Raw genomic sequence first — 288,358 nt, 5'->3', positions numbered from 1 at the left:
ATAGCCCTATCCCATGACTGGATTAATCACCAGCCGAGTTAATCAGTAGATAAAGATAGATGTAGTAAGAAAAGATGAATAACTGAACAGCTGATTAAGACATTTTAACTGATGTAGACATTAGATGAGAATAAGGGTAAAAGGTAAGCATTCATAATATAAGTTAAGAGGTCAGATTCTTAGAATTTAAAGATGGTTTTAAATAGAGCATTATGAAACTAGACATAGAAGGGAAATAAATGACTTGTACGATCTTGCATCGGACCAGTGGTTGAAGTGGTCTACGTGGTCAATAAACAAGAACTGAAACAGAACGCAAAGAACCAGTTTACTGATGGGAAATCAAGAACTGTCTGCTGACCAGAAGAATGAAGAATTGAGAACACAGTGGAAACCTTAGGTGGACTTTAATTGTTATAGAAACATATATAAGGTGACAACTGTAACACTTAGTTGCCACTCACTGAGGTGATGGCCCAACTCTGAGTTGTTAATAAAGCAAACCTAGAGATACCCACTTTCTGGTGAAAATTCTTCAACACAGAAGCTTAGAGAAAAAGAAGTTATAGGAAGTGATAAGATGGATGTTGGTGTGTTGGGGGGTGTGTGTGTTAGACAGACAGAGAGGGCTGCTCTGTTTGGTAAATTAAACAAAGTGTTTTCCTCTGGACATTTCCAAAGGTGTTGATATCTTTGAAAAGAGATCAGAGAAAGGGCCAAAAAATTACCGAGAATCGAATGCGGTTTCATTACGAAGAATGTTTTAGAGAAGTTAAAAAAAGAACTGTCTGCTGAGACTTCCTAGGACTTGCCAAGTCATCCCATCATGTGGCAGAGAGATTCTTTATGACAAAGGAGCTGAGAAAACGCATTATAAACATGACTACCTAATATGATGTGAAAGTAAGAAAATCGGCCTCTGCAGGAAAACTTCACAGCACCCGAATAGCTGCTGGAGAATTTATCAGGACAGAGAAGCATTGCTCTGACCCAGCATAGCCACCACAGACCAGCACAGGCTGAAAGGCACTGAGTGACGAGGCGAGGGAAAAGTAACCTGCTCGTTCCATATTTAGACAACCAGTTGGTAGAGATTTTCCAAATATTAGAAATACTCTGTGCATCAGACACAGACCGAGTGGGAATTGGGACCAAATATACTTTGGAAAAAAGCGATAGTGCAGTGATGGGAATTGCCTTGGTGAAACCCTGTTCTTTGCATCCTTATCTTTAGCCATGGAGTTGGCAAACAAGTAAAAGAAACATTCTTAAGAAACATTTTGAAATGCATTATGTTCTCCACTGGAATATGATCCTTTGGGGTATGTCAGGAAGGGAACAAGAGGAGAAACTGAAGCTGTATAGGACTAGCAATAGTTACTGCTGGGAGAGTCCCTGCTAGAACTGAGAAGCCTTCCTGAGGCAATCTGGGTTGGGGAGTTATATGTACCTCCCCCTCCACACAGGTACCCACATCCCCATGTCCCACACACATGCTCGTTTCAACAAATTTGCTCTAGTTCATGAAAAACACATTAGCAAAAAAATTCTGGCCAGTTCTTGTCCACAAGACCTTTGGGAGTGAAATTCAGCACAACATGGAAGACATTCATAAGTCCTCTGTGAAATGAAATCGCACTTCAGATCTCAATGCACAGGTTAAGTACTCCCTACATTTCTAGCATCATCCACACAGATGATGTAAGCACAGAAAGAATATCCTGAATGCACACACTATTTATATCTTTCCCAGAAAGAAATTAGCAGGCATAACAGCCTCCCCAAAGGTGGGATGTAAACATCATGGGAGATCTCAGCTGAAACAAAAAAATGGAGTATCTGCCATCTCGTAACTGGAATTTAAATTTAATTAAGATGAAGAGAAAAATACTCATCACCCTTTCAGTGAAATGCAGGAGCCCTTGGTGCAGTTATCTAAACATAAGAAAGCAGCCTTTCTAAAACTTTAGTTAAACAAGCCTCTGTGTAAAAAATGGCCTGTAGTCTTAATTCTCAAGTTTAGAGTTAGATGACAAAAAAATGTGTCTAACTGTTGCTCTGGGCTTCTTTTATTCTTCTGTCTCCTGAATCACAATGTAGGATTGAAATCCAGCATCTTGGCACTAAGAGCCTTATTTTACAAAATTAAGCTCAGGTACTAAAGTGTGTGTATGTGGTGGGACCTGATCAGATTGGAGACAGGCAGGTATGTGACCCCTAGTGCTTGGTGAGCCCCTGGCTCCTACTTTTGGGTAAACCAGGAGAAGGAGGAGGAAGGGTTGCTTTGTCTGCATAAGCTGCTATGTTATGCTATCCTACCTTGTTTCCCAGATGTCCCTTACGTATGGGAAGGGATCACATTTCAGGATGGATAAACTTTCTGGTAACTGGCTTCCTGCCACAATCTCTCCCAAGGGATCTGTAATCCTTCCCCGTTCATTTTACGGACTCCTGTTTGGATATGTGAGCTGTGCCTGGTTATATGATTTCCAAACATGCCTGCTCCAGTCTCATATCTGAAACTGCATCTGCCGCAAAACCAAAGCAGCGTATCTGACTGCAGGTCTTGATGCTTACCAAAGCACAATTATAATACTAATACATAAAACTAATGCAGACCATTGTGAGGACAGTATGTGTGGCGTTATGCTCCCCCTGTACCCTCCTGCCCCCCCCCCATCTGACCTTTTCCCATGGCCCTGCTCGGGTGATAATCACCAGTGGCAGTTGTGATGGATGCATCCAGCTCAAAGTGGATTCGGGGGAGACAGATAACAACACAACAGCCAAGGGCAATGTGTCTACCTAACCACAGTGCTGGTCAGTGTCCAACTCAAGCTAGATTTGGAAGAAACTAACATACACAGTCGGTATGTTAATATGACTATGAGTTAATCATCTGTCCTGGTTTCAGCTGGGATAGAGTTAATTTTCTTCTTAGTAGCTGGTAGAGTGCTCTGTTTTGGATTTAGGATGAGAATAATGTTGATAAGACACTGATGTTTTGGTTCTTGCTGAGTAGAGTTTACACTAGTCAAGGACTTTTTAGCTTCTTGTGCTCTGCCAGGTGCATAAGAAGCTGGGAGGGAGCATAGCTAGGACAGCTGACCCAGACTGGCCAAAGGGCTATTCCATACCATATGACATCATGCTCAGTATATAAACTGAGGAGAGCTGGCCGGAGAAAAAAGGGCGATTGCTGTTCAGGAACGGGCTGGGCATCGTCGGTGGGTGGTGAGAAATTGTGTCGTATATCACTTGCTTTACATTATTATTATTGTATTATATTATTATTATTACTACCATTCTATTTCATTTTACTTCAATTATTAAACTGTTATTATCTCAACCCATGAGTTTTTCTGACTTTCACCCTACCAATTTTCTCCCCTACCCCACGGGGGGGGGGGGGGGAGTGAGCGAGCAGCTGTGTGGTGCATAGTTGCTGGCTGGGGTTAAACCACGACAGTCCTTTTTGGCACCCAACGTGGGGCACGAAAGGTTTGAGATAATAACAGATCAATCAGAGTGTATTAAGGAATTTGTATCTGTTAACAGTTGTTGGTCATAATATTGATTCATCTGCACCATGCTCTTGTTTTTGCAGTACGTGTTAAAGTTTGGTGCTGGGTGTTGCAGTTTGCTGTGCTCTGCCGTGATTAGTGGTGTTTTGCCTGGGAGATTTGTTATTAAAACACTGACCTTGAGCGCTATCTGGTATTTGGGTTCTGTACTGAAGCCATTACTGTACTGCGGGTACCACCTCATGGAGACAATTAGCAATTATACCTCTTCCTCTGAGAGTTTTTTATGGAGGAAATACAGAATGGCACCTTCGCTGCCTTCTTCGATGGTGTTTCCTCCTTCATTACAACAACTTTTTTGTGTCTTGAACATCCTTGGGTAGTTAAGATATATCTATTGATAGTTCTTGGGAATATTGTTTCGGCTTTGTCTAAGGTTAATGAGCATTTTAAGAATATCATCCAGAGATCTGCCCCAAGGCTGGATAGTTATGAGTGGCAGGGGGTGTGGGAGAGCATGGGCAAATGCCTAGGATGGTGGGCCCCTCCAGTGTTTTGGAATTTCACCCCTGAACAAGTGCAGAATCCTGAAAAATTAGTAGAACATTTAGAGAAAGTATGTTGTCATCTTGACAGTCCTAGGGAGACACAAATTACTACAATGTGCTGGGGCCTGGCCCATGCCTACCGAGCCCTATTCAACACTATTCAGAACCCTCAAGGGGAAGAGAAGGTCTCTGGATCTGACAACAAAACGACGGGCGCTGTGGTTATGCCAGCCCCAGCGATGAGCACTGCCGATACGCCAGCCCCTGTGACGGGCGCTGTGGTTATGCCAGTCCCGGTAACAGACGCTGTGGCTACACCAGAGAACCAATCTGTACCAGTATCAGTCGCCCCTATACAGAAGAAAAAATACACAAGGAAATCAACTCGTTTAGTAAGGGCTGATGATGAACCAGGGCCATCACAAGAACAGGAGGAGGAAGAGGCAGAACCCACAAATGAGATGGTAACAACCCGATCTCTGTCCCTGAGTGAGCTGCGAGATATGCGAAAGGATTTTAGTCGTCATCCAGGCGAGCACATCATCACTTGGCTGCTCCGATGCTGGGATAATGGGGCCAGTAGCCTAGAATTAGAGGGTAGGGAAGCCAAGCAGCTGGGATCCCTTTCTAGGGAAGGGGGCACTGACAAAGCGATTGGAAAAGGGGCAAAAGTCCTCAGCCTCTGGAGGCGACTTCTGGCAGCTGTGAAGGAAAGGTATCCCTTCAAGGAAGATTTTTTATGTCAGCCAGGCAAGTGGACCACCATGGAGAGAGGTATCCAATACCTGAGAGAATTAGCCGTGCTAGAGGTGATGCATAATGACTTAAACAATGAGCAGTTATCCAAAGATCCAGATGAAGTCCAGTGCACACGATCCATGTGGCGGAAGTTTGTACGGGGCGCACCATCATCGTATGCAAACTCTCTGGCAGTAATGACCTGGAAAGATGAAGAGGCACCAACAGTGGAAGAAGTGGCTGGCCAACTCCGACAATACGAAGAAAGTCTCTCTTCCTCCCTACGGTCCTGCATCTCGGCTGTGGAGAAACTGCCTGATGTGATAGCTGAGAAATTATCCCGGGAGCTCCAGCGATTCAAAGAGGACATGTCCTACTCCTCACCTGTACGGACCAGTATCTCAGCCATCAGGAGTCAGCGTCCCTCTGCTCAAGAGAGAAGATACAGTGAATACACACCACGGGCCACCCTGTGGTTTATTCTGCGTGACCATGGAGAGGACATGAGGAAGTGGGATGGAAAATCTACCTCGACCTTAGAGGCACGAGTACGTGAGTTGCAAGGAAAAACAATTACAAAAGGTGGTTCTTCCAGGAAAATTGCTGCTCCAGTTTCCAGTGAGCAGTTCCCTAGACAGGGTAGAAGGGCTGATTTTGCTTCCGATCTCAATAAAGGGGTTTTTGATTCGCATTTACAAGAAGTGAGTAACGAACACTATGACCAGGACTAGAGGGGCCCTGCCTCCAGCCAGGTGGAGGAAAGGGATAACCGGGTGTACTGGACTGTGTGGATTCGATGGCCTGGCACATCAGACCCACAGGAGTATAAGGCTTTAGTAGACACCGGTGCACAATGTACCCTAATGCCATCAAGCTATGAAGGGGCAGAACCCATCTGTATTTCTGGAGTGACAGGGGGATCCCAACAGCTGACTGTGTTGGAGGCTGAAGTGAGCTTAACCGGGAAGGAGTGGCAGAAGCACCCCATTGTGACTGGCCCAGAGGCACCGTGCATCCTTGGCATAGACTACCTCAGGAGAGGGTATTTCAAAGACCCAAAAGGGTACTGGTGGGCTTTTGGTATAGCTGCCTTGGAGATGGAGGAAATTAAACAGCTGTCTACCCTGCCTGGTCTCTCGAAAGACCCTTCTGTTGTGGGGTTGCTGAGAGTCAAAGAACAACAAGTGCCAATCGCTACCACAACAGTGCACCGGCGGCAATATCGCACCAGTAGAGACTCCCTGATTCCCATCCATAAGCTGATTTGCCAACTGGAGAGCCAAGGAGTGATCAGCAAGACTCGCTCACCCTTTAACAGTCCCATATGGCCAGTGCGAAAGTCTAATGGAGAGTGGAGACTGACAGTAGACTATCGGGGCCTGAATGAAGTCACGCCACCACTGAGTGCTGCCGTGCCAGACATGCTAGAACTTCAATATGAACTGGAGTCAAAGGCAGCCAAGTGGTATGCCACCACTGATATCGCTAATGCGTTTTTCTCAATCCCCTTGGCGGCAGAGTGCAGGCCACAGTTTGCTTTCACTTGGAGGGGGGTCCAGTACACCTGGAATCGACTGCCCCAGGGGTGGAAACACAGCCCCACCATTTGCCATGGACTGATCCAGACTGCACTGGAACAGGGTGGGGCTCCGGAACACCTGCAATACATTGATGACATCATTGTGTGGGGCAACACAGCAGCAGAAGTTTTTGAGAAAGGGAAGAAAATAGTCCAAATCCTTCTGGAGGCTGGCTTTGCCATAAAACAAAGTAAGGTCAAGGGACCTGCACAGGAGATCCAGTTTCTAGGAATAAAATGGCAAGATGGGCGTCGTCAGATCCCAATGGATGTAATCAACAAAATCACAGCCATGTCCCCACCAACCAGCAAAAAGGAAACACAGGCTTTCTTGGGCGTTGTGGGTTTTTGGAGAATGCATATTCCACATTACAGTCTCATCGTAAGCCCTCTCTATCAAGTGACCTGGAAGAAGAACGATTTCAAATGGGGCCCTGAGCAACGACAAGCCTTTGAACAAATTAAACAGGAGATAGTCCATGCAGTAGCCCTTGGGCCAGTCCGGGCAGGACAAGATATTAAAAATGTGCTCTACACTGCAGCCGGGGAGAATGGCCCTACCTGGAGCCTCTGGCAGAAAGCACCAGGGGAGATTCGAGGTCGACCCCTAGGGTTTTGGAGTCGGGGATACAGAGGATCCGAGGATGGCTATACTCCAACTGAAAAAGAGATATTAGCAGCCTATGAAGGGGTTCGAGCCGCTTCGGAAGTGGTTGGTAATGAAGCACAGCTCCTCTTGGCACCCCGACTGCCGGTGCTGGGCTGGATGTTCAAAGGGAGAGTCCCCTGTACACATCATGCAACTGATGCTACATGGAGTAAGTGGGTCGCACTGATTACACAACGGGCTCGAATAGGAAACCCCAGTCGCCCGGGAATCTTGGAAGTGATCATGGACTGGCCAGAAAGCAAAGATTTCCGAATATCACCAGAGGAGGAGGTGACGCGTGCTGAGGAGGCCCCACCATATAATAAACTATCAGAAAATGAGAAGCAATATGCCCTGTTCACTGATGGGTCCTGTCGTCTTGTGGGGAAACATCGGAGGTGGAAAGCTACTCCATGGAGTCCTGCACGACAAGTTGCAGAAACTGCTGAAGGAGAAGGTGAATCGAGTCAGTTTGTAGAGGTGAAAGCCATCCAGCTGGCTTTAGATATTGCCGAACGAGAAAAGTGGCCAATGCTCTATCTCTATACTGACTCATGGATGGTGGCAAATGCCCTGTGGGGGTGGTTACAGCAATGGAAGCAGAGCAACTGGCAGCGCAGAGGCAAACCCATCTGGGCTGCTGCATTGTGGCAAGATATTGCTGCCCGGATAGAGAACCTGGTTGTAAAAGTACGTCACGTAGATGCTCACGTACCCAAGAGTCGGGCCACTGAAGAACATCAAAACAATCAGCAGGTGGATCAGGCTGCTAAGATTGAAGTGGCTCAAGTGGACCTGGACTGGCACCATAAGGGTGAATTATTTCTAGCTCGGTGGGCCCATGACACCTCAGGCCACCAAGGAAGAGATGCAACATATAGATGGGCTCGTGATCGAGGGGTGGACCTGACCATGGACACTATTGCACAGGTTATCCATGAATGCAAAACATGCGCTGCAATCAAGCAAGCCAAGCGGTTCAAGCCTCTCTGGTATGGAGGACGATGGCTGAAATATAAATATGGGGAGGCCTGGCAGATTGATTATATCACACTCCCACAAACCCGCCAAGGCAAGCGCCATGTGCTTACAATGGTGGAAGCAACCACCGGATGGCTGGAAACATATCCCGTGCCCCATGCCACCGCCCGGAACACTGTCCTGGGCCTTGAAAAGCAAGTCCTATGGTGACATGGCACCCCAGAAAGAATTGAGTCAGATAACGGAACTCATTTCCGAAACAGCCTCATAGACACCTGGGCCAAAGAGCATGGCATTGAGTGGGTATATCACATCCCCTATCATGCACCAGCCTCCGGGAAAATCGAACGATACAATGGACTGTTAAAGACTACACTAAAAGCAATGGGCGGTGGGACATTCAAACACTGGGATACACATTTAGCAAAGGCCACCTGGTTAGTCAACACTAGGGGATCTGCCAATCGAGCTGGCCCTGCCCAGTCAAGACTTTTACGTACTGTAGAGGGGGATAAAGTCCCTGTAATCCACCTAAAAAATATGCTGGGGAAGACGGTCTGGGTTACTCCTGCTTCAGGCAGAGGTAAGCCCATTCGTGGAATTGCTTTTGCTCAAGGACCTGGATGTACTTGGTGGGTGATGCAGGACGATGGGGAAGTCCGATGTGTACCTCAAGGGAATTTGATTTTGGGTGAAAATAGCCAATGAACTGAATTGTATGATGTTAGTTGCTATATAATACTGGATGTCATCACTACTATGGTTGCTATATGCTATATCAACAGTATACAGTAAGAATCACCCAAATTAATGAAGAATGAACTTTGAGGAAACCGAGCAAAGTACAGCGGTGATGGAACCAGAACTGGCTTCAGCATGCAACAATCTAACACCACACACCATCTCTCCTGCCCTGAAAGACTGTTATGACAGATGAAGCCCAAAGTCACGGACTAAATGAACTCAATGGACATTATGTGGACATTTGTGGATGTTTATGGACATTTTACAGACATTTTACAGGAGTGGTCCATAGAATAAGTGGGGTGGTGGTTAATGAGGATGTATTGGATAATGTGGGACCTGAGCATGACGTAAATGGTATGGAATAAGGGGTGGATACTGTCCTGGTTTCAGCTGGGATAGAGTTAATTTTCTTCTTAGTAGCTGGTAGAGTGCTCTGTTTTGGATTTAGGATGAGAATAATGTTGATAAGACACTGATGTTTTGGTTCTTGCTGAGTAGAGTTTACACTAGTCAAGGACTTTTTAGCTTCTTGTGCTCTGCCAGGTGCATAAGAAGCTGGGAGGGAGCATAGCTAGGACAGCTGACCCAGACTGGCCAAAGGGCTATTCCATACCATATGACATCATGCTCAGTATATAAACTGAGGAGAGCTGGCCGGAGAAAAAAGGGCGATTGCTGTTCAGGAACGGGCTGGGCATCGTCGGTGGGTGGTGAGAAATTGTGTCGTATATCACTTGCTTTACATTATTATTATTGTATTATATTATTATTATTACTACCATTCTATTTCATTTTACTTCAATTATTAAACTGTTATTATCTCAACCCACGAGTTTTTCTGACTTTCACCCTACCAATTTTCTCCCCTACCCCACGGGGGGGGGGGGAGTGAGCGAGCGGCTGTGTGGTGCATAGTTGCTGGCTGGGGTTAAACCACGACATCATCTTACCCCCGTAAATAGTGAGCAGCCCAAGAGCCCTTTGAGCTCTCCTGCATGGCAGAGGGCTGCACGCCAGGATCTCCCCTTGAGTAGGGACGCCTCTCAAGGTTACTCCTCGAGGTTGAGAGATTCCTTGCCGCAACAGGTCCTTGGTAAGTGACTAATAGCATGCTAAACTTTGAAATCTTAGCTAAGTGATATAAAGGATTGATTGCACATATATAATCCTTTAGCTATAAACCATTGACCAAGTCTGGGACTAGGATTGGATCCAGCCGCACCTAGACTCCTCTCTGAGAAGGAGTTTAGAAAGCAAGGGGATCCTTTCTGAACCTCATGACTCAATGGGAGGGTCTCCCTGACAGTCTTGTCTGACCCTGTCCTCTATGCAGTAAATAATCAAGTGTATCTTGCCATCAAATCTTGTTAAACCACTGTCATATATATTATCAAACTTTGTTATCAATAAACATATTGCTCTTACAAGTGCACTCTCACTCCATCCGTGACAGTATGCGACTTCCCACATTGCACACACAAAGCAATTTCACCTAGTTATTACTTTGTGAAGTATATAACATCTGGTTAAGCTGCTAGATATCTATTTATAAAAGCATTGTCTTGATTTAAGACTTCAAGCAAAAGTGAATCCATCATGCTCTAAGATTAAATGTCCCAGTGGTTTATAACTTTCAGTATTAAAAAAGGGAAGCAATTTGTAGTTTGAATTTATCTTCTGCTGTGAACCTTTGAAACTCATTATGTTTTCCCTTTCCTAGATTAAAGAGCTGACTGTCAATTATCTTCTCTTTTGTAGATTCTTTCAGATTGATCAAATCAAACCTTAACCTTTTCTTGGGTAAGACTGAGAAGGGGAATTTCCTTGGTCTCACCAAAAAGCATTTTTTTTCCCCAACTTCAGGTCAAGCTTGCAGTTCTTTCTGGATTTCCCCCCCTTTGTTAAAGTGTTTTGTACATGTTATGTAGAGAGCTGGACACAGTATCTCATTTATGGCACTAGTGATGTTTGGAAGGGTTACATGGGATAGCATTGCTTCTGTGTCCTAACTTTAATGAGATCGTTAGTTCACCTTGGTTTATATCCCAGAATGACCTGTAGTCTTTCAGCTACAAAATCATGCTCGGAGCTGATGTTTCAGAGTTTTATATGTCCTCAAACTCATTGCAGAGTTACTGTTTTCTGAGACACCATCTTTAGGCCTGTAAGTGTGACCTAAATGCCTTGCTTCTGCATGCTTGTCTGGAATTTAACTGTAATATTTGTTCAAGTTGATACAGCAGCTCATTAAACATGAATAAAAATCGTTATTTGGATGCAAAGCATTGTGGTTAAAGAACTGAATCTGGCTTCAGGAAATCTGGGTTCTATTTTAGGCTTTTACTGTAAACTGCCTATGTAAATCTTAACAATCAGGGGGACTTAATTTTCTCCTGCTCTAGCTCCACTATATAAAATGGAGTAAGCTAAAAAAAATTGCAAGCCTGAATAACAGGAACAAAATAAAAGACTAGAGAGGAAGCATGGAAGAAGAAAGCACACAAACAGAGCAAGAAGCTTATTAGGAGCATAGACTTGGAAAAAGAGCCTCCTGGGCCATGTAATTCAGATTCTTCTATTACATGTATTATGATCTAAATTTTCAGTTATCAAACTCCATTTTACAATTCGTTAGGCTTCCCTACATTTAAAATCCCTCTTCTGACAATGTCAAATTTCTGACCTAAGTGTCCTGTTTGCCCTTTTGCAATCAATGCCTTTTAGCCTGAAATACTCTTTTGAGTCCATGGTGCTTACAGCATCTGTTTGCAAATACGAAGAGATAGTGTGTTATATTGCCAGTTCTCTGTGCTTGAAACACAATCCTTCAATCAAAGAGAATCATATGTATATCATATATATATATCATGTCACTGTATCTGCCATGTCCAGTGAGTGCTTGGGTGCATCTTCAGATTGGAAAGCAATATAGCAACGGTTAGCCTTGTCAGGTCTGTGTTTGCACACACTTATACTGATCCAAATTCAAATCACTGTCTGACAGAGCCCAGCACTGTGGAGCTGGACCATGTGGTCAGGGCTGTCCTGTGGTTGTAGGGCCATGGAGATGGGCTGGTGACATCAGCTGAGTGCTGGTGTGGCAAACACTGTACATTTCAGTCATACAGCAAAAGCTGACATCTCTATTTTTTAAATATTTATCCCAGCCAGATACAGTGCATAGTGATTGGGATACAAATGAGATCAATTCCTCCTCTCTGGAGATAAATCCAGATCAATTTGCTCTCCCTCTTATTATTTTCCTTCCTGTTCTCTTCTAGACATCCAACAAAACAATTAAATTGTATTCATGCATTATTGTAAACCCAATGCCAGGGCACTGAATTGTCTCAGGGGTAGTACTGAAGTGTGGTGAGTATTAAATTTAAAGAAAGTGCAAATGGTTTAAAAAACTGCCCTGAGTGTGTGTGTATGTTTGTGTTTGTGATATGTAACATTTACAAAGAAAAAAAATAGCTCTTTCAGGCTTTTCTTTGGAGGATTTTGGAGTCCAAACAAGATTTACTACTTAGCTTTATTTTCCACTCTGAATAAATGTTATCAGTTGATTTATGCTCCTTTTAAAATAAATGATGAGAGGGAGCAAGACAACATACTGCAAAAGTAGGAGGGCGCTCAGTTCTGCTTCCTCCAACACCACTTATTCCACTTACAAGTCAGGGAGACACTAAGGGGGAGCATTTCCACAGCACTAGCAATGCCAACTGCAAAACAATAAAGAAAATAATCTAATCCTTCTCCCTTTCTGCTGTCTTTTCCTGCTCTCCTTATAGAGGATTTAAAGTATTTGTGGTTTTGACCACAAACACTTAACTCCTCTGTCTCCTGGAGTAAAAAGAGAGCAGGCAAATCTGCTATATGCACTCCCAGATCAATAACTGAAAGTTTGTTTAGGTGTTTGGCTGCGTGCTGTTAACCGATACATCCCAGCAAGCCCTGTGCATTCAGCTGATTACACTCATTGCCCTCCGAGGAGCTGCATGTAAAAGCAGCAATATATGGTATTTCAGTAATGAGAGCTCCAAGGGAGGGATTATTATTTTAGTGAAACAATGATTTTTCATGGAGTTCGGTGAAAGAAATTGGATAGATGTCACCATCACAGGAGGCAGGGAAGAAAACCCCTGCCCAGGTTGTTGCTGTCGAGGTGGCTTTGCCATTGAGAAGTGCAGAGGTCTGGAGAGCAGTCATCAACGGGCCAAATCCCATGACCCTCACTCTGGCTGCCCCAGAGCTAGCCCTTCATCACAGGCCTGGCTCTTTCCCTTCAGAAAGCTCTGGGTCTGCCTTGTTACTAGTGTGAATAGGAGCTGAGTCAAAAAAAAACATCTTGGAGTATCAAACCACTCCTACCTGTCATCCCTGTGGGGATTTCCTTTGTGCATCCTTGGTTGTCTTACTTAGTCATACCATGCTTGCCCGGGTTTACACTGTGATAATTAAAAATACAAATAATAATCAAGATGTGAACTCTCATATGCTTAAAATGTCAAGGCAGAGAACAAATTAATTAGCATGCAGTTCATAAATGTGACATTGATTAATTACAGCATATCTATTGATTAATCATATATCAATTACAGTGGTCTAAGCACTGTAACTACAAATCAATTTAGACCTGTCTGTGAATTGATACTCAGTGTAAGAAATTAAATCAAAGAGACTGAATGGTACAAAAGTGCAGGCTAAGGTTTAACTCCCAGCTGATGTACAAGTAACATGCTTGATTAACACTAATGGAAAACTAACTAGATATGTCTGCAATGTACTGATATGAGAACAAACCAGCTGATTGAAGACTTCCTCACTATCCTGGTTTGGTCCCTGTTATAGGCACCTCATTAATGAGAAAGTATGACCCCCAACCTGGGTGTAATAGAGCTGCCACTAAGGTAAGCATGCCATTTATCCAGCCACAATACTATAGGAGTTAATTTGGTAAGGTTTGTTTATACAGCACTATAGTATACCTAGTTTTTATTAAACACAAAAAGAGATGGGGATTAATTTATGCAAATAATTCCTGTAGCTTCATTGGAGTGTTTAACAGAATATATTTTGCCAGACCTGGCCATAATTCAGGAGGGTAGAAAACAGACTCTGGTGACCTAGGCACAGATATCACTGGAGAGTAATTAATTTGAAAACAGCTGTTGAGTACTTCTGATAGAAAATTTAAAGGTTGAGTGTTTTGTTTCTCTTCCACACATATTTGTCAGAGATCTTTTAATTCCTGACGCACATGCAAAAAACAAAAAAAATAGAAATTTTAAGTTAGGCACAGCCTTGGCAATTTTTTTCAATATATTTTAAAGTTTTCGCATTAAAAAGGAAAAATTACTTCTTCCAAGAAATCCCAGATGGCCATTCATTTTTTTTTTTCATTATAAAAAAGTAGTTTTGTTGAAAGAAATGTTTCTAGTTTGGGTGCGATTCTCTCTGTGATACTGAGACACACAACTTGTAAGTAAACTGCTGGTAAAACAACTCTTTTTCGAGGAAGTGTTTCCCTTTTCAAGGAAGATAAAGCTTTGAAAGTCTTAGAATAAAATGCTATCTTAAGTTTAGGAGTCTAAGGATGTCTCTATGGATGCTTTCAAATGCATCTTCCTCTCTTCACCAACTAGGAGAGGTCCAACACTCTTTCCTGTTGCAGCAAATTCAGGGCACAGAGGCATCTGGCCTCTGGATGCTGCTCCAAGAAGTCTCGATTTCCCCTGTAGCCTATGTCAGATTTGTGGCGCTATGAGGCTTGCATCTGATGTGGAAATGGGCATGTACATGAGGGTGACTTGTTTCATTTACAGCCCTATGGAAAAGGTTCTTGGTTAAACATCATGGAGGAAAATCACAGAGCGGGTGAGTTCTTGGCAAAAAAAGTTTGATCACAGTGATAACCAAGAAACTATGGGTATAAATCGGATGTGGTCATTCCCTCTAAAACACTGTAGAAGATATCAGTTGGGTCAGTGTTTCTAATTATGCATCTATCTGCTGGAAACTATGTCAATCTTTACTCCTGAGGTACATTTTAACAGCAGTGAGCAAAACCCTTCAGAAAAAGCAAAACATCTCCTCCTGAAAAAAACCTTTTAGCAACTGAAGAGTCATGTTTAGCAAATCCATTTAACTGGACATTTGTGAAAGTTAGCTAAAGTGATCTAGAAAACAGTGAATGAATCATAGAATCATAGAATACCAGGTTGGAAGGGACCTCAAGAATCATCTGGTCCAACCTTTCTAGGCAAGAGCACAATCTAGACGAGATGGCCCAGCACCATGTCCAGCTGAGTCTTAAACGCGTTCAGCATAGCGGAGTCAACCACTTCCCTGGGGAGATTATTCCAATGATTGACTGTTCTCATTGTGAAAAATTTTCCTCTCGTGTCCAATCGGAATCTCCCTGGGAGTAACTTGTACCCGTTACCCCTTGTCCTCACCATGTGACTCCTTGTAAAAAGGGAGTCTCCATCTTCTTCGTAGCTCCCCTTTAAGTACTGGTACATGGTGATGAGATCACCTCTAAGCCTCCTTTTCTCAGGGCTGAACAAGCCCAGCTCTCTCAGCCTATCCTCATATGGCAGGCTTCCCAGACCCTTGATCATCTTGGTGGCCCTTCTCTGGACCCCCTCCAGCCTGTCCACATCTTTTTTGTATAATGGGGACCAGAACTGTACACAGTATTCCAGGTGTGGCCCGACAAGCGCCGAGTAGAGTGGGATAATGACTTCTTTATCTCTGCTGGTGATGCCCTTGTTGATGCAACCCAGCATCCTATTGGCCTTCTTGGCCGCAGCAGCACACTGTTCACTCATATTGAGCTTCCTGTCCACCAGGACCCCCAGGTCCCTTTCCACGGAGCTGCTCTCCAGCCAGGTGGATCCCAGTCTGGGCTGCACTCCTGCATTATGTTTTCCCAGGTGCAAGACCTTACACTTGTCTTCTTGTTAAACTTCATAAGGTTCCTGTTAGCCCACTCTTCCAGCCTATCCAGATCTTCCTGCAGGGTGGCTCTCCCTTCCAGAGTGTCTACTTCCCCACTCAGTTTGGTGTCACCTGCAAACTTCATCAGGCTACACTTGATCCCGTTATCCAGATCACTTATGAAGATACTGAATAGCGTTGGACCCAATATCAATCCCTGGGGGACCCCACTTGTGATGGGTTGCCAGTTTGAAAAAGAGCTATTTACCACCACCCTTTGGGTACGGCCCGTCAGCCAATTCCTCACCCACCGCACAGACCACTTGTCTAGGCCATAATGCATCAATTTCTCCAGGAGGAGGCCGTGGGGAACCGTATCGAAAGCCTTGGAGAAGTCCAGGTAGACAACGTCCACCGCTCGCCCCATGTCAACCAAGCAGGTCACTTTTTATCATAGAAGGCCACCAGATTTGTCAGGCACGATCTGCCCTTGGTGAAGCCGTGTTGGCTTTTCCCAATCATCACGTGCTTCATTTGACTTGTGATGGCCCCCAGGAGGATCAGTTCCATAACTTTCCCAGGGACTGAAGTAAGACTGAGGGGCCTATAATTACCCGGATCCTCCCTTGAACCCTTCTTGTAGATAGGGGTAACATTTGCCTTCCTCCAGTCCTCTGGGACATCCCCCGATCTCCACGACTTCTCAAAGATTATGGAGAGTGTCCCTGCAATGACATCAGCCAGCTCTCTCAACACCCTCATGTGGATGGCATCAGGGCCCATCGATTTGTAGGGGTCAAGCTCCTGTATTAATTCACATCCTAACTCCTCCTTCACTGATGGTGGGTCTATGTTTGGATCCTCCTGGATTTTCGTTCCCAACGCCTGGGACCCAACAGTGTGGGTAAAGACAGAGGTGAAGAAAGTGTTGAGAACCTCTGCCTTTTCAGCATTGTTGGTGACTGATTCACCTCTACTGTTTAACAGTGGGCCTATGTTTTCCTTCTGTTTCTGCTTGCAACTTACATACCTGAAGAACCCTTTCTTGTTATTTTTGTCATCTCTGGTCAGTTCCAGTTCAAGATAATTCATTGATAATACTTTCCAACCTCCTGTGTTGAAGAAACATCTCTTCTAAGAAGAAAAGGCAAAGAGGATATGAAGAATGTATTTTTAAAAAGTGTATGTTCCTAAGGCTGTGGTTTGTGTTAGAGCAGAGGATCAGCAAAAGCCCTTGGGGTTCACTGAGGTTCAAAGGCATATTGGGAGTTTGGCCCTCCATAGATTAGGCTAGGCTGCAGCAAAAAAACCCAGTTCTTTCTGGCCTCAGAAACCAACCTGACTTACACCTGGGAGGTTTTTTAAAACCTGTGCATCATTTTGGGTAGTGGGATGTGTTTAAATGGAACATTATAGCATCCTGCCTGCATCCTACTCTCTAGACAGGGATGATTTTTTTTCTTAGGGAAAAATGATGATTGTTCTCACTTTTAAGGAGGCAATTTAGACTAATTATTTCCTTCCTACCATGGGTAGATTCTGTGTTATTTTGTAACAGAAAGTGAAAGATAGCTAAAATGTAAAATACGATTTCAAAGTGTACCTACTGCAGTACACATAAATAAGAGGAAAATATCAAAAAGAGGGACAGCTAGCTACAATGTCACTTACATGATTTTCATACGAGAAGCTTCTATGAGTATAGAGGATAGTCCAATAAAACTGCTCAGTCAACTTCTTGGTTTAGAAACAGATCCACCTACAATCATACACTTTTTTTTTTTGAGGAGACTTAAAACTGTCTCAGTTGCAAATCCTTTTAAATGTCCATCTAAATGTCCAGGCTAAGTGCCAAGAGGAAATCAATCTATGCTGACTCTCTGAAATCTTCCAAGTGTGCTAAGCCTAATAGGAACATTTGTCCATTTTATGTTACCTTCAGGAGCTTTTACAGTAGAAGTCTCACCTCTTTTCTACTGCTTTGCATGCAGCAGTGATTGATTTTTAGTTGAACATACGCACTCAAAGCAAAATTAGCTTCTTGCTAGAACTGTGTGAGAGCAAACTCATTTCTGGCATGTTTTGATAGAATACATTTTCTCTAGAAAAATGCCTGAAAAAAAGCACCTATGAAAACATGCACATTTATATGAAGGCAATAAAACTAAGCATTGTGGGAATACATAGTTGGTGGTAGTTCGGTATATTTTCAGTTTCCTTGGAAAACCCTGCAAAAGTTTTTTCTCAGTTGCCCCTCTTCCTCAAAAGAGGATGCTGAGAGTTTTCCAGCTGCTCTTGCACCCCGGAGGCAAGAGACATGAGAAACTCTTTTAAAGAAAGTTTATTTTCCATTAGTGCAGCCTTATATTGTGATGGACTAGCAGGTGAACAGCCCCTACCTGTCTGTCTTTACATCTGCCATGTATTTTACATCTGTCACTCTGGCATCTAGAAATTAGGCTTTGTCTTCTGCATTATTGTTATTCATGCCCTCTCACCCTTGTTTAATTTCCCCTCCCTTATTTCTTGCTTTTGTTCAGGACTTCTTTACTTTTTTGACTTTACCAGGGCTCATTGGTCTGCCCTGAGCTGGTTTGGGAGGATCCTGCAGTGGCTTCCCTGCAGCTTAGAAATGGATAGAGCTGGGATTTGCCATGAAGTGGCCTCCCTGCATCTGAGCTGAGTCCTCCGAACCATGCTTCTGCCACTCCACGAGGTAGAACTTCCAATCCAGCAAAGGAGAAAGTCACAGGAGACAAAGATCATAGTGAAATTCAAATTAGGGGCTGAAAGTACACAGGTAAATATGTGAAACAAATTCCATTGCTCTTGGCATTTCACAAATGCTCTGCAACGACACTAGCTAACAGTCAGCACATCGTTACTTCTTGCTCAGGAGGAAAGTGTCCTCCAGATGGTTTCTTTTTATTTTATTCATTTAAAGAGAGTTAAGCTCCATCTCAGAGCTGCAGACAGTTGACTGATTGATGCTCCTGAAAAATCTGCTGATTGGAAAGACTGTATACCACATTAGCTGTTTCAGAGTTACTTTGGTAATTGGTTCCAAAGGAGAGGAGGAAAAAAAGATTTGTGCCAACCTAGGTGTAACTGATTTACCTCATTATTTCTGATTCAGTATTGACAAGACATAGATCAGTCATTGACAACTTCATGCTCCTAAGAATGGATGTTTCAGGCACTCTTGAAGTGCCAGAGAATCACAGATTAATATGTTTTAAGCCTTTTGCTTTTATGTTGCCAAAATTAATGGGACTTGGGTCAGCGATATATGTGTGTTATTACCTTTTCTTATATTTTTTTTAGTGATTTAACTGAAACAAATGAATGCTTTCAGTTCCAGTTGTCAGCAGACCAGAGTTTACAATGTAAGAGCGATGGCCTAAATCTAACCTTGGTTTCCACCTCCTGAGGATACATCTATCCTGAATGCAGTTCATCGCCTCCAGACAGACCCCAGCTAGTTTTTGAAGTGGTTAGCACCAGTAGCTGGCAGTGAAGCTCAGGCTGACCTTCAAAGGACTGTACTTAGAAATTGTATCTAGTACAAAACACTGGGTCTTTACAGAGTTTTTCAGTGGGGTTTCTAAGTTTTAGAGCAGTGTCTGGTGCTTTAATTGGACTCCTAGAACACGCTGATTTAGCACACTTCCCCAAGGTGCAAATTATCTTTGTTCTAGTATCTGTTCAAAACCTGGTGGAATGTGAAGTTGATTTTCTGTACCCTGCCTTCCATATTAAACTCCATGACTACGTGATTGTTATTGGCAATGCTGACATAGGGCTGTTAAATGATCACTGTTTTACTACTGTGGCTAAGCTTTGCACCTGTTTACTATGGACATTGTGGATGTTTAAACTTTGCATGCATTTAAAAGTGATTGGGGATATTCATTAATGGAAAGCAAATCAGTCCAGGACTGTTAAATGAAAGACAATATCTTTAGCTCAAGGAGCAGCAAAGCAGCAGCTCACAAGAGGCTAGGAGACCATTCTGAGGAAAAAAGGCTTCAATTTTATTTTACTTTTCCTATCCATCTACTTTTGGATGCTGTCAGAGACCAGATAGCATGCTGGGCAGGCCTTTGGCCTGAGCCAATGCGGCCCTTCTTATATACTTAGATTTATGGTGATAATCAAGTTATTGTTTAATCAACATTTAAAGGGAGTCCAGCATCTTTCTTATCCTCAGCACTCATTCTTTTCCAAGGACAGTTATCTGAAAGTTAAACCACATTTGTTGTCACTAAATCATCAGGAAAATGAGAGACCAAGACACAAAATGCTGCATGGCAGCTCTGCTGTACAGACTGCTGTCACCACTGGTGCCTCATCTGCTTTAGGAGGTTACTTGTGCCCCATGTTACCCTTTTCCACCTCTCCTTTTCCTTCTTCACATTTATGGAAATCTATGCCCTGCCGGTTTTGCTGACTAAGCTGTTTGTGTGGCTAAACTCAGGAGATGAAAGCAACAACCCTTCAAAACCACTTTTTTTTCTCCAAACAATTGTTTATTGTAAAATTTAGTGAGAAATTAATGCACTGAGGTTGGGCTCAAGCAGAAGTTCCACCTCAAATCCTGACACCACTCCCATCATAAATACTATTTGTCTATGAAACATTTCATTTTTGATGAAACAACATTATATGGAAGTGAAAAGGTGGAAATCTGTCATGTTTAACAAACCTTAGGTACCATCTTGCAGTACTCCAAAGACTCCACCAATTTTGCTAACACCTTTCCCTAGAACAATGAATGTCTATGGGATAAATTCTGCTGTTACTTATATCTTAACTGAGTTATTAAAGTAAGTGAAAGGAAAAGAGATTTAAGGAAGGGCAGAATATTATTCCAATTTACACCACGGAATATTGAATTTAGTTAATCATTGCAATGAAGTAAAAAATTTACTCGGGCATAACCAAGAGGTGAATCTGACCATATGGATATATCATATGTGTAGTCCTCACATTTTGCAAAGACTTCACATACCTGTTTAGCCCCAATACTATTATGGTTCTAGTGCATCCTTAAAATTCATTTTTGAAAGCCTGATTGCCATAGGAATACCTCATCAAATTTTAATTAATTCCCAAGACAAAGCTGCAATGGGCATCTCGGGGAATCTTCTCTATTGAACTGACACACTGGTTAAAAAGTAGAGCAATAAAATTCCAGTTCTTTGAAGGACTGTTTGGATTCTGAAAAACTACCAGTGCATTTAAATATTTAATGCAGTTGATATGGGAATTCTTAAATATATTTTTTATTGGAATTTTGTTTCTGCTATTTGATTATTCTAGCTTCTGTCATATATGAAAGCACCTTGGATGTTTAAAGTGGAAATGTACTAAGTCTCTAAAATCCTGTGAGATGATTCCTTCAATTTACTTTGTACGATTATTCAACATTAAATTACAATATTTTCAATTTTGGAAATGCAATTCTATATCAGGTCGATGATAACTGGCACTTATACTTACACTCTTTGCTTTATGCTCTAAAATGAGTTGTACACATTAATCAATGCAGATCCAAATTCTTTTTGCCTTGAGTGCCTCAAGCTCTGGCAGGGATACAGTTGCCATACCTTAAGCATCTGAGTCTAAGCTAGTCACTATATGCTCCATCTATAGAACAGAAAACTAAATGAACATTTCCAGAGAGTGATTCACCCCACTTTAAGATGGATGTCTAAGGCAGGCTAGATGACTCAATGTCCAGAGGTGTCTCTTTTTTCCATTGACTGTATGAGAAGCCTAGTGTGAAGTTGGACTGAGGTATGTAACTTGCAAGTTGTCAGGCCAGAAATCCACTTTAGTATTTGTGCAGTTCTGTATTTCCAAGAGTTTCACTTTACATTTATCCTTCCTGAACGGCACTGTACTTTTTCTCCACTTGTCTCCAATTATTTTGAATTATAGTCCTCTTCCCTACCATGTTTACAGACACTCACCTTGGTGCTCTCTGTGGCTGTAATAAATATGCTTTCTATTCTTTCATCCAAACCATTTACGAAATTATGAATGGTATCAGATGTTAGACAGAATCCTAAATAGCCAACTGTATTGAGTGGGGGTAGCTATCTAATTTTGATGTTTTGACAGTAGCTATGTAATCCCACACTCTAGAGTTTCACCTAGATAATGTTTCGCAAACTTTTTTCTAAAAGTCCTTTATGTAAGACAGTGTCAAAGCTTTGCTAAAGTCAAAGTATATGACATTTCCTGTTTCTCCCTTATGCACAAAGCCAGTTACCTTGTCATAGTAAGAATTAGATTAGTTTGACATGATTTGTTTTTGATGAATTAAATTTGCTGTTGCTCTTCTCTTATTATCCTCTAGATGCTTACAAACTTTTGAGTTATTTATTCCAGTATTTTTGTGAGAATGTGACTTCAGCTAAATCTGTACATCTGTTACAGTTCCCTGAATCTTTTAAAGATAAGCATTGTATTTTCTCTTTTCAAGAAAGAATTCCAAAGTACCAGAAAAAAATCTGGAATTTTCCTTTTCTAGAACTCAACCAGCTGTTTTACAAATAAACTTAAAAAACCCCAAAAATCTGTTTTATATATGCAAGATCTGTTTCTGCATTCAGTTATTGAGTGAGATGATAGATACTTATGCAGGCTTGTGGTTCAGACACTATTATACCTACAGAATTGTAATTCTGTTACAATAGCCCTATCTACCACAGCTCTTCAAAGTAGCACAATGGTATCAGGACTAGAATTACGATTTTGCTTCTTCAAATACTTATGACACAGGGAAAAAATTGTCTCTGCTGTTAGCAACATTATTGAAATGACAGAGGTGATCTGTTTCAACTCAGAAAGGAGAAGTTAATGATACATAAAAAATTGCATCCTTCTACCTCTGCCCCTCACCTTCTGCAGCATTTACAATACTTTGAGGGCCATCAGATGGAAATACACAACTCAAAGGGATCCAGACTGCCCAAGTTTCAAAGTCCTGTCCTCAGATCTCTTTCAGAAGTTTGTTCTGAAGAAATTTGTACCTACAAGGAAATAAACAAATAAGCCAGCAAAGAGGAGTTGAAATATAGGAACAATCTACAAAAACTGTAATTCATCTGATTTAAATACAGGCAAAAAAATCAGAACTCTGACAATACATGGACTTGCAGAAAATGTGACCAAAATGCCTTGTTTCTTATATATTGACTGCAAAGGAAGCATGCTACAAATAACCAATTGTCTCTTCTACAGCTCCACCATAAGATAATTAATTTAAATCTCCCTAAGCCACATATTCTTTATTCTATTTCTTTTGTATTATTTTTTTTTTTTTTACACCAGTGGCCAGTGGGGAAGGAGTTGTCTTCTGCCAGACCAATGTGCTGAAGTGGTTCTGATTTTTTAGAAACTGCTCTGTCTTTTTGTCCTTAATTTTTCTTTCTTGCTTATCTGCATCATATCTACTGCCATTCTCCACTGTTTGCTTGCCTCCTTGTCACATATGAAACCAGTGTGGATTGTATATTGATAAACCTAGAGCATATTTCAGGAGCAAAATATAAACATTGGCAGCAAAGGGCACTTTATGCAAATCCGTTTCCTGAGTGATGGCTCTTCCTCCCTGATGATTCTTCATAGTTCTATGTCCTCCCTTGCATCAGCCTTCATAAGGTCCTCTGTGAAGCAGATTCAAGCTGGCAGAAAGTGGTTTTCTGTTTTGTTTTGTTTTAACGGTTGGACTCGATGATCCTAAGGGTCTTTTCCAACCTTAACGATTCTATGATTCTATAATTCTATTTGTTTATTTGGTCATAAGAGTTTCTTCTCTTTTTGATTCACTTCCAGTTGTACTGTCTCCCTGTCCCTGCCCAGTCTGAGGATGAGTATGAAAAACTTGGTCTTTCAGTACTCCGTTAAATTACAGATAGTGAGCTATGTAGGTGTTAGTGTTTCTTGGAAGCAGGGTCCCACTTATTTATAGCTCTGCTGTTTAGCCTTCTGTGTCGGCATGCTGTAGTACTCTGCCAGAATGCCTACTGAATATTCAAGTTCATAGGCAGCTTCACTAGCAACTGAAATCTTAGTTTATGACTAAAATAAGGGATGTGCTTGTAGCAACTGCACTGAGATTTGGCATGGTGAATAATTTGATGAACATCTGATAGGATTTGATACCCTATTTTGACATCCTATTTTGTTATATGGCTCTGTGAAGCTGTTTGCCCTTCCTGAAGGATACAAAAGACCTATTTGCACATGGCAGCTACTTAAACAACCCCCCAGGTTGTTTTAATGTATATTTTACTAATGAAATAAAATCAGCAAAGTGTCACAATGCAAAATTAGTGAGGAGTTGAAGCAGAAATGCTGAGCAGCTGTTAGCTCCATCTGACTGAAGACAGGGGTCCTCCTCTTTGGGGACAGTATTGTAGGTGTCTTGCAAGCACTCTTTACTAACTATTCAGGGAGTTCAGGACATTTTGATGTTGTTTGTAATAAACTGTGCCTGCTTCTTCAACCAAGGTGAGTGTCCCATTGCAGCAGGCATAGCAGTAACTCATAAAAGAGGCTTTCTTTATATTAAAGGTACTATGAATAGATAGAGACAAATGAAGGTGGAAGTGAAGCACGGTTGTTCTGAACTGACAAGTGGAAATTGATTCACAAATAAAATGTTGCAAGCCTCAGTAAACCGGGGAACAAATAGTTAATTATGGGTTTATGGTAGAATCACAAGATAAGTGGTAAAGACAATCATCTTGTACAGGGATCATCTGAAATCCAATGCAGAACATCACTGATTTTTTTTTAATTTTTTATATATATATATATATGTCTATGTTATGGTTGCTGGTGTTATTTCTGCCCACTGCTATGACAGTATTTTCTTCTTTAAGCCATTTCAGATACAATATGACTATTACATCCCAGTTCCTGGAAAATGTTTGTTTTTAGATGAAGTTGTGTTTAAGACAAACAAGGTTCAGAGGTGGCATTCTCATGTCCTCTGTTCTTATATGAAGATCACAAGATCAGTAAGATGGTCAGTAAGATAGGTCATTGTAGACAAGTGAACATGATTTTAAACTTAAATCCGTGAGAGTTCCTTCTGCATGAGCTGTGTTTTAAATTCTTGAATTTTTCAAAAGACAAACTTATCCAAAGCTAGCAAACTGTGTCAGCAGTTATTTGGTTCTTTTTCAGAGAGTCCACAAAATATGAATTTTAATGAATTTTGCCAGGATTCAGGATTTATTATGACAGCTTCTGTACAACTTTAGACTTTGTAGCATTTAGTACCTGTAGTGAAGTAATGCTTAATAATGATATGAATTTCCTCATAATTTATTTTTTCTTTTACAGCTGGAAGAAGATCTGCCAATAGTATAATCACAAACTAATCCTTTGATCTTTTAGTACCTTATATTTCATCTTCTACAAAACACCACTTACAAAGTAGTCCAAGCCCCTTGAGCTCCTGGAGGGAGAGAGCTTCTATATTACCGTGTTGTTGCTATTAGAAATTGGATGTTAATTTTTTTCTTATTGCTATTGCAATACTATTTTCATTCCCAATGTAGGATGAGAACTGCACTTGTAGACAGTGTCTACTCTTAGTATATGTAGGAGGGACACCAGATGGATATGACAAATAAGTGGGGGAAGCGCAAGGCACGATTATGATTTGTGTAGTAAGTGGCAGTCACAGCACATCCACTGTCTAGCTATTGTCGGGCGTTTTGTAATCATTATGGCACAGCAGGTAAACATTAATGGGAAAAGATTACATACTGTGAGACAGAGCATTAGCCTGTGTAAATCATCAGAGCTCAGCTGAAGTCAATGGAGCAGTAAGGTTTTGGACCAGCTAAGGATATGGCCTTAAACTCTTCATTTTCAAAAGAAAAATGAATATCTTGAGTCTTCTCTGCCATATGCTTCAGACTGTTCTCTCTATACAGCTAGTTCTTCAAGTGTACATATATCTATACTTAGTGTGTGGTGGTTATTATTATTTTGGAGAAGGGAGTGCAATATGTGCCTGGGGGAAAGGTCTGTATCTGTAACTGTCAGCAATTCCTGTAATTACATCCACTGTCAATATCAGCTCTTGGAATTCCCCTTTCATACAATGTACTTTTGTCCTCCTTCATCAACAAAGCTGAGTGTGACATCCTCTAACAAGATTGGTAGAATGGTTACGCGACTCAATTATTAACTCAAATGCAACTCGCATACTGCAGCAAATAGAATTTCTTCTGACAGGCTGCTTGTCATATTATGGCCTTATTTGATTAACTCACCCCTTTGGAGGTGTTAATGATCTCCTTATATCTTTAATGATAAAATTCCCTTCTGCTATGTGCTATTTTATATTACGTAAAAAGGGATTCATTCATTTTTCACTTGTCACTTGCATAATTGGATAAATATTTAACAGGGGCAAGTTGATTAAATTTCTGCTAAAACTATACTCACTACCAAAATATATTCTGAACACCTTAAAAGTTGGTCTGTTGGCCATCAATGGAGCAGGTGGTAAATCCAATGATACTTTCCCTCTTGAAGGTCACATGAAGTCTTCTTTTGAACTCTGCAGAGCCCCAAAAATGAATAACAACAAAGGATTTTACTCCAGTAGAAAATAATGGGTTTAGTACATTACACTGCAAAGAGTATAAATTGGAAGATGGGAGCCATGACTGAGGTGACATGTTACTGAATTAATCAAATGTGAGAGGTAGTGCGTCTTCTGGTTAAAATGTGAGATAATCAGGGTCAATGTTCTGAGTCTTTGCTGCTGAATCACAAAGGCCAGGAACAGATTTTTAAGCACTCTCTGAAAGGGATTTAATTTATGTCAGCAAATACAAACTCTATATATTCCTCAGGTCCACGGGCCTCATTCTCCCATGATGATATTTGGATGTCCAATAGGACTCTGTATGTTGTCAAAACTGGCTTCAAATTTTGTATTCAAAGTAATTTACCAACTCAGATTATTGACATCAAACACAAGTACAAACAGGCAGTTAATGCTTGAAAACGTGGGCAAAATTGTGGCTTTACAGGATTCACTGGGATTTCAAAACTAGTCTTTTTTTTTTCTCATTGCCTCTGTTTCCCTATCTATAAAATAATATGATGTTAATACCTGTAGATAAAATGTTTCTTTCATTCACTTTTAGATCTTAACATAAAAATCACTGGAGAAGGGCATATAATTACTAAACAATTTTGTTTGAAAGGTTTACATTATGAAAAATGTCCATTAAAATAATCACTGACATTTTGTATTTTGACAAAATAGGGTTAAGTATACATTTATCAAAATTGAAACCTCTAATTTGATTATCTCTACTTTTATCTGATTGCCTATTGTCCAGGAGGGTGACATGAAATTCTGGTTGTAAGATTTTAACAACTGTAAATCTATAAAACCCTAGGCTCCTAGATAATAAGGTAATCAGGGACTTAATAGGTCTTCTAGTCCATTCCTTTGCCCCAGAAAAATATCAGCTTAGACAGTGCCTTTCAGGTAGATGTTTGTATAGTCTGTTCTTAAAATCCTCCCATGCTGGAGATTTCACAGCTTCCCCAGGCAAACTGCACCAGTGTTTCCCTATCCTTGCTATGAGTTTTGGTCTTATGTCTTCATTATATATATGCTCAAATAATTTCAGGTGTCATTTTTACTCTTTTCAAATACAATGTATTTTATAAAGTCAGGAATTGGAAATAGATGCATAGGTTTGAGGAAAAAAAGAAATAGAAGAAAACCTGAATGAGAGAGATTTTAATGTATTAAAGGAAGCGTAAAATTTTCCAAGTCTCATATGATCAAACTATTCATGGCTTAGAACTATTTAAAGGCACCAAACCTCTTCACATTGTTTTTCTCCATTAGCTATAAACAGAGACAGCTGAGACTGAAGATGATGTTAGATGACCAAATTATATGCCTGAAGTTGCACAGACCCACCACCCCTTTCTGATCTTCAGTAAAACTGTTTATTCATCTAAAGGCACAGTTTTCAGTCTGCGTTCTGCTGGCCTCAGAGGTTTTGGTTGTCAAAGACTATTCCCATATTCTGGAGTTTGAACTTTTAAGCTGTTTATTTGTAGAAGTTTTTCCTTGTGTCGCTTTGGCCTGGGCTGACTTGCACTCTTACAAACAAGTCCCAGAATAGCCTGGAAGTTTTCATGGGCAAGAAACCAATCTCAGTTGGCACTTTGCATACAGCCGCTCTGTTTTGGACAGTAAGAAATGTTACTTGTGTAAACATGGGCTGATCCTTGCCTGTTGGCCTCACTGTCAAAGAAAGAACAGTACCAGAAACATCTAATTTACCAGAATGGACTTAGCCTATAGTCCATTGCCTAATTTGAAAAGTTCCAGGAAAGGCCACAGAGAAAGGTCACATTCAGACATTTGACATAATAATCTATGTAAATTTAATTTATCCAGTGATCTGTACACCAGTCTGAAAACTTTTAGGGGGTTCATCACTTGTAAAACATAAAAAGGAAAAAACCCCAAAACATATCCCAATTCATTATTCTTCTCTTTCAGTCATTCCAACGGGCAGATTAAAACCCTTGCCATATGATTCAGATGGGCAATCACAGAACAGCATTCTGGGCAATAAGCACTGAATAATTTTACTGGGAAACTGCCAAAGGCTGAAAATTATGGAATGAAAAATGAATGATGAATAAATGAATAAACAAATGTTTGCAGAAATTAGGGTTGATTGCTAAATGATTTGCTGCCTCACAAATGGGGCTAAATTAATTGTGAGATTTGTTCTGTAATAGAATGATTTGTCCTTTATAGCACCTGATTGAGTGCCTGTTGAATTCAGATGAAAGATTCTCAGCTACTTCAGTGGACTTTGAATTAGACCCATGCAATATTATTCATTGTCATATTGTCCTATGCCCTTGGAAAGAAAGTTGTCATTATTTTCACTGCAAAAGTGGGGAAATTGCAGTACAAACAGAGAATGGCCATGGTCATAGAAAAGGTCACTGGTACAGCTCACTGACACAAGATACAGATGGGAAATGAGAAGACAACAGTCATGCCCATAAGGTTTTATTGCTATATACACAGAAGTAATAATAATCCATAATAGTCTGGGATTGATTCATTTGCTATTGGGTGTGAATAGCAGAGTTTTGAGGACAGAAAGTCATCTGCCACCTGAAGTCCTGGGTAATCTTTTCCCAGACCTTCATTTGAAACCAGTAGGTGACAGTTGTACTATTTCACCCAAATTCATCTGTCCTTTTAACCTGTGGGGGCCAAATAGGAAGCAAAATAGCTTTTTCTCTTAACAGATCAAAACAAAGAAAAACAGTGGTGAGAAATGGATTGTGTGCTGAGCTCACTCACTCATTTGAGGGAGGGGAGATTTATTGACTGCAGGAGTCAATAAAATTGCAGCACAATCTGAGTTTTCATTCTGAGTCCTGAAGTAACTCTCTGAACTTCTACAGGAACTTGCTGCAAACAAGTTAGATTCCAAAGTGTTTGCTAGTTTAAAATATGGCTAAGACAAAGCAGACATGAAGGGACTAAGGGGCATAAAACATCCCACCCCTGCATGAGAAAAATCTGCCTCATTCTGTTGCTAGTGTAGAGGGTATACAGCCCTAGCCAGCTGATACATCCTCCTGTGAGCATGTGGGTGAAGGTGATGGGGAGGGTGTGGGGATTTAGCTCAATCCTTAATTTTCCACTGTTCAAGCCAAAAGGAAGCATGGTCAGCCAAAGACTGTCCCTAAAACTGGATGCACATTTCATCTTTGTTTTTAATCATTTTGATATTAAGGTCAGAATGGTAATAAAGATATGGGTCCTGAAATTACCATAAACAAGATAGAGTCAATGCCTCATGAGTTTCATTCTCATAATGGGTGTAATGGACACTGTCATTGACTCACCTAAAATTACAAAGCTAGAAACAAATGTTTGATTAAGTTAGGTGTTATCATGTATAACGAATAGAAATAACAAACATGATACCCATATTTAACAAAGGGAAAACAAATTATCCACTAGATTTCAGTTTCATCAATTTGATCTCAATAGCATGCACTGCTTCAGGAGTCTCCACGGAATGGAACATTCAGATGATGGAAATAGAGGAGAAATGGCATAAAAATAAATGTTTTCCATACAGAAACTATATATATTTCTCAAATAAAATTAATGTGTTTTTTTTAAAATTGTCAGTCCACTAGAGCTAAATGTTAATAAAATATTTAGTTGTTGCCACATAAGATATTTGCTGTTAAGTAGCAAAAAATTGGAATTCCTTCAAGGGTTTTAAAGTAGTAAGAAACTGTATTAAAAGAGGTGATATGAGGCTAGAAATAGCTTACTGATGGAGGCTGGGTTCATATGTTATTATTTTTTTAAACAGTAACCTTGGCATGAAGTATAAGAGATTGCTTATGAAATTTGCTGATAGCATGAAGGAGGAAGGCATCATCAGTGCGGAGGAAAAATTAGATACCACATAGGAAGAAATGGATAATGTAGTGGACAAGGATAAAGATGGTTACATTTCTTACTACAATGTGGAAGCTCATGAGCTGAGGGAGTAATAGCAAGAATTTAATGTATAAACTGCTAGGTCATCACTTAAGGGAATATTCTCATCAATCATAGGAGATGAGTGTTCAACAGCATGCAGCCATGGGAAAAGCAGCTGTGATTGCTCAATGAGGTATTTTCAGTAGAGGTAAGGATTCATTAGTTTCTCCACACAAAACTGTGATGAGAACTCACCTGAAATTGTATAGATAGTTTTGACATGCAGGTTTAGAAAAGAAATAATAAAACTGGAACAAGTTTAGTGATGAACCTTTAGAGAGGGAAGACTGAATAATTCATAAATGAGGAGGCTGACACTATGTCTACACTGTATTCACAGGCAGCTCTGAGGACATGCTATGCCTAGCTCCAAACCAACCATAAGCTGTATGCTCACAGATAATGAGGCAGCAACTCTAAGATTATACATGCTGCAGCAAGTCACAGTGTTTTAGCAAAGATTTGATGCCTCACTAATATAATTCAATGGCTTGAAGCATCAGAAGAGAGACCTAGCATCTCCCTAAAGTGAGGGCAAAGGGATGCTTGGACTATAAAATCCTATGAGAAGAGGTTGCATTGCTTAGCTGAGGCCAAGAGGAGGAAAAATTACTCAAACTGTTTAGGATATTGTAGATAAGGGTAAAGCACACTATTTAAGCCAAGGAACAACTCTGGCACCAAGTCAAGTGTATCCAATGAATGTATAAAAGGGCTGTTTGGATGTTACTGCTTGAATGTCAACAGTCTTTTTTGGTCCTGTGCTCATCTGAAGCTTGATTTTTTCTCTATACTATGGGTACCTATTGCAAGATACAAGAAGTTGTCTTAGTAGTAAATGACTTAAGTGGGGAGATGTGTTTTGGAAAATGTTATGTTTCTGTTATTTCTGTCACTTATGCAAGTTTGGCTGCTCCTGCTGCTTTGGCAGCCCTCACTGCCTTTACTGAGCTTTCTTCCCTGACCTGGCTGTCAGCTCTGCTGTCACTTTTGCTAGTGTTGCTGCCATCACCAACATGCTTTTGGCGGCCATGCTGGGGTAGGATAGTGGGAGACAAGTGGAAACTAGGGGACTTTTAGAGTGCAGAGGATTGAAGTAGGAGGCTTCCCGGTGGTACATTCAAAGCTTGATTCAGCTGCTTAATCACAGACATCAAGTGGTATTTGTGCTGCCTGGCAGCTGCCTGCCCAGAAGGGTACAGCTGTCCTACAGGCTCCATGTCATTTCTGTCTGTCCTGTATGGATGTCTTATGCAGCCAAGACCATCTCCAACAGTGTCAGAGGCCTATGTGGAGGTAACTGAGTCAGTCAACTCTTCAATGTCTCTGCTAGCCATTAGAGCGTCATTATACCTCTGCTTTTGTTCAACCTGGATTCAATGTTTGTAGCTGTTCTGGAGGGAAAATCATCATCTTACATGCAGAATGGTACAGAGATAGAGTGGACTTCTTGAAAAATTAGGGTTCATTTTAAGAAATATACATGCACTTGAGAAAGGGAGGAATGGGGGAGAAGAGAGCCCCATCATTGGACTTAGTGGTAGGAGAACAGGTCAAAGGCTTCAAACTTGTAAGTCTAAGGTTAAATATGACAGCAGTTTAAATTCTCTGAAAATCAAACCTCCTATTAGGTTCCTAGTGCTAGGAAGCCAAAATTTTTACAACTGAGCTGTGCAGGACTGGAATTAGAGTCAAACCATGGAATCATCTTAGCATGGTGTTACCATTATTTACCATGTGACAGCTGTGAAAGTAGTCCATCTTAGATATTTAAATTCACACCACAATCAGTCCTTTTCTCTTAAGATTTCAGGAAATACTCGTATAAGTGTTATTCAATGGGTTTTACACCCTCTTTAAAAATTCATTATTAAGATTTTAGAATTAAGAAAACTATAAAAGAAAGGCCCATGTTCTCTCTATATTTGTGCAGCTTTTTCATTCAATGCAACTATATCAGCTTGGACCTGGCCTACATTCCTATCTTTCCAAGACTGTACAATCTAATTATAAGCAAGACAAATAGAAAAAAAAAAAAATCAAATGATGGAAAGAACAGTAGATGAGAATAAAAATTATTCAGTGGTACAGCTGCTTAGATTTGTTATCTTCATGCCTTAGAGATTCCATTAGGTTTCCAACACGGACTGCCTGGCTGCTTTTTTCGTAGTCTACTAGTGCACTAGATATCCATAGACATAAAATATACAAAAAAAATCTTCTAAGCCAGAGGGAATAGAACTGTAAATGTGTAAAACTCTGCGTCTGTGTATGTATGTCACATCAGTTAAAAAGGAAAGTATAGTTCCTTGATTGCCTATACAAGCTCCATTTACTAAACAGCAAAAGTACCAGACATACATTTTTCTGGGAGCGTTACATTGGCCAAAGGTCACAAAAACAATTTCAGAGGCAGCCTGCCCACATTAGTTTCTTGAGATCTTGATTACAAATTTATGAGAGACATACCCTAGACATTGAGAGATGGTCTCAAAGATTACTGTCCTTCCTGCCATCTGCACGCTCCACTGGGAACATTAGAAACCCTGTCCATCAACCAAAATAAACAGCTCTTCTCATGAACAGGCCTAAAGAATGCCCTATAAATCATACCTGTCAAAAATGCTAGTAGCATTGCAGAAGACAGAAATCAATCCAAAACTCATTAGTTCACTTGACAAGTGCTTAATCTTATATTGTTTAATGCCGATCTGAACAACTCAGAATAGAACCATGCAAAGCAGTGGCTGGATTTTCTATTATAGAAACTTTTGCAGTGATTATAGCTTAATCTTTCTCTCAAATCTTCTTCCTTTTCATTCTCCTTTTCTCTATACCACCTGCCAAAATATATTGACTCCAACAGAGTTTTCTTACTTCTGAAGGGATAGATACATCATGATTGGCTCATTCGATAGCATGCAAGACTGTACATCTACATTTTGCAAATGTCTTCTGATAAGTAGGATAAACAAGTATGGATTGGATTATATACGGTATTGTTTGAAGAGGTTGCCAAGCAGAATGGGTATTCTACTAACTTTTTATTAGATTTGTACTAAATCCTTTAATCTGCCAGCATGGAATAAAGTATAAAATAATTCCTAGGTCATGTGGGATAACAGGAAAATTCAAGTACAGAAAGTAAATGTTGTAAATCAAGGTGTTCTTCATCCACAGATTTGGGGAACAAGACATATTACAGTCCCACGTGAAACTCATATTTTGTGAATTCCTTAAAATATTGGAGGAATGTGTAGTTTGATTTCAGTGGCTTTATTCAAGTGAATTAAATGTGACTAGGGACTGTTCGTTTGCACTCAGACCTGCTGGTGTGGAATGGGTTGCATCCATGCTATTGGACTCCTTGATTCTCCAAGAAAGGATGTATGCCTGTTACTAACTCTTCAAGGGCTGTTTAGGAGAGCCCTAAATGGCACTGACCAAAACCATGCCTAGGATGATTCCAACAGTTTTAACAAAACGGATGGCTGACTTTCAGTGTGGAGCTGAATTTACTAGTATATACTTAGTCTTACTGTTTCTGTTTAGTTTACCAGCATATGCAGAGCCATAGTATCTAAGATCACAAAAGTGAAAATACTACGTCCCAATATAAGAAAACATTAAATTTTAGGAAGAAAGACATTATTCTGAAATGGCCTTCAAAGTGATACTACCAACATCCACATGACATATAAGTAGTGGTTTTATTTCTCAGTTTGCACAAAATATAAACTGAAACTTCAGAAGCCATATCACCTCTGAAGAATGTGTTATGTTGTTACGAGCTCAAGTGGTGAGTGTTTGACATACTGCTTAGCACTCTGATATCAGGTGGCCCTTTGGATCTATGGACATCACAGAAGAAGCAGAAATTCAAATCTGAAACAAGGAATGCATACAGCCAGTCATAAGCAAAGCTAACAGCACTGCACAGTAGCTTCCCATATAAATCCAGTGAAGATCCAACTTGTAAGGAACATGCTCCAGTCAGGCCACAAGACACAAAGCTGGTCTGGCTGGTGTAATCACTCTGGACTTTGAATGTCAGAGCATATGTTGTGGGAGGAAGAAGTAGCCCTGTCTTTTACTGTGTGCTTGTAAGTGTTGTGCATACAGTTATAATTGCAATCTGGAGTTACAGCAAGGATGAAATTAGCTGCTGCTTCTTTTTATTTTTTTTCACATTAAAGGGTCAGTTCGATTTTTGAAGCAAGAGAACCCCTTGTCAGTGTTGTGCATCCTTGCACAAGGTACCTTCCCTGCATCTCATGGATTTTGCTGGAGTCAGGCATTAGACCCAAATCTGGAATTGTAGCTCCTAATGAATTTCTTCTGTTCTTGTAGTCTAACTGGTTCAAGATGTGTGCAAAGAAACTGGTTGTTATGAGGACTGAGTATCTAAGACCTTGTTTTAGGATGGCAGGAAGATAGGTAAGAAGTTTTCTGGAAGACAACATGGTTTGAGAACCGGAGTGTGGGAATTCTGGGTTTGGAATTGGGGGGGGGGGGGGGAGACAAAGTGGTCTGGGTAGATTTGGGAGTCATTGAGGGGAAAACAGCTGAAAGAAGATGAAGATATAAGGGAGGAGATTGGTGCTAGTGCTGGACTAGAACAGGGAAAGAAAGCATATTCAATTTGACTTCACAGAGATAGTATCAAACAGCTAAGGACACCCATCAGAATCCGATAGCAGATGCTCAGGAATAATTTACAGCCTGTGCTAGTTTAGGAACAACAAGCTCTAAATATATCCCCTGTCTGCTTTATACAGAGAAAAAGGAAGAGAGAAAAGCAGAACAGTACAATGGGATTATAAAATGCTATAGCAGTAGGAGTTAAGGAAATGGAAATAGTGGGTGGTTTCTGTGATAGGCCCAGAAGAGCATGAAAACCCTGCTTGATGATGTAGCTTCTGGATCAATGGGTGATTTTTAGTTCACTATGATTCCCCTTCTCACATGGCTTATTTTAAGGGGGGGTGGAAATGGCACTTCCAATTTAATAGTGTCTGTAATAATCCTTACAGACTTTACAGGTCTTGTCCTCTCACTCCTTTGCCATCTCTATTCCTAAGCCGTCTTCTCCCCCATATTCTTCAGCTTTCATTTAGGAGCTGCTTTCTCCAGGGGATCTGACCATGGGTGCTCCTAATTTCTGAGTTATTATTTCCCCAGGCTCCTGTCCACCACCAGCTCACAACTCCCATCAGTCAGTATGGCAATCAGCCTCCCCCACCTGCCCCTGTTTTTTCTGATCAGCATTGTCCCCTTCTCCTTCCCTTGTACTGGAGTCTCACCTGTACCAGCCTCTTGCTGGTGACAGTTCATTCCCTTTCTCCACCCCTTGTACTGGAGTCTCACCTGTACCAGCCTCTTGCTGGTGACAGTTCATTCCCTTTCTCCACCACAAAACTGCTACAAATATCTGTGTCTTCAGGCTTTTAGCTCACAGATGTGTTTTGTTTTTAATGTCTTGCTATTCCAGGCAAGAGTTTTTATGGGTTACCTCCCCTCATTTATACCCTTCCTAAGATCCCTTGCAGCCTGCTCTTTCTTCCCTCCATGCAATCATCACCCACCTTACCTCTGTCCCTTTTAAGAGGGAGATTTGCCATAAGTTTTGGGATATTATGAACTCCCATTTACCTGGAAGGGAGCAGGGAGGGCAAAGATGTGTAAACGCACAATTATGTTATAGTTGGTATCCTCTGAGGAGTTCCAGATGATACAATGCTTTTGCTTCAATTGTATTGACTTAAATAACACATTTTCACTGCATCTTTGGGGAGAACATCCCACTTAAGGATGAATTAAAAGTTCATATAGGGGCACTGATGACAGAACTGGGAGTTTTTAGAGTATCTAGGAAATTTGGTCTCAACTTTTGCTTCCTTTTTTTGCAATATATAATTTTAATAGCAACAACAACAGCAAAAATAAAAGTAATAATAGAACCTCCATCCTTGGAGATATTCAAAACTCAACTGGACAAGGTCCTGTACAACCTGATTTAATTAAGCCTGTATTTAGCATCAGGCTAGATTAGATAACATCCAGAGGTCCCTTCTGACCTTAATTATTCTATGAATCCATGATTAGTAGCTGTTAATAGCAATGAAAATGAAGATTTGAAATGCACAGGGAATGAGATGATTATTTACTATACCTTTTTGTGGCTCTTGAACTTAAATTATTTACCGATATGTAGGCATGATGTTCTTTAAATCAGGGGATAATTTCTTTTCTCAAGGGGGAGAAGGAACTATAATTTTACTTTAAGCACATGCCCAAATGCCATGGAAATCAATGGAATTTGAAAATGTGCCTAATGTTAAGCATGCGTTACATATTTTCTGGAGTTGTAGCCTATGGTGGGGAAGCAATATTAATAACAGAAAAAGGCAGTTCCTAGAGATTAGAAAGAGATTACATCTCTCAGTACTTCACCTTGGAAAGTCTTTTATCATTCCTCAGAAAACAAGACCATTATAATGAAAAGTCTTCCCTTGGTGACCCTTGAAATCTTATTAGTAAATGGAATCTTTCCTTCCCCAAGGGCTTGATTCCTGCAAGGTTCACAGGGAGGGAGCCTAACTCTTGTGTTGCTCCTTGTGTTGTGGGCAACAGGGAAAAAAGTGCCTGTGGGTTTATGTCCCGTGTTTCACTTTATGCTCTTCCATTTTCAACCAGATTCAAGAGATGCTTCTCTAACACTAGAAAAACTTTAAGCATCCTGCTTTGTAATTGAAAGAGAAAACTCACATCTATTATCATTAAGCAATAATTATTTTGCTTTTCTAGGGAGGATTCAGTAAGATAAACACTTCACAGATAAATAAAGTTCCAGGGCTTCAGGCCAAGATATTTATTGACTTAGAAGGTACTTATCTCTTAGTTCACTCCCATGTAAAAAATATAATGATAGTAATTATGTTAAAAAACAGATAACTTTTAAAATTATTTAAAAGTGCTCTTCCAGAATTTAACAGGATGATAATTGCTCCAGCAGCTTTTATGACCTGTGGGGAAAAAATTAGCGTTTGGGAAAAAATTAGCCACAGGGAAAAGGAAGATCCCAACCTGTTCTTTGTATTTCATTCTTACTCATTTATTTAATTATTTTTAGGATGGCATCTTCATTTCGAATACAACTGGCATTTGGGGAAATAGGCTGAATTCTGAGGATAGGAAAAGATTCAAACCCCTTGATGGTTACTCTAAAAGCCCCAAAAGAGAGAGATATCAGAGAACTGTCAGACTGAGTACCTAGATAAAACTTCGACATCATAACTAATACTTGTAGCTCAGAATCTCAGTATCTCAGAGAAATTCAGACACCTGAAATTTTTTTTTCTCATTCCAAAATAGAACAAAATGTCACAGTATGAAAATTCCCATAGTGTTTTTATGTGTAATTAAAATATTTCCTATTCTGATTTTTGTTTAGCTGTTCCATAGTCATTAACAGTGTAAAGTAAATCTTGTAACAGAGATCATGTTGTTCTTTGAGCTTGCCTTCTCAAATCCAACACTCAAATGTCCTGGGAAATATTGAACAAAGTGTTTTGCTTTTATTTTTATATATCTGTTGGAAAATAAAAAGTAATCCATATGGACATGTATAGATAGGGAAAAGATCAGAGGATCAAGCTGATGATTGATAGAAATTTCCTCAAGGGGACTAGAAAGCCCGTAAACTACCCCTTTCCCAGGACATCCTTCACATCTCCCCCTCAGTTTTATGAATGCCACCTGTGCTTTTATTAAACATGTTCTAAAAGGAATTTAATCAGATTATCTCAGGTATGATGTAAATACTCAGCCTGAACTAAATTATTTCAATTTGCTGAACATTATAAATAAATAAATAAATAAATAAAAATGCTGATCCTAAGTGATGTTTGCTGTTCTGATTTGATTTCCTTTCTGACCTGAAAAAATCAATTACTTCCACAGTCAAGTTTTATCCCCCCTTCTCCTCTAACTTCATACTTAGGTTAATGGACTGTTGAGTCAGAAGGGACCACTGTGTTAATGTAATCTGACTGCCTGTGTAGCACAGACCATGGGATTTCCTTGCACTAATTCCTGCCTGTACTAAAATACTTCTTTGTTAAAAAGGAAAAAAAAAACATCAAAAATATCATCTAGTCTTAATTCAATTTTATTTGTCATTGTAAGAAGCTCATCACTACTCTGAGGAATTCATTCCAGCCAGGACTACCTCTGCATGCAAGTAGGTGTGAGAATTATAAAATATATGCATATTTACTAATCAAAATAAATTGGTTTTGGGTTGTGGGTTTGGTGGGTTTTTTTGGTTTTTTGTTGGTTTTTTTTTCCCCTCCAGTGAGTACAAGTTCATTTAGACTGTTCTCAAGGAATATTAGCCTGCTCTGACAATTAAACCCACAGTGGAGAAAATAGTACCTCTCCCCTAAACTCTCTCTTGAGTCTGACAATTTTAAACCTTTAGCTGTTATTTTTTCTATTCTGTTTAGGTAGAAAATGTAAACAATAGGTCTGCACAGTAAAATGCCATTTCAGAGATAACTAAAACTGGAAGCATTGTAGCTGTCAGTTTATACATTATTTACAGCAAATTTAGCCCAGATATAGGTCTGTAGTGATGTAACTACACTGCTTCCAGGACAGAGAGTATCTCTGCATGGCATTATACTATACTACATAAATGTATCATCTCATTTAGAGATAAGCCTGGCATCTCCGCATGGGGTGCTGTTGTATCAGGTAGGTAGCTCTACGCTGAGCGCTTCAGGGCAAGAAATGTCTTTTTGTTATATGCATGTATGTGTAACTGCCTTTCCCTGGGGCCTCTAGGTATTACTGTGCGAGAAATAAATTATAATAATGAATAAGTGACCTGGACACATACAGTCCAGGAATCTCTGATGTATGCAAATGGTGTTCAGTGCAAAGGGCTAACACTAAATCCAGACAATAAAGTTAACTTATAGTTCTATCCTGTGCATTTTAAATTTTATGTGAGCTTGTTATGCAGAACATTTTGCCCCACCAGAAAAAAAAAAAAAAGAAATGTGAAATGATAGCATCCACCTGTTTACTATTAGCAAGGGCACAAGAACATTCATGAATGCTCCCAGTAAGCTGTGACGGAGGAATACTCTGACTGTAAACCCCATTGACAGAAACCGAGTAAATTATTCTGTTCCAAATAGTCAGCCATATATTTGCAAACTATCCGCTCGTGAATTTTAAAGCATGCACAGCTCAGAGACATCAGCCTATAATTATGCAACAGCTGAGCATATGTAAGGGCTGGAATAAATAGCCAGCACAGCCTCAGATGGACTTACTTAAGCAGGTTTGTGTTATTGTAGGGATGCAGCTGTAGTAGGGAATGTGGGGGTACCAAGCACATTAGCTGGCCAAAGTCCTGTAAGTGTGATCCTCCTCATTTTTGCTCTTGACACTGAGTTGAAACATACACCTCTTCAAAGCAGAGTTTACAGTTACAATATTAGTGATCCGGAAGCAACACTCAGTTGGCAAGGCACGCGGTGGCAGCAATGGTAAGTCCTGTGACTGGGTGCTAGACTGGGGTGGAAAAGGGGGTTTCCTGTGCCGGGGAACCCGACAAAGAGCCTGGTGGGGCCCTCGTGCCAAAAAAACCCAAAAAAACCCAAAAAAAAGAAAAACCCCAAAAACCACGGCAGCTCTCGCAAGCGAGGCAGATGGAGCTGGGGCGTTGCCAGGGTAACCGCGGGAGATTTAAACGCCCCTAGGGAGCGCCAGCGACCAGGACGGGCAAACAGGGTGTAGTGCGTCAGAAAGGGCGCGGCGCGGCAGTTCGCGCAGGCAGGGCGTGCAGGCAGCTGGCGAGCTCTACTTGTGGTCTTCGCCCTCCCAGAAGAGACCTAGCCATGGTTTCCACTCGGGCAAGAGCCATCGCCAGAAGGGATGTGGAGACACAAACGGAGCTCCCACTAAAACATGCAGCCACCCAGGTCTCTGGCTGCAGGGAGTGCCAGAGCCTTGCTCTGGTGATGGAGAGCAACTGAGAAAACACCTGCATGAGGTGCGAGCAGGTGGAGGATCTGCTCAGCTTGGTGGCAGAGCTGAAAGAAGAAGTAGCAAGATTGAGGAGTATCAGGGAGTGCAAAAGGGAGGTAGACTGGTGGAGCCACTCCCTACCATCCCTGAGACGAGCACGCCAGATGGAAGCATCAAGAGAAGGAGAGGCTCCCCTACTCTCTTGCCACCAGGCAGAAGGAGGGGACCTAAGAGAAGGAGGGGGATGGAAATAGATCCCTGCTTGGCGCAGCAGGCAAATCCTCTCCCAGCCTACCTCGCCCCCCCAGGTGCCCTTACACAATAGGTATGAGGCTCTGGAACTTGAGGGCCAGGAGGATGATGATGCAGACAAAGATCCATCCAGGGGGTTGACTAGGGGGAGCCAGTCAGCCCCACGCATTACAATGGCCACTGGTAAGGAAAAAAAGAAGGGTAATTGTCATAGGAGACTCCTTTCTGAGGGGAACCGAGGGCCCGATATGCCGACCGGACCCATCCCATAGGGAAGTCTGCTGCCTCCCTGGGGCAAGGATAAGAGACATTACCAGGAAGCTCCCTAGGCTGGTACAACCATCTGGTTATTACCCACTATTGGTTGTTCAGGTTGGCAGTGATGAGGTAGCTGATAGAGGTACAAAGACGATCAAAAGGGACTTTAGAGAACTGGGGCGATTACTTGAAGGATGAGGAGCGCAGGTAGTGTTTTCCTCCATCCCTTCAGTAGCCGGGAGGCATATGGAAAGGAACAGGAAGACCAATCTCATTAACATGTGGCTCAGAGGCTGGTGCCAGCAGTGGAATTTTGTTTTTTTCAATCATGGGGCAGTTTACATGGCACCAGGCCTGCTGGAGACAGATGGGATTACCATTGTGCAGCAGGAAAACTATGATGTGGTCGCCATCACGGAAACATGGTGGGATGACTCACACAACTGGAGTGCTGCAATGGACGGCTCCAAGCTCTTCAGAAGGGATAGGCAAGGAAGGAGAGGTGGTGGGGTAGCCTTGTACGTTAGAGAGTGTTTTGAATGTCTAGAGCTCAACGAAGGTAATGATAAGGTTGAGTGCTTATGGGTAAAGATCGGGGGAAGGCTAACAAGGCAGATATCCTGGTGGGAGTCTGTTATAGACCACCTAACCAAGATGAAGAAACAGATGAAGCATTCTACAAGCGGTTGGCTGAAGTCTCACAATGTCTAGCCCTTGTTCTCGTGGGAGACTTCAACACAGCAGAGAGGAAGCAGTCTCGGAGGTTCCTGGAGTGTGTGGAAGATAACTTCCTGACGCAGCTGGTGAGGGAGCCAACCAGGGGAGGTGCCCCGCTGGACCTGCTGTTTACAAACAGAGAAGGCCTGGTGGGTGATGTGTGGTCGGAGGCTGTCTTGGGCACAGCGACCATGACATGATAGAGTTTTCGATTCTTGGAGAAGTAAGGAGGGGGGTCAGCAAAACCACTACCCTGGACTTTAGAAGGGCGGACTTTAGATTGTTTAGGAGCCTGGTTGAGAGAGTCCCTTGGGAGGCAGTCCTGAAGGGCAAAGGAGTCCAGGAAGGCTGGATGTTATTCAAGAAGGAAGACTTAAAGGTGCAGGAACAGGCCGTCCCCATGTGCCAAAAGATGAGCAGGCGGGGGAGAAGACCGGCCTGGCTGAACAGAGAGCTTTGCTGGAACTCAGGAAAAAAAAGGAGAGCCTACCACCTTTGGAAGAAGGGGCAGGCGACTCAGGAGGACTACAAGGATGTTGTGAGGTTATGCAGGGAGAAAATTAGAAAGGCAAAGGCCCAGCTAGAACTTAAACTGGCCATCACCATTAAAGATAACAAAAAATGCTTTTACAAATATATCAGCAACAAAAGGAGGGCCAGGGAGAATCTCCCTCCTTTGTTGGATGCGGAGGGAAACATTGCCACCAAGGATGAGGAGAAGGCAGAGGTACTTAATGCCTTCTTTGCCTCAGTCTTTAATAGTCACACTGGTCATCCTCAGGGATTTCAGGCCCCTGAGCTGGTAGATGGAGATAGGATGCAGAATGAAGCCCCAGTTGTCGAAGAGGTAACAGTCAGCGACCTGCTCCTCCACCTGGATAATCACAAGTCTATGGGGCCAGATGGGATCCACCCGAGGATACTGAGGGAGCTGGCAGAGGAGCTCACCAAGCCACTCTCTATCATTTACCAGCAGTCCTGGCCAACCGGGGAGGTCCCAGATGACTGGAAGCTAGCAAATGTGACAGCCATCTACAAGAAGGGTCGGAAGGAGGATCCGGTGATCTATAGGCCTGTCAGCCTGACCTCAGTGCCAGGGAAGGTCATGGAGCAGATCATCTTGAGTGCCATCACGCGGCACATGCGGGACAATCGGGGGATCAGGCCCAGCCAGCATGAGTTCACGAAGGGAAGATCCTGCTTGACTAACCTCATCTCCTTCTATGACAAGGTGACCCGTTTAGTGGATGAGGGGAAGGCTCCAGTTGTGTGAGTAGATGTTGTCTACTTGGACTTTAGTAAGGCCTTTGACACTGTCTCCCACAGCATTCTCCTGGAGAAACTGGCTGCTCATGGCTTGGATAAGTGCACTCTGCGCTGGGTTAAAAACTGGCTGGACGGCCGAGCCCAGAGAGTGGTGGTGAATGGAGTCAAATCCAGTTGGCGGCCGGTCACGAGTGGTGTTCCCCAGGGCTCAGTACTGGGGCCGGTCCTGTTCAATATCTTTATCGATGATCTGGCTGAGGGGATTGAATGCACCCTCAGGAAGTTTGCAGACGACACCAAGTTGGGTGGAAGTGTTGATCTGCTGGAGGGTAGGAAGGCCCTACAGAGGGACCTGGACAGGCTGGATTGATGGGCCGAGGCCAACTGTATGAGATTGAACAAGGCTAAGTGCTGGGTCCTGCCCTTGGGTCACAACAACCCCATGCAATGCTACAGGCTGGGGGAAGAGTGGCTGGAGAGCTGCCTGGTGGAAAAGGACCTGGGGGTGCTGGTTGATAGCCAGCTGAACATGAGCCAGCAGTGTGCTCAGGTGGCCAAGAGGGCCAATGGCATCCTGGCTTGTATCAGGAACAGTGTGGCCAGCAGGACCAGGGAGGTGATAGTGCCCCTGTACTGGGCATTGGTGAGGCCGCACGTCGAGTACTGTGTTCCGTTTTGGGCCCCTCACTACAAGAAGGACATGGAGGTGCTGGAGCACATCCAGAGAAGGGCAACAAAGCTGGTGAATGGTCTGGAGACCAAGTCTTATGAGGAGCAGCTGAGGGAGCTGGGGTTGTTTAGCCTGGAGAAGAGGAGGCTGAGGGGAGACCTTATTGCTCTCTACAACTACCTGAAAGGAGGTTGTAGTGAGGTGGGGGTCGGTCTCTTCTCCCTAGTAACAAGGGATAGGACAAGAGGAAATGCCGTCAAGCTGTGCCAGGGGAGGTTTAGGTTGGATATTAGGAAAAACTTCTTCACCGAAAGGGTAGTCAGGCATTGGAACAGGCTGCCCAGGGAAGTGGTTGAGTCTCCATCCCTGGAGGTGCTTAAAAGACGGGTAGACATGGTGCTTAGGGACATGGTTTAGTGGTGGACTTGGCAGTGCTAGGTTAACGGTTGGACTCGATGATCTTAAGGGTCTTTTCCAACCTTAACGGTTCTATGGTTCTATGGTGTTTGAAGGAGATAATTGAATTTCATGTAAGTACTGGGAATGGTGGGTGTCTTTCACCTGATTTTTATAAATTACAAGCCAGTAGTTTCTGTTGTATGTATGGATGTTGAAGGTCCTGTGATATTTTTATAAGATACATGAGTTTGTACAGTATGTTGGCCTCCTCTTTACTTGTTTCTTTACCAAAAAAAAAACCAAACAAACTATTAAAGCAAAATCTCCCATTTTTCAGAATAGCTGAACAAGAAAGAACAAAGAGAGAAGCAATAGTGATCTGCAGGAATAACATCCCATTGGCAGTCTTCTCATGAATAATTTGTTGTGGTTTTCTTTTTTTTTTTTTTTTTTTTTTTTTTTTTTACAGATCCAAATGTATGGCAAACCATTAAGAGCTGTTTCTCCTTGTTCAGCAAACACCCAGGTCAGATGTTCATCCACCAGTCAACATTGAGGCTGCCTCTGTCCAAAGATCATCTGAGAGCATCTTCTCTTCATGCCTTTTAGGTAAGGAGCATTTTAATATCGATATTAATAGAAGCGATAAATCATTCCAGGCTTTGTACTTTACATTTCAGATCAAGGATCCCACTGTGATGTGAGTATGGTGGTAAAAACCTTGTGTACACCAAAGGTCTTCCTACATGGGTTTACAAAAAATGCTGCAGAAGGGAGAAAAAGCTAACAAAAATGAAGTAGAATAAAAGTCACCTTCTCTGCCATATCAGAGCCATTTGCTGGTCAGGAATCACTGGCCAGTATGTTGGGCATAAAGTTTGCCGTCTCTCAGAAGCACTGTTAGGAGTTCCCTCTGTAATAGTAATACCTCCTCCATACTGGTGTATTTGGCTTGTAGTGACAGGAACTAGAGAAATATCCTAGCAGTGCTTCAGCTGATAAAAAAAAAAGATTATTAAGAATAATATTGTTATTTTTTATGTTTTGAATTCTTACTTCAAGTTTAATTTTAATAGTAAACACACGAGGGAAGGTAGTCTAAGGAAATCAAGTTAAATTTCCATAAAGGCTGAACACGCACTGAAATACAGGGGCTGTGTTAAACACTTTTAACTTCTTTTGAAGCTGTTGATCAGAAGTGCAATCCATATCTGTGGCAGAAGGATGGTGTTACAGTGTAGGAGATACTATTTATACTACTTTCTGGATAATTGCCAGTCCTCTGAGTTAAAATTCACAATTTTCACTTCAAATATCAGAGACATTTAAAAATCTATGCCTTACTAATTAACTAGGCAGGGGGAGATTCCTAATTTGTCAGCATTAAGATTTTGGAGCTAGAAAAAGAAATCTGTTCTTCTAATAAATTGTAAGGTAAATTTTGGTGAACTGAACAGCTTCAAAATATTGATATCTCTGTTCTCAGTCTATTGTGCTTGCCTTAGATTGCGCGCGTGTGTGTGTTCATATACATGTATTTTACAGGAAATGCAAAGGGTTAAAACCAACTTGAAATCCTGACTGATGCTAGAAATCACTTTAATAATAAATAGTGATGAAACATTCATCTTATAGTGATGATTAAAGCTCCTCAGTAGCTAAAATAGGTATCAGAGCTTTTTAAAACAATTCAGCCCTGTCTCTTTGCATTATTATCTGAAAACATTATTCTTCACTGCACAAAATATCTGTTCCTTCTGTGCTGCAGAAACTCATTCTTTAGCCTGCAAACGTGATATTTGTGCTCTTTTACAACAGAAGCTGCTCTGTAGCAGATACCATGGGAATCACTAAAGGGAAAGAGATAAGTCTAGTTCCTCTGTCACTCTCAGTGGATCTCACTATCTTCTAGTGAGACCCAGCGTGATTCAGGGTGACTTCATTTTCCATTAGAAGAATAGTGCAAGGGATTCCGATAGTGAGAGAATGAAGAATAACTCGCATCCAAAGGATTAAAGGGGTACAAAGCAGGAATGCAGGGTGCTGTGAGGAAAGTGGTAATTCCTGCATCTCTTTAGCAAAGCATCCTCTTTTCTCTCTGGCAGCTATGACTTTATGCTAGAGCTCATCAAGATCTTTAATACTGTCTGACACCAAAAATTCCTTGTATTTTTTAATGAAGTATTCTGCATGTTTGGAGTCCTTCTATAGGTATTATGGTGACTAAGATGCAACAAAACGCTAACCAGAAACCTTTGACATGAGAAAGAAAGCAAATCAGCAGTTCTAGTGGACATCCAAGATTAATCAGCTTCGGTGGCCCGTGGACACAGTTTAGGAGTCAGCAAGCAGAGCAGAGTGGTGGCAGATGAGGGAGAGGTGTGATGAGGGAGAGATCCTGATATGCACATTATCTCAGCTAGCCTAGCATGAAGTTTCCTTGACTCAGCAACCAGCCATCAGGGATTTACTTAACCCCAGGCAGCTCTTGAAAACTCAGTGGGGTTGTGTATGATGGGAGCCTCATCCACCTGTGTACAGCCTGAGATGGGGATGCGGTTCTCTTGGCCAGTGCCTTCCAACAACGGGACCGATCTGCTGCTTTTCTACCTGCAGTACTGTGAGGTTATGTCTGTGTTGTAAATTAATTGAAACAAGGAGCATCATGCATGGAATCCCCTTCTAAATAGGGAGCTCTTATGTTGCCTGTGGTAAGTAAGTCTTGTATTTTGAAGACCTCTTCTCTTCCAAAACATCCCAGTCCACAACACCACAACAAAGTCAAGTCTGGTCTGTGTGGGAGGGACATGTCCAGCCCTGACTGCAGAGCTCTTGGTGCTAGGCTATAGCTGGGGAAAAGAGGTGCATTTCTGTGTGTCGACTCTCCACAAAGCCACCATAGCCAGTGCAGGGGATTCCAGAGCAAGATGTTGGCTGGAAAACAAGGACGGTTATAGATACCTCTTTAAACTCTGGAAAATAATATGCTAAACTCAGGAATCAGTCCTTATTACCTCCTAGTTCCTTGTTGTAAAGGTATTGCAGTTGAAGACAAGACAATACAGCGAATAAACAGTGGGCACTTAGCTAACAGCGAAATAATTGTGATCAGTGCGATAAGTACTGCTGAAATTACTCCTCCTTTCCCACTGTCACGTCCCACCTGGGAAGGAGTGACTAAGGTTCGCAAATCCTCTGGGTGTGGATTAAGGTGGGCCAACACTCAAGGTCCATACACAAACACCAGCTTCAGTAGAAAGGTTTTATAGAGACAGAGATGGAGTACAAATATTCGATACCCACCAACCCTCTCACGATTATATCTACCCCAGCTATGCAGCTAAGTTATGCGGCTTTATGGAAAATCGAGGTAGGCCATGCAGTACTCTTAACTACAATTTATCAACTTTGATGACTTAATTACCTTAGGAGAAGTGAAAAAGAGAGAGGGGGAGAGAGAGGGAGGGAAGAAGAGGAGAATCACCAGTCCTGGATCCAGCGTTGGATCTGCCAATGGGGGTATTCAGTGGAGAGAGCCCCCGAGCGAGAGTCCCTATTTATAGATTTCAGTCTCTGGACTTCTGGAACCTTCTCTTGTCCCAGTTCCAGGAGTGGCAGAGATACCAGTCGAATTAAGAGGGGTGACCAGTCAGACCAAGAGGAGTGATACCAGGACCCTACCCTAGGCAGTAGGTGTGTGGGGGAATAAGACCGCAGGGGATGGGGCCGAGGCAAGGCTGCCCTGTCTCCACAGGACTCCCTCCCTCACCCTCACTCCAGGGTACTGTCCGGTCCTGGGTCCTAGCGACCGTCACTTTGCATTGTGGTTTTAGCACCGAGGCTGTTTGAGACATCTCGTTGTTTTGCACTAGCAGTTCTCTACATCCACCCCTTTCAAAGATAAGGCAGCTAGGAAAACTAAATTTATTTTGCTGGTTAGAAATATTTGTAATTTATTCCTCAAAAGTATAGAGAACATGCTGATATAGCACAGAGTGAGGAGGGGGGAAACCCTGCTAAGAACCCTGCACATTTCCTACCTCCTCCTGCAGTTTTCCCACAGGGGCTGAAATCACAGCCTTGGTGTACAGGAGCAGTTTTGACAATGACTTTGCTTGAGCCAGATTTCCACTTCCTATGGCAATGTCAAGGGCTTTTTTCTTTTCAAGTATTTTTATTAATTTCACTCTTCTCCTCTCCTCTCTTATTAATACCTCTTCTTGTTTACACAGGACAATAACCCTAATGCCTTCTCTGTTAGCATCCTGCATACCCTCCCTGCCCTCATCTTCACTCATCTTTCTTCTGAGAAGACCTTCCTGGCCAGATCCATGAATCCTGCATCAAGCAATCAGTCAGAGAGATGTGTGTGGGAAGAGGGGTGGATTTTGTTTCAAGAGCTGCTGCTGTTAATAGTTTGTGGATAAAACACTTGTTCATGATCAATAATCTCTGCTTACACTGATTAATGCAGTTTTCTGTAGAGCCCTCGGCACTAATTCTGACAGATAGTTCTTCCTACCTGGAGCAATGAGTCTGAGCTGGCGTGGTCCTTCCTAGCAAAAATAGTGCAGGGCTGAGCTTCTAACACAGGTATAATGCACACAGTGTCTGGTCTTACCCATTTGGGGCTAGCTTAAAAATCTCTCTGCTGCATCCTCAGTATAGGTGAGTGGAAAGGGTTTGTTCGTTTTTGGTTTTTTTGTTTGTTTTTTTTTAATTTAGAAATAAACTTGATCTATGAATCAAATCTTCAAAAGAGGCAAAATGCCACCTCTAAAGCTGCTTTTACAGACCCTTAATTCTGGTCCAGGCATCCTTGCTGTGCCCTGGGGGCAAAAAAATTCCTGGGGAAAGGGGAATGGGAGAAAAGTCACATTTAAGGTTGCTCCCGACTGCATATGCACAAACCCTGATTTTCCATTTGCTAAAAAGGCCTTTCTGCAAACAGAAAATAAGTGAGAGCTGCACATCTAAGGGAGGCTGCAGGAAGCCTCAGTAAAATATGGTATTTGGCAACCAAAATAGAGATCACTGCAATGCCCATCAATAAGAGTGAGAGTGGGAATCGCTGTCTCCGGCAGGATGCACGGTGCAGGAGAGGCGAGGGGTGGCTTCGGGCAATGCCAAGCCCTCCCTCCAGCCCAGCGGCCTGCTGTAAGGTAGTTTGGGGAGTAAAGTTAGCAGAGCAGCTGCGATTTGTCTTGCAGCACTCATCAGGTTGGAAATTTCCACTCGAGCAGGCGTGGGGCCAGCAGGTGGCACTGCGAAGTAGCTCAAGACGAGAGTGTGGCGCATAGCAGGCAGCCCGGCTTTATCAGCTGCCTTCTCTCCCTGGGCTGAAGCTGCTCACAAACCACAGACTTTTTTTATTATTATTTTCTCCCCCACCCCGCCCTCCGAGGTGAAAAGTGCAGTAATCAGCACGGGTGGAAATGAAAAGCAAGAATGCCCAAAAATGGGGTTATTCCCCGATTTGAGACAATGGTTGTGCAGTGACAGGAAGATTTCTCTAACCCCCAAACTGCCTTCAGGTCAGATGTTGTTAAAGGTTAATCCTGAGAAAGCTACCTTTTCTTTTGTTTTTTTCTTTTTTTTCCCCCTACTTGAATCTGGCTCCCTACCCGCTCTCTCTACTTTCTCCAGTAGGACAGTCCAGCACAAAAACTTTCTTCTGTCATGCTAATCGGGAGTTTTTTCCCCCAGTCAGAGCTGGAGTACTCCCTGTGCTTCTGTCTGGTTTGAGGATGAGAGACCTCAGTTTTACCCTCTGTTTTGGGCACTGAGAGCCACAGGTGTCTTTATGAGACAAGCTGTAGCCCTAGCACTGCCACTGGCCTGTTGTGTGACTTCATACTGTTCATTTTCCTATTTACCCTTGGGAAAAGTTTCTCTGTTTCATCTGCTCAAAGGAGAGGCAGTCTCTTACATGCCACACAGCATAGCACTATGGAGATCTGATCTTATCTTACCTGGATATATCACCATTTTAGTAGTAATTGCTCTCCAGGTTAATCATCAACTTTCTATATATAAAGCTTGTATTTACTTTGAGATGTGGCACAGGGAAATAAGAATGCAAATAGACTACTTTTCATTTAGAAACCATGTAACATGCTTTAAATGTTTTTTTTTACATTACCATGTACACAAATTCATCATCTTGCTAAATGGGCTTTTAAAAAGTGCCCTTGCAGCATGTCTCTAGGCGAAACAAGACCTGCCATCATATTTATGAGATTTGCATTTGCAGAGTTGTTTGGAGCTGCAGCTCACTGACACAGCACACTGTTGGAGAGAGCAGCCCTGGGGATCGATGCTTTGTGCATGGATAGGAGGTTTCAACTTCATTCCCACGTGGAGCCTGAAGCTCCAAACCAACGGCCTGAGGTCCATGTGAGATCCCCGTGTTGCCTTGGCACTGCTACATTGCAGGATTTTGATGGGCTTCAAAGCCATCAAGGCTGTTTTGGCCCCACAAATGCTGTGTGATAGATCACCACAATTTGAGGTTCCCAGAGCCTCTGGTACAATGGTACGACTCCATCCCCTGATAAATAATGAAAGCCCCAGACGCTCATTTGTGATAAACATATTGCATATGGGAAAAGGGAGAGATTAGCCTTAGATCACCAAGGTTGCTCATTCAGTGTTTATGAGCAACAGAGGAAACATAACAGAAAGGGAGTTTCTACAGAAAGAATAGCAGGTGTCTATAGTGCTGTGGAAGATCACTACCCCTAGCACTAGGTCCTGTATTGACCTACATTTATGGGACTGATTCATGGATGTATTATTATCCTAGTTTTATGCATTTGTTAACTCATTAAAGAAGTCAGCCCTGGGGTGAATGGGAAAAGTTAAACTGGTGGCGTCCCTCAGCGAGTGGGAAATCAATGCAATGAACCACCGGCTCCTTGGCTCAGTGGAAGACCTTAAGGGTGGTGGAAAAAAAGCCTGTTTGCATAAGGAAAGAAACTCTCAGGCTGCATTTATACAGTCTCATCCTCCTTTGATATTTTGTGGCATTTATACAGGTCTTGCTCTGGTTAACATGTTTAAACACACACATTTTCAAGGTTAGTTTGACATTAGCGCGTTTACTTCTAAAGGCATGCAATAGTCTAAAGCATTGGTTCAGCGCAACCTGCCTGGTGTCCTGATGTGTTGCACAGTTCACTCGTATAACCCCCCGGCAGTCTGAGCTATGGAGCGTGTTATTGCTAATAGAGCAATATTTGCACCTTCCCTGGGGAACCTGAAATCCTCAGACTGCCAAGTGCCAATGTGTGTGGCCTGAATGTTACAACACGTCAATCAAGGTCCTTTCAATAACTTCAGCAGAGTTATGAAGAGGTTTTCATCTTCTGGGCACCTGACATAGTCCCTAGTCTATCAATCAGCTCAGTTTACTTCATCCATGGTTTTCTGTAATGTTATTAGGAATAAAAAAGTTTATTAGGGTTAAAACAGGCAAGCATCTCCACTCCTTTCCAATCCTGGCTGGTTTAAATGCCTCCCAGAAAGTGAAGTCAACTTTGTGGGAATTCTGTCTTGTATCTCTGTTGATAGCCTCACTAGGGTCTTGTTAGGAATCTTTTATTCTGGTATATAATACATATAGCCTCACAGTTTCTGCCCGGTATAATTTCACAGTTGGGGAAGCTGAGCCACAATAAGATTAAAGGCTTTTTTCCAAAGGAAAGGAATGAGTTAATAATACTAGTAGGAACAGAACAGACAAACCCTTATCTCTTTGTTTCCTGCTGTACCCAATTAGCAATTTCCTCTTACAGTAGGAGCGGCTGTAATTAGGGAAATGGGTGGCTTTGCACAAACAAGTTATTTCCATTCAGTATTGAAAATATTGCCTAGCAGAAGTTCAGTATCTATATAGCTTTCCAGCACTGTCTGAATATCAGTAGGAAAATAATAATTTAGGTATACATATATGCATATGTATATACTTACCAGCACTCTGTTTTAATGGAACATTAAACTAATGCCACATTAAGTTACAATGCACTTCTTATGGAAGCAAAAGCAGCATCTATATAAATATCAGATAGATGTATTATGATCTGCACAATTGCAATAAATAGCAGATGGCTATGCAGTAATGGGACACTAAAAAATATTTATCACATCTTCTGAGAGTACCGCCGCTCCTATTTGTTGTCAGGGTGAATGGCTAAGTTTGATGCATGGCCTTTGGTACGGTGGCTTTCCAAATGTGTGATGACATTGCAAATCATGCAGGGGTTTGAATGAAAATGACCTGGTTCTGGTACAATCACCCAGGTTCCCCAAACTAATATTACTCTGGGTATAGAACAAGCATGTGTGGGGACTATGGTGTGGCTTTTTGTAGTCCACTCAACAGGGGTGTGGATGAATTGCGCAATAACATCCCTAAAACTCTTTGAGTGTCTTTTTCCTCTGTCCTGCTAGGCCAAATTTTAAAAAAGGGTCCCCTGGAAGAGGAGTTTCCACATGTAAAATTGGTGCTCTCAGATCTGGCAGCTCTTCCTTCTGTGTCTGCACCTGTCTGAACTCGTGGACATGTCTGCCCATGAGAGGTCTGATTTACACTTCAAATTCACACTGCTAAAGAAAAAGAGAGGCTCAAATTGCACCCACATACAGAAGTTTTTATTAGAATGAGTTTGAAACTTCAGGGCTTCTTTCTTATGTTCCTATTTTCTCTCCTGAAGTACAATGACTTGTCTCGTTTTCTCCCTCTGCATTAATTCTTTTTTCATTTTTTAGCTCAGTTTTTTATCCTCACCTTCTGTCTGTCTCTCTCCTTCCCATTTCTTTTTCATTTCATAGAATCATAGAATCATAGCACCTACCTGACTTCCTTGTTCACTTTAGCATCCTCGTACATGTTATCAGCAGGGCTTATGGACTTCTGACTGGTGACCTGTGTCATTTTAGTGCTTCAGTTTTTCTGTACTGGATATCCAGGTGCTCATGCACCCCACTGGCAAATGTGTGTTTCTGCTTTGCACTCTTCCAGAGATAAAGTGTGATAGTATCGTCCTCAGCCTAGGAAGACTGTGGCTCTTTAGACTGATGAAACAATCCTAGGTCCCCATTTTAGTCCATTATGCATGAGACAAGTTTGTGGCCCTTTTACACTAGGCAAAGTTAGTCTGAAGCTTTGCTGAATCTGCCTATTTATAACTGAATATAAGTACTGAATACAAGAATATGTTTCTAAGGAAAGACAGACAGAGATATACATCAGATATACTTATTCGTTAATCTATATTATTTGTATTTTGGGAAGTAAAGTACACTGGAGAAAAAATAAGATAGATGATTGGTTCAGGTCATGTCTATAGCTGCCCATTCTAAAGAAAATACTTCCCTATGACTTCCTCACTTCTCAGCCCACATCAGTCTCACAGTCTCACCTTCTCCATGGCTGTTAATAAAACCAAATTCCCAAGCATACGTGCAGGGAAAGGAACCTGCTCTGAAGTTGTTGCTAAAGATGATCTCTCAGTAAGGACATTTCAGCCTTGTAAAGCAAAGCTCAGCTCAGCACTACAAGAAGTCAGAAATTCAAAGTGATCTTAGTAGAAGGTCTTTCCTGATCTTTTATAGAAAGATCTGGCAACTAGCTGCCCTGGTTCACATTTCAGCTGTGTTGTTTTTCTGTTCTGTGTGGCTCTGGTAACATGCAATGTATCAAAACCCAAAGCTTATCACGTAAATAGAGAATGGAGACAAAACCATCTCATGGGAAGATCAGGAGAAACCTAGCTTTTATTACTGTTCCAACCACTCACCCTTTGTGTGATCCTGGGCAGCTTGCTTTTCCCACCCACACCAGTATTACCATCCATAACACTGACAAAGACATTTCTCCATCATAAAAAGTTATTTGAGACTTGTGCATGAAAGCAGGTGTGTTACGAGTTTTTTGGACACTCGAGGAATACAGAAAACCCCTGCATGGAGAAGTATTATCTTCTTGAAGAAGCATGGTGGAAACTGTGTGCATGGGGAGGGAAGGGTTAAAGCCTGCTACTTCTTTTTAGCATGATGACAGGCACCCCAACCTCATTGTGTGTGCCGAGCAGCCACAGAGCCCAGAGTGCTTCACCAATTAGTTACTGCTCACATTTCCCTTGTTTCATAAATCACAGTCTTATAAGGCCTGGTCACAGAATACCAGAAGAACATGGTAAAGATGTTTTTATTTGAAGGCGGAAAGGGAGAAAAAAAAAGAAAGAATAAGTGTGCTTGTAGCATTTTCTATTTTTCTGAGGTGCACCAAAAAAGGAAGCAAGTTATTCTCAAAACACAGAAGTTGAATAATTACCTCTGTTCCTTAAGGCAGTGTTATCATATTCAATGTATTTTTTCATTAAGCATATCAGACAGAGATCAATGAATGTAGAAGAGTTCTCTCTTCCCCACAGCAGTGAGTGCTAATGGTGCTGAATTGCTGTGATACCACACACCTCTCAGAAAGAAACAAATGCTGTGCACTCCGTTAGAAACCTAAGAGTCTTTAGAATCATAGAATCATAAAATCGTTAAGGTTGGAAAAGACCCTTAAGATCATCGAGTCCAACAGTTAACCTAGCACTGCCAAGTCCACCACTAAACCATGTCCCTAAGCACCATGTCTACCCGTCTTTTAAGTACCTCCAGGGATGGAGACTCAACCACTTCCCTGGGCAGCCTGTTCCAATGCTTGACTACCCTTTCGGTGAAGAAGTTTTTCCTAATATCCAACCTAAACCTCCCCTGGCACAGCTTGACGGCATTTCCTCTTGTCCTATCCCTTGTTACTAGGGAGAAGAGACCGACCCCCACCTCACTACAACCTCCTTTCAGGTAGTTGTAGAGAGCAATAAGGTCTCCCCTCAGCCTCCTCTTCTCCAGACTAAACAACCCCAGCTCCCTCAGCTGCTCCTCATAAGACTTGGTCTCCAGACCATTCACCAGCTTTGTTGCCCTTCTCTGGATGTGCTCCAGCACCTCCATGTCCTTCTTGTAGTGAGGGGCCCAAAACGGAACACAGTACTCGACGTGCGGCCTCACCAATGCCCAGTACAGGGGCACTATCACCTCCCTGGTCCTGCTGGCCACACTGTTCCTGATACAAGCCAGGATGCCATTGGCCCTCTTGGCCACCTGAGCACACTGCTGGCTCATGTTCAGCTGGCTATCAACCAGCACCCCCAGGTCCTTTTCCACCAGGCAGCTCTCCAGCCACTCTTCCCCCAGCCTGTAGCATTGCATGGGGTTGTTGTGACCCAAGGGCAGGACCCAGCACTTAGCCTTGTTCAATCTCATACAGTTGGCCTCGGCCCATCAATCCAGCCTGTCCAGGTCCCTCTGTAGGGCCTTCCTACCCTCCAGCAGATCAACACTTCCACCCAACTTGGTGTCGTCTGCAAACTTCCTGAGGGTGCATTCAATCCCCTCAGCCAGATCATCGATAAAGATATTGAACAGGACCGGCCCCAGTACTGAGCCCTGGGGAACACCACTCGTGACCGGCCGCCAACTGGATTTGACTCCATTCACCACCACTCTCTGGGCTCGGCCGTCCAGCCAGTTTTTAACCCAGCGCAGAGTGCACTTATCCAAGCCATGAGCAACCAGTTTCTCCAGGAGAATGCTGTGGGAGACAGTGTCAAAGGCCTTACTAAAGTCCAAGTAGACAACATCCACAGCCATCCCCTCATCCACTAAGCGGGTCACCTTGTCACAGAAGGAGATGAGGTTGGTCAAGCAGGATCTTCCCTTCGTGAACTCATGCTGGCTGGGCCTGATCCCCCGATTGTCCCGCATGTGCCGCGTGATGGCACTCAAGATGATCTGCTCCATGACCTTCCCCGGCACTGAGGTCAGGCTGACAGGCCTATAGATCACCGGATCCTCCTTCCGACCCTTCTTGTAGATGGCTGTCACATTTGCTAGCTTCCAGTCATCTGGGACCTCCCCGGTTGGCCAGGACTGCTGGTAAATGATAGAGAGTGGCTTGGTGAGCTCCTCTGCCAGCTCCCTCAGTATCCTCGGGTGGATCCCATCTGGCCCCATAGACTTGTGATTATCCAGGTGGAGGAGCAGGTCGCTGACTGTTACCTCTTCGACAACTGGGGCTTCATTCTGCATCCTATCTCCATCTACCAGCTCAGGGGCCTGAAATCCCTGAGGATGACCAGTGTGACTATTAAAGACTGAGGCAAAGAAGGCATTAAGTACCTCTGCCTTCTCCTCATCCTTGGTGGCAATGTTTCCCTCCGCATCCAACAAAGGAGGGAGATTCTCCCTGGCCCTCCTTTTGTTGCTGATATATTTGTAAAAGCATTTTTTGTTATCTTTAATGGTGATGACCAGTTTAAGTTCTAGCTGGGCTTTTGCCTTTCTAATTTTCTCCCTGCATAACCTCACAACATCCTTGTAGTCCTCCTGAGTCGCCTGCCCCTTCTTCCAAAGGTGGTAGGCTCTCCTTTTTTTTCCTGAGTTCCAGCAAAGCTCTCTGTTCAGCCAGGCCGGTCTTCTCCCCCGCCTGCTCATCTTACAGCACATGGGGACAGCCTGCTCCTGCGGCTTTAAGTCTTCCTTCTTGAATAACATCCAGCCTTCCTGGACTCCTTTGCCCTTCAGGACTGCCTCCCAAGGGACTCTCTCAACCAGGCTCCTAAACAATCTAAAGTCTGCCCTTCTAAAGTCCAGGGTAGTGGTTTTGCTGACCCCCCTCCTTACTTCTCCAAGAATCGAAAACTCTATCATGTCATGGTCGCTGTGCCCAAGACAGCCTCCGACCACACATCACCCACCAGGCCTTCTCTGTTTGTAAACAGCAGGTCCAGCGGGGCACCTCCCCTGGTTGGCTCCCTCACCAGCTGCGTCAGGAAGTTATCTTCCACACACTCCAGGAACCTCCGAGACTGCTTCCTCTCTGCTGTGTTGAAGTCTCCCACGAGAACAAGGGCTAGACATTGTGAGACTTCAGCCAGATGCTTGTAGAATGCTTCATCTGTTTCTTCATCTTGGTTGGGTGGTCTATAACAGACTCTCACCAGGATATCTGCCTTATTAGCCTTCCCCCTGATCTTTACCCATAAGCACTCAACCTTATCATTACCTTCGTTGAGCTCTAGACATTCAAAACACTCTCTAACGTACAAGGCTACCCCACGACCTCTCCTTCCTTACCTATCACTTCTGAAGAGCTTATAGCCATCCATTGTGGCACTCCAGTCATGGGAGTTATCCCACCATGTTTCTGTGATGGCAACCACATCATAGTTTTCCTGCCGCACAGTGGCTTCCAGCTCCTCCTGCTTATTGCCCATGCTGTGTGCATTGGTGTAAATGCACTTCACTTGGGCTATTGATCTCTTCTCCAACACAGGCATCCACCCCTAGGTTAATCCCTAGCAAGGCTGGTTTTATCCCCTTCCCCCTTCGCATCTAGTTTAAAGCTCTCTCAATGAGGCCTGCTAACTCCTGAGCTAGAATCCTTTTCCCCCTTTGCGACAGGTGAACCCCATCTGACTCCAGCAGGCCTGGTGCCATATAAACTGCCCCATGATTGAAAAAACCAAAATTCCACTGCTGGCACCAGCCTCTGAGCCATGTGTTAATGAGATGGGTCTTCCTGTTCCTTTCCATATGCCTCCGTTTGCTACAACCAGAAGAAAGCTCCATTTTGAACCTTGATGAACTGAAAGTTATGCAGCTACACATCCACCATTAGTGTAGGAAAGGATCTTTTGTTTCTTTTCTGAGCCCCCAACTAATGTTGTTCAGGCAGGAAATGGGAGGACTGCACACTGGCAATCTCTTCTCTTGAAGGTTGTTTAAAATACAAACATACACACACACACACAGACTCACTACAATTATAACTGTAAATGTTGAAAAACTAACGTTTTGCACATATGAGAGTCAGCAGACAGCGGAGGCAAGCATGATTTTGTGACTGTCATTTTTCACCGAGTGTTACCATCACACATGCTGGTTGTACCTACCAGCTGATTGTGATGTAAACATGGAGTCATTCCACTAAAGCCTCTTTCTGACACCTTTTCAATGCCTGAAAAAGTCTGGTGCTTCTGTAAGCCAACGTGGAACAAAATACTATAGTTCAGGGCCAAAAGGAAAAAGATAGCTTTTGTTTGGTATTCATGCCTTCTTTCCCATTTCACAAATAACATCTCAGAATTAACTTTTAGTTAGTCAAACTTTTATTTTTACAGAAAGAAAATAAATCAAATTTACTTCATTAAGTCTCAGCAGTTGAATTTATCCTGGAAATAAAGACTGTACCACCGAGATGGGTACATTTGAATTATTCACTTCAGACAATATAGAAAAAAATGATATTTTTTCAGTATAGTTCATCTGAGCTTTGAATACAAACTCGCGTGTGTGTGTCTTCTAATTGACCAACTGAAAAATGACCCTCTACTGCTGGAAATGTTAATTCAAGATTCATAAAGATAAAATAGATGTTGGTTTTAATTCATCTATATCATTAAACATGGTGAATTATACATCTGCTGTGAAAGGTCCCAAGAACAGAAACATGAAAAAAATTGTGTGTCTTTTCAATAGCGTCGCGCACAGGGCTTAGGTTAATGACTAGATTAAGGAGTCATGGATCCCCTGACTTCAATGGAGCAATTCTAGTTTCTATAAACAGAGGATCTCCTGGGGTTTATTAAACAAATATCATATCAAAAAGAGGGTGAGGAGAAACTTTATTGTTTGGCACAAAATATTCGCAAGAGACTCCCACTGAAATACTGCAGAATAATTCAGGGAAAGAAGCGAGTTTCTTGCGACTGCACAAAAGTAGTTTTCCCTTGAAATGTAAGCTGTCTCCCTGCAGCGTCTTGGCACTTGTAACTATTCTTGAAGTATGAAGTAGTCTTGGGATTATTCAGCCATCATGTTTAAATAACTGGGTTATGTAATTTACTGTTATCTTTTGTAGTTAGATTGAGAACAAATGCTGCCATTTCCTGGTTTGTCAAATTTAACTTTACTTTTGCTTTGGCTGAGGGGTCCCTTGTGAAAACACCATGTAGTTTATTTGCGCTTAATTTGTAAAGCAGATGATAGGTTTAGATAAATAGACACAAGTTAAAAGTAAACTGATGTGGAAGCGAGCATACATATTTTGCCCTACTTAAATTACATTTAACCTCTATCTGCAAGACTTCAGTGGCCTGCAGACACACTGTTGGCACTCTGCAGCTACATTTTATGCACTGAATAAACCCATATATTTGTGAGTATTTATCCTAGCTGGACTATATCTATGCATTCAGGTTTTCTCTATCACGACAAACCGTGTCTATTCTGCCTTTGTCTTTTCTACCATTGTCATTTTCTCACCATATACAAAATAACTGGTTCTGTACTATCTAAAAGGCTCAAGCTGATCCCTGCTATAGTTATCTTTTATTGACTTTCCCTGGACAGATCTGGTCATCCTGATTCTGTTTTGTAAGTACATTTGATATCTTACCCAGCAAATAACGTTACTCATGATAATTGAAGGCAGTTTGGCTTGATGTGGCCAGGAATATGAAACCAAAGGAAATCAAACAAGGCTTTAAAGCCCCCCAAAAAGCATGCTGAACACTGAAAGGAAGTTAAAAATTTTAACATTGTTGAAGGCACTCTATTAAATGGAAAGATTTGGGCTTTTGAAACAATGGCCAATACGTATGTGAACTAAACATCTGGAGAGAATATAAAAAAAGAAACTCATTTAGAGGGAATCCCCTACAGAAAGTGTGCTAGACATAAGGACAGAATGTACTCTGTAACTCATGCTGAGGAAGGGATACATTAACGCATTAATTTTAAGATTCTCAATCTCGCTTCTATTTATATTTAAGCTTTTAATCCTCAAATAATTAGTCATTACTAGTATTTAACGACTGGTTTGCTAATTGGGTATCCCTAGATGGAACTAAAGGCAGTTAAACCTGAACAAACTGATCATTAACTACAGTAATGATCAAATTCTCTGGGATTATTACTATTATAAACCATAATTAACAGTTTATAACAGCTATATTTTATTTTGTATTTTTTTTCCTCTAAAGAAAACATCCTGGACTACTGCTGTGAGGCTATGTTAAAATTCTCACTATTAGAAATGTCATGGTGAAAACACCCATTTCCTCCAGTTACAGGGGAAATATTTAAATGCTTGCCTAAAATAACTGTTATAGTAGGTGGTTTGTTGTCAGATGCTGAAGGCACCAGTGATGCATTCTAGCAGTTGGGAAAAAAAAAAAACCAACAACCAAAAAAACCAACTCGGAAGATGGGGATTGAATAAGTCTAAGATTCTGTAAATTCACAGTTAACCTTTCAAATGGGTCAAGTCCCAAACTCTTTTCATTTTTGTCCCATTTCCTACCACAAATAACTCCTCTTGCAGTTTGCCAGGGAGCATTGAACCTACTGCTTTCAGTGCCAAACCATCAGACCTCAGGAATGGAGCTGACTTGACTCTTTTGCCAGTAGTTGCAGTGAACTTTTCTTTTATGGGGATGGGATAACAGTGAGGATAATCAGCTCAATTAGCTCACCCAACCAGCTAGCTAACTCATTTTTAGTTTTGAACCAAGATGGGTGCCTTTTCTCTTAAGAAATCCTCAGAGTGTGCATTTTCAGAAATACATGGGTAAATATTGCGTTCTGTACAGAAAAGCAAAGTAGACACCTAAATTTGACCAGCTGAGTAGCCGTCTATATTTAATTTTATACATTGACTTGATCTCCATTGATGATAATGGCAGTTTTGATACCTAAGTCATACGCAGACAACTTTTTGTAGATAGGTGTCTACTTCTTTTAGATGCATGTATTTGAGGAATTAATATCTCTATGGGTGAGTGATCTGAAAACCTTCCAGGAACGACTAGTTGATCAATAACATCTCACCCTTTCTTATTCACTTACATGGTTATATTCACAACTCAGCACCATGTGTACTATTTGTTTGTCTGTCTTCCTGATGTTACTTGAATCAGTTTATTCATATTTAAGTACCTCATGTTGTTGCAATTATTATTCCTTAAAATCCTTTGACCCAAGCATCTGGGCTCTTAAAGATCTATCAGCTCCTTAACATATTCACTTTCACATTTTCTCCAGCAAAAAACAGTTGCTGACAGAATGCCAGAGTCTTTTTGTGTTTCTCTTGTTTCATGTCCCAGGTACTGTGTTCCCAGACTTTGTGATCATAAACTGGACCTGAAAGCAAGCTTTGATTATTTTTATTTTTTCCTTTATTTGGCCTCTGATTTTATTTCTTCATTCAAGAGGAATTTTATCTTCTTTTCACTTCTGAGGTGTAATCTACATTAATCAGCACAGACTCAGTTCCTCTATGTTATCATCTGAGGATGTGGATTAAGCAGTCTAGTCTTGCTCCATGATTCACCTTTCCTATTCCTCTCCTACACCTCACATTTTCCTGTGTGCTTCTGGTACCTAGTAAAGGTTAAATCTAGGAGCTATATGGATTTGTTTGAAGGTCCCTAGGCACTTCAGTTGTCTGTTTTGTCCACAGCTGTCTAGTTTACCCAGGACTTATCTCTCTGCCAACTTAGAGGTCTAACCTTAACCTAAGTCAAACTATGATTCACTTGCTTTTTCCCTGACAGTCATGTCTAACTGTAGTGGACTCTGGACTATGACAAATGTGCTCAAGCAGTACAGAAAAAAACTGAGCCATGAATTGTCTTGTCACAGAAATATAAAACCACTAGTTTTACTCATTAGCAGAAATCCTGAACAGAAAGAAAGGAAAATAGAGAGAACAGAGTGGGGGTTGTCTTTCTGTTGTTTTCTTTTCATGGTAACAATATTTCTTGGCTTCTTGGGTAATTTAGATGATGAAATACCTTAAAGAGGGATAGGCTGAGAAACAGAGTAGGGGTAATGAAGACTTTTTGTGGTGGGCAGAGTAGAGAGGGACCAGGAACAGGGATGGGAATATAATTCAAGGGAGAAGCTTAAGGTATATGGGTGTCCAGGATGATTTCAAGGATGTACTCTACGAGCTCATACTATTGGTACAGCCTGAATTTCGATAGGAGAACTGAATAGATACAACTCCAGGAATCAGTCCTCAAATAAGAAGGTGCCAAAAATGATCCATAAGAGACCTGCAGGTCTGTGGGTTCCTCTGGTGTGAAAGAGGTTGCTGCAGTTCTTCTCACATTTAATCCTCATTACATCAGAGGAGAATAACACAATCCAGTCTAGTAGCTCCATTTTTCTAAATGAAGGACATGTTATAAAAGAGAAGGGTGAAAAGTTAATCCAAGCCTGGGTTTTGAATTACATAGAAGTTGTAAGAAGCAGAGAGGGAGTGCTTGTGACCAGAGTCCTAATTTTGCAAAAGGGAGTTGTAAGAATAACAAAGAATGAGGGAGTGTGGCAACCAGTGGTGTAGCAACCAGAAAAACATGGTTCAAGGAGACAGTGTAGCAATAGTCATGCCCTAAAGCATACTGTAGCCTTCAGGTTGCTGAGCCATTCATGCTTAAAGAATGGCTCAGCAACCACAGAACAACCCACAGGGAGAATTAATGGATCCATTAACTGGGGTTACAACTAAAAATCAGTTAGTTAATTTGGGAAACTATTCAAGTGTACTTTGGATGGCTAAAGTAAAGAAGAGGAGAAAACATAATTTTGGGTTGTAGCCTCGAGTCTGTCTCTGACCTCAGATCGTCTGTTTGTGTCAGATTGCTCAGTGGGTGATGATACAGATGCCAGTAGCAGGTCCAGAAGCAGCATGGGGGAACCAGTGAAGTACATCAGAGAAGTTAACCCCGTCAGAAGGTCGTAACTGTCCAACTACAGATTTAACCTGAAACAGCAGGATCGGAACTATAAACTCTGAGTACCTCACTGGATTTCATAAATATATCAACTTGTTCAGCATAAGATGATGCAGTTGATTCAGACAGGGTGACACACAGTGCAGCATTGCTGTGCCATATGTTACAAAATTCCAGACCCGCCATGGAGCAGCAGTGGTGTTAGAGGCAGCTCAAGCCAACTCTGCTGTCTTCCCCCTTCAGTCAGGATGCTGTGCTGTGACTCATGGGGACAGCACAAAATCTATGGTGAAAAGCTAATTTTCAGCAGATAAGAATCTGCCTAGCTGTCCAAACACAGAATGAAAATGCTGTTGCACTTAATTTACTGTGGGATTATGTCTACATGAGTAGCCCACCTGTCACAGTGCAACCACTAATTTTTTGTGGGCATGTTTCTGATTCCATAGGAGCTAACAGCAAAAGATGCATGTTTAGAGGGTAGGAAATCAGAAGCTGTGTCAGAGCACATTATTTTCCTCAAAGTTATAAGGCAGTCCAAGAATTTATTGAATCGGGAGAGTTTCTTAATCTAACTTTACACAAAATTGTAGGTACCACACACAGACCGCCAATAGCTTAGTCTAACACGCTTAGATTCTTTCTTATTTTACTTTTATTTTAAATCGTGTCCTAGATCCTGCTGTGCACTATGAAGTTCAGGAAGAGGAAGGAAGTTCTAAATTAGGAAGGAAATAACCAATTTACAAGTTAAAAGTCCTACTTTTAACACTGCAGTTTAAGGAACAATGACTGACTACTGGGGTACTATCCCAAATGGAGCATCTTTCATCGTTAAATTAGCATTTCATTTTCAGTCCAAGTCAAACTAGACTAAACATCATTATCAGCATCAATCCTGGTTAACAGCTTTTTTAGGAAGTTCTCACTTCTCTGCTAGCTTATACTGGCATGAAAGTAATCTGACCCCCTGGTATCTAAGGGTCATACACTCAGTGACCACTTTTTTGTTATTAATAAACCTTTATCATATCTAAAACCACATCAGATTCAGCAGTGAGAATTAAATAGGTTTCTAGAAAATGGCCTTGCTTTTGCTGATGGAAATGGTCTTTTGGGAGCTAATAAGCTGCTGGTAAAAGATAAACTTTCTCTGCTCTGCTTTCTCTGCTTGTAAATAGAGTAGGTTGGACCTTTTTTACTAGAAATTGGTAATGAATGAGTTTGGTTGTGCAGCAGCAAGGGTTCATATCTAGGGTCTCTGTCCCCTGGACTGCTCATTTAGAATGTCACATGAAATTAAAGTTATGTAGGAGCTAAAAGCTGCTCTGAAACACACAAACAAAACCCTCCAGCTTTGCTTCCCCTACCCATTTGCATTTCCGTCTCCCTGCTGTCCCAGAAAGAAGTGCAGGGAAGGATCTGACAGCGGATCTCATTTCAGGTCTGACACCACATCCAGTGCAGAGGGCTGAAACATTTAGTGTGTGGAGTAAGACTGCGTGTCAGAGGGCACTGTGGTCTCCTGCAGAACAGTAAACCCTGTATTTAATAGGAGCACTTTTTCCACAAGGAACCTGTTCTACCTGTGTAGAACACCTCTTTGCCTAGCAGGATTTCTCATCACGAAAGATAATAATTGAAAATCTTATTAAGCTATTAAATGTCTACAAGGTGATTGTGCTATTGTAATCCCAAATGTTCTCTGGGTAGAGGTGTCTGTTGGATATCAGGCTGCCCCAAGTTGTGTATGTTAGGTTGTCTCATTAAAGGCTAATCAAAGACCTGGCGAGGATCAGAGGAGTAATTTCAGGGGAAGGAGCCCTGTAACTTTGCCAGTGAAAAGGGAGCACCCAGAACCCCTCACTCCCTGAAACCATCAAAGGGCAATGAGTAGACAATTGTCCCTAGTGTGAAACCCAACAACAGGAGTCAATGGGAAAGGTCTCTCCCTGAATGCATTGCAAAAAACCCCCAAAAATTCATTGGAGGCAGGTAGGTCAACAGCTATAAAACACAGAAGTATGCAAACAAATGGCAGCTCAGGAAATCCTTCAGCTGCAAATTGCTGGAAGGGTGACTCTCTGCTTATCCTTTCATTCATTCTAAGCACCTGCTATCCCCAAAGTATCTGGCAGATGAGTTACCAGTACAATAATACTGTAGACATTAAAACTACTTAATGTGGGGCAGGTTTTCAAAGGCTTGGAGAACATCTGATGACCTTCGCAGTGTAGACTAGCATATAGGACAGAAACAAATGTGAGAGTGTGCTGTTATGTGGAAATGAGATAGAAACGGTTCCAGGTTAAGACAACTGTATTCAGTGTTCTTCAACGTGTGCATGGTTTCCAAGCTCTTATTACAGTCACCAAAGAGACCTAGGACTTGATTAAGTGGCTTTAACATGGGCATGTAATGCAACTTGAAAAGCCTTAGCATGTCAGAGGTATCTACTTAAGGCCAATAGCCCTACATAAGTCCTACCTTTTCAGGAGGGATTTTGGTAAATGCTTTGAGTCCCCAATCCATGGAAGCTTGAACTGAAAACAGCTGAGCCTCTACAGAAAACCCTTCATGGCAGAGCAGCTGAACCCCAAATTTGTTTCTGTGCCTGTCATGACAGTGGGAAGAATTTTACTGCCCAAACATTTCCATTTTAAACACCTTAGTGTAGGTGTTAGTGTAGCCTAATTATTATATAGCCTGCTTCCAGCTGCTCCTCCAGAATAGTGCTGCTCCCTTATAGATCACAGGGCCTGTTTGCTAGAGTCATGTGGATATGTGGGATACCGTAAGTTATCTGAAGTGACACTAAGGTGCTATGTGCCGGCAACAATGCGGGCTTAGACCCTAAGCCTCCATGTAATCTTGGGGCAGACATTTACAGGAAGATGTCTTTATCTGGGATTGAATCCCATCCAAGCTTGCTGTTCTACCAAGTCAGTGCATGACATGTTGGACCAACAACCAACAAAATAAAGCCTTATGTGTGTGTGTATATGTATAGCATTGAATGTAAAGCATTGTACCTTTGGCTAAACAATAGCAGGTTAGCAAAACTTTACAAAATAGTTTAGGACTTGTATGCATGGAAGGAGTCCAGAACAGTTATTCCTTATCTGTTATGCCTTCCTGAAATCCTTAAAGGCAATGAAAGTGCATACTCATACTCGAGGTTCTGGAGATCCTGTTCTACCACTGTTCCTTGTTAGTTCAGTCCATTACACAGCTTAAACCGAACTGGAACAAAGGTTGAAACTTGCATTTCCTAATTTCCATTATCTTCACTGAAGGTTTCCACTCCCGTCAATAAAGACAGTGGAGTACATTCATCACTTTCTAAAGAAGACCCATGTATTTAAATGAATTGCATTCTCATGTTCATTGACTACAAAGAGTTTTTTCAGGGTGAGATGTCAACAATTTTAGAGTTTTGAACTTCAATTTTGTCCTGATACTTTGGGGATTGGGGGGGTGGGGGTGGAAATTGGGAAATCAGTCATGATGGAAGATACTTATTTTTCCACTCTGACTTGCTCTATCTTCATTAAATAAACATCAGATTCTGAATACAACATTTAAAATTGAGTCAATATTCATTAAAGCACATGTTTTGGCTGAAATGACAGAAGAAAATGTTTAAACGTTCCTATTTTCTATAGAATCATTGACATGTTTGAATCATTCCCAAAAGATTTGCTTTTGCTGCTACTGTTCTTTTCTTACTTTTTCTAGCCTTTTCTTTTTTCTTTTTTTGTTTTTCATTCTGTATTCTCATTGACTCATACAAGACTGGATGAAATGTTAGCAAATGAACCTAAGGGAGCAATCCCACACCAGGAATTGTGCCAGATGATCTATCTAGTGTTCTCCATCTGTTCCGTCCCTCGTAATGTACTTCTCACTGACTGGCTTCATTGAGTGTCAATATAAACTGAAGGAGTGGCATGGATGTGGGTGTATTTGTAAAAATGTTCCCATGCTTCATCATAGGCCATTTGTCTTCTCTGGTGCTCTTTTTCTATTTTGTTCTGTGATTAAATGATATGTTAATGGAAGCCATTTCAATTTAGAAATAGCAATGAGAAAGAAAAGATGGCATCCATGGTACATTGCCAGGCCCTTCTATACCACATCAGAGCTGAAGCAGAGCTGGCACCAATCACCATGAAGACACAAGTTGTGAAGAAGTCTTTCTCTTGCTAGCACTGAATCAACATGGTGGTTTTACCACCTTCTCCTTGGAGCCAGAGGTCATGTTGGGAGTATCTCCTCCAGGCTGCTGTTAATCCACTGAAGTTAAAAATAGTTAAACTAGTAGGAATTTACTTCGAGGTAATACCCCAGAGTATGGTGATCTCTAGACCTCTGCTATCAGAGGGCTAATTTAAAGCTCTCTGTGTTGGAAGAGCTCCAAAACCCTCTCTGTTGATGCCTCAAATTCCTGAGGATTTAGTGTACAGTACTGTTAAAATTAGAAAAATGGTTTGGCTATCTAAATTTCCATTGCCTTTTAAAAACTTAAGCTTATTATTAGGTGAAGATGCAGCAAAAGAAAAGATGTTAAAGATTCCTGCAGACCTCTAAAATTTTACAGGTGGGAAACGTTACCTCTGCGTATGCACATCTGTAACATTCTTCACACTTTGCAATTTTCTCTTAGCCAAGAAAGGCAGCTGCTGAAGGGTCTTTGGGAATTCTTTTTTTTTTCTCTCCCTGTATTTTCCTCCCTCTCCCCTCCATATTACCAAATCATTACTGCTTGGGAAGCTGACAGAGGAGGTTATGAGTTAGTTATCAAATTAACGTTAGATATCTTTATACCAATTTAACTTCCACAGGAGGAAGATATTTCTGGCTATCACTTGTATTGAACTTGTCATTTTAATTTCTCAGCACGAAGAAAGAAGTGATCACATAGCTTAGCAGCAATCTCCCATCCAAGCTGTCTGTGCAACCACTGCTAAGGTTCAGCTGTACTGGAAAAGACACCCTGCTCTCTGCTTCATTTTGACTTTCATATAGCACAGCTGTCCTCTGGTAAAACACACCCGTATGAGCCTGCACTGAGGGCAAGTGCTCCTTTGTGCACTCTGTGTGGTGATGGTGCTTCAGCAGTAGTAAGAAAAAAACCACACACTTCTTCCATGCCCCTAGGATAGTCAGTTTTCAATACTACTGTCTTTTAATTCTGGCCTATTACATGCTCTCTAAATCTCAAACTTTGCCCAGTAGAAATGTTCAGAACATATTTATCATGATCTCAGCTTGATGTAATCCCTGATTTATGTGTTTATGTTCAGGCTTCTCTCAATTCTGTCTCTGTTAGCTTCAATCTATCATAGTGCAGCTCTGTTCTGGGTTCCCCAATAAATTATCACTTTTAGCATTTTCTATCTGAAAGTAAAATGCATTCTTCTTCTCATTTTTTGTTTAATCTGAAAGACAGCTGATAGCTACCTTATGTAAGCATCAATCTCACTTATTTGGAGTGCAATAATCTTATCTGATTGTGCTAGTCAGCAGATAGAGACTTCCTTCTCACTTTCTATCTAACATTGAGTATCCTCTTAAATTTTTTTATTCCATATGGACTGGTATCTTGGCTTTGCTTTGCATTGTAGAGCTTTCTAGGAGTTTATTCACAGGAGTAACTTGCCATGGATGTGCATTCCTACTGTCTCCCCTGAGGAAAAAGTGTGTGCAGTGGCGTGCTCAGCTTTTTCAGGATTTGCCTGGGTTAGATTAAATGCATGGGCTACTCTTTTTTTAGTCCTAGGTTAAAGGAGCAAAAGCTTTGAGATGATCTTTGAATCCACCTATCATCTTTACATATAGCATACAACACCATTGTGCACTAATACTGTCTCCAAAACACTACAGATCTGTCAGTCCAGTGCTGTCCCTGAGCTAATCATCCCCGATCTCTCAAAATACATAATGCATTACACAATTACAATACATAATCTCAGGTGAAGTGTTTTATTCTCATGTGTATAAGGATTTACGGTTTGCTTAGGTATCTCTGCATTATTTTCCACTGTGCAGCATGGATTTGGTCCAGGATATCTATCAATCTTGCACAGTGCTGTACGTGCCCCTGTGATAGGCAGACTCTTGGCTGAACTAGATCTGAAAGTCTATACTACGGCAGCTTGTGCTGAAGAACCACAAGTTTATAGTAATGACTTTTAACACCCTGTTGACAGTGGGTGGCAATTATATGCTCAATTCTGTCCCTTACCCTGATCCTTCCTAGACATGTAGGGCAAGCTTGGATAAGGGGAGAAAAAGAAGAAAGAAAAAAAAAAGAGAAAAAAGAGTTTAGTTCTTGAAAAACCTACACAGCCTGGAAATCAGGTTTTGGAAGCAAAACATTGCCATCATGAAGGCTTGCACTGGGAAGTCAGAAAGCAAATGCACACTATTGCAAAGCCCTGCTGCACCCTCCATCGATCTGTTGATGGTTATCGCTTAGGCAGATATGCAATGATCTGAAAACTAAAAAGGGAGAGAGAGAGAAGTGGGATAAACTTAATCCATCAGCTAGATGAATAGTCTAGAGTTTGCAGCAGCATTTGACAACTGTTTGTCACATAAAATGACTGTGGGTGGAAACCTAGTCCTGAAGCCAACCAGAAACCTCTTGTTGACTCCATAGTGATATGCCTTATGTTCCCATGTCAGCAAGACATCCCACCCTCCCTTATTCTCTCCCTTAGTGCAGAAAATCATGATGGCATGCCTGTATGGCTCAGAGAATATCTCACTCTTCATGCCAGTTCAGTGATTAACCTGTCTGTTGCGGCTGGTACTGATACCAGCCGTGAACGTCAGTGGAAGGTGCCCATCTTTCTTTACTGCTTTGGCACCATTTTGCAATATATGTGTATTAATATTCCCCAGCTAATGTGGGAATAGATTAGGAATCACTTTTAGCCCTTAGTAATAAAGCCATTTACAAGGAGTTTCCACAAAGAATGTAGAACCTGTAGAAGATTTATAAATCACCAAATGGAAAATTTTCCCAAAATTCCCTCTTCAGATACTTTACAAGCTTTTCAGGAATTCCTTCATATGTGAAAAAACATTCAAACATTCACATTTTTAAAACTGTTATTATTTTACATGTCAATAGTACACAAAATAGTACATAAAAGGTAAGCACCAGTGGAACAAGTTCACACATTATTTGCAATTAATTCATCTAATAAGAGATAGCCTCTGCCCCAAAGAGAACACAATCAAAACAGAGAAGGCAGAAAAAATAAAAGTAGGAAGAAATTATTATTATCCTGGTCACAAATCTGAATTTCCACGCTATGGAAAATCCCAGAAGCCTGGATAGAGGCTAAAATATTAATGTTCATTGTGGAAAGAAAAATTATGAAGAGACTTGACATGGTAACGCTGAAGCTTTTTGGTGTGACATTTTCAATTGAAATGATGTTTCCAGCATTACTGAAGCAAGGTGTTTCGTTTCACCATGTTGAATCAAATAGAAAGGTTCAAGTTTGATATTAAGCACCATTTTCTTAGGCTGGAAAGGAGAATTAGGATTTTAGTGAGGTTGAAATGTTAATAAAAAACTTATTTGCTGTTATACCATATAACAGTGAAGCATACTCTAAGGTTTTGAGATAACAGTGGTCTATATATCTGTAAAAGGCCTCTGCCAACTAAGCAGGGATGGGACAAGAAGTCATGGGTCATGTAGTAAGACAGATTCAAGACAGATGGGACTGAATGACTTCCTGAAATCCCCTCCAGGATACTCCTAGCTTGCTGTTACTTTTAGTTTATTCCCATTGCAAAAGCCAGTAATAAAATCCTTTGGACTTCCTGTTAAAGATAAAGAAGGAAATAAAAAAAGAACAGCTTAAAAACTTAAAAAGTAAAGCATTAAAAAAAGTCTTTTATTTAACAATATCTTTGTTCCCTTTTGAAATGTGAAAACCTTTTAAAAAGAATTTCTGTCATTTAACAGACTTTTAGATAGCAGAAAAAAAAAGTAATGAAAGCCATTTTAGTGGAAAAGAGAGGACAGGTGATTGAGATGGGCTAAAATTTTGTTTCACCTGTTATTATTGTTTGATCATGTTTCCTTAAAGATAATTAAAAAAATAAAGAAAACATTAAGGACAAAATAAAAGGAATAACAAAAAGAAATGTAAATATGGCTTCGATGCTGACACTTTGGGTGTGTGGACATGGATACATAGATTCATATCTTTCTTTACTCTCAGCCAGCCTGAGCCAACCTGCCATCTCTCTAAATTCTGTCTTTGCTGCTCATGGACTTCTAAACACAAGTCCTGAAGCATGAGCATTTCAATCTCACTGAGGGAGTGGTTGAGTCCAGGTTGCCCAGATGCTCTGTGGAGTTTCTTACGTTGGACTGGATGACTGAGGTTTTACATGTTAGATCTGGCTTTTTATGAGCTTTGAGGCAACCTGAAGGGTGACCAAAGGCATACAAATTCTCAAGACCTCAGCTAAAGAAATATGTGCCCCACACACAGGCTTTCCCAAAGGCACAAAGACCTGGTACATCTGTATCAATGTAGGATTTATAGGTCATAGTTTAAGATACATTTGTGCTGGGGCTCATAGAATTATGGCAGAAGATGCACTCCTGGATGCAGTTTTGAAGACAAAAGAAGAAAGAAAAGAGAGGATAAATCAGGGAAGAGAAGGTAACTCAGAATAGTGAGGGTGACAATAGGACTTCCTTTCTCCTGAAGATAAATTAGCCAGAGTAGGTAGTGGTGGCAGTGTCACTGGCTCTTCTTTGACCTGGTCTGATGCTGATGTCTCAGAACAGTGAAACTGCAGTTGTGATTTCTCCAGTCTGAGAAAATTGGTATTTTCATACTTACATTTAACTTCTCGGATAAAGCAGTCTAAGAACTTACCTTTTCCACCAGGTGAATGGAGGAAAGTGAAGGTCTCCAGAGCCTTAATTTAGATAGATAGACAGAATCCTTCTCTGGAGGCATTTACACACATTTTTAGATAGATATCTTAAATACTTATTTTAGAATAACTGCTTTATTAGGTAGACGCACTCCTACCACCTATAAGTTTGGACAACTTGGAGCATAGTTTCAGAACATCATAGAAAAAAGAAGTTAGATGTCTGACATCCTTGCTACTTCCCCTCTCAGGTTCAGTGTTCATGGCACTTGTGTAGTATTCCTGACAGTTTAGAGATAATGAAGCTGCAGAGTCGTGAGAGATGAGACCCGCTGGAGGGAAAACTCTTGGGTATTGCCCATGTCTTCTCTGAGGTATCATAGCAGCATAGGCTAACCTAAACCAAAATGGTTTAATTTAGTGAAGCATGAAAGAAATCTCACCCTAATAGGCACTGAAAAACTGTTTGGAATATGTAACCTTAATGACCTGATAAAGATCAGGCAGGAAAACTGCAGCAGAATTTGGACCACAGCTCTGAAGCCTAAATGCATTGTCCAAACATTTAAAACATAATTTTTCTCTAGACAAATCTTTCTTTCTAAATGTGGGAATACATTCTCTGTTTGAACCTGATCTTCCAACTCTACAGTAAGAAAGAAGAAATAATGTGTCAGCATTATAAAAACTAGGGGTTGTGCTCAGCATTATCTTCCTATTCCTAGATGAGTCTGTGGAAATCATGTTTCATTCTCAAAATCCAGTGTTGCAAAAATGGGTTTAGTCAGAAAATTCTCAGTGTGCAAGTGACACAATTTCTAAAGGAGAAAAAAAGGGAATGTGTGTGTTTGTTTTTCTCAGACATGAGGTGGTTGAGCACTATGCCACTGGGGGCCTCCTTCCACCAGGGTATCTAGAAAATAAGTTCACAAATGAATAGGTATTAAAAAAGCAAAGAAAATTCAATGCATCAGCAGATAGCAAATATTTGAACAATGAAGTGAATGAAATGCCAGATGGAGGATTTATGACACTATAAAAGATCCCCTGCGGGAATCAGTAATCTTTTATCATCCAGAAAAAGTATGGTCTGGGTTTCTGTCTACTAATAAAAGTCCAGGTTGACCTCTCAGCTTATTTATATGTGTTTTTCTCAAACATCTGGTTACTCCTATATGAGCAGGAAGCAAATTCAGACTCATAATGTTGTTAACATTGATCATTAAACCCTACTGCAAAGCTAAAGGGGTGTAAAGTAAATGAATTAATCTGCTATATTTTCTGGTGCACCACACAGTCTGATATATGATGCAAATCTACCATAGATTCTCTTGTTGCCTCTGTAGCGTCTATGCCTGCTGTTGTTAAGGACAGATTTTTGTTGGTGATATCATCTCTGGTAGAGGTACCTGGGGTTAGAGCAGGTATTATGGGTATGTAAGGTGCACTCTTACTTTCCACTGCCATACTCAGGGAAAAAGGAGGGAGAATAAACCCCATATAGTAAAATATACAGTAGGACTTGCATGAACTGGGTCCAGCTCTGCTTTACTCTGCTTTAGAAGAAGGCAGCAAACACTTTCTAAGAAACTAATTGAGTAACAGAAACAAAAACCAAAAAAACCCAAAACAAAACAAAAAAAGACAAAAGGTCAAAAACTTAATCCCAGCAGGAAATTCTGTCCCTTCTATTTAAAATATTTGTGAATACAGATGCAAAGGGTTGCACTAGTTTCTCCCAGGATTGTATTTAGTGTTGTGCAATGTGTTTTTTCTACACACCACTGCCCTTAAAATTGGGGAAGGAATAAAAAGGATTCATAGTTTAACTTAGTTTCTTTTCCTAGACATTCCTGTTAACATTGAATCCAGTCCTGGATCCCTCCCCTAAAAAAACAGTCCATGTCTCTCTGAAGAAAAGGAGAGCAATTCAGGTGCCCAGGCATAGGTGTCCACTGCCTTTTCAGGCACCATTTATAAAGTACCCTGCCCAGCCTTCAGTTGCTGCTTCAAAAGCCAGAAGACCAGCAGGTCCCGTGTCATGTCTGTTGGCCTCATGAGGGCATCTTGGATGGTCTTATATGTCTAGAATATATCAGACACTTGCCACTCCTGAGATCTCTCCCAGTCAGTTTAACAAGAAAAAAAGTGCTTTCTTTGCCCAAAGAAAAATAGTGTGGTATAGCTGCATTTCCTTTTTCAAAGCAATTCTCCTTCTGTCCCTGAGAGCAGCCTTTTGAGGCCGTTTATGCTTCTTCATGCCTCAGTTCCCCAGCATGGAACAGAAGATAACTTCCAGAGACTTTCTCTGTACAAAATCACAATATCCCAAGGTAAAGATACTGTGTGTTATATGTTATTATTGTTTAACCTAAAGAAATTAATTTATTATATTCTCTGCCACAGCTAAGTAAACCTTGTAAGTCTTTATAATGGAAACAACTTTGTGTTTTTTCTGTTTTGCTTGTTTTCTTTCCAGCTGTTTGCTGATGGATAACATTCAGCTCAGAGTCTGATTTTATGAGAAATCTTCCTTTTTAATGCAAAGGTAACTTCTGTGTGACTGCAGAGCTCTGATGGTATGCACAGTAAATAGTAGCTTCTTATCATTTCTGATTCTGTCATGAGGCAGAAAATTGCAGGGTTTGAGTTATTTGGTAATGCATTGGCTGTTTCCAGAATTCCAGCTGGAATGGGTAAAACAAGTGCATCAAAACTGTCATAGAGTCATTTTGGATAACAAAGCAAAACAGAAACATTTTTGTGTGAAAACGAGGCAGTCGTACCAGAGAATATGAGCAAAATAGGGAGAACTGAGCACAGAGCCTCAGCCTTAATCACTGGCTAGAGTTAGCAAAGTGAGAATTATTTGCAATAGGAAGCAAAACTGCATAACAAACAGAGATTACCACATTTCAGTGAAAATCAAAGCAAAAGCCAATTTCTGAAAACATTGTGCAAGTCCATAAAGCCATATTTATGTACTTTAGGAAAATACACATGTGCCTGGATGTGTCATGGGTTTAAAATAAAGCACAGTCACTGGATTTTGTGTATTTCATGGGTAGTTTTTTCTCTTACTGTGTAAATCTGAGCATATTGTTATTTTATTCTACGCCTGTCCCAGCTGAGTTTGTATAGAGAAACCTTCAGGACAGCATACCACACTGACCAGTGTTTGCTTATTGAGTAGACCAGCCATAGCCAAAGGTCTCACTACATGTTTAAGGGCTCATGATCTACAGGAGTCCTTGCTGGATAGACCTGCTGTCTATCCTAGCCTATGCAAAATTTTTTTGAAATCTCAGAGTAAAATCTAGCTGGCAGGTTTCGTAAATCACAAGGGGAACATTTAAAAAGCTTTATCAGTAAGACTTGAATAAAAGACCAATCTTTCTTGATCCTGGGGAGAGTTTCAAGTTTCTTTTTTTTTTTTTCTTTTTTTTTTTTTTTTGGATAATAATGATATTCATCTCTGGTGAATTATTTCAAGATTAATGCAGAGAGGTTATTCAGCCACAGTTTAGCATTATTGACTGTGTCATTATATGAGGCATTGCTGGTTGACCATTATGTCTTGTTTGCAGTTTATAAAGATGCTGAACAGGATGTGAAAATCAATAATGCATCAGCAGCAAATGCAAATTTCCTGTATTTACTAGAGGGGGGGGAAGGAACTCACTACCAACAAACAAACAAAAAAAAGAAAAAGTTAGGCCATGCTTTAATGGGTTTCTTTGGCAACCTCCATCATTTTGCTTTTCCAAATCTGCCAAGCTGACAGAAGCCTCCACAGTGATGTGGCCCTCTCCCAGGTACCCGATGCCCCAGCATTGCCAGCTGCTGCTGTTGAGTCAGTGACAGGTTCTGACTTCTCTGTGAAAGCCAAAGGGCCAACTTATGGCTCCAAACTTCCCTTTTCCAGGTCACAGCTTCTTTCAGGAATGTAAATACTCTGCTGGGATGCAGTAGTTGATATTCCTGACAAAGTCGCTGCTGCTGGGAATAAAAGACCACAGGATTTTTAGCAGTCGTTTTGCAAGAACAGACTTTCAAAGTACTCCAGTCTTCTCATTAACTTTGCAGATAGCAGGAGTTCTTATCTATTTCATCTCCTTTTGCTAGAAGCTTCAGTCCCCATAATCATGAAATGGTTATGCTTATTCATAATACAGTATCACCTCTTTTTGAGATAATACATTACAAGAGAATCAATAGAAACTGTAGCTGTATTGCTTTCTGGTTTTTAGCTCTTCATCCCTGTAATCCATTACATTTTTTTCCATAATTATGAAAATTTTAAATAGCTAATCAAGCCCCATGAAACAGAAGACCAATATTTTACAGAGACTAGTACTGGGAAATAATTTGAATTCCTGAATGAGCAGCAAGATTTGCATTAATGTCCATAAGGAAGAAATTCACATCCAAGTTTCAACAAAGAGTGTATAAATTGAGTGGAAAGCTCATATATTATTCTAATGTAAAACATTCTGCCCATATTGGGTCATTTATACCATTTATATTATGATGTTTGACATTTCTGGTTAGTTTCTTTCTAAAGGGATCCTCTGACTGATCACAAACATTTGTAGAATTTAGGGTCAGACACTAAGGGACCATAGGTCATAGCTTCCAGATGTGTGTTTGCTTTCCTGCTGATACTCCCACACAAACATCCTCTCACTCTGCCCATACACAGGCACACTGATTTATCATCATCATTAAATAATATAAAAAAATAATATAAAAAAACCCCTCTTCTATAGTGTTAACCTTTTTTCCTATAGAAATTCTCAAATTCTAAGCTAAGAGTAGCCCTGGGAGAAATAGAGTGGTTTTTTTGTCTAGGTCAATTCTTTTTTAGGGTAGATATCTACCTTTATTCCTTTTCATGTAGCTGTAAGTTTTGTGTAGAGGAGGATGAAAGAATTATTTTATTTCAGTAACATTGTGGTCCTGTACTAAGCAATTTAAGAGAGAAAATAATATTGTTAAAAATAGGCAAATAAAGCAAGAAATAGTGAACCAGCTGCAACTCTTACTTCCTTCCCCTTCCCCCACTCAAATGAAAAGCAAGAGAATATGAGAAACAACTTTTTTTTTTGCTATTATTATTTCCCAAGGGCAAAAACCTGCAAGTAGGAAAGCTGTTTGTGAGGGAAGAAAATAAAAAATTAGGTGGGTAGTATTTATTATGAAAGAAGTAAAAACATAGCATCAGCTTTTTCCAACCTTGAGTATCTATAATGAGGCAATTAAACTACTAGGTAAATCTATTGGTAGGACACAGAGGCATTAGCAAGTGCATCCATCCAAGCACACACCCTGGGCACATTCTAACCCTCCTCCCTGTGGAAAGAAAATTTGGGTATGCAGGCTGGAAGAACGCTAAATCAGGGTGCCATGAGTCCTTCCAGCAGGACCGATGGGGGTCAGGACTGTGGGGAATGCCGTGGCACATGTATGCCCTGAATGGTGGACACAACTGGAGTTTGGTAAGATCCCTTGGGCTCTCCTTGCCCCAAGTGGTGGAACAAATTGTATAGTTAGGATTCATGGGGGAAAAATACAAGAAGAAAATGTGTGATGAAAATTTCTTTGTCATAGCTAGTAATGTCATGACAGTTCAACAGGTGGAAACATATTAAACAAACTCGAATCAAAATGTGTCATGCATTTTGGGTAGTGCGGGCAATTGTGGACAAGCACTTTTGAACTAGGAGCAGGGTAGATTATTCATACACTTACATTTGCATTTGAGGATTGGGTTGACATCTTTTACAGTTCTTGATTCTTTTATGAAGAAGGCTCAAAGGTATGTTCCTGACAAAGAGAAATTAAAGAAAATATGCAAGGAAAATGGCTATTCCCTTGGACTCTGCCCATGGGAACTGCAAACCATGTAGTATGAGATTTGCAAGGGGCAGGATTGTAGAAAAAAAGAGGTGTTCTAGGTATTTCTCACGTTAGCACATTCTGTATGTTTTTATGTAGCACAAACCGTCACCCTGGGCTCTGTTTCTACAGTAAAAATGATGAATTTGATTCAGGAGCCACTTCATGAAATTCTTTAGCCAGTTTTATGCCTCAGGTCAAACTAGATAACAATTATGGTCTCAAAATTGTGAGTTTATAGTCTTAATTATGGACTCATTATGCTCTCAAAATTATCCAAGATTCCTAAGTCAGCACAAAAGGTTAGGAAGGCTTGAAAAGTAAATGATAGTCACAAAGCCAGAAACTGTACCATCAGGACAGATGTTGATCTCCTCCCTTTGCATGGGGAGGGAAACTGGAGTGCTGCAAAGTACTCTTGAAAGGCTGCACAGGATATCCTTATTCATTGGGTGAACTGAAAAATCTTTCACTGATGGAAAGGAGTGAGCAATTGACCTGTGAAGGAATTGCATCTGTAAAAGCCACTATTGAAACGGAGTGATGTTTTGCTAGGAAAATAGCAAGTATTATTGTAAATGTTTTCTTTTATATTTTTATATATATATGTATATAAGATCATTTTACTTTAGTTCATTTAATCTCCCTGAGCTTCTTCACCTGTTATCTGTGTAGGTCAAACAAGTTGATCTCAATCCCTTCTTTCCTCCTGTGTCAGCATTCAAGAAAATGAATGTCACAGAGACAATATGGAGAGAATGATGGTAGCAGAGCATTGATCTGTTCTGCTTTACAGACAAACCATGATGATGATGGAACACAAACCACCCTTGATAAAACAAAAAGCATCTGGCCCATAATACAGCTCTTTTCTTCAAAACAGATCATAATAATTTCCCTGAGAAAGCAGTTTTAAGCAATCCATTGCCCAAAACCTCTCAAAGTTTTAACAAGGAGAAAATTTCATGAGACGAAACACTAATCCAAGCTCTATCATGATTTATTTTCATTGCTGTGATGTAAGAACTATTCAAGAACCACAGCCCATTGTACTAAATAATATATTAATATGGGTTGCTATTTTCAAAAATTGCTAGTAATTTTAAGCATTGGAGCGCAGTTGTCCTAGAGGGATTTGACTTTCAAAAGGAAGGTGCTAATATCAAAACAAATCCCATCGAAGGTGTCGCAAAGCTAGAAAAACTGAATTATGAGGTTATTCCAAAATCACTAATGGTTTTGAGAAACATTAGCCTTGACCCATTCCCACAGCCTCTTGAAGCATGCCACCCTTTCACACCTTGACTTAGTATGCTGCTGTCTGGAGCAAGGATCCTGCCTCTGTTCCTGTTTGCAAGGCCCCTGTCAAATGATCAGTGCCATGCAAACAAATAAAGAAATTAAAAAATCCCATATTATCTCTTTATCAAGAAAAGAGATTGAGTCTTAAGATAGTTTAGAAGTTTTATACTAAGTTTGAGATCATTTCCCTGTCTGATGTGACAGTCAATAAAATATCAAAAAATATTGCATCTTCTGCAGTTTGGCTGGCATTGCTTTTGGCCTGCTAAAACGTGAGGTGTTTTTATTCACTACCCTGTCCTTCAGTCCTTGAATGCTGAGAAATTTCTAACTTCTCCCTTGAAATGTGTCATGATGGATAGATGTGGGAATAAATGAGGCTGTGTTTGACTTTGACGAGATGCAGCTGTGCCCTTGAGGCTTGTTACAAACAGGTTTGAAGGGATGCAGCTGTGCCCTTGAGGCTCGTTACAAACAAGTTTGCGAAAACTTAGAGGCAGCAAAATAAGGATGTGATTAGATACGTTTCTGAAAGAGAAAAGTCGCGTGCATCAACTTGAAGAACCAATAAGCAGCGCGGAAGAGACGCGTGAACGTAAGGCAGTAACCAATGAAATACGATTTGCTTGCTTGTGAACACTAGATCATATTATAAAAGGGATAGATTGTAAAAATAAAGGGTCTTCACTTGTCTTCACCTGAACTCATATGCGGAGTCCATGTCTCATTCCCTTCAAATGGTGACCCCGACGTGATCCGGAGGAGGCAGCGCTGCAAGTAGCGTCCGGAGGGAACCCAGCTGAACGACTCAAGCTGACGGCAGGACCGCGGCTTTAATCCTGGGACATCACCTTAAGAAACAGGTGAGCAGCTGGGCAGTAATCATGGGAGCTAACATATCATAGAATCATAGAATCGTCAAGGTTGGAAAAGACCCTTAAGATCATCGAGTCCAACCGTTAACCTGTCACTGCCAAGTCCATCTATACCATGTCTTCGAGCACTGTATCTATCCATTCTTTAAATACCTCCAGGGATGGAGACTCAACCACTTCCCTGGGCAGCCTGTTCCAATGCTTGACCACCCCTTCAGTGAAGAAGTTTTTCCTAATATCTAACCTAAACCTCCCCTGGTGCAGCTTGAGGCCGTTTCCTCTCGTTCTATCGCTTGTTACTAGGGGGAGGAGACTGACCCCCACCTAACTAAAACCTCCTTTCAAGTAGCTGTAGAGAGCAATAAGGTCTCCCCTCAGCCTTCTCTTCTCCAGACTAAACAACCCCAGCTCCCTCAGCCGCTCCTCATAAGACATGTGCTCTAGACCCTTCACCAACTTCGTTGCCCTCCTCTGGACATGCTCCAGCACCTCCATGTCCTTCTTGTAGTGAGGGGCCCAAAACGGAACACAGTACTCGAGGTGCGGCCTCACCAGTGCCCAGTACAGGGGCACTATCACCTCCCTGGTCCTGCTGGCCACACTATTCTTGATACAGGCCACGATGCCGTTGGCCCTCTTGGCCACCTGGGCACACTGCTGGCTCATGTTCAGCCTGTTGTCAACCAACACCCCCAGGTCCTTTTCCACCAGACAGCTCTCCAGCCACTCCTCCCCCAGCCTGTAGTAATGATGAAGAATTTAAATACTGGGTCTTGGGAAGGGCCATATCGGCTACTAACTTGGGGTCGAGGGTATACTTGTGTCTCAACAGATGTAGAACCTAAGTGGGTACCTGCAAGGTGCGTAAGACCGGCTCTTGCATTGAATAACAGGAACGAGCAGCAGAAGACAATGAACTCCGAGAAGACTGATGGGGAATGACCCCCACGCGAACATGAGAGCAGTTTGTGTCCATCGTTGGAGACCAGGAGTGTCTCTTTGTCCCGTCTGTAAATGGTGTTGTGGATTTGTGATCTTTTTTTTAATTAATATAATGAGTAAACAAGCTTTTGTGGTAGAAAAACAAAAAGGGGGAATTGTGGGAATAAATGAGGCTGTGTTAGACTTTGACGAGATGCAGCTGTGCCCTTGAGGCTTGTTACAAACAGGTTTGAAGGGATGCAGCTGTGCCCTTGAGGCTTGTTACAAACAAGTTTGCGAAAACTTAGAGGCAGCAAAATAAGGATGTGATTAGATACGTTTCTGAAAGAGAAAAGTCGCGTGCATCAACTTGAAGAACCAATAAGCAGCGCGGAAGAGACGCGTGAACGTAAGGCAGTAACCAATGAAATACGATTTGCTTGCTCGTGAACACTAGATCATATTATAAAAGGGATAGATTGTAAAAATAAAGGGTCTTCACTTGTCTTCACCTGAACTCATATGCGGAGTCCGTGTCTCATTCCCTTCAGATAGAAGATGACTGTAGGCATTCAGAGGGAAATATGGAGGTGGAATCCTCCTCTTCATCAGAGACCTAAACCAAAGAAAAATGGGTTTGTACAGAAATAGGCCCATGCTCTCCTATCCCCGAATAGCTTCCTCCTTTGGCACAAACTCTGTATTGTTACCTGGTAAGGCTCCTAGTCCTCTGCAAAGTACTATAGCGTGGTTTGAGCTGAGAGGGCAAGGATTTTGTGAAGTTTATTTAACAGAATTCTGGTTTTATCACCTGAATATCCCCCAGAAAATTTACTTTCTGTAAGCTAATTGATCCACATGAGGAAACTCATGGTCACATTTAACAATACCAGCAAATGCTACCGCTCTGAAACTCAATGTCCCACTTTGAACTGTTGGAACAGTCCCTGTGGGCACATCTAATTTATTAATATGGTTGTAGTCTTAGCTACTGAGTGACCTAATTTTAGTTAGTAATCTCAAATAAGGAGTGCCATTAAAATAACTTTACTAAGGTTAGTGTCCTGGTTTCAGCTGGGATATAGTGCTGTGTTTTGGATTTAATATGAGAATAATGTTGATAACACACTGATGTTTTAGTTGTTGCTAAGTAGTACTTACAGTAGTCAAAGACTTTTCAGCTTTCCCTGCCCTGCCAGCGAGAAGCTGGGAGGAGGCACAGCCAGGACAGCTGACCCAGACTGGCCAAAGGGCTATTCCATACCATATGATGTCATGCTCAGTATATAAACTGGGGGAGTTGTCCAGGGGGCAGTGATCGCTGCTTGGGGATGGGCTGGGCATCGGTCGATGGGTGGTGAGCAACTGTATAGTGTATCATATTATTGTATTATTATAATGTTATTATTATCATTATTATTACTACTACTACTACTATTACTACTATTCTATTTTATTTTACTTCATTTATTAAACTGTCTTTATCTCAACCCACGAGTTTTCTCACTTTTACCCTTCCAATTCTCTCCCCCATCCCACCAAGGGCTGGGGGAGTGAGCAAGCAGCTGTGTGGTGCTTAGTTGCTGGCTGGGGTTAAACCACGACAGTCCTTTTTGGCACCCAACATGGGGCACAAAGGGTTTGAGATAACAACAGAATAATCAGAGTGTATTAAGGAATTTGTATCTGTCAGCAGTTGCTGATCATAATATTGATTCATCTGTTCTTGGTATTAGTCTGCCTGATCTACACCATGCTCTTGTTTTTGCAGTACATGTTAAAGACTGGTGTTGGGTTTTGCAGTTTGCTGTGCTCTGCAGTGATTAGTGATGTTTTGTCTGGGAGATTTGTTATTAAAACACTGACCTTGAGCGCTATCTGGTATTTGGGTTCTGTAGTGAAGCCATTACTGTACTTCGGGTACCACCTCATGGAGGCAATTAGCAATTATACCTCTTCCTCTGAGAGGTTTTTTATGGAGGAAATCATAGAATCGTAGAATCATAGAATACCAGGTTGGAAGGGACCTCAAGAATCATCTGGTCCAACCTTTCTAGGCAAGAGCACAGTCTAGACGAGATGGCCCAGCACCATATCCAGCTGAGTCTTAAAATGTCCAGTGTAGCGGAGTCAACCACTTCCCTGGGGAGATTATTCCAATGATTGACTGTTCTCATTGTGAAAAATTTCCCTCTCGTGTCCAATCGGAATCTCCCTGGGAGTAACTTGTACCCATTACCCCTTGTCCTCACCATGTGACTCCTTGTAAAAAGGCAGTCTCCATCTTCTTTGTAGCTCCCCTTTAAGTACTGGTACATGGTGATGAGATCACCTCTAAGCCTCCTTTTCTCAAGGCTGAACAAGCCCAGCTCTCTCAGCCTATCCTCATATGGCAGGCTTCCCAGACCCTTGATCATCTTGGTGGCCCTTCTCTGGACCCCCTCCAGCCTGTCCACATCTTTTTTGTATAATGGGGACCAGAACTGTACACAGTATTCTAGGTGTGGCCCGACAAGCACCGAGTAGAGTGGGATAATGACTTCTTTATCTCTGCTGGTGATGCCCTTGTTGATGCAACCCAGCATCCTATTGGCCTTCTTGGCCACAGCAGCACACTGTTCACTCATATTGAGCTTCCTGTCCACCAGGACCCCCAGGTCCCTTTCCACGGAGCTGCTCTCCAGCCAGGTGGATCCCAGTCTGGGCTGCACTCCTGGATTATGTTTTCCCAGGTGCAAGACCCTACACTTGTCTTCTTGTTAAACTTCATAAGGTTCCTGTTAGCCCACTCTTCCAGCCTATCCAGATCTTCCTGCAGGGTGGCTCTCCCTTCCAGAGTGTCTACTTCCCCACTCAGTTTGGTGTCACCTGCAAACTTCATCAGGCTACACTTGATCCCGTTATCCAGATCACTTATGAAGATATTGAATAGCGTTGGGCCCAATATTGATCCCTGGGGGACCCCACTTGTGATGGGTTGCCAGTTTGAAAAAGACCTATTTACCACCACCCTTTGGGTACGGCTTGTCAGCCAATTCCTCACCCACTGCACAGACCACTTGTCTAGGCCATAGCACATCAATTTCTCCAGGAGGAGGCCGTGGGGAACTGTATCGAAAGCCTTGGAGAAGTCCAGGTAGACAACGTCCACCGCTCGCCCCATGTCAACCGAGCAGGTCACTTTTTATCATAGAAGGCCACCAGATTTGTCAGGCACGATCTGCCCTTGGTGAAGCCGTGTTGGCTTTTCCCAATCATCACGTGCTTCATTTGACTTGTGATGGCCCACTGGAGGATCCGTTCCATAACTTTCCCAGGGACTGAAGTAAGACTGAGGGGCCTATAATTACCCGGATCCTCCCTTGAGCCCTTCTTGCAGATAGGGGTAACATTTGCCTTCCTCCAGTCCTCTGGGACATCCCCCGATCTCCACGACTTCTCGAAGATTATGGAGAGTGTCCCTGCAATGACATCAGCCAGCTCTCTCAACACCCTCGGGTGGATGGCATCAGGGCCCATCGATTTGTAGGGGTCAAGGTCCTGTAATAATTCACATCCTAACTCCTCCTTCACTGATGGTGGGTCTATGTTTGGATCCTCCTGGATTTTCATTCCCAACGCCTGGGACCCAACAGTGTGGGTAAAGACAGAGGTGAAGAAAGTGTTGAGAACCTCTGCCTTTTCAGCATTGTTGGTGACTGATTCACCTCTACTGTTTAACAGTGGGCCTATGTTTTCCTTCTGTTTCCGCTTGCAATTTATATACCTGAAGAACCCTTTCTTGTTATTTTTGACATCTCTGGCCAGTTCCAATTCAAGCTGAGCTTTTGCCTTTCTAACTGCATCTCTGCACACTCTGGCAATGCCCTTGTAGTTCTCAATGGATAATCTTACACTTCTCCATCTCTGGTACGCATCTCTCTTGTTTTTAAGCAGACCCAGGAGCTCGTGGTTGAGCACCTTCACTGCCTTCTTCTATGATGTTTCCTCCTTCATTACAACTTTTCAGTATCTTGAACATCCTTGGGTAGTTAAGATATATCTATTGGTAGTTCTTGGGAATATTGTTTCGGTTTTGTCTAAGGTTAATAAGCAGTTTAAGAATATCATCCAGAGATCTGCTCCAAGGCTGGATAGTTATGAGTGGCAGGGTGTGTGGGAGAGTATGGGCAAGTACCTAGGACAGTGGGCCCCTCCAGTGTTTTGGAACTTCACCCCTGAACAAGTGCAGTATCCTGAAAAACTAGTAAAGTATTTGGAAAAAGTATGTTGTCACCCTGGCAACTCCAGAGAGAAACAAATCACTGCAACGTGCTGGGGCCTGGCCCATGCCTACCGAGCCCTATTCAACACTATTCAGAACCCGCAAGGGGAAGAGAAGGTCTCTGACGACAAAACGACAGGCGCTGCGGCTACGCCAGCCCTGGCGAAGGCGCTGTGGCTATGCCAGCCCCAGCGACAGGCACTGTGGCTACACCAGCCCCCACGAGAGGCACTGCGGCTGATCCAGAGTACCAACCCATGCCAGTATCAGTGACCCCTATACAGAAGAAAAAATACACAAGGAAATCATCTCATTTAGTAACGGATGACAATGAGCCAGGGTAATCATGAGAACAGGAGGAGGAAGAGGCAGAACCCATAAATGAGATGGTAACCACCCAATCCCTGTCCCTGAGTGAGCTGCGAGATATGCGAAAAGATTTCAGTCGTCGTCCAGGCGAGGACATCATCACCTGGCTGCTCCAATGCTGGGATAATGGGGCCAGTAGCCTGGAATGACAGGGTAGGGAAGCCAAGCAGCTGGGATCCCTTTCTAGGGAAGGGGGCATTGACAAAGCGATTGGAAAAGGGGCAAAAGCCCTCAGCCTCTGGAGACGACTCCTGTCAGGCGTGACGGAAAGGTATCCCTTCAAGGAAGATGTTATATGTCACCCAGGCAAGAGGACCACCATGGAGAGAGGTATCCAGTACCTGAGGGAATTAGCTGTGCTGGAAGTGATTTATAATGACCTGGACAATGAGCAGTTTTCCAAAGATCCAGATGAAGTCCAGTGCACACGACCCATGTGGTGGAAGTTTGTACGGAGCGCACCATCATTGCACGCAAACTCATTGGCAATACTGACCTGGAAAGATGAAGAGGGACCAACGGTGGATGAAATGGCTGGCCAACTCCGACAATATGAGGAAAGTCTCTCTTCCTCCTTGCAGGTCTGCGTCTCAGCTGTGGAGAAACTGTCCCGGGAGTTCCAACAAGTCAAAGAGGTTATGTCCTACTCCTCACCTGTACAGACCAGTATCTCAGCCATTAGGACCAAGCATCCCTCTGCTCAACAGAGAAGATATAGTGCATATACACCATGGGCCACCCTGTGGTTTTATCTGCGTGACCATGGAGAGGACATGAGGAAGTGGGATGGAAAATCTACCTCGACCCTAGAGGCACGGGTACGTGAGTTGCAAGGAAAAACAACTACAAAAGGGGGTTCTCCCAGGAGAGTTGCGGCTCCAGTTTCCAGTGAACAGTTCCCCAGACAGGGTAGAAGGGCTGATTTTGCTTCTGATTCTAATAAAGGGATTTTTCACTTGCATTTACAAGAAGTGAGTAACGAATGCTATGACCAGGACTAGAGGGGCCCTGCCTCCAGCCAGGTGGAGGAAAGGGACAATCGGGTGTACTGGACTGTGTGGATTCGATGGCATGGCACATCAGCCCCACAGGAGTATAAGGCTTTAGTAGACACCGGTGCACAGTGTACCTTAATGCCATCAAGCTATGAAGGGGCAGAACCCATCTGTATTTCTGGAGTGACAGGGGGATCCCAAGAGCTGACTGTATTGGAGGCTGAAGTGAGCCTAACCGGGAAGGAGTGGCAGAAGCACCCCATTGTGACTGGCCCAGAGGCTCCGTGCATCCTTGGTATAGACTACCTCAGGAGAGGGTATTTCAAGGACGCAAAAGGGTACCGGTGGGCTTTTGGCATAGCTGCCTTGGAGATGGAGGAAATTAAACAGCTGTCTACCCTGCCCAGTCTTTCAGAGGACCCATCTATTGCGGGGTTGCTGAGGGTCAAAGAACAACAGGTGCGAATTGCTACCACAACAGTGCACCGGCAGCAATACCACACCAACCGAGATGCCCTGATTCCCATCCATATTCCCATTCCGTTGATTCGTTGACTGGAGAGCCAAGGAGTGATCAGCAAGACTCGCTCACCTTTTAACAGTCCCATATGGCCAGTGCGAAAGTCTAATGGAGAGTGGAGACTAACAGCAGACTATCGGGGCCTGAACGAAGTCACGCCGCCACTGAGTGCTGCCGTGCCGGACATGTTAGAACTTCAATATGAACTGGAGTCACAGGCAGCCAAGTGGTATGCCACCACTGATATCGCTAATGCATTTTTCTCAATCCCTTTGGCAGCAGAGTGCAGGCCACAGTTTGCTTTCACCTGGAGGGGCATCCAGTACACCTGGAATCGACTGCCCCATGGGTGGAAACACAGCCTCACCATTTGCCATGGACTGATCCAGACTGCATTGGAACAGGGTGGGGCTCCAGAACACCTGCAATACATTGATGACATCATTGTGTGGGGCAACACAGCAGCAGAAGTTTTTGAGAAAGGGAAGCAAATAGTCCAAATCCTTCTGGAGGCTGGCTTTGCCATAAAAGAAAGTAAGGTCAAGGGACCTGCACAGGAGATCCAGTTTTTAGGAATAAAATGGCAAGATGGACATCGTCAGATCCCAATGGATGTAATCAACAAAATCACAGCCATGTCTGCACTAACCAGCAAAAAGGAAGCACAAGCTTTCTTGGGCGTTGTGGGTTTTTGGAGAATGCATATTCCAAATTACAGTCTCATCGTAAGTCCTCTCTATCAAGTGACCCAGAAGAACGATTTCAAATGGGGCCCTGAGCAATGACAAGCCTTTGAACAAATTAAGCAGGAGATAGTTCATGCAGTCACCCTTGGGCCAGTCCGGGTAGGACAAGATGTAAAAAATGTGCTCTACACCGCAGCCGGGGAGAACGGCCCTACCTGGAGCCTCTGGCGGAAAGCACCGGGGGAGACTTGAGGTCGACCCCTAGTGTTTTGGAGTCGGGGATACAGAGGATCCGAGGCCTGCTATACTCCAACTGAAAAAGAGATATTGGCAGCATATGAAGGGGTTCGAGCTGCTTCAGAAGTGGTTGGTACTGAAGCACAGCTCCTCCTGGCACCCCGACTGCCAGTGCTGGGCTGGATGTTCAAAGGGAGGGTCCCCTCTACACATCATGCAACTGATGCTACGTGGAGTAAGTGGGTCGCGCTGATCACACAACGGGCCCGAATAGGAAACCCCATTCGTCCAGGAATCTTGGAAGTGGTCGTGGACTGGCCAGAAGGCAAAGATTTCGGAATATCGCCAGAGGAGGAGGTGACGCGTGCTGAAGAGGCCCCACTGTATAATAAACTACCAGAAAATGAGAAGCAATATGCCCTGTTCACTGATGGGTCCTGTCGTCTTGTGGGGAAGCATCGGAAGTGGAAAGCTCCTGTACGGAGTCCTGCACGACAAGTTGCAGAAACTGCTGAAGGAGAGGGTGAATCGAGTCAGTTTGCAGAGGTGAAAGCCATCCAGCTGGCTTTAGATATTGCCGAACGAGAAAAGTGGCCAATGCTCTATCTCTGTACTGACTCATGGATGGTGGCAAATGCCCCGTGGGGGTGGTTAGGGCAATGGAAGCAGAGCAGCTGGCAGCGCAGAGGCAAACCCATCTGGGCTGCCGCATTGTGGCAAGATATTGCTGCCCGGGTAGAGAACCTGGTTGTAAAAGTACGTCACGTAGATGCTCATGTACCCAAGAGTCGGGCCACTGAAAAACATCAAAACAATCAGCAGGTGGATCAGGCTGCTAAGACTGAAGTGGCTCAGGTGGGTCTGGACTGGCAACATAAGGGTGAATTATTCCTAGCTCAGTGGGCCCATGACACCTCAGGCCATCAAGGAAGAGACGCAACATATAGATGGGCTCGTGATCGAAGGGCGGATTTGACCATGGACTCTATTGCACAGGTTATCCATGAATGCGAAACGTGCTGCAATCAAGCAAGCCAAGTGGTTCAAGCCTCTCTGGTATGGAGGATGGTGGCTGAAATATAAATATGGGAATGCCTGGCAGATTGATTATATCACACTCCCACAAACCCACCAAGGCAAGCGCCATGTGCTTACAATGGTGGAAGCAACCACCGGATGGCTGGAAACATATCCCGTGCCCCATGCCACTGCCTGGAACACTGTCTTGGGCCTTGAAAAGCAACTATGGGACTCATTTCCGAAACAACCTCATAGACACCTGGGCCAAAGAGCATGGCATTGAGTGGGTATATCACATCCCCTATCATGCACCAGCCTCCGGGAAAATAGAACGATACAACGGACTGTTAAAGACTATACTGAGAGCAATGGGTGGTGGGACATTCAAACATTGGGATACACATCTAGCAAAGGCCACCTGGTTAGTCAACAGTAGGGGATTGTCACGGAGGTACACTAAGACTAACCGAAACAAGGGACAAACTCAAACTTTATTGCACAAAACAACCAAAACCTCTCAACAGAAACCAATGAGAAACAGGGGTAAACAAAAATCAGTCAACACTCCAATAACATTTAACACATAACAGGTTCGAGGTGTCAATTCGGCAGGGTATTTTTACTACATGGCAATACACACGACAGTGATGATTCTAAGTGTGCACACACACTTACTCACAAAGGGAGGAAAACTCTCTCCCTCCCATGGGTACCCAGAGGATGTAATCACTCACTGCACAGGGTGGGGGTGGGGGGTGTGAGGGCTCACTCAAGGATATCCAGAAGAAAATCACTCACCCAAAGGAGGTGAGGGCACTCAATCCCAGGAAGTTTCCTCAGGCGGCATCCCAACCCGCTGCTCTGAGAAGATCACTCCAAGGTGGTCTCCAGCAGCACCCATTTATACCCTGGGTCGGATCTGAGCTGTGGTCTTAAGGTCATAATTGGTAATGATCTAGAAGCTTGTCCGAGCCAAGGTGCCTCATTGGATGCAGACCCTGCCTGGCGACCGAGAGGCCCCGCTCCTCTTGCTCCCCCTGCCGGATGGTGTACATGCCTGGGGGCACGGCAGAGCACAAAAGGTGCGAAAATGAGGTGGGAAAAGCCAGTGATCGCCATGTTAAAGCCCCGATCTTCATGGCCGGGTTGGGGGGTGGGGGGACTGTACCTGTCACACAATCCACCCCGTGACCACAGTCATGATCCGACCGGTTTCTTTGGAGTGGTGGTACAGTCACCTCTTGCCTCCAAAGTTAAAAGGGGGCATAGTTTTGGTGAGTTTAACACCCACTGTGGATCATCATTCTTCAAGTGTCTTTAGCCAGCCAACAGTCAGTCCACAATAAACTATCAATCAACCATGTAACAGTATTCAACATTATAGCAACAATTAACAATAGCAATGGGCAAACATATGAGCAGCATCCTGGGGTTGTACTGGGACATCTAACATATAGACAGGGTTTGGGGGGGAAGGTCAATTGCATGGGTTGGTTTTAGGGGCATGTCAGTGTCACAAGTGGGATTTAGAGAAATGTCAGTTTCAAGGGCGGGTTTCAAGGGACTGTACTTCACAGTGGACACGGATTTCGTTATGGTGCTCTTAACACAGCTTATAATAATGCAAATTGCAACAATCACAGTTATGATCATTATCAAAGACTGAAGGAGGCTAGTCAGCCACCCTGACAAGGAAAACCCAAACACATTAAAAACTTTCCTCAACCAGTTAGTCCCTAGTGCAGTAGTGATTTCTCTTGTGTCTCTAGCTATTTTCTTCGTCTTATTCATCTGTTCTTGTAGTGGCATCGAAACATTTGGGATGTGGACGCAACAGTTGTCTACCGACAGATTCAGCTTCCCACACACGCCTTTCTCCTTCAATAGGATTAAGTCTAACACAGCTCGGTTTTGAACAGTCATCTTGCTGTTTTCTTGTAATTGATGATTTAAAAAGCCTATGGGTGATGCAGGAGGATGGGGAAGTCCGATGTGTACCTCAAGGGGATTTGATTTTGGGTGAAAATAGCCAATGAACTGAATTGTATAATGTTAGTTGCTATATAATGCTGGATGTCATCACTTCAATGATTACTATGTGCCATATCAACAGTATACAGTAAGAATCACCCAGATTAATGAAGAATTAACTTTGAGGAAACCAAGCCAAGTGCAGAGGTTATAGAACCAGAACTGGCTTCAGCATCCTACAGTCCAACACCACACACCATCTCTCCTGCCCTGAAAGGCTGTTATGACAGATGAAGCCCAAAGTCATGGACTAAATGAACTCAACGAACATTTTAGATGGGTGGCCCATAGACTAAGGAAATTATATCTGTGTGTACATATATCAAAAGACTGGAAAAGTGGTGGTGATTAATTGGAATGTATTGGAAAGTGTAAGACCTGGGCATGACATATACGGTATGGAATAAGGGGTGGATACTGTCCTGGTTTCAGCTGGGATAAAGCTCATTTTCTTCCTAGTAGCTGGTAAAGTGCTGTGGTTTGGATTTAGGATGAGAATAATGTTGATAACACACTGATGTTTTAGTTGTTGCTAAGTAGTGCTTACACTAGGCAAGGACTTTTCAGCTTCCCATGCTCTGCCAGGTGTACAAGAAGCTGGGAGGGGACACAGCCAGGACAGCTGACCCAGGCTGGCCAAAGGGGTATTCCATACCATATGACGTCATGCTCAGTATATAAAATGGGGGAGTTGTCCAGGGGGCAGCAATCTCTGCTCAGGGACGGGCTGGGCATTGGTCGGTGGGTGGTGAGCAATTGTATAGTGTATCACTTGCTTTGTATATTATTATTATATTATTATAATAGTATTATAATATTATTATAATATTATTATCATTATTATTATTAATATTACTACTATTACTACTGTTCTATGTTATTTTACTTCATTTATTAAACTGTCTTTATCTCAGCCCACGAGTTTTCTGACTTTTACCCTTCCAATTCTCTCCCCCATCCCACTGGGGTGGGGGGGGTGAGCAAGTGTCTGTCTGGCGCTTAGTTGCTGGCTGGGGTTAAACCACAACAGATTAGAAAGGTACATTCTCTACAAGTAGGAAATACTAGAAAGAGGAGTGTCCATGTTGTTCCATTACAGCCTGCTCCTATATAGCCATTTGGACACAGTCTTTGGTTGATCACAGAATACTGATTGCCCAGATTACCCTTCTGGGTATACAGATAAGGATTGGTGCTCATTTAAAGTTTCTTCATCCAGTTCCATCTGTGAAGATCTGTATTTCCTTTAGGACTCTATCCATACTCTTTGGTGTGCCCCCAAACCAACCTATTTTCTTGTCATCTTTATAAAGGCTCCATTGTTGTGACTTAAATAAAAATATACCCTCCAGAAACTCATCCAAAGAGGATACCTTTGCACTCTAAATAGCAACAATTAAAAGCAATTGGAGAAAGTTTCTCACAGTAAGATCACTGGCCCCTCTTAATAATATATAGTGATAGAGAAATATCTAAAAATAAATCAAATGTTGTATGACCTTATTTAATACGAGTCTAAGGACTTGTCTCTCGGTTCATTTTAACTACACTCATATAGGTGAGGACCCTTCTGAATCTTTTCTTCTCTGCAAAGGAAAGATTTCCTCGATCCAGCTCTTGCTATACACTTGGAAATAACTGGATTTGGTCATATAAGGAGGCCTTATCTTTGTCCCTTTGGATTACTTGCATGAATAGGACTTCTTTATTTTAGATACTCTTTGGGATCAGTCCCTCAATGTTCCAAAATGCTGTATATTTTTCCTAAATTCTAAATGATCCTGAACATTATCTTATTCTTCACATACAGCTTGTTACCTGTCCTCTTGCCTTTGCTCTCTGCTCACTTCATATGACTTAATTTTTAGGAGAAAGCCACATTCAAAATCTCCTACATTAACTTTTAAAGAACTGAATTTTAAATTCACCTATCTGTATTAGAAGGGCTTGTATGGTACAGTTTTAACAGTAGGACTGATATAGCAGCATTACATAATAAATATAGCTGAGCACATTGCTTCAACATTTATTTTGTTGATGTCACTGAATATACACATAATATAACAGAGGTGCAAAGATATATGTCATACTGCCATCAAATGAATCAGAGCATTCAATGACATAGAAAATATAGAAAGTCGTACTGTAGCTCACGGTTCATGTAATCAGGGTCATCCAGGCCCTCAAAATTGAAGATTAAGCTTTTAAAACCACGATAAATGAGTCATAAACCTTCAATTAGATGCACTAACTTCTTCAATAACATTTGAATGAAAAGTAAGTCTCATTTAATAGTGAAATAGGGGAAAGACTGTGACTAGTGTGATATAGTATAATCGTGAAATATAGGAAAGATAATGACTAGTGTAGTCATTAACTGAGGCGCATTGAATAGCTTAGAGAGAGAAGGCAATGGCAATACGAAACAGTGTCTTACCTGCCTGCAGGGCTTTCCATCATATGATCTTAAAGTATCTTACAAAATAATAGCAGTGATTCGCATCACTTCTGGTAGGGATGCTGCTATTACAGCAGTACCTGATTATATCATTCAGCGTTTAGAGCTCTCATGACCTGAGACACTGAACAACCTATTCACTGAATATTCCTAATACTCCCTCTGGCTACCATCTCTGCTTTGTTCCTCTCAGGATACATGTGCCTGCCTTTTTTTTTTTCCAAGTTTTTCTTGACAAACAAGGAAGCCATAAGCTTACTTTTTAAGGAACAAAGTTGAAATCCTCCCTTCACTATGTGCCCCTCAGAGCAAGAGTTGAAAAACAACAAAAATTAGCTATCATAAAACTTGGGATGGAACAGGAAGGAGAATCACCGAGGAAAAATAAAGTGGTTTTAACTTGAGTATGCAACTCTGAGCACCAAAACAAGATGAATTATGCTGTTGTGTTTTTTTTTAACCTGTGTTATAAAATTCTGGTTTCTGAAACAAATTTTAAGTTTATATGGGGAAATGATATAGCTGCCTGGGTAAAAAAAAATGTGATCTGCAGCTCTAAAGTAATCCCAAATCCAGGGTCTTGTGTGAAAATACAGCTCCAGAGTAAGCTGCTCATTGCAAGATTGCACTGAAATTGTATACTGCAACACTTCAGCTTCCTAAGTGATATGGACATTATGTAGTCCAAAAGAGTAATTCAGACCATGTCTTATCCTGGAGGCACCTGAAATTGGTTGGCATCCCCTTGTTGAACTGCAGATTTCCCCCAGCACTAAAATGCATGCTGCCATGTACATTCAGAAGCAACCCCATCTGAGCTGGAATCTACTTAAGCTCAGTGATAATTCATACGCATAATTCTATAATTTAGACATGTTCAAAGTGATAAAATACAGCCACTTTGAAGCAAAGTTACAGCATCAGGTCTCAAGATCTACTATCTGGACACTAATCTAGTTTTTGCCCTGGAATCGCAGATGCTAACATGATTGAGGGGAAAAAAAGTCCTAAATACTTACAGTAGATTTTTTACATAAGTATCTTCTTCCAGCAGGAAAATATGTAGTTCTATATGTAGTATCTTATTATTTTTTCTAACTGGGGTCCATGCAGTTTGATTTCACATAGGCCGACTACATGACTAAGCATTTCCCCTTAATGAGTTTATCTTAATATTTTTACATTCTTGGTATTTCTATATCCATGTATGTAGACACTTACACATGCTAACATACAGCTTTGAACATATAAATATGGCAGTGTTATCTGTTTGCTGATAATGTACACAACTTACCAATACCAAATCAATTAATGTACAGTGCACTTGGCAAATGAGATCCAATTTTTATCCTAAATCAATGGTGAATTAATTAACAACATGGTAAACAAAGGTTGCATCTAATATATCACTGGGGCTATGTCTGTAAGGGAGCTACAGCATTGACTAACTCACTGGTATTGCAGCTATCATCTGATCTGTGCCATGCTCTATTTTTGCTGTACATGTTAAAGATTGGTGTTGGTTTTTGCAGTTCTCCATGACTAAGAAGTTCTTACCAGGATGTGGGCAAACCTGTTCTTGGAGGTCCAGTTCAAGTGTTAGAGAGTAAAGGGCAGGAGGATTGATTTGGGGTAAGAGCAGTTTTGGAATTGTCACAGATGAGTGGTTAGGCTGCTTAAAAAAATCACCATCAAAGATATTTGCAAATAGTGATTTTAATAGAAATCTATAAAGGTCTGTTTTAACAGAGTTCGATGGCAAGGTTCATTCTATCATTGTCCTGGTTTCAGCTGGGACAGAGTTAATTTTCTTCCTAGTAGCTGGTATAGTGCTGTGGTTTGGATTTAGCATGAGAATAATGTTGATAACACACTGATGTTTTAGTTGTTGCTAAGTAGTGCTTACACTAGTCAAGGACTTTTCAGCTTCCCATGCTCTGCCAGGTGCACAAGAAGCTGGGAGAGGGCACAGCCAGGACAGCTGACCCAGACTGGCCAAAGGGCTATTCCATACCATATGATGTCATGCTCAGTATATAAAATGGGGGAGTTGGCTGGGGGCCAGCGATTGCTGCTCGGGGATGTGCTGGGCATCGGTCGGTGGGTGGTGAGCAATTGTATCGTGTATCACTTGCTTTGTATATTATTATTGTATTATTATATTATTATATTCTATTATTATTATTTTATTATTATATTATATTATATTATATTATATTATATTATATTATATTATTATATTATATTATTATATTCAATTTTATTTTACTTCAATTATTAAACTGTTCTTATCTCAACCCACGAGTTTTTTGACTTTTACCCTTCCAATTCTCTCCCCCATCCCACTGGGGTGGGGGGAGTGAGCGAGCAGCTGTGTGGTGCTTAGTTGCTGGCTGGGCTTAAACCACAACAATCACTTATTAAATGAATGGAATATATATATATGTAAAGAGAAAGAAAGAGGAAATCAAGCCTGAAGAAAATACAAGGAAGAAAAGGGGAGCCCTCTCGTTGAATCACGAGGTTTAGAATGGACCCCCTTGCTTTCTAAACTCCTCAGAGAGGAGCCTAGGTGTGGCTGGATCCAATCCTAGTCTCAGACTTGGTCAACGGTTTATGGCTAAGGATTATATATGTTTAGCAGCAGTTTAAGGTTTGTTTGCAGCAAGGAGAGAATCACAAAAATTTAGCGATAACTAATCATTAATTAATCTAGCATCTACAAAGTGATTAAATGAGGTTTACTATAATATTTGAATCGATTCACACACACACAATAGGCCTAAATATTCATTATATGCGCAGTTAAAGGTACCTATTGCAATATGCGCAGTTAAAGGCACGAATAAAAATTCCCCACTGGGTTTAGTGAAATATTCACTTTAAATGACTGTCTCAACAGGCGAAAGTTGAACCTCGAGAAGCAAGGAGCGCCAGAAATCAGCTCATGCAAACTTAAGAGTTTGCAGCTCCGAGAGGCATCCCACTCAGAGGGAGATTCTGGTGCGGCCCGCTGCAGTCCAGGAGAGCTCAAAAGGGTCTCACTTGGTACCGCTGTTTATATAGTTACAAGATGATTTATTGACTTTAGGCATCAGTAAATTTCCATTCTACTTTCACAGCCCGTGTTGAAGATTACTAAAGAAGTTCTCAAAAATTCCAGTGATGCTGATACAGATCCTCCTGAGTTACAGCCTAGATAACATAGGCCCCAAGGCTGCCAGATGGCGACTAGTACAGACAAAAAATATGTTCCAAGGTTGTCAGGGCTGCCTCTCTGGTACAGACAGGGCTGCTCCAACCTCAGCCATATAAGAGTTTTTGATACAGTCAAGGGACGCTTAACCACCAGACTTGTTACACAAAGGCCAAGTTTTGATGGGAGTTACTGATATTGTAAAGCAGCTCCACTTCCCATGCTCTGCCAGGTGCATAAGAAGAAAAAGGGGGGGGGGGGGGGGGCAGAATGCACCACCACAGGAATCCAGTCTAAACACCCTGATATTAAAGAGTGCCTACATTTTAAGCACGTACATAAAGCTCCAGAGTCCTTTAATATTATGTTCGTGCACTAGAGAACTAACCTGAAATTATCCTGATTGTTACTTTTTTCTGTTTCCTTCTTCCCAAAGATAAGTATAGTCTTTCACATGTTCCACACAATTCCCAATCAATCAGTAAGTTTTCCAGGAAGAATACTTTTTTTTTTTTAATTGGCTACATGACAAGGTAGCCAAGAGTCATTAACACAAGTTCTCCTTGTAGGGGGAAGGTTGGTACAAATTTTCTGAGATCCAAAACAGAAATAAGATGCTGAAGAAATCAATACCTAGTATTTAATGCAAACCCTTCTAATTAGCCCTGAAAAAAAATCAATTGGGATAGGATGGAAGGGAAGACTCTCCTCTTAAGGGTTTTTCTTCCTATGGAAACCACTGCAGACATCAGAATAAAGTTCCCCTCTTTTCTGTCTCTTCTGACATTATTTTTTGGGGGTGGGTTTTTGTTTGTTTGTTTGTTTATTATGTGTCCTTGGGCAATTAAACTGATCTATATCCCAGTTTCATCTTTGTGCATGCACTGGAGAAAATAGACTTCCCTTCCTTACCTCCTTTCCCAAAACTAAGAGTTGGGTCCTTGACAGTTCATCCTCTCTCCTAGAGAAAGAGTATGAGAAGGATATAAATAATATTGATTAAAACCGTAAGGCTATATAAAGTCAAACTGATACCTACAGCATATTTTAAGATCCTTAAAAAGGCAGTTCTTTTTTTAAAAAGTCAGAAATGCTTAGTTGCACTTAAATGATGACAAGGAGAGTTTGGTAGGAGCAGCACCTTGCTGAGTAAGTGAAGGGGCCATATTCCCTGCCAGCACTTGAAGCAGCTGCAGAATCTGTTGAAGTTAAGGAAAGTTCCCCCAAATCATCCTGCCTACTTCTGCACTGTAAAGGAAGCAGTCTCTTGTCACCTTCTGCTTCTAGCACATAAGAGCTCTGTCTCTCTTTTCCCCCGCTGGAGACAGCTAAGTGTAGGACATAGATCATAAAGATAAAGACATTTTTGTTTATTTCCTTTCCCTGAAGACCTTTAAAAATGTGAAATGAAGGAAATTCAATAGATGCTTCAATCTCCTCTGAGAAAGTTTTCTTGATTTTTAGGCCAAAACAGGGAATTCCCCTCATGGAAATGTAGGTTTTCCCTTTGCTTTCAAAACTGATTTCCTAGGTACTTTCATAAGTCATTTCCTTTATGTTTCCTTCATTTTCCTAATCATAACATAAAACTAAATGTTTGGAATGAGGTAGAATGACTCCTATGAAACCTCTGTAGTATTTCTGTTGATCGAGAATTAGGAATGAGGACTACCACCCTCCATATACTGCTCTGCTCCCTCTCCTGAACTCCCACCCAAGTATTTGCCATGACCTGAAGAACAGAACTTTCTTTTGAATGGAAAACAAATCACAAAACTGTGCCCTTGAAAGGTGATCCCATATCTCAGGATGAGATGTCCAGACGTGGGTGAGATGATGGGGAAGAAAGAGACACACAAAGACCTACACTTTTTTCCCAGCTGGGTTTATAGAAGGATCTGCCATGCTGTTTGTTCTCTCCTCTTTCACATGCAGCCAAAGAGCACCGATTATTCCTGGCTCAGTGGCAGTGCCTTCAGCAGCAGCCCAGCAAAGGCATTTTGCCAAAGGCAGCTGAAAATTACTCTCCCAGGTTCCTAGCTCTGTAATGTCAGTGCAGCTTCTAAATTTAGAAAACTCCATTCCTCCATTCCCACCTGAACTGGCTGCTTTTGTGGCATCTACTCATGCCATGTCCTCCAAGACACTTGATGAGAAGCACTCCTGGGGCTGGGGTAGTAATTGAGGCTTTTCAAGTTTCCTACTCTATCACTCTCCATTTACTGTACACTTTCTCTGGGGTAAAGATAATTAACTAGTCTTCCACTGTAAGCACCCATATGGTTTGGGAATCATGATCTAGTTCAACATACTCCTGGAACAAGCATATTAACTCTTGGTGACTTACAGTAGTTTTGTTACAAAATATGCTAGCATCACCATGGGAAAAAATTGTGTCAGGAGATGGAAGACCAGCAATGCTATGTGAACAAAGCTGCAAGAAATACATGGGGTATGGTGTTACCAACATTGCTCTGGTAAAAATGTAAAAAGCAACATTCAAAGAAATTAAATATTCTGCCAATGTGACCATGCTAAAGCAATACTGTGAAGAAATAGATGGATAGGAAAAGATCTATAAAAATAGTAATGTCTTGAAAATCTCAAAGCTCTGTGCAATGCAATCTAGGTTCTTACCTCACTTTAGACAACTAAAGGACAGACATCTAAAATTTAGCTGTTACCTTAAAATCCCGTTCGTTATAGGGGATATGATTGCAGTACGAGTACCTACAGAAGGTGATCATTCTCACCTATCTTAAGCTCCTGGTTTGGATAAATCATTATCTGAAGATGCCTATACCTATTAACTGAGCCTAGGGTGACCAGGATAGAGTCTGATTTCTAACTTAAAGATTTAGTTAAGCTGGGTAAGATTAATTTCACCCTGACAACTCACTTCAATTGGTCATATTTAGGCATCTGCTCACTTTTTTTTACTTTTTTTTTTTTTCACGTCAATATCTGCTAGCAAACATGACACAGGATCTGCAGAAAACCTGATGCCCACTGGAGCATCAGCTAGAGGCCAGACAGGATGACAGTCATATCCCAAATGGCACTAGACATCCTTGTGTGGTAGCTGAATTGAGCTTCAAGTTTCACCGTGTTTGACAGTTTTTGCACTGTGGTCATCCTGTTTTCCGACACCAAGCAATGCGGTTTGCTGCCAGAAAAAATGGCAAGTTTTTGCAGCTGTTTTTAGCACATGTGAATTTCAAAACTTGCAAGATGGCTGGAAGTTAAGGCCAGACTTTGAAGCATTGCTTTTATACTTAGATGAAGAGTCCCTGCCCTGAACAATTTGATAGAAAGAGGGAGGCAGATAAGCTGGACAAGTCTTCAGAGGTTAATGCTTTGTTCAGTTGTATTTATGTATGGAGCTTTGGTAGTTGTGTTAGGTGGACTGGATAGTCCTCTTAAGGCCAGAAACTCATAGAGCTGGTGATGTGGCATCTAAATTAAGCAGACAGGGTTTCCTCTTTCTCAGGGGCAAAAGATACTCAGTTTAGTGTCAATTCCAGTATCAACCTCTCAAAGAAGAATAGAGATGACTTCATAGGTTATATTCCTGGCTCAGCTACAGATTCAGTTAGGACTTAGAGACCAGGTAGCTCATAGTGGGTAAATGATGGGTTTGGCACTAAGTTAACTGTAATTATGTTAGTGTGTTGTAGAAAAAGCAATCTTTGCCTTTCTTCATCAGCAGGGATCTAGAACCAGAGACAACCAAAGGCAAACAGGTAGAAGGATAACCTATAAAATTGATAGGTTTACAGAGTAAAAAAGTTCTGCTCTCTTGGCTACTTGATTATCTACAGGGCAAACATATTAGAATACTTCAGGGCTTCCTCCCAAAAAAGCCCATATCTTGATGTGATTCCAGGGTTAGTTCAGTCCATGGACCCAATCCTGTTGAGTCAAACATAGAGCTGAGTTCCCTTACCCTGGTAGGAAGAAATTGTTGGGCTGTGGGGTGGGTTGGAACATCTACAGAAGAGAGATTGGTATCTCTTAAGAGTGATATTTAGATGCATTAAAAAAAAAATCCATTGTTGAATCAGCCTTTTGTGTGGAGGATGGCAAGTCCTTGGCATAACAGAGGCATCAAGGAGATTTTCAGCTTCATGAACATGAGTGCAGCTTTGTTATGTGAGGGAGTGTGCCTTGACATGCCCTGGACTTTTGCTACCCTGACTGTTGTCTAGAGTAATAAATTGAACATGTCAAAGAATGTTTCCAGACAATTCATTTGTCTGTACACTAAATTTTTAAGACAGTCCCTAACGCATTTTTGACCTGCACCAACAGACACTCCCAAACTATTTCTGGGCATAGCACAGCACCTGCAGAAGACCAGAGCCACTTCCAACAGGCAGTCTGAATGCCATCACCTGCCTGATGCTGGGAGAGCTCAGTAATGTAGATGGGCTCAAGGCCAGGGAGTGCTTTGGAATACATGCAATTTTTGACAAAGATACAGTTTCACTGTCCGGTTTGGAACTTGCTCTTTTCTAGTCCATGCTCCTGGGAATCATTTTCATGCGAGCGAGGATATGTGAGGCAGAAGGGGACTAATATGTACCTCTGCCTTCCCTTTATAAAGAATTGGGATGCTATCCTTAACCAGTATAGGTTGATGGGCCAATGTGGTTAGGGAAGGTTGCACCAGATGAAGTGTCAGTATTTCAAGAGGTTCTAAATATTCAGGATGGCAAATGGGCCAGACTCCAAAAAGAGGAGAAGGCGTCTCCAAACATGAGCATTGCTTCTAAATGCTGGTTAACAAATTCTGGTGTGTTGGGTGGCTGACAGCAAGAAGTGTCCAGTAACATTTGACCAGCAGTAAGAGAAACTGGACTTGAGAGAGATGATGAGGTTTCTGGAGAGACACTGTTTGCTGAAACACTATCAGTTCAACTTAAGCAAGACTGCCTGCTGCTGAACAAATGTGTAGTGTATAGCTTGAACTTAGGCATGGTCAGAACAAACCTGTTGTCCATGCCCACCTGCCCCATCCTCTTTCCTTTTTTAAACTTGACCTACAGCTCAGCATGAGCCAATAGATTGACATGAGTCAATAGATTCTTCCAACTTAGTTCCTGCAGTCTAGTGATCATCCAGTCTTCGACTCGGTTGTCTGCATTTATCACACTGCTTCTGTCTAAAGCAGTGGAGTGGCACAGGATAGCTTAATTTCTGAAATCTGAAAACCTCAAGTACTTGGGTGAAGCCAAGATGCCTCCTATATCACACATCAGTAATAAAACATAACTGCATTCTTTTATTATCTCTCCCGAGAGGATGTTGTAGGTATAGCAGGTGTGATAGCCCATAAGTAGGTCTAGATAAAAAAAACAAAACCAGAGTCATTCCTTTTCTTCAAGGGCAGGAGACAAACCGATATACACTTAATTCCTCACTTTTGGAGGGCAATAAACTCAAACTTGGCAGCTACAAAAAAAAAAAGGCTTGCTTTATTTAGCAATTTTAGTGTTCTTGGGCCATAATAAAGTGGCAGTTTTGAGTCTTCTGTATGTTCTTTAGTAACAATAAAACATTCCTCTAGCCTCCCATAAGGCTGACACTGGGAATTCCTAAGCTCTCTAGACAGGCCAGCGTAAAAGAGATTTTTCTTCCTGTAACATATTTGAAGTAATAAAATACACCTTTATCAACACTCTGTGTGACAACAGAGGACATATATCCCAGGCTGCCTTTTATGCAGATGATGTTCACCGTTTGCTGCACAGAATCCATCTGACCTGGAGGCTGGTACCAGCATGGATGGACAGTAGTCATTTCCTGACATCGCTCATATGATACTAAATAGTGGTGTGTTCTAACCAGTAATCAAATGCTCTTTGACTACTATAGATCCTAAATGCCTTCAGTAATTAAAATGTATCATAGACGGAGCATTTTTATTTCTAAAAAATTGTTTTAACTTTGGTTTGTGCCCAATTTGATACAATCCCACTTAGTATTTAATGTTCACACTTTATTAAGCAAAGAACATCTTGGAAATCAAATTCACAAGTCACCGAGGTGAATAAAGCTAAAAAGAGATGCAAGATAACACATTACTTGGAATCATTTCTCCACAAGGCTGGCTGAAGAGGGCACTGGCATAGCTTAAATAGAGGTCCTTGGAGCAACTAAAGACTTTCACCAAGGTGTTTTGTGTTAGAGCTTCATTACAGCAGTTTAGACTTGTATATAGGGCACATAAAACCCTGTTTCAGGATGGCACGTGTTGGTATCTAAAGCTATGGTACCTTTCCATATGAATTATTAACAGCAGCAGCAACAATATTGTATAATGCTACAACCAAAATTGGAGGCTTCTAATATTATGACCTGAACATTTGCATTTTAATTGCATAGACAACAAGTAAATCAGATTTGGTATGTAATTGAATATATTGTCTATTAGTAACAACACAGGTAAAACTATGTCTTAATTTCATGATATTATACCAGAGTAAATCTCACAGTCTTTATTTAAATTCTAAATCATGCAATGATTTCTTAAAATACATGGCCTGTGAATGTTTTTTTTTTTTTCATTTTATTTTTTCTGTTCATTTTATTTAATTGTTCATATTAATTTTTAAAAAAAATATTTGAAATGAAGCATCTGAAGTTTTATTTACTTTAATATTGTAATTGTATTTTGCATGCCTTCCAGCTGATCTAAACCAGAACAATAGCGTCGAGCTATACAGGCTGAAGAATAAACTATGGACAAGCAGTAAAAGAAAAAATGCATACAAATACACACTATGTAAAATACCTTTCCAGTGAGCCTCTTCCCACAGAATCTTCTTAGCAATTCCATTATCTTTTCACTCACATATCTATATTTACTTTTAGTAGAAAGATATGTTTTCCCTATGTGAAGTAATGTTTTTAAGTTTTGTCATTAATCTTATAAGGAAGACACTCTTATGAAGCAATTTCTGACATGTCAACATCCCAATCTTTTAAAAGTGGGACACAACAGCTTTTCTACCTTCTAAGGATCAGCTTTTTTTCAGAGCCAAGGGCAATCAATATCAGTTTCTGTACTGAGGGAAAAATCATGCAGCAGACAGTAGCCATGATGCTAATGGTAATGTATGATGCCGTATCCCTTCAAACACTTAGAACCTGAACAAACCATTCCTATTAAATTAGTTTAGGACCAACTGATGCATATGAAATATTTATTTTCTTCTGCTTCTGGCAACAGTATTTGGAAAGCAAAACATGTATGTCTATAGCAAATTAATTTAGAATTTTTCTGTGAAAGATAGAGGTTCACCCAAAAAGTAAAAAAATTAAAATTAAAGAAACCACTCCCCTTGCTATGATTCTTTGTCTAAGTCAACTGGCAACATCGTGCCCTAACACTAAACAGTAAATCTCAATCTCATTTTTATGTTGTGAACTCAACAGAAGTATCTGAAGTGGATAGATGTGACTGTTTTCAAGAAGGCATTGAGAAAGTGAGTCAATATGCATTGCAGAACTTAGTTGACTTTTACCTTTCACTGTCTTCATGTTGAATGAAGTATCTATAGGACAGATGGATGGAAGGAAGGAAGGAAGGAAGGAAGGAAGGAAGGAATACTGAAATATCTGATAGAACTGTAGTGGATGTCTATTTGTGGTTGTATGTGAAGCACTCAGATATTCTGTTAATGATCAACGGATTGAATCATAGAACAACAGAATGATTTAGGGTGGAAGGGACCACTGGGGATCATCTAGTCTTACTCTCTGCTCAAAGCAATTATGCATGTTGTGCATAATGTATCTCTCTATCTATCTACACATACATAAAAAATTCCTCTTCCTCTCTGTCTATTCCTCATGCGCATGTGCACACACACACAGTTTCTAATATAAGACCAGGAAGTGGAACAGACTCTCAGAAATGAAAAAAAAGCCATGGAAAATTAATAAAAGTATCATGGCCCTTACCTTTAATGATTAAATATCCAGATTAGACATCTTAGTTAGAAAGTGTAGTTGTTCTGTGTGCAGAGTAGGAAATATAGCATGTTCTGCAGAGATCATAATTAAGTAAATCTTTCTTTATATCCCTCTAAATGAATGTATAGTTTAATATAAAAGGTTCACAGAGAGAAATGTGTTAATTATTCATGTGGGAAATTTTTTACAGTCTCTGTGGCAATGGGGTTCAGAACAACCAATATACTGTGTAGGTGTATATTTTAAATACGGTAATGAAGTACTAGAATAATTCATTTGGAAAAACATGAGTTCACTACTTTAAATCTTGATATAAGAACTTCTTGATATTTTCAGAAAGAGATTCTGTAATTCTTGCAAGAGCTGTGGTCATGATGCAACATTTACCAGGTGATGCTCCCAGGCCCATGTTACCTAATCATTTGAACTAGATTACTGAAACAGACCCTTCTGGCTTTGAAATCTATTAATCCGTGAATATTCTTCAACAGTGGAGGTCAGCAGCTGCTCAGAATATAGAGTTTAATTGCAAATGTTAGTTAAAGGCCCCTCCCCCCACCATGTCATGCTCTGGTGATCTAATGTAATAGATTCATATCCAGTAATGAAGTTTTCTCCCATGACAGTGAACTATGAAGTTATTCCACAGACTTTTAAAAAATAGAACATCAGCCTTACAAATTCGAGTGGCAGAATTGTACCAAGTTTTATCCTCTATAGCTAATGTTGTCTAAGAATATTGGAAGTGAATTTTTGCTGCCACCTTTTAAAGTCAAATTCTCCATTCTAAGAAATGAAAAAAAAGTCTCAGACGACCCAGAAATGACTCCTACAAAAAGCAAAATGAAAGGGTCCGTATGCTGCTGCCCTTAGTCACACTGAGTAGTAGTTTAGCTTGCTAATACTAATACATGCTTATGCTTGAATCTGAATTTACAGACCATCTTTACTGTGTGTGCAGCTCACTGCATGGGGGAAACACCGCCGTCACCTTTTCATGTGGATTCATGCGGATTCATGCGCATACCTATGTACAGCCCAGATGGTTTAACCTTGCTATGTCCAGTCATCATGGTGTAGTCTCTCTGTCCTTGCAGCAGTATCATGTGGTCACAGTTGAGCTGAGATTTTTCTGAGAAGAAAGAGTTTGACACTGCCCACTGAAAGGGTAATTGGGATTTTAGACTCTCAGAGCTCATGTTGCCTTACTTTGGGCAAAGTAATTCAAGCCATGATCATCCTGTCAGTGTTGATATGAAAAAGCACTGCTGGGGTGGAGTTAAAATCAGGGGCTATATCTGCCTAGATACACATTTCAGTGATTCACTTCAAGTGCCATACAATTTGAATCCAAACTATACATACCATTATACAGAACAAACTGATTCTTTCTAGCTAACCTTCCACTTCTTCTCTGATTCCTTTCTCCACAGTAAATTGCTGATAAGTCTTTTTCCCTGTCTTTAAAAGAAGATGAGATCAAATACAGAGAAAGAGGAAAGCAAGTTCAAGCTAAATGAAAATGGCTAAATCCAATCCTATGTCAAATAAGTCACTTGAGGTACATACACTTCAGGTGTCATCTATTTCATTTTTACAATGGAGAAACTGTGACCTGGAAGAGTGTTTTAAAAAGTAATGATAATCCAATAGCAAGGCCAGAAAGAGCCACAGATGAATTCTCTCTTACCTGGCGAAGCCATTTATTCCAGTACAAAATCAAAACAGATCTGATCTACCTGCATTTTGCACAAAATATGCACTGGTACAAATAACTGGGTAGCACCAAGTAATAGTGCCTTGAAGTGGCATGAATTCACATGAGATTGCTACACTGATAGATGGAAATGCCAATGAAGTCATAATTACAGCTATGGAAAGGAATACATTATAATTAGCAAAATTATGTGTGGCCTTCACAGCTCTGCCTCTGTTTCTGGAACTATACATGTTTTTTAAGCAACCACATAGCTCATTAGCTACACACACATGAGGAATTTGCATCCTCGATGTGTATCAACCAGATTTCCTAATTTATGTCCACAAGGCCTTTAGACTTCCCCCTTAATTTATTCAGCAAATTTCACATCTTTTAGACAACACATATTGAATCTCATGGCCTAGTATTTGATTGATTCCAATGTAGAGGTAATATGTTATCTTGTTGCAGCAATATCTGACAGGCATTTATTATGGATTTTAAAAGGATAAGGAGTCTCACGCAACAGCTACAAATGTCTGTGAAATCCCTAAAGGTCATATCCAGAGAAGAACTTTGAAACAGAAAAAGGCATTCTACTATTAAAAAATAATGGTCTGTTGCAGAAGAGAAAAGACCACATATCATCTGATCCAAAGCTCACTAAATGGGATGGGAGTCAGATAATTATGAATTTATATTAATAACAAAAGGAGGGCAGCAGAGGGATTCAATTATTATGCTTAATTGGTTAGGGAATATCAGAAAGTGCTGTATTATATTGTATTGGGGATAGTTTTAAATAAATATTAAGAAAAATATATTCAGATGAGAATCAAGAGGGTAAGGAAAAGAGCATATCTGGTGAATTAGAAGACAGTGATTAGTTATTTGTGTGAGATGCTAGGGGCTATTAACCTGAGTGACCTGTTAGCTTTCCATTTCAGATGGTTATATTTTGCTTAGTGAAAGTGTTACGTACTTATCAATTAGTTATGACATTTCTTTTACTCCTTCTCCTAAGATGTTGTGTATTTTTAATCTCTTCTGTAATAATGAATAAGAAGTAAGTAAAGTCAAGCACTTGGTGTATAGAACTATATAAGTAAATGCTGTATCACCTGTACAGGAACCGAGCAAATTTGGATTACTGAAATTTAGCCTGAATACTGTTTCTTTTCTGTTTCTATATTCTGAAGAGATAGCTGTATTTCAGTTATAAGTGAAAGTATTGCTAGATAAGCATGTTTTGTATGCTGCTTGCTCACTGTAGGTTTCAAGATAATAAGCTTTGAACTGTGAGTTAACTAGTATTTTGAGTCACCGAGAAGTTTTCAAACAGTTTGAAAGATTGTGTAAACTATATTTAAGGATTTCAAAGCCACCTTAAAGATGCAGATGCAACAAATCCCATTCAGTTCTGGATAACAATGCTTTCAGATCTTCTCAGCAGCATTAAGATCTCAGTATATATTCAAAATGTTTTTCAATAAAACTGCACTTCATAGACTGAAATGTGCATTAATTAAATCACAGCCTTGTTTCTCCTCTACATAACTCATACGGATTTGTCTTCTCTCTTCTCGTGCCTGAAATAAATAAGGTGCCAAAAGCTTTTTAAAACTGATACTAAGGCTGAGCTGGCTGACTTTGTACTGGAACAGATGAGGAGTGCTTACACCCCTATCCTGCCAATGTAGTGTGTGAGTGGTAACCTCCACTTGAGCTGTAAGAACACCTCTAGGTTACAGCTGGACAGAATCTAATATCATATGCCATCATGGCTCTATCTCCAGTAAAACTCTGAACTGAATTTTTACCAATTAGGGACCTAAATTGGTTTGAATTCTTGCTCCAGTGCCTAGATTTCTGAACATATTAGCTATCAGAAGCGTCTGCTTCTGAAAATATTTTTTTTGTTAAAGCGCTTTACTGGGTGTGCCACAGAATATCTTAAAGAACTTAAAAATCTGTTCCCTAAACTTTGCCGCATTAAGCAAAGAACTTTTTGAATACAATGAGAACTTAAGTAACCTACAGTCAGCCTTGCCAACCTGATTTTTGATGCAATATACAAATCATCCAAAGTGTAAAGGGATATCTCTATAGGCTAACCAAAAGTAGCATATAATGACTAGATCCTAAATGTTTAAATCACCTTTTTGTAGACTTTTTCCCTCCTCTACAAGTACATCCCTTGAAAATCAGTAGCACTATTCAATGACTGAGATGTAGTTCAGCCCAAAACCCCATGAGCAGGGCAGCAGGTGACAATTGTATAAACCTACACTAGACTCATCAGTAGATGTGTAAAAAACTCAAAAGGGATACACAAACAAGTGCTGGGCCAAAGGCTTTATCCAATAGCTAATAGAAAAAGTCACACTGGCCAGTTATTGAATTGTATTATTATAAAAGGGCTTATTCTCTGTATTATGCTTTGAATGGTCAGAAACATGTGGAGGAAAATGCTCCTGTAGTGTTACTGAGCTGGCCACCATGCTGCTAATCATTTTAATGTATTCAGTTTTATTTTTGAAGTAAGAGAAGTAAAGTTCTGCAGGGTGTGAAACAAACACAGCAGCAGCACTTCAGTTTTAATAGTGTCTGACACCCAGCCCAGCTTGCCACCCATTCTTCACAGCTGGAACACAGCTGGTCCAGAAGGAGAGGCAAGGAAGGTTATTCTTAGGCCGATATAACAGCAACTATGCCATTCACATGTCAAGGCGTGCTCTGTGATTGCTGTCGGACACGATCTCATTCAAGACAATGCTGGGCAAGTCTGAAAGATGAGAGCATAGAGGCTAAGCTAAACTTCTGCATGGTTGCTCTCTAACATTTAGGGAAAAGCCGAGGTCAGCTCACTAATGATCTCACTGTACACGTCACCAGCTCCCTAGGAGCTGGGAGTTTACTTTAAGCTGTGATTTGAACTGATTCATATAAGCTGCTTGAAGCCAATTAGCACAATGTAATCACAGTAGTGGTGGTAGTACTCTACCTCCAGCAATGTGTGCTGACAGCTTGCTAAAGGTTTACAGGAAGGAAGGAAACCTTGGTTTAAATTTGGGTCAACTTCTTACCATCTAGCACCTTGGGCTGTGCTTCTGCAGAGTGCAGTGCTGAGGTAAGCATTTGTCTGCTTTGATGTCCGTGCTGCACAGGCATTCACAGACAAAGGAGCTGTTAAAAAAGAAAAAAAAGTAATAATTTATTGGGATCTTGGCACAGGGTAAAGCTCACGTGGGGAATCAAATCCCTCAGACAGGTTGTTTAGCTGCTCTCTGGGTAGATATCTGGCTGCTCTCTGCAACGATATCTTCAGCTGGATTGGGTGAGACTCCTCAATCCACTGCTTTTCTCAGTTCTTACATCTTGCTGGTCCATGATCCTGTGTGATTACTCCAGCACATGCATGATCCATCACTATATGTTATCTTATGCTACATATAAAATATCCCCTAACTATCTTAGCCATGTACAAAACACTGCCCTATGTGGCCATTCCTGCATCTGCAGAAACAGTTTCTGCTGCTGACTTAGAAATGTCTTATCCAAGTACACTTTGGCCAATTCTGCACCATGAAAAGATTGCACAGGGCTGTTCATTCCTATTTGGATGATTGTGAACAAATGCCCAAACCTGATATTGTCTCCTCGATCTCTCATTTCATTTAGTAACTGTTGTATCATGCTAGCTTGTGTATGAACAACTACAACTCTCCAATGACACTGAGACTCAAACATCCAAACAAAATGCAGTGACTTCATCCCTCCATCAAGGTGAATTCTTCTTTGTTCCATCTGTCCTTTTTCCTTCAATACTGACCTCATGTTAACTGTTCTGCTGTGGACCTCATTCCTTCTGCTGCCCAAATCTTTCTCCACCTACCTGTGAACCTCCAAGAAGATACTTTGAATATAGCTCTTATTTGTAAAATTATATTTCTGTTACAGAGAGCTTCACTTACTCTCTTTTAGCAATCTGTGCTGGTTAAAGAAATGCAGTGCCAGAAAATTAACGCTGGTATCCCTAGAAACATATGGTTAGTATTCTCCTGCAGGAACCAAGAATAACTTAGAAGTTCAGCCTAGGAAGTGGCTGCCTAATGGTAACAATGTTAATTCTTCTCTATGGTATTATTTCATACAAAGTCTCTCCCAAAAGAGTTTACAGATTTTTTATATATATATATATATCCCAGAGGAAAAGAGAAATTAATAGGTTTAAGTAATGATGAAAAGACATACTGAAATGAGGTTTAAAAATAGATGAGCAAGTTGATGTGGAAAGAAATATGTGAAGAATATCTTCACATGGCAAAGACTGTGGAGAAAAAGGAGCTTATGAAAATAATTTTTTAGTTCCTACTATTAGAGCCCAAACTTAGGAAACTGTGCATGTCATTTCTGAAAATATTTGTTCTAATTCCTAATCAATTAATTTGGCTGTATCTGTCTCCTTCAGTATGAATTTTCCTTAAGTATGAATGCTCTCTACATGTATTTGTTTAGAAATGTTCTTGAAAAATACTTTCAGTGTCATCAAATTTTAAATATTTGTATTGAAAGACACATATTCATCCCACTTAAACTAAGCATACCAGAATATTGTAAACTGAGTCCTTATTCGTCCTACATTTAATATATTGAACAAGTAATGTAAATCTGGAGGCTGATTAAGGTTTTAATCAGGCTAAATGCTCCTTAAAGGTGATGAAAATATTTCTTCTACTATATAGGTGTCCTGGTTTCAGCTGGGATAGAGTTAACTTTCTTCCCAGTAGCTGGTATAGGGCTGTGTTTTGGATTTAGGATGAGAATGTTGATAACACGCTGATATTTTAGTTGTTGCTAAGTAGTGCTTACACTAGTCAAGGACTTTTCAGCTTTCCCTGCCCTGCCAGCGAGAAGCTGTGAGGAGGCACAGCCAGGACAGCTGACCCAGACTGGCCAAAGGGGTATTCCATACCACATGATGTCATGCTCAGTATATAAACTGTGGGAGCTGGCCGGGGGGCAGCGATCGCTGCTCGGGGATGTGCTGAGCATCAATCAGTGGGTGGTGAGCAATTGTATCGTGTATCACTTGCTTTGTATATTATTATTGTATCATTATCATTATCATTATTATTATCATTATCATTATCATACTACACGGCACCAGGCTTGCTGACATCCAACGGGGTTCACCTTTCTCAAAGGGGGAAGAGGGTCTTTGCTCAGGAGCTTGCGGGGCTCATTCATTGACAGGGCTTTAAACTAGATTTGAAGGGGGAGGGGGTCGATACCAGGTTTGCCTGTGATAAAGGGGTGGGATGGCATGCCGTGGTTAGAGGGACAGGGTACTAGCGGGGGATGGGATGCTAGCAGGGGCCCTCAGCCTGTTGATCTGAGGCATGCTGGAGACACTGCAGCACAGTCGAAGTCTTATGGGGATGAGCGGGGGCCTCTTGAGGTAAGAGGAGCCAACAGGGCAATATCAGAGAAATTCCTCAAGGGAACCAAGGGGTGTTCCTCCAAGAAGGTGACATGGCCGACAGCCCAGCTGAAGTGCCTCTATACCAATGCATGCAGCGTGGGCAACAAACAGGAGGAGCTGGAAGCCACTGTGCTGCTAGAAAGCTACGACCTAGTTGCCATCACTGAAACTTGGTGGGACGAATCCCATGACTGGCGTTCAGCTATCGAAGGCTACAGGCTGTTCAGAAGGGACAGGCGAGGTAGGAGGGGCGGAGGCGTTGCCCTCTACGTCAAGAAATGGATAGAGTGTGAAGAAGTGTCCCTGAAGAATAGCCATGAGCGGGGTGAAAGCTTATGGATAAGAATTAGAGACCGAGGCAACAAAGGGAACCTTGTGGCTGGGGTCTACTACAGGCCGCCTGATCAAGGGGAGCCTATTGACGAAGCTTTTTTTCTTCAGCTACGGGAAGCTTCGCACTCACAGGCTCTTGTCCTGATGGGGGATTTCAACCACCCTGATATCTGCTGGGAAAGTAGCACGGCAGGCAGTAGGCAATCTAGGAGACTCCTGGAGTGCATGGAGGACAATTTCCTAAGCCAGGTAATAGATAGCCCTACCAGAGGGGACGCAGTACTGGACCTGGTGGTCACCAATGTAAGTGAGCTCATTGGTGATGTCAGGATTGGAGGCAGCCTGGGCTGCAGTGATCATGAACTCGTAGAGTTCACAGTCCGGAGAGGTAAGGGTCGGGTGAAGAGTATAGTCAGGACCCTGAATTTTAGGAAAGCAAACTTCCAGCTCTTCAAGGAGTTAATCAACAGGACCCCCTGGGAAATGGCCCTCAGGGACAAGGGAGCAGAACAGAGCTGGCAGGTCTTCGAGGATGCTTTCCATAGGGCACAAGAGCTCTCGATCCCCAGGTGCAAGAAATCAGGCAAGGAAGGGAAGAGGCTGGCATGGCTGAGCCATGACCTGTGGGTCAAACTAAAGGGCAAGAAGAGATTGCACAGGCAGTGGAAGAAGGGACTGGTATCTTGGGAAGAGTACAGGGACACTGCCTGGTTGTGTAAGGGTGGGATCAGGAAGGCCAAGGCTCGGCTGGAGCTGAACCTGGCGAGGGATGCAAAGAATAATAAGAAGGGCTTCTTCAGGTACATTAACCAGAAAAGGAAGGTTAAGGAAAACATACTCCCTCTGATGAGCAAAACTGTCAAGCTGATAACAACAGACGAGGAGAAGGCTGAGGTAACAACAACTTCTTTGCCTCAGTCTTCACTGGCAACCTCTCTCCTCACACCTCCCGAGTCAATGGGCCATTTGACAGGGGATAAAGGGGGCAGAGGTCCTCCCACTATAAGAGAAGATCAGGTTCGTGACCACCTGAGGAACCTGAACTTACATAAGTCTATGGGTCCTGATGAGATGCATCCCAGAGTCCTGAGGGAATTGGCTGATGTAGTTGCCAAGCCACTCTCCATGATACTTGAAAAGTCATGGCAGTCAGGTGAAGTCCCTGGGGACTGGAAAAAGGGAAATATTGCACCCATTTTTAAAAAGGGTAGAAAGGAGGACCTGGGAACTATTGACCTGTCAGCCTCACCTCTGTGCCTGGGAAGATCATGGAACAGATCCTCCTGGAATCTATGCTAAGGCACATGGAGGACAGGGAGGTGATTTGGGACAGCCAGCACGGCTTCACCAAGGGCAAGTCCTGCCTGACCAACCTAGTGGCCTTCTATGATGGAGTGACTACATAAGTGGACGAGGGAAGAGCTACGGATGTCATCTATCTGCACTTCTGTAAGGCCTTTGACACGGTCCCCCACGCTATCCTTCTCTCTAAATTGGAAGGATATGGATTTGATGGGCGGACTGTTCAGTGGATAAGGAATTGGCTGGATGGTCACATCCAGAGGGTAGCGGTCAATGGCTCAATGTCCAGATGGAGATCAGTGACGAGTGGTGTCCCTCAGGGGTCCGTTCTGGGGCCAGTGCTGTTCAATACCTTCATCAATGACATAGACAGCGGGATCGAGTGCACCCTCAGCAAGTTTGCAGATGACACCAAGCTGAGTGGTGCAGTCGACACGCCTGAGGGACGGGATGCCATCCAGAGGGACCTGGACAAGCTGGAGAAATGGGCCTGTGTGAACCTCATGAGGTTCAACAAGGCCAAGTGCAAGGCCCTGCACCTGGGTTGGGCCAATCCCCAGTATCAGTACAGGCTGGGGGATGAAGGGATTGTGTGCAGACCTGCTGAGAAGGACTTGGGGGTACTGATAGACAAAAAGCTGGACATGAGCCAGCAATGTGCTCTCGCAGCCCAGAAAGCCAACCGTATCTTGGGCTGCATCAAAAGAAGCGTGGCCAGCACATCAAGGGAGGTGATTCTCCCCCTCTACTCTGGAGTACTGCGTCCAGCTCTGGGGTCCTCAGTACAGGAAGGACATGGACCTGTTGGAGAGGGTCCAGAGGAAGGCCACAAAAATGATCAGAGGGATGGAACACCTCTGCTATGAGGAAAGGCTGAAAGAGCTGGGGTTGTTCAGCCTGGAGAAGAGAAGGCTGAGGGGACACCTTATTGCAGCCTTTCAGTACTTAAAGGGGGCTTATAAGAAAGATGGGGACAGACTTTTTAGCAGGGACAGTAGCAACAAGACAAGGGGTAATGGTTTTAAACTAAAAGAGGGTAGATTCAGACTAGATAGAAGGAAGAAATTTTTCACGATGAGGGTGGTGAAACACTGGAATGGGTTGCCCAGAGAGGTGGTAGATGCCCCATCCTTGGAAACATTCAAGGACAGTCTGGATGGGGCTCTGAGCAACCTGATCTAGTTGTAGATGTCCCTGCCAATTGCAGGGAGGTTGGACTAGATGACCTTTAAGGGTCCCTTCCATCCCAAAGCATTCTATGATTCTTTGATTTGTTTTTATTATTATTATTATTACTACTACTACTACTGTTCTATTTTATTTTACTTCAGTTGTTAAACTGTTCTTATCTCAACCCACAAGTTTTCTGACTTTTACCCTTCCAATTCTCTCCCCCATCCCACTGGGGTGGGTGGGGTGAGCAAGTGGCTGTGTGGTGCTTAGTTGCTGGCTGGGGTTAAACCATGACAGTAGGGAAGCTGCAAGTTTAATATATAGGTACTTGAATTTAGGTAGGTGAATCCGCATAAAAGTGGTCAAATATTTTCCCCAACAAATAAACCCTACCCCCTACATTATATAACTAATGTAAATAATCTCTCATAGCTTAGACATTGCACATTATTGAAATAACCACTGATAACCAAAGCTCAGCTTCAAAGTGCTGTGTAAATTATTTGTAGAAAATGCAAACAGACAATAAAAATGAACCTCTAAATCCATGGTTAGCCAAGGACTCTGGTTCTCATTGGAGATATTGGATGTTATGTGTCAGTACTTTGTGCTGAATGGCATGTTAGCTATAATCAATAATATAATGCATATTAATATATCTTTAAATGTTTATTAGATGTCCTGAGTATAAATTAAATCATATATGTAATTAATACATGTAAGATGTCTCACTATCCATTTACAGATATTCTGACTGCAGGAAAAGAGATTAAACAAATTGAACATATTGAGATGAAATAAGGATTATGAGATGAGATACAAACCCTGAGCACTTATGCCATACTTTTCTCTCTGCATTAATGTTTGCCCAAATTCTGCACAATGCACAAGAAGGTGAGGAGCTGTGAAGATAAGCCTAAAGTACCAACCTCAGTGTTGGTCTACCTTATGTAAAATATTGAACATGATGCTCTTTGTCAAACTCATCGAGAAACCCTCATGCTGCAGAGAGGAACTTTTACTGTCATCCAGGTCATAAATAAGCAAATTCTTTAGTGAAAACCCAATGGACAGTCAGCCACCTAATCAGCAATTTAGCATGCTACTTCAGTTTTTGATTTTCCAATTAAATGTTGTCTGTTTCACTCCGTCAACACTTGCAAAAGTACTTAGGACACTCTAACATGTACCTGCATGAAAAGGAAGACAGAATATCCTGATCTATGGCCCAGATCTGCAGTTATCTAATTTTCTGGGGAGACTATTACCAGCTATTACCATTGAAAAATTATGAGCCAAGCGCTCAGTAGTTGTGATTTTGACTTACAAACATGCTTTTTAACTTAGAAGGCCTTTTTTCCTTGGTTTATTTCAGTGGTGGTCTGGCACAGGTCCAGGCTCTTCTCTGTATAAGGTTGAAAAAATTCAACCTGAAGCTGAAATGTTTTACTCAGCATTTGATTTCGGGAATTTCATGGTATTGAGAGCACTATTAAGAGATCTGAATTTCATCAGCTGCAATTTGACAAAAGGTGTTAAATGTTACTGTAATTCACTATGACTTGTTTTTGAGGCTTATGGTATAAAGGTCTGAAGATCTGTATCCTTAGGGTTAATGATGCAAATGATTTGTTTTGAGACCAATACAAGGTAGCTAAATGTCCTGGGGAACACCTAGGACCAAGTGACTTTTCTGAAGACAGGTTTATTTTCTGTTGTCACTTAGGAATTTTTCCCATGACAAGACATCATTTGGCCAGTGCTGCTCAGTACTTGTCTAAGACACCTTCAAGGAAAGCTCAAAATACCTCTAGGAAAAGAAGATTACTGATTCATTGTGAAATTTTGTTCAGTTCATTATTATCTTGTAACCAGCATTTTGAATCAAACCAGAAATGCCTACCTTAAAAATCTAGCCTATAATCCTGTGTTTGACAGTAGCCAGGAACAGACATTCAGGAAAAGGCAATAAGAATGAGGCAACCTGTGTATCCTTCCAGAAACCTGCTCTGCAGGGAGTTCCTGACCCTGGGGTTTTACCTGTTGATTTTTTGTTTAATAGAACTTCCAACTTGTCTCAACACACTAAGCAATAGCTCCAATTTCCAAAACATTATAATCACAAAGAATTGCAAAACAACTGCAACAAGGGAGGAGTATTTTGAAGGAAAATAATTTCAGGAACTGAAGAAGATGCAGATGGTGTGCTGCTGTCAGGTGTGTTGTCTTCCCATTTTTTTGTATAGGCTCTGGCATCATGCATCACTATACCAGTTACTTAACAGACGTCACCTCCCTTTGCAAAGAAAGGGAGAATATTGTGCATCGTGAAAGATATAATCCAACATCTGTTTCTGGACCATAGAAAATAGCGAGAGCAACTAAGACATCAAAAGAATTCCTAGACCACATTATTTTTTTTGTTTGTTTTGATAAAAATACATTTTTTAATTGAAAATATTTTTTTTTCCTGAGGTTGAAAATATATAAAAAGAAAATATTTTCAGGTGGGTTTACTTATCACAGTACAAATGGTTTTGTAAAGACACTTATTCTGGAATTAGGCTGCCTTATTTTATGGCCTCAAAACAGGCTTGCTCTGAAATAGTTACCAGCATGGATCAACTGCTCTGTTATTTCTGCTTTAGTGTAATTTAAATTTTAATTTTTTTAAATTCAGTATCTGTCTAGTGCATTAATTATATTTTACAGTTATAATAGGGCCTAAGTACAACAGATGAGATCAGACACTTGTACAAGCATACTGGGAGAGCCCAAATGAGAAAAAAGTTACTTAAAAGGAGAAAGCCTGGCCAATACAGCTAGAAAGTAGGAGAAAAAAATGGAATCTTATTGTCTTCACTAAGCTAACATACATAGGAAACAGCCTTTCCTACTCCTTTTTTTTTTGTGATTTCCTGGAATTTTTAACTGTGGGAGTTTGATCAAGTTTAAAAAAAGCATTTAAGTGTCCTCATGTAGCTGTCTAAATGTACGTTGCATGTCTAAGCTACCATCACAGTCAGACGAGACCTGTGCAGTATAATTCCTGCTGCCACCAGACCTATGGCGAAAAATAGGTCCCTATTTTAAGGTGGGTTGCATCTCCTTCCCTAGGTTCTACTGCATGCATTAACTTGATCTCCACTGACTCCAATGGGAGTTTAGAACCTAATTGAATCCAGGCACTAATTAAGGTGTCTTAATCTGCAGCTGAATCCCACTATTGGGGCTCAATTCCTTTGTCTAAATATCAAGTCCTTTGAGATAGCTTAGCTCACCTTTGCCTCCTGACCAGCTGAGGAGCCCCAGACATGTAGGTCCTATGTCAAATCTGCAAGTCTGCTGTGGGTGTCTCAAACGCCCTTGTGTATCTCAGAAACCATTAGATGTTTAACCAGCTGTTCTGAGCCCTAAATGTCCTTATATGATAGTGGAGAGCATCCTAGAGAAGGCAGTTCATACATTTCTCCATGATAGGATGTCACAGAATATCGAAGCAGTGGGAAATGCAGGGGCTATAGTGCCAGGACAGGTTTATGTCAGAAGACATATCCCTTTCTGAGGTCTCCATACCTCCTCCCATCCCTTTATCATTAAAACAACACAACAGAAAAAGGGGTTGAAAAAGTCTGGGAGCAGGTGATAAAGAAGGCCCATGCAGCTTGCTTGGAAGTGTGTCCGCGTAGATCTCCCAAAGATTGGAACATGAAAAGGTCATATAATTTACATGGTGACTCCATTTGCATTATCTCTAGGGTGTCAGGACAGGCTGTAAAAAAGCTAAACAATGCAACTTTCCAAGCTTTGCAAAAACCCCCTCCTTCATATCTATTTTAATGGTTTCTATTCCATTGCTTTCCTCCCCACCCCTTCCCAGGGATTGTTCTACCTAATAAATTTTATGTAGTCATAGAAATGTTTTCAATTTAAAAATTTAACATATTTGAGCCACAGCTGCACTATCTTGGCAAGCCAGACCAGCTTCGGGTAACAAGATTTATTTTCCTTGTGTGCTGCCAAGTCAACCTGAAGACAATGTTAATAGAAAAGGTCACAGTGATAAGCTGACATGTCTCTAATTCTTTAGGACAAATCCGTGGATAGCGAATTGAAATGCTACTCTGCAGCTCCTCAGGGGCAGAGGCATTAAAGTTAAATGTTACAGATGTGAAGGAATGGCAGCAAGCATGTTTGGTTTGCAAAAGAGCTTGTGGCTGTGGTGATAGAAATGCAACAGACACCAGCAGAATTTATTTTCTGGGCTAAAGGATATTTTAAGGACACAGTGCAACCACCTCCACATAGAGCAGATCTATCTGCCAGGGTGCAATTGGTGGTGTGGTAAGAAGGGCACGGTTCACAAGTAAAACAGGTCACTTCTTTAAAAGAAAGATCTAATTTCTCTGTTCATGTTAACATATGCTTTGCGATGTGTGGAGGAGAGGGAGTGAAAGAAAATCGAGTTATTCTGCTGCTCTCAGAATAATGGTTTAAGGCTTCAGACTTTTCATCTGGAGGCAGGTTGCTTATCTAATGTTCCAAAATTCAAAATTTGAATGAAAAGTCTCCTTTTACCCTCAGTGGTGACACACTAGTAAATTGAACTGGGACAGGGAAGTGCCCAGGACCAGAAACACAATATCATCTCTACTGTTAAATGGTTCGAAGAGCCCTTGGTGTAACCCACACTCTCCTAAACATTTTGTGGGTACAGTTTGCAACTTAGGACAAGCCAGTGACCATTCCCAACAAGCATTTTAGACTTGTTTGGAGAGTAAGGGAGGTTAACAGGATGGAAGTGCAGGGTTCTAGTCCAGCTGGTCTCAGCAAGAGAACAGTCTTGGGCTTGTTTAACTTACTAGTACAGACACAGAAAGTGGCACATGGACCATCCCTCTTTCTTCAACTTGCTCATCTGTAATGAAGAGTTTGCAGCTAAAGTTTCCAGAAACAGCTAAAGAAACAACCTGTGTTCGGTCTTTCTCCAGGCTGATGGAGAACCAAGGAAAAGGTAGACTTTTCTTTTTATCCCATGAAGTTCCTGTGGGGATGAACAGAAATCTGTTACACTCACCCCTTTGGTGTTGTCTTCTACTTCAGGTGAAATTTTGGTGGCTCGAGTGCAGTATATCCTTAGAGAATGTAAAAATTCAACATGAACAAGAACAGCCCTGTCTTTTTGTGCATCAGTTGAACAGGTTAAAGAAATGTGAGATATTATTACCAGAATCTGAATCTGAATTCTCTCAGTGCCATTATTACCAGAATGGCATGACTAATTCATTGGAATATGGAGGCTGCTAATGATACTTTTGCTATTGTGACTCGGGGGAGACTAACAAGATAAATTTGTCTTCTTTTTTTTCTCCCTTTTTCTTCCCCTGTTCTCAGTCTGAAAGACTGACACATTATAAACAGAGGATAAATAAATGGTTCTGCATTAATTATTTCCGTTGTTTTCATGCTAAGATGTCCTAGCAAAGATCAAAGTCCCACTGTGCTCCACGCTGTATGAACACATTGTAAGGGACAGAGACGACTATGAAGAATTTGCAGCAGTAAATGCCTATGTGAAAAGAGAAATACAACCTAATATCTCATTTTCAGTATGAGCTTTCAGGGGGATAATTTAGCATGTTATATTTCTGGACATTTGGGGAATTTGTACTCATCTTTATAAATACCAGCAGATTGTTCAAATATTTGAGGACAACTGATACCATAGCACCTCCGAACCATTATGAATTAAGCTCGGCACTTTGATTCATGAGTATATACATTGCTGTCAGCTTGCTTTCTGGCTCTCCTTGGTCACTGCAGTGGCTGTTTACAATTTCCTTGTGCATGGGACTTTCTAGGGGTGGACAAGAGGTGTGTCACTTGGCTGTGAAATAGGGATGTTTCAGGCAGAATTGTTTTTCTTCATCCCAAGCCCGTTATAACAGATTAACTAAGCAAGAGAGCTTAATTTATGGGAAGCAACTCATACCACATTCATCTCAGCTGGATGGCACAGCCTGCGCTGCTGCCACACTTATGCAAAAGATTCATAATTTAACAAGCATTAGATAAAAGTAAACAAACAAACAAACAAAAATCCAAAATACAGAGAGCAAAACCACCTAAAATGAATGATTTACCTAAAATAAGTGAAGGAGCTATCTAGCTTTACATCACTTGTTTTTCACATTATTTATTTGCTACCATCTCTCGGGTGTCTGTTTTCTGTTTTCCATGAATCTTGATAGCTGCTATCTAGCCAAAGGCTTCTTTAAAATCTGAGAAATACTCATGCTGTGGAGAACAGCATTCCAGTATTTACAGTGAAAACATCAAAGCCCCAAACAAGAAAATGAAAAAAGAACCCTATAATCTAACAGTCATTTCAGAAGAAATTTTATAACTATCCATCTACATTATAAAGTATTTAGATGAAATTATGTTTGGATGTAGACACACAGAGTAAACAAATGGGACTACTACGAGTTTACAGGTGTGTATCGGACCTAAATCTCACCCCAGGCTTCCAGTTGCGAGGGCAAATTAAAAAAGAACGTAATAATACTTATACTGTGGTATAGATAGATACTTGTACAGTTACTTTCGCTGCATCTTTACACCTGATGTGTAGTAGCTGTTGAACAGAATAGTCAGACTTTCAAATAATAATAATACCCAAAAACATTGTTTGCATGTAATTCTTTGATTTTCAAATGCAGTAGCTGCAAATCATAATGTACTTATCAGTCTATTACCTGTTATGTTATCATAACATTTGCCAGGATCTTTAATAGACACACATTGGTACAGCACCATGATGTCCTGCACTCGATATTATAAGACACTTTTTACTTCAATAGATACCAATATGCACACAATGAAAGCTTGACTGCTAATGTTCAGTCTATTTTCTTCATTGTTTCTCAGTTTGTGTCTATAATTGGCAGGAAAGGTAAAAAACTGTTGTGGGCAGCTACTGCCTTAATTAAAAAAAAAAAATTAAATTATGTGGTCATCAGCTGAAGGTATGACTCAGTTCCCATGGCTGCACTAGTGTTAGTAATTTCCTGTACTCATTTATTAATTACACTTGCCAGGTTTTATCAAGAGGGCATTCACTTTTACTTTATACCCAGAAAAAAAAGGAAGAATTTCAGTGAGTTAGAAAAGGTTTAATTTGGTATATGTCAGTGCATATGTGTATGAAAGAGAGCAGGGCTTGGTGTTTTCTGAAGTCTTGCTATAATTGAAGTCTACCATAGTTTTAAACTGTCAAGAATAAGAACTTAGTACTGTGTCACCACAACAGCACAGACAGCAAAACATACCTCTATGGCAAAAACCCTGTAAATAGCTGACTGATTGACCCATATTCATTCAACTGCATGCTTTACAGCTGAACTGTATGCTAGCTTGCTAATTTACAGCTGACAGTGCTTAATTCTATGTAAGTGTAGACCACCACTGTGAGAAAGAGCTAAAGATACCTTGAACAGAATGTAAGCATTATTAACAGTTCACATTTACTTTTTCTGTTCATATGCAAGTCAAATGGTACACACAAGCACAAAACCCAACCATGGGCTATACAGAATGAAAAGAGATGTCAATTCAGTGCCAAAGTGTGCTTGCAGATTGGACTTCACAATCAACTTTCAGGCCTTCTCTGGCTTTTTCAGCCACTTTTTTGTAAACTGATTGACATTATTGTTTTTATGTGCCACAGTTTCTTATTGAACACAAATTGTTTGCTGCTTTACATTGACCAAAATCATAAAGAGTTGCTCTGGGACTGAGCATTTGCTCTGTGCTATTTAATATCTTTATTAATAAAATTATATACATATTTAAAATTACTAATTGAGTTTGCAGCTGACAAAAAGGAAAAGAAGTGGATAAATAGATGAAAACAGAAAGGACAAAGCATTCCTACAGATAATCCGGGAAAAAGTTGTGTTTTAATGAGTTTAAATATGTAGCTACACACTTAGAAAAGAAAATTGTAAGCTACATTTACTGGTTGGAAGACTTTCCCTATTGACTCTAAGGAGCACTCAGGATTGTGCTGAATCATCATCTGCTAAAGAGCTTCAGAATGTAATTTAGGGCTATGTCATTAGATTATAGAGTATTATGAAACAACGAATCTGAATCGAATCTGAATTCTCTCAGTGCCAGGAGGCACACAAGGCGCGAACATCGTTCTTCCACTTCAATTGGTCTGCAGCTGTGTGCTCTGGAGTCCCAAGGGCCACAGCGCAGTCTTCTGTTGGTTTTTTCCTCAAGACATGACCGATCCAGTTCCATCTCCTCCTCCTCACTTCATTACTGATTTTCTCCATCTCCACCATTTCGGTTTTTTTTTTGAAAGTTGATGCTCGTCGTTTCTGCAACTTTTTATTATGGCAGCATTCCTGGCCCACACCTTTCCCTTTCCCATGCTGTTAGCTCTCAAGCACCTATTCAGGCTGTTTAAGGCTTGAACACCTTCAATGCCATGCTGATATACCTCCTTCTGTCTCTGCAGTGCTCCTTCTTGAGTTACTCCAAGGACCTTGTCCCTTTGCCATTTTATTTGACTGTCTATCATTGAGTTTATCCTCACTCATTTTCAGCTTCCAGAAAAATTGCAGCAAAAGGAATGATCAAGTTGGAATTCAGGTGGAGCTGCACAAATATGAGCCTCTCAGTCAGTAAACTAAATATCCAGAATATCTTGAAATAGCCTGATCATTGATTATTATCAGAAAAAATAAAATATGTTTCCTGCTTTCCACCCCTTTAGCCATTGCTGACTTGATGGTGGCTGAGCCCACACGCTGCTGCCTGTAGGAGCTCTAGGTTTAGGCTTGCAAATCCTGCTGCTGCTGGAGTCCCTAGATTGAACACTGAACTGGGGAAACACCTCCCAAGTGCTTGAGGCTTGCTACAGCACTCCTAATGGGAGTAAAAAGTTAACTGTAAAAAGTGGCAAACAAATTTCATCTGAACCTTAGGCTTAATTTCTACTTGTTCAACAGAAATGCACAACAATGTTGTGTTCGTCATTTACCTCCCCAAACATACATATACTAATTATTAGGTGCATAAATGCTGCCAACTGAAAATACACAGAGATTTTTGCTGGGTTTCTCATATATGTCTGCAAACTGCTGCCTTGTGAGGTTGCAGTGAGTCTCACAAGAAGCCATTGCAGAAATAGCAGGCATGAAGCTATACAAAGCCTGAGGCACCAGTTTCTCTTTAATCCCATTGTTAAGGTGTGGTCATGAACCCTGGAAGTGATCCCCAATGGCCTGGGGCTGTCATCCAGACAACTAAGGGATACCTGTACTCTGTTTTGGCCAGCCTTATTTCCTCAGTAATGATGGCGTGTCTAAAAGCTGAGAACAAATTATGTCTCATTTGTTTTGCAAGATCATGCTGGCAACCACCTTTCGCATCCCCTCTGCCTCTGTAAGCTATATATATGTCAGCTGAGATATATAGGCACTGAATAAAGATATAAATTTTAATATATATATATAAAAATATATATACGCACAGAGCAAGAACAAGCGCTCATATGATGTGCCTCATCCAACAGGCAGACTCCTCAAAGAGCTGAGTGTCTCTTACTATTTCATGGAGGGACTAATTTAACGCTAATGAGAGATGCGTCAGGAAGCGTCTTGGCACAACCACTGCTGGAAACCATCTCTGTGCTCTTTCAATCTTCTCATTGACAGGCTGCCATGGTTTGGCTTGTGAGATTCAACACGAGATCACTGATTGAATGGGTTCAGTGGCTGATGATAAATCATATGTATTTTGAGTCTGGAAAATGGGTGTCTGAGCAACTCTTTTCAAGCTTGTGTTGGCACACAGGGGAGACATTCAGGATGTAGTTGGATGTGAACAGATTTACACAGGAACATCCTTAACACTAGGCAGTAATGTCCACTAATGGTTTGTGGGCAACATTTTATTATAAATGGCAAATCATTATTGCCTCCTTTGGTATTCGATGTAATAACATTTATCATGTTGAGTTATTTTGGTATTCATGGGGATGTCAGATGTAATTCCATAGGAATTACTGTTAGAATGAATGCCTGCTAAATTACAATGGAATTAATATGAAATTAGATATTACAGTAACATTATTATTAGAAGAGGTCATCGTGATTGATGTACTGTTCAAATGAGGATACCAGAAGGAATTACAGTCAGACCTGATTAATCCAAATCAGTTTGCAGACTCCATTTTTATGCAGATTACAACACATTTTCAAACTGATAAATCAGCCAGAAGTACTAGTAAGGAGATGCAAACTACTGGCAAGTTTTCCAAAGAGCCTCACTTCTATATACTGTGAAATGGGATATTTAAGAAGCCAAATTACTCCTAACATTAAATCAATTAGTAGAAAATAATGATGATTTTATCCTTGATTTGGATGATGGAGACTATTTTGTGACTTTTAGTTTCATGGTGAAGGAGAAAGCATTGCTATTCTGTTGTCTCTTCTGGAATAAACACAATTTGCCTAGTTTCCTATGAGCAAAGGATGGATTCAGTGATCCAGGAAATCTCTTCCAGTCCTGTGTTACTAATTCCCTCCCAGTGAAATTACAAAAGATGTAAGATCTTCTGTTTTGTTCTACAAAGAGACCAGGGACAAGGACATGAGCCATCAGTCCACTGGTAGATGACGAGGACTGGCAGGTTGGACATAAACCTCCAAAGATATTCACACTTTTAATTCAACTTTCACTTCCTAAAGAGCACGACACCTAACCATTTCACACCTAACTGTTTGTTTGGACTCAGCTCTTTGCTCCTCATGTCACAGCTGTCAACCTGATTTTCATTTACCAGGTGCCAATAGCACAGCACCCTCTGACTGTGTGCAGCCCTTGGATGAAAGAAAATCTTCATCTCTGAATGAAGCCAGTGTTGTACACTAATGGAAACAACACACTTGTTGCCAGCTACGCTTTTCCCTCTGTCATCATCATAAGGTGCTTGTCAGGAAACGGTGGATTAGAATCAGGGAAGCTGATACAAAATTAGAATTAGTTCTCTTTAGGTTGATCTGAGCATTTTGCTTAATAAAAAAAATGGATTAGTTCCCCTGAATATGAACCTTTAAAATATTTGGTATGCATCATTCCCTGCCTCCCACTGATTTGGGATAGGACTTTTTCTTCTTTGAAGTCACCTAAAAGCTTTAGGTGGTTTCTTTATCTAAACTTTCTCTTCATGGAAAGATATTAAATACAGTTACAGGAGAAAATCCTAATATTTCAAGCTCTGAAATTATAAGTTTTATCTCTATCAGAAAACAAGTGTAAACAGGTTTTCATGCAGACAAATGACTCCTTTAAGCAAGGATTTGTGGCATAGAGATGAAAGAAAATGCATATACTTCAAAATATACAGATGGTAGAAGACATTTTTAAGCTCCAATTACACCAGGTGTTTTATACTTTGATTATCTTTATCTGTCCAGCCACTGAATTAGGGGTTAATTACTGAGAGTAAATAGGCACTTTCGGACAAAAAGTGCTCCGTCATTGCTTTTTCAGCTGATCAGCACTGTAGCAGAGAGAAAAATTAAAAGTGGCTCAGGTTGGAAAAGACTGCAATATTCCCTGGGTTTTGTTAGGGATTCAGCTGCCTTGTGAAACTGCAGGTCTTAAACTGAGACAAATGAGGAAATTCAGCTCTCATTCCATGTGGCTAAAGCCCATTTCCAGGACAAACAACTGCACAAAGGGTTGGAAGTCCCTAACAGGCAGAAGCAAGCCTCAGTATCTCATAGTCTAAATGGCCACAGATAGGCAGGTGCTATTCCTTCCCTCTCCTTCACTATATGGTGTAATCCAGATATAACTTCTTTCTGGGATTTGCTCTATTTTTAAGATGAGGCTTGTTTTGTTGGGTTTTTTTGTTTGTTTGTTTGGGGGTTATTTGGTTTTGGTTTTGTTTCTTTAATTTTGGGGGTAGTTTTTTTCAAGCAGGGTTTCTATCTCCATTTTTCCTTGCTGATTCCTTCATTCTGTTTTTTCTTATGAAGAGAAAAATCTACACTGGTAGATTTGAGATAAAACTCCCATGATCTGACCTTGAAGAAAACAGCAGAGTAGCCCTTTATACATTTTAACATTGCTAAAACTCATGTCCCGCCTCTTTATAGAAAACTGAATTATATTCCTGACCAATGTATAGGTGTATAGGGCTGACTGCCCCCCAATCAGAGGACGTGTGGATTTACATTGGTGTTGTCACTGCCTGACTGCAGGTATTCCACCTCTGCTCTTTGCTGACCTCCCTGTAGTAAGGACCTCTCATAATGGAGAGCAGAAAGAGCAGAAGCACATCCAGTGTTGCTGATCACATGCAGCGATCTCTCAGCTCATCTTTCCTTTTCTCCTTTTTTTTTCTGTTGGGAAGGAACAAAACTTTAAACATTTAAAACAAATGCTTTAAATACCCAGAAAAATAAAGCAATGTATGCCTTTGTCAAAAAGGATGAAAATATGATTTTTTTCCCTCAATAATGCTAATTTTGCTCATTTCTTTTGCCATGTTTTGTAATAGACACATGTAAATATCCAAGAGACATGCCTGAAGCTGGCAGACACTACAATGGACCTATGGGTGACTTGCACTTGTAAATCAGCAGCTGGAGGCCAGCCGGGCTTCTCTAGACCAATGGTCGCCAAAGTGGAGTGCATGCACCCCAGGAGGTGCACAAGACAATTCATTGGGATGTGTGAAGAAAATATTTTTGTACTGTTAATAAGTAAAATAAAATAAAGATTTTAAAAGCAGTGGTTATTTCATCTGTTTTGTCATGTACATAACATATAAGCACAGTAGTACATACATATAATTTATAAATAAATATACATATGATGTTGGTGATGTGTGCTCAAAAGTTTTTACCGATAGAGGTACAAAATCAAAAAATGTTAGAGACCACTCTTCTAGACCATCTTGAATGGCTCTGGCTGCCTATGTTTAGGCAGTTTAATCATTCCAATGACTATAATGGGAAATTAAGCATCTAGCTCACACATAGGCATCTGACTTTAGGTGTTTGAACTCTGGAGATTATTGTCACACCTTATTTTTGGGTGGTTAACCATAAGATCCTGACAAATTCTTTAATGTACTGTCTGTAGTAGCACCACAGTCACCTCTGTTTTGTGAGATCTTAGTAGTAGATATACTGCTTCCTTTCCTTCACAGAAAAATCTTGTAGGGGTTTTTACAAGTATGTGAAATCTGTAGGGTCCTGTTGAAAGACATCTTGAAATATTTATAATTTGATTTTCATTTCCATTAAGCATATTTTATACCTTTTGTGGTAAACTGAAAATCTTTAATATATCACTATGAGATGTCTGCAAAAGACCTTTAATGTAAATGAGAATATGGTCCTTGAATTATATATAGAATTATGAAACCACAGAGTGTAATAAAAGTATTAAACTCCTATTGTAAAATTTTTTTTGTTAATTTAAAAATGTTATAGTTCATTATATGTCTATAATACTTTTCACATTGGCTAGCTGTTAAAGCAGAAACATTCTCACAGATAGTTTCATGTATAGTTTAAGGTATATTTTATTAATAATAAAAATAAAGTTTCAATAAAGTAAAGAAGATGATATGAATTTTTTAAGTGTATGTGAAGAGTGTTCTAAAAGAGATTAAATGATCTATTAAATACAGAAAGGTTTAATTTGCTACTAATTTCTATAGATTATAAATGGGCTGGCTTTTGTTTGTTTTTATTAGGAAATTCTGTTCTATTTCTACAGAAACCTATTAGTTTTTTCCCCACTAAATTATGTAGCAATTTTCAGGAATGGTTTGTAGATTATGTTCAAATATATAAAGGCTTATATAAGGGAAAAATAAGGCATAATTGGGATGAAAGCTATATTCCTCAATTCAATATTTCTGTAGTTTGAAATTAATTTCTTATTTCAAATCCAGCAAATAAAATCCAGCTGTAAATTTCTTCCTACAAAAATAAAGAAAGAAATGAATAGAAGTAATACTATCACTCCCCAAGACTATATAAAGGCCAAGGATACTTTATTTTTGAGCCATTTATCTTTCCACTCTTTGATCACCTCTCTGAATCATAGCAGGGGTTGGGAGCTTATTTGCAGACATTTAGTTTGTAGGAATAGCAAAAAGGAAAGCATTATTCTGTGCCCTCTGACTTATGCAAATTCACGTCTCACAGCAGATGGGATGCATGCCCAAAAATTGTTAATAAAATGAAAGGAGAGAGATAAAAATTCTTATAGGTCATGCTTTTGTATTTATCAGCAAAGCAGAGATTCATTCATATTCAAAACAAATCCTCCGTACAGAAGAGAAAAAAAAAATCTTCTGAACTTCTCTGCCAATTCAAAAGGATCCATAATTGTGCTGATTTTGGCTGGGATAGAGTTAATTTTCTTCATATTAGCTAGTATGTGGCTATGATTTGGATTTGCGCTGAAAACAGTGTTGATAATACAGCGATGTTTTAGTTACTGCTGAGCAGTGCTTACACAGAGTCAAGGCTTTTTCTGCTTTTCACACCACCCCACCAGCGAGTAGGCTGGGGGTGCACAAGAAGTTGGGAGGGGGCACAGCCAGGGGGGGTGCTGACCCAGACTGGCCAAAGGGCTATTCCATACCATATGACATCATGCTCAGCATATAAAGCTGGGAGAAGAAGAAGGAAGGGGGGGACATTCAGAGTGATGGCGTTTGTCTTCCCAAGTAACCGTTAGGCATGATGGAGCCCTGCTTTCCTGGGGATGGCTGAACACCTGCCTGCCAATGGGAAGTAGTGAATGAATTCCTTGCCTTGCTTTGCTTTGCTTGCATGTGTGGCTTTTGCTTTACCTATTAAACTGTCTTTCTCTCAACCCATGAGTTTTCTTACTTTTACTCTTCTGATTCTCTCCCCCATCCCACCGGGGGGGAGTGAGCGAGCAGCTGTGTGGTGCTTAGTTGCCAGCTGGAGTTAAACCATGACAATAATAAATGTAGCAAACACAAACTGGATTATCATTTCCCAGGTTAGTATTTACTAGCCAGGTCCATGAGAATTGAAAGAAAATGTTTTCCTACAAGTAAAAACCCCAAAATATTACTTTAATTTGCTCACGGGTTATATATATATAACCCGTGAGCAAATTAAAGCAAATTATATATATATATATATATGAAAGCAAATTAGTCTTGTTAAATTATTTGATAATGCCTAATGTCTCAGATCTTGAACCCTATGTCCAACACAGTAACAGAAGTTATTAACGTCCCAAAAGTAGCACCCAGGCTTTGCTCTTACAATGTTATGAACCAGCAGAGGGTTCTTGGAGAAAAAAATGTTGGTAGGGGATGTTCCTACAGATAAATAATAAGGAGACCTGTTTCTCCTTCCTTCCAGGGATGTGACAGGGTGTACTAACTGCATAAGCTTGTGCATGGAGGAAACACTCCTGATGTGTCCAACAGACACCTAAGACAAAATAAGATGCTGTTTTTTTCTTTTTTTTTTTCTTGGAATGCCACGATCATCCCTGTATTCCGGGGCTGTTCGGGCCAAGCTATAACATTGGATTGCTGTTGCACATGACCAGATGGAGATCAGTAGCAGAATACAAGTAGCTCCAGGTCAACACAGGCTGGACACAGGCTTTTTATCCCTTATTCACTTTTGATCTGTGGTGAAATTTATGATCCACTTCTAGGCCATGCCAGGTATCTGAACTATGTTTAATGAAGCCAGAAAGAAGATTTTTCAATATATTTTAATGTGTTCTGTGCTTTCCCTAGCATAGGTAGGCTGTACTTTTGCCACTCAGCTGCCAAATCTGATACCACAATGTGCTTAACCCTGAAGACGACTGAGTTGGGTTTTTTGTAGGTTTTTGTTGGGGTTTTTTTGGTTGTTTTTTTTTTAATGAGCATATATTTCAGTTAAGCCCTGAGTCTTTTCATCTTTAATAAAAAAGATGACTTGCCTACCTCACCTTTCTCAAAAAAGCAAAACAAAAAGCTTTTGCAGCTATTTCTGGAAATGTTTAATCTAAATGTCTCTTCTACAAGAACTGCATTTTATTACATTTCCACAGAATGATATTTTTTAAAAAAAGATTGTGATATTGCTTTTCATTTATAAGATAGTTGAAAGTCTCTCAAGTACTTGGATATTTACATTTTGAGCCAAGTGGAGCAAATTGAAATGAAAAAGCTTCAGAATTTTTCATTAAAAAATATTATTTGGGGGGCTTTTTTCTTGTGCTTAATCTACCTCTAATTACCAGACTGTTGCCATGTGCAACACGGAGAGTAGAACTGCAAGGCCTCCATGAGTTACTTTTAGAATAAGTTTGAAATAAGACTGTCACAATAAACAGACTCTGTTGCACATCAAAAGCTTAGAGCAAAAACAATGATTTTCTATACTATTTCACCAGATAATAGGTTTGATTCAAAAAGCCTGCATGAAATTGGCTTCACTCCTACTTTTCCGGAGCCAGTTATTTGAATAAAAAGACCAGTTTTACCAGTTAAGTATCTCTCTAGCATGCTGGCATAGAGAAGGGATCCCAGCTTTCACTAGCTGCAATAAAGCTGTTTTTAGAAATTAAACAAAACTTCTCTGAACGTGCTAATTCTGCCTCTAACACCCATCTGATCCCTTACCCTGTTTCAGAAAAGTTATAGAAAAGAAACCAGCTCTCTTTTCCAGTGGTCTCCAAAGTGGGATGCATGCACCCCAGGTGGTGCACAAGGTAAACCATTGGGGTACAGGGAGAGAATTTTAGAACTTCAGCAGTACATGTCCATAATTTATAAATAAATAAGTATACATCTACTGGGGATGCGTGCTCAGAAATTTTTTACTGATGGAGTCCGTGATTAAAAAATTTTGGAGACCACGGCTCTATTCTGTTCTATAGACTTTTAAAGTAAATTCTAGCGGATACATACATTTCCACACCTGATGAAGAGCAAATTTCCTACCTTGGTACGGAATGTAACTTTGCTTTATGTCCATGTGTACATGTGAATGTATGCATGCATGTGTGCACGTTAGTGGCGAATATTGTTTATGGTAACTAATGTGTGTATTAGTCTGTGGAAAGAGCAGGTGCTTTGCACATGTGCATGGTGGTGAACAGTTAGATATATGTAAAGAACTCACAATTTTTGTAGAGAACTGTGGTGAGAAAAATGCAGCTCTATTTTGGTATTTGAAGCCTAGTATCAGTTATTGGGGGGAAAAAAGGCAAATACTCTGTGACTGAAGCATTTAGGCTCTTCATCCCTCACAGTGTTTCAAACTGGAGCATGGCTTTGAAAGATGTGTTTAAAATTTGAACAGAATATGTTTAGCCTGTGATGAACTTTTTGCGTTAAAATGTTCATTTCATTGGTGAAATTTCTTTTCTTCTCCAGTTCTTCATGTTATCTCCCAGGCTAAAACATCAATTTAGATGTGTAAAGTTCTCAATACCTTCCCTGCACACCGACAAAGGGGCAGAAACACCATAGAGGATTCTTAAATGTCACGGGCTTTGACCAGGACCATTTTATCGAGCGCAGGCTCTAGGAAAAGCAAGTCCCACAAATATGCACCCATCTCCATCACAACCCATAGCAGAAGAGGATAGACAAGGTCATAGGTAAAGGTAAACCTCTTCTAGTGGAACTGAAAAGCACCAAGAAGAAAAGATGGGGTTACCAAAAGAACTGCATGACTTTGAATAAATTTCTGCTCAGAAGTCAAAAGGCAGGTGCTTTCAAACCCACATACATGAATTTGAATATTGATTCAGCTTAAACAAGAACAGCAGCTGATTAATTTAAATCCTTGCATTTTTTGGCTTTGTTATTACCGAAACAAGAAAGAAGTGCTGATAAGAGAGGTCTGCTGTGTGTTATTTATGTCCTTACTAAAGATTTTGCAGGAACTTTTCTGGAGGTGTCCAGCTGACTTTGCAGATCTTAGTGTTTGGAGATGACTTCTGAAGGGCCATGCATATTTTTGGCCCAATATCCAATGAGGTTGAGATGCTAAACATATTGATTGTTTACCCATTATGAGCTAAAGTTGCCCTGAAAGCAGATTTCAAACTGGTATATAGAACAGAAGGCGAGATTAAAAACCAAAACCAATCTGCTTTAAAATTATAATTAATGTAGAGAGACTAAAGAGCCTCCATAATTTCTGTTGCCTTGAACAGCTTTCCTGAAACCACCATTCCTGTAAGGAAAAGGAATGAAGTGAATTCACAGGAAAAACAAGACTTTTTTTTCCAAGTCTATATCTTCTTTACAGGTATTAAAGTACATGCAAATTTTTCTATAATTTATTGCACTGTGATTAAAAGTAGTCAGAAAATTCACTTCCTCTTATGGAAAATACTGTTTTTTATTAGAGAAAGGAAAGAAATATATTCACCAAAAAAGAAAACATTTTGCTTTTATAATATGGCCATGGCGCCATGGGTATTTGGGTATCTCAGGCTTTTCTTCTCTTCCACCACTAAGATTTGACATAAACTTTTTCCCTCCTCAAAGTAAGGAAGATATTGCATTTGACAGACCTCTTTAGAGTACTATATCATTTGGCTGGAGGACATACCAAATGCGGTATATTAGCATCATGAAGCTCCTGAACTTTAACTGTGCGTAGCCATCAAGTATCATTTCTGAATCAAGTATTTTTCAGGGATGGCAAAGTATACTCCAGCTTGCCATAGTGCAAATTGGTTTGAATATCTCCAGTTCTTTTCCAGGTCTACATTTCTATGATTTTATTTCTCTCGAGTTTTTCAGCAAAACCCAAACATATTAACCTTAAAAAAATACCCCTATGCTTTTTGCAAAAAAATAAAAGGGGAAAAAAGGAGGACTAGGCATTTTATGCTAAAAAAAAACCCCAAACATAAAACAAACCCACAAAATTTTATTTTCCAATGATGAATTTTTTCATTAAAAAATGAAATCATTGGTCTAGGACTAATCCCAGTCCCAATGCCAGAAGACCTTGGTGGAACCTACAGAGCAGATGATACAAAGCAAACTCAAAGAGGAAAGAAAAATCTAGCAGATAGCAGCAAAAAGATCAGATAGCAATTTTCTGATGCCATAATCCAGTGCTGGAGAATTCATGGTCATCCTTTCTGAGAGAGTCTTGTAAATTGTTTCAACTCTGGTTTTATGTTTTGTATGGTTTCCTGCCAACCCTTAAATAATACACCAATGATAATTTAGCAATTGTGAAAGTGCATATATGTATGTATATAATTGCACATGTTCATACATATTTTATAATTTATTTATATCTATATGTTATATAGATATACATGTGTGTGTATGTATATATTTATATATGTATATATAAATATACTGCGTCCAGCTCTGGAGTCCTCAGCACAGGAAGGACATGGACCTGTTGGAGTGGGTCCAGAAGAGGGCCACAAAAATGATCAGAGGGATGGAACACCTCTGCTATGAGGAAAGGCTGAAAGAACTGGGGTTGTTCAGCCTGGAGAAGAGAAGGCTGAGGGGAGACCTTATTGCAGCCTTTCCATACTTAAAGGGGGCCTACAAGAAAGATGGGGATAATCTTTTTAGCAAGGCCTGCTGCGACAGGACAAGGGGTAATGGTTTTAAACTAAAGGAGGGTAGATTTAGACTAAACACAAGGAAAAAAATTTTCACGATGAGGGTAGTGAAACACTGGAATGGGTTGCCCAGAGAAGTGGTAGATGCCCCATCCTTGGAAACATTCAAGGACAGTCTGGATGGGGCTCTGAGCAACCTGATCTAGTTGTAGATGACCCTGCTGATTGCAAGGGGGCTGGACTAGATGACCTTCAAAGGTCCCTTCCATCCCAAAGCATTCTAGGATTCTATGATAAAGTCTTATGTGATCTACTGTGAGAAACTAGAGGTGTTCCAGAGGTCAGAAGTTTTTCTTTGTGGAGAATAATTGGCTCATCTTTTTTTGAATGTGTAAATTTTTTTTTGCTTTATGGGTAATGGTTCTAATCCTTGTCTTCCACATTACTGTTATTCACCCTATTTCCCCAGACACATTTAGTTAAATGGCTATCAATAGCAGATGATTAACGTAAGGGGACAAGGGCATGAGTCAAAACATAAATCAGACAGTAATGCTGTCTTCAGCAGAGAAAAGAGTATCAACCAGCATGACAGCTTCTGCAAACTAATTATCAAAGCAACATTCCAATGTAATTGTGAAACAAGCAATATCTTTTTCCCCCTTTGCTACTTCAGTTAATGGCCATATATTAAGAGAACATGGAAAGGACAAAAATAATAATAGTAATAATCCCAAGCATGAAAGCAACCCAAACAATAACTCTATTTCACTGACATGGCTCTCCTTGTTTATAGCTTCCATCTGCCACGAGCAAGTGGTGCAAGAAGCTGCAATTGCTTCCACAGCCTTTTAATTCCCCTACGTCTTCCTTCTGTCCACATTCCCCACATTTTTATTCTACTTTTTTTTGTCTAGCTTCTGAGGAACTGTGGTTTATGTGATCACAATACATTTCTGGTTGTCTATCCTTCTTTCAGGTAAGAAATGCGCTGACTAATTACAACAAAATATCCCAAGATAGGAAGAGGGGCACAGAAGAGAATCAAGTAGATATATTTGTGTTTCAAGAGAAGAAATGGCCAGACAAGGGAGAATATGGTAGCGCTTTCCCATATAGAAAAACTAGCAAGTTCAACCTCTGATAGATGGCAGAAAAATTTGAGACAGTATAATAAGGTCTGGCTTCATTAGTGTCTCCTTACTAGTTTTTCCCAACAGTAATAATACTCCCTCAGTTAGAGATAAGTGGATCAATGCCTGCCTCTCCTTCTTAGCCTGCTATATAGATGAGAACTAAATGGCATGTAATATATGACTGCAGATGTGGATATCCAGCACAGATGCGGTTGTTCCAGAACAGGGTTTTAGTTCAGCAACAGAACTTTAGGATCCTGGGTCATGGTCCCCAGCCCTAATACGTAGGAGACCTTGTCACATCTGAAACACAGCATTAAAGCGGTGAGGAGAGTAGTTAATGCGGCTATACTTGGTGTACGTCAGAACACTCACTCTTGATATCAGTGTTGCATATTAGAGAGTTTGTAAAAGGCCTGAATATGGTTTACTTCTCATTTGAATACATAAGCAAAGCAATTATGATTTCTCATGAACATTAAACTTGGATCAATGCAGGAACATTAAAACCTAAAACTATGTAAATAAAATATTTCAGCGTGTGTTTCTTAAAGACTGATGGGCATGAGGGCTGAATTTGAAATGGAGGTTTGAGTTCAGGGAAGACTTACACGTACTCTGCTGACATCAACAGGACCATGAACCATGCCTATGAGCACTTCGGTTAGCAAGCTTTAGCAAGCAACAATATATGCACAGTTTGGCTGAGTACTGGGTTTCAGTTTAGACATGGGATTTTCTTAGGATCTATAATACTGAATGGGATTACCTACAAAGAACACCAAAGATATATCATATTTAATGGCACTGGGCCCCCGAGGGCCAGAATTTCAAATTCTTGAAATTTCTTGAAATTCAGAACTGCCTAAACCTGAAATCATTATTCATGTGAGTAGCTATTACTCTGAATAATATCAAACTAAAATACTTGTCTTCACAGTGAATATTTCCACCTTCTAAGCAAAATACATGATAATTAGAATTGGTTCTGGTAAATATAGCTACTCTAGCAAGAATTCTGATGGCTTAAGTTAGACAACTTGAATCCTCATGTGAGTGTATATCAGAAGTTTCATTGTCATGCTATCCCTGAATCTGCCTTTAAGCAGACATTTTCTTTTTTACAAAATAAAATGTTGCAAGTAGTAGTTAGCATACAGATGAAAAAGAGTGTCTATATTTGTTCTCGAAATTTGGGACACTTTATATTCTCAAGTCACAGTTCTAATGTTCATAAACTAACAACTTACACAGTCCAAAGCTGTAGAGAAATAATGACATGTAAGGATGTGGCTGAAGACATGTAGCCTCAGAATGCAAATGCTCCTGTATTTTAATTATTTTTTATGAGGAACGCTATTTTTATGACATGGCCAAAAAAGTTTCCTTTCAAGCAAGCTGAAAATCTCTGATAAAAATATAATGGCCAGCTCATCAGTTAGTGTAAGCTGGTGTGGCTCCACAGATACCAACAGAACTTAGCCAGTTTATACCAGTTGAAAATCTTTTTCTAAAATTAAATACATTCAATTATTGTGTAGAACAAAGAAAATAACTTCATCTCCTTTTAAATATATATATTATAGTTCTCTAATCACACACCAGATTTAACAACAGGACAGTCACAGCTGAATATAACATCCACTCCCAAATTACAAACTATAATGCTGTATTAACATGTTTTTAAATTCAGAGATTCAAAAAAATTACATTATTTCAAGACTTAAAAAAACCCCAAACTTATTAACTTCCTCCTAAATTAGTTAAATGAATTTTCCAGGCAATTCAGCTCAATAATGAGGTAAATATGGCTTTGTATCCACTTGCATCAAATCACTGGGTTAACACTCTCATAGCCTCTTCCCAAGAAATGTTTCTCTCACACCTGAGCTATTCATAGGCCTAGAAAACATAATCCAATATACTTTAGGAATAAGCAAAACTATGTCATCGTCCCCCTTTCTCCCCACCATGATTCCTTTTGTTATTGCCCCTTTTTAAGTTCTACAGAACTGTCCTGCTCCAAATTTTACCAGAAATTGAATTTCTGCCCTAAAAGGCACCTGGCCCTTGGCAAAATAAAATGCCGTCCCTTACTGATCCACTGAACAGGTGCAGCAGAGACAGCAAAAATTAAAACATTTATATTGCCTTTGTGCTGCTCTAAGCTTTTCACAAAAACACCAGTGCTTGGGAGGAGCTTCCTCCCCAGATGCAGGACTTAGTTCCTTTTGTTGAACTTGAGGAGATTCCTGTGGGCCCAGTTCTCCAGCCTGTCAAGGCCCCTCTGAATGTCAGCACAACCCTCTGGTGTATCAGCTATTCCTCCCAGTTTTGCATCTTCTGCAAACTTGCTGAGGGTGCAGTTCATCCCATCACCCAGGTCATTAATGAAGATGTTAAACAATTTTGGCCTCAGTATCAACCCTTGGAGTACACCACTAGTGACTAGCCTCCAGATGGAGTTTGTGCCACTGATCACAACCTTCCAATCCCAGCACACCGGCCAGTTTCCAATCCACATCAGTGTCCATTTCTCTAGTCCATATTGCACTGGTTTGTTTATGAGGATATTATGGAAGACAGTGTCATAGGCTTGCAAAAGTCAAGATAGAGAATATCTACAGCTCTCATCCAGTCCACTGAGCTAGCGATTTTATCATAGAAGGCTATCAGGCCGGTCAGGCATGATTTCCCATTTGTAAATCCATGCTGACTACTCCCAATCACCTTGTCCTTCATATGCCTGGAAATGGTTTCCAGGATTATTTGCTCTGTCACCTTCCCAGGGATCAAGGTGAGGTTGACCTGCCTCTAGTTCCCTGGATTGTCCTTCTTGAAGGCTGAAGTGACATTTCCTTTCTTCTGGTCATCAGGAACCTCTCTGATCACCATGACCTTTCAAAGATAATTGGGAGTGGCCTTACAAGGAACCCTGATCAGGCAGACTGTAGCAGACACCCACAACGTAATTTATGTTGGACTGCCCTCTAATCCTGACCCATGAACTCTCAACTGGATCGTCATCTGCTCCTAGGCAGTACTTCATGCATTCCCACTGCTCTCTCCCATCAAGGGTAACCTCCTCCTTGCTGTCCTGGCCTGTCCAGGCATGTGAGCTATCCAACCATGTTTCTGTAATCCCAATGAGATCATGTTCCTACATATGCACAGGAATCTCTTGTTTTCTCCTGCTTTTTCCCAGTGCAGCATGCAGTAGTGTACAGGTCCTGCAGAGACGCACCCAGTCATGCTGATTTCCCAGAAAAGTTATGAGTAGCTTTCCCCATAATGTTATCCTGCAGGCACTTCCTTATGTGCATATGCTTGAGGTGGATCCCTTTCAGCTCTGTTTTGTTCATTTAGACATCTCTTGTCTGCATCACCCTGTACCTTTTTTCTTGGCAAGCTGGTCCACCACTTCCTCATTTGACTGTGGGTCATCATCTCACTCCCCTGTTGCATCTAGTTTAAAGTTCTTACCAGCTCAGCCAGCCTGTTGAAAAAGATGTTTTTGCCCCACTTATTTGTCTCTTCATAATGGTCCTCAATCCTCAAAGAAGGTCCCATGGTCACAAAAATCAATCCAACACCAGCCGCACTCAGGATTCATCTGCTCCTCCTCAAGTTCTTCCCCCTCACCAACAGAATCAAGGAGAAAACCACATGGACCCCCAAGCCCTTGATCATTGTCCCCAGAGTCCTCTGCCAGCTCAGATGCCTCAAACTGCAGAAATGTAACCTACAGAGGCAGTGCTTCACCCTAAACTTTAACTCTGTTATGCAATTACAGTATGGTTTTCAAAAGGGCTGAGGAAATTTCCAGTGGGAACTGTACTCTCTTAGAATTGCTTTTAAAAATCCAACCATATTTATTCTGTTGCAGGTTAAATGTCAGAAATTGTATGTGCCTTGCTTGTAAAAGTCAAGACATTATAAGCTAAAACAAAGCTCTCAATACTCACCTATAAATCACACATCTGCAAGTCTTCACATAAAGCAGCTATTCTGCAGGAAACATAATGAAAAGCAATATTCCTTAGTTCTCTGGTTTCCTCTGGAAAATTTGCACATGAAATCTATCAAAACTCATATGAATTAAGATAATTTTGGAGACAATTTGGAAATGTCCTCCTTAATCTGAGCTATTTCAAACAGTGCAGGTAAATGAATTTTGAAGTTTCATATGGAGGATACTCAATTGTAAATTAGCTCTTTTTTTATTAAGAGCAAACAGATATGAGGCATTAATTATTAGATAATCATTAGGTCTAAATTAAGACTGAACAGAAGGAAAAAGAAAATCACAGAACATGTGAGTAGTCCACACATGGGAATGGTGGTGACATATATTTCTAATGAAAAGCTCTGAGGTGGCCTTGTCATTCATGAATGAATTAGGAGGTAGATGATATGGTCCTTTCTATGGATACTAAAGACTAATCCCACCAATAAGTTTTATGGTTGGAGAGGAAAACACCGTGCCCATGCAATTTAAATACACATATACATACATACATGCATGCATGTATGTATATACATATATGCATGCATATGTATAAAGATATATGTATGTATAAATACATATTTTATATAGATATGTGTGCATATATATCTTGCTTGGTTGCATTTGCTGTTTTATCATTTAAAGGCAGAAAAAAATCCAAACCATTCTTCTAAGCTATAAACAGTGGCAGTAATTTAATTTGGTTTTTATGTATATGTGTTTATACATATACACATATATATGTATTTGTATGTGTTTATACAAACAATTTTATGAGGGGGCTCCATCAAAGAGCCTCTGTGCCTCTACAGACTCACCAGCACCAGTGCAGCCTTCTCCATACTTTCAGCCATGTGTCATTCATTCATGCCCAGACTTGCTCAAACTCTGGTTGTTCTCTGCAAGCCTGGTGAGAAAAACGTACAGCTTAGGGCTGCCAGTACAATGAGAAAAAATGTCTCCTTAGTAATGACCTGTTCCTGCTCCTATGGTGCTGCGATTGATTATAAAGGGAGTTGGACTTGGTTCTCAATCCCCTCCTGGCCTTACATACACATTGATTAATGCAGAATAGGCCAGTTTCCCAGTTCTACTTATTAAAATAATACCAGAGGAATGAAATCTAATCTGCCTAATGGAAGAAGTTAACCAAGAAAGAATTTTGATGACTGCAAAATGAGTAAAAATTTAAAAAAAAAAATCAAAGACAATAACATAGCATGTTGGTTTTTTCTTCCTCTCTGTTTCCTTCTTAAATAGCACATCATCTGTCATCTCTTCTCACTCAAAACCCTAAACCCCATGAGATTCTGCTTACTTGAGTAAATTAATTATTTTGTGAGTGATGGATTACATGACACAGAAGTAGCTAAAATGACCCAAGGAGATGATGAAAGAGTAAAAACTGTGAAACCATCTTTGGATGAGGAGAGCAGAAAATAGCCAGTTGTTTCCAAGCCTAGTCCCAAGTGAAGGCTGGAAAAGAAATGCTCATTCTTAGGGCAGTCCATTGTGTACAGTAGTTACTGTATTTTGGCATTTTGCATTCAGACTGGATTTCTTCTGTATCCTCTGTTCCCAGAGGGATATTATTTTGATATTGAATAGAGTTTATCTTCTTGGGAGATAATGTCCAGAGTGTGTTGGTGTCTCTGAGATTTCTCACAGTGTTCCAATTTCTGCTCAGTTTGAAGCATGCATTCCTCAGTTTGCTTGATGAAAAAGAATCTTGCAAGTCAAGCTGATATTAGATTTTATAGTTGCTTTTGCTGTTGAGTTTTGGGTAAGAAAAGGAATTATTTCCCTAAAGTAGCTATGTTTTTCTGCATAAATAAAACCAGCAAATAACACTGAACAGGTGTTCATCTGACCATAATATGCTATTCCAAATCACTTGGATGTCTCAAAGCTGTAAGAAAATTTAGGCCTATCACACAAAAAAAACAGTATTTCTGGTCAAACTGATATATTTAATTTTTTTAATTTTATTTTTTCCCCAGTGTCCTGCAGATCTGGCTCTGAAAGCACAGGCTGGCTGTGTTAAGAGCACCAAAGAAGGACAGGAGAGCACATTGAAACAAGTAGCTCTTCCCTAGATAGAGCAGAGCTCAGGACTCATATGTGCCCCTGCACACAGTCATATGGTGGGCTGGTAACTACTGCTTGGAAGAAGAGAGTAAGCACTGAGAAACGCTGATTAATAACTACAGGTAATTACTCTGAAATCCCCATAGGGGATGTTACTGAGTGGGTTAAGCACTTAAGAAAAGTAACTGCAGTCTTCCTGTAACTGAAAAGATCTACCTTAGTTAGACCTGAAGTGCAGGGAGATGGAGGAGCACCTCTGGATAGAATATAAAAAGCAGTGGGGATGATACCAGTAACTTGGTTAAAAGTCTGGAAGATACAGGCCTGTGAAAGCAAAATCAGGAAGCCAGTGGCCTGTATGACTAAATTAAAATGGGATCTTAAAGGTGGGCATATGAAAGATTTTTCTTAATAAAACAGATGAAAGGAAATGAGGGTTGATGACTGCTGCAAATTGCCACTGACCCAGGATCACAAACTATATCCTTGGCTCAGTTCCTTGAGGCACCACAAATACCCCTGGAGTCCCACTGAGATCAGAAGTTCAAAATGTTGTGGTTTAACCCCAGCTGGCAACTAAGCACCACACAGCTGCTCACTCACTCCCCCCTTGGTGGGATAGGGGAGAGAATCGGAAGAGTAAAAGTGAGAAAACTCATGGGTTGAGAGAAAGACAGTTTAATAGGTAAAGCAAAAGCCACGCACGCAAGCAAAGCAAGGCAAGGAATTCATTCACTACTTCCCATGGGCAGGCAGGTGTTCAGCCATCCTCAGGAAAGCAGGGCTCCATCACGCATAATGGTTACTTGGGAAGACAAACGCCATCATTCTGAATGTCCCCCCCTTCCTTCTTCTTCCCCCAGCTTCCTATAGTGAGCATAATGTCATATGGTATGGAATATCCCTTTGGCCAGTCTGGGTCAGTTGTCCTGGCTGTGCTCCCTCCCAGCTTCTTGTGCACCTGGCAGAGCATGGGAAGTTGAAAAGTCCTTGACTAGTATGAATGCTACTTAGCAACAACTAAAACATCAATGTGTTATCAACATTATTCTCATCCTAAATCCAAAACACAGCACTCTACCAGCTACTAAGAAGAAAATTAACTCTATCCCAGCTGAAACCAGGACAAAAATAAAGGATCCAAAATATGGAAAATGATACATCCTACAATCGATCCCTGCTTCAGAGATATCAATATTTCCTGTGACAGTAATAATGCAAAATACTGTGAACTATAGGCCAGATAGAACTGGTAATGGATTTTCTAGCAGAAAATCCAGTTTAAATGCACTTCAGGTTAGGAGGAAGGAGATTTAGTATGAAATCTTCAGGTTTTGCCCAAGACTCCCATTCCATGCCAGCATCTACAATTAAATGCATTCTTTCAGGTCTGTTTAACCGGAATTAGGAGTGAACGAATAGTGTCCCAAGCTAAATTAATTAATCAATAAATTGTTTGATGCTAACAGAAAAAAAGTGAATCTTGACCAGGGCTGTACTCTCCAAACTGTATTGTTATCTGCATGTGCCTTTATGTGTAGGCTGTTTTGTTGATCCTTTCTATAGTAATTAGCTATGTGATGATTTTGGACAGTCCATAAACTCTTCATCACAATCAATGAACACTTTAGAAGGCCAGCTCAGGAAATTGTAGCAGATGGTAGGACACATGATGGTATTGTGATAGTGTTTGTATTTCTTGTCAGCAAACAAATATAACTCTTTTTTTATATATTTATTTTCAAATAAAGGCTGGAATCCTAGTGCTATACCCACCTCTACCCTCTTGGTTTAAGAGTTATGCAGAAGGACAGCTCTGGTGAGTATGCTATGGTGGAAGAGAAGTCTGAAGTTCACCTGTCAGACTGCATCGAGGACTTTGTGCAAACTGTTTGCTTTCTCATTTTAAATGGCAACTTGTTCTGGGACCTTAATACATACACATATATTTTTCTCTAAAAATTAGCAGTTATTCCCATTCTCTTCTCTATTTTCATGTATAAGACATGAAGCTAGTAAAATAAAAAAGTCAGGAATAAGAATAGGATTTTTTGCCTTAGTGAAATACCACAACAAGATGATATCACCAGGTAAAACCCTTTTACCTTGAATTGGACATGAATAACTCAAGCCTTCAGATTATTGTTCAGCCACATAACCTTGTCTGTCAGTCAGTAAAGGCCACTCTTTCTGTTCCTGTCCAAATTTAATAGGTGTTGATTCCCCTCCCCCCACTCTGCCTTTTCTTTCTGAGACTTAAATTTACATGGACATGCCACTTAGCTGTGGTGACTTGCATCTGTGTGGGCTTCCACCTGACAAACTTTGTCTCTTCCTATTTCATCAGTAGCTATCAACAATCAAGATATAGGAAAGCTTTGCTGATTGTGCATTATTGAAGTAATAATGAAACACCTTGTTTAAGCTTGCTTCTTTCATGAAGAAAAAAAATCCAACATAAAATTATTTGCAAACTGTAACTTCTCCAAATGATACCAAGTGTGGTTGCAAAATTTACAAAGAAAATGCACCCTAGCTCATAAACACTTGCAAATGATTATTTGATTAGCTCTTTTTAGAAACACTGCTGGGGTCCAAAAACCAAGGGTGATAATCTTTCAATTTATAATTTTTCCAGGTTTAGATTCTGTACAAACTGTAAACAAGGAAAATATATGAAATAAATCAGTTGGCGAGGCACGTGGTGGCAGCAACAGTAAGTCCTGCGACTGGGCGCTAGATTGGGGTGGAAAAGGGGGTTTCCTGAGCCGGGGAACCCGATAAAAAGCCTGGTGGAGTTTTTGCGCCAAAAACTGGCAGCTCTCATGAGCGAAGCAGACAGGGCTTGGGCATTGCCGGGGTAACTGCGGGAGATTTAAACCCCCCTAGGGAGCGCCAGCGACCAGGATGGGCAAACAGGGTGTGGCACAGCAGTTTGCGCAGGCGGGGCGCAGTCAGCCAGCGAGATCTACTTGTGATCTTCGCCCTCCCAGAAGAGACCTAGCCATGGTTTCCACTCGGGCAAGAGCCATTGCCAGAAGGGATGCGGTGACACAGACGGAGCTCCCACTAAAACATGCAGCCACCCAGGTCTCTGGCTGCAGGGAGTGCCAGAGCCTTGCTCTGGTGATGGAGGGCAACCGAGAAAACACCTGCATGAGGTGCGAGCAGGTGGAGGATCTGCTCAGCATGGTGGCAGAGCTGAAAGAAGAAGTAGCAAGATTGAGGAGTATCAGGGAGTGCAAGAGGGAGGTAGACTGGTGGAGCCACTCCCTACCATCCCTGAGACGAGCACGCCAGATGGAAGCATCAAGAGAAGGAGAGGCTCCCCTACCCTCTTGCCACCAGGCAGAAGGAGGGGACCTAAGAGAAGGAGGGGGATGGAAACAGATCCCTGCTCGGCGCAGCAGGCGAACCCTCTCCCAGCCTACCTCGCCCTCCCAGGTGCCCTTACACAATAGGTATGAGGCTCTGGAACTTGAGGGCCAGGAGGATGATGATGCAGACAAAGATCCATCCAGGGGGTTGACTAGGGGGAGCCAGTCAGCCCCACGCATTACAATGGCCACTGGTAAGGAAAAAAAGAAGGGTAATTGTCATAGGCGACTCCTTTCTGAGGGGAACCGAGGGCCCGATATGCCGACCGGACCCATCCCATAGGGAAGTCTGCTGCCTCCCTGGGGCAAGGATAAGAGACATTACCAGGAAGCTCCCTAGGCTGGTACAACCATCTGGTTATTACCCACTATTGGTTGTTCAGGTTGGCAGTGATGAGGTAGCTGATAGAGGTACAAAGACGATCAAAAGGGACTTTAGAGAACTGGGGCGATTACTTGAAGGATCAGGAGCGCAGGTAGTGTTTTCCTCCATCCCTTCAGTAGCCGGGAGGCATATGGAAAGGAACAGGAAGACCAATCTCATTAACATGTGGCTCAGAGGCTGGTGCCAGCAGTGGAATTTTGTTTTTTTCAATCATGGGGCAGTTTACATGGCACCAGGCCTGCTGGAGACAGATGGGGTTCACCTGTCTCAAAGGGGCAAAAGGATTCTAGCTCAGGAGTTAGCAGGCTTCACTGAGAGAGCTTTAAACTAGATTCGAAGGGGGAAGGGGATAAAACCAGGCTTGCTAGGGATGAGCCTAGGGGTGGATGCCTGTGTTGGAGAAGAGATCAATAGCCCAAGTGAAGTGCATTTACACCAATGCACACAGCATGGGCAATAAACAGGAGGAGCTGGAAGCCACTGTGCGGCAGGAAAACTGTGATGTGGTCGCCATCACAGAAACATGGTGGGATGACTCCCATGACTGGAGTGCCACAATGGATGGCTATAAGCTCTTCAGAAGGGATAGGCAAGGTAGGAGAGGTGGTGGGGTAGCCTTGTACGTTAGGTTCTATGAAATACATAAAAAGGAATTTACATCTTCAGTATTTGCATTTGTTTAGATTGAAGTCTAAAATCTGATGCCATTCATGTGTTTATGAACATGAACTGAAAAAAAAAAAACAAAAAACCCCCCAAAAAACAAAACAAAACCCATCCCTAATTTTTGGCTCAGATACAACTCACCAATTGATTATCTTGCTTTATTTGAATATAAGATGACATAAATCTATTTATCGTTGTTTGTACAGCAATTCTCATTATGGGGTCCTGGCCCACAGCTGGGATTCCTGGGTGCTATCGACACAAACACAGTAAAGACCTTAACCCGAGTGATCCCTTGCATGTCAGAGCAAATTCACAAGAAATCAAAGGCAACAAATCAAATCTGAACTAGTACCTGCATCCAGACAAAACAACTTACCTGCCCTATCTCTGCATGTTACAATGTATACAAACTGTATTCAGGTTTCTGCATTTCAGCTTTAAAATTTCTTAACAAAGTTATCCTTTCATGCTTTTCTCCTCTTGCAGTTATAGTGGCACAAAGAGAAGAGGGAATATGGCCAAATATGATTTCTATGATTTACTCCTTTGTCTGGATCACCAATCAGGAAATTTCAACAGTCATCCAGTTCATCTCATCTAGTGTAGCAACATGACTAATGTATTGAGGGTACTTTAATTCTAGTTATCCCCAAGATCAGAAGAGAAGAGACAGTTTACAAGTACTTTTTTCCCCTGTTTTAGGCAATGACAATGCCCAAATTGGCTAAATCTTGAAATATTACTCAGTTGCCTTTTCCTGACCCATTTAGACTGGTTGTATACTTCCTCTGCCACTTCTGGCACCTGCAGTTCCTTTGAGGTTGCAACCACAGAGCGGTTCTGGCTCTTCAGACTCAGTGCAATACAGCAGCAAGGTTGTCCTCAGCGACAAAACACGGAGTTTTTGTAGCTTCCCTTCACTGCTTTTACTGGCAAATAAAAAAGGAGACAATATCTGCCTTACAAAATACTTCATAGCTCATTTAAAGACACAGGAAAATTATTAGGCTGTAAACACAGGTTTAACCTATATTACATGACCTGTAATAGCAGCCGTAAATTTATCAGCCTATTTGGAAGCAATTCAGGTCAGAGATGTAGAGGTGAGCAACATGGGAGAGAGAGTACAAAGGTGCAATGCTTGGCTTGAAATCCGAACTCCTCCAAATTTTGCCAAAGACAGGAGAAAATAATAATAAAAATTTTTTTGGTTTTGTTTTAAAATCTCACAGCCTAGTTAATGAAGGTAAGGCAGACAATCTTGATGTCTTCTATTTCAGGCTGGGTGATTTTTTTTTTTTTTTGTAAGCTACACTTCAAGCAAATACAAGATTTTAGGTTCACAGCAAAAGAAAAATGGGACAAGATTATTTTATGTATGATCCTACTCAGGATTCAAACTTTTGGAGTCCTGACCTTACAAATGCCTTGCAGGTTTTATGCAAGCCTGCTAAGTCAGGGTAAAATGGGGACCTCAAAATGTCATCAATGAATATTTAGCCCATTGAATATTCTGGCTGAGAAATGAAAACTAAAAAGCTCCATCTGATCTCAGTAAGCCCACCTTACTCTCGAAGTAGTTTCTCACACAGGTGTTAGAGGGCAACGTTTGGGGCCAATGGAGTGGTTCATGTTTACATTATTGACAGCAAACTTGGAACTTTAGTATAGACATTTAAATTTATATGCATTTTTCAAAGGGAAAAAGAAATCACACTATGATATTGGAACTGATGTCATGTTTCTAAAGGAAAAGAAAATGCTCTGTGTATGACTTTGTAGATAAAACAGTGAAGATGATTGCCACGCTTAAATAATAATGAGAAAGCTTCATTTTTGGTTTCTGCATGTCATGTTAGACTTGCAGATTTAACATGAGATGCAAGAGTGAATTTTCTCTAGAGAAACCAAGCTTTCTTTGTGGTTTATCATAATGCTTAAGGTGCAACTAAAAGTAGACACCATTGTCTAACAGCTGTCAAGGTGCTGGAAGCAACAGCAATTAGAAATCTGGAAGGTTAAGAAAACAGGAACAAAAAGTCAACTAATAGTGCTAAAAATTAAGAATTTTTACTTTAGGAATAGACAAGGATTCAAGGTAAAGAATTTTGATTTGCATCTAAAATAGAAAAAGTGGGAAAAGGGAAAGAGTGGAAAAAGAGAAAGGGAAAAAATACATAAAAGGAAAAACAATAAAATATGAATACAAATACAGAAAGGAGAAATATAAAAAAATTTGAAAGCAGTAGTAGAGAGTGGGAAAAAAAAAAAGGACAGAAGAAATATATTTATATATACATTTTTTACAATGAGGGTGGTGAAACACTGGAACGGGTTGCCCAGAGACACCCCATCCTTGGAAACATTGGGTAGACGCCCCATCCTTGGAAACATTCAAGGACAGGCTGGATGGGGCTCTGAGCAACCTGGTCTAGTTGTAGATGTCCCTGCCCATTGCAGGGGGGATGGACTAGATGACCTTTAAAGGTCCCTTCCATCCCAAAGTATTCTGTGATTCTATGATTCTATATTTTGTCATCTCTATGACCCAAACAAATGACCCAATTAAATACCATAGAGCCTGCATAAAAAACAGAATTGTCAAAACACTACTAGTACAGCTAATGGAAGTATGTAAAGATTTAGGTACATGTGCAAGGACACAAAAAGTCTAGGGTGCAAGTACACCAGTGAAACCCTACACACTAGCACAGCTTCCAAAGCCTCTTCTGTTTCAAGATAAAACAGAGAACAGGCAGTGCACTGAAACAAGGAAAAAACTGACAAAATCTCAGCTCCTGAGGAACCATCACCTTTCAATTAAAAATAAAATCCTGGACTTAAGACTTGTCCCTTGAACTGGAAAAATAAACACTAGGAAGTGATGAAATCCTGCAGTCTCCCATCCAGTTCTAATTTTTCTGTGATTGCATTATCAGATATTCCTTAATATTCTAGTCTTGAGTTATTTTTTCCCCACAAGCATTGATTCATTTTGCACATTGGCGGGGTAGGACACACATCATACCTTCAATATCACAATTTATTCTCCCTCATGCAACTTGCAGGCCTGGGGCTTATTTACCTCACACCATCCAAACCCTCCTTAACTTGTCAACTCTTTAAGGACTTTTCCATGATGCTCATCTCTGTAGTATCCAAATGTCTAGCAGACATGCATGAATTCACCTCTGCAACCTCTCTGTGAGGCAGGGCAGCATTTCTCATTCTCTTTGAATCTGATATTGAGATGAGCCACTGGGTGTTATTGATGTGCAACATGATTCAAGGGCCCGTTTCAGACTGAAGAAAGAAATCAAATCTCTATTAACTTAATTGGGCTTTGAATCACCCTGTGTATCAAGAAATTGTCGTTGTTTGGTTTACATCAGCTCAGAATACATCTGGGTTGACCACTAGAATACTAATTCCATCATTTTATGCCGTACAGTACTTAAGGGAATATTGTAAGTTATTTCTATAATAATAAAGCCTAACTAGTACTCTATCAAAAAAATTGAGCTGAGACATGCTTTGGCAGCAAGACCAGTGAGGGTCTATTCCCTGGAGGTAGTTTGCATGCAGTCACCCTGTTTTGAAGCCTAAGATAAATTAGTGACCTTTCTGTTTGCTTGCTCCAGCAAGCAAATTGTTGAGTCCACCCTTATAGACACAGCCTAAAGAGATTAAACTCAGGACAGCTGCATCTAACCCCAGAAGTCTGAATTGCTTAAAAGAAATGACTGCTCACAAAGTGATGCACCTGGCTATACATGGCTAGATTGACTCTTTAGATATCATATGACAGCTGGAAATCATCTTCCCTAACATGCATGTCTAAAAGCTGGTTGTTTAAGCTAAACCAGGTGTCTGGGCTCTCCCTGTTGTCACATGAAAGACTGGCATCACGAGAGAGTGACTCATCTGAAGTGTAGTGCCTCTCTTTCTCCATCACAGTTTCTCTTAGTATGCTGTATTGGGTTTGCATGGCAAGGTTTTGGTAGCGGGGGGGTATAGGAGTGGCTTATGTGAGAAGCTGCTAGAAGCTTCCCCTATTTCCGATAGAGCCAATGCCAGCCAGCTCCAAGATGGACCTGCTGCTGGCCAAGGCTGAGCCCATCAGCAACGGTGGTAGTGCCTCTGGGATAACATATTTAAGAAGGGGGAAAAAAAAAAAACAACCTGTGCAACTGCAGCTGGAGAGAGGAGTGAGAATACGTGAGAGAAACAACCCTGCAGACACCAAGGTCAGTGAAAAAGGAGGGGGAAGAGGTGCTCCAGGTGCTGAAGTAGAGATTCCCCTGCAGCCTGTGGTGAAGACCATGGTGAGGCAGTCTGTCCCCCTGCAGCCCATAGAGGTTAACGGTAGAGCGGATATCCACCTGCAGCCCCTGGAGGACCCCACACCAGAGCAGGTGGATGCCTGAAGGAGGCTGTGACCCTGTGGGAAGCCCATGCTGGAGCAGGTTTTCTGGCAGGACTTATGACCCCACGGGGGACCCACACTGGAGCAGTCTGTTCCTGAAGGATTGCACTTTGTGGAAGGGACCCACACTGGAGTAGTTCATGAAGAACTGTAGCCTGTGTGAAGGATTCATGTTGGAGAGGTTTGTGGAGGACTGTCTCCTGTGGGAGGGACTCCACGCTGGAGCAGGGAAAGAGTGTGAGGAGTCCTCACCCTGAGGAGGAAGGAGCAGCAGAAACAACATGTGATGAAGTGACCACAACCCCTATTCCCCATCCCCCTGCGCTGCTTGGGGGGAAGGAGGTAGAGAAATTGGGAATAAAGTTAAGCCTGGGAAGAAGGGAGGGCTGGGGGGAAGGTGTTTTAAGATTTGGTTTTATTTCTCATTACCTTACTCTGATTTGATTGGTAATAAATTAAACTAATTTCCCCAAGTTGAGTCTGTTTTGCCTATGATGGTAATTGGTGAATGATCTCTCCCTGTCCTTATCTTGACCCATGAGCCTTTCATTATATTTTCTCTCCTCTGTCCAGCTGAGGGGGGGGAGTGATAGAGCAGCTTTGGTGGGCACCTGGTGTCCAGACAGGGTCAACCCACCACATATGCATTATGGGATACTGGTCCATTATAAATAATATTAATACATTACTCCAGAGCACAGTTTTGACCATTTCCATTAAAACCTGTTCCTCTTTTAAATGACATTTTCTGTGCTGCTTATACAAAAAGCAAAAAAGAAAACTGATTAAGCAAACCTGCATATAGTTACATAAAATCTTATTCTCTGTTTTGATTAGGGACTGTTTTAAGATACTGATTTGCCCACAGCTTGTGATAAACATTCAGCGGAGTCTGTTGTCTTTAAGGAACCTTGAATTTAGCATGGGGATGGCTTGCACTTCTAAGTAGGGGATCTCTGGCATCTGGTCAGTTTAATTTGCATGTCTTAAAACAGTTAATATATAGTGGCATTCAAGCTGAGGCTAATCATTCACACTCTGCCCATACAAATGATACAAGTAAAAAAATGTGTCACTTAATGAGCCTGAATCAAACCTCAGTTAAATCAATGTACAACATACACAAACAACTGTCCCTGACATTAATAGGGTTACTTTGGATTTACCACTGGTGCAACAGATTGAGATCTGTCCCGTTATATTGCATTATGTATTGCTGTTACAATCTAATTATCTCCCTGATTGTCTTCTGACCATTACAAAGGTATGTGTATGCCCAATCCCAATCCTCCTTGTCATCCATGCTCATTAATATTAAATAATAGCAGAACATGAGGACAAGCTTACATCCTCAGAACAGCAAATCATCTAGCCCAGACTTCTGTCTTCAACACTAGCCATGAATAAATGTCTAGGAACAAAATGAGCAAGGCAAACATATTTGATATAGAAAGGTGTCAACAGAGCAGGAATTTCAGATAATTCCATCTAAAATAAAAATATTCTGAAGTTTACGAGACTATATGATTTGTTTTTCACAGAGGAGAGATTTAAAGGTGGAAATAACAGAAATAGTCCTTTTAAAATAATTATTACTTCTTTTCTGACAGTTTGAAGAAGGCCAAAATCATGGGTCTAATTTTTCAAATATTTTGAACAGGAAAAGTAATAAAATAGAAAAGTAAAATTTTCAGTTTTTTTCCTTATGAATTTCACTTCTTCAATTCAAAATGCAGTTTCTTGCTTAAAAAAATGTCAAACAGTAAGGTTTTTAGAATATAAATTAGAAATAAATTACATATACTTAAGAGAACAAAATTTCTCCTTAGGCCTGAAACTTTTTTTCACTTTTGGTAATTAAAAAAAGAATAATCATTTGGCATCTATTGCAAACCATTCTTTGTTATTATTAAGCCTAGCATTTTGTGGCTAGATGATGAACCAAAGGATCAGTTACTCCCACAACTTTCCAAACAGCTGGAACATGCAAAGTCTTAGTGTCCCAAACTGACAGATATTTGCTTCTGGTAGATGACAGGTGAGGGAGTGCTTGAGGGGACTGGACAAATAAGCTTATCCTGTAACACACCATATGGATGTGTATGAAGGTGAAAAAGTCAGATAGAAAACCCTGTTTCCATGTTACCTGAGCACTTCTCTCTCAACACCTACAGCTGATGCTGCCCAGCTCCTTGGCAGCTGCTCCGTTACCGGAGGATGATCCCAGAGAACTTTCAAAGGATACAGGAAGAAAATATTTTGATGAAAACAGAACTAAGAAATGAGGAGGAGGAGAAGAAAAAAAAAGGCTTGTAAGGGGTTACAAGAACACAAAGAGCAGAAACGGCAAGTGTTACTCTGTGCCTCTGGAGATCCACTAGCGAGGAGAGTATGTGAGCAAACCCAGTAATGCAATTCTCATCATGGACAGGCATTGGGTCTGAAACCAGGGTCAAAGTTACTTTTCCCCAGCCTCTCTCTCTTGAAAAAAGAATCAGGACCTCTATGTACTTTTATGTACAAGTTATAACCTAAAATATGTAAGACACAATAAAAATATTATTAATAATATGAAGCTTCTGATACATGCAACAAAGTAACTTGAAATTGGTGGAGCTGTTCTGGTATAAAGCTGTGTTATCACAGTGGTGAATAGGGCTTAGGTTTATGCAGTAATGGGCTTTTAAGCTCACAGAGTCAGGCAAATCAGAGCTGAGCAAGTTTAATGAAGTATTTTTGTATATGTGTTTTGAAATTCAAGAGCTGGTCTTATAACTAAAAGAGCTGCCTTAATGAAAACGGGAAAGAGAAGATCAGAGAAAGATTTATTTCCTATATTCTTACTGTATTTTTCAGTTATATATATTTAATTTCATAACCTCAAGAGTAATAGCAGGAGCAAATATTTTGCTAGGCTAATGCATTATTAATCATAGAATAAAGTCAGGGAACCAGACAACTTTGGCACCTTATTCTAAGACCATATGAAAAATGCTGCACATAAATGACAGGCAAAATAAGCAACTTGGCATCTTATTGAACACAGAACATGATGTGTTGCAAAACCAAGAAGCAGCCCTGATTTACTTGACATTTCCTACAGGCCAGCATTGGCTTAACACTAATTAAAGCTTTGCATGAAAGTGTTATCTCTTTTTCCTCCTATTGTTCTCATGGTCTGTAACCTATTTTTCTGAAATGCTGCAGTTTGTGGATATGTATAAAACTGAATGACAGACCTGAATAGCTGACTCCAAATGTCGGTATGTTCCTGGTAATCAAAACAGAGACTTCTCCTTTATTAATAATGTTACACAGTTTCTTGGAAGTGCATGTTAAACCTGTGGCCTTCAGAAAGTCACTAAGGAGAGAAAGGTGGATTTTAAAGAACAAAGTAAGTAAAGATGAGAAAAAAATATTTTTTTTTTCATCTCTGATAATTACTTCCTTTCTTGTCAATGAAGAGGCAGAAAAGAAAGAAGTCTCTTTCTTTTAAACATCAGTTGACAATATTATGACATTTTGCCTGGGTCTTTGAAATTCAAAATACAAAATCGGTCTGCTCTTGAATGACACACATATGCACAGCATTGCCACTGCTTCCTGCCCAAATAATTAGTGTTCTTTGTACTCTTGTACCAAGGGTTAAATGATAGCTTGATTTTTCTATGCTCATACAGCAGTTAGCACAATGAAGAAAAAATCCTAAAAAAATGTGACTAACATTTATCTTGTCTAACTCTAGCCAGTTAAAACTACATGTTTCTAGTCATAGCCCATTATTTAAACTGTCTCCACAGTCATGAGAGCGAGCAAGGTACCACCAGAGAGGAATTTATCCCATCCTAAAATAGATATTTAAAATGTGTGTGATGAATCATTCTCTGAAGAGACCTTGTTCTCTCCTTTCATTGGAGAGGAAATTTAGGTGACTACCTTAATTAAATGACTAATTTTTATATGGCTAAAGTTAGGTGAGGCAAATCCCAGATGAAAGGAAGAACATTACAAATCTAATTACATCTTTTTTTTTTTTTTTTCTTTTAAACCTGGAAGGAAAAATTCCATGCCTGGGATCTGCATGTACTTCTGCTGTCTGTGAAAAGGGACACAAGACAGGCACAACACAGTGAGTGCTGTAGGAAAAGAGGTATCAGGAAAAAGAAAGGGAGAAGTGTCAAAAAAGTGATTTCTATGGACCTAGTAATAACCTGGGACAAGTATAAAGTAAGCCTACACTACAAAATCCATGCCATACTTCTATTATTCAGAAATTTTTTTAGGTTTCTAAATGGAAAATATTTTGGTGGGCTTCCCATTGGTTAAAAGCATACTTCTTGTCAAACTGTATCTCAGATTCTTCTCATGACTTTGAGGAATTAGTCTGGGATATGTCCAGACAATCTAAATTCCAGCCAGGTCCCTATGCTAGTCAATACAGAAATCTTAGAGCTTCAAATACCTCATTCAGAGAGCTTGCGGAAGGTGTGTGACAGAGCAATTTATGTCTCCAGAATACAGCCCTTGTATCCTTCATGATGTAATATCCCCATCTGTAAGATAAGTGCTGTGATATTTATTTCTCTTGCAAGGGTGCTAAAAAGCTTATATCCTAACTCCCAGAATTTGCTTTTTATATACCTTGTATGGGAACTGCTGCAAAAATAAAATATATTTTAAATTATTAATGCAATCATATTTCTGGAGCTTGCTTTTATGGAACAGCATGAACTAGTAAAGAATAAATATCAATTCATATATTGAAAAAACACAAAATATTTTTTTAAAAAAAAAGAATCACTATTTTCAGGTATCATTATAATTATCTATATATTATCTTTCAAAATAATTCACCAGCTCTGAGCAGAATGACATAAATTTCTTTGTGATTGGGCAGAAATTGATAAAATATAACAATTTCAGTTGTTGGCATCTTATTCATCCTGCAGTTTTATTCATATAATATTTATATAAGATTACAGAAAATTAACAAACATCATTACTCCGTGGCAGTAGAAAGATTTCATGATCAGTGAGTGAAGAGCTGGAAGGATTTTCTTCTTGCAAACTTGTCCAGTCTCCTCTTGATCCCTTGTCAGCTTTTAGTATCTGCAACATCCTAGGGAAAGGAGTTCCACAGCTGATTTTCTCTGCTTTTATCTAGAAAATCCCAGGAAGAAATATGCACTAGGAGTATGCTGGAGTTGCAATATGTGACCAACAATCATTCTTGTAAATGGGACAAATCAAGAACAAATGCATGGCATCACGTAGTGGCAGCATGTAGTGGCAGCAGAGAAGACCTTGCTGGTAAATCTGTGCTCGATCCCTGAGTGAGATCTGAATTTTCTTGTCGTGTAGCTGAACATGTATGAAGCTCCATGCTGCCTCACAGGTTGGACCTGCAACACACATTGCTGTCTGACCAACAGGCTCTTTCTCAAAAGCTCTATCCTTCAAGTTCGTTGGAGGGTGCTTTCCTCTCCTCCTCACATGGAAATGTACATCTAAAAGAACACAAGAAATTAGTATCCTTTTGTTTTATAATGTCTCATCTGTTTTGTAGCAATGTGAAGAAATGACTCCACTCTGTAGTGCTCTCTTAAAGTGGCACCTTTCTACTAACAGCGAGCAAGACTCATCCTCCAAGCATAAAGTCCCCCATGTGTCTGCTCTTGCTTTTTGGATGTGCAAGGTCTCAAAGTGACTTTTTTGCTCTGAAGCCATGATCCCTAAATTACAGTCATCAGCAGGATTATCCTCAAAATAGAAGAAATAACAAACCAACCAGGCTAACATGAAGTCTGTGTAAGAGCTAGGAAATGTAAAATAAAATGTCTGCAAAATAACCTTGTGATTTTTTAGTCAAAGGATCAGACTCACTTGGAATTATCCCATTAATGCATTTTCACAGGGCAAGAGGTTTGCAAATATAGACGCCAAGGGAAAATTAGAGCTATGAAAATATCTAACACACAGTGAAGAATGGGGGTGGGGGGGCTCTCTGATAAGGGATCTAGAGCAGAAAAAAAGAAATGCTGTCTTGGTTTTAAGGCGACATTTCCTGTCACCCTTTTCCCTCCCTCCCTTGACTGAATGTAGCCATTAATTGTGTGAATTGAACAGTTGCTATGGCTAAATTGGACAGGAACCTCAGGAGGTCAAAGCGTTCCTGCTTGTTAAAGCTACTGACATGTTTTAAGGTTTTACAAAATGTCAGAGTCCATCATGCTGTAACTTTGCTGATCTTGTCTCTTAAAAAGCACTCACAGCCACCTTATGAAACTTTCAGGTAAAACCTCGAATCTACAACTGAGTCAAAACTTCCCCCTCCTGTTCTCACTTCCCTTTACATTTTGCTTAAAAGCTTGTCATGAGCCTGTGGAAGTTTCTTTTCCTTTTTTACTACATCCATTTTTTATTATTTTTTTTCAGGCAGAACTGTAGATTCAGAGAACTTGAGTGATAGCAACCTCTGTTGCTTTCCTACCATTGCAACATCTCAAATTGGTGAAAAGGGGCAATTAATGTAACCACTAGGGTTTAATAATTGGCATTCAGCATCTGCTGTGCCTCTGTGGCCATGCACAGCTGTCTTCCTTCCAAAGGAAATGCAGAAGTGTATAGTATCTGGAATCCCAATGAAATGAGCTCTATCTAAAGCACGCTGTGATGGCAACTTCATTTCATTCTGCTTTTTTCAGCTCCAAGATAGCACCACTCTGAGGGGGATTCATACAACAGAAACACTAGAGAGGTATTTTAAGCACTGTCCTAAATAATGACCTCCCTAATCCACAGCATAACACAACCAGTTCTCAATGTTTCTGTGATCTAGTAATAGTTGTAATATTTCATTACAAAAAATCTGTTTGTGTTTGGAAAAATACATTTTTATTACAGTACATTGTGCTAGGTTTTCATAGAATCATAGAATGGTTTGAGTGGACAGGGACCTTTAAAGATCATCTAGTCCAACCCCCCTGCCATGGGCAGGGACATCTTCCACTAGATCAGGTTGCTCAAAGCCCTGTCCAACCTGACCTTGAACAATTCCAGGGATGGGACATCTCCAACCTCTCTGGGCAACCTGTGCCGGTGTCTCACCACCCTCATAATAAAGAATTTCTTCCTTATATCCAATCTAAATCTACCCTCTTTTAGTTCAAAACCGTTGCCCCTTGTCGTATCACTACAGGCCTTTGTAAAAAGTCTCTGTCCATCCTTCTTATAAGTCTCCTTTAAAGTACTGAAAGGCCACAATAAGGTGTCCCCGAAGCCTTCTCTTCTCCAGGCTGAACAACCTCAACTCTCTCAGCCTTTCCAAAATTGTGACAATGACACCAGCCACAGAGCCATGTATTAATGGACTAGATCAGTCTGTTTCTTTCAGTGTTCCTGCCCGCAAGTGGAAGGTGGGAGGACAAAATAATCTGTGCTCCTGATTCCCTCACCAACCGTCCCAAGGCCCTGAAGTCTCTCTTGATAGCTCTTGGACTACGGGTTGCAGCTTCCTCTCCACCTACATGGAAGATCAGTAATGGGTAGTAGTCCGAGGGCCGTGCCAGGCTAGGAAGTTTCCTGGTGATGTCCTTAACCCAGGTCCCAGGGAGGCAGCAGACTTCCCTTTGAGGAGGGTTTGCCCGGCATATTGGACCCTCTGTCCCCTTCAGAAGGGTGGACTGTTCGGTGGATAAGGAATTGGCTGGATGGTCGCATCCAGAGGGTAGTGGTCAGTGGCTCAATGTCCAGCTGGAGAACAGTGACGAGTGGTGTCCCTCAGGGGTCCGTTCTGGGGCCAGTGCTGTTCAATACCTTCATCAATGACATAGCGGCATTGAGTAGACCCTCAGCAAGCTTGAAGATGACACCAAGCTGAGTGGTGCAGTTGACACGCCTGAGGGACGGGATGCCATCCAGAGGGATCTGGACAAGCTGGAGAAATGGGCCTGTGTGAACCTCATGAGGTTCAACAAGGCCAAGTGCAAGGCCCTGCACCTGGGTTGGGGCAATCCCCGGTATCAATACAGGCTGGGGGATGAAGGGATTGAGAGCAGCCCTGCCAAGAAGGACTTGGGGATACTGGTGGATGAAAAGCTGGACATGAGCCAGCAATGTGCACTAGCAGCCCAGAAAGCCAACTGTATCCTGGGCTGCATCAAAAGAAGCGTGGCCAGCAGGTTGAGGGAGGTGATTCTGCCCCTCTACTCTGCTCTGGTGAGACCCCACCTGGAGTACTGCCTCCAGCTCTGGAGTCCTCAGCACAGGAAGGACATGGACCTGTTGGAGCAGGTCCAGAGGAGGGCCACAAAAATGATCAGAGGGATGGAGCACCTCTGCTATGAGGAAAGGCTGAAAGAGCTGGGGTTGTTCAGCCTGGAGAAGAGAAGGCTGAGGGGACACCTTATTGCAGCCTTTCAATACTTAAAGGGGGCTTATAAGAAAGATGGGGACAAACTTTTTAGCAGGGCCAGTAGCGATAGGACAAGGGGTAATGGTTTTAAACTAAAAGAGGGTAGATTCAGACTAGATATAAGGAAGAAATTTTTTATGATGAGGGTGGTGAAGCACTGGAATGGGTTGCCCAGAGAGGTGGTAGATGCCCCATCCTTGGAAACATTCAAGGCCAGGCTAGATGGGGCTCTGAGCAACCTGATCTAGTTGAAGATGTCCCTGCCCATTGCAAGGGGGTTGGACTAGAGCAACCTGATCTAGTTGAAGATGTCCCTGCCCATTGCAAGGGGGTTGGACTAGATGACCTTTAAAGGTCCCTTCCATCCCAAAGCATTCTAGGATTCTATGTCCCACCAGATATTTATGCACATGGTTAAGATCCCTCAGAACTTTCTATTCTCCAAGCTGAACAGTCCCAGCTCTCGCAGCCTCTCCTCATACATCAGATGTTCCAGTCCCCTCATCATCTTTGTGGCCTTTCACTGGACTTGGTCCAATGCATCCATTTCTCCAGTACTGGGGGAACCCAGTACTCAACACAGCACCCCAGGTGTGCCTCACCAGTGCTGAGCAGAGAGGAAGGATCACTTGCCTCGACCTGCTGGCAATGCTGTGCCTAGTGCAGCCCAATGAGGCTGTTTGATTTCTTTTACCACGAGGGCACATTGCTGGATCATGGTCACCTTGTTGTCCACCAGGACCCCTAGGGCCTTCTCTGCCAAGCTGTTTTCCAGACAGTTTGCCCCCAGCTTGTGCTGGTGCCTTGAGTTATTCCTCCCCAAATGCAGGACTTCATACTTCCTTTTGTTGAACTTCATGAGGTTCCTATGGATCCAATTCTCCATCCTGTTGAGGTCTCTCTGAACAGCAGAACAACCCTGATGAAATGCAGTGCTGTATGGTCAATACAGCATTCACATGCCAACGGGCTTGGACAAATCTGTGAATAAACTAAATTCAAATTGCTACTATTATATGTATTATTTTTTTCTTATACTTGCGATAAAAGCCAGTAATAACTCAATGCAAATCATCAACTAACACTTGAATGCAACAACAGTAATTAAAAAAAATAACATAACAGTGTTTGGGACCAAATTAATCTCTATCCTGGATGGTATAAAAAGAAAGAGAAGTAAAGACCTTCAAGTCCTTCCAAGAAAATGATGTTTTTCTTTTACTACAATTTTTTTCACCAACCACTTGACAAATTCTTTCTGAACACTAGACAATCTGTTTCTTAAATAATCACAGTGATTCCTTGATCCTAAAGTTAAAAAACAAAAAGATATAGACATGTATTATTTCCTTTGGTATTTTCTTGAGATGGATGATAGCAGATTTTATGATTTATCTCCTTTTCTTAACTCCATTGTTATAGGAACCAAAGTTAGGCACTCGGCACCTTCATTGACTCTGGAGTGGCAAGCACATATAGAAATAAAATCACCACTTGCAGGTGAACAGCTGTCACATATTTTTTCCCCAACTAGCAGACATTAATACTGGGTTATATTATTAATAATTATTAATAACAATTGTTATTAATCTATTTCTAAACTTTACATCACCGTTTCCTTCTAGCATAAGATAGACTTCAGTATGGTAGATGCTCTTTGGCTTCACCAGAGGATATCAACCTTTAACTAGAGGACAGTATATTGAGAAGCTTGTTCACTTTTCATGCTCAATTAATCTTAAGTCTCTCTTTGGAGCACATGCTATAAAATGTGTCAAACATGCAATGGTTTTCTGATGTGGATTCCAGCTTATTCAACATTTAACTAGGATCATCAAACTTATTTTATCAATATTTTTTATTAGTTATCGATATCTAATTGCTCTTATTTTACTGACTTTAGTCAGGCTAAATTCAAACTCTGCTCTACGTGGAAGAAAATGAATGACTTATCTGGTGAATATGATATTGCTGTTTTACTACATAGCTGAAGTAAATGTAACTTTTACAGTTTATCACTACAGCAAGAAAGTCAGCAATGCAATTAACTGGCTTTTAATTTTTTTTAAGCTCCTTCTTCCAGTGCCTGGCTTTGCAAATTAAAATAAGCTTGCTCCAATATTAAATTTTGGGATGTTTACTGCCTTAAATCAGGAAAAAAAGTAAAGAAAGCAAAGCAATTTCATGTGGTAAACAAGTCAAATAACTATTGCCCAGAGCTACCAAATAAGTATGCAGAGCCATAGTGACAATTTGCTGTATTTGTAATATTTTGTTTAGAAAGAAGAACACTATGCTGACATGTAAATACCAAAGAATTAAATAGTCATGGAAGCTGCGGCACTGATTTCTTATTTTCTTATGCTTCCAAAACAACAGATACAGACTAGTTTCAGGGAAGACTGATCTTTAGGAAGCAAAGCTGACAACATTAGACTATTGAACTAGCGTCCCCAAAAAGGAGATGAACCAAGTTTATATCCCAGAAGCCATTTAAGCTCAAATTGCTGCTGACAGCATTATTATTGAATTACTTATTCACATGATGGTAGCAAATTAGAAGCAGGGTTCATGTCACCAGGTGCTATCCATAGTTAAAATACATATCTACATGCAGATTTTTGCTCCAAATCTTTGAGGTGTTTCATGGAAACAACCCCTGATTTGGCTCACTCTTCCTCTGCTTTCAGCAGAGCTGTTGGGACAGGTGAAATCCAGCCATACAGAGCTGTTGGCCAACAGGTTTTACATTTAGCTGAAGACCTAAACAGGACGCATGAGCAGGCATTAGGGTCAGAGGACTGTTAAATGATAAACCAGATATTTTAGCAAAGCAAAGCTGGTTGTGAGCATCTGAAAAGATCAAGATTTTATGATCCTTATCAATATCTCCCAGTGTGGAAGGTGGCCTCTCCTTAAAAAGCTCAGCTGGTTTGCCTTTCCTTTTATTCTCCAAGGCATTGCTGGAAAACCATTAGAAAACTCTGAAAAAAAATATAAAAAAATTCCCACTGTGTCAGTGTGAACTATTAACCATTCAGGTTTGTTATATGCACAAAGGGTAGAGAACTGTGTTTATATTTTTTTCTGTCCTTTTATCATGAAGCTGAAGTGCAGTAGATTTTGTAACTAGGATGATAAGCTTTCGAGAAGAATTTGTACAGCTGAAATGGTAAACTATATAGCACAAATGGAAGTCAGGCTGAAACCCAAATGCTATTGAATGGAGCTGAAGGAGTAATGTGCATGCACACATTAAAAGTGAAATTTCTCAGATGAAGTCAAGCAGTTCAGGGGAGACGAGGCTAACAGCTCTGGGACCGTAATGTTGCTGAGCCTTTTGTTGTCACAGCAGTCTTGACAACAGACAGTCAAGGACTGAACTCTTCATTTATGAATCACACAAACCCCTTTTTCAATAATCCTTTGACTAGCACAGGCAGTTTGACTTGGAAGACTTGCAGCTTGAGAGAGCACCTGGAAGTGTCTGGGCTGAAAGATTAGACTTTTCCTACAGAAAAGAGAAAATTATGCCTTTTACAAGTCCTTGGGAACAACTGAATGCTTCAACTCAAGTAAAGAGGGAAGTAAGAACAGAATAGAATATTTTCAGTTGGAAGGGATCTACAACAATCATCTAGTTCAACCACCTGACCAAAAGTTAAAGCATGTTATTGAGGGCATTGTCCAAATGCCTCTTTAAACACTGACAGGTTTGGGGCACCGACCACCACTCTAGGAAGTCTGTTCCAGTTTTTGACCACCCTCTCGGTAAAGAAATGCTTCCTAATGTCCAGTCTAAACCTCCCCCGGTGCAGCTTTGAAAAGTACCTGACCAGGAGACTACTGAAATAGATTTTGATACCCAGGCACAGAAACAGGGTCTTGGCAACGGGTTGTACTCCCTTCCTTGGCCCCAGTTCCTGCTCCCCTACCACAGCTCTGGCTACTCTAGCTTCTTTTCCAATACTCCAAGCTATAGGAAAGTTTCCACTCTATATGGCAACCAGGAGCATACAAGCAGCACATCCTGCTGTGCCCAGTCTCTTCCCGCAAGAAGCTACAAAAGGATATAGGAGCTACCATCACAAGATGCAGTGTGAGCATCATGCCTCTTTATAAGTCCAAGTGTGAGGAAATGGCTACATTTATGGGAAGAGATGTTTCAATGCCTGCTTGCCCCTCTTTGATTGTAGTTGGGCCACACCTCTCCCAATTTCTAACAAGTTATTCTTCATTATTTCACTAGAAGCCTTTATTGAAAGTCTTTTACTTCCACACACTGCAGCTGTAACATGGCAAGAGACAGTCCCTGCTTTGCAGAATTTATCCTTGACTAGACATAGGGCAGAAAGGGACTCAGTGGCACACAGATGTGGCAAAGAACTTGAACCCAATTTCAAAATCTCAATCCATTTACTGGGAAGGCAAGTCATTCCTTGTAGAAAACGTCACTTTGCCTGTTATGGCAGTGCAGCTGTCTACAGGAGACTGCTCACCTTCAAGAGTTTTGGTGATCCATTAGCTACTCAGATCTCAGAGAGCACAAGGAGGTCACAGCCTTAACTGTGACAGATTAGTTTATAAAAAAAAAAAAGTGCTCAGATGGGAAAAGCTACAGCACTGCAGAGTTTAGTTGTTCGATGATGCCTCAGACATCCCATACTGGGAATTGTATTAATTCCATCTCCCCCCCAGGAAGCATTTCACCTCCAGCCTGTTCTGCAGAGAACACAGAACTGAATAGGGTGCTGGAGGAAGTATCCAGAGCACTAACAAATACACACATCTCTTGGGCATTCTGTACTTCTTGGTGTGGGAAGGGGAAATATGAGTTACTGTGAACCTCTGGGATGGTTTCATGCATGAAGGTGGCATTGCATACACATGGACTCTAATGTTGAGGTTCTGCCCAGCTGATCTCTGGACTTTAGGAGAAAGTAGAGGATCCTTATATCTCCCAAACAAGAAACAGACAGAGGTGCTTAATGAGGAGAAAGTGCTTATTAAATGCCTTTTCATTGGAAGATGCTGACGCGGAAGTCACGGACACAGCACACGATCAATATGATCAAGCAAAATGTCGGTTTATTACATACACAGCTTAGTTAATATAGTTTCTTGCCTTCCTAATCATGCATAAACTTATCGCTAATTGGTTAACTATGTTTGGCAATATGCTGTTCATGCGCTACTAGCAATATTCTGATTCGTTCATAACAATAGTTCACACGCACCGCCCGCTTCTCCCATATCTTGTTTTCAACATTGCAAGCCAATAGTTTCTTCCTCTTAATCTGCTTGTTTCATGTCTTCCAAACCGCAGTCGACCTTCGCAGCATCCTTGAATTCCTCTTGCGTTAAATGCAGATTAAGTCCACATAGTCTGAGTCTGGGTTGCTCACTACATGTCCTTGGTTTTTCAGATATCCCACAAATCCCCCTTTTTGTTTTTGAGCAATCCAGACTCCATTCATCATACGCTCCACGGCTTTCATGCAATATTTAAAAACACATCTTAATATAAGTATAGTTAATAATAATAATCCCAATAATAATATAAACCCATGGATAATTAGATCTTTTCCCCAACCTGAAATGCCTAACCCAGCTAACCATGAATTAAAACCTAAAGAGCTAGTCTTTCTACAATTGTTTTATCTGCTGTCCAGAAATCTAAATCTGACTTACAATCCTTTGAATATTTTTCAATACTTCTTCAAGATCTGTGGGTTTGTTTTTTAATATTCAAAATCATTGACGTCGTTAGCTATATCTCTGCATGCATGCCTGATGGTGGAGGAGTTACAAACATACTCCCACTCTTTACCGCCAATCGGAGTCCCCACTAAACATGTCATAAATGGGTTGCCTGCATTTGCTGCCGCTAAACAGATTGAATCTTGCCCTGTTTTATTAGCTAGAGTTACCCAAACATTTGTACGTGGTTGTACTGAAATCCATGAGTGACCACTACCAATGATGGAGAGGAATGACGTGAGAAAACCTATCATGGTAACTCCTGTTGTGGTCCCGACTCTTCTCTCCATGGTTTCACCCAGCGGCTAGGCACCCACCTCGGACCTTCGTCTGTCAAAACACAAACATATCCTCGACCTGTCATCTTAATTTCTGCAGGACCCTTCCATTCTCCAGTTTTTAAGTCACGATATTGTACTTTTACCGATACTGAATCGATCTTCTGTATTCCCGATTGAAATGACATATGGTGTATAATAATTGGAGGAGATTCACGGTCCCCTGTTAACCGTAAATAATTTAAAACGTAAATCGCTTTTGCAAGACGTTCAGCAGGGGCTATTTCTCCCCCCTTTTGTTTTTGCAACAGCGACTTTAACGTAGCATGTGCGCGTTCTACGATCGCTTGTCCTGTAGGAGAGTGTGGTATGCCTGTGATTCTGCGAATGCCCCACAAGTGGCAGAAATGTTCGAATGTTTTAGAGATATATGCAGGACCATTATCTGTTTTTATCTCTTGAGGAATCCCCAAAGCAGCGATGGCTGCACACATATGTTTTACAACATGTTTGGCTGTTTCCCCTGTTTGAGCAGTGGCCCAGATTGCATGCGAATAAGTATCAATGCTAACGTGTACATATTTTTGCCGTCCAAACTCTGTGATGTGGGTGACATCCATTTGCCATAACTGTAGGGCTCCCAGACCTCGAGGGTTGACCCCAAGACCTAAACCGAATCCTGATTTTTGGCAGGCAGGACAGGATTGGACGATGCCTCGGGCATCTGATAGTTTTAAATCAAATTGTTTCGCCAATACTTTTGCAGATTGATGTAAAAATTCATGAGATAAACGGGCCTGCTCAAACAGGTTAATATTTTGATTTTTCCAGATGGTAGCAACCAACTTGTCGGCTATGTTGTTTCCAATCGACAAGCCTTGATCAAATTGATGGCTACGAATATGTGTCACAAAATAGTGTTTAGTGCGTTGATTCAATAAAAATAAAAGTTGCATTAATAACATATATAAGGTGTTATTCTTCAGTGATTTGATCATAGCGCGTTCCAGGCGCTGTACCGTTCCTACTACGTAGAGCGAATCTGAAATTACATTTAGAGGTTTGTCGGGCCAGCGTTGAAAGGCCCATAACACCGCTCTCAGCTCGAGGGTTTGTAAAGAGTCGGCGGTATGACCTGTAAGAAGTTGATGATTCCATTGATTATTGTCATACCAAGCAATAGCAGCTCGTTTCGATTTTCTACCAGCATCAGTAAATACTGTAAGCCCTTCAACTGGTACTTCTGATCTATAAGGGATGTCTTCAAAGTCCTGATTTTGTAAAAGCGGCAAAATTTTCGTGGAAGGATAGTTATTGGTTACAGTACCTGGATATTCGGCTAAAGCGATTTGAAACATTTCTGATGTTGCTAAAAGCCAATCTAAATAATTCTGTGCTATAGGTACAAACAGGGTTTCAGGTTCTTGTCCTGTCAGATCACAAATCCTTCTTCTGCCTTTGATGATCATATTAGCTAATAGTTCAATCCGTGTACAGATGGTATTTTTTGGCTGATAGGATAAAAATACCCACTCTAAAATGTTGATGCGTGGGCTATCTATTTGGATTATCAGTCCTATTAAGTGTTTTCGGTTGGGTGATGAGTTAACAATTTAAAATTGCAAAGGCAAATCACTAATTTTTCTTTGTACAACTGTTGTCAAAACCTTTTTTATAATGTGATCCAATGCCTGCTCTTGTTCCTTCGTCAGGCTTCGTCGTTCATTGGCTCTGGTTGAGGTTCCCAACAGAGGCATCAAGGGAGCTAGATCATCATTAGTTATTCCACTAACTGACCTTACCCACTGTAAATCTCCCATTAGTTTTTGAACATCTGAGAGCATCTTAATGTCTGTTTTGAGTATGATCTTCTGTGGTCTGACTGCGCTCCCAGTAATTGTCCATCCTAAATATTGCCATGGATTTTGTCGTTGTACCTTTTCTGGAGCAATTTTAAGACCTTTCGGTTCTAAGGTTTCTATTAACCTTTGTAAAGTTCCTTCCACATCCATTTTTTCTCCAGCAATTAAGATATCATCCATATAGTGAAAAACTAGTAAAAATGGATGTTTCATTCGGAATGGTTGTAAGGCCCATGCTACAAAATTTTGACACAGAGTAGGTGAGTTTTTCATTCCTTGAGGTAGTACCACCCAATGGTATCTTTTTGCCGGTTCCTGTTTATTGATTGATGGTACTGTAAATGCAAATTTTTCTGCATCTTCAGGATGCAAAGGAATAGTAAAAAAACAATCCTTCAAATCAATGATGAGGAAGTCCCATTTTTCTGGGATCATCACAGGGGAGGGTAATCCTGGCTGTAATGTCCCCATATTTTGCATTACAGCATTCACCGCTCGTAAATCATGCAACAATCGCCATTTTCCAGATTTTTTCGGGATGGTAAAAACAGGTGTGTTCCAAGGGCTTGTGGAAGGCACAATGTGACCTGCTTCTAACTGTTCTTTAACTAAATTTTGTAAAATATGCAGCCTCTCCTGTTTCAGCGGCCACTGGTCTACCCACACTGGCGTTGTCGTAGTCCAGGTGAGTTTTAAGATGGGCTGCTCAACCATGGCCGCTCCTAAAAATGCTGAGTTACAAGTTTGGCTCCCATTTGGGATAATATATCCCGACCTATAAGAGCTACAGGCAAGTGCATTACATATGGCCTTGTGGTAACAGTGGCACCATCTTCAAAATTGAATGCTATCAGTAATTTGCTAATCATCGTGCATTGTGCCCCCCCGACTCCCACAACACTGGTAGCTGCAGGTACCAGTGGCCAATGACGAGGCCATTTTGTGATAGGGACAATAGTTACATCTGCCCCCGTGTCAATTAACATTGACAGTACTAAAGATTGTCCATTAGGATGTCTTAATGTTACCCTTTCTTCAGGTTTTCCCTTGGCAATATCTATTGCTAATAACACATTTGGTACTCCTGTGGATCCAAAACCTCCATGCCCACGTACAATTGAATGCGCTTTAGGGACACACGCATGAAATGGTATTAATTGAGCTATTTTAGACTGTGCTGGTATTGTAAGTGGTGGCGTTAAGGTATATACCATAATCTTTATGGTTCCACAGAAATCCGCATCGATGAGTCCTGGTACTATAAATATACCTTTTCGTGATATTGAAGAACGGCCTATGAGCAATGCACTCAACCCATGCCCTAGAGGTCCTTGTTGATCTGAATCAATTAATTTAACCTCAGACGTTGTTAAGGTTATGTCTACTGCTGTTGCCAGGTCCACTCCGGCGCTACCGGCTGTGGCGGCTGCGCAGCGGTCCAAGCACCCTGCACTTGTGTCTTCACGCGTGGGTGTGGCGCGCTCCGCACCGTGTTTCCCGAGTTTCAACATTCTTGGGTGTCGTGATTATCTTTTTTACAATTCGTACACCATTTTTCTTTCCAACCCTCAGTATTAATTGGACTCCTACATTCTTTTTTAAAATGGCCTAGTTTTCCACAATTAAAGCACTTCTTGTCCTTTTTTCCCCCTTGCTTTTTTGATACCAACGGCTTCACTGCTGCACCTACAGCTGCAGCCATAACCGTAGCCTTTTCTTGTTCTAACATTCGCTCAGCAGCCTCTAGCAACTGTCCTGTGCTGGATCCTCTTGGCAACACACTGAGTGCTCTTTTTGTTTTTTCATTAGCGTTATCAAAAGCAAGCATATCTAAGAACTTTACTTTCATTCCCTCATCCATATCTGGATGAGCCATAATTGCAGCGTGCAAACGATCAATAAACTTGCCGTACGATTCAGTGGGTCCCTGCCTTACAGCGGTAAAAGCAGGTCTAATTTTCTCATCATGCACGTTAATAAGAGCTTTATAAGCTAACTCCTGACTCAATTGCAATACCTCGGTAGCAAACTGCGCTTGCCAATCAGGTCGCGTAAAAGGCCCTGCGCCCATTAACATTTGAGCCTGTATTCCAAATAACGGATCGCCTTGTTGTCGAGGTATTGAAGCTGCCCTATCACAGGCAGTTTGCCAATGTTGGAAAAATTGTAATTGTTGCGATGGTGGTAATAGCATCTGGACAATCATTCTAGAATCATAAGGAGTTAATAACTGTGCTGAAAAAATGTGCTGTAATATAGATTGAGTATATGGTGATTTTAAACCATATTGAGTAACAGCACTTTTCACTTCTTTCAATATTTTCCAGTCCAGTGCTTCCCATACACCTCTCCTGTTATTACCAACTACAACAGGAAAAGCCATGGGTAAAACCTGTCCCTCTATCATGGCATCTCGGATAACACCTTTCCATCACATTGACGGATCCCCAACTCCTCCCACCAACATCCCTTGCCCGAATACACACACACCACACCCCCCCCCCGATGGTTGTTGTGGTGGCAAAGACGGAAAAGCACCAGTTTCCACCGGTGTCCTAGTTGGAGCAAAAACGTTGGGTGCTGACCGTCCTGGGTATAATGCGGACAGTGACGTTGGTGGGTTTTCTGGCGGGGCCGCCAATCGCGCTTCTGAAGTCTCTAGTCTTTTTATCAATTCCTGTAATTCAGCTTTCTCCTCTAGAACACCATTGTTTTCCTCCTCCTCTTCGCCACCTGGTGGCAAAGGAGGGTAAAGTGAGGTGGTCGCCACCGGTGAGGGAGGTCGATTTGGTGGATCGGCCTCATCGTAACTCGGAGGGCGGTCCGACTGTGGTACATCGGGCGATGGTGGAGTAGCCTCCGCAGCGTTTTTTTCTGGTGACTGCACTTCGGTGGTGGTGGGAGCTGCAGTTGCAGTCCCTGCTAGGATCCGGACCCCTCCTGCAACGCGGGCTGGGGTCGCTGCAGGGATTGTCGGACCCGAAAACAACATACTGGTTGCAGAGGTGGGCCCGCCCCCTGGAGTCAAAGCCGCGAATGCCGATGCAGCGACTTGCCGCTCCTCCCCCATGCCTTTTAAAGTTTCATGAATCAGTCTCCACACAATGGGGAATTTGCTCGTCTCTTTGGATCCTTTACTTATTTCTTCCCACAGTTCTGCCCCTATTTTCTCCCATGTCATAGCATCAAAGGCAACTCCAACCGTGGGGATCAAATCCTTTCCTTTTGCCCAGAGCAATAACGCTTTCAGAGTAGACGAGTCATAACTTATACCTCTCGTTGAGAGGATATGTTGGAGGAGCTTAACCACCGCTGACTCTTCTTTTGTCATGGTAGCCCCCATCTCCTCCCCGGCCGCTCACCTGATCAGGGTGAGATTCCACCTTTCGCGCTAGCGTCTCCCGAGTGCCGGGGCAGCACTCACCTTCGGCCGGCTTCCGCCCCCTCCGTTCTCGGTTTCGTCAGAAAATCCAACTCCGATCTGAGGGTCCCTGTTCGGGCGCCACCTGCTGACGCGGAAGTCACGGACACAGCACACGATCAATATGATCAAGCAGAATGTCGGTTTATTACATACACAGCTTAGTTAATATAGTTTCTTGCCTTCCTAATCATGCATAAACTTATCGCTAATTGGTTAACTATGTTTGGCAATATGCTGTTCATGCGCTACTAGCAATATTCTGATTCGTTCATAACAATAGTTCACACGCACCGCCCGCTTCTCCCATATCTTGTTTTCAACATTGCAAGCCAATAGTTTCTTCCTCTTAATCTGCTTGTTTCATGTCTTCCAAACCGCAGTCGACCTTCGCAGCATCCTTGAATTCCTCTTGCGATAAATGCAGATTAAGTCCACATAGTCTGAGTCTGGGTTGCTCACTACATGTCCTTGGTTTTTCAGATATCCCACAGGAAGAGAAATTAAAAAGTGTTAAATTTTAAAAAGGTGGAGGGAATCACAAACTCACTGAAGAAAAATCAGCATGAAGTTTCTCAATTACAATTAACTACCATACATGTGCATTCCTGTCTCACTGTAGCTGGTGCAGGGTCTATCCCTCCAAAAGTTGTTCCAAAATTAAATTTATAAAAAGAGAAATAAATTGAGAGAGAGTCAGACAGAGATGCTTTGATTTCTTTGTTCCCTCCCCATAAATATTAATGCATTTCATAGGTGCTGCCATTATGACATGCTGTGGACAGGGGCAGAACATGTGCTTGCCTGGCTCTCAGCCTCGCTGCGTACAGATGAGTGCTTTCAGAAAGGCTGTAGGTGAAATGCACACATAAAGTAAAATTATAGCTGCCCCTTGTCAAATGCAGCAACATGGGCCAATAATAGCTGCTTATTCCATCAGTGGATAATGCAGTCATTGTGTCAGAGACCTACTCAATGGTGTCGTAGTATTAGGGGGAAAAAGGTAACACAGGTTGCCAGAGAAAGCATGAAACTGGCAGTTTATCACTAATACTTCCTTCCCACCTAGAATTCAGAAATATTTCCTTTCTATCACATTAGTTCCTTTACAACTTTCTATTCACACCCTTCATCATTCTCATCAGAAAAAAAAAAGGCATACAGGCTATGTAACAGACTGAAAATGCATCAGATGATAGATATGAATAAATTTTCATGTGTAAAAGCATAGATTTAGCTTTAGTTGCAAGAAACAAAGGAAAGGGAAACTAATACCAGAAAAATTTTCAGATGTTATGATTTCTAGAGGTATCATTATTTTGATGATGACACCATGGGAAGTTTTAAGTCATGAGTGACTTGTGGTAGCTACTTTATAAACAAAAGACAAATGGCAATCTTGCCCTTGAGAATCTGAAGTGTAACAAATAAAAGGAAATAACAGGAGACAGATAAATGGGTTTTCATAAGGAAGTTCTGAGCAATGTGGGTTTATGTGAAAATGCAATGGACTTTTTAATTCAGTTTCTTAATATCACAAGTAGCTCCATACCACAGCTGCTTTATCTCCATTCTTTAAAAAAAACCCAAAAAACAAAAAACCCAACCAAACACTTTTAACATGTCTTGATAAACAGCCATGTTAACTTAAGGGAAATTTATCTGGCTTTATAAATCTTAGAGAATCAGTCTAGCTTTGTCACGTAAATAAACCATGGAATAGGTTTTCTAGAGATAGGTAACAAGTGGACAAATCACCTCAAGCTTGATGAATTGTATCCTAGAAATGCCTCTCTGTTTTTCCACTAACTATAGAGGGAGACTAGATATTTAGCCTAACCTTCTTCATATAGCTAAAATTAGGTGTCATGGTTTGACCCCAGATGGCAACTAAATACCACACAGCCACTCGCTCACTCCCCTCACAGTGGGATGGGGGAGAGAGTCAGAAGGGTAAGAGTGAGAAAACTCATGGGCTGAGATAAGACAGTTTAATAGGTACAGCAAAAGCCACATGTGCAAGCAAAGCAAAACAAGGAATTCATTCACTACTTCCCATCGGCAGGCAGGTGTTCAGCCATCTCCAGGAAAGCAGGGCTCCATCATGCATAATGGTTACTTGGGAAGACAAACGCCATCACTCCAAACATCCCCCCCTTCCTCCTTCTTCCCCCAGCTTTATACACTGAGCATGACAACATATGGTATGGAATATCCCTTTGGTCAGTTGGGATCAGCTGTGTCAGCTGTGTCCCCTCCCAACTTCTTGTGCACCCCCAGCCTGCTTGCTGGTGGGGTGATGTGAGAAGCAGAAAAGTTCTTGACTCTGTGTAAGCACTGCTCAACAATAACGAAGACATCCCTGTATTATCAACACTGTTTTCAGCACAAATCCAAAACATAGCCCCATACTGGTTGCTATGAGGAAAATTATCCCAGCCAAAACCAGCACATTAGGTTAAATGAATCCTGACTGGAGTAAAAATGATGAGTCTGAAAAGACCTTCTATGAAGACATGGAAGTTAATTCAGCTGATATGAAAGGTCTCGTACCTGTTAGAGCTAATCAGGTATCTGGATTTCCATCCATGTATCAGGTCCATTTATCATAAACAGAGTGATCTTTGTGATGAAGATTGCTTTGGTACTTTGTATATAAGCATTCCCAATCTCCTGCCTCCTAACAAGAAAGAATTCTTAACAAATTGCCCTCCCTTGTAGCCAAGCATATTTCTCAAAACATTTTTCCATTAATTCATCTAATAATTTAAAATATCTGATTGAAATTCTTAATCTGGGATTATGGCAACTATTTCTTTCCTCTCTCAGCCAATGGAGGGAGATGGACCAATGGGTACTTCAGATCATACAAAGCCACCATGCATACTCAACCCTACCTTCTCAGGTACATGTTTCAATCAAGTTTCAAATATATTTAAGTATCAGCTGAATTTAAAACCTGGAAAACCTCAGATAAAGTGAATTCAAAATCAATGACTCATGATCAGCCTTTTTTCTTATTTAAATAGGAGATTGCGTATTAAATTGTTTGCTCAAACCTTTTGACGAATTTATTTAAAAATACATGAATAAATAATCTGTATGAGAGCTGAGAACTTTAAATTTTGGAGATATTTTCCTTCAGGTGCTGAATAGAGATGTTTTCTCCAAAGTTAATAGGATCTTTAAAGTTACAGTTTATAAGATTAGCTGAATTTAAATAACAACATGCAGTAACCAACAGCAGCACCAAATACACAATCATTTCATAATTACTGAGTGCTAAATACAAAACCTTTGTAAATGCTTTCTTTGGATCCACATAGCAACAGTATTTCAGTTAAGTTTATACCTAGCTTTGAGATGAGAAGATTTGGATATATATGCAACAAAATGATGAAACGAGGAAGGATCTTGCATGTTTCAGTGTATAGCTGCCCAGGGAAAAAAAGAAGTCATTCCTTCAGATCTTGCACATCTCTCAATGCATTCCAGAATATTAAGATATGAACAAATGATTACGAATAAATCAGTTGGTGCAACATAAAAGTGAGCATTTCTCATACAAGCCAAAGTGTGTCTAGCCTACACAATTGAATAGCTGGTCAAAAAAAAAAAAAAAAAAGGTGGGGGCAGGGCCTTTACTTCTCTAGGACTTCCCACATAGTCAGTTAAGAAAAAATACTTTGCCAAGAGCTCGTAACCTATAGCATCTTGATTTGAAGTATCACTGAATTTGATTTTATCTGATCTGTCTAACCTCAGAATATAAGGGTTTCAACTGATGCTTTCTGCCTCCTCCTCAGTCATCCCCACTTAAGATCTAATAATATATTACAGAAGTTCAGAGCTCCTTTTCCTTTACTGTCTTCTTCCTCACACTGTTTTAGCACTTTTAACTTTAGAACACTTCAAATATCACAGAAGATTCAGAAGCTATCCTAATTGTACTGATATTTCTTTATTGAGGTTGCAATTTTTAAAGCCTTTTTTTTTCCTGTTACAAAGTCCATCTTTTATTAAGTTTAGTAAGGATTAGACATGCCCAACTAAAACCAAAATTGAAACTGAATAGCTTATGATTAATAAAATTCTTCTAAGTAAACAGTTCACCCAGCTGCATATCAGAAAATGTCATATGGGAGCAGACACTGTGGTGCTACTGGAATTAAGTAATAGCATAATTAGTAGTGGTCTCCAGAAGGAGTTAATATAGCTGGATCTTACAGTTCTGAGACTAATAAGCACCTAATGTTTTAATATCCTCTTCCTCATTATTAACGTCCGCCAAGACCAAGCCAGCAATTTTTCATCTCTGCAGGCACATATATCATTCCATAAAAGTGTGAGTGAAAAATCCTTCCTTCTCATCTGTAGCAATTGAGATTTATGAGCAGAATCACTGGGAAGTTATAAGGTAGCTCACAGGATTAATTTCTTCCATACCTGGAAAAATTTTAGGCTTCAACCATCAGCTATTTAAGGCCTGAGAAGATCTGTCCCATCCAGTAATGACATGTAATATTGAAAGCATAAGGTTTAATTTCAAAGAATAAGACAATGGCCAGCACTGAATAACCTCTCAAAACATCTTATGCATACAAAGCAGAAGGGAAATTAGGTTGCAAAATGTGCTTTCAAGGTTTATGATGTTAAAGATTATCCATACATCTAAGCCAATGCTCACAGAATTTCTCTTTTTTGAGAAAATAAATTTTCTGTCATGGCCCTGATCCATTCATTGTGCATGATGGCATGAGTCCATCTACTTGATTTCTAAAGTGCTATAATCTTTTATAACCTGCGTCCTTTCCAGGATCAAATTTTGGTATTTTCCTACCTAACATTTCCTCATCTTGCTGTGATATTCTGTAAATACCTTTCATTAATCAACTTGTTTAATATCAAGTAGTCATCTCCTCTGGAAAGTCCCCATTTCATGAATAGAAATAGGTACAAAAAATTCAGAAAAGAAGTAGGAAAAAAAATAGCAACTCCTTCATGCCTAAAAAAAGTAATAAAATAATAATAAACTTACAATATAAGAATAAAACATGGCTCAAAGCAAAGAAATTAGAGGCCACAGAGACAGAAAGAATCTTTGTGTGATTGACAGTCTACAGAACTGACTATAAAGTGGCAAATTTTAATGGTGAGTAATTCAGGGAAACACAAGCTCTATCTCTCACAAATATATTCTAGAAGGCTGATTCCATAGCCCTGATGTATCCTGCTTGCATTTTTTTTTGGTAATACTTTTATCTGGCCTTTCTTATTATATCCTTCGGCTGGGGCTGCACGGCTAGAAGGCGCGTCCCCTGGGTGGTGGATAGGGGATCCCTCTCTGGAGGGTGCACCGGAGAAAATTGAAGAAGGTGCCGCGAACCAATGCAGCCTAAGGGAAGGCCACCCTGAAAGAAAAACCACTGGCCCTCCAAGTCATGGGGGTTGGGCAGGAGGCCAACTACCTCCTCCCGGAAAAAAAAAAAAAAAAAGTTGCAGAAACGACAAGCATCAACTTGAGATGGAGATGGAGAAAATCAGTAATGAAGTGAGGAGGAGGAGATGGAACTGGATCGGTCATGTCTTGAGGAAAAAAACAACAGAAGACTGCGCTGTGGCCCTTGGGTGACTCCAGAGCACGCAGCCGCAGAACGATCGAAGTGGAAGAACGATGTTCGCGCCTTGTGTGCCTCCTGGCACTGAGAGAATTCAGATTCAGATTCTTATTATATTATCTGAATGCTTTACCAGTCCTAATAAATTTATCCTCATAGTGTCCCTGAGGCAACAGCTACATGAACAAAGTTGCCCAAGACAAGGAACCTCTAGGCAAAAGCCCGAAGAAAAATGCTGCAGGCAATCACATGCAAAAGAACAGCTGTCCAGAGAAGAAAATATTCTGCCCCAGGAAGAACTGACCATGGGACAGAACTGGGGAATGTCCTTGATCAGGTCAGATTTACTGGACTATGTGGCTCCAGTTTTTCCTTTCTTCCGACAGATGGGGTTTTCCGAGTATTTCTCATGTCCATTTCAGAAGTCATAAAAATTTTAAAACTGTAGACTGCAATTTTTGACGTTGCCCTCCTGAAAAGCTAGATCTAATAAATTAATTCATGGAGTTATTATGAATATCAGTTTTTACTGCTGCAGCCCAGTAAATACAGTATTGCTATGGCTACTAAGAGGCTTTGTACTGAGTTTGCAGGGCCTCAGGAGCAAGGCTTCTCAGACTTGATTTGTCTGAATTTGTGTTCGCTTGCCTGGGGCTTTATCTTAGCTACTTTAGCTGAAACAGAGTGTTTTATAACAACAGGTCACTGGCTAATTTGTTTTACTTTGTATTTGTATGGTACAATCATAGTTTTTAAGTAGATAGATGCAAAAGGCAGTTTTGTTCATATTGAGACTCTTTCTATAGTATTATTCTTTTCTGTTATAATCACATCTGGACTAATAATAATTTGGATTAGACTGTTAAGATTTCAGTTATACCAACAATAAATTCCTGGATTTATACATAAGGCATTTTCCTTTTCCCTAAACAAGACTGAGGGTAACTGCTTCAAGTTTGCATACAATGCAAAGCAAACAACATAGCAGTTGTCCTGGGCCTTTTGGTGACAGATGCTGTACAGCTCAGAAGAGCAAGATGTTCTCTGCCCAGAAGTTTACAAGATCAAGGGTAAAAGATTACTACAGGCAACTCTGTATGTAAAAAAGGAAGGAGGCACAGTATCAGAAATACAGCCAGTGAATGAAACTGATTTAGCAGAGAATAAATACTCTTGCTGTCCATTAAGTAACCTTTGTACAAGTGCAGCAGAAAGTACAATTTAATATTTTGTACCTGCATCTACTTAGGCTTCTGAGTGAAGATATCTTTCAGCATTAAAAGCAATTGTATCAGTTTGCTGATTTCTTTTAATTCATTTATTTTTCAGCAAACATGCCCAGAGGGAGTTTTAGAGAGATTTGCACCTGCTCAGAATCCAGCCTCTAATCTTCTGCTCCCACTGATATCTAGAAAACCTTCCTTTCCTTATAAAGGGCTAGTGACTTTTAGAAGTGGTACTTCTTTGTAGCCAGGGATTAGGATTCATAGATGATCCTTAAACAACCTGCCAGTCTGGTCTTCCTCCTTTTCCAGAGCACATTGCTTAATGGACTTAGAGGAACTAAGTATCTCCCATTCTTACACAACTCTTACACAGATGTGAAACTGGTGCAAGATAGTCAGTGCTGCAGGGCCAGCACAACTCCACATATTACCGTTCAATAGACTTTGCAATCAATCTTCTTGTCTTATTGTCTTGCTAATTCCCTGTCAGCCATCACATAGTGATCTTCTGCTGTCAGCTCATACATATTCCAGCAACTCCCCAGAAACCACACATTGAGTAGTTTCTCTCTTCTTGCAGTCATTTATTTGTAGATTAGCCTCTCTAAAGAAATAAAGACCACCACGTTGTCCTCATTTAAATGGACTCTCAAGGCCAACTGATCACATTTTCTTCTAATTTGTTGGGCTAACTTCAAGAACATTGCTCTGTTTTATTGTCCTACTGCTTGTTAAAGTGCATGAATGCTGTATGGGAATTTTGCTTAATGATTTGTTAATACCTCAAGTACAAAAGGAAATGAGAGCAGAAACCCTTTGCCAATCTTGGTAAGCTATAAATTCTGCACTGTACACAAAGATAAAGTGATGCTGTGCCAAGTTTTTAAACGGAATAGAAAGCTTTCTGCTGTAAATATAATAAGTATATCCACAAATTAAAAACAAAGATCAAAGATGCTGACAAATTTCAGTAAGACAGTCTTGTACCACCACACCAGTGATGCACTGGACACCAAGTTTCTCTGTAGGCTGTTTCAGTTATGACGTCTAGGGGAGTGTACCAGGATTAGCTGGGCAGAAATTTATCACTAGAAAAGTCCTTAAAGGGTTAAGAAGGGATTAATATGAACCTCTATGAATAAAAAGAGTCTATTGCTGCAAAATACACAGGGTTCTAATAAAGAGTACAGTTGTAAAAATGGTAAAAAAAGTCTGAGTCACAGTGGAAAGAGGTATTTGTGTTAACTATGTTGTTTCTTAAAATTTTGATATAGCTTTGATACAAAAATTCACGGATGCTTCTCCTCACAGTCTGAATCCCCCCCAAGGGAGAAACGGAGTATTCAGAGAGTCCCTGAAATGAAACTCAAGAGCAACGAAGTTACTATTAAGCAGGTATTCTTTATTGCAGCGCTGGGCAGCACTGGGGATTCTCCACCATAAGTGCTCCACCGATCTGGTGGACTTTCAGAGATTATATACTATAAAATCCTACATATTCACAGGATTTCCGAGAAATCATTTACATAAACATGAGATTTCCTGGAACTTATTAACATATGCAAATGTCCGATCCACATGCACAGTCATCTCCCGTGGTGGTCTTCAGGTGGTCTTTGGGGGTCTTCAGATGAAGGCTCGTAGTCGTCTTCACTGTGTTCGCTGATTGACCTTTGCTTCTGCGCAAACTCAGTCCTAGGATCACGTAAAAGGTGCCCTTCAAGGCTGTCGTCATTCTTTTGTGACCTCCTGTCTTCCATGTATTTGTTCTCCCAAGGCCCAGTTGTCTGAGATGGGATTATCCTGGAGCCCCCTTACCTTACAACCATTCTAACTACTCCCTAAATCACAAAGGCCTTTCTTTTGTTTAGTTAAGTGACTAAGATATTTAAATATCCTCCTTGCCCCTAGGCTTTTCAGGAGGCATTTTGATGCAGTGGCTTTATCTATCTTGGCTTTCCTTTCATTCCCCCCTTTCTTTAAACTTTGTAAATTTCTTCACAAAGGTCTTAAGTTTTCATATTTTATCATCTTAGGCAAGGCCCAAACTCTCATAGCCAATTTCTTCAGCTTATACCACAAAAGGCAATTGACAGCTGTTAGTATAATAACAAACACCAATAATATCAAGAGTGGGTGGGCTAGAACATTCAAAGTTTTCTCTGCAGAGGGTGAGTATCCCAAAAAAATATCCCACCAATGATGGGCGGTATCATACTAGACAGTCCAACAAGTTTGTCCTTAGTTATTATTGGTTCAAGATTTTGTTTAATTTTTCCAGAGATATGTTTGCACGACTTATATTTAAGCCAAAACATTGCCACTTGTTCTTCTGTATAGGCGAACACATAAAGGGAGTGATTAGGTGATATTCTCCAACTACCGATGAGTTATTAGTCACTAAACACACACGTCTCGCATTAATTTCTACAAACATTTCAAACGCATCAGGAGACAGGATCATCCATTTGCAACTGTTAACAGAATGTTCTAATAAGCATGGTTAGACTGTTGTCCACATAAGATACTGTCAGAGGTGGTTTCACAAAGATCTAAATCATATGTTTGTGTCAGGTAGTGGCAAAGATTTTTCAGGAATTCTACTTAATACCTCACCTTGTTCCGCAGCTCGTCTTGCCTCGTAATCAGCCAGTTTATTTCCCACTTCCCTGTCAGTGTTACCTTTCTGATGCCCTTTGCAGTGCATAATCGCCACTGCTGACGGAAGTTGTACAGCATCTAAAAGTCGCAAAATTATATCAGCATGTTTTATACCTTTCCCTTGAGCAGTTAAGAGTCCTCGTTCCAAATTGCTCCATGGGCATGGACTACACCAAAGGCATATTTTGAATCCGTCCAAATATTTACTCGCAGCCCTTCGGCCAGCTCCAACGCTCTCACTAGGGCAATTATTTCAGCTCGTTGTGCAGATGTGCCCTTAGGGGGTGACTTTGCTTCCACCAGGTGGTCTGTGGTGGTTACAGCATATCCTGCCATTCGAACTCCATTCTTTATGAAACTGCTCCCATCAGTATACCACCTTCGGTCGGCTTCCTCCAGCGGCTCCTCCTTCAAGTCTGGTCTGCTTGCATATACAGTTTCAATAGTTTCTATACAATCATGCACGACAGTCTCAATTTCCTGATTATCGCTTATGATTTCTATATCATCTAAAACGGAGGTTACAGTGTGGGAAGTGTGCACAATCATCTTTTGTCCCAAAGTAAATTTTCGAGCTTCTTGGATAATCAAAACAATGGCAGCCACTGCCCAAAGGCATCCCGGCCATCCTTTGCTTACTCCATCCAATTGTTTAGAGAAGTATGCTACAGCTCGTTTATGAGGACCCAGCTTCTGGGCCAGAATTCCCAGAGCCACTCCTTGCCTTTCATAGGAGAACAGCCAGAAAGGTTTCGTTACATCTGGTAGGCCCAAAGCTGGAGCCTTCATTAGCTCCAGTTTCAGTTCCTTGAATGTCCTCTTTAACCAAAAGTCCATAATTATAGATCCATAATCGGCACCAACCTGTCATTCCCCAAAAGGTTCAAAGCTCTTTTACCGTGGTCGGTTCTGGAGTTCTGCAGATAGCTTCCTTTCGGTCATTCCCAAGCTGTCTTTGTCCCTTAGAAATCATGAATCCCAGGTATATTACTTCCTTCTTCAAGATTTGGGCTTTCTGTAATGAGACTCGATAACCACTTAATCCCAGAAAATTCAACAAGCTCACAGTCCATTCCTTACACTCTTCATCCTTTTCTGTGGCTATTAAGATATCATCCATGTATTGCAAAAGAATCCCATTTCCTGGGGGCCTCTCCCAGGTCTCTAATTCCTTAGCTAATTGATTTCCAAAAATGGTAGGGCTGTTTTTAAATCCTTGGGGTAACACTGTCCAGGTCAGTTGGGTTTTTCGTCCTGTATCGGGGTTTTCCCATTCAAAGGCAAATAAATTGCAGCTTTCTGGAGCCAAGGTAAGGCAAAAGAATGCATCCTTTAAATCTAACACAGTAAACCATTCATAGGTTTCCTTTAAACCAGTCAGCAGAGTATATGGGTTTGCCACTACCGGATACAAATCTTCAACTATTTATTACCCGCAAATCTTGCACCAATTGATAAGTTTTGTCATCAGGCTTTTTGATGGGCAAAATGGGAGTGTTTGTTATATTCTGAAGAGCATTCAATTAATAGTCCAAATTTTATAAACTCTTCTAAAATACTTTTTACCCCTCGCCTATCCTCCAATTTCAAGGGGTATTGCTTTATCTTAACAGGTCGTGCCCCTTCTTTGAGTTTAACAACAACCAATTCAGCATTTTTAGCCTTTCCAGGTATTCCTGAGGCCCACGCTCCTGGGTATACCTGGTCTTTTATTTCTTGTATAATTTCTTCTTCTCTAATTTGGGGTTCAGTAAGAACCAAGCTTAAAATTTCAATGTGATTTTTGTCTGGTATTTTAAATTCAATTTCCCCATTTCTAAATTTTATTTCGGGATTTAGTTGTTCTAATAGGTCCCTTCCCAGTAATGGTCTAGGAGCCTCAGGCAGGTAGAGAAATTTGTGAATCCCCACACTCTTCCCAATTCTAAATTTTAATGGTTTCAAGAAAAAAGCTTTTTCAACCTGCCCAGTTGCTCCCACAACATTAACATTTTGTTTACTTATAGGTAACAAGGTTTGATTCAATACAGAGAATGTGGCTAACGCAGCCACTATCTCCTTTCCCAGTTTCCTTCTGTCCTCCCCCTCCCTGTTCCGATATACTCTCCACGCTTCCTCCAGCAACTTTTCTAAATTCCTTATATCTGGTTCCCTAAGTTTCTGAAGTTTCTTTCTGGTATCATTAGCGGATTGTCCCAGAAACAGAGATACCAACTGCTATGTGGCAGCTTCTGACTCCGGTTCCGTAGTAGTAAATCTTCTCACAGCAGCCCGTAAGCGATCTAAAAACTCCGTGGGCGTTTCAGTCTGCCCCTGCTTGATAGCATACAGAGCAGACCAGTTAACTGCCTTTGGGATCGCACGTTCTATTCCCAATTTGATCCAGGTTCGGTATCGTTGCAACAAACGGTACTGAGCTGGATCATTAGGGTCGCAGCCCGGGTCCCTGGAGGGTACAGGATCTTCGGCTGTGCCGTGTAACACTCGTCCCTCAATCTATGTTTCTACATGAGCTCGGGCTGCCTTTAATACAAGCTGCTTCTCAGTTTCAGTCATAGCGTCTAGCATAAGATCCACATCTTTCCAATCCGGGTCCAAATTCTCAGTAATCCACTCAAACCTTTTCGCAATCCCACTTGGGTCCTCCCTGTACCCCTTAACTGCATCCTTCCACCTATCCACATCATCCATCTGGAAAGGCACTCCTCTTCCGCCTTTCTGGGTTTCTCTTTCACCTTCAAACACCTCTGTCCAATACTACATGCTGAACAACATCGCTTCAACTTCCCTAACTCTTTCTGATTTTCCCTTTCCAAAGCCAACACCATGGGATCTTGGGGAGCAAAATTAAAACCACAATCTCTCTGCCGCTCAGGGTGATTTCGGAGGGTGAAAAACATATCCGCATACATAGCTTCGTCCCATTTTCCCTCCCTCCTTAAAAATAACAGGAGTTGCAGCAAGGCATTATACTTCAGAGTCCCATTCACAGGCCACTTTTCTTCATCATCTAATTTATACAATGGCCATCACTGATTACAATACTTAATTAGAGTTTTCTTATTCACATTTCCTCCAGGAGGACCCCCTGTGTCCTTCCAGTGATATAAAATGCAACCTAATGGAGATTTCTTTGGTATCTCTTTACTTTGCTGTGACCCTCCCATTTTATTGGTCCCAGTTCTTTCCTGTATTCCCGCAGTATCTTAACTGTTAGTTCCACAGTCCACACTTTACCACTTAGAGGGTTACAGAATTACTGTTTTACATCCTTACAACCTTTTTCTTTCGCTTCGTCCGTCTCCGGCCGTTTCCCTCGCGGGACAACGAAACCGCGGATCAGGACTCCGCACTCGCTTCATACTAAGAGTGCGTCTCATTCACACACACACAGGACAGCATACACACTCTTGACGACAAAACACTCAAATACCAAGTACGTCTCATTCACACATGCGCAGGACAGTATAGACACTTTTGACAACAAAAAGCTCACATACCAATACAATGAACAAAAATCCTAAAAGCAAACACAGAGCAACTACTTGTCCTTATAACATGCCAAACACAATCCCAAAATCAAATCACCGAGTTCCAAAGCCAAGATCCAATGTACCCAAATGCAGGCGTTCCAAATGAGCACCGAAGTGCCCCCAGTGTATACCTTTAAGGCGCTAGCAGCCCGGTATACTCCACCAAGCGCGAACCACTCACGGCTTACAGGGGTTTCCGACAGATGACTAGTCCCAAACCAAATTTAAGAAAGAATACCTTTTTCCGAAGACGGTCCTTGTCTGCTCCCGCAGCGATCCGATTGAGGCAAGGAGTCCCTCCGGAAATTTTCCGGGGGTACCCTAGGGAGTCCCGTTCTCAATGGGTCCTGCAGCCGAGCAGAGAGGGTCCCATCTGGGGTGCCAAAACTGATACAAAAATTCACGGATGCTTCTCCTCACAGTCTGAATCCCCCCCAAGGGAGAAACGGAGTATTCAGAGAGTCCCTGAAATGAAACTCAAGAGCAACGAAGTTACTATTAAGCAGGTATTCTTTATTGCAGCGCTGGGCAGCACTGGGGATTCTCCACCATAAGTGCTCCACCGATCTGGTGGACTTTCAGAGATTATATACTATAAAATCCTACATATTCACAGGATTTCCGAGAAATCATTTACATAAACATGAGATTTCCTGGAACTTATTAACATATGCAAATGTACGATCCGCATGCGCAGTCGTCTCCCGTGGTGGTCTTCAGGTGGTCTTTGGGGGTCTTCAGATGAAGGCTCGTAGTCGTCTTCACTGTGTTCGCTGATTGACCTTTGCTTCTGCGCAAACTCAGTCCTAGGATCACGTAAAAGGTGTCCTTCAAGGCTGTCGTCATTCTTTTGTGACCTCCTGTCTTCCATGTATTTGTTCTCCCAAGGCCCAGTTGTCTGAGATGGGATTATCCCGGAGCCCCCTTACCTTACAACCATTCTAACTACTCCCTAAATCTTTCTTTTGTTTAGTTAAGTGACTAAGATATTTAAATATACTCCTTGCCCCTAGGCTTTCAGGGGGCATTTTGATGCAGTGGCTTTGTCTATCTTGGCTTTAACCCTTTTAGCTTGAGAAACTTTTAGGTGGCATAGCCTGTTGAAGACTTCTCTGGGATATTCTAAAATTACAAGGAAAGACACTGGGGCTTACCACTAATACCATCATATGTATAATACATTAAAGCTTTCTTGTTAAGGATTCTTTATAGTATACTTCAAAATTCCTTTTCTGAGATGATTTAAAAGCATTATAATACAAAGTCAGTCTCAAGATTCTATAAGTGTTCATACTAAGCCTTTTTTACTGCTACTGAACATCAATATGCCTTATTTGAATGTAACTCCAGAAAATTATTTGTGCTTTTAAAATTGCAGCCAGACTGTTCAACACAGGAATGATTTCCTGCTACATGCAGATTTGTTTCGCCTCCTTACCTGACACTAAGGAATGAATTAGCATGGAATAGCTTTCACTAAAATCCCCAGGCCCAGCTGACTGTCCCTAACCTTCCAGAAACTGCCTGTGCAATTCACATGGATTTATCTAACCTTACTATAAACCATTAACTTAGGTAATGATATCAGAAAAAGGGATATAGCATAGCTCATTTGACACTAAACCCCATAATTCAATCAGCCAGGGGAATTTCTGGCAGTTGACCTGATGAGTTACATGCTAGCCTGTCTCCTATGTTACCTTTCCCCAAGCTATTTTAAATTTAAATATGTTCTATCTTTACAAAGTGCACTTGATGCAATGGCTCTAGCAGAACTCAAAATGCAAAAGCATCTTAAGTGTGCTTCCCTCCCCTCATGCGATAACTACTGGGGAGATTACTATGGTGACTAAGGAGAAATTAAGCATGTATGGAAGTTGATGATTGTCAGGAAAAAATTAAACATGTTTGAATTACTCGTAATATGAACAAACAGAAACCAATATTCACAAGTAATATATGTACTTAGTGATTCAAAAGGTCTGTTTTCCCAGAACAAAGGAAAGTTATAAGGAATACTGATTGGAGGAAAAAATAAGCAAGAAACCTGAAGGAAATTTAGGAGTTTCTTTGTGATAGTTTAGTTGTATATTATTCTATAACCACTGAGCAGAACAGCTATGCTTGCAAGCTCAGTGGCAGAAAAAGGGAGCAATCAGAACAGCTGTATAACAGAGAAACATCATAATCTAGGTGAGCAGCATAAGCTAGATATAGTTTCAGACTAGAACTAGTTGGCATCATCTACACAGTGTTTCAGTGCAGCACTAATTTTCCCCTTAATGAAGTAGTAAAGCAGCCCTGTTAGATTTGCATGCAATGAATCCCACACTTCAGTATCCAAAACAAGATATCAATAAAATGGAAAGATGACAGCTAACTTCAGGTAACCCACATTTTAAGTTTGCTATTTGTTGCAGTGGTTTGCTAGCCTGACTGGATGCCCCAATCTAGTGTTTTCAGGGAAACAAAGAATTTACTGTAAGAAAGAATTCAGGTTCATCAGTAGGCAATTAAAATCTGTTTCTTTCCTCCCGGCAGGAATACAAACAGCTGTGTTATCAACATAGAGGACAGACAGAATCATCTGTTAACATTTTTGGCACACATTAGTGGGGTATCCATAAAGATCTCTTAATAAGGCATTTGAAATCACAGGGAAATGCCTCCCAACAAAAGGAAATATTTATTTATTTATTTAAACCTCCATTCTTACCCATTACCTCTTCAGACCCACTGCTGCATTCTTCATCTAACTGAACAAAATCATGCATGAAATAGTATTCTATTTAGTTTAATGGTTAACAGAACCTGAATGGCTACATGCAGTGCATTAGCATACTTCTGAAAGACTCAGTAATTTTTAATACAGTGCAGAACTGTTCAGTGTATAACCTCAGTGAATAGGCCAGCCTTATTTCCATTATCAGCAAATATATTCCAGAAAGCTCTTCCATAATATTTATTCTTATAGAATTTCATCTTCTACAAAAAGAACCCCCCCCAAAAAAAATCAAACTCCCAAAGCTCCATATTCTCTGATTTTATTATTAAATATTACCTCTGCTAGCAAGAAAATCTTAGTGTTATTTCACTTTTTATCCTCACTTCCTTTGAAAGAATAGCAGCCTTTATCACCATTTGCCCAGATATAAGTAAATGTCTTTTTCTGAGATGCCTCTTTTGATAGAACACCTTCCTTAAATACTGCACTTTCCTTAAATACACTGCTATTTAAGGATACTGTCTTTAAAGATACTAAAGAAAATTTCATCTGTATGCTTTATCACCCTCACATTTCAAATGACAGTAAAAGAAAAAAAGATCAGTGATAGCATAGAAACTGTAGAAATACTTGAATTTATCATTTTATTGCAATCCAATTAGAAAGAGTGGTGTTCAAGTAGAACATCGTTCTACAAGGTGCTGTAGAAACAGCAGAAGATTTCTCCCCACTGAGTCTATATAACAGATATGCATGTCGCAATTGCATTAATATCTATAAGCTTTGTTTGTCAAATCCACCAGAAAAAATAATGGAATTCCAGAAAATGGGGCTTTTCAAGGTCCAAATATTTTTTTAGATTTTTTTCTGAATTTTAAAGGACTAGGATTTTAGAACTGGGAAAGATTCATCCCTGCAGGTTTCCATGTCTTAAAACATCATTAAGATGTACATAAATACATGTGTTCCAGACATTCCTTGCTCTTCTTATACCAAATGATTCTACATATTCTTATGAAGCCCTCCTTAACATAGTTAGCCCTACTGGCTGTGTGCCCATCACCATGCAGAAACCCCAGAGATAATACTGACAAGTTATTCTGAAGTAGGCTTTTTTTGCTGCAAGCTAAAGCCAATTATCTTTGTTGTAATGTTATGCTGATGCAGCTATACTGCACTTGGGATTGGACTTTAAAGTCTTCATATGGTTTTTGACTCTTGTTTGGCCATCTCAAGTCATAGAACCGTTAAGGTTGGAAAAGACCCTTAAGATCATCGAGTCCAACCGTTAACCTATCACTGCCAAGTCCACCACTAAACCATGTCCTCAAGCACCACATCTACATGTCTTTTAAATACCTCCAGGGATGGAGACTCAACCACTTCCCTGGGCAGACTGTTCCAATGCCTGACCACCCTTTCAGTGAAGAAGTTTTTTCTAATATCCAACCTAAACTTCCCCTGGCGCAGCTTGATGCCATTTCCTCTTGTCCTATCCCTTGTTACTAGGGAGAAGAGACTGACCCCCACCTCCCTACAGCCTCCTTTCAGGTAGTTGTAGAGAGCAATAAGGTCTCCCCTCAGCCTCCTCTTCTCCAGGCTAAACAACCCCAGCTCCCTCAGCCGCTCCTCATAAGACTTGTGCTCTAGACCCTTCACCAACTTCGTTGCCCTTCTTTGGACACTCTCCAGCACCTCCATGTCCTTCTTGTAGTGAAGGGCCCAAAACTGAACACAGTACTCGAGGTGCGGCCTCACCAGTGCCGAGTACAGGGGCACTATCACCTCCCTGGTCCTGCTGGCCACACTGTTCCTGATACAAGCCAGGATGCCATTGGCCCTCTTGGCCACCTGAGCACACTGCTGGCTCATGTTCAGGCAGCTGTCAACCAGCACCCCCAGGTCCTTTTCTGCCAGGCAGCTCTCCAACCAAACTTATTTAAACAAAATAAAAATAATGTACCATTTGAACTAATTAAGCAATCTTTTTCAAGATGGCAAATGATATACTGAGAATACAGGCATTCATCTTTGTAAAAGCTTTCATTCAAAGCAAATCATGTGCTATTCAGTACCACTCAAAATCATGGTTGTTTTGCCCATATGAAGGTTGATCACTATAGTCCAATAATTGTATACTTATACTGCTGTTTGTCTGCTTCTCATTTGAGAAATGCAGATAAATTAGAATTCCAAGTGTAATCAGTTTGTTTCATGGAAAAAGCTGTCAAGCACAAGATCGGACATTCAAAACAAAATCAGTACTTTTGTAGAACATTTAAACATCTTGGGTAATACCACAGGACTGAAGTAATTTGCATCATGTAGTAAAGATCTAATTGAAGATGCGACAGGAGTAAAAATTGTATTATCCCTTCCAGTCATCTGGGACCTCCCCGGTTGACCAGGACTGCTGGTAAATGATGGCAAGTGGCTTGGCAAGCTCCTCTGCCAGCTCCCTCAGTATCCTCGGATGGATCCCATCTGGCCCCATAGACTTGTGGGCATCCAGGTGGAGGAGCAGGTCGGTGACTGCCACCTCTTTGACAATTGGGGCTTCTTTCTGCATCCTATCTCCATCTCCCAGCTCCGGGGCCTGAAAACCCCGAGGATGACTAGTCTGACTGTTAAAGACTGAGGCAAAGAAGGCATTAAGTACCTCAGCCTTCTCCTCATCCTTGGTGGCAATGTTTCCCTCCGCATCCAACAAAGGAGGGAGATTCTCCCTGGCCCTCCTTTTGTCGCTCCTAATTTGAAGCCAATTATCCTGTTCTTACCAAACGTTTGCTGGAATCTGGCTCTCAGTCCTGGGTTCATACCTTTTGGGAATGTAATTGAGATCTATTGAGACCTCTGTTAGAGGTCTAGTTGCCAAGTGGAGGTGAGTAAACCCATCTACAAAATTTTTGAATCTTAAGTGGAATGAATCAAGCTAGGCTTAAATATTTTGTTTTAGAGGCTAGGCTTAAATAATTTGTTTTGGAAGGCTTTAAAGACTTTATTCCACATGGCAATAATATTCTGAAGAGATAGAGTTAGTAGTAACAGAGGAAGTACAGTTACATAGGTCATCTTCTGGTTGTCTGCAGCTGAAAGTCAAGAAATGAACAATTAAGCCCTGGGGCACCTTAAATAATTTTGAAGAGGTCAGGTAAACCTTAGAGCTAAGCCTATTTGTTTCAAAAGGAGCTGAATGGCTATTTCGGAGGGAAGAACTGGAGACAAGGATAAATAGACTGTCAGCAGTAGAAGAGAGGAAAAACAGAGCTATTTTCATTGGACTTTCACAGGATTTAGAGGCTGAAGTCTTACCATCCCTAGTTAACATGGAAGAATACCCAGAGAAAAAACCTGCCGTAGGACTGGTCCTCTGGTTACTGTTTTCTGGAATATCTGTCTACAACCATAACAGAAAATATAAGCCACGCCTGAAGTGCAAATGTTAAGGACTTTATTCAGTAGCCCTCACCTAGATGTCTTCTACAAGCTGAGATAGCCCAGGCAGTGCTATCTGGTCTCCAGCTGTTGCTCCAAACATGCACAATCTCCCTCAAGTCCTATGTGAGATATGCCAGTGCCATCTGGATGTTTTGGGTACCTCAGGATATCTCAAATGGTCCTAGGTCCCGTAAATGTGGGCAACCAATAGAAATCTTAAAGCATGCAGAGGTTTACCACTGACTCCTGACGCAGCTGGTGAGGGAGCCAACCAGGGGAGGTGCCCCGCTGGACCTGCTGTTTACAAACAGAGAAGGCCTGGTGGGTGATGTGTGGTCGGAGGCTGTCTTGGGCACAGCGACCATGAAATGATAGAGTTTTCGATTCTTGGAGAAGTAAGGAGGGGGGTCAGCAAAACCACTACCCTGGACTTTAGAAGGGCGGACTTTAGATTGTTTAGGAGCCTGGTTGAGAGAGTCCCTTGGGAGGCAGTCCTGAAGGGCAAAGGAGTCCAGGAAGGCTGGATGTTATTCAAGAAGAAAGACTTAAAAGTGCAGGAGCAGGCCGTCCCCATGTGCTGTAAGATGAGCAGGCGGGGGAGAAGACCGGCCTGGCTGAACAGAGAGCTTTGCTGGAACTCAGGAAAAAAAAGAGAGCTTACCACCTTTGGAAGAAGGGGCAGGCGACTCAGGAGGACTACAAGGATGTTGTGAGGTTATGCAGGGAGAAAATTAGAAAGGCAAAGGCCCAGCTAGAACTTAAACTGGCCACTGCAGTTAAAGATAACAAAAAATGTTTTTACAAATATATCAGCGACAAAAGGAGGGCCAAGGAGAATCTCCCTCCTTTGTTGGATGCAGAAGGTAACCTTGCCACGAAGGATGAGGAGAAGGCTGAGGTACTTAATGCCTTCTTTGCCTCAGTCTTTAAGGGTCAGACTGGTCATCCTCGGGGTTTTCAGGCCCCGGAGCTGGGAGATGGAGATAGGATGCAGAGTGAAGCCCCAGTTGTCAAAGAGGTGGCAGTCACTGACCTGCTCCTCCACCTGGATGCCCACAAGTCTATGGGACCAGAAGGGATCCATCCGAGGATACTGAGGGAGCTGGCAGAGGAGCTTGCCAAGCCACTTGCCATCATTTACCAGCAGTCCTGGTCAACCGGGGAGGTCCCAGATGACTGGAAGTTAGCAAACGTGACGCCCCTCTACAAGAAGGGTCGGAAGGAGGATCCGGGGAACTACAGGCCTGTCAGCCTGACCTCAGTGCCGGGGAAGGTCATGGAGCAGATCATCTTGAGTGCCATTACGCGGCACGTGCGGGACAACCAGGGGATCAGGCCCAGCCAGCATGGGTTAATGAAAGGGAGGTCCTGCTTCACTAACCTGGTCTCCTCCTATGACAAGGTGACCCGCTTAGTGGATGAGGGGAAGGCTGTGGATGTTGTCTACCTGGACTTTAGCAAGGCCTTTGGCACTGTCTCCCACAGCATTCTCCTGGAGAAGCTGGCTGCTCACGGCTTGGATAAGGGCACTCTGCACTGGGTTAAAAACTGGCTGGACGGCCGAGCCCAGAGAGTGGTGGTGAATGGAGTCAAATCCAGTTGGCGGCCGGTCACGAGTGGTGTTCCCCAGGGCTCAGTACTGGGGCCGGTCCTGTTCAATATCTTTATCAACGATCTGGACAAGGGGATCGAGTGCACCCTCAGCAAGTTTGCAGATGACACCAAGTTGGGTGGAAGTGTTGATCTGCTGGAGGGTAGGAAGGCCCTGCAGAGGGACCTGGACAGGCTGGATCGATGGGCCGGGGCCAACTGCATGAGGTTCAACAAGGCTAAGTGCCGGGTCCTGCCCTTGGGTCACAACAACCCCATGCAATGCTACAGGCTTGGGGAGGAGTGGCTGGAAAGCTGCCTGGTGGAAAAGGACCTGGGGGTGCTGGTTGACAGCTGCCTGAACATGAGCCAGCAGTGTGCCCAGGTGGCCAAGAGGGCCAATGGCATCCTGGCTTGTATCAGGAACAGTGTGGCCAGCAGGACCAGGGAGGTGATAGTGCCCCTGTACTCGGCATTGGTGAGGCCGCACCTCGAGTACTGCATTGTGTTTTGGGCCCTTCACTACAAGAAGGACATGGAGGTGCTGGAGAGTGTCCAAAGAAGGGCAGCGAAGCTGGTGAAGGGTCTAGAGCACAAGTCTTATGAAGAGTGGCTGAGGGAGCTGGGGCTGTTTAGCCTGGAGAAGAGGAGGCTGAGGGGAGACCTTATTGCTCTCTACAACTACCTGAAAGGAGGTTGTAGTGAGGTGGGGGTCGGTCTCTTCTCCCAAGTAATATGTGATAGGACGAGAGGAAATGGCCTCAAGCTGTACCAGGGGAAGTTTAGGTTGGATATTAGAAAAAACTTCTTCACTGAAGGGGTGGTCAGGCATTGGAACAGTCTGCCCAGGGAAGTGGTTGAGTCCCCATCCCTGGAGGTATTTAAAAGACATGTAGATGTGGTGCTTAGGGACATGGTTTTGTGGTGGACTTGGCAGTGTTAGGTTAACGGTTGGACTCGATGATCTTAAGGGTCTTTTCCAACCTTAACGATTGTATGATTCTATTCTATGAGTCTATGAAATGCATTAAAAAAATGCGGTAGTGAGAAAGGGAATAATATGTACTCTACATCCAAGGTAGAACAGCCGAGAAATAAGGTTTCAACCACAGAGAGGAAGTATGAGGAAATTCTTTATCCCAGCTGAAACCAGGACATTGTTAAAGAGTTAATTTTCTTCCTAGTAGCTGGTATAGGGCTGTGTTTTGGATTTAGGATGAGAATAATGTTGATAACATGCTGATGTTTTAGTTGTTGCTAAGTAGTGCTTATACTAGTCAAGGACTTTTCAGCTTCCCGTGCTCTGCTGGGTGCGCAAGAAGATGGGAGGGGGCACAGCCAGGACAGGTGACCCAGACTGGCCAAAGGGCTATTCCATACCACATTACGTCATGCTCAGTATATAAACTGGGGAGAGTTGGCTGGGGGGCAGCAATCGCTGCTCAGGGACGAGCTGGGCATCGGTCAGCAGGTGGTGAGCAATTGTGTAGTGTATCACTTGCTTTGTATATTATTACTGTATTATTATTTTTTTTAATTATTACTATTACTACTATTCTATTTTATTTTACTTCAATTATTAAACTGTTCTTATCTCAACCCACGAGTTTTCTCACTTTCACCCTTCCAGTTCTCTCCCCCATCCCATCGGTGGGGGGGTGAGTGAGCGAGCGGCTGTGTGGTGCTTAGTTGCTGGCTGGGGTTAAACCACGACAGTCCTTTTTGGTGCCCAACGTGGGGCACAAAGGGTTTGAGATAATAACAGATTAACCAGAGTGTATTAAGGAATTTGTATCTGTCAACAGTTGCTGGTCATAATACTGATTCATCTGTTCTCGGTATTAGTCTGCCTGATCTGCACCATGCTCTTGTTTTTGCAGTACATGTTAAAGATTGGTGTTGGGTTTTGCAGTTTGCTGTGCTCTGCAGTCATTAGTGAGGTTTTGCCTGGGAGATTTGTTATTAAAACACTGACCTTGAGCGCTATCTGGTATTTGGGTTCTGTAGTGAAGCCATTACTGTACTTCGGGTACCACCTCATGGAGACAATTAGCAATTATACCTCTTCCTCTGAGAGGGTTTTTATGGAGGAAATAATACAGAATGGCACCTTCGCTGCCTTCTTCTATGATGTTTCCTCCTTCATTACAACAACTTTTCAGTATCTTGAGCATCCTTGGGTAGTTAAGATATACCTATTGATAGTTCTTGGGAATATTGTTTCAGTTTCATCTAAGGTTAATAAGCATTTTAAGAATATCATCCAGAGATCTGCCCCAAGGCTGGATAGTTATGAGTGGCAGGGTGTGTGGGAGAGCATGGGCAAATGCCTAGGACAAACAACAAATGAATCACTGGAGCTCCACAGAGGTTACTGAATCGGATTCCTGCACTGGAAGTCTTTAAGAAGTTTGGCAAACATCCTTGTTAAGGCAGGAAGGTGGACAAGTATACTTTTTTGTAAGTCTCTGCCACCCTTTTAAGTTAATATTGAATTATATTTTAATTCATGAATTGCTCTGGGAGAAATAGGTTTATACCTAGAGTGAGATATCTTGGCATCTAAATGAGCTTTCACAGTTTGGCCTTAAGAATTAAATTCAGAAGCTAGAGAAACTTTTAGATCCAGATATTATGAGTTCATCAAATCTAACACTTTTTAAACAGATAAGAACTACACTGATACCTGACTCCCTTGACAGAAATTCAGGGATATTTCTTGGAGGAGAGGGAAAAAAAAAAAAAAGATTAATCTATAGCTCACCATTAACTAAACAAAACCTTTCCATTTCCTTGTTTCTCCTTATCTGCATCTGACCTTGAGTGTCTCTTATACCTGACAAGGAATGAACATTTTTCATCTACCCTAACTCTCATTTCTCACACTCATGAGCAGAGGGGGGGAGCTATAATAAACATGAATGTTTAATTAATTGCCTTGTATGAACTGAACAGTAAAGTGCAGACTGAATAATGAAGAAATACAATTTTTACTCCTGTCGCATCTTCAATTAGATCTTTACTACATGATGCAAATTACTTCAGTCCTGTGGTATTACCCAAGATGTTTAAATGTTCTACAAAAGTACTGATTTTGTTTTGAATGTCCGATCTTGTGCTTGACAGCTTTTTCCATGAAACAAACTGATTACACTTGGAATTCTAATTTATCTGCATTTCTCAAATGAGAAGCAGACAAACAGCAGTATAAGTATACAATTATTGGACTATAGTGATCAACCTTCATATGGGCAAAACAACCATGATTTTGAGTGGTACTGAATAGCACATGATTTGCTTTGAATGAAAGCTTTTACAAAGATGAATGCCTGTATTCTCAGTATATCATTTGCCATCTTGAAAAAGATTGCTTAATTAGTTCAAATGGTACATTATTTTTATTTTGTTTAAATAGGTTTGGTGACTTAGCAGTGAGAAGTATTAGCCTTTGGAAAAATAAATGTCTTCTCATCTCATCTAGTTAAGAAAAACTCCACAGAAACCTGATAGAATTAGTCAGCAGTGAATGCAAGCCTCACTCTGAACTAAGCTTTCAGCATCCGTGTGATGCAGTAGATGGGCTATGGCAAAGAGGATAGAGAGTGGAGCTGAATAAGAAGAGAATGTCACTGAAAAGCTGAAGGGAAAAACCTCAGCTTTGCCATCACCAGTGAGTAGCTGATACTCAGCACTTATTCTTCATTGTATTTTGAGCTTCTCATGTCACTTGTTTTGAGTACATTGGCTTTGGAGACCTTCTGAGATTGTATGACATGTACCTGTTAGAAAGTTCCATCTCACATTCATCAATAAGATATACACCATTCTAACTTAATTTTCAATTCTTTCATCATCTAAAGACATAGGCTTCAGATTTATGTTCAGGTCTGTTGTTGCTACTGGCTTTCTTTTTTCTGTGTGATTTTTAACTTCTTTCCCACATGCACCAAAACTGCCATCATCCCTTCATTGGTCTTAATAGTGATATGATCCAGACAAAGAAATAAAACAGTCTTTACCAAGACATGGCTAGTTCAAAATTGCTTCCTACAGCAAATTGACAAGAAACATAAGTAACCCAATAGTCTAGTAGCCTCTATTACTCTATTGCTAAACATTTGTGGGTTTTCCAAGTTTGTTTAGTTTCTAAAGAGTTGACATAATGTTTCCAAATGTTGGAAGAGATCTTAAAATTTATGCTCCAGGGATTAAAACAATAATTAAATCTGCCAATTACTCATATGCCCCTAACTCTGAATTGTGGCAGGCTTTATCTCACACACACATACATATACACACACAGAAATATTCACACAGAGTTAAAGGACAATCTCTGTATTTGCAATATCAGCCACATAAGGAGTTCAATCACAAAAAAACTTTGACCTCTTCGTAAGCCATTTCAGATATTCAGCCAAATATTACCTGTTGTGAGTTCATTATATTCTCCATAGTTACTGTTAGTTAAAATCCTCTGAAGCATCAGTGTCCTGACCTGGTCATTATACTCACTACACAATAAAGGATACTACATTGTAAATGTATGGGAGTGAAAATAAGATATTTCAGAGAAAATCGAGTAACTCCAGCAATGATACTTAACAGAAATCATTTTACAAAAGAAAAATGTGGAGCTTCAGTTTTCAAGGAAAGGTAGTAGGCCTCACTACTGCATGAATGATGTAAAAAATTCCTCTGTAATAAGGAATTTTCTTCAACTCACTTTTTTTGGGTTTGTGGAATTAATTAGCAATGAACTTAATATTCCTTACAAAACATTAGTATTCCTCAGACATGAATATCTTTTAGTTTGTTTTTTATTTTAAAGCCATTTCTAAGCACTATTTTTCCCTTCAACAACTTTTTCACCACCTAGCTTTTGAATTTAGTGTTGAAATTTCACAATAAGGCTAGTAGAATACCTAGCCAGACTAGAACACTTAGACCATCTATTTAATTATTTGCCTGCCTCCAATTCCTATAAGTTCTGTAAACCCCCTTCTCAGACTAAATCACATTGACTGTTATAGAACTCAAAGGCACAGCAATGAGCACCAGGCCCATGGAGAGCAGCAGAAGCCATGTAGGAAGCCAGGAGAGTATAGGAGGTGCTACAGTAACCTCAGAGTACACAACTGTAGTGCAAGATCCACTACATTGCTCCCACTTTTATCTCAGAGCATATCCTAAAGAAAAACTTGTAAATTGGAAAGCAATTGTTCTCTGTTTATGAATAACCTATTGTTCTGACCTTTTTGCTTTTAAGTCAGTACTTGCTCCAGGGTGATTCAATGCTATGCTTTGGCTTTGATGTACAATCTTAAAAGCACCATTACAGGCATTTACTGGAAGGGAATACCTTGTTTCTATGGCTACCAGTGCATCACTTGAAATTGTGATATAGCTGGATTTCATCACCATGACACTAATTTTCTCCAGTGCAGCAATGGAGGGACTAGATCATAACTGTATTAGATGCAGCAGGGTTGCATTTCCTTCTTTTCACTTTTTAAAGTTTTTGTAGGCAAAACCCATGGCTGTAAGGGCAAATCTGTAAGCCAAAGAAAACCATGCCAACTATTGGTTATAGGGAGGGGAAGAAAGAGAGAGTATTTTTGGCTTTGTTTCTTACTAGGAAAAAAATGAAATGCGGAATCCTGTAGGAAATCAGCTGTCAGGCTTACCATATCTCCACTGCTATGAGATAATGACAGTCAAATTAAGTGCTTTCCTGGTGACTGCTTGTCTCTAATCCAGTGCTCTCTGAGCTTTCTCAGCTGAATGCAGTATGGTGAGTTGTGGTGTGAGGAACATTTCCAAGACCCTTGGGGCATGTCTTTATCACAGACAGAGCAAGGCAAAGAGGACCCACACCAAAGAGAGGGAAGCATCTGCACAACTTTTGCATCCCCAGCAGTTCACATACAGCCAACTTAGAGCAGAAAGTGTGATGAAATTGCCATTGTCTTTGGAAATAACTTCTATTTCTGGGTTCATCATGACCCAATACAGCTCAGTTGTCCCTATACCTGCCACACAGATGTGTGCTGAGACAGCTGCAATGTCCCAGATATAAGACAGATCTATGGAGAAAAGTACAGCAAATGAGTGTGAGATTGGTTTTCAGCTGGGCTGAATAGAAAGGAACAGTTCTATACCATAGAATCATAGAATCGTTAAGGTTGGAAAAGACCCTTAAGATCATCGAGTCCAACCATTAACCTAGCACTGCCAAGTCCACCACTAAACCATGCCCCCAAGCACCACATCTACATGTCTTTTAAATACCTCCAGGGATGGAGACTCAGCCACTTCCCTGGGCAGCCTGTTCCAGTGCCTGGCTACCCTTTCAGTGAAGAAGTTTTTCCTAATATCCAACCTAAACCTCCCCTGGCACAGCTTGAGGCCATTTCCTCTTGTCCTATCGCTTGTTACTAGGGAGAAGAGACCGACCCCCACCTCGCTACAACCTCCTTTCAGGTAGTTGTAGAGAGCAATAAGGTCTCCCGTCAGCCTCCTCTTCTCCAGACTAAACAACCCCAGCTCCCTCAGCCGCTCCTCATAAGACATGTGCTCTAGACCCTTCACCAGCTTCATTGCCTTTCTTTGGACATGCTCCAGCACCTCCATGTCCTTCTTGTAGTGAGGGGCCCAAAACGGAACACAGTACTCGAGGTGCGGCCTCACCAGTGCCCAGTACAGGGGCACTATCACCTCCCTGGTCCTGCTGGCCACACTATTCCTGATACAAGCCAGGATGCCATTGGCCCTCTTGGCCACCTGGGCACACTGCTGGCTCATGTTCAGGCAGCTGTCAACCAGCACCCCCAGGTCCTTTTCTGCCAGGCAGCTCTCCAGCTGCTCTTCCCCAAGCCTGTAGCATTGCATGGGGTTGTTGTGACCCAAGGGCAGGACCCGGCACTTAGCCTTGTTGAATCTCATGCAGTTGGCCTCGGCCCATCGATCCAGTACCTGTCTTCATACCTCTTCAGGCTACAAGATAATCCTTTATAAGTTAAATGGAAAGGAAACTTTCTACAGCCTTCGAGTTGATGGATTTAAGGGAAAAAACCCTAAATCCTTCATTCATCTGATTAGGGGAACCTCTCAGTCATGCTCTCATCCTCAGACATTCAACATGAAGGATCCCAACTGAAATCTCTTACATCTTATTGTTCTCCTCACCTAACTTGAACATCTAAGTAAGAGTCATCTCACCTGAAGTATAAAGAAAGAAGGAGGCTTCAACTGTAGGTTCAAGCATCTACTTTCAGAAGTTTACAATGGAGGTACCTGCATCTGAATCCCACTGTAAGAGCAGGATTCACTTTCTCACAGATTATAGTAATCTAGTACCATTAGAAATATATTCTAATTGAGACATAGATGGCAGATATACAACACAGGTCTTATGGAAAAAACACTTGAAGAGGGAGATGGACACTCAGCAGAGTGCACAATTAATAGACATGCAGTGAATCACTCCTTAAATTTGACCTAAGGTCATCATCTAGGTTCAATGTGTCCTCAAATGAGAGCTATCAAAACCTTCAGGGTGTTATTAGTAGCCTCAAGCATCTGTATTAGGATAGGATGAAGTGTGTTTGAGAACATTTATTTTTCAGCATTGACTATTGAAAAGGAGCTTAAACAAATACTTAGGCTGGATACCTTCAAGTAAATACAACCAAGATGATCCTGTTCTCAGTGTTTTGGTTTCATACAATTTTTAAAAAAGTATTTAGTTTAAGTTAGATTATTTCACAGAAATATATTATTTTTGCAAGAAAAAAAGTAAGATAAAAAGGACCAGTTTAATCTGTTTCATTTTTAGCATCATTATTACCTCTGGGTAATCACAGTTATTCCCAAATCACCCCAATTTTGGTGGAATGCACGAGTGGTAAAGTCCCCAGTGAACTCCCAACATACTTCCTAATCTTTAGCTTTCAACTGCCAGATGTTGTAACAAAATAAAGATAATTGCATCTGAGAAGATGCTAAGTATGCATTTACAAAAATTTGTTGCTATTAGGAAAGTTTGGTCCACTGCATTCTGAATGCATAAATTCCAAAGTGATTGATGTGCAAATGGCTTTTTGTCTGGAGTTTGGTTCAAATCCATTTCTAATTAGAATAGCTTGATTTTGAATCTACTATTTTAATCACCTTTTCTTTCTACTTTTAGCACATATATTCCTTATTTTGGTCATTCAGATCCCTCCCCTCCCCAGGCCATCCTTGTCTTTAATATTTTGAAGACCTTATAGCTCACAGTGACACCAGAAGCAGCTTTAAGAAATACCTGGCTTACATCAGATAGGTGTTACAATGTTTGAAATTATATTCAGGTTTTACAATATCAAATGATTTTGTTGCAAGAATTAGTGATCTTAGTTTGATATACGGTTACATGTACATCCTCTAGTCAAATTTGAACCCATAAAAGTTCAGTTAAAAATATTAGCTTGTAAAACTGTTGTGGTGTCAAAAGTTTAAAGACTGGCTTTTCTCTTCTGCTTCCAACATTCAGATGTAGATTTACCAAGCAGAGCTTAACATCTCAAAGTAACACTGTATCTAAACATACCCATTCGCTTTCACTTAAAGTGCAACATACTTTTCCTGCAGAAATGACCGAACAGAAAAACAGCTTTTGGTTTTTAACTTTAGTTAGCCTATGATACACAGCTATCATTACCCACAGAGAATGAGAAGTATTGATTTTAATTTGTCCCATAACAAAGTCCTACAGAAGACTTTTGAAATAAATTGCTCCCTTCCCCCACATGGTAGCTGTTCAGATTTCTCCAGTCTGTCTGTCTTTCCTCCCTCTCCCTCCCCCCCCCAATAGGACTTCCAGATTTAAGTAGTGACTATTCAACACATATATGCCACAAAGAGCCTAATGTCATTGGTTCTCAGTGCTGCAATTTAACTGCATCTGTTAGCAATTTGATATATATATAAAGCTACAAATACATTTTTAATGAAAAATGTTAACAATTTATTATTCTTGATTTTGTAGCAAAAATGCAGCACTCCTAAACAAACAATATCTAAATTTTATGCACTGTTCATCTTGCCCATAATTTGTATGTATATGTGGTGGCAGAGATTGCAATTGAAAATGTTTACTTTATTACCTGAACATTGTCAAATTTTGGTTGCTAAAGTGGCTTTTGTGAAGAAAATTTTTTTTAATTAGGATGATTTTTCCATTAAATTTTTTCCAAAATATCAAAAAATTGCTTTAAATTTATTGAAAATAAGGTAACTTAGTAGAGTTCTGATAATCTAACAAGATCCTTTTCTTCATTTGCTATAGCCTAGAAGACTACAGTAAGATTTTTTTTTTATGAGAGTTTAGTCTTCCAGACATTCTGTAAGATCTTTGTCATATTTTAGCACTTCTCTCTCTCCATTTAAAATTTGGAAGATCAGAATACGATGAGGATGAACAAACATTGATGGAGAGGGAACAGAGGAGATGCTGGTTCCTGGAAGTCATTCAAACCTCAAAAAAAGGGTGAAGTTCAGGGTGCCCATTTCCTTAATTAAAAATCTAGTCAGCCAACCCCAATGTCTCTCTCTTTCACATTAGAGTGACAAACCACATCAGACCAGATTCTTCTCTGCTTTTACAGCTACATAATTGAAACCTGAATCCACTACTGCATGAATGTTAATGTGCCATTCCAGTGGTTATTCATAGTCCCTAAGTTCTGATCTTCCGCACAATGGTTTAAGAAATACAATCAAATAGTGAAAAATAAGGCTTCATTTGGGTTCATCTGGTGAGCAGAGAAGGCTTTTAATTTTACAGAGAAGGCAAAAAAAAGTAGTCTGTCCATTCCTCGAAGTGGTGATATAGAACCAAGCTCTATGGGGTTGCTGACTGGATTTATCATATGTCACATGGATCAGAAGTAAGTGTATGCAGCTAAAGAGTCTTGATACTCAGCTGGGTAGGATGGTTTGTGAGCGTAAAAGACACCAACCATGCCACAGCACAATACTTCTGCTTGCCAAGTTAATTAAGTTAGGAATGAATGCCCGTGGATAGGGGATAATAATATCAGCCACATACAAAGGATATGTGATATTGTAGATTTGGTTTATAAGAACTGCTTTGTCTCTCTGACAGAGAGACAAAAGTGTGCTGCCATTAAACTCCGAGAGTTGGGACTCCTGCCATATTCAAGAACATGCTTTAGTTTGTATTTTTTTTCATTTATTATTTCTATTTCCCATTTAATAAAAACCCACACCTTTGAGCTATATGCAAGGGAAATGGCAGAAAAGGTGACAAGCCCAGGAAACCGCCAGAAATGAACTTAACTCACAGCAACATCTCAAGACAGGCTGCAAATAGGATTACTTTTATTAGACTGCTGCCTGCTACAGCCTTTCTCGTTAAGGGCCTGTCAGTCTGCCCAGGGCCCCCACTGCCACCTGTCACTCAGGTGGAACCATCCCTTTGAGTCAATAACAACGTCTGTCTGAAGCATAAAACAAGATTTCAACGTGCTTTACAGAAAATGGGCAGGTGTTGGGATTACCCTTTCAACATAAACACAGGTTGTCAGTAGAGGGCCAGGTGAACCACCAAGAGTGTCCCCCCCATGGATGTGCCTCCAATGAATTTAGGCATGCACCAGCATATCACCATGTTGACCACATTGGTGGTTAAGCCCTGTTCTAGATTTTTTTTTCTTCTTGCCTCCTAGTCCAGTGCCCGAATCACAAAAGGTTTGCACAAGGCAATACTCAGTCTGGGTTGAGTCTTAAAAAGAAATAATCAAGCTTTCAGGTAAGATCAAGTGTTTCCAAGGTCTGGGTCACTGCAACACAAGGTGGGGTGTAAAGATCAAACCATTCTGAGGGAAGCACAAGGATTATTGTGATGTTTGCACCTAAAATTTATGGAGACGGAGAATAGCAGATAAGAGAAATGGAAATAAGGAAATAACAATGGGGAGAGCTTCCTGGGGAGAGCTTCCTGGAGAGAGCAAGAGTTACAGCAAATTTTTTATAGTATGTGCCTGCTACTGTAGCTGATGGTCAGTAGATGTAGAACCTTACATCTGCAAGTCAATCTGAGTTACCGAGAGGAGAAAGCTCCTGTGAAATTACCAAGTGTCCCCGCTGGAGTCTGAAATACATACACACACACACACACACACACACATATATGTTCAAGCACTTGCAGCTCCAGTTTCTCCAAGCCTCTCTAGTTTCTGCAAAAGCCCAGTTCAAGCTGGTAAGAAGGTCCCACACTATAGGAGGCTGGAAGTCTGAGGTGCTCATCTCATGCATTTTACTCCATCCAAGCAATCCTTCATTTCACAGGATGATTTGAATGCTTAAGTTTTGTTCTAGATAGACATTGCAGTAGACATTCAAACTGCATCAGCTGAAATATTTTTCAAGTATGAGATAATTTGAATTCCAGACCCAATGTAGCAAAAGGAGGAAGCTGGAAAGCTGTGGGCCAGATGAGAGAGAGAGGGCGAGCGAGAGCAGGCGTGAGCAAGAGCAATAGATATTTTCCTCACGTACTTGGCCCTGACTCTGCAAAGGCATGTATGTGCTTGTGTCAGGGACTAGCACAAGTTTAAACACCTTTTAAAAAGGATATAGACTTGCTATTCTGTTAATTTTGATTAACATTACTAAAGTATTACTAAATAAAAATATTTAGTCTGGAGGTATCTTTCAGGAAGCATTTGCAGCAATATATTTGTAATGCTTCTTATTTCCTTTCTCAGAGAGGTTTATAGGAGCGCATATCTCAAAACATACAAACAAAAAACATTAAAAAAATATTATAAAAGGTATTATGTTTCATAATCTGATTATACTTATTCTGTTTCAGGACAAGCACACTATTTGGAAAATTATAGTCTTAGTCCAGTCACCTTCTTGAGAACATTCCCATTTATATTCCTGACTGGCATCTCCTATTTCTCCAAGTGACTTTGCTCAGTTTGCATGATACAAATCATCATCTATATAGAGGAAGACCAGGTCCAAATTCATTCCTGATTTAACTCCACCAATGCACAAAACGGTAAAGAAAATCCATTAAAAACAAGATTAAAAAAAAAAAAGAGAGAGACAGCATGAGCTGGGTGGAAGATAAATGCCAGAGACCTGATTGTCATTTACAATAAGACAGAATAAAGAAGCTGTGAATAAGAACACAAGACAGGCTGTGATTCCGTTTATTTCCAGCTAAATATGCGATGGATTTTTTTTTCCCCTTTGGAGTAGGTTCTCATTTGTTTGTCAGAAATTATTTTTTGCATTAACGGGGGTTGGTTTTTTTGGAGGACTAGGTGAAAGGTTCAGTGTTGAACTGATTTTACAAATCCTCCAGCTCTCCAGAATTCATTGAGCTCTCTCTGAAAGGATCTGTCTATCTCTTCATCACAGGCCTTGCAATCACTGGCTATTATGCAAGGGTCAAGCTCACTCTGAGAAAGGAGAATATACTAAATTAAGATGTATAAGAGATTAACCAGCTCAGGCTAATGGTGTTTTAATTTTCTTAAGAATTTACCAATGCTGTAAAATAAATCTCATTATGTTTTTGCAGTTATTAAAAGAAAATGGGACACTACATAATAGTGACAGTCATTATCATCAAATCTGAAAACAAGAACAGAAGATCAATTCTTTCCAGTTGAAAGTATAACCAAGTGACTGCATTTAACACTGTTTCTATAAACTCCCTGCTATTTCTTCATCTTCTTTTTGTTACTATTCAGCAAGAGATCTTGTCACTCTTGCTTACAGTGTTATCAAGAAGGCATCTCCATGCCTGTTGAAACTACTGTTCCTGTGAGCTTTCCTTTCCAGGCCTTGTAACATCTTTTTGTAACTATGGGTTAGAGACAAGCCAGCTTCCTTATGTGAAATAATCTTTCTCTGTCGATAATTGAAAGCACAGAGAAAGTTAGACACTGGCCAAGTTAAGCTAAGGGGATGGGGGGAGGGGGAAAAGAGGGGAGGGTAAAAATAAAATAACATCTGTCTCCTTACTACCTGAAATAGATGAGGTGCTTTGGATCAGCATCTTCCTCATGTTTGAGTCTGCCCACAACCGAATACACTCTTTGAATGAGGCAGTTGTGTTTTACAAACACATTGCTGAACACCAGAATTACTCAAACAGTGGTCACAGGACCTTCCCTCAAGTTGTACCTTACCAATAAGAGGTGGCACATACAGCCATGTTGAAATACCAGTATTCTGCCTTACTGGAGAGCTGGATGCACATGCTTTTGTGTCTGGGCCTGATTTTATTTCATTTTCCACTTGAGCTGCAACCCAGAGCGCTAACTGGGTCTCTCCCAAATAGCCAGTACCAGTTTCCAAGGCACTCAGGCAAGATCACTGGGGGCACCTAATCTCACTTCATAAGATGAAGCACTGCGTTCTTCCTTGCATTATACTAACTACCATAAAATACATATTTAGTACTATTTAAACTGTTGCAGGAAGTGCTGGGGAGGAGGCTGTGCAACCCTCATTATGGCGACTGAGTGTTTACAACAGCAATCCTTTTAGCAATAATGAATTTCCTCATGTGAATAAAGGCTCCCCAGGGTAAAGGGAGCATCCAGCAATCAAGAAACTTGAATTTCCTTTGTGCTCATTAAAATGAAACAAACAAAAGAAACCTTGCGGGGGGGGGACGGGGGACGGGGACACGACAACACAGGACAGAGGACAACAACAACAATACATACAAAACAAAAAGCGTCAATCTGAACACCACAAACCTGGCAGCAAACCTCCGTGCTTTCCATTTTGCAGAAGATAAAACAGGAACCAATTTGGAAGCAATATTAGCTCAATATTAACTGATCTTCCTTAACTTTAACCTTCCCACTTCAGTCACCCAAAGGACTCTTTACAGTTGATACTAGAGAGGGATGCTTCCAGATCTTAAGCCCTCTGAATCATTTTCAAACCAAGTCCAATGATCCTCATATATTGCCAAAGGAGCCTAGAGTGAATAGTTTTGTCATTTACTTGACTTCCATGTTTTCCCTGATGTGACTGACAATATTATAAAGCTAAAACAACATAACTCAAATGTTTTCTTATCCATAAATGATCCTCTGAAAACATATGTTATTTTTCTTTTTAGTCTGAAGTGAATGGAAAGATATACTGGAATGAGAAACTGAAGTATTATACATAGCCCTAATTAAACAGGATTTTTCATAATTGTAGAAAAATAGGATATGATCTTAAATTTATTCTGTTGCTGTCTGATAAAAGACAATGGTTTGGGACTTCAAAATGCCAGGGAGAAGAATTGGTGAACAAAGAAGCCTTTGCTTTGATGGTGCTTTTTCCACTTTGCTTCTGAGTAAAAGTTAGTATTTCAATTCATTTTCAGGATCTCACCTCTTCAAAAATACTTTATTACGTTAGACATTGGGACACTTCAAAATAAGCACTGTTTCAAAATGGAGAAAAAATAAGTGGATAATCTGCAGTTCAGATTTTTCTCATGGCTAAAGTGAGTCACTCCCATCCAAGTGTACAAAGGCAAGAGAAGAGGTAAGAGTCTAGAAAATTTCTAAAGACTCAGATATTTCTGAAAAAATATATATTACTTTCTGAAGATGAAATAAACTAACATCTCAGTGGTGCCATGCTTAGGTTTTACAAGACTATCAGGGATTCTCCTGGAAGGGAGGACCTTTACTTAGTGCTAATGACCTTCACCAGCTAAAGGTGGCCTGTGAGCATAACTGATGGTTGATCTACCCAGCTTGTATATGTGGGAATTGTAGTAGCTCTTTCTTACTGTTTCTCAGTGTGTATGCCAGCTGCAGTAGTGCTCAGAAATGTTCCTTCTGAAGCCTGGTCTCTTATTCTTTACCCTATTTTCGGTTTGTTTTGCTTTAGTTTCTAGTTCATGTGCTCTTTCTCCTTGTCTTAGGTTGCCCTTTTGTATAAGCCCCCTTCTTCCTTTGGTCCTTTCTCTATGTTTGTTTTTTTTTTTTCTCTGCTTCCTTGAGTGTGTACATATGTTACCAACTGTTAAGCCTTTATTTCTTCCTGAAAATTGCTGTGTAGCCCATAATGTCTTACTGGGTGATACAGCTTAGTACTGAATTCAGTCATACAAGAAACTAAAATTTAATTCTTTCAGTCATCAGTTGAATAGTTAGATGGGAGCCCAACAGTTACCAAGGGAGAAGACTTTGCAATAACTCTTGCAGCCACTTCAGGAGTGATACTGATGGCTCTTAAAGATTTGGTGAAGCTGATCTATCAACATTATATTTTGGTAGAAGAGGGAGCAATCCATAAAAATGACAAACATTATAGTGAAGAAGTTTTCTGAAGAATAAGGGTAAATGGAGGAAAGAATATAGAAAACAGAGAGCGCAAACTTTGTTGCCTATAATATTGGCCTCAAACTTTAGTGGTTCAGCCAAAACTTAGTCCTCCCTAAAAATCAACTGAGATCTCCCTTTGCTTCCAGAACATCTTCTCTTCTGTGACTTGTGTGGAGCAAACCCATTCCTGCCATCCAGAGCAGAAATACTAATTTTCCAAACCTCAATTATGTTTTTATTTCCATTCAGATAAGTTCATACAAGCTTATTAATTTACACAATTTGGGTCCTAACAACAATGGTGATGGTAAAATAATAATGTTAACAACTGCCAAAAGTAGTTGAGGTTTTATATAAATGAGATAGGAACAAACCTTGAGATTCCACACAAGAATTAATTATTTAAAAAAAATACAAAGACAAAAAGAAAAGAATGAGAGGACCAGAACCTTTCCTGCTTAGAAAAAAAAATATATAGAGAAAGAAATATTGTTTAATTTATCATCATGGTCTTTTGTGTCTTTCAGCATTCAGCATAAGTTATTTTCTAGAAACAGACTATAAATGAAGAGACTGGAATATGACTCTGTAATAAACAAAAACATTAGACAGTAAATAGGGAAATGAGAAATAGAATTACAGGTGCAAAGTAATTATTCTTGTGCCACAGTATTTCAACTGCTAAACATTTTATTCCTGCATATTCTGTCAAAGGGATCAGCATTTGGCTTGCAGAGCCACTGATGTTTTCAAGGTCTTTGCATTCATTAGAATTTAGTACTGTGAGATTTTGCTTTGCTTTGTTTTTTTTAACCTCTTTTATTCCATTCAGCACATTATAGGGGAAATATTTGTATTGAAACACTGCCTAGGAAAGTAAAACACACCAGAATATGATACATTTTATCAGTCAGGTTTTTTTTTTATTTTAAAATTTATTATTTTCAGTCTCTAGAATGTCTCATAATTTTTTTATATGTGAAGTTTGTGTGGAAATTTCAAATTCTGAAAGGTTTACAAGGCTTTTGCTATAGATAAGCCCTAGAAAATACCATTTTAAATATAAATAGTGACTATTTCTCCATCTCAGACTCAAATTAGAGTTAAAAATACAGGAAATTTCTGTCAGGAGAAACTACAAGGATCCACTTTGAATAAAGCATAGAACTGTAGTCATACCATGGTCACAGGTCATGCCTGAGACTTTATTAGGTACCTTAATATGAGGATTAGCTATAAAGCAATACAGCATAAACTTGATCTCTAACGTCACAGAAAAGGCTTAATTTAAAGGATGATTCACACCATTATGAGATAAGCATCTCCAGAGACTCATCCTTCTGACCAACAGGTCAGCTCTCCACTGATAAAAAAGAGCCTAGGGTGACCAGCTCAGATTGAGATGCCTAACCTTTAGATATCTCAAGTGAGATAAGACAAATCCCATCCATAGGATTCCTGTGCTCTGAATGGTGATGGATCAACTGCCCCAAAGGGAGCAATCCAGAAAGAGGATGTGCTGAGTGGAGGGCCATGTCATGCAAGTCGGTAGGGAAGGTGGATGGATGGCAGGGTGGGCAGTTCCGACTATCTGCCTTGCTTCTTGGCTGGGGTCCCTAATGTGAAGATGGGGACAAAGCGCCTCCGCCCTTACAGGGCAAGACCTTCCTGGGGTTTGGTGCAGCTCAGCGATACTAGTGGTGCAATTTGTTCCATAGTTAAGTAGGTCAAAATCAATACATTTGGAAGGACCTATTTATAGCAATGAGGTTCTGCAGCATAAAAGACAATCATCTCTTGCCTTAAACTTCTTGTTATCTCTCTGCTTAACATCAGACCAGCAAGGGAGTGAAAAAACAAAGATAAGAATCACCAACATTTTAGCAGAAACATAAGTTTTGAAGAGGTGCATGAGATAACACAACATTAGGCTCACTGATTCTTCCTGTCCTGTGTTTGGTGGGTTTTAATCAAGTAGGAGGATTTCACTGAATGTTTACGTACCCTAAGGAAAGCTGCAGCAAGCCTGTGTTTCCCTCCTCTACAGGGTAGTTATTCAGTGGAAAATAATTTCCAAGTATATCCATGAGGATTGGGAATTTTGGGGAGAACAAATCTGGCCAGCTGAGACCTGCAAACCTGTCTGATTTTACCGTAGGTTAAAATTTAAATTTAGCGCTCTGACTACATTTCCAAAAATACAGTGACTGTCAGAGCCAATTCTTTATGGCAAGCACTTCGCCAACTGTTTGTGGCCATCTTTGTGTGTGTGAACATCAGAAGCAGAGGACACGGGGGTGGAGGAGGGGATGGCGCTGATGGGATCTCTGTTCCATTGTTGGGTGTTTTTTTGGTCACTTTGTGGGGTTTTTCCCCCAAACAAAGATTTTGCTGCTCTGTGATGTGTTTTGATGGCATTTATATTCTTTGTTCTGGGCAGGCTGGAAGTGTCACACTGAAAGATTGACCAGTGCATTGTGACAGATATGTAATCTACTGAGCAAGAGCACATTTTGCTTTCATGATGTGAACATGATGCTCCTTAACTCCCCAGGGAGCGCACATAACACTCATGCCCTCAGCTTCACAGAGCTGTGGAGGAGACACTCCAGCCAGGAAAAATTCTAATGATTAATAGTTTTACTTTTCTAATGGGGCAACTCATTATTTAACATGTAGAACTTCACTTATGAATACACAAATACATACAGAAGTGTAGAGTATTGTTTGTCTTCAAGAGAATTTAGTCCTGCAGGTAAAGTGGAGTTTGGACTTTTAGGTGGTGTTGTCCTTGCTAGAAAATAGCATTATTAACTAAAGCACAAGAATGGTATTGATGCCAATAAAACTTAGACTTCTCTTTTCCCTGAATCTGCCTATAAGGTACCTGTCACTGTAGGATCTGAGCATCCCTCTGGACCTTCATCTTCACTTTTCTTCTCAAAGGGCCTGTTTAATCCCCTGTTCAAAAAAAGGAGTGTGGGGATGTTGTCATGAAGGTTTCAGTAGTGTCTTTGCCAGAGTCCCATTTAAGACATCAGTTACCCTATATGCATAGACTTTTCTCTGCTAAACTTTCTAGGGGCCTGACCTTTCTTTTGCTTCAGTTCATGCCCTTATCTCTTTAAGCACTTTATCCTTTAAGCTATTTTGCACTTTTGTATCCACTAGCATGCCTCTTCAGCTCTTCTTAAATTTCCTGTTAAAAAAAAAACCAAGCAAGCACATGCACAGAGATTATCTATCTATCTGGTAAACTGATACAGCCTCTTCATGCAAACTAAGAATTGCTTTCAACATTCACCAAATCTAACTCTTACTGGACTATTATTGCAGAGGAGTTATTTTGTTTTGCTTAAGTATGATTTAACACTTGTGTTTTCATGGACTGCAGCTCTGAAGTTCTGGGCTGCAATATAAATCACATATGGAAGTACTGAGCTAAGTTTTAAAACCTTTTGTTCTTTTCTTCTGGCTTAGAAAAATGCTGGAAATATATGGTATCTCCAAAGGAACCAAATTTCCACATCCATCTAAACATATTTTTGTTAATAGTTGCTCTTTGAAAATCTTTGTTCAAGGGAGCCTTAAGCTGATCATTGCTAGTGATCAGGATGCTAGCAGATGGGATCAATTATCCCAGTTCTTTCTGTTGAGTTCTTATGCTTTCTCTGCTGTATCTGCTCTTGGTGTCTGCTGACAAAATAATACTGCAAGATATGAGTTTGGATACTATAAATCAATTATTACACAGCTAATTCCTTTTTTCAAGGATGGTCTCTGTAAATCTTAATTCTCTGTCTCTTTCCTCAGCTTCAAAGGTAATTTTGACCAAATAAGATTGTTAGAACAAGGCTCTAATTTTGTATATTCCCAAGATATATACTTCAGTCAGTCTGAAGGAAAATTTTAAAATGGTATGTGCTAACTCAGTCAGACTTTCAATGTTGACTCAGTGTCTTTTTTGCTTTCAGACTGATGCTGTTGGATATTATTTCCTTTTTTATTTTTTTTTTAACACAGGACTTTGCTTGCTGATTAATGGCATTTTAGAAGGAGTTACTCTTTTACAATGACAGTATGAGAAACAGGAGGGAAATATTGGTTTCCTATTAAATTAGTGTGAATTTCCTGTTTCTATGTGAATTTGCAAATACAATGTATCTTTTGTATGTGCAATGGCACATGAGCATTTGGTTTGGGTCAATATGTGCTTTTCCCAGCAGTCAAAATAGCAGTGAAAAAATGTTGAACACTGAAATTATAAGCAAGGTGAAAATTACACATGGGGTTTTAGTCTCCTGTTTGGGTTTTGGTGCCATTCAAAACCATATTTCTAAGAGAAATGTTCAGACCACTGTGAATCAAAGCTGAAGAAAAAGTTTGCCTAAAGCTTTGTGTTATTGGAAAACAAAATTTGAACATGATTTAAATGGGAGACTGTACACCAAGAAATACTATTCCAGCTTATTTTAAACATTTCCCTATTTCATTCATAAGGGCTGAATAAATAATACACATCAAACATCTCCAGCTTTTGTCTGAACAAATGACAAGACCAAAAAATAAAGCAAAAGGAATTGGGTAGTTTAACGTGAAAACTAAATTCTTGTTCTAACCTGTACTGAATAATCTTTCAGCATCAAGTCTGGGGTGCAGAGAAATGCCAGAGTTGGGGGATGAGATTTTTTTTTCATGTTTACCATCAAGTAGGTAGTTTTGGAAAGTTCAAACAATATTGAAAAAGGGAATGTACTGTGCCTGAAAATAGTCACAGGAAATTAAATGCTGCCTGCTACTGGTACCATATATATGGATTGACATCCAAATACTTTGTGGGTAAAACTAGGACAAGGCAGAGGTTAGCATTTATTCACTATTGGTAATATGTCAGATATTTTACCACAAAGCAGTTCATGCAGTATTCATTTTTTTTCTTTGTATGGAGGAGAATTCATTGCTATTTTTTGTTACAGTCTGATTTTTCAGTTGAAAATTCTCCTTTTTTCGTCATGATCTACAATGACTTGGAGGGATATTAAAAGCATATTTTTCAAAAGCTCCTGATGCATCAGTAAAATTATACCCACAGATAATGCCCTCCACTGGATCCCAACTAGGCTATTCTAAAAGGTGGGATGCTGGCATTTGGGGATTTACTCTAAATACCCATGGCCAGCTACATGACTTGTTTGATCAGTAGTGTTACACTTTATCTGGACACAACCTGGAGATTCAAGTTTTCTTTGTTCCTTAATCTTGCCTATGAGAGTTTGAATCCCCTGTATTTCCTTCTGTAAGTTTATCATATGTAGAGTTAAATCTGACCATGTTCCTCTCTTCCTTTCCACATAATACTGTGAGCAACGATATCCGGTTTCCAATGTGTCTCTATCTCAGGCAACCTGATAGTTATTGTTGCTAGAATTGCCTATCACAAAAGTCAAATGTTTAGAGTAAGATTTATTCCAACAAGCTTTATGCACATAAATGTCTGGTGTGTAGTCTAATTTCTAATTGACAAAGAGATGGAAGTACCTCCAAAAGCGTTTTATCCCACCTTGCATGCCTGTCTCTGGATGAATTGAGTCACCCTTGGGAAGGGCCTATTCCTTTCAATTTCCTTTAACTACATTGCTGTGGTTAAATATTATCATGACAGCGCTTACTGGGAGGAAAAGTCTTCTACAGGAAAATTACCTGCCAGCTGGCAATTGCACTGGGATATAACATATTGCCATACAGGAAAATGGAGCATTTTAGGACAGTGCAATACCTTGCAGGCTCCAAGGGTTAACCACATACCCTGTATTGATGTTTGTAAGCAAAGAAGTCTGTGCTGACTTTTGGGCTGAGCAAGACTTGAAAGATGAAGCCTATTAAAGAACCTCAAACTTTTCTGCTTTTAAACCAGGAAGTCTATTCTCAGATGACCAGCTTCCAGACCTCTGCTTTTGGGACTTTTCTGTGATTTTTTACTATATTTCTATTTTTTTAATACAATAAAGGGTATCCAGATTACTTTTTAGCTTTATTTCTGTGGAGAAAATAGGTAGACTCATTAAAGTGTCTAAAAGTGAGCATGTAGAAATTAAGATAAATGTTTACATCATAATGACCTAACATTATAGCTGTTGAGAAAGATAGAACTGCAAAAATGCAGATGCAGATATAAGGGCTACTACTTCCAAAGTATACCGTAATAAGTAACAATATGGGCTATTTCCAGGAAGGGAACTCAACAGTGTTGCAGGAGCTCTGAGATTTCTACTGGCAGTAAGCTGAAGAGCTTGTACAATGCAGAGCTGCAGTATGAAAATCTGGTTAGTATATGATTCTCTGTGTGATGAGCAAAAGCACAGTCGTTTCTCTTGAGGAACGCTATCACTAATGTGATATGAAAGTGGGATAAGCAGCATTTACCCCTCTGAGGTCCAATAATGGACTCGTTCTGCATCCTGACCAATTTGCAGTTTGGGTAACTACAGACTGGCCTGAAGAAGTATTTCTAAACTTTCCACCACAAACTGTAAGTAGCTGTCTCTTAAATGTAGCTACACAAAGGATTAGGAGGACAGGGGATACGGTGTGTAAAAAAACAAACTGTAAATGAGGATTTAAAAAAAGCTATGGTTTAAAAAAAAGCTCCTTATATTTACCAAGTGAGATCTCCTTGTACTGTTTCCTGCAGGGATTGTAGATTGGATGCTCATCTTTCCGTCAACCATGGGAAGGAGGATCTCCAGGGAGGAAGAAGCTTTCTGGCAGTGCAAAGCCTTGGTCTCTCACAGCACCTCTCTTCCTTCACCTGAATGCCCCTAACATGGTTCTGTAGACACAAGAGCTTAGAGAGAGATCAATATATATGTAAATATCCAGGGACAGAACTGATTTTACTGAAAATGTAGCTTCTAAGGGCATATTCAGTTATCTATGAATATAATTTTTTAAATTACAGATTGGAAGTTTCATACGCTGACACTTGGGGCCCACAGGGCAATTTAATAGCTGACACAGATCCCCTAGTCAAAAGATATGGCAAAAACTAGTGACAGGGATAGCATTAACATTCCCAACTTCTCCCATCCTCACAGACACAGAAATATATTCATGTGGGGCCAGGAAAATAATATGTTGCAGCCTATGGAAACAATCAACGACTATATATTTTGCACGTTTTATAACATACGCCATGCAGCATTTGTCACAGGTCCCTTGTACTGTAGACAGAGCACAAATTAAAGGAAAAGGAAAATATATTAACTTTCAAGTAGCTATTTTCATGTAATTGTCTAGTCTCAGCCCAAGTCTCAATCAGATAAAACCCACCAAATTCTCCATTGATCAAAGTTTCTACAAGAGGCAGTGCTATATTCAACATTGATCTTCCATTGATTTAGTGTTATTTAAACAAGGCTAAATTTAAGCTAGCATTTTCAGACAGATAATCAAGAAAAGAACCAAGTTTATTGGGCCTCTTAATAAATTACAGTGAATTGAGGAACTCTGTTAACCAAAGTCAGCTATATTCTTGTTAAAAATAAGCCCAGGTGTCAAATGGTGTCAAACTAGACACTGTTAAGGTGTTCCAAACACACTTTGAACAATGTAGCTCTTTTTCAATGTTGAAATCTATGTTTATATTTTTATGAAGGCATTTGTTTTTGCCATCAAGAAACCATGAGAGAAAAAAATGGATGTAGTACAATATACATAGAAAAATCGTGGAGTTAGACATCTCTTCTCCTTTACCTCCTCCATAAATATAAAGCATCAGATAATAGAAACCAATTCTGTACTGTAAGAAGTCAGGTGTTATTAGAGTCAAAGGTGTTATCTGCCTTAGTAAATAGTTGCAATAATCTATAGCCTAATACACTGTAAACCATGGTAATAGATAAGAATAAAGCCAAGAATACCTCTTACAAATAGTCTCTACTGTTTATTTGAGTTTTCAGGGAGCAGCATGGAAAGATTTTCCTACCCCATCACAACCCAAGGAGTGATTTACATTTCAACCTGTGCAAATTAAGCAAAATAAATAACTACTTAAAAAAAGATAAAGAAGTAACAGTCTGGAGAAGTCAGTCTCTCTCAGAACTGTTTCCCTAATAACTCATCCTTTATGATACTAATAAACCAAAAATAAGGGGGAAGGGAATAATAAAGTTTGTTTTCTTTTCCACCCATTAAATTTGAGGGAAGAGGAACAATACATTTAGACAGTTTCTAAATCAGATATCCACTGAGACCAATATCAACAGCTGGCGAATATTGGAATTGGGACTTTATGATTCAGTAACCTTGTGGAAGCTTCTCCTGACATTGTATTGGCACCCCAAGTATTTACCCCACATATCCAATATATTGACAAGTAAGCAAAGCACTAACAATGATCCACCTAGAAGAAGAATAAAGCTGCTAGTGCAGCACACTCTAGCTAATTCTGATTTTTACAGCCAAAGCCTTCCACTGTCTGTAACCTGAACTGTTTCCATTTATTGATAGTTGGAGATCTAGTTTTCTAAGCATTTATAATAGATACTGCTTTGCACAAACCCCACAACTGTACCAGATATATAAAACAAGTCTTTAAACAGTTAATGATGTGTCTGGTTGTATCAGAGACAGCCTAGTAATACTAAAAAGTTTAGGAATCTCTGATCCAAAAAAACAGTCTTCAAGAACAAATTGCACAGGACCAAACTCAAGGCTTTCTTGTACATTTTATTTATACATTGTTTTAATTATGCTTCTTTTTCCTCACCTTCATTTCTTATGCCTTCTCTAGTCCATTCAGTAAATTTCTGTATTAAATATTTATCATAAAACTTTTATCACTTGCCTTGTTATGTGCTGCACCTTCAAATTCTGAGGAATAAGGAATGTTAATAGCTGGCAGAGATAGTAACTGGTGCTTTTACAAAGTTCCTCCAGTCCACTACAGATCAAACATGAACACATTATACTTTCTTATAAGGAATTCACAATTATGGTTTTTCACCATGACTGCCATCTGAAACAAAGTTAATTTAGGTAGAAGAATATGGAAGGCTATGTAGTAATTTCCTAGCATGGAAGAAAATTTGCATCTTTTCTATACAAGGACTAATTGTCATGAATCATATAAAATCGTGAGGAAAATTGGTTGTGTTGATGTTATGATGCCACTTCCATCTTCCATTTTTCCTACTGTATGTTTTGTGGGGAGTTTTGGTGGGGAAGTGGATTGTTGTTGATTACAGTTTGAAAGCAGCTGAAATTCCACAAGAAAAGCTGTTCTTTCACAGTGTTCCAGGAAAAGATAGAGGCATTGTCATAAAAACGGATATTCTCATGAGAGTTCTTCTGCTTGCATGAAGGGAAGAAAAAAACCCCCACAGGATCAGAAAGTCATTCCAATATCTCCTAAGCTCACCAGGCTGCCAGATTCAAACTGAGATACAAGTCTTGATTTGCAGTCTAACGGAAAACTTAGTCCTTATTTTGAATCAAATATAGACTCAGTGGTCAAATTTTGCAAGCTTGGATAACTAAAAATCAAGTGAATGTGACACACAAATAATCATTGGTCACATCCCCAATATGTGCAATGCAGTCCTGTCAAACCAAAAGCAGACAAAAAAGAATAACAGATGTGAAATAGCATCTAAAAGCTGAAAAGAGAAGAGAAGTGAGTCTTGGGAGGAAAGGGGGAGTATAAGAGATTCGTGCACATTCAGGTAATGTTCTTTTGATCTTCTCTCACTCCTGTATTTCATGTTCATCATTAATGCCTGCACAGAGGGAAGGAAGGATGGAAAATCAAGTAATTAGTTACACATGTACTTTGATCAGTATTGCATTTTTCTTTTTCAAGTTGGTTGCCAAAGTGCTAACAGACAAGAGGGAGGGTTTCATTTATGGCAATTCTTCAGTCAAGCACATTCTCAGGAATGTTTCCATAATCTCTAAATTTAATCCTGAATTTCTCTAATAATAACTTAAAGGTGATTTGGATTTGATTTTATTTCCACATCATCAAAGCTTTCTTCCTGGTAGGATTTCTGTATTTCCATGTCCTCGATCTCAAGACACTGTACACAGGTATTTAACTAGCACATTTTTGCAGATGATGAGCACAAAGTCTGGAGAGATAAATAAATGGTGAGTAACTTGAAAAGTTAGAATTAGATTTAGAAATCTCCTTTTTAGTGCTCAGATGTTGACCTTCCACAGAGGGGAAAAACTTTTCCTGCTCTTTCCTGTTGGTAGTAGCTGGTGCTATACATAGTCCCTTGTGAAGTGAAATAGTGCCTGTCATGCAGATTGGGTCCCCATCACTGTCTTCAGCTTATTATATCCTCCCTTTACCATTCAACATAAGAGAGAGGAAAAAAAAAGAGTGGGAAAAGACTTCTGTAAAAGAGGCAGGGTCTTTTATTTCAGATATTCTGTTGGAGTGAGCCATTTTTAGGCTAGTGTTGACATTGAAATAGGGATATAATCTAGAGGGGCATGGCTGTACCCATTCAGTTCCCATCTGGAAGGGGAAGGGGAACAATACACTGTCAAATCCCACGAGTGTGCATAGCTCTGTTTTTGTCCTTCCCTAACACTGCAGACAGGGAGCTGATCGGCTTGTGAGATGAGACACAGGATGTTTCCCTTCGTGTCCTGGCTGGGGGCAGCATTTGAAAGCAGGGTTGTGTGTTAACGATGACAATACTCTATAGGAACTTTTAATGGAACTTTTAAAATGTGCCCTGTAATAGCCTTAGACAGCAGTCAGCACGAGTCCTTTTCTTCTCCATCACAGAGTCCCAGAACACCTGTCCATAGAGCTCCCCACATCCACTATAACTAATGAGGTTGTGGAGCACAGCAGAACAGCATAGATCACTCACTACCAACAGTACAAGAAGTGTTGGTTCTGTATAAATTACCTTGTAGACATGTTTTGTAGAATATTTCATTATTTTATATGGTTGACAGCTGGCTGAACATGAGCCAGCAGTGTGCTCAGGTGGCCAAGAGGGCCAACGGCATCGTGGCCTGTATCAAGAATAGTGTGGCCAGCAGGACCAGGGAGGTGATAGTGCCCCTGTACTCGGCACTGGTGAGGCCGCACCTCGAGTACTGTGTTCCGTTTTGGGCCCCTCACTACAAGAAGGACATTGAGGTGCTGGAGAGTGTCCAAAGAAGGGCAACGAAGTTGGTGAAGGGTCTAGAGCACAGGTCTTATGAGGAGCGGCTGAGGGAGCTGGGGTTGTTTAGCCTGGAGAAGAGGAGGCTGAGGGGAGACCTTATTGCTCTCTACAACTACCTGAAAGGAGGTTGTAGGGAGGTGGGCGTCGGTCTCTTCTCCCTAGTAACAAGCGATAGGACGAGAAGAAACGGCCTCAAGCTGTGCCAGGGAAATTTTAGGTTGGATATTAGGAAAAACTTCTTCACCGAAAGGGTGGTCAAGCATTGGAACAGGCTGCCCAGGGAAGTGGTTGAGTCTCCATCCCTGGAGGTATTTAAAGAACGGATAGATGTGGTGCTCGAGGACATGGTATAGTGATAGACTTGGCAGTGATAGGTTAACGGTTGGACTCGATGATCTTAAGGGTCTTTTCCAACCTTAATGATTCTATGATTCTATGATTTTGCGTGGCAGCTTCAATAGCAGCAGTATGGGACACATCTCCCATTAGTAGTGTACAATATATTTTCTTGTCAGTTAATCTTGAAAGTTGGCTGCCGTTCCTCAAAAAGGCTGGATCTTTCATTTCCTTCTAATAAATACTTCACACTAAATGCATTATTGCTAGAGAGATGTCAATAATCGAATGCTTATCATCACATTTTCCTTCTGGCCTATGACAAAAATATTTTCTGTAGTGGATGCAAAAGGAGAGTAAGAGAGATGATGGGAGTAAAATAAGGAAAGGAGATCAAATCAAGTGTTAGACGGATACCCCTCTGAACAGCCAGATCTGCTGTAGACAACGTAAAGACTGGAAGGCTCTGAGAACTGAAAGAAAACAGAGAATATGTTTCAGTGGCAAAAAAAAAAAAAAGGTCTGAAGAACAGAAGTATATAAAGTATTAATATCTCCTTGAATATTTTGTGAACCTGCTATGGTGCTTACTCTGTTCTATGTACTTTATAACCGCGTGTGTATAGTGTGTGTATTTAATCCTGGCATACTTATGCACTTTAAAAGACAGTTATTGGAGACCTGGCTCTGCTAAAATTGTTGCTATGAATTTTTTGGTAGCATAAATGTGTAGGCCAGAGCAATAAACCACTATTTCTTTTGCATTATTATCTTTTGCAGCTCCTTACAAAGAATTAGACATTTTAGACATGTTGCATATGTTTGTTTCATACTGCATGCAGAAAAAGTGCACAGCAGCAGCTTGCATTATATTTATTGCAAGCAATTATGATGCAGCTGCCATATGAGTACTGAGAACATAGACTCATAAAAAATTGAAGAAAATGAAGGAAAATACAAAGGACTCCTACAAAAATGATTGTGAGGTGGTGGTGAGTGGAGGAGTGAGAAGGGACAGGCTTAGGGTGTTTGCTTTTTGCTTAAAACATTTTGAAGATCAGAGATTCATGTAGTTTTCTAAAAAAATGTGTCTGCAGATCATTTACTCTGCAAAGCAAGATTTCAGCCGATAACTTATTGACTGAACCGTGTTTTTCCACTTACCCTCCAGGAAGGAGCAGGTTTATAACCTTCTTACCTGCAAACTCTCAAAGGCTCCAGAGAGCCAACTCTCCCTCAGTTATGGCAAAGTAACAAAAGTAATCAACTTAATCCTTTCACAAGCCAAGCCCTGTGCCTTCCAGATCTCTAGCATGTCCATCTATCTCAGCGCATATCCCCATCCCTTCCAGTTAACGTGTGGAATGAACCCCAGTGGTTCAGAGGGAGGATGTTGCCATGTTTGGCTCTCAACTCTTGTACAGGCTGAGAAAATCACTTAGCCTTTCTATGCCTCTTTGCCCCTGATGATGGAGATAAAATGTATCATTGCTTCTACACTTTTTCTTGCGCATATCATGTTTATATAAGTTCTTAGGCTGAGCTGCTTATCAGTGATAAAATGGTATTTTGTAAATGGGGCCAATTCCAGTGTCAGAGGTCCTTGGTGAACTGTTGTACAGGTATTAATGGAGTGAGCTGAACAAGGCTATTTGGCACATACCGGGCCTCAGAAATTCAGAAGCTGCTTAACTGGAGAGTTTCTAGGTATTTTCTGAGCCCTTAAAGCTCATTGATATATTTAAGGAAAATAAAAGTGAAAATTCAATCTGCTCTAATGTATCAGCCTGTCTGTCTGTTGGTTTTACATTACTGTTCTATCACAGTATTTGAACAGTTTTCACAAAAAAAAAATCAATAACAGTGGTGTTATCTCTCCCTGCCCGCACTGGCTTTTCTCCTTTTCACTCCTCCTCTGAGTTTGTCACCTCCATGCTGTGAACACCAGCACTGCCTGTTAGCTGGCTCGGCTGAGGAAGGGAAGCCATTTCACTTGAAACCAAGAGGCCCAGCAAGTGTGAGTTATCCTTTTTATCGCAACCACTGTGTACCCTGCTGAGATGCAGAAGTCTGACTTCCCCACGCATGTGGCGGTTTTGGTGGATGGGAAATGTATCTCCACTGGTGCAGGAGGTCTGCATCCTACCAGGGGGAACATGTCCTCACCTCCTCAGGAAGAGGACAAACAACCAACATCTACATCTGTGGCTTTGCATGACTCCAGGGAAGGGTTTATCTGCTCGGTTTGACTTCAGTCACTTGTTGAGCATAAGCAGTCTAGGGTTCTAGTTGGATTTTTTCTTTTTTTTTCCTTTCTCTTTTTTTTTGCCAAGAACTCCTGACTTTTGCATTCTCTCTGTGTGCGATGAGGGCGGTTGTGTGAGTTGCTCAGAGAATAATGATCCTTGCTGAGACCTGAGGAGGCAATTCATCATGTCAGACTAGCAATGGCTGCAGACAGCACAAGGAAGCCTACATAACTAAGCACTGAAAACTAAGCACAGAGTGCACTGAATTTCCCTGGTGAATATAGAATTTAGGGTCATTATCTCACATTTTTGCTGAATATCAGTGGACATATTTTGAGGCTAACAGATGCATCACTTTGGCTTTATTTCCATCTACCAGGCTGTCATGATTTAACCCCAGCCAGCAACTAAGCACCACACAGCCGCTCACTCACTCCCCCCACCCCAGTGGGATGAAGGAGAGAATTGGAAGGGTGAAAGTCAGAAAACTCGTTGGTAGAGATAAAGAGAGTTTAATAATTGAAGTAAAATGAAATAGAATAGTAATAATAGTAATAATAATAATATAATAATATAATAATAATATACAAAGCCAGTGATACAGTATACAATTGGCTCACCACCTGCCGGCCAATGCCCAGCACATCCCCGAGCAGCGATCGCTGCCCCCCAGCCAACTCTTCCCAGTTTATATACTGAGCATGACGTCATACGGTAAGGAATAGCCCTTTGGCCAGTCTGGGTCAGCTGTCCTGGCTGTGCCCCCTCCCAGCTTCTTGTACACCGGGCTGAGCATGGGAAGCTGAAAAGTCCTTGACTAGTGTAAGCACTACTTAGCAACAACTAAAACATCAGCGTATTATCATCAGCGTTATTCTCTTACTAAATCCAAAACACAGCCCTATACCAGGTACTAGGAAGAAAAATCAACGCTATCCCAGCTGAAACCAGGACAATATTCACCCCTTATTCCATACCATATACGCTATGCCCAGGTCTTACACTTTCCAATACATTCCAATTAATCACCATCATTTTTCCAGTCTTTTGAGATAGGTATAGATAGATATAGGTATAGGTATAGGTATAGGTATAGATATAGATATAGATATAGATATAGATATAGATATAGATATACACATAGATATAATTTCCTTAGTCTATAGGCTATCCCTCTAAAACATTTGCTGAGTTCATTTAGTCCATGACTTTGGGCTTCATCCATCATAACAGTCTTTCAGGGCAGGAGAGATGGTGTGTGGTGTTGGATTGTTGCCCACTGAAGCCAGTTCTAGTTCTATCACCTCTGCACTTGGCTTGGTTTCCTCAGGGTTCATTCTTCATTAATTTGGGTGATTCTTCCTGTATACCGTTGATATGTAATCACAGAAGTGATGACATCCAGTATTATATAACAACAAACATCACACAAATCAGTTCATTGGCTATTTTCATCCAAAATCAAATCCCCTTGAGGTACACATCGGACTTCCCCATCCTCCCACATCACCCACCAAGTGCAAACAGGTCCTTGAGCAAAAGCAATCCCACGAATGCGTTTACCTTTGCCTAAGGCGGGAGTAACCCAGACTGTCTTCCCCATCATATTTATTATGTGCACTACAGGGACTTTATCCGCTTCTACAGTATGTAAAAATCTTGATTGGGCAGAGCCAGCTCAACTGGCAGATCCCCTAGTGTTGACTAACCAGGTGGCCTTTGCTAAATGTGTATTCCAGTGTTTGAATGTCCCACCACCCATTGCTCTCAGTATAGTCTTTAACAGTCCATTGTATCGTTCTATTTTCCCAGAGGCTGGTGCATGATAGGGGATGTGATATACCCACTCAATGCCATGCTCTTTGGCCCAGGTGTCTATGAGGCTGTTTCGGAAATGAGTCCCGTTGTCTGACTCAATTCTTTCTGGGGTGCCATGTTGCCATAGGACTTGTTTTTCAAGGCCCAGGACAGTGTTCCGGGCGGTGGCATGGGGCACGGGATATGCTTCCAGCCATCCGGTGGTTGCTTCCACCATTGTAAGCACATGGCGCTTGCCTTGGTGGGTTTGTGGGAGTGTGATCTAATCAATCTGCCAGGCCTCCCCATATTTATATTTCAGCCATCGTCCTCCATACCAGAGAGGCTTGAACCACTTGGCTCGCTTGATTGCAGCGCATGTTTCGCATTCATGGATAACCTGTGCAATAGTGTCCATGGTCAAATCCGCCCTTCGATCATGCGCCCATCTATATGTTGCATCTCTTCCTTGATGGCCTGAGGTGTCATGGGCCCACCAGGCTAGAAATAATTCACCCTTATGGTGCCAGTCCAGATCCACTTGAGCCACTTCAATCTTAGCAGCCTGATCCACCTGCTGATTGTTTTGATGTTTTTCAGTGGCCCGACTCTTGGGTACGTGAGCATCTACGTGACGTACTTTTACAACCAGGTTCTCTATCTGGGCAGCAATATCTTGCCACAATGCGGCAGCCCAGATGGGTTTGCCTCTGCTCTGCCAGTTTCTCTGATTCCATTGCTGTAACCACCCCCACAGGGCATTTGCCACCATCCATGAGTCAGTACAGAGATAGAGCATTGGCCACTTTTCTCGTTCGGCAATATCTAAAGCCAGCTGGATGGCTTTCACCTCTGCAAACTGACTCGATTCACCTTCTCCTTCAGCAGTTTCTGCAACTTGTCGTGCAGGACTCCATACAGCAGCCTTCCACCTCCGATGCTTCCCCACAAGACGACAGGACCCATCAGTGAACAGGGCATATTGCTTCTCATTTTCTGGTAGTTTATTATACAGTGGGGCCTCTTCAGCACGCGTCACCTCCTCCTCTGGCGATATTCCGAAATCTTTGCCTTCTGGCCAGTCCACTACCACTTCCAAGATTCCTGGACGAATGGGGTTTCCTATTCGGGCCCGTTGTGTGATCAGCGCGACCCACTTACTCCACGTAGCATCAGTTGCATGATGTGTAGAGGGGACCCTCCCTTTGAACATCCAGCCCAGCACTGGCAGTCGGGGTGCCAGGAGGAGCTGTGCTTCAGTACCAACCACTTCTGAAGCAGCTCGAACCCCTTCATATGCTGCCAATATCTCTTTTTCAGTTGGAGTATAGCAGGCCTCGGATCCTCTGTATCCCCGACTCCAAAACACTAGGGGTCGACCTCAAGTCTCCCCCGGTGCTTTCTGCCAGAGGCTCCAGGTAGGGCCATTCTCCCCGGCTGCGGTGTAGAGCACATTTTTTACATCTTGTCCTGCCCGGACTGGCCTAAGGGCGACTGCATGAACTATCTCCCGTTTAATTTGTTCAAAGGCTTGTCGTTGCTCAGGGCCCCATTTGAAATTGTTCTTCTTCCGGGTCACTTGATAGAGAGGACTTACGATGAGACTGTAATTTGGAATATGCATTCTCCAAAAACCCACAACGCCCAAGAAAGCTTGTGTTTCCTTTTTGCTGGTTAGTGCAGACATGGCTGTGATTTTGTTGATTACATCCATTGGGATCTGACGACGCCCATCTTGCCATTTTATTCCTAGAAACTGGATCTCCTGTGCAGGTCCCTTGACCTTACTTTGTTTTATGGCAAAGCCAGCCTCCAGAAGGATTTGGACTATTTGCTTCCCTTTCTCAAAAACCACTTCTGCTGCTGTGTTGCCCCACACAATGATGTCATCAATGTATTGCAGGTGTTCTGGAGCCCCACCCTGTTCCAATGCAGTCTGGATCAGTCCATGGCAAATGGTGAGGCTGTGTTTCCACCCCTGGGGCAGTCGATTCCAGGTGTACTGGATGCCCCTCCAAGTGAAAGCAAACTGTGGCCTGCACTCTGCTGCCAAAGGGATAGAGAAAAACGCATTAGCGATATCAGTGGTGGCATACCACTTGGCTGCCTTTGACTCCAATTCATATTGAAGTTCTAACATGTCCGGCACAGCAGCACTCAGTGGTGGCGTGACTTCATTCAGGCCCCGATAGTCTACTGTTAGTCTCCACTCTCCATTAGACTTTCACACTGGCCATATGGGACTGTTAAAAGGTGAGTGAGTCTTGCTGATCACTCCTTGGCTCTCCAGTCAACAAATCACCTTATGGATGGGAATCAGGGAGTCTCTGTTGGTGTGGTATTGCTGCCGGTGCACTGTTGTGGTAGCAATTGGTACCTGTTGTTCTTTGACCCTCAGCAACCCCACAACAGAAGGGTCCTTTGAGAGACCGGGCAGGGTAGACAGCTGTTTAATTTCCTCCATCTCCAAGGCAGCTATGCCAAAAGCCCACCGGTACCCTTTTGGGTCCTTGGAATACCCTCTCCTGAGGTAGTCTATGCCAAGGATGCATGGAGCCTCTGGGCCAGTCACAATGGGGTGCTTCTGTCACTCATTCCCGGTTAGGCTCACTTCGGCCTCCAATACAGTCAGCTGTTGAGATCCCCCTGTCACTCCAGAAATACAGATGGGTTCTGACCCTTCATAGCTTGATGGCATTAGGGTACACTGTGCACCGGTGTCTACTAAAGCCTTATACTCCTGTGGGGCTGATGTGCCAGGCCATCGAATCCACACAGTCCAGTACACCCGATTGTCCCTTTCCTCCACCTGGCTGGAGGCAGGGCCCCTCTAGTCCTGGTCATAGCATTCGTTACTCACTTCTTGTAAATGCAAGTGAAAAATCCCTTTATTAGGATTGGAAACAGAATCAGCCCTTCTACCCTGTCTGGGGAACTGCTCACTGGAAACTGGAGCCGCAACTCTCCTGGGAGAACCCCCTTTTGTAGTTGTTTTTCCTTGCAACTCACGTACCCGTGCCTCTAGGGTCGAGGTAGATTTTCCATCCCACTTCCTCATGTCCTCTCCGTGGTCACGCAGATAAAACCACAGGGTGCCCCGTGGTGTGTATGCACTATATCTTCTCTCTTGAGCAGAGGGACGCTGACTCCTAATGGCTGAGATACTGGTCCATACAGGTGAGGAGTAGGTTATATCCTCTTCGAGTTGCTGGACCTTCTGGGACACTTTCTCCACAGCCGAGACACAGGCCTGTAGGGAGGAAGAGAGACTTTCTTCATATTGTCAGAGTTGTCTAGCCATTTCATCCACTGTTATTACTGCCAATGAATTTGCATGCAATGATGGTGTGCTCCGTACAAACTTCCACCACATGGGTCATGTGCACTGGACTTCATCTGGATCTTTGGGTAACTGCTCATTGTCCAGGTCATTATAAATCACTTCCAGCACAGCTAATTCCCTCAGGTCCTGGATACCTCTCTCCATGGTGGTCCACTTGCCTGGGTGACATATAACATCTTCCTTGAAGGGATACCTTTCCTTCACGCCTGACAGGAGTTGCTTCCAAAGGCTGAGGGCTTTTACCCCTTTTCCAATTGCTTTGTCAACGCCTCCTTCCCTAGAAAGGGATCCTAGCTGCTTGGCTTCCCTACCCTGTCATTCCAGGCTACTGGCCCTGTTATCCCAGCATCGGAGCAGCCAGGTGACGATGTGCTCGCCTGGACGACGACCGAAATCGTTTCACATATCTCGCAGCTCACTCAGGGACAGGGATTGGGTGGTTACCATCTCATTTATGGGTTCTGCCTCTTCCTCCTCCTGTTCTCTTGATGGCCCTGGCTCATCATCAGCCCTTACTAAACGAGCTGATTTCCTTGTGTATTTTTTCTTCTGTATAGGGGCAACTGATACTGGCACGGGTTGGTTCTCTGGATCAGCCGCAGTAACTGTCGTGGGGGCTGGCGCAGCCGCAGTGCCTTTTGCAGGGGCTGGCGCAGCCGCGGGGGCTGTCGCAGGGGCTGGCACAGACGCGGGGGCTGTCATTTTGTCGTCCAGTCCAGAGACCTTCTCTTCCCCTTGCAGGTTCTGAATAGTGTTGAATAGGGCTCGGTAGGCATGGGCCAGGCCCCAGCACATTGCAGTGATCTGTGTCTCTCTGGAGTTGCCAGGGTGACAACATACTTTTTCCAAATACTTTACTAGTTTTTCAGGATTCTGCACTTGTTCAGGGGTGAAGTTCCAAAACACTGGAGCTGCCCACTGTTCTGGGTACTTGCCCATACTCTCCCACACACCCTGCCACTCATAACTATCCAGCCTTGGGGCAGATCTCTGGATGATATTCTTAAGCTGCTTATTAACCTTAGATGAAACTGAAACAATATTCCCAAGAATTACCAATAGATATATCTTAACTACCCAAGGATGCTCAAGATAATGAAAAGTTGTTGTAATGAAGGAGGAAACATCATAGAAGAAAGCAACAAAGGTGCCATTCTGCATTTCCTCCATAAAAACCCTCTCAGAGGAAGAGGTATAATTGCTAATTGTCTCCATGAGGTGGTACCCGAAGTACAGTAATGGCTTCACTACAGAACCCAAATACCAGATAGCGCTCAAGGTCAGTGTTTTAATAACAAATCTCCCAGGCAAAACCTCACTAATGACTGCAGAGCACAGCAAACTGCAAAACCCAACACCAATCTTTAACATGTACTGCAAAAACAAGAGCATGGTGCAGATCAGGCAGACTAATACCGAGAACAGATGAATCAGTATTATGACCAGCAACTGTTGACAGATACAAATTCCTTAATACACTCTGGTTAATCTGTTATTATCTCAAACCCTTTGTGCCCCACGTTGGGCACCAAAAAGGACTGTCGTGGTTTAACCCCAGCCAGCAACTAAGCACCACACAGCCGCTCGCTCACTCACCCCCCCACCGATGGGATGGGGGAGAGAACTGGAAGGGTGAAAGTGAGAAAACTCGTGGGTTGAGATAAGAACAGTTTAATAATTGAAGTAAAATAAAATAGAATAGTAATAATAGTAATAATAATAACAACAACAACATAATATACAAAGCAAGTGATACACTATCCAATTGGCTCACCATCCGCCAACCAATGCCCAGCACATCCCCGAGCAGCGATTGCTGCCCCCCAGCCACCTCTCCCCAGTTTATATACTGAGCATGACATCATGTGGTATGGAATAGCCCTTTGGCCAGTCTGGGTCACCTGTCCTGGCTGTGCCCCCTCCCAGCTTCTTGTACACCGGGCCGAGCATGGGAAGCTGAAAAGTCCTTGACTAGTGCAAGCACTACTTAGCAACAACTAAAACATCAGCGTATTATCATCAGCGTTATTCTCATCCTAAATCCAAAACACAGCCCTATACCAGCTACTAGGAAGAAAAATCAACGCTATCCCAGCTGAAACCAGGACACAGGCAAACAGAGGATTTATGGCTATTTCACAGAGCCCACCAAGTAATGCTATGAATAGCATCAAATAGTCTTTTTGCTAAATTCTGCTTGCCTTGGGGGATATGTGTAATTATCTCTTCTGATATATTGCATATTGAATTGTATTTATTTTTATCGTGATGTGCAATGGTATGTTCCTGCTCCATTTATTGGCATCTTGCAGATAGATGGCAGTTTTGTATAAATTTATTATTTGTTCCAGTATCCTTGGAAAAGGGTAATGACAGGAGAGGGAATTTCTCTAACCAGCCTCTGTGTGTATCGGTATCCACCTGGGTGATTCATTCTCTACGGGTTGGGTTGCAGCATAGATTATCTGCCCATGAAAGAGAGAGAAGACATGTCATAGCTCTCTCATACTCTTCTACAGGGTATGAAGAAGAAAGGTGAGGTCTTGGCTCCATCTCCCCTCCTTGCTGCCTCATGCAGGGTGCTGACCAGCCTATCCATAAATCACTGAACCACAGAGAAAAAAGAAAGAGTGATGCCTTAGAGAGGGACCTCCGAAGCAGAGCTTTGTATTTGCACCTTGTTTTAAGGCTTGTTTTAGGCTGCACCTAACACTGTCGACAAGTTTCTCACTATTATCACCTACAGAGCTTGTTGGGTCAAGACTTCATTGTGCCAGGGAGCAGACAGTGTGACAGCCTCCGTTTTGGCTTGGTTAAAGTGGGAGCCTTCAAAGCTCTGTAACTTTCCAAAGCTTGATCTGTAGATTCACACAGTTTTGCAGCTCCTTTGCTTCTTGCTGAACTGAGAGGCTTTACACCGGCTGGTCAGAAATCATTTATCTGGAATTCACACTGTTTTTCACCTTTTCAAGACTTTTTTATTCTGTTGCTTGGTGAGTTTGAGAGATTGGACTATGAGTATTCATAAAATAAAACCAGACCCAGTCAGATACTAGAATCCTTGTTCTTTGGAAATTTAGAAAGCACACAAAAAGTTATATTAGATTTCCTTACAATAGGCTTATTGGAACACAACAGGTGATGGATTCCTCATGAAATTCCACAACTGTGTCTAGAAAATGAAAGCTGTGGTAATATTCCCCGTGAAGATGTTAAAACCTGTCTGAGGCTGTACTAATTACAGGACTAATGAAGAATTAGGCTTTCTGGAGATCTGCAAGCTTTGGACCCCTGCGTACTTTGCTGAGTGGCTCCTGATTTCCAAGCCACCATGGAGAGTTACCGATGGGCCAAGCAGGGCAAAGTAAAAGCCATCTGACTCCAGATACTCTTGCATAGCAAGCAACAAATTCCCCCAGACCTTTTTAATTTTTGCCAAAAATATTTCTGATAGAGTAAACAATGCTCTTTTTTATGCACAAGAGTTGGGTTCAGAAGTGGAAAACCGGTAGATAGTCTCAGTCATAGGTTAGGATATAGGGAGACTTATGTACCACATACTATCAGTGCCTTCTGTGAATGGACAGTCTTCACTCAATGAAGCAGCAGCTCTGAAATGTGTTGAACACATGATTTGGGATTTTGTTTACAGTGAGAGAGAGGGGAAGGAAGTGGAAAAATATATACAACTTGATACCAACCTGGAATGAAATTCTAAGAAAATTACATTTTTAAAATAAAATAAACTACATGGCTACAATACTTCAACACCCCTCTTCATTCTGTGACTCCTGAAATTGCCAGGATGGTGTGAAAACCATGGTGATTTCTGTGATGTTTCTACTTAACTGTGATGCAGAAAATGCATCTTCAATCTTTCTTTGCTGTTTTCAGACCCCCAGTTTAGAGAAGTTAATGGTCTGTTGAAATTCTGTTATGAACTGAGCTGAATCACCACACTTTCCAAATTCGCAAGGCTGGGTTACATTTTTCAGTTTCCCCCAACAGATGGTAATTTTCAAAAGTCAGAATGATGCTGAAATAGTATATTAAAAACAGAGTTGAAGCACTTGTTTCTCAGTTCATGATCCGAAGTCCTGGTTATAGTCTAGTCCCTATCAATGTCCCATATAGAAATAAAGGCTGTTTCTTTTGATGCATAAGATATTTTACTGTAGTTGAGAATTTTTTATCTTCAGAGAACTGCCCCTCCTTCCCTTCCCAGCCCAGGGAATTACAGGAATCCCTCCCACAATCATTTGCAGGCAAAATGAATTTTATGACTCAGTGTATTGAGGATTTGCTGCTAGAGTGCTAGAATAATACCATTTAGCAAGATGCTTTGGAGTAGTTTGTGATTTTGGGAATATGTTATTAACATTTTCACTTCAGTGATGATTACCCCAGTTTTAGGATAAAGAAACAAAACTCCCTCGAAGAATAGGCTTTTTATCCTACACTATCTTTTACATCTATGTCACAACTCAACCAGCTTTCAGGCTCCAAATGTTGACTTGAAACACATAAAAGTTATAAGTTTTGCACTCTGCTAAAATGAGAGTTCATTGCTGCAGATCTGGCTGTTCAAGTGTGTTGGTCCAACAGTCACGATCGGAGACATAACACTTCACTTAGCACCTAGGAACAAAAATCATCCAAGGCTGTACTCCTGAGTGCAGTTGTCTCCTGTTCATACTTTATTCACTTGCAAGTCCCTCAAGCAACAAACATTGCTCTGTTTTTCACTGTCCACGAGTGGTAGTCCTTAGGAACAGTGCTTGTCCCTGTCCTGTCCCCACCACCTCTCCTACATGCCATTGCTACCCACCTGTTCTAAATACTGAAAATGAACGTAGTAAGTGATATTCACTCAAAAACAACATATGATGTAAATGGACAAGTGAAGCATAGTTATTGCTGTTTAACAGCTGGAGAAATTGGTTTATCCAGTGGTTTATCTAAAGCTACAAGGGTAGTGGCAGAGAAGAGAGAAATATCAGAGTCACAAATCCAAGTCTTACATACCAGGCAGTCCTTCCTCAAGATTGTAGGAGTCACATTTAATTGATGAGCTGATTTAGGATGAAGCAGAGTTTGCCATCAATTACAGAGCAACATTATTGTGTTTAACCTTGCTAAGCCCCTGAATGAACCAAAGGTCTGGCAGGGCCTACACAGTCTGCTAACTGTGTAATTCTTAAACAGAGCTGATCTCCTAAACTGTATTTATGCTAAATTTCATGGCACCTGATGACCTCAATTAAAACCTTTCAGAGGAAATCAGAAGTGCCAGCAAGGTCCTGCAAGGTGAATGTCTATGGTTTTCTCCTGCTAACTGCTGATATAAACTTGGCGATTTTAAAGAAGATTTTATAGTGATGCTGCTGCTGTTTTTATCGAAGGTGTCAGAATGCCAGTAGTGATAATGTCTCACTGAATGAGCAGCTTGCTTTCTCTGGTCTCTTTCCTAAAGCACATAATAGACATCATTAGCATCCAGATAAATCTCCCTTTATGGTACATTTGGTCACAGAGAAGATTAAAGTTGTGTTTTCCTAAAGCTCCCAAGATTGTTTCTATTATGGTCATGGACAAGGGCACAAACTTTTCTAACTTTACTGGTCTTTATTGGACAAGCCAGTAATTAATTACCCAGAAGAAAAGAATTTAAGAATGGACCTAGCTTGACAAACAAGATGAAAGCCTGCATGCCATTGGCTTTAAAATACATATATAATGTAACTTGTAGGGTACAGAGAACTGTACAGGGCAAATTCCAGGTGCAAGCATGAGCACCAAACCCCACTCATAATTCTCATACAACTGAATAAATGTATGTACAAGAGTTGGAAAATAAAAGGCCAGATGCTTAGTGTTCCTGAATATTGCCTTCTTGAAAAGATAAATGCATGCATCTGCTGTTTTTCTTGTGACTTAGAGATTTCAGCTTAAACTTTTCTAATGAATAAATATTTAATCCATGCCAAGGAGTTTAGAAATTTCCTTTTTTAAAAATTTGAATAGGAAATCACGCTGAAATGACCGTAGAAGCAGTTATTTCATTTGCTTCAAATTCAAGTGAGGACTTCTTGAATGTTAAAAAATGTTTTCATTATTTTAATTGCAAAGAATTATATTTGAACATTTCTTGATGCTTGTGATAAGCAAGAGCTTGGTAAAATATCCACCATGGCAGGAATGTTTTCAGCAATGACAGAATTAAAAAATGCAATTCTATGGAGAATATATTTTTAATTGCATGTCTGTTGTAATATTTAGGACTTGAAAATTAATTGTCTAATTAGGATGAAGTTTAGGCATATTTTTAACTGCACTGACCCATAACATAAATATATTTTGGTTGAACATAGGATTTGGTTGAACAATTTTAAATCCCCACAATCACAAGTGTGCAGCAATTGCAGTCTCAAATTGTTCATTTAATGTTAATCACAGCCACTGTAACTGAGCCAACCGGCTCTAAGGGACATGACCTTATCACAGTGGACAGATGGCAAAAAATTTTCAAGCCGTGTTAAACGTTTTTCTTTAACACTTTTTTGTTCTTAACATATTTATTGCTGACACCGTATATCAGTGTTATAGCTTCTGTTCAGGTGAATACAATCAGTTCAGCTCTGGGAACCTTTCAGCCATTGCTTTTTGAGCTGCTTCTGTAAACTCAGTGTCTGGAAGAAACAAGGAAAAAAATAAGAAAGGGAGGGAGAGAGGCTTTTGGAAACCCTTCAGCTTGACTTAATTCCCATGCAGAGAGGAGAATAAATTAATGCAGACACTGTGTTTTCCTGGCTCGGATGTCATATTTTCTCATGACTGGAAAGATCAGTGGCAGCACAGGATGCGTGGAAGAGAGAGGGGGAAGCAGAAAATGTGAGAGGAAAAATATATTTGAAAATGTTAAACTTAGCTCTAGCAGTATCTGTTTTTTCTATTTTCTATTCCCTTGCTTTTTCCACATTTTTCTTTCTTTCTCTGTTCTTGAAGAAGAGAGTAATTGGACACCTTTCTCATTATATTTTTTGGTGAAGAGTTATCCCTGCCTAGCTCCAATTCAGCAAGTCCAGGAAGGGCTTTCTAGGTTCAATAGCACTTTTCTCTTCCACAGGCAAGTATCCTCATGATATGACAAAAGATTTTTTAAAGGGACTTCATGTTTTCTCTGTGCCAAAATCAAGCTCAGCTGCAACTACTCTTATTTCCTATTTGGTAAATATCTTGGTTGAGGTGACCTGGTATACATTGGACATATGTTCCGCATGAGAAATGTGAGTATCAATAGGAAAAATAAGAACATCCCACCCAGACAGTCATCACTCAGAGGTCCTAAGAGCAGATTTACTGGGACAAGGATGGAAGGAGGTGCGAGAATTGCCTCTCTCAGCAGCAAGGAGCACTCATCCCTGATAAGTAGCATCCCTGCAAAGTTGTGCTGTTGCAGATGCATCAAACTGAGAGTGCACAGCACATGTTCTGGGCTGAGAGGCTTCCAGTGATTAAGTTGTACGTTCAATTAAACCTAATGTCCCAATAACTTTGAAAAATGAAAAGGGCCCATGGGTGCAGGAAGGAACAAAATCCTCAGGCTCACTTTACTGGCCAATAAACCTACTGCAAATGCTCATGACTGGAGGCCCAGATCTTTATATATAGCTGCAAAGCAACATTTCCTTTAGCTTTAGTGGTGACAAGCTGGTTTCTGTTGGTTTTGGATTAGATCATGAAAACTCTAGATAGTGCTCCTGTGCCACTTGGGGAAGGAGGTGGGGGACAGTTGTTCTTGGTTACAGGGAACAACTTTTAATCTTAGTTCTAAGCATTTTTTAGTTCCTTAAGGCCTTTCAAAAATAGACAGGGAAAAAGTTAAAAAAATAGTCAAAAATAATGCCAGTATGCTCTACTATTTAGAAAACATTACTCCAGCTCTCTCACTGAGGGTTCCTGAAGAATTCGCCAGGCTGACTCTGTAAAACAGGTGAGATTTTTCTCACCCAACTTTAGCCCTCTAAAAATTAAAAACATGGTGGTGTGGCTGACTACAGAGGGAACCAAAGCACCTGTTTCAAACTAAAAAATAATTAGGCAGATGCACCTACTGAGTATATTAGCTGTAAAGAGAAGCTCACATAGAGAACTTAAATAGGTTTAAGATGTTTATGTTTAGCAGACTTGAACCTCACCCAAAGAGAGGTGTAAGGTCGTCTTATCTTTCTGGCAAGTAACTCCCTCCCCTCTCTTCCCTGCCCCAAATCCTGTGCTTATGCAGCTCATCACAGAGTGACCCGCCAACTGACGATAACTCTGGTAATGTAGGGGTGCCAATACAGATATTTTCATTATTTGTTGTTTTCTCATGCTCTACCCTGTATCTTTTTTTTCTCTCTGTGTGTGTCCTGTGTTAGGTTTAGAAGGCAAATTGTAAGGAGCAGGGCCTGTTCTTTTATTGTACTAGCAAAGACTTCCCAGGAAATCTGAGCTTGCTTACATTTGAATAAAGACTCGACTACCCTGCTGTATTTATTACTGCTGCTGTTTGTTTGTTTGGTTGGTTGTTTTCCTCAGACGAGTCATCTTTGGGTATGGAAAATAGGAATCATTCATCATCCACAATAAAACACTGCAAGTGAATGAAAATACCATTCAGACATATGGCATACCAAACCCGGGGCCTTTGCAAAGAGGTTTCCTTTTAGATGAGAAATCAGTGACCTGGGATGTGGAGGACCGGGGTGGGGGTGAGGGGAGGAGGAGACTGATTTCTCATGGCAGGCTTTGGGATGTGGTGTGACAGTTATTAGCCAGAAAACACAACTGAATGCAAAGTGGCAAGGCAGACTGGGCAACTGCGGTGCTGCTGAACCAAAACTGAAGGAAAAGGTGCTGGTGAGTGAACTGGAAAGATGAAATGTGTACTTGGCTGGAACTGATAATAAAGCATGCTGCATTCAGTTTGGCAGCAGACACCAAGAGCTTATCAGAACCAACATATTCTCATGTAGCGGAAGGCAGTACAGTAACTATGTGATTGCTGAGCAGACTATGTAAAACTGTATAAAAACTTTCTTATTGTATTTAAGTCAGCAGGAAACAGAGATCCTCTCTGGCCTTGCAGGAAGAGGGGAGACTGATAGAGTCATCTTGGCTTACACAGAGTAGAGCACATGGCAAATGGGAATTTCACAGAAGCATTTTCTCTCTCTTTTTTTTAAAAGAGATTTTGACAGCTAAGTGCAAACTATTCTGAAAAGTGTCAACTGTCCAAATAGTTTTTATAAAAAATAAAGCCAATAGGAGTCTATAAAAATTATAGAATGAAACTTTTACAGTAACTTTTAAACCAAGAAATAATTTCAAACATGTATATCCCCAGTCAGGATTTCATGGTTAAAATTGTAAGTGGATGAAAATCTTCCTATCCTCTTTTAAATCAGCAGAATCATCTATTATAATTTAAAGGTCCTAAATGACATCACAGGGCCATCCACAATTTCTATATCTTGTCTTAGACTATGTCTAAGGTTAGAAAGCAGTTATTCTTCCCCCTACTTTTTATGATTTCATAGAAGGGAGTGAAACAGAAAATATACAAATGGAAAAATTCATTTTTCCTTGCTGAAACTCTTTCTTAACCAGATGTACAAAGCAGCTAAATTCCTTTGGCTTTGATAAACAGGAACAAGTGGTTGCTAGCCATTAGTATTGAAAAAGAGCAAAAGATTCAAGGATCCAGACCTAAGAGCAGCCTGATTGTTGGAGGCCCGTTTGCTACAAATTAACCTGACTTCGACCCTAACCACAGAGAGAGATCTAAAACAAAGCTGAATATTAGCATATACATGTATATGCCTTATAAATAAATATGCACAATTTACTCACTCAACCCACAGCGCCAGGATCTCCTTACTGAATGCACTGACCCACCAATACAGAACAGCACTAATTACAAAGTGGTGATTGTCTGTCATTTCATGACATGATTAATGACCTTGATTTTCCACTGTGTGATTATTGATTGAAACCATGTCTGGTAATTCTGTATGGATTTAGTACTCCAGCTACTCAAACTTAGACAAAGATACATATAAGATATGGAAAAACTTTTTGCACATTAAAGTCAAGGGCTTTCTGTTTAGCTAACATGCAAGTAATTACATGGCTGATATTGAGCACAGAGAGGTGTTTGTTGCAATAGAGTAGCCTGCAAGAACTGCCGGCTGCTGAACACTTCCAAAAGATATGAAAGATCCTCCAAATCCTTCAAACCTGTTATGCAATTACTGAAGATTTACAGGATATGTTTTTCATCTTTTGCAAAACAAGGGTTTGCAATAGAGATGAAATTGGATTGGACCAGCAGTTGGCTCCGTCAGTCATACAAGCTGTATTAAAACAAAGAAAAAGAAAGATTCTTCCCCTATAAGCTAAGGCAGATGGTTGGCAATCCAGACTCATGTCAGAGTGCAAATATACGGCTGATTTGTCCACGCATTTTTTGATTTATTAAGTAAAATTGCCAGTGGAATAAAGACAAGTGAGAAATGGTAATATGAAAACACAAATTATATAAATATAAAAAAGGAGCATATCAGAGAAGATAGTTCAGTTGCACTACACACAGCCCAGAGGAAGAGATGCTGTAAATTGTCAAGAAAAATGTGTTAAAAAATGGATATGCAGCTGACTTTAAAAAAAAAATAATCATATCGATGCCTCAAAAAGACAAAGAAGCCATGCCAGTAAGATTTCTACAGGAAGAGAGAAGCTGAAAAAAAGGTGGCAAAGAGATAAAAGATGCTACAGATGTAAACAGTGAACTGGGTAGAAAGAGACAAGAGAAGGGCTTCAGAGAATTGAAAGGAATAAAAAATGTAGGTGTAGAGGAAAGAAACATTAGGAAAGAATTGTGTTCTGGCTGTCATTAGGAGTTTGATCAGCTCTCAGGAAACAAGTTCACTTTGATGCAGTCCACACCACTACTTGTATAATGGATAAAAGAAGTAAGAAAAAAAAAGATAGCTGTTCAATCAGCAAGAGCTATATAAAGGGTACTGAATTTGAAGTGATGGGAAATGGAGAGAGGAGATGTCTGAGTTGTAAAAAGGAGGATGTTTAAAGAGAGAATCAGCAGCTGCATTTTGCTACTCAACAAAGACTGGTTCAAGGCCCAAGGGAGACATTTCGGACTGGACACTGATAGAAACTATCTCATTTCCTAGCAAGAGAAAAACACTGAATAGTAGAAAAGGTGAGTAATGCACATTGCAGAGTCTCTAGGAGGGATGTGACAGAATAAATAGCAGGAACAACCAAGTACAGGAAACCAGAACATGACAATGATGTTGATCATGTCCTTGCAAAAAAACATGGCTGTGTAGCACTGCACTTCCATAATGATCCAGAGCCAGCACAAAAGGGAGAGGAAAATGGTCTTTTTATGACAGTCACTATCTCTCGCATGGGGGATCCTAACAAGCAAAAAGCTGGTGTGACTGGTTTCTATGCTACCTCCCAACAGGTGAAAAAAGTGCTTTGGGGAAAAAAAAAAAGATACATAAAAAAGAAGATATAAAAGATACATAAAAAAAAAAGATACATAAAAAGAAGTTGCCATAGCCAAATGCTTCTCAGCTCTCTCCAGCTGCTAGATAGCATTTTGATCTGGACTCTAGCAGAGGACCCAGCAGCATTAATCTACTTCTGATAGCTTCTCCCTTTAAGTGTGGAGGCAAATGATAGATCCTGGTAGGTAGTGGTAGTATTTTTCCCTATCTATTAAATATAGTTTCATGGCCATCTTGATAAAACTATCCCCTGCATTTAACACTGCGCTAACACAATCTCCCTACCAAAAGGTCACCATGTTTAATTGTCTTATTTGCAATTATAACTGTAAAAATCCAATATAAAATATGTATTTGTGAATAAAATGCTTCAGCTCAACAGTTATACTTAGCACAAAGACCAATTCTTGACTCGTGAAATAATGCAGATGGATCAAAGTCAAAGGTACAGTGGTAAACTCTATTATTCAGTGGCTGTTTCCCACTAAAACAAAATCATTATTCTTTAGCATAGTCTCATTTATACCACTTGTTTACATCTACAGTGAGTGTTAATTTCTCTCATATTTTCAACTTGTTAATTTTTCTCTTTTTTCAATATCTCTACATTTTCCCTTCACTCCCTCTGCCATCAAATTAAATTACATACTTATGTCATAATTTGTCTGATTTGCAAGAAAGAACGAACTTGGGAAAACAATGCAGAAATGCTTATTATTAAACAAGTCCACAATAGGTAGAAGTTGGTCAGTGAGTAATGGACATAATGAAACTAATGGGTTTGTGACCTTTGTCTCCTTTGCCACTTTTCTGGTAATAACCCTGAGTCCTTCCACTGTTTCCAGTGATTCTCAATTTCCCATTTCCCTCAGTACTCCTAAACCTCTTCATAAGTGAGTACCATCCAGTTCCTCTCGTGTCCCCAAGTTCCTCTCGTGTCCCCAAAATCTTCTCGTCTACTATGCACATCTCTTCCCCAGCCCCCTCTTTGACTCTGTGTAACACCCTTTGTACATAACTCTCTAATTTCTCTTCACAATGCCTAAGCTCTTCCCCTTTCCTCTGTCTATATATATTTTTGGCTTATGCCTAGGAAAGAGTTGGAATATACTGCAGGCAACCTGCAAATATATATCTGTTGATTGCCCATCTGCTATCAGCATTCAAATTTAAATGGGTAAAAGAGCTGAGGTTTTTCTACCTTTTCTTCAGTAGTAGCATTCAAAATTTTCCTTCCTTCACCTAGATGTATAGGAACTTGATATCTTTCAGAATTCAGCCTTTCTCTCAAATTTCGTTGAGTCTGACAAGAAGATTAAAGGTTATTAGAGGAAGTTAAATTTACTGACATCTGGACAGGCAGAATGAGACCATGACTGCGGGAACTCTTTTCCTTTAGGAAACCAGGCTAAAAAGCTGTCACCTCAAAAATGCAAGGCCTGACCCTTCTGGGCAGCTGAAGGATTCTTCCAGAGATGAAGCACATTGTCATGATGGTACAGTGCTGATACAAAACTGGGAGGAGTGGCTGATATACCAGATGGTTGCGTTTCCTTTCAGAGAGGCCTCGACAGGCTGGAGAAATGGACCTATGGGAATCTTGTGAATTTTAACAAAGGGAATTTCCAAGACTTTCCTTTGCAGAAAAGGACTTGAGGGTCCTGGTGGGCAGCAAGTTGAACAGGAGCCGTTCATGTTTCCTTGTAGCAAACAATCTCCAACAGCCTCCTGGGCTACATTAGGACCATAAGAAAAAAATTTTGCTGTAGATTCTATGAAGCCGCCAAGAAAACTGGAAAATATTGAGGGACTTACATTTCCAAGATCTCTAAAAATCAAAAGCAAACTTGGGAATAAGGGTCCTTCCCAGTAAGAGAATTTGTTCAAGAGAGCTAGAAATATATACTTTATGTTCACAGTTTTTTCTGATACACTTAGCGTATTTCTGAAGAAGTCTGCTCCTAGAGAGAAAAATAATAAAGAAATAATTTCAGCTTTTAATAAGATTTTTTGTATAATTTTAAGTATAATATTTGAAGGCACTCCCATTAACTTCCAAGAAGTTTACAGTCAAAAAATGCAAATATTGGTATGAATGGGCCCCTCTAATTGCTCTCCATGCTCCACTGTGCTTCCCCAGACCTACTTTTTTTTTCACATTAGAGTTACCAGGCTCTTTCATCTTCCTGCCATGCCGAGCAGTGACATATTTGTTACGTGGTTTCTTTCTGGCATTTTTTTCTCCCTTGTTAGCTCCTAGGGGTTCCTGCAATTGTCAGAGACACAATTTATGAAGCTTTTCTGATGCCAGATTAAAGCAATGTCCTCAAGGTTGAAAATTTTATTGTACTGTAGCATGAGCAGTAAAAACTCCTGTTTCCCCGATCTGTTTCATTTAATTAGAGATTCTTGGGAAACCTCTCCATGTGTCATTCAACATTTAAAGGCTAGAAAGGAAAGGGTGCCTTGGTCTTGTAAAAAGACACTGACTCTTGGTCTCCATATGGAATACACCAGTGGAAAGGTTGGTAGTGATGACTGGTTGCTCCACAGGATAGTAAGACTGATGATTAAAGTCTGAGAGCATGACAACCCTAACATTTACATTTTGATGTATACAGATGAGGCCACAGTGAGGCTGTAACTAACTGCATGACCTGATGGTGGAACAGGGAAACATGGAGGTCTTGTAAAAGATCCTAAAGTTCCCATGCCTCCAAAGCTCTGAAGGCTTAAGAGCCTGCTGTTTTCATGCAAGGCATTTGTGCACTACCTGTAGGCAGAAGAGTTTTTGTACCCCCTTATATTAGAAAGGATATGTATATTATCCTTTTTTTAAAAATTATTTTCTCTTCCTTGCTTTTAGTCAGGTTGTGTGGCCTTAAATCACTGCTGGAAAGACATAGAATTAGAGTAGGAGGGTCACAAGCAATGACCACAACTTAGGCTTTCTCTGCTTCTCTGTGGTATTCTTCAGTTTGAGGAAGATGCAATGAAAGATTGCAGCATTCCCTGCTCTGGTAAGCTTTTAGGGTTTTTTTCATAAATGAAGAGCTTTGATATAGACTCTTGCATTGCTGAGAAAAGTTGTGGCTCCTCTGTCACTTCAGGGAGCAAAACCAGGAGACTGAACCCCTGAGAAAGTGGCAGGGAGGGAAGGAACTTTCCCTGAGGGGAAGTGAGTGAAATTACAAGTCCAGACATCATAAATTTTAGTGCCTGCTGTTTTATAGCTATTGGTGGTTTTTTTTTTTGTTTCCATCACAAGCCTCATTATAAGCAAATTCTCCTTGTTGCTCCTTTTAGGAGATAAGTACCACCTATCAACTTCATGGCAAGAAGACATTAAGTCATTCCAGTGAGACCTGGGACGAGAATACAGCTGGCTAATAAAACAGAGTTACTACCCAACCATTTTATCACTCAGGCTTTTGGCTGGCTTGATGCAAATTGGATGCTTCAGTAGGCCACATGGCATTACCCATGTGCAGGTAAATGATAGATGGGGACTTTTATCATTAAAGCGTCTCATGCATATGCTTAGATGGCAAAGGTCTGAGATCTGAAGTTTGTCCTCCACAAATAATGTTTGGATATTTTTTGTCCAGAAATGCTTCATAAAAGTCTTCTAAATTTAGGAAGTGGAGGAAAAGGAGATGAAGGAAAAAAGACGACAGTAAGTAATGTTGCACTGCTCTCCATCCAACAGTTTGGTGAGCCTTCTCCTTACAGAGCATGGGTCCCACTGATGGATTTTGACCTTTGTGATTTTGTAGCACTGAGAATAATGTCTGGAAATTGTGTTACCACAATATTTTAAATCTAAAGACCATGAAGCTTATCAGCAAGTTCTTAAAAACAAAAACAAAAACAAAAACTGAAACAGAAAAAACCCAAAAAACCCAACCAGATTTGAATATCCAGAGTTTGGATGTCTAACTTGAAATGTCATTACCAGGTATCATTCTTTAACATTGGATGTCCCTGCCTGCATTCTGATACAGGCAAAAACTTAATGGCTACAGGAAAAACTAAAATGCCAGGTTAATGTTATAGATACAGAAAATTAAATTATAACCATCTGATTTAACCCCCTGTATTAACAAGGACTATAGACTTTCCCTGAATTGACTCCTGTGTGAATTAGAATTTAATTTTTAGGGAGAAAATTGAAACAATACAAAACAAAACCACATCCAATCTCCATTAAAATTGTTGGTGATGGGATCTGAGGAACTAAATCAGCGTGCAAGTGAGGCTAACAGTAGAAAAGGTCAATCTTTTGCATATATTCCTCAGGATAAATAAGAAAGAAAAATGCAATGCCTTACTAATATAGAGATGGTATAGTATGCTTTGCACAGAATACACAGTACTGTATCTGAGAAACAGGAAAAAGTTCCATTTTTTACAACAGGCCATAGGCCTGGTAGCTTGCCCTCAGAGATTTAACAAATAAGGGCATAGAAAGAAGCCTTGTTATAATATTTAACATCGGATTTGAACCAAGTTGAACTAGCTGGGTATCATCTTTCACTGAGAAGATAATTGATTTCCTCTGGGGAATATATTAGATCTCATTTGTTTGGACTTCAGTAAAACATTTGATATGGTACACATAGGAAATGCCAATGATATTTGAGAAGAAAGGGATGAATATTATAATTGCATGATGGATAAGGAGCTGACTACCTAGGCACCCATTAGCTTTTTGAAAACTGAATTGTATTACTGGAGAAGAGTTATTAATGGTGTTTCTCCAAGACTAGTCAGAACAGTGATTGCTGTTATTTTTTTTTATTTTTATAAATGACTTCTTTGGTATAAAATCAATCAAATTAACAATATATGACTAATTTTAGTAAAACTTTCTAGTAACACATAAGTGTAACTTCTGGATGTTATATAATTTTTAAGAGTAAAGCTAGTTTTTCAATAAACACTAATTAATTCATTAATAACAGTTAATTCTCTAAGGAAATAATTTAACAAAATTCCTACTGATCTTAAATATAGCCTTTATTGCCTGGGGGTCCTGGGTCATGAAAAATGTACCCTACAGCATACCAGGAAGGGAGAAGAAAGGTTTATGCAAAAGGACAATGATAACCTGAAAATAAATAATAATACATGAATATGTTTAGGCTGAAAAATAGAATGTTTCAGCAATAAAACCAGTGAGATTCAGGAAACAGTTGTCCATTTAACAAGAACAAGAACAGAAATATATCCCATTTAAGACAGTTGTCCATTTAACAAGAACAGAAATATACCCCATTTAAGAGGGGGTTGGATTATGAAAGGGATTATATGAGATGGCTGCTGGAAAACTGGGTTTGTGGCAATCCTTGCTTCTCTTTCATTATTTTTAATGCCTCTGTGTCTTGCAATTACTAAATTCTGAAATGTGTCTAAAGAGGCTTATTTCTAGAGGACTTTTACTCACTGATTTACACCATGAGAGGTTCCCCATAGTAATTAACCTGCCCCAGCCACTGCTGGAAATGAATTTCCACAGAGCCATCCTATGGCTGATGGGATCTCTGCTCTTTTGCTGTGTGCTGGTCAGCCTTTGGCAAGACATCAACTTTGGGTATTTTCAGTGGAGGCAAGAAAAAGGCACATGTTTTTATTTTCTTTTGAGATTAGAAAGGTTTAGCGATCGTAGGTGAGTTTTGCTCTCAAGTCAAGGTAGCTTTACTGCCTCTGAAATGTCGTTTAATTATTCAGATGTTCAGCTTAAACAAAACCCAACATTAGGCTTGGTGCTAATATATGTATCAGCATAAATTATTACCTGCTTATTTCCCTACTGCTTGTTTGCAACAGTAATTCAATTTACTATAGTCAAAATTATTTCAATAAATATAACAAATTATGGATGTAATTATTACAGCATGTATTTCAGAACGCAGCTTTATTCACAAAGGACACAGCATTGATTAAAAGGGCTTGAATTATGCTAACTACAACACTGAACTCTCTTTACAAGACCATCTGAGAAGCACAGTAATTTGAGTTCAAGGGAGAGGCAGTATTACAAGAAGGCTAATGATAATCATGTTTAAGGTCATTGGCAACTAAAGTACTTACTGTACAGGAGCCTTCTGTCAGACAGTTATAGTGAAGGGCCTTTGAATAGGGTCGAAACACTAGGAGTGTGTTTCTGTGACAGCTTTGTTCTTACAATATTTATTCTGTTTCTAGTTTATCTGTAGCACAGTATTAAATTTAGTGTCACGAGCCAAGCGGTTCATGCAAAACTAAATCGACAGAATGCAATGATGTTGTAGTTACACTGCAGCCTTTCTAATAATGGCAATGCCTTGTTAGATCAAAAGCATCCCCCAGGACCTAGGAGGCAGCGCCAGTAGTCCTGTTCACACGGATTATGAAAGTACTGCTGGCTGCACAAGGCTGTTGGAAATAAAGAAAAATCTTCTAGGGTCACATTCTTTTGTAGCTGGTCTTCAGTCCACTATTTTATTTGTTGCACATCTATTTTATTGCATTTTACTTTTGTTTGTCTGGAAAAGGAGGAAATAGATGAACAATTAACTTCAGATGCTCTGCTGTATCTAAACTTCTCACAGTCTTTAATCTGTTCAGCCTCACCACAAAACTTGGTGGTATTGTGAATATTGCAGAAGGAAAATTGAGTCATGCAACACATGAAGTAACTTGAGTATTGTTTCCTAAATGGTTGCAGAGTGTCCACTCTCCAGCATCGTGGCTTGGGGACCTAACCGTGCTGCCATCCTACCCCAAATAATACCGGTCTCCACTGGGGTGGCCTCAGCACTCTGAAGTGGCAGAGGAATTGAAATAACTCCAGTGTGTGTGGCAAAAGCTTGTTTCACACAAACAGGACGTGTAACCAGTCACTTCAGTCCGGAGTAACACGCCATCAGATTTTAGGTGACACACATTACACATGTGCCTGGTGATGGGGGCAGGTTCAGCATTGCCTTCCCTCCCTATCTGTTCCCATGGGATTGATGGACAATCAAACTATATCTTAAAGCTCATGGGAAATCTTTCACAAGTACTGAACTTCGGAGATTATTGTTTATAATATTAGTTGTCTATTGAATAATATTAGTTGTCTATCAATATATTATTATGTTATTATTTGTCTGTTATAATCAAAAGCAGAGCCAGAAAAGTGTTTTCATGGGACCCTCATTAGATGGCAGCTTGTCTTTTTCCATTTTTACAGCAGCCTTTTTGCAAACTTCAGTCTTTGCTATTTTCTTGAGAAAAATTAACTCACCTGGGTCCTGTCCTCTGTGAGGATTAGTTAAAATTGAAAGGAAAGCTTTTTTCCTCCCAAAATTCTCTTGCATATTCTCACATTTAAACACCATAACAGAGGTGCACAGACAGACACATACAGGTGCACAACTGAACCCCATCGTGCAAAAACCCATACTGAAATAGTTCCTTAGCCACCTGATGTGGCTGGAGGCAGGTTTTCTAAATAATGTTTTATTACCACCATCAACACACCAAAAAAGACAGATAAAGAAATAATTACAACCACATGAAGAAGTTAAGGAAATAATGATAATAATGCCATCGATAACAGTGAAGTCCTGATGCTCTTGCTCAGGATTCACTCATGTTTTAGTAAGAAGAGGAAAAATAACAAGAAAACTAGAGGACTGGTAAATTTGGAAAGAAAGGGTGAACTTGTGATAAGATTTTAGGCTGAAATACAGAAGAAATTGATAGGGTTTCTGTTCAGGAGACTTTGCACAGCTTTCTGACCTTTACAGGCACAAAGCTCAGATGAGAGACACCCCTACTGCACTGCCCCACATTGCAGTAGGATGTGAAAACATGCCAAGATCCCGGTGAATCTTCCTCAATATATTTCCTGTGCCTAATTTCCTTAATATATTCCCTATTTTCTGTGTTCCCAGAAATGAAACCTGTGATTCTTATAGGCAATTTTTTTACTCCTTTAAAGCTGTCACCCCTGTCCAGTGTCCACTTGTGGCCAATCTCTGCCACTTCAAAGACAGGTGATAAATAGGCAATAACCTCAGAATACACCCAGTCAAAGGAGAGCTTTATAATGTGCAGTTGCATAAAGCACTTGCCTTGATTCCTTTCATACTGATGTCAATAGCAAATAACCTATTTACTTTAGTGAAAACAGAGTTAAACCACTTATCAAATCCTTATTATAGGAGCACAAAATATTTAGCCAACATCATCTACTACCAAGTGCTTGGTTTAGCATGTTGGCTGAGCCACAGGAAGTATACTAATGAAATTATTGTCATATGGAAAATGGCCCACTCTCTGGAAGCTTGTGTGGATGATTTGATCTGAATCCAACATAATTTGGATTTTTTTTTTTTAAAACTGAAACGTACAATAATGCAAATATGTTAACTATCACTATCTTCATAAAAACCTGCTGCTGTGCTAAGAAATTCCAGGCTGTGCAAGAATTTTCATTTTAAAGTCTGTAGAAAAAGCAACCATTTTTGGCCTTTTTACCTGAAATTATCATAGTAATGAAAGTCCCAGTTTCTCAGTTGAGAGTTGAAGAAGTGTAGCCTTTGTGACCAGCAAGATTTAAGCCTTTGTATTACAGTGGTTTTGTCATACCATATGTTTAGAATATCACAAAAAACAGAATCACCTTGTGTCATGGATGAGTGGTTAGGCCGCTTAAAAAATCACGATCAAAGATATTTGCAAATAGTGATTTTAATAGAAATCTATAAAAGTGTGATTTAACAGAGTTCGATGGCAAGGTTCACTCTATTACTTATTAAATGAATGGAATATATACATATAAAGAGAGAGAAAGAGGAAATCGAGCCCGAAGAAAATACAAGGAGGAAAAGGGGAGCCCTCTCGTTGAATCACGAGGTTCAGAATGGACCCCCTTGCTTTCTAAACTCCTTCTCAGAGAGGAGCCTAGGTGCAGCTGGATCCAATCCTAGTCTCAGACTTGGTCAACGGTTTATGGCTAAGGATTATATATGTTTAGCAGCAGTTTAAGGTTTGTTTGCAGCAAGGAATCACAAAAATTTAGCAATAACTAATCATTAATTAATCTAGCATCTACAAAGTGATTAAATGAGGTTTACTATAATATTTGAATCGATTCACACACACACAATAGGCCTAAATATTCATTATATGCGCAGTTAAAGGTACCTATTGCAATATGCGCAGTTAAAGGCACGAATAAAAATTCCCCACTGGGTTTAGTGAAATATTCACTTTAAATGACTGTCTCAACAGGCAAAAGTTGAACCTCGAGAAGCAAGGAGCACCGGAGATTGGGCAAAAGTCGAACCTCAAGGAGCAAGGAGCGCCAGAAATCAGCTCATGCAAACTTAAGAGTTTGCAGCTCCGAGAGGCATCCCACTCAGAGGGAGATTCTGGTGCGGTCCGCTGCAGTCCAGGAGAGCTCAAAAGGGTCTCACTTGGTACCGCTGTTTATAGAGTTACAAGATGATTGACTTCAGGCATCAGTAAATTTCCATTCTACTTTCACAGCCCGTGTTGAAGATTACTAAAGAAGTTCTCAAAAATTCCAGTGATGCTGATACAGATCCTCCTGAGTTACAGCCTAGATAACATAGGCCCCAAGGCTGCCAGATGGCGACTAGTATAGACGAAAAATATGTTCCAAGGTTGTCAGGGCTGCCTCTCTGGTACAGACAGGGCTGCTCCAACCTCAGCCATATAAGAGTTTTTGATACAGTCAAGGGACGCTTAACCACCAAACTTGTTACACAAAGGCCAAGTTTTGATGGGAGTTACTGATATTGTAAAGCAGCTCCACTTCCCATGCTCTGCCAGGTGCACAACAAGAACAGGGGCGGAGGGGGGGGAATGCACCACCACACCTTGGCAACATTTTTTCTACTGCTCCATTGAGATAATGGTTTTATGTAACTGTTAATACTGGTCAGCCCCTTAATTGCAGCAGAGACCTGATAAAAATGAAGCACGGTTTTATAGCAGACAGCAGCATACTTACAAAGAACTCCTAATCTTCATCTGCAGATCTAATTGTTTATGGTATTCTCTTTAGGAGGATGCTCATCCAGATAATGTGTTTTGAAACTTTGACAGAAAAAAAACACTCCAAATCAAGACACCTGAAATGGAGGGTAACACTATCCCACTTCTAACATGACATTTCAAAATCTAAATTCATGCACCAAAATCCCTGCCCAACTACTTCGTTGTGTGCTACATTTTAATAACTTTCATAGTTGTCTTAATGCATCATATGCCCAGACTTCTAAGACAACGAACATCTGGAGCCGTCTCAGATACATAAATTTGGGCCTATGGATGGATGAACTCTCTGCCTCACAGCCCCTGAATCCTGAATTCAGAGTGCTCTTCACTTACTATCCTAGTCTGCTTTTCTCAGTACATTTCAAGAAAGAACATTTTTAGGTGCTTAAATATAGAAGAAGATATGAGCCTAAGAGAGGTGTTTAACTCAGAGTTTTAAGTAGACCACTAAATCACAAAATAAGCAGGATCTCATATACTCCCCTCGAACACTGCTTTCTGCTGACTAGCTCAATTATTTATCAGTGCTGGCGTTTAAATACCATTGTTCATCTCCCAGCACTGCTTAAACTTTGATTAAAGAATTTAGAAACTCGTTCTGGGCACCTGATTTAGCAGACTGGAAGTAAAACCTTCTCACATGAGGTCTGGTTTGTTCTTCAGCCTTCAGTTATATGTGCTGAGGACAGCTCTGACATGAGGTGTTCATGGATGCAGGTGTGCATGTGTGCTTTTTTCTAAGTTATTCACCTCTGTCACCTGGCAGGACTTGAAGAAATTGTGTGCCCACACATGCATAGCTCTTTTTTTTTCTTTTTATTTTTTGGAACAAGGATGTATGAGATATTGTGGACAATAAACAGAAAAAAAAAAGACTTGAAGCAGATTTTTCTATAACAAATTTCTTTTTTTGTGATAAAACAGAAATATTTCATAACATCCTATCAAATCTGTTTTTAAAATTTAAATCCAAACCTCATGTTGTAATTTAGGTTCTCATATTCTTTAACAATACTACAGATGCCATCAAGTGCTGCAGAAATTAATGTAATTTTGAAAAAAAAACACAAAACTGTTATCTGGTGTAAGAAGGAGGCTCCTACAGACATTTTCAAGCAGGAGTAAACAATGTTTTGCCAACCATATCCTGGGCTGTATCAAAAGAATCATGGACAGCAGGTCGAGGGAGGTGATTCTGCCCCTCTGCTCTGGTGAGACCCCACCTGGAGAACTGCATCCAGCTCTGGAGTCCTCAGCACAGGAAGGACATGGACCTGCTGGAGCAGGTCCAAATGAGAGCCACAAAAATGATCAGAGGGATGGAGCACCTCTGCTATGAGGAAAGGCTGAAAGAGCTGGGGTTGTTCAGCCTGGAGAAGAGAAGGCTGTGGGGAGACCTTATTGCAGCCTTTCAGTACTTAAAGGGGGCCTACAAGAAAGATGGGGACAGACTTTTTAGCAGGGCCTGCTGTGACAGGACAAGGGGTAATGGTTTTAAACTAAAGGAGGGTAGATTCAGACTGAACACAAGGAAAAAAATTTTCACGATGAGGGTGGTGAAGCACTGGAATGGGTTGCCCAGAGAGGTGGTAGATGCCCCATCCTTGGAAACATTCAAGGCCAGGCTAGATGGGGCTCTGAGCAATCTGATCTAGTTGAAGATGTCCCTGCCCATTGCAGGGGGGATGGACTAGATGACCTTTAAAGGTCCCTTCCATCCCAAAGCATTCTAGGATTCTAGGGTTCTAGATATCCTTATTCTCTTAGTGCTTAACAAAATATCTTGCGCTCTCAGAGACATTACTAGGAAGCTCCATAGGCTGGTACAACCGCCTGATTATTACCCACTATTGGTTGTTCAGGTTGGCAGCAATGAGGTAGCTGATAGAGGTACAAAGATGATCAAAAGGGATTTTAGAGAACTGGGGCGATTGCTTGAAGGATCAGGACTGCAGGTAGTGTTTTCCTCCATCCCTTCAGTAGCAGGGAGGAATACGGAAAGGAACAGGAAGACCCACCTCATTAACACATGGCTCAGAGGCTGGTGCCAGCAGTGGAATTTTGGTTTTTTCAATCATGGGGCAGTTTACATGGCACCAGGCCTGCTGGAGACAGATGGGGTTCACCTGTCGCAAAGGGGGAAAAGGATTCTAGCTCAGGAGTTAGCAGGCCTCATTGAGAGAGCTTTAAACTAGATGCGAAGGGGGAAGGGGATAAAACCAGCCTTGCTAGGGATTAACCTAGGGGTGGATGCCTGTGTTGGAGAAGAGATCAATAGCCCAAGTGAAGTGCATTTACACCAATGCACGCAGCATGGGCAACAAACAGGAGGAGTTGGAAGCCATTGCGCGGCAGAAATACTATGATGTGGTCGCCATCACGGAAACATGGTGGGATAACTCCCATGACTGGAGTGTTGCAATGGATGGCTACAAGCTCTTCAGAAGGGATAGGCAAGGAAGGAGAGGTGGTGGGGTAGCCTTGTACCTTAGAGAGTGTTTTGGTTGTCTAGAGCTCAACGAAGGTAATGATAAGGTTGAGTGCTTATGGGTAAAGATCAGGGGGAAGGCTAACAAGGCAGATATCCTTCTGGGAGTCTGTTATAGACCACCCAAACAAGATGAGGAAATAGATGAAGCATTCTACAAGCAGCTGGCTTGTGGAGTCTCACAATCTCTAGCCCTTGTTCTCCTGGGAGACTTCAACTTACCAGATCTCTGCTGGAAATACAACACAGCAGAGAAGAAGCAGTCTAGGAGGTTCCTGGAGTGTGTGGAAGATAACTTCCTGGTTAAGCGAGCAGTTAAGCTGGTAAGCGAGCCAACGAGGAGAGGTGCCCCGCTGGACCTGCTGTTTACAAACAGAGAAGGCCTGGTGGGCGATGTGTGGTCGGAGGCTGTCTTGGGCACAGCGACCATGAAATGATAGAGTTTTCAATGCCTGGAGAAGTAAGGAGGGGGGTCAGCAAAACCACTACCCTGGACTTTAGAAGGGCAGACTTTGGCCTGTTTAGGAGCCTGGTTGAGAGAGTCCCTTGGGAGGCAGTCCTGAAGGGCAAAGGAGTCCAGGAAGGCTGGACATTTTTCAAGAAGGAAGTCTTGAAGGTGCAGGAGTAGGCTGTCCCCATGTGCCGAAAGACAAGCAGGCGGGGAAGAAGACTGTCCTGGCTGAACAGAGAGCTTTGGCTGGAACTCAGGAAAAAAAGAAGAGCCTACCATCTTTGGAAGAAGGGGCAGGCAACTCAGGAAGACTACAAGGATGTTGTGAGGTTATGCAGGGAGAAGATTAGAAGGGCCATAGACCAAATAGAACTTAAACTGGCCACTGCAGTTAAAGATAACAAAAAATGTTTTTACAAATATATCAGCGACAAAAGGAGGGCCAGGGAGAATCTCCCTCCTTTGTTGGATGTGGAGGGAAACATTGCCACCAAGGATGAGGAGAAGGCTGAGGTACTTAATGCCTTCTTTGCCTGTCTTTAATAGTCAGACTGGTCATCCTCAGGGTATTCAGGCCCCTGAGCTGGGAGATGGAGATAGGATGCAGAATGAAGCCCCAATTGTCAAAGAGGTGGCAGTCACTGACCTGCTCCTCCACCTGAATGCCCACAAGTCTATGGGGCCAGATGGGATCCACCCGAGGATACTGAGGGAGCTGGCAGAGGAGCTTGACAAGCCACTCTCCATCATTTACCAGCAGTCCTGGTCAACCGGGGAGGTCCCGGATGACTGGAAGCTAGCAGATGTGACAGCCATCTACAAGAAGGGTCGGAAGGAGGATCCGGGGAACTACAGGCCTGTCAGCCTGACCTCGGTGCCAGGGAAGGTCATGGAGCAGATCATCTTGAGTGCCATTACGCGGCACGTGTGGGACAACTGGGGAAATCAGGCCCAGCCAGCATGGGTTTATGAAGGGAAGGTCCTGCTTCACTAACCTGGTCTCCTTCTATGACAAGGTGACCCGCTTAGTGGATGAGGGAAGGCTGTGGATGTTGTCTACCTGGACTTTAGTAAGGCCTTTGGCACTGTCTCCCACAGCATTCTCCTGGAGAAGCTGGCTGCTCACGGCTTGGATAAGGGCACTCTGCACTGGGTTAAAAACTGGCTGGACGGCCGAGCCCAGAGAGTGGTGGTGAATGGAGTCAAATCCAGTTGGCGGCCGGTCACGAGTGGTGTTCCCCAGGGCTCAGTGTTGGGGCTGGTCCTGTTCAGTATCTTTATCGATGATCTGGATGAGGGGATTGAGTGCACCCTCAGGAAGTTTGCAGATGACACCAAGGTGGGTGGAAGTGTCGATCTGCCTGAAGGTAGGAAGGCCCTACAGAGGGATCTGGACAGGCTGGATCGATGGGCCGAGGCCAACTGCATGAGATTCAACAAGGCTAAGTGCCGGGTTCTGCCCTTGGGTCACAACAACCCCATGCAACACTACAGGCTTGGGAAGGAGTGGCTGGAGAGCTGCCTGGCGGAAAAGGACCTGGGGGTGTTGGTTGACAGCAGGCTGAACATGAGCCAGCAGTGTGCTCAGGTGGCCAAGAGGGCCAATGGCATCCTGGCTTGTATCAGGAACAGTGTGGCCAGCAGGACCAGGGAGGTGACAGTGCCCCTGTACTCGGCACTGGTGAGGCCGCACGTCAAGTACTGTGTTCCGTTTTGGGCCCCTCACTACAAGAAGGACATGGAGGTGATGGAGTGTGTCAGGGCAATAAAGGTGGTGAAGGATCTAGAGAACAAGTCTTATGAGGAACAGCTGAGGGAGCTGGGTTTGTTTAGCCTGGAGAAGAGGAGGTTGAGGGGAGACCTTATTGCTCTCTACAACTACCTGAAAGGAGTTTGTAGTGAGGTGGGGGTTGGTCTCTTCTCCCAGGTAGCAAGTAACAGGACAAGGAGAAATGGCCTCATGTTGTTCCAGGGGAGATTTAGATTAGATATTAGGAAAAATTTCTTCATGGAGAGAGTGGTTAGGCATTGGAACAGGCTGCCCAGGGAAGTGGTGCAATCACAGTCCCTGGAGGTGTTCAAAAAACGTGTGGATGTGGTGCTTAGGGACATGGTTTAGAGGTGGACCAGGCAGTTAGGTTAACGGTTGGACTCTGTGATCTCAGAGGTCCTTTCCAACCTTAATGATTCTATGATTCTATGATCATGGGATGGGGGGGCCTTGTCTGATCCAGTGCAGAAGTGTACCTCTTTTTCTGTAAATGGTAGGAGGTCCTGTGAATTTTATGTTATCTTTCTCATTGTAGCTGACTCCACCCATCCTGTTGAAGGTTTCTCCAAATATCTAAGAGAAAGATTTTATTATTGCTTGAGTCATTGGAATGCCTCCATACATGATTTCAACAAAAACTATGTAAAGATAAACATATTTTGGACAACTTCAGCTTTATCATTTCTTTTTGCCTTCAATGTATGAAGCTGAAAATGCACCTATGGCACTGGAAGATTCATTATAAACTCAATTATACTCCAGATGTGATAGTTGAAAAGTGGTGTGTAACAATAGCGATAATATGTAACAAAAGCAATGCTGTCCTCCTGGACAATGGCATAAAAATCTAAGATATATAACATCAAGGATGGAAAAAGAGTTTCATAATAAGCTTCCACCATTCTCTTGCATTTCAAATTGTCATTTTACCATATTTTAACCCAAATTTCTAACAAGCCTAATTAGAAGAGATAATTATTTGTAAAAAAAATCTTTATAATTTCTTCAGTCTTTCATGTTTAAACACATTTGCCAATTATTTAGGGCCCAAGGCTGCATTTCTAAGACAGTTGGAGGCAATCAAGTTAAAACTGCTGCAGCCCTGCCTTCCTCCTTGTGCTGCCAGATTTCAAGTGCTAAACTGGCAGAAAATTCATCATTTTGCTGCTCTTGTTTTGCTGAGTGACATTTCTGCTCCACAGGTTTAGCGGATGTGGACCGGTTCACAAAGGGGGTCACTGAATATTAGTTCTGCACAAAGCAAGAGGCAATACTATTGCTTTAAGCCCTACCTGGTCATGTAAGAACACAGGGAATGTCACTGCCATAACGAAAGACTGTCTGGACAAAGCCCTTGTAAATATGAAGATGGAGTCTGCTGATTCCCTGGCAAATATCAACCAGCTCAGATTTTAAAAAAGGAAAAAAAAAAGAGAAAAGAGAAAAAAGAAAAAAAAAAGGGAAGAAAGGAAAAGAAAAAAGATTTTTTCAAAGCCCTTAAATTCTGATGTGGTGGGGTTTTTTTAAGTTTTCCATCAAAGCTACCTTCAAGGAAACAAGAAAACAGTTCTTCAGTGTTTACTACATAAAACTTGAACTAGAAACAAGGAAAACATACAAAGCATGCCTTTTAATAATCAAAATTAATATTTTCTGTCAAGAAGTTACAGATTTCTAGTTATTGTATTAATTTTATATATAAATGACCTGACATGTTTGTAATTTTTATATATGATCTGCAAAACTTATTTATGTTCTTAATTTCATATACATCAGATAGCAGAAATAATGTGCTCTAGGGCTGTGTTTAAACAGAGGAAAAGCCTCACTGAACATGGTATAGCCATGGGAAGTCTTCAAGAAATCAATTTACTGCTCTTAAAAATAATTTTAAAATCCTCTCTTTTTTCACAAAGGGTTTCCTAGTCGAAATGGTTCTTAAGTCATCAAAACTTGATTAAACCCGAATATTCCAGCTTAATTCTTATTTTGTCAAAAAAAAAAAAATCTTCTTGCTGTGTTATGATACTGTTGTGTGTTAGTGTTGTGTACGTGTTTATGGGATTTTGGGGGGTGTAATAGCAGAGAGCATCCTTATCAAAATGACTTGGGAGGTGACCTTATCAAACTATTGGCTTGTCCTCCAAGAACAGTGATTGGTTCAATGAATTTCCTGATAATTTTATAAGACTTTGAAAAAGCCCTAGAAAATATGGTTTAGAGAAGATTTCAGAAATATCTCTGAAGCTTAGATTATACAACCCACACAGGAAATGCTTCAGTTTTAATTTCTATGCTCAGATGAGGAAACTAGGACTAAGGTAAAATAAACATACCTGGAGAAAAGCATGTAGAGTTACCCAGAGCTGATGCAGAACAGGGCATCCTTCTTAAAAGTTCAAGATCCATTCAAGTAAATGAGTAATTGCTTTAAACATTTTTCTCCATTAGGGATGGTCTTTTTAAAAAAAAATGAGCTTGCTCAATGCATTGCTGCTTCTAGATTCTGTAGCGCTCGTTTTCACTGCAAACTCAAATGTTACTCATATTTCTTCCTGATGGCCCATAGAAGCTGAACTTCTATCACATCTCAGAGCAGCTGCCACAATTCTCTCAAACTTGTTTTTATATTTACAAGGCAACAAAACACACATAAACATCTCTGACATAGTCTAGTGACTTCAAAATATGCCAGTAATAATTTTGTTGGCTGCACTGGTCCCATCCTACTTTGCTGTTTCACACACATAGCTCAAAATTGGTTCAAACAGATGCTGAGAGAAATGTGAAATAGCTTGCTCCCCTTGCAGTGGGGAATTACAGGTTTTTCATTAGTGATTACTTTGGAGGGCAATCTTGTCATTTTGTGTTGGAGAAGAGTATGTGGCCCAGAGTCACAAAGTGAGGTGGATACATGTGGACCTATGTGTAAAATGTATGCATCGACCACATCTCAGATACTCATAGTACCTGGCTCTGTATTCCTTCAGGGCAAACCCAACTCCCCAGAAGCAATGCTCTGGCACCATTTGGACATTGGCATGGGTCAGGAATCATCCCATGCAAGTAATTCACAATGAGGCACCTTCTTATGGTGGGGTTGTGTTTGTCTCCTGTATTCTCATGAATAGCTACCTGCCCAAGGAGTCCTCGTGCCATTGGGATGTCCCAGGGTGCCCTGCAGGGCTTCCAGCCACTGCTACAGAAGGGCTGGGGTGTCTTCTTCATGCCATGTCTGTCAGCTCTGTGTGGGTGCTGCAAATGCCTTTGGGTCTCTCAAGAGGCAAGAAAACCCCACATTTAGCTAATGAAATCAAGCCCTAGCAGTATAAATGCTGTTTTCTACAGATAATGGCCAGAGAAAGTCTGTGAACTTTTGTGAAAAAGCAAATAATTTGTGTTTCTCCAGGTTTCTCAGGAAGGTCTCATGCAACTTCGCCTGGAGTCACCCTCTTACCCTGAAGAGGTAAACAGAGTCTTCTCAAATGGTGGGTGATAATTCTTGAAGAATTCACAAAACCTCTATGTCCTGGTTTCAGCTGGGATAGAGTTAATTTTCTTCTTGGTAGCCGGTATGGGGCTGTGTTTTGGGTTTAGGATGAGAACAATGTCGATGATGATACACTGATGTTTTGGTTCTTGCTAAGTAGTGCTAAGTAGTTGCTAAGTGGCGCTCACACTGGTCAAGGACTTTTCAGCTTCCCATGCTCTGCGGGTTGCACAAGAAGCTGGGAGGGGGCACAGCCAGGACAGCTGACCCAGACTGGCCAAGGGACTATTCCATACCATATGACGCCATGCTCAGTATATAAGCTGGGGGAAGAAGAAGGAAGGGATGGGGGGGGGGATGACGGACATTGGGTGTGATGGCGTTTGTCTTCCCAAGTAACCGTTACGCGTGATGGAGCCCTGCTTTCCTGGGGATGGCTGAACACCTGCCTGCCCATTGGAAGTAGTGAATGAGTTCCTTGTTTTGCTTTGTTTGCGTGCACGGTTTTTGCTTTGCCTATTTAACTGTTCTATTTTATTTTACTTCAATTATTAAACTGTCTTTATCTCAACCCACGAGTTTTCCCCTTTTACCCTTCTGATTCTCTCCCCCATCCCACCAAGGGGGGAGTGAGCGAGCAGCTGCGTGGTGCTTAGTTGCCAGCTGGGGTTAAACCACAACACTTTACTTTTAAATTTTGGAGTACTAGCCATTGCATGTTGTGGATGCAAAAGTTTACAGGCCCAAAAACGGTTTCCAGAACAAGTTAATGAAAGAGAAATTGACTGAGGATCACTGAATTCACAAAAATAATTTCTGACTCAGGAAGTTTCTGATGAATGATGTCTGAGAGACCATATGTAACATATCTTAATGTTTTAATCCTCTTTCCTGGAATTCTGCTTTGGCCTCAGTAGGAAACAGGTATTTAGTTGGCTGCAGTATAGAACATACATTATTCTGTATTATAAACCTTTGATTAAGATAAAGCAATATGAAGTATACCAAAACAAGAATCTACTGAGAGCGTTTCCTCCTATAAGAAGAGGAAAACCCATGATAGATGTTAGTCATGTTACCTAAGTCATTGCAAGTGCTTAAACCCAGAAACCTAACCAAATAATATCCCACAAAAAATACTATTAATTCATCAGAATGCAGTAGATCCCTATCCCGTTCAACTTACTGTTTTCTAAAGATAAATGCATTTTATTTCTAGGTAAATAATACTCATACTTCTTCCAAATCCAGTCATTGTTTTGTAGTCAGCAGCAAAGTAACCCCCTGTAGAAATGTGAAAGCTGGAGAGAGAAATGATCTATTAAGCTGGGACAGTTCTTAGTAGGACAAGACATAGTGCTTTATCTTGTCTAAATATAGGTGATCTAAATGTAAAGCCCTTTACCAGTTCCCTTGGAAGCCTTGCCTACCATCAAATGTGTCTCACCAGCTGGAAGTTAGCCAAATATTGAACTTCTATTTATTTCTTTCCATTACTACTGATTAATGTACATACGCAAAGTCGTCCCAGCAGACTCCTCTCTCTCTCCGGCCCACTTTTATTACATTGATTAGAAATCTCTAAGCTAATTCATATGCAAGTACTCCACCAAGTGCCAATAGCCCGCTCATCCTCACTGTGAATTATTACAAGCCCAAGCTGACACACTTGCACATGTTTAGTACTTCTTTTAGGTAAATATAGCCACGTAAAAGTTATACATTCAATTTAAGCTAGTTTTCCTGGCTTTCTCTACAGTGAAAGTAAGAGTATTCTGATTTGTATGTTTAGTAAAACAGAAACTGAACAATACCAAGTGAGGCACACAGAAAATATATGCTGTGGGTATTAGCAGTAATGCTATCAAGAACATGGTCTCTCTTATTTTCCTCTGGTGGCACAAAAATGTGGAGAAAAAATACTTCCCCTCCCCCTAGTTTTACTTCAGATACAGGCTACAAGATAGAAACATAGAATCAGAATCATTAAGGTTGGAAAAGACACTTAAGATCATCGAGTCCAACCATTAACCTAGCACTGCCAAGTCCACCACTAAACCATGTCCTCAAGCACCATGTCTACCCGTCTTTTAAATACCTCCAGGGATGGAGACTCAACCACTTCCCTGGGCAGCCTGTTCCAATGCCTGGCTACCCTTTCAGTGAAGAAGTTTTTCCTAATATCCAACCTAAACTTCCCCTGGCACAGCTTGAGGCCATTTCCTCTTGTCCTATCCCTTGTTACTAGGGAGAAGAGACTGACCCCCACCTCCCTAAAACCTCCTTTCAGGTAGTTGTAGAGAGCAATAAGGTCTCCCCTCAGCCTCCTCTTCTGCAGGCTAAACAACCCCAGCTCCCTCAGCCGCTCCTCATAAGACTTCTGCTCTAGACCCTTCACCAACTTTGTTGCCCTTCTTTGGACACACTCCAGCACCTCCATGTCCTTCTTGTAGTGAGGGGCCCAAAACGGAACACAGTACTCGAGGTGCGGCCTCACCAGTGCCCAGTACAGGGGCACTATCACCTCCCTGGTCCTGCTGGCCACACTATTCCTGATACAAGCCAGGATGCCATTGGCCCTCTTGGCCACCTGAGCACACTGCTGGCTCATGTTCAGCCTGCTGTCAGCCAACACCCCCAGGTCCTTTTCCACCAGGCAGCTCTCCAGCCACTCCTCCCCAAGCCTGTAGCGTTGCATGGGGTTGTTGTGACCCAAGGGCAGGACCCAGCACTTAGCCTTGTTGAATCTCATGCAGTTGGCCCCGGCCCAATGATCCAGCCTGTCCAGGTCCCTCTGTAGGGCCTTCCTACCCTCCAGCAGATCAACACTTCCACCCACCTTGGTGTCGTCTGCAAACTTCCTGAGGGTGCACTCAATCCCCTCAGCCAGATCATCAATGAAGATATTAAACAGGACCGGCCCCAGTACTGAGCCCTGGGGAACACCACTCGTGACCGGCCGCCAACTGGATTTGACTCCATTCACCACCACTCTCTGGGCTTGGCAATCCAGCCAGTTTTTAACCCAGTGCAGAGTGCCCTTATCCAAGCCGTGAGCAGCCAGCTTCTCCAGGAGAATGCTGTGGGAAATGGTGTCAAAGGCCTTACTAAAGTCCAGGTAGACAACATCCACAGCCTTTTCCCTCATCCACCAAGCAGGTCACCTTGTCATAGGAGGAGACCAGGTTAGTGAAGCAGGACCTCTCTTTCATAAACCCATGCTGGCTGGGCCTGATTCCCCGATTGTCCCGCACGTGCCGCGCGATGGCACTCAGGATGATCTGCTCCATAAGATAGATGGGGAAAGATGAAATTCTGGGGTTTGAACACAGTGTGTGTTTGTATGATTATACATGTGTGTCTTTGAGTTTATTTAGGATGTATAGAGTATCTGTTTTCCAGTGAGGAAGCAGTCATATAGTGCCTGCCCTGCTTTACAAGATGAAAAGAATACATATAGATCCAAAATGGTAAAAAGCATTTTATTTAACTCTAGTATTTTGACATTTTTTGCAGGAAAAAATGTGTCAAGAAGAGCTGTCATTTCCCTGCTGTTTGATCAGCATAGCTGAGGAATGGTTCTGGAAGCACATCTGCCTTCAGATGCCTTCCCAGCGGTGATGGTGCTCCTGCTGCTGCTCATGGCTGCCCCAGGGGGAAAGGACCAGACATAGCCCAAAGGGTTGTGATGGGTGAAACAAAAGGAATTCCTCCTCTAGGGTCCAGCTCTGTTAGCCTCTGCCCCCTAAGTGAGACCCGCAGGTGACCATGGGCCCAACATCAGGTTTGTAAGGCAGAGCCCAAGGTTAGCACTCAGCATCAACGCAACTCTACTGATGAACCATATGGCAATGAATGAATATCTGGGGCTGCAGTTTCTATATGTTACCTGGAAGATACCTTCTTATCTTTCATCCACATCATGGTAATCAGCTCCGCACAGGTTGAAGAACTCTTCAAAGTACTCCTTTGAACATCTGCCTCCTTAAAGACATCCCTGCTGTATTCTCTGATAACTTGGATCTCATCCAGTTTTGCTAGATAAAGACTTAGGGGTATTTGGTGAACACCTTATTAACTAAACAGGAGAGCAGAAACAGGTTCCTACAGGTTCCTACATTTTTCATTAACATCTGGTCTGAGAACAGTGGGGGGGAAAAAGCCAGCAGCAAATGATCTGCATGCACTGGTTGCAAACTGGTAGCTGCTCTCCCAGATGAAACCGTATATTTGAAGTACCATTTAAAATCTTCAACAGGGAGCTATCATACCATCTTTTATGTTAGTTATGAGGCATATAAATGAGGGTTTTGCTACTATCCTTCCAAAATACAGAGCTGAGCATCCTACTTTTTCCCCAACTGTTCGGTTGAAACCAGTTGCTTTCAGTTTCTGAAGCATACACAGTACGGGGAGCCAGCAGACACCACAGAGAGATAAGTAAGTATTCTCATAAGTATCCAAAGAAGCTTCAGTGAAGGGACAACTTATTCCATAGTCACCTGTAGTCAGATTCTCATTAGAAACCTGATGCATACTGCAAGGAATGAAGTCCAAACTTCCCATTGACTTCATTGAGTTTTGGTATTGTTTCTTACTGTTTAATTTTCTATTCTGTGCTGTGCTCTCCATATTTTTTTCATTAAAATGTGTTCCCAAACTGTCTTGCATATTCACAGCAGTAGTAATTTCTCTGACCTCTTCCCTTCATTTTCTATGCCAACCAAATTGCATCATCCACAGGATGAAGCAAATCATCAACAATTTCTATTGCTCTTAGTATCACCCATCTCTTCTTAATATCCTCCATCAAACTCCTATGGTGTATGCACTTGAATCAAAACTCTGGAGCTTGTCTTGTATTTTTTGTCATTATATCTGCTCTTATTCCCTTTCTAGAAGGCATTAAGACACATCCAGAGTGGAGAATGGTATAAGGCGTTCCGAGTTCACTTGATTTTCATACATTTATACTGTATTCTCCTCTACTGCCTCTGCCTATCCTTCCCATTACTAATAGTCTGTTTATTCTGTCTTCCTTAAATTGTCTTTTGCTTTGGGTTATGGCTTTTGTAAGTTTTCAGGGGCAGAAACCTCATCTTCCTCTGTGTGACTGAAGTATATTCATCATCATGAGATAATGTGTAATTCTTTTCTGGAGACGGATGTGAATCAACTGTAAGATTTTCCACTGCCTTCAGAAGATCTGCCCACTTACACTGACTGAATATTTTAAGTGTTCAAGCTTATTCATTCAACATCCTAGAAAAAGAGGCATCTGTGATTAGTCAGCAGTGTCTAGCAATGGAAGCAAAGTCAGTTTGCAGGAACTGTCAGCTTCTTATTGAGAAAGCTGAGTGACTTTGCAAAACTTTATCATTAAAAATATTACTCATTCTCCTCCTTATGAATATTAAATTAATGAGAAATTTATGAAGGCAGAAGATGCAGTGTCTTTAGTTTGTTAAAAGCACCCAAGATTGTCTTTTACATTGCTGAGAGTGATGCAATAGAACAAGTGAAATAAAAATGAAAAAGAGTGAGTTTATCTGGATGGAGTTCAAGATGGAGAGGTTAGCCTTGATATTTTGGGATTGCAGAGAAACTGATGGAAGGAACTGCCTAGGAATCTTTGTCAGGCTACAATGTTGGAAGGGGCTGAATGAAGTCACAACCATCATTTATGAAACAAATCTTGAATCTACTACCTCTATCCTGATTTATTCTTTCCAGGACCAGGAATTCCAAACTATCTTGTTTGCAGAATGCAGCAAGAGCAGACAAATATAAAACTTTTGTCCACTGAATTTCATAGCTGTGAAATAGATAGCCTTCCTCTTCTATTAATTATACTTAAACTATAAGGGTAAAATGATATTGTTTTCTTTTATGCAATTAAAGGTAATATAATATTAATATAAAAGACTTGCTTTATTTTACCCTTCTAACATTGTTCTTTAACTGGAATTCTGTCCCAACTGCAGCCATGAAAAATAATGGCTTTTGAGCTTGGTCGTGTAGTTGTTGAAACAGTTGTAAGTCTAAAAGCACTGTAAAAAAAAAGATGCATGACAAAGTGTGAGAATGGGAAAATCTCATTGTCACATTAATTATCTATTGACAGAAGATATACAATAGGTGATGCAATGGCTTTGGATGTTCTTGTCTTTATTACCTCTTGGGGGAAGAGTTCAGATCATGAAATGAGTTTGGTGCTCTTGAGTGGACATTTGTCCTCATCACAAAACAACCTCATAATTCAGAGCGATGTAACAAAATTGGAGAGCTCAAATTGAGGAGGCTTAGAACCAGGAGCATCAGGAAGTGATAAATCAGGCTAGAGGTGCAGGGCAATGCTGCTTGGGGTGGCACAGCATCTGTGAGACAATGCCATCTCCATTACAAATCATTTTGCCAGGCAGACATCCTAAGGAGCTCCACATACTTGAAGGGACAGATCAAGCTAGAAACTGCTAAAAAGGAGACTGATCAGAACTGGTCTAAGACACTATTCTGTTCAACTGCCATTCAATTTTATCAGAACAGAGATTTTAATACTGTATTAAAGTCACATTCTGTAATTTTGCCTTTCCTCTGCTAATTTTCAGGGATTTTTTCAGAGTCATAAATAATGAGCAGTGTGCATGATGCACACTTGTATAAATAAGAGTCCCTGAGGGGGATGTCTAAATATGGCTAACTACTGTAAGTATACTTAATTGAATTATATTAGCATAATTGTCTACGTTAGACATCCATCTTTGAATTGCTAGTACAAATTCAGGCAAACACTGGTGCATTTCTATAGCTAACTATAAACTTTGTGTGATTTATATGAAATGAATTGATGGTCTTCAGTCTAATTTTTAATAGTCGACATCATTATTTCAGTATCACCTTCTGAGGTGGCTGCAGCAGGTACCTTCATTTACTGTCTCTACAAGAAGGCCCACTGGCAGCTATTTTGCTGATCACAAATATCACAATCATCTGGCCCACAGAGAGTAACATTCAACTTGGGAGAAGATGTTGACACAGTTGTAGAATGTAAATCATCACTATGAGACACTAAACTCTGCTGAGGCCCATCTTTTGCTTGTTGCATATGTTTTTTTCTATCTATCTGTCATGATACAGGGAGGGATCAAATATCTAAGAAAGGCTAAGAATGAGAGACATATAGAAACTATATATATTATTGTTTATATATATTGTTTATATATATAGTGTATATATAATATATATAATGGACAAAATTAGGAAAATTCCTTCTTTTCATTCTAACTATGCATTCTTACAACTCAGTCTCAAAATATACTTTTTTGTGTGTAAAGAAATTATTTTCAATCATTTTTAAAGACATCAGACCATTAACGTAGTTCATGAACTGATAATCTGATGGAACACAGAAGTTTTCTGTGTTTTCTGCCCAAAGGCCTGTATGCAAAACCCATGAAAAAGGAAAACTTAAGTACTGCAATATTCCACCTTGACTTACAGCCTTCCCCAGATAACTTCTCAAATAGATACAACATGTGATCTGCCATAACTGGGAAGAGCGGTAATTAACTGTCATATATTATGTATTTGCAAGAGACACCATGGATACATTTGCAAAGTGTTATTATTTTATTTTATTTATTAGCTGGCCTTAATTATAATACCGAAGGAAGCGGAATTACAGTCCAACTGCAACACAGTCTGACAGTGTAAGTTATAGCTGCCACCTTCATGGGACTGTAGGCAACACAGCAAAATAAAGTGATCAGTTTCCTTCTTCAAATCTTCCAGACATGATTAGATGAGAGACTAGTCAGAGATGGAAAAGTCTTTAGACACAGAGCTGCTGTTTTTTAATTCTCTCAGCTAGGTTTGACAGCTAAATACAATCTTCTGTGATGGAATCATAATGATTAATTAGGTAAAGCAGCTGCGCCCAGCCTCTTGTGCAGTTATGACTTATGTTATCCTCACTGACTATAACCTCCATCAGCTCTGCTCAATTAACTGAGGTTAAGCGTTATATATTATTGAGGAATTGGGTGATGGTAAATCAGAATGACTTTCCCATTTTAAAAATAAAGGATGGACAGGTGTTTCAGAGACAATATTCAATGCCAAGCATTTACAGCACCATTCTCTGCCATAGATATTGGGTGGACAAACCATTAAAGATGGGGTTTATCATACCTGAATTTAGCCATTGAAAAGTTAGGCTTGGAGACCAAGCTGCTCTTTATGGAGTGACATATAGTTACCAGAAAGAGGCAGCCATTTCAGAGGGTGAGTCATCCTATGCTAACCATCCAAACTAGATGGGACAAATCACCAACCAGAGGAACCTCTCTCTCCTTATTAACCAAAGAGGGACTCTTAATGACTAGATGTCATGCTCAAGTTTTATATGATCAAAGTAGAGTGAGATAAATACATATTCAGATGCCTGAAATTGCTCATGGAAGATATAACAGAAGATCCTCAGAGGGTATGATGCCTCATTCTTCTTGAAGAGACTAACCTAGTACCAAATATCTTTCAAAATGTTGCATGTATGGGCTGGTTGTGGAGACCTGGAGATTTCATGGGCTTGGTACACCTAAAAATATGACTATGTATGCTGTGCCTGTTCTAGTAATTTGAACATACGCAGGGAGGCACTCGAGCACATCTATACTGTTAAATTGTTAAAACGATCCCTAGCTTGGTTTCAGACCATGTTAGGCTAGCACTTTTGTAACCAGTTGCTGAGCATGGTGCAGAACCTAGCATAGTCCAGGGACCACTTCCAACAGCAGTTTGTGTGTGGCAACCCTGCTGTGAAGGCTAAGAGAGTTTAATAGTATGGAAAGATGTTGCTCCATGCCACATGACCTTAATGTCAGAGAATGGGCATGTTTAATTTATGAATCCATTTAAGGCTTAATCTTAGACTGTATCTGTGCCTTCTTCTGCAACCTTTTCTGTATTGCAAACTGACCAGAAGCAAGGTACCCCTAAAACTATGAAGCCAAGCCAGTGTTGATATAATATGTCCCTCAGCAGGGTGGGTGAAATGACCTAATAACCAGTACTAAATGGTTTTCAATTGACTCAAAGCTTAGGCACCTGCCTGAAAAAGGCCAATGAGCATCCCTCAAGGTTTCTCAGAATAGTAATTTCTATGGTCTCTTATGTGTGGAACAACTGCTTCATTCTCCTCTATGCAGTGTGCAGTATTGGAACAGTCACAGATGTTTTCCCTTGTTATTTATTGTCTCATAGCTGCCATCTGTTCAGTCCTGTTGTCTCTCCATCAATACTTAACTCATAAACTCTTTGGACAAGCACATCTCTCTGTCTCTAGGATGCTTGACCTAAAATCTCTGTGGCAATACAGGTAAAATAATAATAATAGTAATTAAAATAGTATAAATGCAGACTTCAGTGCTTGGAGGCAGGAAACAAAATTCACCTTAAATGCATGTATGTGTTTATATTCCTCTGAAATAATCTTTCCGAAATAGAATTATAGCCACATATTATCTAACTATATACAGTAAAGCAGTACTTTTGATGGGGAATTTTTGACAAATCAAAAAATATCACTGGATTTATTTGAAAGGAAGGGGAAGTGGAGAACAAAACACCAGATTTTAATGAACCGAAATTCTTCATGAAACCATAACCTTTTCAAATTTCACAGAGCAAAAAAGATCAACTGCCCCCGAGATCATCCAAAATATAATTAGTTTAAACCCTGCAAAACAGTCAAAGAAGAAAAGTGAAAAAAATGAACATTTACTAATGAACATACATATTTTTCTAATGATATCAATTATCACTCCAGGACAGACACAAATGACACTGACTACTAGTATGGTTTCATGGAAATCACAGTCTTTATTTTTTGACAAAATGTATGCATGTTTTAATTGTAAAATTTATAAATAAAGTCAATAGCAAAAGAAGTCTGGGGGGAAAAAAAAATCGATGAGACTATACTCTCTATTTCATGCCAGCTTTAAAAAGGAATATTTAAAAGACCTGTCCAACTGATCAATAAAATGATTCACTTGGATGGTCAAGGACTGTGAAAGAAAGATGGTGACTGACCTGATGCAATTCTCTAGTAAGTTGAGGGCTGAATGCTACGTTGCAGATGTCATTACATAGTGGGACAGAGCTGCACCGCTCTAGGGAGGGCTCTGGGAAGCATCAGACAGAGTGCCTTTGTGCGCTCCTTGGTGGGACGCAGGAGTGTGGCCAAAGCATTGTATGTCTGTAGGACACCACACGTCTGCTAGCCAGTCCTGGTGAGTAATGTGCAGAGGAGACAGAGCAGTAGCCCTGCAGTCTCTGGACGGCTGGTGTGTGACGTGCTATGCTTGCCAACCCTTCCTGCTAAATGGAAAGGACACAATGAGGATGGGGCTCTGCAGGGTCAAAATTGGGAGCCTCCAAGCATTCCCTTTGGGCCTGGTTCACACACACACATTTGCACACAGACATGCGTTCGGGCTGAGCACAGTCTAACCCTAAACCTACATGTGAATGCAAAGCTGAAGGTCAAATTCTAAAGTCCTTAAACACTCAAAATGTCCATTGAAATCAATGATGTTATTCATTCCCAGGATGGTGAAATGATCCATGCATGCAGAGAGGAGGCAATAACTGCATCCCTTGTCCTAGAGCTGGTGGAAGCTGGTTCTGCCTTGGATACTGGCTTAACTCCTAGCATGCCTGTCAGCCTGACCTCGGTGCCGGGGAAGGTCATGGAGCAGACCATCCTGAGTGCCATTATGCAGCAAGTGCGGGACAATCAGGGGATCAGGCCCAGCCAGCATGGGTTTATGAAAGGGAGATCCTGTTTCACTAACCTGGTCTCCTATGACAAGGTGACCCGCTTAGTGGATGAGGGGAAGGCTGTGGATGTTGTCTACCTGGACTTTAGCAAGGCCTTTGACGCTGTTTCCCACAGCATTCTCCTGGAGAAGCTGACTGCTCACGGCTTTGATAAGGGCACTCTGCACTGGGTTAAAAACTGGCTGGACGGCCGAGCCCAGAGAGTGGTGGTGAATGGAGTCAAATCCAGTTGGCGGCCGGTCACGAGTGGTGTTCCCCAGGGCTCAGTGTTGGGGCTGGTCCTGTTTAATATCTTCATTGATGATCTGGCTGAGGGGATTGAGTGCACCCTCAGCAAGTTTGCAGACGACACCAAGGTAGGTGGAAGTGTTGATCTGCTGGAGGGTAGGAAGGCCCTACAGAGGGACCTGGACAGGCTGGATCATTGGGCCGGGGCCAACTGCATGAGATTCAACAAGGCTAAGTGCCAGGTCCTGCCCTTGGGTCACAACAACCCCATGCAACGCTACAGGCTGGGGGAGGAGTGGCTGGAGAGCTGCCTGGCAGAAAAGGACCTGGGGGTGTTGGTTGACAACCGCCTGAACATGAGCCAGCAGTGTGCCCAGGTGGCCAAGAGGGCCAATGGCATCCTGGCCTGTATCAGGAATAGTGTGGCCAGCAGGACCAGGGAGGTGATAGTGCCCCTGTACTGGGCACTGGTGAGGCCGCACCTCGAGTACTGTGTTCCGTTTTGGGCCCCTCACTACAAGAAGGACATGGAGGTGCTGGAGAGTGTCCAAAGAAGGGCAACGAAGTTGGTGAAGGGTCTAGAGCACATGTCTTATGAGGAGCGGCTGAGGGAGCTGGGGTTGTTTGGTCTGGAGAAGAGGAGGCTGAGGGGAGACCTTATTGCTCTCTACAGCTACCTGAAAGGAGGTTGTAGGGAGGTGGGCGTCGGTCTCTTCTCCCTAGTAATATGTGATAGGACAAGAGGAAATGCCGTCAAGCTGTGCCAGGGGAGGTTTAGGTTGGATATTAGGAAAAACTTCTTCACTGAAAGGGTAGCCAGGCATTGGAACAGGCTGCCCAGGGAAGTGGTTGAGTCTCCATCCCTGGAGGTATTTAAAAGACGGGTAGACGTGGTGCTTGAGGACATGGTTTAGTGATGGACTTGGCAGTGCTAGGTTAATGGTTGGACTCGATGATCTTAAGGGTCATTTCCAACCTTAACGATTTTATGATTCTATGATTCTATGATTCTATGATTCTATAATCTTAATGTAATTAAGAATATTTTTAGGGTAAGTAGGGAGGTTGTATGACAACCTGAATAATACTGACACAATGAAAGATTGTTACCGCTTTCCAACTGCTATAATTTCCAACCTTTAGCAAAAGGAGGTGGGTAGCAATATGGTCCTTGTTTTTCTCTAGGCAGCTGTGTAAGCAAAATGTGTGATTCAATATGTCTATTGGGCACCATTGAGAAATTGATTGTCTGGATAGAAGACTATTTGGTCTAATTTGCACTTTATAATAATTTTTTTCCCTGCTATGCCTTGCTTGAGCTGTAGGAGGATTTTTTATTTTATTTTGTTAAAGACACTGCAGTTCTGAGCAAACGATTACACAGAGTTGCAGTTTCAGTGAAGATTTTATATTGAAACATCCTTATGTTAAAGAATGGTAAGGCTGTAAATATAAATAGGATGCAAACACAGCAATATTCAAATATAAAAAATTGCCCTTCACTTTGCTCCGTGCTTTTCTAGTCTTTGCCCATCTAATTCCTCCTTCGTTCCACTCTTTTTTTCTTTTTTTTTTTTTTGTCTTTTCTAGGATCAAAACTATGTTTTCCCCCACCTGCAAGGAAGAACAACTGCAGGGAAAACATGCTATGCTCCGTAATGAAACAAGACTGCTAAGAGCTGTGAGAACTGGAGAATACTCAGAAGAAATAAATTGTGCAGAAAAACTTCCTCTCAGTCTCTATGTGGCTGGAGGCTTGTAACTTGGCCAAATTTGGCTGGATTTCTATAAAAAGCAGCAAAAGTTTGGTTTTGGACTCCAGTTTCCTACCAAATTACAGAGACAACATTAAAGTTATTAATGGCAATATTTCATTTCAAAGCATGGTATTTTTCTTAAATCTTGCCCTCAGGAACTGATTAACTGCTTTGGTGAAATTTTATAAACTAATTCAGTGTGAGGAGGACACCTGGCACAAACAATTTCAGGATGTTTAGTTGAAGTTTTTCAGCTTCAAGTCTGAAAACAGACTTATCTGAAATCTAATGCTGTCATAATTACTACTGCTGCTTCCAGCACCAATGAAAATATAGCTATAGTAATTTAATTCATCTGTTTGCTGAAGAAACTGTAAATATAGAGATGTCTAGAGGAAAAATGGAAATCTTTTTCTTTCACTTCATAATTCAGTCAAGAGGCTAGACACCTATGGAATGAGAAACAAGGGATAAAGCCCTTGATGAGGTCACTGACACCCACATAATTCCAGGGATTTACCTTGTTCCCACCTTATTGCCAGAAAAGTAACTATATCATAGAAATCCATCCCAGATGGAGTTCAGGGACTTGTTGACAAATTGCAGCTTTCGCAGGTCTGTATCAGCAGAAGATATGATCTGTCAGTGTGACACGGAAAGACACATCGGGGAGCGAGGTCATTCTATTCAATATATATCTGGGAAGCAGAGCTTTATATCTCATCTTTAGAGTAACCCTCTGTGTTTGAATCTGACATTGTTTCCCAGAGTATAATTTTGGTTATATTGATTCCAATTTAGCTCGTTCCTTTGCTCGTAAACCTTAAGAAGGGGATGAAGGAGAAAGACTGGTGTAGTGAAGATAATGAAAAATGAAAATTTAGAATCTTCCTGGGTTTGATCCAAACTTTAAAAACTGTGATTGTCTGGGTGGGGTTTGGATCAGGACTTACAGAAGCAGGGCATGAAGTTCACAGTATAACCAAAGAGCAAGATCCCCCAGAAGGACAAGTCCATAAAATGGGCAATGAAGCCTCATGAACATGATGTGTGAGCCCCAGGAAAAGTTTTTTCACAGCACAGCTTCATGCAGACAGGAAGTATTCACTGGCTACAAACCACATTTTATAGCACTAAGATTCTGTTTGTGGCTTTTGCAAATCTCTCTTGGAAAATTACAAGTGAGTTTAAATGCAATGCTGACAGCCTGTGAAAGCCATGATGGATGAGCTACCATCTTTAAGACAGCTAGTTCCCCACTAAGGTCAGCTCCTGCACAACCAAAAGGAGAGCACAAAGCCACCTGGGCTGGATGGTGGGTGGGGAGGCACTGGCAATCATTGGCCCTCAGGCAGAACATAAGAATATCTGGATCTGAGAAGAAAAGTGCAAAGAAACTAAACAGATCAATAATCTACCTCTGCCCTTAGACTGTCATTAACTGACAAATCTCCATCAGGATCAGACTATTTTGTGTTCAGCTTTGTCTCTCCTTTGGTCAAGGCAGCAACAGAAGCATCCTAAAGTAGATTTCATTGACAGAGATCGTATTAGCAGAATCAACAGCATCATCTTGGATGAGCCAGTGGTGGCCTTCGTGCAGGAAAGCAATGCATTTCCACTTGTGCATCTCATCCCTGAAACAGCATAGTCTACTTGAGATGGCTTTTGCAGCTTTCCCCCTGTGATTTGGACCTCCAGGTTGCCATGGAGAGTTCTGGAGGCTGCAGGTGGAGTGCTAAGGGTTACAAGGATTCTCCTAAATTTTTGTTACAGACTTCCACCATGGCAGTCCTCATTAACTTTGCAATGGGAAACAGAGTGATAGTTATAGATCCACAAGCTTCATTCTGTGAATTTTTTTTGCTGAAGACATGAGGTCTTGATCACTAATCAGAAACAGAAGGGGACACATGTTGCTCAACAGAGTGCTCATCTAAATCCCACTGAGTCTAATAGGAGGAATTCTAGTGGGTTTTGATCAAGCTCTGTATTTTTGACAGGCAATAATTTATGTGAGCTGTAAACAAAAGATAACTGTTTAAGAACAGCGAGAGGGATGCAGCATCTTGAGCAGCCTTGTTTGTACCACAGCAAATAATAAGAGGAGTAGGAAAAGCCACGAGTACTCTGAATGATGTCTAGGAAAGATTCACGTCTCTTCCCTTCATCTCTGGTGGATTTTTTCTGTTTCCTGACAGGCCCCATTGAAGAAGACAAGCAACCAGATGCCAGGTTGTGTATTAGCACCTGATTATCAGTTTAGAGACAGGCAGGCAATCCAGAAGAAGCCACTCAAATGTTCACATCCCTTCCCATCACAGTCCATTCCCTCAGCATATCAGAACAAACATCATAAGCTTTTGGTACAGGTGCAAACCTATAATATGCCACAGGAAAAAGCTGGAGAGATCAAAGGTATTGATGATTTCCTAGGTCTCCAATAAGTAAATTTGCAAAGAGAAAAAGAGAAAAATAATCTCATGGATCTAGAAAGTGAATGCCATCCTGGACAACAAAAAGCAAAAAATGGGTATTGCCCGTCTGACATGAATGATAATTTTATTAATCCCAGCACTGACCACTGAGTTTATGCCAAAGGCACTCCTGTACAACACCTGTGAGATTTCTCATTAATGATGAATAACAACCAGGACTGACCAATTTTCACTAGTCTCAGTTCATCACTCTATGTCTAAGGTACCAGGAAGAAACTAGGTGGTCCCCGGCCAGCAAGCACTGACAAGTGTCAGGGACCTACCCAGTAATCTGGACAGGGACAAGCTCTGTATTTTGATAGATGGGACAGGGTCCAGCAAAGGCTGAGCTGAGCACTCCTACATTGACACCTGCCTTTCCTAGAGCCAAAGGCTTTCACTGTAAGCATTTGATTCCTGTTTTGAGAAACATGCAACCCAATCCACTAACCCAAAAGCAGATCTATTATACCTATATGTCATTTTTGACAGTTATTAATTTTTTCCTTGGACAAGTATTGTATCAACAGGCATGGTGGCAGAGACTTTCTACAGGGTGGTATAAGGATCCTTCCAAGTGTGAAATGCTATTGTTCAGGTCAAAGCTCAAATACTTGGATATTACAGCAGTGGCTGGGGTTGAAAACCTGAGCAGAACCAGATAAAACAGAAAAATCAATCTCTCTGTCTTTTTAAGACAAGCAGCACTGTTGCTATTTGTGCACATAACATTTCTCATGGAATATTTTTTTAAAAAGAAGAAAAAAATGTTCCAAGCCCTTTTACCCTTCTCTTTCTTCAAATATTTACATTTATAAACTACCTATCACATTCTTGCCACTGAGCAATGACATCCCTGAAAGGAGGGGAAAAAACAAGATCAAGTGGAAATCAATTCAGGCTGAAAGAAATGTTGAAGACTAGGCTTTGTGAGTAACCAGTGTTTCCTCTCTGTGGCCAGACATTCATTATGACTATGTTTCAGGTCTAAACAAATGCACAGTAAATGCAAAAGTAAAACAAAAATCCTTGGTGTTAAAATCTCCAGTTTCCATCTCCCTCAACACAAACATTCTGTTTTGTTTCAGAATTTTAAATGAATTTTAAAATGAATAATTGTTTAAAAATATGTTGTTGAAACTTTTGCTTCTGTAAACATAAACATTTTAACCTTTATATGTGATCACATTTGCAAATGTATACACCGCAGTTACCAATTTGCTTTGGCCAAGATTCCACTAGAATTCACAACTAGTTTCTGCTGACACAAACCAGCATTTTTCATTCAACCAAACATGTGCACCTTATCTTTTTCCTCAGTCCGTGGGGAAGCAGACACCTCTTTTCAGCAGCCTGAGCAGCAAATGAGTAACACGCTGCAGAAACGTGAGAGGAGAATTTCATGTCAACACCATTACTCTTAAATCCATTTGGAAGTCTTCAGAAGTAATTAGTTGAACAAACCTCACTCCAACTTCATGGCAGGCAATTCTGCAGGCTCAGCTTTTCGGCTTTCTAGATTACAAGGCTAGATGAGATAAAAGCTGCCATACAATTAATCATTATTGTGAGGGTATTGCAATTAGTTCTGTTCTTCTTTCTCCCTCCCCAGAGTTACGTGAAAGCTGATGTCTTATAAGAGTTTTCCATGTTTTCCTTCCTGCCTTGCCACTCTGTGGTACTTTTTACTGGTTTCACACTTAAGAATTATTGGTGACCAGAATGGGGTCTAGCATGAATGGCCATGGGAATAGACAGGATTAGCAGACTGGGCCAAGGAGAAGATGTGGTCTTGCTGTGTGAACTTATGCCCTGACAGACTGGATGCCATGGAAATAGTACATGGCACAGTACTATACATGTCCCCAGCTGTTCCAAGCTCTGAAGGCATTTGCATTACAGAGGTTCAGATATTCTTTCCCTTCCCCTTGTAACCTGGCCTTTGCATTTGGACAGGAAAGAAAATGCGGTTTTAGCAATGCAGAAAATAATAGGATTGTCTGGGGCTTCTGTGATGAGCTTTGTGTCTTATTTTTAGGGGATAGAGGATGGAGTGTATGGGATTGTAAAACTAATTTGCTCATTTTTTAAAGGAAAACTATATAATAGTCTTGAGAAAAATTAAATTTCTAGACAAAACCAGAGAGATTTATCTGTCCCAAATTATGCACTCCTCACCTGGTTCGTCACTAAGGCGGGACATGAAACACAGCTTAAACTCTCTGTTCTGAGTCAGGAAGAATCATACTCTCATTTGATTTGAAGGGAACTGCAAATTGTTGAGGGCCGGGAAAGTAATCTGATGAAGCATCACCGAGCACTTTTTCTTATGCTCTTCACTACTGACCACTGTTAGATTAGACTGACATTTTCTCTGACCTGCTATGGTCATTGCTACACTCTTATATGAAAACCCTAAGGTATTATTAGCTATTTCATTAAATACATCTGTCTCACTCTTTTTCATATGAAAAAATTCTAGATCCAATGCTAATTCACACTTGAAAAGTTTCTGGAGATGTTCAGCATCTTTTGTGATGGAGATTACTGCCCAGCACCGATTTCTGTCCAGTTTTTCTCTCCCTTTTGTTTTTTTTTTTTTTTTCCACACTTTGGATCCACAATATCTTTGTAACACAGGAGCTATACCTTCAGATAATTTCACTCCTGCTTTGGGCAAATGTTTTGAGTAAAGTGAAACATTCTCCATGCAGAAACACATGAGGCTCCTAGGTCTATTGTTCCCAACTTGTGATAATGTTACTTTATTATTTCACAGATGTAATTCTAAATAATGAAAATCAACGTCTCATTTCATGTAAAAATAACTATGGAATCAGGGTGCTGTCTGCAGGTTAGACTCTGAAGTTGTTCTGCTCTACTACAGACTGTATTCTTCTGGCTTTATCTTGTCAAAAGCAAGACTGATGAGTGGGTTAAAGCATCTTTATACCAGGAAATATTTCTAGAGAGATGGCCTCAGGATCTGACTGAATTGGATGCTCAAAGCCACATGATCTTGCATCAGTCGGCAATAGCTCTGGGTGTAATTTGAAGAGAAAGTGGAAGTGTTAAATCCTTAGCATCAGTCTTCAAGATGAACAAGTACTGGTCAATTGCTCAAAGAATTTTTTCAGAGATCTGAAAATATTCTAAGTTGTCCATCATCTTTAAAGGTACTTTGATTGCAACGCTCCGCTGAAGACATAGATGGCCATAAGATGGTTGCAAAAAGCAACAGAAATCACTTGCAGTGTTAAAATAGGAGTTCAACAGTACTAACTTTCTATTTGCTTAAAAAAAGGTCTAAAAGGTACATTTGCAGCTTCTTTTAAACGTAAATTTTTAATAACCTTCTGTTTTTAGCAGTTGATAATTGATTTTTCTGTTGTTGCTTGTAAAATATTGAACAGATTTTCCTTTCTTGTGAAATTAAAATTGCAATTCCTAGATTTTTTCCCTACAGAAACCTGGTCTCCTCCTGTGGCTGTTCCAAGCTGAACTATTTTAACACTGCAAGTGATTTCTATTGCTTTGTGACCACAAGTTAACTATGAGTCCAGTACAGTCAGCCCCCATATCTTTTATCTATCTATAGACTGGTGTAGGCTATTTTCATTTACCATAGAATCATAGAATCATAGAATCGTTAAGGTTGGAAAAGACCCTTAAGATCATCACGTCCAACCATTAACCTGGCACTGCCAAGTCCACCACTAAACCACGTCCTCAAGCACCATGTCTACCCGTCTTTTAAATACCTCCAGGGATGGAGACTCAACCACTTCCCTGGGCAGCCTGTTCCAGTGCCTGACTACCCTTTCGGTGAAGAAGTTTTTCCTAATATCCAACCTAAACCTCCCCTGGCACAGCTTGAGGCCATTTCCTCTTGTCCTATCACATATTACTAGGGAGAAGAGACTGACCCCCACCTAACTAAAACCTCCTTTCAAGTAGCTGTAGAGAGCAATAAGGTCTCCCCTCAGCCTCCTCTTCTCCAGGCTAAACAACCCCAGCTCCCTCAGCCGCTCCTCATAAGACATGTGCTCTAGACCCTTCACCAGCTTTGTTGCCCTTCTTTGGACATGCTCCAGCACCTCCATGTCCTTCTTGTAGTGAGGGGCCCAAAACGGAACACAGTACTCGAGGTGCGGCCTCACCAGTGCCCAGTACAGGGGCACTATCACCTCCCTGGTCCTGCTGGCCATACTATTCTTGATACAGGCCAGGATGCCATTGGCCCTCTTGGCCACCTGAGCACACTGCTGGCTCATGTTCAGGCGGCTGTCAACCAACACCCCCAGGTCCTTTTCTACCAGGCAGCTCTCCAGCCACTCCTCCCCAAGCCTGTAGCGTTGCATGGGGTTGTTGTGACCCAAGGGCAGGACCCGGCACTTAGCCTTGTTGAATCTCATGCAGTAGGCCTCAGCCCGTTGATCCAGCCTGTCCAGGTCCCTCTGTAGGGCCTTCCTACCTTCAGGCAGATCGACACTTCCACCCAACTTGGTGTCATCTGCAAACTTCCTGAGGGTGCACTCAATCCCCTCATCCAGATCATCGATAAAGATATTAAACAGGACTGGCAACACTGAGCCCTGGGGAACACCACTCGTGACCAGTTGCCAACTGGATTTGACTCCATTCACCACCACTCTCTGGGCTCGGCCATCCAGCCAGTTCTTAACCCAGCGCAGAGTTCCCTTATCAAAGCCGTGAGCAGTCAGCTTCTCCAGGAGAATGCTGTGGGAGACAGTGCCAAAGGCCTTACTAAAGTCCAGGTAGACAACATCCACAGCCTTCCCCTCATCCACTAAGCGGGTCACCTTTTCATAGAAGGAGATGAGGTTAGTGAAGCAGGACCTCTCTTTCATAAACACATACTGGCTGAGCCTGATTCCCCATTGTCCCACACATGCTGCGTGATGGCACTCAAGATGATCTGCTCCATGACCTTCCCCGGCACTGAGGTCAGGCTGACAGGCCTGTAGTTCCCCGGATCCTCCTTCCGACCCTTCTTGTAGAGGGGCGTCACATTTGCTAACTTCCAGTCATCCGGGACCTCCCCGGTTGACCAGGACTGCTGATAAATGATGGCAAGTGGCTTGGCAAGCTCCTCTGCCAGCTCCCTCAGTATCCTCGGGTGGATCCCATCTGGCCCCATGGACTTGTGGGCATTCAGGTGGAGGAGCAGGTCAGTGACTGTTACCTCTTCGACAACTGGGGCTTCACTCTGCATCCTATCTCCATCTCCCAGCTCCGGGGCCTGAAAACCCCAAGGATGACCAGTCTGACTGTTAAAGACTGAGGCAAAGAAGGCATTAAGTACCTCAGCCTTCTCCTCATCCTTGGTGGCAATGTTTCCCTCTGCATCCAACAAAGGAGGGAGATTCTCCCTGGCCCTCCTTTTGTCGCTGATATATTTGTAAAAACATTTTTTGTTATCTTTAATGGCGGTGGCTAGTTTAAGTTCTAGCTGGGCCTTTGCCTTTCTAATCTTCTCCCTGCATAACCTCACAACATCCTTGTAGTCCTCCTGAGTCGCCTGCCCCTTCTTCCAAAGGTGGTAGGTTCTCTTCTTTTTCCTGAGTCCCAGCCAAAGCTCTCTGTTCAGCCAGGCCGGTCTTCTTCCCCGCCTGCTCATCTTACAGCACATGGGGACGGCCTGTTCCTGCACCTTTAAGTCTTCCTTCTTGAATAACATCCAGCCTTCCTGGACTCCTTTGCCCTTCAGGACTGCCTCCCAAGGGACTCTGTTAACCAGACTCCTAAACAATCCAAAGTCTGCCCTTCTAAAGTTCAGGGTAGACTTTTATTTGCTAGACATTAAAATTCCACTAGTCACTTGAATTCAGTTCTTCATTAGGACTCAGGCACTAAGCTGACTGAGTACTGAGTAAATCCAGTTAATACCTGGTAACCTATGCAAATCTCTGTGTCATTATATTACTTTGAAGATGGGAGTAACACAGCCTCTAACAGCAATATTTTCTCCTGGAAACACTCCACTGACACGAGAAGATAAGAAAACAGATCAGGAGTCAGTGAGGAGGGCAGAGCAGGACACTGCTTTCAGTGTGCTTTTTTCCACAGTTGTTTGCTGAAGATTGGGAAATGTGATTCAAGAAGTTTGAAGAAAATCAGAAAGAAATCTGGAGAGCTAAATAAAAAACAAGGAAGAGGCAGAAACAGCTGTATATTTATTTGTGTGTATTTGTACATATAGTCACAAAGAACTGTAAATGAAGTAAAAAAACCCCACACAACAAAACAAAAATATTGGTGATTCACAGAGCTGATATAATCTTTTGAGTCAAAGTATCCAAAGCTTGTGTTCAGTTAAATGTGTCATTTTTAGACATATGAACAGACTACTGGAATTAAGCTCCCAAAGTTCCCTTTATGCTTAAGCTGAATATGAGTTTCCAACACTGGAATAAAAAGGTCACAAAAAAATATCTGTTCCAAATGCAGTAAATAGTGTTGTGTGTCTTGACTCCACATATTGCTTCACACTACATGGAGTGCAATACACATATATTCTGGTGTACAGTTTTCACATCTAAACATACTCCCAGACACAACTTGCAGGCAGACAGAGAACACCATGCTAAGTTCCTGGCAGTGAAAATTGCAACAAATCTCTCCCTTCTCCCTTCATCTCCATGCAGTTGTCATCTGCTGGGATTCAGGGATTCTGTCCAGGCTACTCAAGCGGGTATTCAACAGAAGGGAGGCAGAGAAAGAATTTATAATGGATTTATAAAGATTTGGACTGCAAATGGAATAATTTAATTTTTTTTTTCAGAAGTCATTTGCTGAAGTAAGCAAGTGTTGAAATGTATGAGGTATCAAAGTGCCTTATGCACAATTTACAGAACAATGTTTCACCTTTCCACCTATTATTTGGGTTGCTTTTCAAAGAAAAAGTTACTCAATGCAATGAGAGGGGGATGTTATATCAGGAAATGGGAGTAGTGAACTGTTGTTTTTTTTCCTGGAACATGTAATTAATTTTGAGGGTTTAGTAATTTTGAAGTTTATTGGGAAGGTTTGTCAAACAATCTCATTATGGGAAATACTTACACAGTATCTTTATTAAACTAATGACATTGATCTTCCCCATGTCAATATTAGTTCAGGCAAAATATTAAACTTCTGCAGTATATGAATTGACCGAAAAAATTCATGGGAGCTTCACTGGAGTCTTCCTTTTGAGCTCCTTTCTAACATGCTGAAAGGAGAGCTCATGGATGAGCAAAGGGTCTTGTCTTGGTTACAGGAACATTGAAAGAGAGAGGTCCATTACATAGGAACCTTAAAACGGGAATGACAGCTGCATAAGGAGCATCTACTTAGCTCCATCATGTGATGTGATCTGCCAGCGTGGACAATGCATAATAAAATATTGAGTCTGAAGAACTGCATATGAAGGGGATAACAATGAGGAATTAATGTGCTGAGGGACAAAAACTAAAAATCTTAAATGGCCAGTGGGTAGGAAGAGCTGTAAGAATGCATTTAGCTAATTAGACATAACAAGCTCTCTTATTGCCTGCTAACCTCACTCAAATTACCTCACTTTTGCTGCAGGCTAAGAACATGCACTCAGATAGTTTCTGTGGTAACTTGTTCATACATCTGTGGTTAGCTTGTCCTGTTGGCAAACTCCCCGTTTGGCAGCCAGTTTCTTTGGATAACCCTTCTGTATTTGCTGCCTGTGGGCTTTGATTTTTACTCAGAAGACTGAGTGCCTTAAAGTAAGCAAAGTAACAGCTAACAGCTAGCAGAATCTTAACTTTGTTGAATATAGCCCCAAACTTTCTTGCATACATCCCCAAGACATCTTGGATACTTTACTAACAGAAACTTAAGCAATGATGATGCTCAAGGATTAATCAGTAGGGTTTTTTTCTAGAATCTTAATTTTTTACTGAAGCCAACAGGTTGGCTGGTATGCTAGCTCTTGTTTATTGCCACAAAGGAAAGGATATAGTGAAGAGAGAAGAAGAGAGAAGCAGAAGAGTGAAGGTGGAAGGATGGTGGAGGGGAGGAAGACAGATTATATCTTTATTATGCTAGCTTGGGGATAGAATGAGAAAAGACTCTTAACAAACAGAATGGCGGAAACTCCTTGCTAGAAGCATCTGTTTAACCTCCTCTATCCATGATGTATCCATCCAATTATGCAGATATTCTTTTGATGTGTAAAAGATGCTGTATTAATATACCCTGGGAGCCCAAATCATGATTACAGCTGATAAACTCATATTCTTATCCAGAGTAATAGACTTTTCAGTCCACCACTGATAAAGCTGTAGCTCAGTTTACCTAGTGGCATGTGTGAATGTGCATCTACATACATAAACACACACACACACAACAAATGCTGCTGGGATCAGATCGAGCCTCTCCAATATACCTGGCAGAAAAGGTTGGCTTTACAGCAAAACTTGGATGTGGATGCTGACAAAAAACTGCTCTAAAGAGTCCCTTTGGTACTGGGAGGCATTCAGCATCAGCTTGTCTGCAGATTAGAGCTGGTTTCTGACATTTATTTATTTCCTGTGTTTCAGTCAGCTAGCTAGTTCAAACCTGCAGTCTGGCAAGACTCTGGAAATGGCACTGAAAAGGTGAAAAGACAGTGTGTCTAGCACGGATGCCACAAGCCAAGCTGCCCTCCTGCCTCTTCTCAAGGTTTTCCAGAAATTCTTAGAGGAAAAATGCTGGGTCGTAACCTGGAGTACAAGCAGCCAAGTGAACTGCTGCTTCTGCATTCTCCCAGACAGAAAAGATTGAAAATGAAGGACAGGAAACAGAAAACACATAAGTTACGATAAACACGTAAATAATACTATGTGGGAAGTAAATAATACCTTAAAACATAAAGAGTATTAAGGGCTGGGGGGAAGAAAGATACAGCTTTTCAGGAGTAACCTAATCTGGCCAATGAAATATTAACAGTATTTTATCACTGATAATCACGGTGGCTGGTAGGTAGATCTGGAACTGGTGCAGATCACCATGCATGCTTGGATGAGTAACGCCACGGTTGAGACCACAGAGTGGAAATGTAGCATCTTTACCCAGCTATGCAGGTATAACAATGACAAAGACAGACAATAACTCATTTGATTTCTCTCAGGAAGCTTGCTCACAATTTCCTAATGGCTGGGGTTTTTTTCTTAAATACATAAATAAGCCTAGGTTTGGGGAATAAAATTGCTGGTACTAAAAGCAACAGCTAGTGAAAAACAGTAAGTGCTTGAAGGCTTAACTGTTACTGTCACTAGCAATTCAGGACATGTTATCGCCCCATTATTTTTTTACCCTTAGAAATAAAATGAGTGTTATTAAATGGTTTAGAAAATGACAACTGCCTGTGGTAAAGTTTTGTTGTACTTGATGGAAGGAATATTAATAAGAGGATAGGTATGATATCTTTGAGAAAAAGATGTGGAAAAAGAAATGTAGATCCCATTTCAGAGAGAAGAGGCAGTTACTATGGCTGACACAAATGATTCAAGCTGGAATAAATATATTCTGCTAAAAGATGTACAGAAATCAGAGAATCATAGCATGGTTTAGGATGGAAAAGATCTCTGTAATTCATCTAGTCCAAACTACTGCTCATAGTGAGTCCACACAGAGCAGATTACTTACGTCATGTGGGAATAAATGAGATAGTGTTTTACTTTGATGAGATGCAGCTGTGCCCTTGAGGCTTGTTACAAACAGGTTCGCAGGAATGCAGCTGTGGCCTTGAGGCTTGTTACAAACAAGTTTGTGAAACTCAGAGGCAGAAAAATAAGGATGAGATTGGATACATCCCTGAAGGAGGAATTCGCGTGCACCAGCTTGAAGAACCAATAAGTAACGCTGAAGAGACGCATGGACGCAAGACAGTAGCCAATGAAATGGGTTTTGCTTGCTCGTGAACACTAGATCATATTATAAAAGGGATAGATTGTAAAAATAAAGTGTCATTGCCATTGCCATTGCCAGTGTCATTGTCATTGTCGTCGTCGTCTTCTTCGCTCGTCTTCACTTGTCTTCGCTTGTCTTCACCTAAACTCATACGCGGAGTCCATGATTAATTGCCACAATGTCATATTCAGTCAAGTTTTGAACACCTCCAAGGAAGGACATCTCACAGCCTCTCTAGGCACTTGTTCCACTGTTTAACCACTCTCACGGTGAAGAAAACTTCATAATTAATCAGATTTTCTTGTGCTACAAAACTTTTTTCATTTCTTCTCATTCTTTCTCTGCACATCTCCAAGAAAAATCTGGCTTTTTTTTCATTTTACTGATTATTAGGTGGCTGAATACAGCAAGATGGTTCCCCTTTGGTTCATCAGGCTGAATAAATCCACAAGCTCTGATTTCTCAACCTCTCCTGTTACTTTTTGTGCTCTGTCCACAAGACCACCTTGGGGATTTCTGCTGAACTCACTGCAGTATGTCAAGATATTTCTTGTCCTGGGGAGCCCAAAACAGACACAATACTCCAGATACATTCCCACAAGTGCTGAATAAAGGTCCAAGGATCACTTCCTTGGACCTGCTGGCTACGCTTCTACTAATTCAGCCCAGGATGCACCTGGCCAACCTTCACTGTAAGGGCATATTGTTGGTTCATGGTCAACTCATCCACCAGGACTTCCATGTCCTCTTCCACAAAGCTATTTTCTCTGCAGTAGTGTCCAACTGGTACTGCTGCATGATGTTGTCCATCCCAGGTGCAGGCTTAGCATTGCTTTTGCTGAACTTCATGCAGTTCCTATCAGACCATTTCTCCAGTCTGGCAATGTCTCCTCTGTGTGTATACCCTACCTGCCAGTGTATCAACACCACCACTCAATTAGGTACCACTCATGAAGGTATCTTCTGTCCCAGCATTCAGTTGTTAGTAAAGATATTCAAAATACTGCCTTGCAATTGACCTCTGAGGAATGCTACCAGTAATTTGCTGTTAGCTGGACTTTGTACTGCTCATCACAACCCTTTGAGCTTGCTGGTGCATCTAATTCTCATCCACCCTGTAGTCATAGAATCATAGAATCATAGAATACCAGGTTGGAAGGGACCATCTGGTCCAACCTTTCTAGGCAAGAGCACAATCTAGACGAGATGGCCCAGCACCATGTCCAGCTGAGTCTTAGACATGTCCAGTGTAGCAGAGTCAACCACTTCCCTGGGGAGATTATTCCAATGATTGACTGTTCTCATTGTGAAAAATTTTCCTCTCGTGTCCAATCGGAATCTCCCTGGGAGTAACTTGTACCCATTACCCCTTGTCCTCACCATGTGACTCCTTGTAAAAAGGCAGTCTCCATCTTCTTTGTAGTTCACCTTTAAGTACTGGCACATGGTGATGAGATCACCTCTAAGCCTCCTTTTCTCAAGGCTGAACAAGCCCAGCTCTCTCAGCCTATCCTCATATGGCAGGCTTCCCAGACCCTTGATCATCTTGGTGGCCCTTCTCTGGACCCCCTCCAGCCTGTCCACATCTTTTTTGTATAATGGGGACCAGAACTGTACACAGTATTCCAGGTGTGGCCCGACAAGCGCCGAGTAGAGTGGGATAATGACTTCTTTATTTCTGCTGGTGATGCCCTTGTTGATGCAACCCAGCATCCTATTGGCCTTCTTGGCCGCAGCAGCACACTGTTCACTCATATGGAGCTTCCTGTCCACCAGGACCCCCAGGTCCCTCTCCACAGAGCTGCTCTCCAGCCAGGTGGATCCCAGTCTGGGCTGCACTCCTGGATTATGTTTTCCCAGGTGCAAGACCTTACACTTGTCTTTTTGTTAAACTTCATAAGGTTCTTGTTAGCCCACTCTTCCAGCCTATTCAGATCTTCCTGCAGGGTGGCTCTCCCTTCCAGAGTGTCTACTTCCCCACTCAGTTTGGTGTCATGTGCAAACTTCATCAGGCTACACTTGATCCCGTTATCCAGATCACTTATGAAGATATTGAATAGCGTTGGGCCCAATATCGATCCCTGGGGGACCCCACTTGTGATGGGTTGCCAGTTTGAAAAAGAGCTATTTACCACCACCCTTTGGGTACGGCCCGTCAGCCAATTCCTCACCCACCGCACAGACCACTTGTCTAGGCCATAATGCATCAATTTCTCCAGGAGGAGGCCGTGGGGAACCGTATCGAAAGCCTTGGAGAAGTCCAGGTAGACAACATCCACCGCTCGCCCCATGTCAACCGAGCAGGTCACTTTTTATCATAGAAGGCCACCAGATTTGTCAGGCACGATCTGCCCTTGGTGAATCTGTGTTGGCTTTTCCCAATCATCACGTGCTTCATTTGACTTGTGATGGCCCACTGGAGGATCCGTTCCATAACTTTCCCAGGGACTGAAGTAAGACTGAGGGGCCTATAATTACCTGGATCCTCCCTTGAGCCCTTCTTGCAGATAGGGGTAACATTTGCCTTCCTCCAGTCCTCTGGGACATCCCCCGATCTCCACGACTTCTCGAAGATTATGGAGAGTGTCCCTGCAATGACATCAGCCAGCTCTCTCAACACCCTCGGGTGGATGGCATCAGGGCCCATCGATTTGTAGGGGTCAAGCTCCTGTAATAATTCACATCCTAATCCCTTCTTCACTGATGGTGGGTCTATGTTTGGATCCTCCTGGATTTTTGTTCCCAACGCCTGGGACCCAACAGTGTGGGTAAAGACAGAGGTGAAGAAAGTGTTGAGAACCTCTGCCTTTTCAGCATTGTTGGTGACCGATTCACCTCTACTGTTTAACAGTGGGCCTATGTTTTCCTTCTGTCTATCATCAATCTGTCCTGGTTTCAGCTGGGATAGAGTTAATTTTCTTCTCAGTAGCTGGTATAGTGCTGTGTTTTGGATTTAATATGAGAATAATGTTGATAACACACTGATGTTTTAGTTGTTGCTAAGTAGTGCTTACACTAGTCAAGGACTTTTCAGCTTCCCATGCTCTGCCAGGTGCACAAGAAGCTGGGAGGGGGCACAGCCAGGACAGCTGACCCAGACTGGCCAAAGGGCTATTCCATACCATATGACGTCATGCTCAGTATATAAAATGGGGGAGTTGGCCGGGGGGCAGCGATTGCTGCTCGGGGACGAGCTGGGCGTTGGTCGGTGGCTGGTGAGCAATTGTATCGTGTATCACTTGCTTTGTATATTATTATTGTATTATTATTATTATATTACTATTATTACTACTCCTATTACTACTATTCTATTTTATTTTACTTTAGTTATTAAACTGTTCTTACCTCAGCCCACGAGTTTTCTCCCTTTTACCCTTCCGATTCTCTCTCCCATCCCACTGGGGTGGGGGGAGTGAGCGAGCGGCTGTGTGGTGCTTAGTTGCTATCTGGGGTTAAACCATGACACCATCCAAACCATATCTCACTTGTTTGGCTAGGACACTATGAGAGACTGAGTTCAAAGTCTTGTTAGAGTCAAGGTAAACATAATCTACTTTTCTCATCCACATAGTGAATCATCTGAAGGCAATCACAGAAGTCAGTCAGCTTGTCAGGCATGACTTGCCCTTGGTAAATCCATGCTAGCTGTTCCCAGGCACTTCCTTATCCTTCATGTGCCTGGATGTGGCTTTTTGGGACGATTTGCTTCATAAACAAATCATCTGTTTTTTTCAAGGCAACTAGACTTAAAAAATTTATGGACATAATTGATTTATCTTTCAACTACTTAGCTCAGGTATTGATATTTAAAAATATAGACATCAGCACAGGCTGTACAGTCCTATCCAGGAACCTGAGTGTACACCCACCAGCTGAGCTCCCTATCATTTCAGCCTCACTGAAGCTTCTTCCAAGGCTGGGTCACAACTTGAATTTTTCTATCTGCTGGATTTCTGCCTTGCCTCTTTGTTGTTTTTTTTTGTTTGTTTTTCTAACCACTTTTCATGTTTTAAAAGCTTGATTAGATACTTCTGACCCTTTTTCTTTTTCTTACTAGTATTTTATTGAAAAAAGTGCAAAACCAAAGTAGACCACATATTATCAAGGAGGGCAGAATACAGCCTCACAGCCTGAGACAATGAAAAAAGAGAGTAGAAGTACTCAATTCTCATGCCATATGGGCAAGAAGGTTCAGCAAATAAAGCAAAATTACTCAAGTAAATGGAAAAATTCCTATTACACCTTGGTTCAGGCTCTAAAGAAAACAGTCTGGTAACAAGCAGTCATACATCTCTGAACAGGTGGTATACCTGAGTATACAAAATAAAAAGTGAGAGGAGGAGGGGGGCAGTGAAGGAAGGGAACAGCTTAGACCACAGATGGCTTAAAACGATCCAAGAGAACATTTGTTTTTAATCCAGATGACTGCACCTTTTCATATAGAGCTCTGGACACCGAGACCTACCCATGAAAAAGGTGGTTTGCTGTTGCTTTCCTATGTAGATTTGACATTTATGGCAATGGTTACTTTTCTCTGATGTCTCTAGTGAAAGATGAACTGTTTTGATCTATATCCACTATTCAGTACTACTTTCATTCTGGAACATATGCTGAACTTTGCACTCCATAATCTGATGGTGGGGCACACTGCAGACTGCAGAACAGCTGTACTTATGGGAAGAGTAAACAGCTTAAATGAAAATTACACTACAGCTCTTCCGCAATAGGATTTAACAGTTTTCAATTTCTTTGGTCTTCTAGGGATTAAGTGTCTGATGTTGACTCACTTTCTTTTCTGTTATTAGTTTTCTGTGCATTTGTAAGTCATGTAGTCCTGTGAAATCAATAGGGTTACTCATAGAAAATACAAATGTTTAACTCTGCCCATCAGTTGTAATAGTTCTCTTGTCTTGGGTAAGGATCTCTGTCCTTTCAACATTCTTGGGTACAACCAAAAAGGAAGTTTGCTGAGCTGGGTGTCAGCAGGTTGAGTGCACTGCTAACAGGAGACCATGAGATGTATCTCAGTGGCATTCCACCTATGTAAGTGTACCTATCTATCTCTTGTACGAGCAAATGGATGGGCAGGAAACATTACAGCTGGAGTGGCACATAGCCACAGTTAAAACATTAACACTCCAGAATTTATAGCTATTTTTGATGCCAAATTCAAGGATTCAAGTAAAATATGCCAAATATGGCATCTCTTCCTACCTTTCTCTTCCTCTTTGTTAATTAAGTTTGTAGCTTAATAGTTCTAGAGCAACATTTTCAGATGAAAGCCCCCCAAAAATCAGAAGACAACACAAAGAACAAGATGAGTAAAGAATAAAAAATAATCATTGAAGGGAAGCCTTTTGAAGGTAATCCTATTGTTTATTGTTTACAGAACTTAATTCTTTTTTCTTTTTTTTTGTTTTTTTTGACCTACTAGGACTGGTGGTCATGGGTATACGAAAAGCTATATTTAGTACTCTATTTTAACACTCATTGATACAGTCCAGAAAGCAGTGGAGATGCAGTATTTTATCTGTCAAATCAAATTATATAACTGGAAAAAAGAAAACATAGACAAACTTTAGCTATACGATCTGTTTTTCAGGTCTGACCAGAAGCTGCAAACTTCAAGTTAAAGTTGATTAGGGGCAATCGCTCTGATTTTAACTTAATGAAATCAATTATTCACACACTGTAGAGAAATAGGCATCCTAGCACCTGTACAGGATGCTCAGAAGAATGACATAGGTCCTTGTCATTATTTCAGTCCTTCTGTGTTTCTGGCAATGACATTATATACCCCATTTAAAAACAGAAGAGAAGAGAAGCTCATGCCCCATTTCATTCCCACTGAACGGCTGTCCTGAAGCCTCTGTACTGTCATGAGATGATCAGTAACCATCATCTAACTTCTAGGCAGAATGTGTTCCTTGCCACTTAATACCCATTAGATGTTATCCCATCATTGTTCTTTATTTTAAATGGTTCTTCCTCACAATTTTTTATGTCCCTTCACTTCTTATCAATGTAGGCACAGTACTTTTATCACCTCTCTACTTTCATTTACCTAGGCTAAAGAAATTAAGCTGTCTTAAATTTCCACTGATAGGACCAGCCTGATGTGCACTATCTGCACCTGTTCCAATTTGAATTTGCCATCATCATCCATAAGCAACTATAGCTAATCTTAGCTGAGATTTCACTTGTATCTTCTATAATACCTTCAATACTTCCATGCCACTGATAAACATACCACTCCGAATACCTCTTGAAGTGACATTTATTTAACGCACAATTGCATGAGGTTTGTGGTTTATAACCACCCTGTAAGTGGCTGATATATCCAAGACTTTCTGTCCTGCCTTCCAGCTGATGTGTTATAGCAGTCTGTCTATTAGTCCTTAAGGGCATGGCCTTGCACTTTTTACAATTACATTTAATTCCACTTCTATCACTCCTCTGGGTCACACAGCTTTTCCTCTACAATAATCCTGTCTCTTCTAGATAGAAAATGCTCCCACTTTGTGTTATAAGCAAATTGTGTCAGTACACTCCTGCATTTTTATGCCTAGGTCATTAATTAAAATGTTAAAGATCAGCAAATCGAAGGGTAATACCTAATATTCTTAGGGGGTAGATCCAGTTCTAACTGGTGCGGTCAGAACCAAACCCTCCCTTTCTAAAATGTTACTTAAATTTGAGAGTGTGTGTAGTTGTATGTGTGTGCAATTCAGCTGTCATCATTTTTTTGCCAGTAAATCACCCACCTCTGTTGGCCCATCTCAACTAACCCATCTGTTATGGTTATACAGAAAATAGTGGAGAAAAGGCTGATATATGAAATGCTGGATGATTGTCCCTATTTTTATTAATGTGTGATTATGACTTCCCAGCTACATTGGGTGAAAATAGTCTAATGGCATCGCTTTCCATGTGAAAATACCGAGTTGACAGACACTAAACGCTCCATGGCAAGGAGCCATGAAGCTGTGCTGCTCCAGACACCCCACTCTGCGAATAGCCCTTAGTGCAGCTCCTATCACAACGGGGGGCCTTGGTTCACGACCCATGCTGGTCGGCAGTGCAATTTTAATTCCAATAATCCAATGCCTTGAGGCTTCTATATGAATTAACTGCACGGGCTTGCTTCTAAGTGCCATTTTTTGGACATGGGGATAGAGCAGATGGGAATTTGTACAGGCCAAACTGTTGGAAGCCAGCGATAAGGAGGGGAAAAAAAAAGGAAAAAAAAATAAAAGAAAAGCTGTGAAAGAAGAAGAAAAGCCGTGGTGGGATGACTCACACAACTGGAGTGCTGCAATGGACAGCTACAAGCTCTTCAGAAGGGATAGGCAAGGAAGGAGAGGTGGTGGGGTAGCCTTGTACGTTAGAGAGTGTTTTGAATGTCTAGAGCTCAACGAAGGTAATGATAAGGTTGAGTGCTTATGGGTAAAGATCAGGGGGAAGGCCAACAAGGCAGACATCCTGGTGGGAGTCTGTTATAGACCACCCAACCAGGATGAGGAAACAGATGAAGCATTCTACAAGCGGTTGGCTGAAGTCTCGCAATCTCTAGCCCTTGTTCTCGTGGGAGACTTCAACTTACCAGATTTCTGCTGGAAATACAACACAGCAGAGAGGAAGCAGTCTAGGAGGTTCCTGGGGTGTGTGGAAGATAACTTCCTGACGCAGCTGGTAAGCGAGCCAACCAGGGGAGGTGCCCTGCTGGACCTGTTGTTTACGAACAGAGAAGGCCTGGTGGGCGATGTGGTGGTCAGAGGCTGTCTTGGGCACAGCGACCATGAAATGATAGAGTTTTCAATTCTTGGAGAAGTAAGGAGGGGGGTCAGCAAAACCACTACCCTGGACTTTAGAAGGGCAGACTTTGGCCTGTTTAGGAGCCTGGTTGAGAGAGTCCCTTGGGAGGCAGTCCTGAAGGGCAAAGGAGTCCAGGAAGGCTGGATGTTATTCAAGAAGAAAGACTTAAAAGTGCAGGAGCAGGCCGTCCCCATGTGCTGTAAGATGAGCAGGCGGGGAAGAAGACCGGCCTGGCTGAACAGAGAGCTTTGGATGGAACTCAGGAAAAAGAACAGAACGTACCACCTTTGGAAGAAGGGGCAGGTGACTCAGGAGGACTACAAGGATGTTGTGAGGTTATGCAGGGAGAAGATTAGAAAGGCAAAGGCCCAGCTAGAACTTAAACTGGCCACTGCAGTTAAAGATAACAAAAAATGTTTTTACAAATATATCAGCGACAAAAGGAGGGCCAGGGAGAATCTCCCTCCTTTGTTGGATGCAGAGGGAAACATTGCCACCAA

Source organism: Platalea leucorodia (assembly GCF_965183815.1).
Source record: "Platalea leucorodia genome assembly, chromosome: W".
Taxonomy (NCBI): Eukaryota; Metazoa; Chordata; class Aves; order Pelecaniformes; family Threskiornithidae; genus Platalea; species Platalea leucorodia.
The sequence above is the reverse complement of the archived record's forward strand: the minus strand, read 5'-3'. Positions refer to the sequence as shown.